This window comes from Sorex araneus, chromosome 1 (assembly GCF_027595985.1).
Source record: "Sorex araneus isolate mSorAra2 chromosome 1, mSorAra2.pri, whole genome shotgun sequence".
NCBI lineage: Eukaryota > Metazoa > Chordata > Mammalia > Eulipotyphla > Soricidae > Sorex > Sorex araneus.
The window spans coordinates 257,790,240-258,078,597 of record NC_073302.1 but is presented as its reverse complement, the minus strand read 5'-3'; the positions used below and the strand labels follow the sequence as shown (position 1 = coordinate 258,078,597).

The following is a 288,358-nucleotide window of genomic DNA, read 5'->3' as shown; positions in this document are numbered from 1 at the left end:
ATTTAGCAATTCATATATTATTTTTTACAGAAAGTAATGTATAGGAGGTTATGATTACATTTGTCATACCATGGACAAATGTAATCAGGTCTATTAGTTTTGGAAATTGACTCAATTTGACCATGAGAGTGACAGAAAATAAAGCTTTAAGTTCATCAGAAAGCTCAGAAATGCTAAAATATTAACTTTTATAAGAATGTTTAATATTAAATGTATTTTTTCAACAAATTTTTATTCATAGAGTATAGTACTAGTGGTTAAAATAATACAAATCATATAAAAGGTAATGGGCAATTTTGGAAGCAAAGGCAACATTGGTGCATAAAAAGATAGTGGTTATTTTATGAGCATTTATGCCATTTTTGAGACTCAAGTTGAAAATACTGCATACATAAAGGCTTTTGTATGTATAATACACATATACTTCAATACGATTATTTGAAGAATAGAACTCTTGGGATGTTTGTTCCCCAAAGTTTTCTTTAAGGGGTACTTATTTAAGAAATTCACTAAGTACTTTGGAAATGCTGTTACACTTGTTCATAAGATGAGTTTTTACTTCTTAAAGTCTACTAAGAAACACCATGTAGTTAAAATAATGTGATTTCTATAGTGCAGACTGTCCAAGTGAAAGTAATGGACTTGCCACATTTAGCTACATCACTGTATCACTGTCATCCCATTGCTCATGGATTTGCAAGAGTGGGCACCAGTAACGTCTCATTATGAGACTTGTTGTTGCTGTTTTTGGCATATCGAATATGCCACAGGTAGCTTGCGGGCTCTGCCATGCAGGAAGGATACTCTCTGTAGCTTGCTGGGCTCTCTGAGACGGAAGAATCGTACCCTGGTTGGCTGCATGCAAGGTAAACACCCTACCCACTGAGCTAATGCTCCAGCCCATTTAGTGACATAGCACTACTTAATTAAAATATAAATAGCAGAGCTGAGCATATGCTTTGTATATAGAAGACCCGGTTTTATCCTTGGTACCACATGGTTTCAGGAGCACTACCAGGAGTGACTCCAATCTAGAAGACTGGAAGTCATTCCTGGCAGTGCTCCTTAAAATTAGTAATTCATATATATATATATATATATTCATATAACATCACCAGGTGTACTTCTCATATATCTCTGTGTATATAATAAAATCATTTTCTATCAACAATAAGTAGTTATTCATCTTAGAAACAGTGATTTTTTAAAAAAATATTTTCAAACACTTTTGTCATCTTTCAAGCTCGGCATATTTTTTGGTAATCTTCAAGCTATGCATTATGAAAATATGATGTGCAATTTGGATATCCTAATGACCATAGAACTTCTAACAACCACATAAATTAAAACCATATGATTTTTATAAAACAGTAGGGCATCATCAAAATATAATTGTCTGCAATATTTCATTAAGTGTATTAATTTTTACATTTTATTCAATTATTTTATTTCAAAAACCTATCTTCACTGCATTACTACACCAATTTATGATAATTAACATATACTTTACACCTATGTATTTTATTTAAAAACAAAAAAGTTACTATTTTAACTTATATAGACAATGAGGATTATCATAATTTTTTTTATTAAGCAAAATAATTTTTATTATTAGGAATTTAGATATGGGCCTGGAGTGTTAGTGTAATGAGTAGGGTGTTTATCTTCCATGTGGCCTACCTGGCTTCAACCACTGACACACTATATAGTCCCCTGAGCTTTACCAGTAGTAATCCCTGAGCACAGAGCCAGGAGTAAGCCCCGAGCACCATCAGCTGCAGCACTTAATACAAAAAATTAAGTAATAAAATAATAAAAGAAATTTAGAGATATGTGGGGAGAAAGAGGGAAGAGGGAATGAAGGAGAAGGAAATTTATGTTCAAAAGATAATAATATACTCTGGGAGTCCAACAATGCACATCAGAAATGCCATTTGCACTCCAATATCCATTGCTGCACTATTCACAATAGCCAGGATTGAGAAACAACCGAAGTGCCTGAGATTAGATGACTGGATAAAGAAACTACAGTTACAACTACACAGCGAAATACTATGCAGCTGTTAGGAAAAATGAAGTCATGAAATTTGCTTATAAATGAATGGACTTGAAGAGCATCATGCTGAGTAAAATGAGTCAGAAGGAGAACAGATATAGAATGACTGCACACACTTGTGAGATGCAAACAATATAGTATGTGACTAATATCCGAGGCCTGGAAAAACAGGAGCCAGGCACACTGGTCAGTAGTTGGAAACTTGGCACAAGTGTGTGTGGGGCAAAAGGCAGTTTGGGTAGAGAAGAGACCGGTATGACAATAATAGTTAGAAATTTATCGCTCCAGCCCAAGATGAAGAATATTAAATCCAAAAAATGATTGCATAGATGTATATATATATTTATTTATATAAATTTATATTTAATTTTATTTTTTTATTGAATCACAGTGAGATACACAGTTACAAAGTTGTTTATGATTGGGTTTCAGTCACATAATGTTCCAATATCCACACCTTCATGAGTGTACATTTTTCACCACCAATGTCTCTAGTTTTGCTCCTGTACTCTCTGTGCTCCCCCGCACACTCTCTATGGCAAGCACTCCTCCTCCTCCTCCCCCTCCTCCTTCTTTTTCTTCCTTCTTCATTCCTTCTTCCTTCTTCTTCCTCCACCTCTCTCCTCCTCCCTCCACATCTTTCCTCCTCTTTTCTCTTTTTCCCTCCTTTCTTTTTTATTACTTCTTTTTCCCTCCCTCCCTCCCTCCCTCTCTCTCTCTCTCTCTCTCTCTCTCTCTCTCTCTCTCTCTCTCTCTCCTTTCGTTCATTATGCTTTGCAATACAGATAGTGAACAGTTATCATGTATACCACTTTACTTTTAACACTCAGTTCTCTGCAATTCAGTATTTTATTGTAATTTCATTCTGGTAAAATACAAAGGATTGCCTAAGATAATATCTGATTATTCTCATCCTAAGAGAAAACTTGAAGCATCACCAAATACATGTCTAATTCTAAAAAAGAAAACCAGTATATGTTCATGTTATAATTCTACCTCAGCTGTTTGAGAGATGTTAAGTACTGGGCCCAACTCTCAAGCACATCCCAACCATAATTTAAACACAGACAGCAGATCATTTTCAGTATCTGGTATGAACGTTTAAAAAATAATTGTTTGGGGGCCAACTCAGCAATTTGCTGTTGGTTCTACTTCAAAATCATTTTCCTTTTATAATTTTTAATTATTCTATTAAATTAATAACTGTGATATAGTTATATAGTTGTTTGTAGTTTGGGTTCAGTCATACTGTATTCCAACACCCATCCCTCCACCAGTATATCAATGTCCCCAGTTTCTCTCCTGCCACCCTACCCAAGCCTGGCTCTAGGGCAGGAACTTTCTACTTTTTCTCTCTCTCTTTCTTTCTCGCTTTCTCACTCTCTCTCTCCCCTTTATCTATTTCTCTCTAGAACTCTCTCCCCTTTCTTCCCCACCTCTCTCCCCGCCACCTCTAGTTTTGGGCATTATAGTTGGCAGATGCTGAGAGGGTATTATGCTTGTTCCCTCATCCCTTTCTGCATGCAGTTCTTATCCAGAGTGATCATTTTCAACAATCTTAGTCATGGTGGACCCTCTCTATCACAACTTCATTTCCACCAACATGTGAGGCAGGAATTCAATTCTAGACCAAATCCCCCAGGTCCTTGATTCTACTGTCCTTGGGTATCAGTTTCATATTATTTTTTTTATATCCCAGAAACGAGTCCAACCATTCTGTCTATTCCTCTCCTTCTATCCATTTATAAGCAAATTTCATAACTTCATTTTGTCTAAAAGCTGCATAGCATTCCATTGTGTAAATGTACCATAGTTTCTTCATCAAATCATCTGTTCTCGGGCACTGGGGCTGTTTCAAGTTTCTGACTGTCATAGCAGAACTTCAATGACTATAGAGAAATGGGGATAGTATTTCTACTGTGTATTTTTGCATCCCTGGGAGTATAGTTTGAGAAGTGGTATAGAAGCTCATTTTCTACCTTTTTGAGGAATGTCTATATTGTTTTCCAAAAAGGCAGAACCAGTTGGCATTCCCATCAACACTGAAGAAGAGTTTCTTTCTCCCCACATCCATGCCAGCATTGGTTGCTCTTGTTCTTTTGGATGTGTGCCAGCCTCTGTGGTGTGAGATGGTATCTCATTGGTTTGGTTTTCATCTCTCAGGGATCACTCTTGATGGGACTTGTGGGACCATATGCAGTACCTGGGGTTGAGCTAAGATCAGCTGCATGCAAGACAAGAGACCTAACCATGCCAGTATAAATTTACTTTTGTTACAGAAACTATGGCTTTGTTCAAAATAAAATGAAGTATCTAAGGATTAGGAACCATGGCCATGTTTTTAAAGTTCTGCAAAATTAAGAGGAGTGGTATAGAGATCCTGAGGAAATTCAGAACATAAAATTGAGCTTGGAGACTGAGTGTGCTAAGAAAAGAAGGGGAAGACTCCCCTGGGGAGGCAGGGCCAAGAAAATCATGCTTACAGAAATTTTAATTGAAATCTAGATTTATGAACATTAATCCCTTCATGACAATGAAATCCTTCATTTAAATACTTCAACAAAATTGTCTCATAAACTTGTTGTGATATTATAGAGCTGTAAAGAAACATAAATCAAGCACAGGAGAGGTAAGGAATCAAACAGCAGGACATGGTGGAAAAGCACAGCAGATTTCATGGATCATGTTCCCAAACAAGGCAGGATTCATTATAACCTCCCCATAGGGATCTAGTCAGATTTACAGAGTAGATTTATAGAGGATTAGTGTAAATAAAACATGAAGAAGATGGTGCCTTTTGTGTGGCTGTGCAGAGAAGTCTGGTAAGCTTAAGAAACCTTGAATTTGAGATCTGAAAACCAAACAATAAATATCTAAATGCAAACTGAAATGAACTGTGCTGAATACAAAGAAAATGGTTTGTACAAAAACCCAGTTAGGAAAGAGAACAATCCTTACTCACAAAAAAAAAAACCTAAAAAAACAACTATTTTTGGTTATGGAATTAAAATATAAATCTATAACCTCCTTGATTATAGAATGCAATATATAGCATTTTGCATTATAAAAACAATATACAAAATTTAAGCATATAAAAGGCCTTATACATTAAATGAAGGAATGTGAACTTTATTCTGAAGTAAAAGGAAATAACAGCTAATAATTATGTCAGTAATAATATCTTAGTATTACACTTGGACTCAGAAAAATAAATGTTGGGGACTCTTGGGCAGTCTTGGGCCAGGGCCGGCACTGGCTCGAGCTCCACCGAGATTCGACCCAGGTGGATGTGCCTTTGCAAAGCCGCTTTGCTGCTGAACACCCAGGATCCAGAACCAGCTATATGACTTCTGGTCCCAGCAAGTGCTTGCAGCCATGTCTCCGGACTGTGAACTAAGCTTTTGCTCCATACTGCCCCAGGAAGGGAAATGATGTAATTTCCAACTTAAATCTTCCTGGACTTAATTACTAAAATACAGAAATACTAAACCGACTTTATATCTCTTTATTCTCATCAGTGGAATACTAATTATCAAATGTTTCCTCGTCCATAGGTTCGTATTTTTGGGGGATAAACTCCAATAAGAACCGTGAGTTCTGTGTTGAAACTCTAACAACAATAGTGAGTTTTGGGTTGAAATATGAAATGTAATCAAGGTAAAGAGAAAATGGAGTGAAATTTATCAGTTATGCAGGTGGGGGTGGGGGGAGGTATACTGGTATTCTTTTTTTCTTTTTTTTTTTTAGGTGGTGGAATATGGGCACTGGTGAAAGGATGGGTGTTTGAGCATTGTATGACTGAGACATAAGCCTGAGAACTTTGTAACTTTCCACATGGTGATTCAATAAAATAAATTAATAAAAAAAACAAACAAACAAAAAAGAAAAATAAATGTTCATGGCTTCATTTGTTTAGGCCTCTATCAATGAGAAGAGGTCTAAAGGTCAAGGACAAAAACATGTTGGGGAACAGTTTTTCCCCAATGTGTCTGGATACTTTGAGCACTGGGTCAGGGCAGACATTGAGCACAAGTGCAGAGAAAGCATCTCCTGGGTGCTTTCTCAGGAGAGAAAGCTGGTACCTGTTCACTTAATTGCCAAATACAAACATATCTCATAGAGAACCTTGGAAAGTCCAATCACATAAAGTTTAGCAGTATTGGCCTATTACCTTTTCTACTCTGCTCTGTGCTGGTCCAATCCCCATCAAGGCTAGATGTTTTGTTTAGAATGAGTTGCTAAACATACGTGACAGTTTCTGTGTCTTGAGGTTATGTGACTAGGAGGTCAAGTGATGCTCAAGACCGGACACGTAGTGCTGACACTCTGTTCTTGTCAATTTTGCCCAGATACTCCTTCCGTAGGGCCGTGCTTCAGAACAGCTTTGCAAGGTCTGGTCTTATCTGCTCCAGTGCTCATTGCCATGCTCCACACAAACCCACCTGGAACTTATGCTACTAGACCATACTCAATGAATACATTCACATAGAATTTAATATCCAGATGAGCCCAGATTGAGAATACGGGGTCAGCATGTCCATTTTCCCAGATCTAAACCATTAAGTGGAAACCTCACCTGAGGTCCCACTTCTAAGTCCAAAGGAAGGCCCCAAGAAAACTGTTAGGAAAAAAACAATTGTGTGTGTATGTGTGTATGCACACATGCACACACGCATGCACACACATGCACAAGCATGAACACACATGTTTAGAACACAATTTAGATTTAGTTAGGGACATAACTAATTTGAAATTCTTATAGGTCAAGTTGAACATGACAAATAAAACAGTGGATCTTGTGATCGAAAACACAGCTTAGAATGGTGGTTGAAAGTGACAGATGTGGGGACTGGAGTGATAGCACAGCGGGTAGGGCATTTGCCATGCATGCGGCCGACCCAGGTTCGATTCCCAGAATCCCATATGGTCCCCTGAGCATCGCCAGGAGTAATTCCTGAGTGCAGAGCCAGGAGTGATCCCTGTGCATCACCGGGTGTGACCCAAAAAGCAACAAAAAAGAAAAAAAAGAAAAAAGAAAATGACAGATGTGGTACAGCAACAGACATATTGATTCTATTGTAAAGCACATTACCTTGACTCTTTAAAAAATGCAAAAAAAAATGGATTAAAATATATAGTCCAGTGGGTAGGGCCTTGCCTTTCATGAACCTAACCCAGGTTCAATCCCCAGAGCTGTGTATATTTCCTTGCCAGAAGGGATTCATAAACATAGGGCTGGGACCAAGGCCTGAGCACTACTGGGAGTGGCCTCCCCGAATCCTTTCCTTTCCACACACAAAGTTATTTGTACAAAACTATTTTTTAAAGCATATTGGAGAAATTAACAATTGTAAATGATGCTCTTGAAGTAAATAAGATTATTTGGAGAGTAGTTGATGAGAAGACAGTAAGGATAATTCAGTGAGTAATTGAACACAAAAAAGGATATGAACTTTACAGGAACTTTTTCAGTGTCTATGTATACCCTTCCAAAGGCATAGAAAATGAGTTACAAATAATAATCTAGTGACATCTACATATTCATTTCAACATGTGCTGAGCTGACTACCGAAAAATAGTGAATAAAAAATCAACTTTTGATTAGCTATTTCTGCTATAAACATGTGACTAGAATGTAATCAGTTTTATATGAAAAACTTAACTTTTAATGTTTCTTGGTATAATATCCACCAATTTTTGTCACCAGTACTATTAAAGTTATATTTTGAAAAGTTCAGGGCCAGGTAGCACAGGACACAAGACATTTGTCTTGATTATGACTTGCTTTGGCGGCAAGCATGATTCATGATTTCATTGCCAATACTACAAATGGTTCCTACAGCACCCCCTACAGTAACTCCTGAGTCAGAAATAGCCTTTGAGCAACAAAGAGCATGAGCCAAAACAAAACAAAACAAAACAAATCTGGTTAACTTTAAAGAAATATGAAAGACAATTTAAATATGTATTTATTTTAAATTGTGTCATATTAAAATGTAATTTCAAATCACAAAATTATGAATAATATGAATAAAATAATAGATATAAGTTATAGGTAATATAATGAAAATGGCTGATCAGGGATGAAGGCCCACCACCCCACATGGTCTACTGATACTTGTTTGGAGTGATTCCTCAGGATAGAGCTTGGAGTAAACCCCTGAACACTGATGGTATGGCCATAAAACAAACAAGAAAAAGAAATGCAAACAATAAATAATGTTCTAAGAGGAAATGGAAAATTTCACCTGAGAACTATTAAAGATGTCTTGTCCCCATATTAACTTACACACAAAAATGTAAATTTTTATTATTCTATCTTTCTTTAGATTTATATACATACTTAGAGAAAAAAAGGGGAAAGATTTCCAGAGTGGTAGAAAATAGACAAAATTCTACCATTTCTTAACTTAACAAACATGGTAAATTTTCTCTAACTACTATTTCCCATAACCATTATCATTAATAATGAAATTTTGTTGAGTCAGAGCTAGCCAAAGCATGAATACTCACTTCAAGTACATTAGGTCTCATATCTTACATCAATTTTTACACACCCCGTAGCTTTCCAATTTGTGAATTATCCTTTCAATGTACTGAATTTATATTTCCACTTCCTGATTTATCTTTCTTTTTAATAGACTTAATTTATTTCACATATCAAAGATTTTAATATTCACTAAAATATGGTAGAGAGAAAAAAAGGGAGTAGAATTAGTGTTACCAAGCTATCAAAAAGCAGTATATAATTCTTGCTTTAAAAAGCATAGTTTCAGGTTCATAAACTTATCTTAAGCAACTAGATGCATACAGTGCATGCAGGAGTTCTGGGTTCAAGTATAGGCATTCCATGATCTCTTGAGTATCACCAAGAGTGATCTCTGAACATAGAGCTTGGAATCACCTCCCTTATACCAACAGATATGGCCCCTGCCCACTGCTGAATAACATAGCTTGGAGTGATAGCACAGCGGGTAGGGCGTTTGCCTTGCATGCAGCTTACCTGGGTTCGATTCCTCCGTCCCTCTTGGAGAGTCTGGCAAGCTACTGAGAGTAACCTGCCTGCATGGCAGAGCCTGACAGGCTACCTGTGGTGTATTCTGGTGTATTCGATATGCCAAAAACAATAATAACAAATCTCACAATAGAGACATTACAGGTGCCCACATGAGCAAATTGATGAACAAAGGGATGGCAGTGACAGTGATGATAACTTTATTAGCTTTCAACTTAAAAATTCAGCTTTTAGAAAGTTCATCACTAGCTTACACCTTAGAATTTTTTCTTCGATTTGTCATTTACTAAATATATACTTTCGGACCAGAGATTCAGCCTAAGTGGTAGAGCACCTGTCTCTGGGTTTGATTACTGAGAACATGTAATTCCTTCCAGCATCTCCTTGAATGGCCACAAAAATCATAGTGATAAATAAAGTATGTGAGATCTCTATGTATCAAGCAATGAATTTTGTGATAAAAATGCAGAAATGAGCAACATAGTCATTAATTGTGTTAAACTCAGTCTATGGGAAAAGAAGTAGAAAGTATGATTACTTTATTAGATGATTAGATGTTTTCGTTAGTGTACACCCAAGAGCTATTGAGGCAAAAGGAAAAGTGGATTTTTAAGTTAGTACATCAGATCTGATACACTTTGAGAAAAACTGCTGCTCAATCTTGAAAGGTATCCTGAAGTCCATGAAGAGCTTTCTCAAGTAACAAAACAGATTAAGAATGTTCCATTCCTTCTTCTCGTGCCGCGGCTCTTGGTTCATCTCTGGGCGGAAGGCGCGCCGGGAACACCTCCCCTCCCAGGATCACCTACAGGCTACGTCACTAAAGAGAGTCCTACCTCCTGGTGGAGGGGTCTTAGAGGGTGGCTCTCACCGCGTGGCTGCTGCCGCTGCCGCCATTTTCGCTCAGAAAAATGGGGTGGAGAGGGAAAAAAATCCCTCCCCGGGCCGCACGAGGTTGTAGTTCAGTTCGCAGTCAAAATGCATGGCTGCAAGAAGCAGAGCCTCCGCGCCTACTGACTGTGATCCTGAGGTCTCCTAACCCATTTTGGCACCAGAGCAGATTCTTGCAGCCATCCATTTTGACTGTGAACTGAGCTAAAATATTAGAAACCCAAAACCGCGCGGCCGCAAGCGGCCGCGCGGACTCAAAGTCTTCACTTTTACCAAGGAAGAGAAACTATTAGATGATGCTTATTCAGCAGGCCTGATTGTTGGGGAAAATTTCCAATCAACAATAGTGAGTTCTGTATGGAAATATGAAATGTACTCAATATTTAGAGAGAATAATGGGAATATCATTAGGTACTTAGATGGGGGGTGGGGTGGGAGGGGGGTGTATTGGGGTTCTTGGTGGTGGAACGGGTGCACTGGTGTAGGGATGGTGGTTTAATCAGTATTTGACTGTGACTTAAACCTGAAAAAAAAAAAAAAAAAAAAAAAAAAAGAATGTTCCATTCCTGATGAAATCTGTGAAGGAAGAAAATGCTCTGAGGTACAAAATCAGGAAATTACATATAGTGGTTTAGATTGAGATTGAATATGAGGCTGTAATAGGACAGAAATAAAACGCAGGACCTGATGCATGAAACCAAATATTTCAAGCATTAGGCCAAAGGAACCAGGGTATTTTCAAGATATATCTGTATTTTTGTAGCATCTTCGAAAAAATCTATTATTTTCTAGATATAATTATATCTTTTAAAAATATGAGTATTTATTTGATTCAATTAGACTATCACACTGACCTACCATGTTTTTGGAGACTTTGAAGGAAAAAAAGACCCCAAAAAATTCATAAAAAACACAGTTCTAATATGTTAAATGTTATCCTTGCAGGTACTGATGTTTAGAAATGAATAATAGAAAAGGTTCATTTTCTAAAATGTCAATTGTGCAGTTTGTGCTTGCCAGTAGCATATCAAAAATGCAAAACATTTCCAAGCATAGAATATGAGTAGCTTCAACTTCCTAGTAAGAAGTGAAAGGAATGGATTTCTGAAAATGAACAACTTAAAATATTTCTGCAGAATGTTGAATGAATCTGATGTCTATACAATTTCCTGTTGAAATTATTTTGTCATATGTTATCAAGCCCAATATTTTAAACTGCATTTATGGCTCTTACATTTTATTTTTCAAAACTATGGGCATTTATAGCCTTTATAAGCCAAATGAGTAACTCTTTCACATTATTTAAATCTAAAACTGTGTGTCAGGTTATTTTCACAGAAACTTTCCAGCTTCTAAGCTGCATATCTATGACTAGCTCTTTTAAAGAAAAAAGTAAGAATAATTCCTCTGAAATGTAATGTGAAATTCTATCATTTTATATGAGCAGCAGAGAGCCAAGAGAGAGAAAGCATACAAGCAAGCATAACTACTTCTTACGGTACCACACGTCCCCTTTATGTTCGTCTTGCTTCCAATACTAAATGACATTTTCTGTTAAAGTAACTCCCAATTATAGACATAGGGAAACTGAACAAACACCAGGTCCTCTGGAAGTATTCTTGAAGGTTATGATGTAGACTCTGGATATTGATGTTCATCTGAATACATAATCTAAAAGTTTTAATAAGGATAAGAGTGTTAACACCTGAGGAACCATTAACTGCTGATTATAGTCAGAATGCCTTGAAACAGTAGTTTCTTCACTGACCTCCACCCATAATTTTCTTCCAATTTACTCTCCAAAAAAATCTTATATAAACCCTTAACTCGAACCTGAGAGTATGATGATTTATTATGGGTAAGTCCACTGTCCTTTAATCATAATATCTGATTAAACTTCATTGTAATTATTTTAATTTTTTTGTTAACCTCAACTCTTACCTCTCAAGAAATTGATCTTTTAGAGTTAAGCAACTGAACCTAGTTTGGTTACATTTGGATACACAGAAATGAACACATGCTTTGACACAGAAAAATATGAGCAACAGTTAATCACATACTGAGAGCTTACACAAAATATATTTAAACACACACTTGATGAAGTTAAATATTCATTTATTTATTCTTTCTATTAATATCTTACACTCAATATTAATTCTTATTCTCTTAAATACAAATGCTGTTCATATACATGCACTATCAGTGTAGCTATTCTAACTTAAAGAAAATATATAATATTAGGACACAAGTTTTCTCAGATTCTATTTTTTGTAACTTAAATTCAATATAAATGTTTATTCCTAGACTACACAAGTATTACTTTAGTTTCTAATATAATGCAGAGTTTAATTTCACTTCTTAAACTAACTCTTTATATTCATATAGTTGCTTAACTGAATCTTTTTTTTAACTGAATCTTGAATAAACTATTTTTCTTATTTAGCTTTCAGAATTATTTTGGACTGAATGATTAATTATGACTCTGCTTATGCTACACAAGAAACTGCCTGGAGCTCTAGCTAAATGTTCTTTCTTAAATCTATTAGTAATTTAATCATATTGACCAGTAAATAATGAAATTTTAATAATTCTACAGTTGGGTTAGGATAGTTTCCCCACTTTAAGCATAAATTGACTTCTAGAACTGTTATGTTTTAAGTTTTCCAGAATATTCTTCCAAAATATATGGAACTAATAAAAGAAATATATCTCAAGACTTCATCTTGTTCTTTGTTGGAGAATATGACTGAATATTGCACAAAGAATCAAGTAAATTGGCATTCTGCTTTTTATAATACATTTCTGTGTTAACCTGACCCTGTCTTCACACTGACTGGAACATTGTGCTGTGTGTTCTTTATAAATTTCTTAGAATAAATGACTCTGTTGTACAACAGTCATTATAACACAATTTAACTACCACTAAGGTTTTCTCTTGTTAAAGAGAAAATGAACCAGTTGAGACTCCGAGGGGCCGCCAACAGTTCCTCTGCTCCTGAACAGCCATGATCCTGGAGGCACAAGAACTAATTTCCTAACGAGTGGCTTCTTGTATAAATGCCTCTAAGCTATGGCCCCGTGCTGCCCCGGCAGGGGATAGGTTTTTGTCCTTCGTCCTTTCCTTTTGGCAGTGACAGCATGGAGACCGCCATATTTTAGAGCCAGTGGACAGAGGGATGGGCTTGCAGTGACAAGACACACAGGAAAACTAGGGGGGGCAGTACCGGCGCTGCTCCCCACCCAGTCAAGACCCCGAGTGGCCGCCGACAAATGGCCCCTCTGCTCCTGAACGGCCATGACCCCGGAGGCACATGAACCAATTTCGTAACCCAGCGGCTTTTGGCAGAAATTTCTCTGGACTTAATTACTAAAATACCAGAAATCCCAAACCATGAGGATGGGACAGTTCTCATATGGCCTTCAATATCAGCAATAGAAAACAAATTATCAAAGGATGCCTTTTCGGCATGTCTGATTGTTTGGAGGAAATTCCAAATAATAATAGTGAGTTTTCTGTTGAAACATTGAATGTAATCAAAGTAAAAAGAGAGTAAAGTGAAAATCATCAGCTACACAGGCAGGACGGGGGGTATACTGGGGTTCTTGGTGGTGAAACATGTCCACTGGTGAAGGGATGGGTGTTGGATCATTGTATGACTGAGACTTAAACCTGAAAGCTTTGTAACTGTTCTCATGGTGATTCAATAATTAAAAATAAATTTTAAAAAAATTAAAAATGGAGATTATCCAGACTAGAACTTGTAAGGCTGCAATAACATTGAGTAGATCAAGATAAAATACAATTTAAAAAAAGGATGGAAAGAAAAATGGGAAAAAAAGAAATAAAAAAATGTTCTTCTTGTTTCATGAGATTGATTTTCAGTCACAAAATAACTTCTCATATTATTGCCATGGAAAATATTGCCAACTACTGTAAAGGAATTCATCTGTAGACAGATTTGTTTTATAAAAAAATAATAATGAAACCAAGAAGATAAAGCATGTTAATGACATAGGGTTATTCCAAAAGATTCAGATAGGCTTTTTGCAAAATATCCAGAGTAGGATTTTTCTAATGTATATCATCTTGGTTTGGGGACCTAAGGTCAATCAAGATGAAGTGGACCTCAAAATAAACTGTTACCACTACCTTAAATGGAATTACCTGTATTTAGAAATATTTTCAGAAATGCAGCTCTATTGGAGAAGCCCATCTTAAGGCAGGACAAGCATCCAGAGAGAAAATTTGATACAGTTATCACTTCCTCACACATGAAGCCCTTCATCAGTTCTGATGTTTCAAGTTCCTTAGCACAAATTATAAATCTTCATTTGCTTAATTTACTTTAGAATTAATAAACATGTAAAAATCTCCATAAGCCTGTGACTAAAGTTGGTCTTTTTCCCTTGTGAAACTGCCTGTTGTCAATTCATTCATTTTCCCAGCTGCAGAATAACCCAGAGGGAATTCAAAATTTTTCCCTGCATCCTAAAAGCAATAGACAAATCAAATCAAAACAACACAGGAAAACATATATAGATTTACATTCACACCAGAGTTAGTTTCTCTAAATTTAACCTATAAAGTCATCTAAATATCTGTTTAGTATCAAATTCTGAAAACTGTAATATACACTTTGTGGTAAAAAAAAATTGGGGGGTACAGTGATAATTTAGTGGGATAATTCAGATCACTGGAATCATTATCATCAGATAATGTGATGGTATTTTAAGTTATGATACAGTGAGTGTTGCATCCAGAGTTGACTTATCCTTATTGTAATTTCTTCTTTTCTTTCTTCGCACCCATAGTGTTAGAAACAGAAACAAAGTCATGATGGATTCATCTGTGAAGGATTGACACAGGTCAGTCATTCTGTGCAGATACTCTATATTCTTGAATGCTTTAGATTTTTCTACTTGGACTGTATTTTTTTTTGGGGGGGGAGGTGGGAGTTTGGAAGGTGTCACACTTAGAGGTGCTCAGGGCTTATTCCTAGATTTGTGCTCAAGAATCACTTTAGGTAAGGCTTAGGGGAACCTATGTGGGGCCAGCAACAAAGCTGGGCTGACCACATTCAGAACAAATGCCCACTACTATTTCTCTGCTCCTCTTTGTTTTTATTTTATAAGTTAATAGGTAGTTCAATAAGAAAACCAAAGTTTTAAACTAACACCAACCTAGCATGTTAATTAAGCATAAATGTCTTTTATTTTCTATTAAAAGAAGGATGAGCAATCAACTAGAGTTTTCTAAAAATTGTTTTGCTTTCCTTTAGCTATGGAGAGAAACAGAAGAATAATACTTCCTTACGGGTGGGGCATTTGCCTTGCATGAGGCCGACCTGAGTTCGAATCCTCTGTCCCTCTCTGAGAGCCCGGCAAGCTACCGAGAGTATCTCATCCTCACGGTAGAGCCGGGCAAGCTACCTGTGCTGAATTTGATATGCCAAAAACAGTAACAACAAGTCTCACAATGGAATGTTACTGGTGTGTACTCAAGCAAATTGATGAGCAACGGGATGACAGTGACAGTGACAAGGACAGTGACACATTGCCACCAACCGCATTTGAAGACTTCCAAGATTCTCCTCAGTTTCATAAGTGCAAGTTATACAAACCCAGCTTTACAAGAAATAATAACGCTTGCCCACACTGAATAAGAATTCTGATAGGTCAGTTTCCTCTCCACTCCCTACATTCTTCTTCCTTACTTTTACTTTGAAATAGAGATGAATCTCCATGTGATGCCAAGTTTCAAAGAAAAGTCATTGCATTTTTCACTTTAATGGAAATAACATATTGTAAGAACAACCGCAATTCATGTTTGTATTTTCAAACACAAATTGATTCTATACATAAGAGCTCTAAATATTTTAATGCAAATTGACAGGCAAAATCTTTGCAATAGGGAACTGGAGCAATAGCACAGTAGATAGAGTGTTTGCCTTATGTGGTAGACCCTGGTTCGATTCCCAGCATCCCATATGGTCCCCAGAGCACCACTAGGGGTAATTTCTGAGTGCATGAGCCAGGAGTAACACCTGTGCATAGCCGGATGTGACCAAAAAAAGCAAAAAAAAAAAAAATCAAAACTTCTTTGCAATAAACAATTGTTACTGTTTTCTTATGTTATTTTAAAGATTTACTGGTAGAACGTTGTTGATTGAAAACATACCTCCTATATATTAAAACTGTATAAAAAGAGGGAAAAGTTGAATAGTTTGGAAGAGTAACTTTGATAATCAGTATTTATTTTAATTATTATGTCTATGGAGATAAAAGCTAAAAACATTATTAAAAAGTCCTGGATATAAACTCATGTTGAAGTTTTTTTAATCTTTAAATTTTACACCTGAAATGATGAATTTCTGGTATTATAGTAGAAAGTGTCATATTGTAACAGTTTAAATTAAAAAATATGCACACACAATAAGCTTTTTCTAGGCTTCTCTTTTATGAAATAATGAGGAATATATGATTTTCAATGCATTTTTATGATAAAAGCTTAGACTAGGGATATCAAAATGTTCTTCCATAATTAGCTATACTAAATATATTTTGAGAAATTAAAATATTTTACCTAAAATATCTTTATATTTTATTACCTTCTACTATATGTGCCTACATATTGAGTTGAGTAGGGAGGGGACTTTCAAGAGAGGCTAGAGAGTTTAGTGTTTCTTATTTGCATGGTTTTCTAGCTACTTTTTTCAAGTAATAGACATTTTGAGGTTTATACAAATATTTACCAGAAACTACAGAGAACTCATATATAGGAACTCTTTCCCCAGTACATAGAGGTTTCCCTGTTAACATTTTGTATAAGTGTGGTACATTACAGTTAATAGGTTAATACTGACCCATTATTGTCAAAGTCCATCATTTATATTAGGATTCACTCTGTTTTGTACAAAACATTTAACACTAATTTTTAAATAAAGCATTTCACTATCAGACAAAGCAGCTAACCAAAAATTGGTCATAAGATTAAAATTACCCATAAAACAATAGGCTTAACTAATCAGTGGTGATACGTTTTATTACTCATGCTATTATGGTAGAAGTGAAGACACTGTCCTCTGAGGGAATGGGTGTCAGGTAATCTCTGTGTAAAATACAATTGGTCTGTTTCAACCATGCCAATCTGATGGCTACTCAGTCAGGCGAGTAATGGAAATGGGAAAGGGGTGAAGAGAACAAACCTCTAAGAGGGAACACAGTCATGCAATAATCTCTTTGACCCCTCCCCTGTGCTGTTTAGAGGCCAGGAAAATCGTGATTTTCACCCATATGGCTGTAGAAAATTAAATCTGACGGACAAAGAGCCATGGAGCGGTGTTCTTTGAGAGACAAGTAACATAGCACCAAAGACAGACTTTAGAGCAGCAGATATCGGATCTGCTGTGGAGGGGGCGGGGGAGCAGAGAAGGACAGAGGGCATCTGAGAACAGTGAGGGATCAAATGTGAGATCTGAAATGCCCTGAAAGAGGATGGCACAGTGATGGAAAGGGGAGTAGAGTGGAGGAAAGGGACAATTGATGTGGAGAGGAGGAGACCTAGAGCGCCCCGCTTAGACAGTATGTAGACTAGAGAAACGTTAATGATACAGACATCTGCTGAGTTTCATGCAGAACACAAAGACCACTCAGGAACAAGCCAGTTTTAGTTACAAGGGGATATTCAAGAACTTTTCTAACATTTGCCTTGTAAATTGTAGGTAGAAAGAGACAGAAAAAATTGCTGCTGGTAGGTGCATGATAAAGCCAGAGCAAGAAGACAATCACCAGAGAAATTGTGTTCCTACCATTCTGTGGGGCCCGCTACCAGCTCTGCAGTGATATGAGGGGGGGAGGAGCAGTTGAAGAATATGGAATATTGCATGATCTCAACCTGGCTTCCCAGGGTTTTTAGCTGTGCTTGCAGAAAAGAATGTACAGAGAAGACAGTGAAACAAAAAAAAAATTAACTAAGACATATGAAGGGCAATGAAAGAGGAGAAAAATGTTTCCAAGTGAACAGGGGATTCTTTAAGAGAGAAGAAATAACATTATTAAAGAAGATAATTATAGGAGTCATCAGGCAATAACAGCTGTTAGAGCTCATGCCTAGAATGTACCTGACCCAGGAATGATTCTGGGAACCACAAGGTCCCCCAAGTACCACCCGGTGCAGTCCCACAGGCCCCAACCAAAGCAGGTTATGACTCTGGAGGCCCACAGCACCCAGGGCTTACTGTATTTCCAGCACTTGTTCTGCAGAGTCCAGACTGGATTGCCTCGTTGAGCTCTTGCGTTAACCCAGTGGCCCAGTAGAATACCTGGGTCTGCTGAGTATTGCTTGGAAGCCAAACTCTATGTCCAAAATAAATTAAAAAAGAAACTACATCCCCCAAGTTTGGATGCAGGAATGGTGAGTGCCCAATAGAGTTAAAGGGAGAAGAGCACTCCGAGAGTAGTGGGCTGGTGGAAACATCCAGGATGGAGCTAATTCCATAAAGTAAATGGAAATATTTCGCACCTGGAGTAGGTGGGTTTGGGCAGTGCACTGCACAGGATAGAATGCAAGCCTCTCACTCTCCACGCTGCCCTGCCTAAGGATAGGTCTACGAGGCTGTTGAGAAGGAACATTTCTCTGTTGTTCTTTGGTGGGTCACTGATGGCCTAGAACTAGTTCTGACTTTCAGAAATTCACCTAAAATTTTTTGCAGAATGTCACACTTACCCCTCTGCCTACTTCACAACTTCTACTTTCCAGAAACCTGGTTTGTTTTTTTTTACTGGAAATTATATCTGTGTTCTTATTTCTTCAACATCTCACTGAATCTTAGAGAAGAATTCAATTCTGGGTTATAAACAAAAAAATGCAATTTAGTAGGACTGAACTAGTAACCAATATTTCTAAGATTTAAAGTTCAATATAGCTGTGGCTGGACGGATAAGTGGGTAGGGTACTTGCCTTGGACACGGCAGACCTGGGATCAATCCCAGGCATCCCACTTGATCCCCCAAGGTCTCCACGAGTAATTTCTGAGTGCAGAGCCAAGAACATCACTGGGTATGCCCCACCCCCAAAAAAATTCAATATAGGGCTGGCCTGAGCCATAGTATAGGAAAAGCCTCTTTCCTTGCATGCAGTCAACCAGTGTACTGTTAGCTCCTGTGAACACCAAAGGGTCATTAAATCCCACGGGGAATGATCTGGTGTTAAATTCAATGCCCTCCCAACCCCATAATAATAATGAAATAAAGTTCTACATAAACCTAAACAAACCTGTATATACTCAATCACCTAGACTTTCTGATTCTAAATAAATAAATCTGTCTTTTGACATGACTACTTTTCAAAGTGTTTCAAGTAAATTTTCAATTATACTGTAAATGCATTAATGTTGCAGCATGTGATATATATTACATAGTATATTTAGTTCATATGTGAATATAAAATATAAAGATTGTTTCAATAGTCTAGATAAAAATTATCATATGATAATCACGTGACCTATACTTTTTCTTTTTTTTCTTTTTTTCTTTTTTATTATTATTTTTATTTTTTGATTTTTTTGAATTTTATTAAACTGCCGTGAGATAGTTACAAGCTTTCATTTTTGGGTTACAATGTCACGATGATCAAACACCCATCCCTCCACCGGTGCACATTCACCACCACCAATATCTCGGGTATAGCCCCCCTTTCCCACCCTCCCCCTGCCTCTATGGCAGACAATATTCCCCATACTCTCTCTCTACTTTTGGGCATTATAGCTTGCAACACAGACACTGAGAGGTCCATTATCTACTTTCGGCATGCATCTCCCATCCCAACTGATTCCCCCAGCCATCATTTTCTTAGTGATCCCTTCTCTATCCCATCTGCCTTCTCTCCTCTGCTTATGACATCTATACCTATATATTCATTGCAGCACTGTTCACAATAGCCAAAATCTGGAAACAACCCAAGTGCCCTAAAACAGATGACCGGTTAAAGAAACTTGGTACATCTACACAATGGAATACTATGTAGCTATTAGGAGAGATGAAGTCATGAAAATTGCTTATATATGGATAAACATGGAGAGTATCATGCTAAGTGAAATGAGTCAGAAAGAGAGAGACAGACATAGAGGGACTGCACTCATTTGTGGAGTGTAGGCTAGCATCAGATGAGGCTGACTCCCAAGGACAGTGGATACAAGGGCCAGGGGGATTACCCCTTAGCTGGAAGACCTATACTTTTTCTTACAGCAACAGATAGACTTACAGAGACCTGGGTTCAATTTGCAATTCAGTATAAATCTAAGTGAAAGATAACTGTAACTTTAGTTTTTTTTACTGATCTGCAAGTAAATCTAAGTCAACAATTAAAAAACTTTCTAAATATGCAACCAAATAACTTTAAAAACCACTATAATATTTATATTTATTTGGGTATTTTTGTGGGGTATTTATATGTACCACATGCATGAATATTTCAAGCAATATTGTGCTTTACCCATAAATGTGTGTGCCTGTTTTAAGGAATCATTTTGTAGTCTGTACAGATTTATTCCAATTTTAATTGAAACAGTTATAATTTGCTAGTTAAATCTTTAGAGATAAGGTTTAGAGAAGATATAGTAATGAACTTGGACTTTAAAAACTCTTTAGATTTAATACTGTAATAGATTAATAAATAACATCATCAAAGAGACCAAGAATAGCTTCCTAGTGTCAGCCATAAAACTTGATAGTAGGTCTGTTATTTGCTCCTATGCAATTAAGAAAGAACTAAATTGTCTCACACAAATAATCCAAATTACATTGTACCCTTGAACCACTTAAGCTTTTTTTGCTGTACAATAAATATCAAGCACACCCTTGTCCATATATTCTTAATGATTGCAACAGTTTCAGCTCTAAATTGAATAGCAACCACACCTTTCTTCATCCATAAATGCAAAATAGCACAGAGACCACACAGCTGGCATCAATTAACTCTGATTAAAGTATTATAGTTGATTTGCCATTAGAGCTTTCATTCCCAACCCTTCCGCTCAACACTGTCACTCAGCCAGTTTCATTTACAGCATTTGAAAACCATCATCAAAAATAAATAATTTTAAAGAATTAGGTGAATGGCAATAATACAAAATATAAACAAAAAATTAAAACCTCAGCCCCCTATTCTCACTTTTCAGTTCTGTTGGGGTGCTGCCAACATGGAGAATGTTAAAGATGTTTTGAGACATTTTTGACGCACAGCTTATGTAAACTGACTAGGTTCAAGTAATGAGACAATTTCTACAGAAAAAAACCAATAACAGAATAGTGCTTATTCAGTAACAAGATAATTAGAAGTAAATGGGAAATTATCTCAAAATGTAAAACAGTATTTTTTTCAGTTTATAGCTTATTTTAACATAAAGAGAACATTTAGTTTGCCAAAGGTTCTTGTTTTGAAAGTATGTACCGTAAAAATGCACACACCTGCTTGGAGCTAACTTTGGCATTAAGAACCTGAATTGCAAGTATCAATAGGTAACTGTATACTAGGAAAGAATTGAGCCAATAGCTAGATGTGCATTTTTTCAGGCATCACTTAAAAATATGATTTTATCATTTTGAGTCAAATATTAATTACAAAGGTGCAGCTGAAGTATAAAAATAAAACTTTAGAAGATTCACTTGGAATATTTCTTTTCTATTTAAATGTTTTCTTTAAAAGAGAATATATCTGCTATACAACTCAGAGACAAATATTATTGTACATATATAATATATATGCATTTCTCATTTACTTATGTTTATACAGAGCTTTCAAAATCATATTATAAATATAATTGCATTCCCTTACATATAATTCCTCAAGTAACTCCTGTTGCTCAAGCCCCAAACTTTACATTTTCTGTCATAATGTACGTTGGTTTTGACTTTTAGGCAGAATGCTTCACAATATTGTTAGTGATAGGATGTTATGTGTATAGTGTTACTTCACCACTTCCTCCACGAGTGCCCTTTTCAATATTAGTTCCCTGTATCACTCACCATGATATGCTCAGTTCTGCAGACAAGTTTTCAGTTTCTATTACCTTTGGCCATTTCTTATTATCCTACTATGTTTAGAAAAATTCTTTTTGGGGGGAGGAGGAGGGGCAGTATACCTAGAAGACCTCAAGACTTACTCCTGGCTCTGTGCTTAGCAATTACTCTTGGTTGGGGCTCAAGGGACCAAATGCAGTTCCAAGGATCTCAAACTCACATTCCCATGTGCAAAGCAAACACTCCACACGGCTCTGTTTTGGCCCCCATAAAGGTACATTTTACCTTTAATCCTCTACTCCTTTTTTACCAATATCTGTGGTTCCTTGCGTACCTAATCTTTTTATTAGTATTATTTGATTTATTTAGTTCTTATATTCAAAACTGTCCCTTGTCTCTAGACACTAGCTGTGCATTTTTCCAGGCATCACTTAAAAAAGATGATCTTATCATTTTAAGCCAAATATTCTTTACAAAGGTACAGCTGAACGGCAAAAATAAAACTTTAGAAGATTCACTTCTATAATCTTTGAATATAATATTAGTTTGCTAACACTCATTTCCTCCACCTTTTTTGTTTTTTCTTAGCTAGGGTGTCACTTTCTTTGTAAGACTCCCAGTCTCATAAATAATGTATTATAGCCCAATTTCAGTGCTCCACAGCAGCACATACCACATCTAACAAGACATTTTAAATGCATACTTAGTATCTGTGCTCTCAATGATGATAAACATTGTACCGAAGACCCTGCCTATCTTACCTATTTTATTCCAAATCTTCATACAAAGTATGAGTCGAGATGTACATACTGAATGAGAGGATTAATGTGCTAAGACTGCGAAAAGCAATGCTGGGAAGTAGTTGAAAGAGGAAAAGTGGCTAGATTAGCTAGGAAGAAAAAAATAATTAGATTGTTTGTCTCTGGGGACTGAGTCCATGGAGACAGAGAAGGTCTTTGTTTCCTTCTTACTGCTCCTTGAGTAAATTATTTCACCTGTGTATGAGGAGGTAAAATGAGTATAACGGGATCTTTGATTTTATGAGTTCTCATAAATTTAAATTAATTAACATATGAAGGACTTAGAAATATGCCTGAACTTTCTAAGTACTTTATTAGCTATATGTATTGAACAAGAAAAATTGTATCAGGTCAGTGAAAATGCCAAAGATTACTACTTTATTCAAAATTTTTTCAACAGAGCAATGAAACTTGCAAAAAGAGAGTTAGGAAGGAGCTCAACTTCAATAAAAGAACACTTAGAATTGTTAAAAAAGTGCTGGAGGATATCAGGGGTCAGATGTAATTAAGCCATTTGTGTTGGCTCATTGGTGTGGCTTGTATTCAAATTTGCTCTTGTAATTTTCCACAATGGGAAAAAGGGATACTATCATCCCCAGTGATTACATTTCCAAAGTACTGATCCCAAGACCCTGAACAAGAAATTCCTGAATTGTGGAAGAGCTACCTCTCAAAATGTAAGAAAATGTAATTACACCAGCAAGTTTCCTATAATGGTGTTCTTTCTTAAAAGGAAGGATTGGGGAGATCATGAAAAAGAATACAACTGTTTATACTCAGAGGATAACACTTCTAAGGACAACTACATAGTATTAAGTAATTAATTTCTATCACTTTACTAGTAGGGATGAAGATAATCTGATTTGGAATTTTTTAAGTAATAACTTTTATGTTACCAATATCATCTTTTGCACACGCCAGATATGGCCAATATATTTTTAAAATTAAAATACCACTTTTGGTCTGAGAGATATTACAGCAGGTAAGACAACTTGCCTTGCATGTGGCCTATTGGGATTAGATTCTCATTACAATTGGTCCACTAAGCATTGCCAAGATGACCTCTGAGCATACCCAGGAACATAATCTCTCCTGGTTCAGTAATTCAAAGCAGATATGATCCCCTAAGCACTATCAGGAGTAATCCTTTAGCATAGAACCAGGAGTAAGCCATGAATACAGCTGGATGTGAACCCCCTGCAGTTTTTTTTTTTAATTTTAATTATGCTACTGGAGGCTTTGTTAGCTCCACAAAATATGCCTAAGATATATTATGGAGTGAGAATTGGAGTTAATGAGAACATGGCGAGACATCCTTGCGGGCAGTGGCAAATATACAAAGAAAATTGATTCATTCATTAAAAGTTGCAGGCCACACCAAATGTGCATTACTTAACACTAGGATAGAAATTATAAACGGTTAATTGTAACTCATGGAAATACTACTCAGGAGTGTTTCTCTTTCTCTAAGTTATTTAGTAGTTGTATAAGCTTGACTGAGAACTTACTAATCACATCCAACTCACTGAATTTTAATTATCAGCATATTAAGACATTCAATATGTTTCCAATTATTCTTTAAAATGTTATAAATCTCATGTCATAAAACAGACAACTGAGTTATTTGTTAATCAGAGGGTAATAGGCTATAAAATATGACACCTGCTGTTTAAATTTCCTAATGTAATTTTCAAAAGCAGCTTTTGTGAAGTAGTCACATGTAAGAGAAGCAAACATGACTGAACTTAGACACGATGTTCAGCTAGAACTGTAGTGAATAACTGCTAATTATCTTAATGGTTCCTTAATAGGTCACTAATTACAGAAGGGGAAATTCAAGGCATGACTGAACAGTAACAGATTCTACCCTGGATTAACTATACTCAGAAGGAGAACAGTGGTACGATGACATCAGTCAGTGATGACAAGAATCTTGCACATTCCATACCTTCTCTATTTGTATCTCTTCACTTCTAAATGTTTGCATATCTGGAATAAAAGCACCATTCCTTTCTTACAAATGTATATGTTCCCGTATCTATAATACTTATTCAATTCTAATTCTCACTTTCTTTAACCCTTCTTTCTATGATCTTATATATCTAATCTACTTAGAGATGTTTGAAATTGTTTTCTCCTTTTCCTGTTAAAAATTGACATTTAAGAATCTCTCGTTTGACTTTTTTTGCATTTTTTCGGGGTCAAATCCAGAGTCAAGGGTTGCTACAGACATTGCTCAGGAACATAGACACTGCCAAGGACCAAACTGGGGTTAGCTACATGCCAGGCAAGCATCTTAAACTAAACTCCTGTACTAGCTCTCGGCCTTTTTTTTTTTAATTTATTTATTTTTAATTAGTGAACCACCGTGAGGGTACAGTTACAGATTTATACACTTTTGTGCTTATGCTTCCCTCATACAAAGTTCGAGAACCCATCACTTCACCAGTGCCCATTCTCCACCACCAGTAAATACAGCATCCCTCCCACACTCCCCCATCCCATCTCCCACCACCCCACCCTGCCACTGTGGCAGGGCATTCCCTTCTGTTCTCTCTCTCTAATTAGCTGTTGAGGTTTGCAATAAAAGTGTTGAGTGGCCACTGTGCTCAGTCTCTAGCCCTCATTCAGCTCGCAACTCCCTTCCCCCGCATGGCCTTCGACTAAATTATAGTTGGTGATCGCTTCTCTGAGTTGACCTTTCCCCAGAATGTGAGGTCAGCCTCCAAGCCATGGAGTCAACCTCCTGGTATTTATTTCTACAATTCTTGGGTGTTAGTCTCCCACTCTTATTCTATATGCCATAGATGAGTGCAATCTTTCTATGTCTGTCTCTCTCTTTCTGACTCATTTCACTTAGCATGAAACTTTTCATGCCGATCCACTTAAATACAAAATTCATGACCTCCTTTTTTCTAACAGCTGCATAGTATTCCATTGTATAGATGTACCAAAGTTTCATCAACCAGTCATCCATTCTAGGGCATTTGGGTTTTTTACAGATTCTGGCTATTGTAAACAGTGCTGCGATGAACATACATGTGCAGATGTCATTTTGACTATACTTTTTGGCTTTTCCTCCATATATTCCCAGCAGTGGTATTGCTGGGTCAAATGGGAGCTCAATAACTAATTTTTTGAGAATCGTCCATATTGTTTTCCAGAAGGGGTGAACCAGTCGGTATTCCCACCAGCAGTATAGAAGGGTCCCTTTCTCCCCACATCCTCTCCAACAGCGGTTGCTTTTGTTCTTTTGGATGTGTGCTAGTCTCTGTGGTGTGAGGTGGTATCTTGTGGTTGTTTTAATCTGCATCTCTCTGATGATTAGTGATGTAGAGCACTTTTTCATGTGCCTTTTGGCCATTTGTATCTTTTCCTTGGTAAAGTTTCTGTTCATTTCTTTGCCCCATTTTTGATGGGGTTGGATGTTTTCTTCTTGTAGAGTTCAACCAGTGATTTATATACCATTGATATCAACCCCTTATCTGATGGGTATTGTGTAAATATCCTTTCCCATTCTGTGGATAGTCTTTGTATTCTGGTCACTGTATCTTTTGCGGTGCAGAAGCTTTTTAGTTTAATGTAGTCCCATTTGTTGATCTCTGTTTTTACTAGATTGCTTAGTCCGTGTCACCTTTGAAGATACCTTTATCTTCAATATCGTGGAGGGTTTTGCCGACCTTGTCTTCAATGTACCTTATGGTTTGTGGTCTAATGTTGAGGTCTTTAATCCATTTTGATCTGAATTTTGTGCATGGTGTCAGGTCAAGGTCTAAGTCCATTCTTTTGCATGTGGTTGTCCAGTTGTGCCAGCACCATTTGTTAAAGAGGCTTTCCTTGCTCCACTTCACATCTCTTGCTCCCTTATCAAAGATTAGATGATCATACATTTGGGGTTGTGTGTAGGGATATCCCACCCTATTCCATTGATCTATGGCTCTGCCTTTGTTCCAGTACCATGATGCTTTAATTGTTACTGCTTTGTAGTAAAGTTTGAGGTTGGGGAGGGTGATGTCTCCCATCGTCTTTTTCCCAAAAAATTGTTTTAGCTATCCGTGGGTGTTTGTTGTTCCATATGAATTTTAGGATTGCTCAGTCCATTTCTTTGAAAAATGTCATGGGTATCCTTATAGGGATCGCGTTGAATCTGTATAATGCTTTGGGGAATATTGCCATTTTGACGACATTGATTCTCCCTATCCATGAGCAGGGTATATGTTTCCATTTCCTCATGTCCTCTTTTATTTCATGGAGTAGCATTTTATAGTTTTCTTTGAAGAGGTCTTTTACTTCCTTGGTTAAGCTGATTCTGAGGTACTTGATTTTCTGGGGCACGATTGTGAATGGGATTGCTTTTTTCATGTCCCTTTCCTCTGCCTCATTCTTTGCATATATGAAGGCCATGGATTTTTGGGTATTGATTTTGTAGCCTGCAACTTTACTGTATAAGTCTATTGTTTCTAAGAGTTTCTTAGTAGAGGCTTTAGGCTTCTCTAGATATAGTATCATATCGTCTGCAAATAGTGAGAGTTTGATTTCTTCCTTTCCTATCTGGATGCCCTTAATCTCTTTTTCTTGTCTAATAGCTATCGCAAGTACTTCCAGTACTATATTGAAGAGAAGCGGTGAGAGTGGGCATCCTTGTCTTGTACCTGATCTTAGAGGAAAGCCTCGGCCTTTTTTTTAACCATTGTTTTCTACCGAAGATTAATTGACAAGAGAGGCTGGTAAACCCTATTTTAATACAAATCAAACATTAATTATTAATTTTTGACATATTTCAAAATATCAAAATCACTATGTTTTACAAAGGTATTCAAAACTACAGAATAAATTTTTAAATACAATCCCATTCTAACTTAGAGATTGTTTTCATAAACTAAGCTTATCACTTAGGGGCAGCAATCCAAGGTTTAATTCAGAGAAAATGTCAAGCATAATGCAATTCTGCTTGTTTTTTTCTGTCGCTGCTTTATACTAAAATGGAGAATTATTAACTTTGTTGCCAAGTCAATAATTTGACTTCTATGGATTAATTCTTAAATGTAGTGCCACCTTTAGCTGTGAAGATATTTCCTTTGCTGAGGCAGAAAGATGACACAGGACTATAAAATTCAATAACTCATTTTGACTTGAAATTTTATCACTATCATTTTTATTCTAATGACATCGTCATTATAAATAATTTGATAAGTTGTTATAGTTTTATCCAGAGAGACACCACTGTTTTCTATTAAAATTTAATTACATAAGTAGACAAGAAACAGATTTTTAAATCCTGTAATATTTGGTTTAAATTAACCAAGTAAAGGGTGAGATAGAAACATGCAATTTAATCATAAAAACAAATACAACAATGAATTATATGTACCTAGGGTAAGAACACAAACACTAAATAACCCCTGCAATACTACGCAGTGGGACACTTAATTTCAAAGTGCTCATTGAAAAGCTTACCAGCTGAGAAAACCCTTTTTACGAAATGAGCTGGACTCAAATTAAATGGTGCCTCTCACATTAACTAATTGTGATTTCTGTTACCCTGAATTGGGAATACAGAGAGATATTTTATGCAAAATAATGAAATAAAATATTGAGCATCATAGTAAGGATAGTATACTACTCTTAGGTACTGTATAATTCTAGTAAAATCAGTTACTAGGGCAGGTTTTACACAGAGAACTACTAGAGTTTTACATAGAGAAATGCTAAGCACTATAGATGATTGACACAGAGAAAACAACATATTATACAGAAAAAGAGTCTCACTCAAAGACATGCCATTATACCACAGGGTCGTTTTTGTGATGTGAAACAAGGAAGAAAACTATGAATATTAGTGGGAGTACACATTGACTTCTGTTTGGGGGGGTCACACCCAGAAGTGCTCAGGGCATGCTCAGGCTCAGTGCTCAGAATTCACTCCTGTTGGTGCTTGGAGTATAGCATGCTGTGCTAGACTGAACTCAGGCCAGCCGTGTGCAAGGCTTACCTGCTATATCAGCTTTTCAGGTCTCAGCATTTTTTAAATTCTCCAATTTCATATATTCTTCTTATCAGGAAATAATAACATAAAGAGTAGTACATGGTACATTACTTGCAAAGATACCCAAGTAGAGATTCCACCACCTTAAGAGTATTTTATCTATAAAACTAAACTTTTTATAAAACGAAACTAAAACTTGCATCTATAAAGCTCATGAATTTTCCTACCTTAAATATTATAATTAAGGATTCTTTTCTATAAACCATGCAAGAACTTATCAACCTCTTCTGCATAACTCCTGAGTAGCAGGTTGGATAAGGAAAGAATGTAATTTGGGGAAAGAAATTAGAGGAAAGTTGCAAAATTCTGAGTCTTCTTGTTTCAGAAGGCCCTTTTACCCTGATTTTAGAGTTGCCATCACATCATAAGAAACAATATATTGGATCGTGTTTAACACAGAGTGCAGCATATAATATTAATAAAACCTCATTTCTTCCTGCTTAATGACTAATAATTTATTGTTAGATTTTTTTAGTGAAAGTGCAGGGCATCCATGCACTCTGAGTAATATGCTAATTGAAAAGAAAAAAGCATTTAAATGCTGCTTGGAGAAATAAGTGGGGCTGATTTTAACATTATCTGCATTTTTTTGTATACTTCCGTATCTCCAAAAATGATCCAATCTGAGAGTGTATCCAGCATTAGTCTCTGAAGATGTGCTAGTATTTCTTGGTTCCAGCTCTATCCCTTTGTTATATTTTTATAGATTGATTGTATAGTCCTCTATTATATTATAAATAGTCTCAGATGGCTAATTAGCACTGTAGCACTGTGCTCCAGTTGTTTCTCAGTTTCCTTCAGGGAGCCCCAGTAACGTCTCCATTTTGAGATTTGTTGTTACTGTTTTTGACATATCAAATTTGCCAGGGGTAGCTTGCCAGAATCTGCCTAGCCGGCGGGATACTCTAATTAGCTTGCCAGGCTCTCCTGAAGGGACGAAGGAATGGAACCTGGGTTGGAGCGTGCAAGGTACGCTCCAGTCCTTTTTTTTTTTAGGACTTGTAATCCTAAATTTACAAGGACAAAGGATATCAGTTGCAGGGTATCTTGTAACCTACTTCTTTCTCTGGGAGTAACTGGTAAGCTTCTGAGAGTTTGCTGCCCACATGGGAGAGCCTCACAAGCTTCCAATGATATATTCATATGCCAAAGCCAGCAACAAGCTGGGTCTCATTCCCCTGACCCTGAAGGAGCCTCCAATGCGGCATTGTTGGGAAGGCTGAGTAGAAAGAGGCTTCTATAATCTCAGGGATAGGACGAATGAAGACGTTACTGAGCCCGCTTGAGAAATCGACGATCAACAGGATTCCGTGATTCGTGATGATTCGTGATATATATATATATATATGTATATATATATATACACATATATATGTATATATATATTTAATATAAAATCCTGGGCCAGACAGAGTGCGCAGCAGGTAGATCATGTGTCTTACAAGCTTCTGACCTGGGTTTGATCCCCAGCACCCCTTCTGGTTGCCTGAGCACCACCAGGATGATCCCTGAGCATTGCTGGGCATGGGCCTCCCCCTCCCCAACACCCCCAAGTAAAATCCTTTCTTGCAGGCCATGGAAATAGAGATGAGAGGAAACGCTGGGTCTGTAAAACATATGTACAACTCCGACCCTAAGTTACGCACCTACATGGGATCCCCCCAAGAGAGGATGGTGGGCGTGCTGAAAACTCTTGCGGGTTAAAAATACGACCTTCTGCAGGAAGAGGGATTTCTTCTCTTCATCGAGCAAGCTGTGCCACCCCACAAATACAACAGAGACACCCCAGGAAAGCCACGAAGAGGAAATACTGGCGAATTTGTCCCTCCACCACTTCCAAACTCTTCCGTTTTAAGGTAATTCTAGAAACTAAAAGTGAGATGACTCCATAGCAGTCTCCCTGCATGTAAGAACCAAGGTTTCACCAGCAGTGAGTGGCAGGACTGGGTGACGTAAATCATGTGGAACAGCAAAAGACTATACTGAACATCAGCCTTGGAGAAGTCATAAGTACAAGGCAACTGTGGCCGGCGGGAAGGGGGTCCTGGTCGTCCCCCACCAGCCACTCTGGGCAGCTTAGTTGGAGCTCAGGGGCGGAACCAGAATTCCTCCTTCTATCACTTGCTGTGGCAAATGGCTGTCGCCCACGAATACTTTAAAACTGAATCAAAGTATGACATGGCCTTCGAGGTGAGATGCAGCTTTCACCACTGGGAAGTGAATTGCAAAGGTCTACTTTCAAGCAGGTGCTGGAGCGATAGCACAGCGGGTAGGTAGGGCGCTTGCCTTGCATGCAGCTGACCCCGGTTTGATTCTTCCACCCCTCTCGGAGAGCCCTGCAAGCTACCAAGAGTATCTCGCAGTCAGCCTGGCAAGCTACTGGTGGGGTATTTGATATGCCAAAAACAGTAGCAACAAGTCTCACAATGGAGACATTACTGGCATCCACTAGAGCAAATCAATGAGCAACAGGATGACAGTGACAGTGTCAGTGACTTTCAAGCAAACAAAATACACAGGGAAATTACGAAAGCTCCAAGCTGTTTAGAGAGGGCCTGTGAGAGAGGTTTTAATGTATAAAGCTAAAATTCTGTGCAAATCTCTATGAACTGCACATTATATTTTTGAATAAAGGGGAATATCAAACTATAGTGATATAATAGTACTAAGGTCTGATGTATAACAGATATAATTTCAGAATCTAAGTACCTGTCTGATATTTGGCCAATGACCATTAAAGTTAGGAGTTGACTCTCTTTCCTTAGTTCATGATACAGCCCACTTTACAAATACATGCAAATATCTTAAAAGATAGCTTGTCTCTTATTAAGCAGTGGGACTTGTTACTTACTTTACAAATTACTCCCATAGCCCTTTTAAGAAGTAAAGTCTAAGGACTAACTAGGGATAAAACCATTCTATATGACCATGGCAGCAGAGATATCTCTGAGATACTTAACCTGTGAAAGCATGCTTAATATATACAAACTTGTGGGTAGGGAGTTTGCCTTGCACGAGGCCAACCCGGGTTTGATTCCTCCATCCCTCTAGGAGAGCCAGGCAAGCTACCGAGAGTATCCTGCCCCCACGACAGAGCCTGAAAGCTACTAATGGCATATTTGATATGCCAAAAACAGTAGAAGTCTCACAATGGAGACATTACTGGTGCCCACTGGAGCAAATCGATGAACAATGGGAGGAGAGTGCTACAGTGCTAAGATGAGTCAAAAAGTCAATACCGAAACTCATTTTATTTATTACACGATATTTTTTATTTCTAATATCTTTTTTATTTCTAACATTTTTCCCTTCAGAGTTTAGTGTAACCTAGTTTTACTATAGAAGTGTTGAGATGAAATAGGAAAATGTTGCAGAAACTCTGAATTGACTAAGATCTATCATTTCAAGATTAATCACCTCACAATTCAAATACTTTCTGATTATAAAATTTATTTTATTCTCTGAAGTCCTGCCAAATCTCAACTAGGTTCTTAACATGCTCTTATATTTATAAATGTATTGATTAATACCTATTCAATAGTTCATGTGATATTATGTGATTATATGCAGTCATAATTGCTTGAAAAGTTTACCCTATACATTATTCTTACCATCAGTGCAATTCTGTGAATATGCGGAAGACCCTTGCAGTTAGAAAATAGCTTTGGAGACTATCCCACACTATAAGCAAAATTTACACTTAAAAGTTAAATGGATTATATATTCAGATTGAATTATTTTCGCTTGATTTTGATTAGTGTTGGCTAGAGAATGGGAGAAGGGTGTTTATGATCAATCAAAAATGTCTACAATGCAACAGTGTCACACAAAGAGCATTTAAAAATTAAAATTATACAACGATCAATAAAAGGTCATAGAGATTTAAAAATATGTCCAAGATTGAGCTAACATAAGAAACTATTCATATAACTGTTGATCATGCACACATTCATGTCTATACTCTGTATGTCAGGTACTGCAAAGGGTATTCCCAGAATAGCAGTTAGGAAAACAAACATGATCTCTGCTTTCCTGAAATTTAGAATCTTACAATAAAATAAGGCTGAACAGATTGAGAGGCACAGTGAATTCCAAAGAAAAAAACAGACAAGATAAACAAGTTCGTAAATTAGAGAAGAGTTTATTTCAGGAAATTATACTTAAACTGAAGAACCAGGAAATAGCTTAAGAACCACCCAGCAAAACAGAATTATGGACACATAAAATTCTTTAACAAAAGGCAAAACATCTCAAATTCAGCCTATCTCTCTTTTCACATATGCTCTTCTCATTTCACTGCACCGTGTTTCCAAATAAAGTTAATGAGCTTACACTTGGCCAACACTCAAAATGGCTCTATATCTCACTTTGTAACTGCAAACAGAAGATAACTCAACCCAGTCTGATTCACATATCTGCCTCCTTTCAGAACTATGGAAAGAAGCTATCAATTGGCTTTGAAATCTAAGAGTTTTCCCTATCAAAATGAGATAAAGGACCAAACATGATAACCTGATATACTGATAAACAATGCAGTATATGCATTGCAAACCATAATGCCCAAAAGTAGAGAGTATGGGAATATTACTCTCAAAAATTATTTGGCTATAGTTTTCTATTTAAATGGTTATTGCCATTGAACAAAATAAAAGACTAAGATTTTTAAAATAAAATTACCAATAGTCATAAATTTTCATACTTTTCAACTATGGAAATATAATGCTTAAATTAATAAAGTGTTCCTTTCTCAATTATTTTTCAGAAAATGTTATCATTTTAGCTCAAGTTTTAAATACAATTTGGCTGAGATAAAACAGAATACTGTATCAATAAATCTTCTCTGCTTAATATTCAGCATTTAAAAGTTGTCTTACTGCTTTCAGTTTCTGACAAGAAGTATGGGAATTACTTTGGTAACTATGTATTTCATTTTTTTTATCTGGTATAGTTTAAAATTTCCAGATTATCTGGAAATTTAGCATGATCTGTCTGATATGTCTTTCTTGACTTTTACTGATTTGTTTGATTTACAGACTATTGTTGGTATTTCGTAAAATTCACTGATATTTAACTCTTACATTTTATTTTTATATTGAATCAACTTTGGATAATGAAGTGTAATTTTTAATTAAAAATGTGTTTTACAAAAATTTTTTCTTCTGATTTATATTTTCTATGAATTCTGAGCATAACAGTCATATAAACATTTAATTGTCTGCTATTTTATAAGCCTCTATTTTTCTATTTTTGTTAGCTCTTATTTATAAATAACAGTTAAAAGCTTCTTACCTCCTATTTATAACAATATAAAAGCTTCTTAATTTTAATGCTGCTTTAATAGGTCACAAATATAAAATTTTACATTAATACTACAATATAATATAAGATAAAACTATAGACTATATTTTTATATATTAAAATAAGAGTCAGAGTAGTTTCCTCCATCCCTCTCTGAGAGCCTGGCAAGCTACTGAGAGTATCTCGCCCACACAACAGAGCCTGGCAAGCTACCCGTGGCATATTTGATATACCAAAAACAGTAACAACAAGTCTCACAATGGAGATATTACTGGTGCCCACTCGAGCAAATCGATGAACAGCAAGATGACAGTGCTACATAGCCCCATGTTTTCAATGAGTTCCTATCAGACAATTCAAGCAAACAGATTCATCTGAACGATCAGAATTGTTTAACTAGTTATTTTCTGTTCTCTCACTAACAATGTTTCTAAAATAATTAAACTTTCACGCTGTTCATGCATAGTTTAATATACAGCCGCAGGAATTAGTAGAATCCTAATCAAATTTCTTGAATTCTTTTCTTTGTGTTTCTCCTTTCTTTTAAATATTCTGGCACATAAGTTTCACCTTCCTAAGTCCCACTCTCAGACTTCAGTATTCATTTCATCAACCCAATAAGGTTCTCTTTAGAATGTTTTCCTAAGAAAAATTTGGGACTTACATTAATTTTTACCCTTTTTACAAAGATCACACAGCTGTGTTGTCTACGATCCAATTTTGAAAATATAGTTTTTCCATGTATTTCACTGTTTTATTCTTAACATAGATATCATGATAAATGGATTACACTTTAATAATTTAAGAGAAAAATTTATTCTGTACTTTAGTATAATTTTTGAAATAGCAATAAAAATAATCTTTCAAATGATGGCAAAGATAATAAAAACATAACATCCTGTAATTAAGAGCATTATTTATAAAGAAGATAATAACAGCAAATAAAAATCTGTAAAAACAGTAAAGATAATAGAATTAATGAAAAAAATGCTACAGAAGTAAAATTTAGAATCCAAAACTCATTATTGAGTGACCTGTAAGATTTATTTGTATAGTTGGGGCAGTGGTAGCTATTTTTTATATCAGAGTTGACACAAAGAGATAAAGACTAGTAAAAAGCTACAGTGAAATAGTCTTTGTTCAATATAAAGCTATTGAACATTTGCTTGAAAGTTCATTATCAGTATAATCAATGAACTTGAATAGTATTTGTTTCAGATATCTATCTCTAGCCCCAGGCTTAGGTGAATAAAATAGATGCATTTATCATGGCTATTAGACAGTTATACTAATAGACTTAGGTACTTTGCAATGAAACTGAACTTATCAAACTCATCCTCATGGTTATATTTATTATCTTATTGGGTATGACAAAAACAGTAACAATAAGCCTCACAATGAGAGATGTTACTGGTGCCCACTCTAACAAATCGATGAACAACGGGATGACAATGACAGTGACAGTGACTAAACTATAGGAAAAATACTTATTTAATAAATACTAGTAATGTAGTCAATATAAGATCAATTATAAATTCCTGCTAGCATGCTGAGAAAATAGTATAGGGGTAAAGGTGCTGGCATTTTGCATGAAACGGGTCCCATACAACATATGGTGCCCTAAGCTCTGCTGGGAGTGACCCCAGACAACAGAATCAGGAGTAATTCCTCGAAGCATAAAAGTTTACCCAAACAATGACAAAATTATTTTTAAAAAATGAATTATTAACTTATCTGTGTGTATTTCATTATATATATATGGACAGTAGTTCTAAATTCCTACTATCTTATGTCACACACAATGTACTCTTGTATTACATAATTAAGTCTTCATTCAAGCAATTATGCAGTGCATGAACAAATCAGTAAATGGGTAATCTATTCAGTAAATAAATAAAATAATTTGTTTATATACCTTTCATCAAGAAGATTGTTTTAGGGGCTGGAGCAATAGCACATTGGCAGGGCATTTGCCTTGAGCATGGCCGACCTGGGTTTGATTCCCAGCATCCCAGATGGTTCCCTGAGTACTTCAAGGGGTAATTCCTGAGTGAAGAGCCAGGAGTAACCCCTGTGCATCTCCAGGTATGACCCAAAAAGCAATAAAAAAGATTATTTTACATGAATTACAGAATAAAGGATAAACATTTGGAGTTGTAAGTGAAAATTTAAGTGGCTAATTATATGTACTCATTTAGGGTGAAACACCCCAAGAATTCTTTTTTTTTTTCTTTTGCTTTTTTTGGTCACATCTGGTGATGTACAGGGGTTACTCCTGGCTCTGCACTCAGGAATTACCCCCTGGCGGTGCTCAGGTGAACCATATGGGATGCTGGGATTCGAACCCAGGTTGGCCGTGTGCAAGGCAAATGCTCTTCCCCCTGTACTATCTCTCCAGCCACCCAAGAAAAATTCTTAAGGAAAAATCTGTTGCATTAAACTACTTGAATTTTAAATTTTTGTATTAAACAATTTATGGCTGGAGTGATAGCACAGGGGTAGGGTGTTCACCTTGCACCCAGCCAACCCATGCTCAATTCCTCCGCCCCTCTCGGAGAGCCTGGCAAGCTACCGAGAGTATCATGCCCACACAGCAGAGCCTAGCAAGCTACCCATGCTGTAATCAATATGCCCAAAACAGTAACAATAAGTCTCACAATGAGAGACATTACTGGTGCCCACTCGAACAAATCGATGAGCAACGGGATGACAGTGACAGTGACAAACAATTCATAAATTAAAATGATACAACAAACTAATGGAAGTTTCTTGTATCTAACAGAAAATCATATCTATATTCTTTTTTATTGGTAAGAAAATATAAATGCCATTAGGAAAATGGATTTTAAACTAGATAATAACAAAAGAAATACAAATGGTTAAAAAGGCAATTTTTCACTTTTCTTGTAGAAAAAGATGCATTAAACATTTGAACTAAATTTTATACATACTTTATATTTTTCTGTTGAAGATTAGTTGTGTAACCTTATGCATAAATACAGTGATATATTTCTACACACACACACATATATATCTAAAACCCAGGAAAACTACTATCTTTCTACACAGTGATTGTGAAAATGCACTGAGGCAGTCTTTGAATTTATTCCTAAGGAAGGATGGTGGGGATAGTATGGCTAGGATGCAGGAAATAAGAAAGGGCATTGTGTATAGAGCATTATGATAACAATAAAACTGACTAGAAGCCAGTTTGCTTTCATTATCACTATGCACAGGCAATTTGAAACATTATCATTGATTTAAATACTCCTTCCTACCAGGTTGAACTCTTTCTACTGCTAACCTTGGTCAGTATCCTACTGTTCGAGAGATCTAAGAAAGCATAGTAGCTGAATAACAGTTATACTTCTGCTCATGCTATTAAAGCAAAAGCCATTCTAAAAATCAAATATTATACGTTTAGTAATTATAAAAAATGTATATATTGTAACCATTAAATCATTCAATAATGACCTTATTCTGTACAAGTTAATTCATAGCAAATTGTTATATCATATAAAAATATAAAATACAGCACATAAATTATATTTACAAGTTTGGTTTTTTTTTTGCTTTTTGGGTCGCACCCAGGATGCTCAGGGGTAACTTGTGGCTCTGCACTCAGGAATTACCCCTGGCCGTGCTCAGGGAACTATATGGGATGCTGGGAATTGAACCCGGGTTGGCAGCATGCAAAGCAAACGCCCTACCCACTGTGCTATCACCCCAGCCCCTATATTTACAGTTTTTATATGCATTTATATATATAGAAGTTTACCAAACAATGATTTTAAATATTATTTTAGTATATTTCCATAACAGTATCAATAGAGAGATATCAGGAAAAATATACATAATTTTTGTTTTCCCAATGTATACACACCACCACCACCACCACCACCACCACCATACACAGAGACACAAATACATGCACACACACACACAAACTTTCTTACTAGATCTCAAATTGGAATGTATTTCAGCAGGTGTTTGCTAAGGACCATCACTATTAGGTTCCCATCCAGTTGTCAGATTCTTTAAACCCTTACTGAAAGGATTCAAGCATAGATCAGAGAAATAGCACTGTTGTCCCACTGTTCATCAATTTGCTCGAGCGGGTACCAATAATGTCTCCATTGTGGACTTGTAACTGTTTTTGGCATATCGAATATGCCACGGGGAGCTTGTCAGGCTCTACCAGATGGACAGGATACTCTCGGTAGCTTGCCAGGCTCTCTGAGAGGGATAGACAAATCAAACCTAGGTCAGCTGCATGCAAGGCAAACTTCCTACTGCTGTGCTATTGCTCCAGCCCCCAGGAACACATGATAGGAAATTTATTAATTCATTCATTATTTTGTAGTAAGTGTGCTTTGGAGCTGGAGGTTGTTCACCAGTCTTCTTATACTTCATCCTTACCATAAGGAAGTTCCCAGCTACCACATGTTTCTGTCTTCATTGTACGAGCTATTGAAGTGTTTATCATATGTCACATATCAACTGTCTTGACAAAAAGGTCATGTTGTTCATACACTTAACAGGCATGACTTCAAAGAATTTGGAAGCTTGCCACAAGCGTGTGTGGGGCAAAGGACAGTTAGGTTAGAGAAGGGATAAGTATGGCAATAGTAGTTAGAAATGATGGTTCTGAAAAAGAACTGAAAGAACTGAGTATTAAAAGTTGGTAAATTCGTATACATGATAGCCTTTCGGTATTTATAATTGCAAACAAGAGAGAGCTAGAGGGAGAGGAAGAGAGAGAGAGAAAGAGAGAGATTAGTTCTTGGCATAGAGGCAGGCTAGGTGGGGGGTGAGAAACTAGGGATACTGGTGGTGGGACATGTGTACACTGGTGAAGAGACGGATGTTGGAACATTAAATGACTAAAACCAAATAAAAAAGAAGAAAGAACATGACCACTAACCACACTTTTTTATTTTACTTTATGTCGCAGGCCATTCATATACCACATAGATCACATACTAGCCATTTTCCTATGCACATTGGAATATTGTGGAGAACTTTTAAATCTGATACATCCATATCAATTAAAATCTGAAACCCAAGGTATTGGGCAGTTAAAAAGATTTCTTGATGAATCCAGTATGCTGCTAAATTCACAAGCAATGAACTACAGCCTTGCTGCTTGTGTAGTCCCTAGACTGAAGGCATCAGTCACATAAAGCTGGTTAGAATCTTGGACCAGGCTGCAGAGGTAGATTAAAGATGAGGTACTTGCCTAGCATGTGATTATAGTTGGCTAGTGTCACTGGCTCAAATCCCAATAGCATATCCAGGAGTAGTCCATATTTTCATATGTCTTATGCATGTTACCATGCATATGGAACGTGTAGCTTTACCAGGTGTATCCCGGAAACCAAAAAGCTATGAAAGGAATCATGGCTCCTCTTCAGACCAGAACCAATGTTGTCTTAATTAGGTAATTTTATTAAGTTCAAGTTGCAGTGAGAGAAAATTCATTTCCATCTCTTCAATAAAAAAAAATTGTGTTAGAACAAATATTATGAATCTCAAAAACTTGCTGAAGCTATTTTCTCATGAATTTCTCTCTTCTAAAAATTCTTGCACTTCTATTTATTTTACTTTGCTCCCTTTAAAAGTCAGTTTGGATCACTGTTACTAATCCATACTTAATAAGAAACTAAAATAATTAGAGAGTCACTGAAAACTGGTTTAGAAGGTAATGTAACTCCTCGCTCTTGGGAAAAACAAATTGAATCATAATTTTTATCTAAGAGAAAAATAAATTTTCAGACTTAGCTCAATATTAACTTATTTAATTTTATTTTTGCAGAAATGTATTGGCCAAGTAACTTCACTAAATTAGCTTTAATAAATTTGCAAGTCTTTAGAGATAGTAGGTGATACATCTCATCTAGATGAAAAGAACATCTGAGTCACTCATAAATGTCGTTTTAATCACAGCTGTTGGTTAAGCAACAAACTGCAAATGAGTATAGTTAATACGGGTGGGGGGACAAACCTTGAGGAGAGGTATTAAAATGAGGCAAACTTAACTTGAAAAAGCAATTGCCATAGAAAGTATTTTGTGTAAGACTAAATTTACATAATTTGAATTCTGGGAAACCTGAATCAATGCAAATAACCACTGCAATTACAACTTTATTCAGATAACAACTACACATGTATAGAAAATACAGGCATTTACCCCACTTTCTATCCTTCTAATAGAAGCAAGCATTATAAACTGTTCCCAACAGAAGCAAATTGGCTGATATACTGGTGTTTATTATGTTACATGTAAATGTAAACTCAGTTCTGAACAGTTTCTGCCATAAATAGCAACACTACTGTATTTTGTGGATAAAAGTTTAAAGTTGGTTCTGTAGCAGAAATTTTCAGAGTGCTTAAAGTATTTTATCTTTACTGAATATTCATCACATATCTCTAATGAATTATTATCCTAATTGTACAGATTTCTTACCCCACTTTATATTTGGGACTGATTTTAGAGAAACTGAATATTATATAAGTTCTATAGTATAACCAAGAACAAATATCAAGTAACAGGACATATTCAAATTCGAATATTCCAATCTAAGTTTCTTCCATGTCATAACTTCATTTAAGTAATTCTACTTTTTTAGTACTTATCTCATTATGTTGTGTATAAACAAACACACACACATACACACACACAGAGACCCTTTTGATTTATCCTTGACAAAAATACAGGTAACAGGTAACCTATTGTTAAATAAATACATTCACATATATTTACATTTTCAGACTTTATGCCAGCAACACATCTATAGACAACAAAATATAAAGGAATAGTGTCTTTGGTGTTACTCACTATTCTCAATGTCAACATAAAATTCTACTAGCAATATGAATTATCCTCAGTTATATCTATCCAAATTATCAAGGAAATGTTTAAAAGTACTATTGATCATCCTGCATATGTTCTTATGCATAAGTTATCAACTAAATTCTGGTTTTAAAAGAAATATGTGACAATCTTCATATGTGTCTAAACTCTTCCTTTATATATATATATATATATATATATATATATATTTACATCCTACTTTGAGTTAATTTTCTATTGGACTGGAGCAATAGCACAGCAGGTAGAGCATTTGCCTTGCATGGAGCTGACCCGGGTTCGATTCCTCCATCCCTCTCGGAAAGCCTGGTAAGCTACCGAGAGTATCCCACCCACACAGCAGAGCCTGGCAAGCTACCCGTGGCATATTCGATATGCCAAAAACAGTAACAATAAGTCTCACAATGGAGATGTTACTGGTGCCCGCTCGAGCAAATCGATGAACAACGGAATAACAATAATACAGTGCTAAAAACTTCTATCCATGTTGTTAAAGAAACATATACATGATAAATTGATAAATATCTTTGACGGCAGATTTGAATATATGGAAACAAAATTGTCACAAAATTTCTCATTTACTTTCCTCTAAAACAATGGGTTTTGTGTCTAATGCATAATAGCTCACCTGATTATTTGCAAATACCTGTGACATACATTTCCATGTACATCAAAATGAAAGAAAAAATGTTAGCGATTATAAAAGTTTAGAAATAATATTTTTCTAATAGTTTTACATTTAGTGACATACTGGAAAAGGACAGAAAATTCCTGAAGGTGGCAATAATTGGAAATAGATCTGAAGTGAATATCACAAATATAAATGTGAATAACTTGTGATTAAGTCCAAATATTTTTTATTCTAAAGCATTTACAATTATTTCTAAAATACTATTTTCTTTATGTTTGTTCAACAATTTTGTTCCCAGCATAAATAGAAATCCTTTTGAAATATCCTGGTTATAAATGCAATATGTAGGACTTTCCTATTCTTTAAAGATAATTGTGATTATTAAATAATATATAACTAATAATTTTTATAAGAAACCATAATTAAAGTACTCAATTTCAATATTCAAATTTGGATACTCAAATTTTACACATATCTGAGATTCAGATAAACATATACAGCATTAGATCATAAGGAAAAAATAGGGTACTAAATTATTATCATGAAATTTAAAGGAATGTATTAATTTAAACTATAAAATATATTTTCTTGGTAGTTAGTAGTATGCTAAATTTCCTGATGAACCATGACCCCAAATAGTCACTCAGTTTATAGCATTGTTTATTTGAATAAAGGCTGACAGTGAAACTTTCTTTGACCTCCTGAAAGTAGATAAGGTCTCTGTGTGCGATTTCCAAGGTTAGATCATAATACCGCATGATCTCATTCATCTCTGTAACACAACAAGACAAAACAAGAGAATACACAGTATCTAACAATGAAAAACCCTTGGCCTTGGATTCCAAAACTGACTAATGAACACTGAGTGTGGGAATGGAAGGAATAAAGATCATAGTAGAAGTACACAGGGATGGAGCTAGAAGGTCGTGGGCACTTTGGCGGTAGGTAGTATGGTGCAGAGACTTTGTACATCAATACCATGAACTTTAACGCAATGATGATGATGTGATCTAAACAATAAAACAATTAGACTTTTGTTTTGCTTTAGTTCACATTTGGCTGGGCTCAGGAATTCTCCCTTGACTTTTGCTCAGGGATCACTCCTGGTGTGACTCGAGGGACAATTTGGTTACAGGAGGCTGAAACCAGGTCAGCAACATACAAGACTCATTCTGCCATAATATCTCTCCAGGCCCATAAAAAACAAAGATTAAAAATTAAATTTCCAGGGGCCGGAGCGATAGCACAGCGGGTAGGGCGTTTGCCTTGCACGCGGCCGACCCGGGTTCGATCCCCGGCATCCCATATGGTCCCCAAGCACCGCCAGGAGTAATTCCTGAGTGCAGAGCCAGGAGTAACCCCTGAGCATCGCTGGGTGTGACCCAAAAAGCAAAAAAAATAAATAAATAAAAATAAATTTCCAGCCTCATAGAATAAAATGTAAGAAGACCTCTAAGACCTCTCTCCTAAGCGGGGTATAAATGAACACAGTAGGGGAATAACAAATGCCTTAGGCCAGAAACTGAGAACTGGTCTTCATTAGGAGGGCAGATTGGGGGATACACTGGGACCCGAGCACAGAAACAGGAGTAGTCCCCAAGCAAAATTGAATGTGGGTCCTCCCAAGTCCCCAGAAATTAAAATTAAAAATATACATGTTTCCTGGACTGGAGTGTTAGCACAGAGGGTAGGGCATTTGCCTTGCATGCGGCCGACCCGGGTCCAATTCCCAGCATCCCATATGGTCCCCTGAGCACTGCCAGGGGTAATTCCTGAGTGCAGAGCCAGGAGAGTGATCCCTGTGCATCACAGCGTGTTACCCAAAGAAGAATATATATATATATATATATATATATATATATACATATATATATATATATATCCATGTGTATACCTTCTCCCAGCCTTTTCTAGTGAGTAAAAATTCCATGAGTTGCCGCCACCTAGTGGCCAGATCAGTTCTTTTGATCTGCCTTAAATCCTTTAAATATATCCCTTAAATATATCTTTACAATAATAAAATGCCTGTACGCAACTAAATATATATATATATATATATATATATACATGATTTGTTGCCTACTGTCTGAACTCAATCAAATATGGTGTGGTAGTTACAGAAAATGGGTAGAAAGTGTCTTCTAATGTGTCACCCAGCCACAAGGTCCAGAAAGAGGCCTGGAGCATGGCAGCAGTTGGGTAGTGGAGGTCTACTGCCGGTGCTGGGTCCCTTGGGGCAGGGAGGGTTCTCACCCATCCCCCTGGCTCCCCCCTCCAGTGAAAACAGCCTGGCATATACCTCTCAGAGAGCACGGCAAGCTACTGAGAGCATCCTGCCCTCATGGGCAGAGCCTGGCAAGCTACCCATGACGTAGTCGATATGCCAAAAACAGTATCGATAGGTCTCATTCCCCTGACCCTCAAAGAGCCTCCAATCGTTGGGAATCACCAGTAAGGAGAGGCTGCTAAAATCTCAGGGCTGGGAGGAATAGAGACATTACTGGTGCCTGCTCAATAAATTGACAAACAGCGGATGACAGTGATACAGTGATACAGTGATGCAACTAAATGTGGGGGATTTTGTTACACATCAGAAATAATATGTCCCTAAGGTATAAAATTTTTTAACTCATGTAACTTTCCCGATATATTTAGCAGTATTCTAATATTATTCTCCATCAGTACATAATTTCTATGATCCAAAGCTGTAAAGACTAGTAAAGACTAAAGTTCTAAACTAATATTACTTTTTTTTTGCTTATTTGGGTAACACCAAATAAGCATAGGGGTTAATCCTGTCTCTGCACTCAGGAATTACCCCTGGTGGTGCTCAGGGGAACATATGGGATGTACATGCTGTGCAATATTGCTCTAGCCCCTAATATTACTTTTCATGGTCCTTCATATCCTCTAAAGAAAACTATAAATTGATAAAATACTTCAGTAAGGCCAGTTATCTATCATACTGGAAAGATATTACCTTATTAATGTACAGTACTAAATCCCAACCGAAGGCAAGAATGTATGTCCATGAAAGAAAAAAAAAATGATTTTGAAGCTAATCAACTGTTTCTAAATTTTTAATATAAATGTCCCTTTCTTGTTTTCATTTCATATTTTGACATTCAGTAACATTCATTAGCAGATAAATTAGAGTGAAAATGAAAGTTTATTAAAAATAATGAATTGGAAAGAAAATTAGCAATTAACAATTTATTTAGGAAACTTTTATAAATAAAAGTTTATTTATAAAGAAGTTTATAAATAAAGCTTCTTTAAAGCTGAAAGAAGTTTAAAACTTGAAAGATGTGGAAAATCTGCCACTAATTGTGCTGAGATAGTGTGAAAACCTAAGTCCACTAGCTGAACACAGATGCCCATAAGTCAACATTACATAAAAGCACTCATACAGAAGTATTCCATTAAATGCATTTCTGTCTTACAAATAGAGAAAAGGAGAATTAGATAGTATGTCCACCACTTCCTCTATTTAGCTAATATTTGTTTGGAATTAAAGGTAATCTGCAATGCGATCGTTGAATGTTTGTATAATTTGTCACATCTCCCCAGTCACCAGATTAGGAGCTGTCACCTACTAATCCAGAGGCCACTGGTATATACTTATGACGCCATACTTTTAATCATCCATGTGAGAACACATTTCAAATAGAGGAGAAAAAGTTTTGTTCATTTTTCCACCAGCTTATAGTGTGATTTTTTTGTCAAATAATAAAACCAAATGTATCTCCATACAATTATAGAATCAGATTACTTTAAGGTAATATGAGGGAAATGCTATGATAGTTATGACATTGTTTTATACTAAATCATTTGCTATTATAAACTATGATATTTATAGATTGTTTAAATGTCAATGCAATTGTACAGGAGTTTGAGAAGGAAAATGATGTCTAAGGATTTTATTAACCAGGAAATTCTTCATATAACCTAAAACTATTAGGACATATAAAATGGTTCCCATTCTCATTATATTTAGCTGATGCCACTTTTCATGCCACTGACACATGAGATAAAATAGCAAGATGCACTAGTAAAATAATTGTAATCAAATTGTAATGTCCAAATAGAAATTTCTAAATATTTCCATTCATTTCTACCTTTGGATAATTATTATTGGCTATAGTTTACATTTGTGAAACCTTTTACATAATTTCAACTGATTCTTTTAAAAATATGTGTAATAACATTCAACATTATCTACCAATAAAAATATTGAGGTATCAAAGAAGGACAGAATCTAGTCTCAGAAAACTCTCCAACTTCCCCCTTGATAAAATACATGAATTTTCTGTGTTGACTGTGAAAGGGAGTCAACCATAGTTGACTTATATAACAGTTAACTATAGTTGACTGCTATTGAAATGCAGAAACTTACATGTATTAAATAATTTTTAATAAGTTTAGTCGCACTCTAGCACTGCAGTCCTATTGTTCATCGATTTGCTTGAGCGGGCACCAGTAACATCTCCATTGTGAGGCTTGTTGTTACTGTTTTTGGCATATTGAATAAGCCATGGGGAGCTTGCCAGGTTCTGCCTTGCAGGTGGGATATTCTCTGTAGCTTGCCAGGGTCTCCGAGAGGGGTGGAGGAATTGAACCTGGGTTGGCTGCGTGCAAGGCAAACGCCCTACCCACTGTGGTATCGCTCTAGTCCTCAATAAGTTTGATATATTAATTATAATGTGTGAGGTTATTGAACTTTTGGGAAGGGACCAAAGCTTACCTAAAATTATGTCAGACTTACTATGGAATGTTGAATATTAGTGACAGTGTTGCCATGCACTGTGTCTCATATTGCACCACTTGGTATCAAGCTCAGAAGACCCAGAAAAAATCTCAAGGTCACTGTGCTTGCCTGATATTTTCAGACAACCAAGGCATTAGAAAAAGCCAAGAGGTGGTCTAACTAAAGACAGTTCTAAAATGTACAAGAAAAGAAACTGTACAAAAACACTAACCAAGTGAAGATCAGTTAAACTGCAATAGGGTGATAGACTCAAAGGCAAACACACAGGCAAAGCTTTGTCATGGTCTGACACATTAAAAATATGGATTAAGAAGACACCAAAATGCTAGAGGCGAGTCTAAATTGGACAGATTGTAGTCCAAGTAATAGTAAATCAATTTCATAATTATATTGAATCATAAAGTTTTAACTATCATTTTGTATTATGGGGCAATTAAATGTGAATTAATATGGCCCCAGATCCTTCTTATCCATTTTTGAAGTTCTCCTTTACTTTCAATTTACATTTCATTCTTGCCCAAAGTCTTTTAGAAATTAGTTGACATGAGCAGGGACTCAGCGTTATTTGGTGATGATTTAGTGAATAGATTAAATCACCCAGATGAATTTCTTTTCATATTTCAAAGTGCAGTGGTAACTCAGGTTACTGTAGGGATGCAGCAAATTCCCCAACACTCTGGATTCTTCCTGGGCTCCTCAGGCAAACAAATTAACCTCACAGAGATTACTTAAGACAAAAAAAAATAAGATGAAATATAATTACACATAGTGGAGAATTTATCTGACTGTAAACTCTAGAGTAAATGAGACAGACTGAAGATACTTAAACTGAGCTAAGGAAGGTGTAGAGGTGTTCTATCAGAGAAAGAAGACTTGGGAATCTCACATGACAAAGCAAAACTAACTTCATTTTTTTTCTTTAATTTGGGTCACACTAGGGGCTACTCCTGACTTTGCACTTAGGAATTACTTCTGGAGGTGTTCAGTTGACCATATGGGATGCCGAGTATGGAACCCAGGAGGGTCAGCTGAATGCAAGGCAAACGCCCTCCCCACTGTACTATTGCTCCAGTCCCCGGGAAACTACCTTCTTTTTTTTTTTTTAATTTTTACTGGCCCGACTCTTCATGCTACCTGTCTGAATGCAAGGTTCTGACCCAGTGGAAAACCAGTAGGACCGTTCTGTTGTACAAGAAGGGAGACATCCACGACATCGACAAGTATCACCCAATCTGCCTGCTGTCTGTCGTCTACAAGTTGTTCACTCCTGTCATCCTGAATAGTATAGGCAGAACACTAGACAAAGGACAACCGTGAGAGCAAGCCGGATTCCAAAGGGGATTCAGCACGATAGACCATATCCACACAAGGACCAAACTCATTGAAGTTTCTCGAGAGTTCAAGATGCCACACTGTCTAACATTCATCGACTTAAAGAATGCCTTCGATTCTGTTGAGACTGAGGCAGTCATCAAAGCCCCGGCCAAACAGGGCATTCAAACTCATTATATCAAAATCCTCCACAAGTTGTATTGTGGATTAATCACCAGGATCTCACCATTCTACAAGGCAGTGATCATTGATGTAAAGAGAGGAGTGCGGCAGGGTGATACCATTTCAACAAAACCCTTCAGTGAGAACATCATGGGACGACTGGAATGGGAAGGAATGGGAGTGAAGATAGACGGTCGGCAATTATACCACCTGTGCTTCGCTGATGACATCGTTCTCATAATGCCAAACATTAGCCAAGCGGCACAAATGCTGGCCGACTTCAACCACGAGTGTGGAAAGGTCGGATTGCAGCTGAATCTCAACAAGATGATGTTCATGAAAAACAAACTGGTCCCTGAAGCTCCATTTGCTCTCAATGGAATGAACATCTCTGAATGCAGCAGCTATGTGTACCTGGGTCAAGAAATCAATATGAGGAATGACTTGGTGCCAGAACTGTGCAGGAGAAAGAGAGCAGCGTGGAATGCATTCAAGAGCGTCGAAGAGGTGGTTAAGAGAATGAAGAACCTCCGACTCTGGGCACATCTTTTCAATTCCACTGTTCTTCCTGCACTAACATATGCCTCAGAGACCTGGGCCCTACACAAGCAGGATGAGAATGCTATTAGGGTATCCCAAAGGGGAATCAAAAGAGCTATACTGGGAATATCATGTCTCACTCAAGTGAGAGAAGGAATCCGGAGTTCTGACTTCCGTCGACGGTCAAAAATCAGGGATGCTGTCTCGTTTGCCAAGGCATCAAAAATCAGATGGGCCAGTCATATAATGTGATTCAGAGATGACTGGATTCCACGGGACGTCAGAAGACCTCGTGGCCTCCCACCAACTAGATGGTCAGATTTCTTTGTAAAATCCCTGGATGAATGATTTGAGGCTCTTTCTGTACCTGGAGCAAGCAGATGTCATTGGGCTGCACTAGCACGCAACAGGGACAAATGGAGATATTACTGACCCCCCCTCGATCAAATCGAAGATCAATGGGACTACAAGTGATAAAAGTGATTACTAAATCACTGTGAGGTACAGTTACAAACTTATGAACTTTAATGTTTGCAGTTCATTTACATCCCTCCACCAGTGCCCATTCTCCTCCACAATTGTTCCCAGTATCCCTCCCACCACCCCTACCCCAACCCCTACCACCCTGCCCTGCCTCTTAGGCAGGGCATTCCCTTGTATTCTTTCTCCTGTTGGATGTTGTAGTTTACAGTAGAGGTATTGAGTGGCCATAATGTTCGGTCTATAGTCCACTTTCTACTTTCGGCACACAGCTTTCACCCCAGTGTATCCTACCAACATCCTCTACTTGGTGTTTCCTTCTCTATCTGAGCTGCCTTTTCCCCCAGCATGTGAGGCCAGTTCTCAAGCTGTGTACAGACCTCCTGGTCCTTATCTCTACTACTCTTGGGTGTTAGTCTCCCATTCTGCTACTTTATATTCCACAAATGAGTGTGATCTTCCTATGTCTGTCTCTTTCTTTCTGACTCATTTCACTCAACATGATACTTTCCATGTTGATTCACTTATATGAGAAACTACCTTCTTAAGCTGAAACCAAATGGTGCTTTTCAACCACCAGTATCTGTTGCTGGTTCACAGAAACTTTCTGAAGGTCTCTGAAATGTTATGACTGCTTAACATATGACACTTCTGAATCACTACGCTACATATTTATATAAATATTTTTATCATGAATAATGGTTTCTATTTCTGCCCTAGTGAGCTATGAATTGCTATCTTAATCTTACTGGTCTAGGGATAAAAGAGTTTGAAAACAACTACTCTAGAAGGGGGCGTATCCGGAACGCCTTCGGCCCAGATAAATCCGGAGCCGCTGAGCGCGAATCAGACCCTCTGCGCCTAAAGACTTTGATTCCAGAGATGTAACACATTCGGGCATCCAGCGCAGCATCCGATAGTGATGCACTGGGACACCGAACTGGGCTACAACTCTGTGCTGCCGGGGGTGGATTTTTTTTCCTCCCCACCCTGTCTTCCTGCACGGAAAGCAGCGGCCTGGCGGCACCCACGTGGCAGGCGCCATCTTCTGTGACTCCAAACCCACAGGTATTCGATTTTTACTTTTGGGGCTCCCAGGAACTCATGGGAAGGGGGCGTAACCGGCACACCCTCGTCCCAGATAAATCCGGAGCCGCTGAGCGCGAATCGGACCCTCTGCGCCTAAAGACTTTGAATTCAGAGACTTCTTACAGCAATACACTGGGACTGTGAGCTGGGCTATGTAATTTCTGGCAGAATTTTCCCTGGACTTTATACAGAAATCCAAAACCGACTTAACATTTATAATTGTCAGCAATGTGAAACGGTTCCATTTGAACAGGTCTGACTTGGGGGGGAACTCCAAATAATAACAGTAAGTTTTTGTTGAAATATTGAAGGTTTTTAATGTAGCAGCCACCTCTGGACTGTGAACTAAGCAAAAGCCCCATGCTGGCCGACGCGGCGTGGCATACACCATACTATGAGGCGCAGGAAGGGGGATGAGGGGGAAGAAGAAAAAAAAAAAAAAGGGAAAAGGAAAAAGGAAAAAAAAAGAGAGAGAGAGAGTTATGTACTTGTAGCAGTGTGGCTACATATCTCTTCATTTCCAGCAATGAAAAACTAATTATCAAATGTAGTAGGTCTGTCTCTCTTGGTTGGAAACTCCAACAACTATAGTGAGTTTTGTGTTGAATTATGGAATGTAATCAAGGTAAAGAAAAAATGAAGTGAAATTCATTAGTTATACAGTAGGGGGTAGAGGGTGGGGGCGGGGGGTATACTGGGGTTTCTGGTGGTGGAATATGGGCACTGGTGAAGGGATGGGTGTTTGAATATTGTATAACAGACATATAAACCTGAGAACTTTGTAACTTTCCACATGGTGATTTAATAAAAAGTTTAAAAAAAATAAAAATAAATAAAAAAATGAAAACAACTACTCTAAATATTTCTTCCCTACTTTAAAATAGGTTTCAGTTATTAAAATTTCATTTCTGGAGATGATTCTAAATCTGGATAATCTTCCTTAAGGTGTTACTGTTTCTCTTAAATGCCACAAGGGCCTTGATTGATCTTAGCTTCACATGCCAAGGTGACATGTCTTAGAAAAATAACAAATTGCCTCAGCAGTTTTGGGGAAGCTAACCAGCATTGACATCATATTCATTCACACATCATGACTGCAAACGTACATTTTCCAAACATAGATTGCATATTCTCCAGAGGCCTGAGATTATAAATCCAGACTTTATTGCTATTATATCCTAAGACTTCTCAAAGTGCAAGGTATATCCCAGGTAGTCAGAGGTGAGGAGAACTGAAACAGAAAAAGGATGAACTCAGCTGGTTTTAAGATATCAATTGGCCTTACTTTGAGAGTAAAACCATTTGCACACAGGAGATGAAGCCAGGCATAGCTGGGGAAAATTGCTTAATCTGCTCTATATATTTTGGATAATGTCTTGAATCTACTATTAGGCTCTGCCAACCTGCTGAGCTCTAGAATAATTCAGTTTTCTTTTTCCTCTTCTCCTTTTTCTTTTCTCTCCTGTCTCTGATTTATAAATACATTTGACATCATTGTTTCCCAAAGTGGGTGACACTATACAAGTCACTGGGGTCACTTGAAGGAGAGGTGGTAGACGCAGGTAAAACCAGGAAACACTTTGTATTTCTTCATTTCCTTAAAAAGGATAGAGTTCTGGGGAGGCATTGAATAATTTTTTATTTTCTGAAATGTGGGTGATATGCCTAATAAATTTGGGAACCTCTTACTTATCTAGGACTAGGATGACAAAATACATTAGAATAGATTACATTTTGAAATGGTTGGCTATATTTATGAGTTTGTCTTCGTTTTTACTAAGACAAAAGGGATAGTTGTTCCTTACAACAAGAATGCATCTTGACATGGCTTGTCTCTTGAGATATTTCTTGTCTATAAAAATTCTCTAAATCCCATCAAAACTGTGAGTTCCCAATTCATGTAGTCTTTAAATAGTACTAATATATTTTTAAATTTTAATGATTGGTAACCTTTTACATAACTTATAAAAGTATATATCTGCATGTAAATACAGACATATATTGAGACATATTTATGTATATATATATATATAAACTTGACCATTGCCTTTCAAATCTGAAAGACTAACAGTATTCAAATAAAACATGTTTGCATTCACTCTGTAGAAAATTTGGGGCATTAAACATAAAATTGATCATGAACTGAAAAATCCAGAAATAGGAAGCTTTGAAGTTTTTGATAATAATCTATTAGATAAGAAAAGAGTGACTATTTTACCTATATTTAACAACTAAGCAAATCATCAAAGCAAAGAATACATTAGAATGAATGCCATGCATGAGTCAATGAATAATATTTTTAAATAAATATTATGCTAATAACTCATTTAGCTAATTTATATGTATCGGCTTACATGCTCATTAGTTTTAACAATGATTATTGGGAAAAAAAGTTTCCAAGAGATTTTTGTCTTCATTGGTTTGGGCTAACAAATTTCACACACTTAATTGCAGATTAATATATAAATAGAAGTTACTGAAAGATATCAGTGACTGTAATTTTATACTTATTAAAACAGTAAAATTGCATTTTATTATTAAAAATTAACACTTAGTATGCAGAACAATTAAATTCTTCCATTTTTAAAACATATGGATCAATAAGGTTAGCAAATGTTTATAACAACTATCTTATCTGTGTAATATGTGAAATATATACATGTACAAGTTGGTAATGTAATTATCTTTTGATAAACACTTGAATTGTTTTCAGTTCAGATATTATGAATAAAGCTATGATAACGTTTATGCTATCATTAATCATGTTATCACAATTTCTTCTGTAAGATTTATTCAAATTTTTGATAACTACCTGAGAAAAGGTTTGCTGAAACTGCATACATAATAAATTAGAAATCAACAATCTAAAAAATATTTTAAATAGTAATGATCAAAAGTATCAAAAAGGGAGAAGCTCAAGTTCTCTCTTGAATGATTACTTTTTCTCTCTGCCCTTTCAATAAAATTTCTTCACAACACTATTTTCTCTGAGTGACAGTAGATGGTGATTCTGTGTTGAATTCAAGACCGAGTTTCCCTTTCCTGAACAAGCTCCAAAGTTCTGTAAAACCTTGGATGCGTGTGCAATGTCAATCAGGACCTCAAGTGTAATTTCACAGGTGCCTTAGTGGAGCTGTTGGAAGCCTAGTGTCCATACCATGCTCATTTTGGACTTTCACCAGTTGTATGTCTCCAGCGACTTCCAGCAAAAAATAGAGGTGAGGGGGCTGGAGAGATGGCATGGTGGGTAGGGCGTTTGCCTTGCACGCGGCCCAACCCAGGTTCGATTCCCAGCATCCCATATGGTCCCCTGAGCACTGCCAGGGGTAATTCCTGAGTGCAGAGCCAGGAGTGACCCCTGTGTATCGCCAGGTGTGACCCAAAAAAAGAAAAAAAATAGAGGTGATTTAAGCTAAGGGGGGGACAATCTCAATATTGAGGCTTCCTAAGCTCTGATACCTCCCAACAATACAACAGCACTAGAAAGTCAATTGTATGAGAAATGAAATCAATAAGAAACCTGAAACCCCTTTCACATTGATAGCAATCAATCTGAAATCTATAGCACTGCAGTGTAGCACTGTAGTTCCAATGTTCATCGATTTGCTCGAGCGGGCACCAGTAATGTCTCCATTGTGAGACTTGTTGTTACTGTTTTTGGCATATCCAATATGCCACAGGTAGCTTGCCAGGCTCTGCCGTGCAGGTGGGATATTCTCGGTAGCTTGCTGGGCTCTCCAAAATCTATAAATGATGACAAATTATCACCAACAGTATCGGATAAGTGGATTAACAAAAGAAATGTATAGTGCTTCTACTGGATCCTAGCATAATTTTTTCCAGCTGTCACAGTTTAATGCTTTGGATACAAAATAAATGAAAAACTGATTTTTTTTTTCATCAGCTCTTACTGAGACCTCGTCCAGGAAACATTTCAAAAAGTGATTTCCATGGAAAAACCCAAACAGGAAAGTACCGACATGTTAAATAAAAAAGGAATGCAACCGTCCTTGCCATCACTAAAAATTATTTTTAATTTATACATATGTGTTCATGGAGAGACTCTATCTCCATGACAATTTAAAGATCTTGACTGAAAGATCTTGGCCTTCTTTTGTTTTGCTTTCTTGAGCTGATAACATTCTCATCTATCATTAATCTCTGCCAAAATGCTGACACTAAGACTTAATTCCTAGAGGGGACGCAGTAATTTCCCCTCTCCCTCCCCAACAACAAGACACCAATTCTTTAAGGGAGCAGAGTATTCATCAAGAGCACAAAGAACTGGGTGGAAAAATATTCCTTAGGGGAAAGAATGAAAAATGGAAACTATCTTCTCCCAGCATTTGAATAAGCATGCAAGTTGACACATTAGTCAGAAGATTACCAAACAATGAATAATGAAATGACGACTGCCTGCCTCGGAGGTCTTAGATAGTTAGGATCGTGAGATCAGAACAGTACCCAGAGTCAGAACAAAATGAGTTATTGGTTCTCTGTAACCAGAGGCAAGTCAATTATCATTTTTCTATGCCTTATTTTTCCCCACAAAGCAATAATGCTTTTTTTGATACAACTTTTTAACAATTAAAAGTCTCGAAGAAGTATTTAAACTTTATGTGGCATTTGCATCGGTATTTTGTCTCTAATGTGATGCTGTACAAATGTACTATACTCATTATTGTCCAAATTTTAAAAAGAAAATACTACTTACGACAACTGTTTACAATCTCTGAACAATATCAGAAAGTAATTCCTAGAGTGTTGGATATCAACCCTAAGTGCTTTAGGCTCTATCAGTGAATTGCCCCTTTCCTCCTCCCAGAGAAGTTTACCATGCCTTTATTAACATTCTTAATTTAGCCAAGGTCTATCTTCAACCTCCCCTTCATGTTGGATATTAACCCTAAGTGCTTTAGGCTTAATCAGTGTATTGTCTCCTTTCCTCCTCCTAGAGGAATTTATATTACCCTTGCTAGCATCCCTAACTTGGTTAAAGTTTATTTGTAATCTTTCCCTTGTATTTTACCTCGCATTGTCACAGTCCCCCATGGTGATCTCCATTGCTTGTAAAACAAAACTTTCAGGTAATTCTGAACTTGTATTTATACTGCTTTGTATTTGAAGTGCTGTATATTTGCACTTGCTTTTCTGTTTCCCCTATAGCTTTTTTATATGTTACCATAGAGCAATGTTCTTTTGTTAAACACAGACAGACCATTACTGCTATGCTCCTAATATTTGGGAGTTGATTGACTCTGAAATATATCTGCTCTTGGGCATAATTACTTGATCATAACTACTTGACTCAGGCTTCAGTTTCTGTAGTTCCTGACACCTCAAAGGGGAGGTCCTGCCGTGGGACTGGGATGGACCCGGGTGAGTGGCAAAAATACCTGGCAGCTAAATGGGACATTCTAGAAAGCATAAATGCATGGTTTTCATGCAAACGTTACAACTTTAGAGACAAGACCCCCCTGGGGAAGGACTAGCTGAACTGGCCTGAGGACTTAGTCTAGGATATACGGTAAAAGCCTTGCTTGCACTCAGAGCCCAGAACCAAGTGTTTAAAGCCTTATTTGCTCTCAGCCCAGAGAACTAAGTGTTGGAATCTTTGTCTCTTACTGTGTTTATCCAAACAACTGCTAGTATCAATAACTTATACAATTTGAGGGAAACATAAAAGCAACGCAGTTGTCCCTGGGAGACAGAGTGTCTCCTTGAGTTGAACTCACTAAAAGAATTTCCTTTGCCAAATGTTTATCTATGTAAATGACCATCACACCTGTGCTTACCTCAACCCCCCTTCAGATGTTCTGTAAGTATGCTAGCAACTCTGCATTAAAGGGGCCATTTTCACCATCAGACTGTGGTCCTCGGTCTCCCCATCTCCCTGTCTCTCTGTGTCTCTGTTGGGGGGCCCTGGGGAGGTGGGGAGGCGGGGAGGTGACTCAGGGCTACCAAAGGTACACAGGTGTCCAGCAGCAGCAGCAGCCACCAGAGGATCATCATCTTTTCCTTTTTGTGATCACACACTAGAGTAATAGGAATTTTACATAAACTTTGAATTTTGGAGCCTCATAAAATGTGGATAGAACCTGGGTCGCCAAGTGTAAGGACTTACAGGCTGGTAATATCTCTCCAGCCCCCAATTTGAAGACTCTTTTTTTTTTGCGATTTGGGTCACACTCAGCGATGCACAGAGGTTACTCCTGGCTTATGCATTCAGGAGTTATTCCTAGGCAGTGCTCAGGGGACCACATGGGATGCTGGGAATCAAACCCAGGTCTGTGGCATGCAAGGCAAATTCCCTATCTGCTGTGCTATCACTCCAGCCCCTTAAAGACTCTTAAAAACAGATGCGTTTACAGTATCTCCATACAACATGTAGCGAATATTGACTTTTAAAATTCCCTTATTATTTGACACGTCAATGAATAACTGTTAATATCTGGCAATGTTTATAAAGGAAAGTAGTATTGATTGGTCCACCTTCTGTGAAAGTGCAGCATTATTTTACTGATTTTCATGTTTTTCAAAGCAACTATTAGTCTGTCACAGGTAATAGATCTTTCTGAGGTGGCTCAGGAATGACACTTAGCAAAATGTTTGACTGTATGGTCACAGGTTGAACCCTGGTCATTTCTGCCTTCTCTGGTGCAGGCTCAGCAGCTCCATGGCCCATAGCTCCCTGCACCACAATAGAGTATATGATAGCATCAGTTCAGCCAGGCGTGTGTGACCCCTGGCAGGAACCTCAACCAGAGTACCCTAGCCAAGTCTGAACAGCTCTTAGTCACAGTGGGGTCACAATAATAAAAGCAAAGAGAAGAGCAGGAAAAACTAGCTCTTTCCTTCAAACACTATATAGGTATCTCTGATCCCAGTGAAATTTAAATAAATCATTCTACATAAAAGCAGATTTTAAAATTTATATATATATAAATTTCCATTTCAATATATTATAAAAGACTAGTAATAAAATAGGCAGAATGTTAATATATCTATGAAGACAGTAATAGATGAAACATCCTATTTATAGAACTTTTAGAATTTCACAAATAGGCACATCGTCCTAAAATTACATAACTACTTTCATTCAGAGAAGGGCATGATCTATTTTTATTCTCTCTAGAGCTTTCTAGCAGTCACCACCAAATTATATCTGCTTCATTTGATAAGGACATTGTTTAAAGGTGAATTACAAAGAAAGAGTGATTCACATTTGAATGGCTTTACCTTTAAGGCACAGCAATTTTACACTGAAACTAACACAAGAACTATGGGATTTAGTTTCTTTGGAATCCTGCTGACTTTCTTCTCACAATAAACAACAAACTATGGACAGGGCTGAGAGCATCAGACCCGAGAACAAATTGAGGAAGAATAGAATAGTATATCCCATTATCCGTGGGGAAAAAGTATTGCTAAGAGGGAGTACGGCTGCTAAATATGCTATACAGTCTGTTGCTGTTTCCTTGGTTTTGTTCTGGCCACACTCAGCTGTGCACAGAGCTGACTCCTGGCTCTTCACTCTGGGATCACTGCTGGCAGGCTCCGGGGACCATATGGGGCGGCAAGGATCACATCAGAGTACACTTAACAAAAGGCAAGTGCCCTACCTTCTGTAATATTATTCCAATTAATGTGCTATCACTGTCACTGTCATTGTCATCTCATTGCTCATCGATTTGGTCAGTGGGCACCAGTAAGATCTCCATTGTGAGACTTGTTTGTTACTGTTTGGGGCATGTTGAATACACCATGGGTAGCTTGCCAGGCTCTGCCGTGTGTGACATCCTCTTGGTAGCTTGCTGGGCTCTCCGAGAGGGGCGCAGAATTGAACCTGAGTTGGCTGCATGCTATGCAAATGCCTTACCGCTGTGCTATCACTAATCTGTTATACATTTTATTTTTTTTATTTTTTTTTAATTTGGGGGACTTTTTATTTAGCAGTTGATATATTTTATTGCAATTATAGAATTCCTATGTATGTGTATATACATATATATGTAATAAAACTCATTTTTGAATCCAGTAGCACCTATGTATGATTTTCTTTTTTTTTTTTTAATTTATTTATTTTTAATTAGAGAATCACCGTCAGGGTACAGTTACAGATTTATACACTTTTGTGCTTATACTTCCCTCATACAAAGTTTGGAACCCATCCCTTCACCAGTGCCCATTCTCCACCACCCGTAAACCCAGTGTCCCTCCCACCCTCCCCAATCCCATCTCCCCCCCACCCCACCCTGCCACTGTGGCAAGGCATTCCCTTCTGTTTTCTCTCTCTAATTAGCTGTTGTGGTTTGCAATAAAGGTGTTGAGTGGCCGCTGTGCTCAGTCTCTAGCCCTCATTCAGCCCGCAACTCCCTTCCCCCACATGGCCTTCGACTACAATGTAGTTGGTGATCGCTTCTCTGAGTTGACCTTTCCCCGGAACGTGAGGCCAGCCTCGAAGCCATGGAGTCAACCTCCTGGTACTTATTTCTACAGTTCTTGGGTGTTAGTCTCCCACTCTGTTATTCTATATACCATAGATGAGTGCAATCTTTCTATGTCTGTCTCTCTCTTTCTGACTCATTTCACTCAGCATGAAACTTTTCATGCCCATCCACTTGACTACAAAATTCTTGACCTCCTTTTTTCTAACAGCTGCATAGTATTCCATTGTATAGATGTACCAAAGTTTCCTCAACCAGTCATCCGTTCTGGGGCATTCGGGTTTTTTCCAGATTCTGGCTATTGTAAACAGTGCTGCGATGAACATACATGTGCAGATGTTGTTTCGATTGTACTTTTTTGCCTCTCTGGGTTATATTCCCAGCAGTGGTATTGCTGGGTCAAATGGGAATTCAATATCTAATTTTTTGAGAGTCGTCCAAATTGTTTTCCAGAAGGGCTGAACCAGTCGGCATTCCCACCAGCAGTGAAGAAGGGTCCCTTTCTCCCCACATCCTCTCCAACAGCGGTTGCTTTTGTTCTTTTGGATGTGTGCTAGTCTCTGTGGTGTGAGGTGGTATCTCAAAGTTGTTTTGATCTGCATCTCTCTGATGATTAGTGATGCAGAGCAGTTTTTCATGTGCCTTTTGTCCATCCGTATTTCTTCCTTAGTAAAGTTTCTGTTCATTTCTTCGCCCCATTTTTTGATGGGGTTGGATGTTTTCTTCTTGTAGAGTTCAACCAGTGCTTTATATACCATTGATATCAACCCCTTATCTGATGGGTATTGTGTAAATATCCTTTCCCATTCTGTGGATAGTCTGTATTCTGGTCACTGTATCTCTTGCGGTGCAGAAGCTTTTTAGTTTAATGTAGTCCCATTTGTTGATCTCTGTTTTTACTAGATTGCTTAGTTCCGTGTCACCTTTGAAGATACCTTTATCTTCAATATCGTGGAGGGTTTCGCCGACCTTGTCTTCAATGTACCTTATGGTTTGTGGTCTAATGTTGAGGTCTTTAATCCATTTTGATCTGACTTTTGTGCATGGTGTCAGGTCAAGGTCTAAACCCATTTTTTTGCATGTGGTTGTCCAGTTGTGCCAGCACCATTTGTTAAAGAGGCTTTCCTTGCTCCACTTCACATCTCTTGCTCCCTTATCAAAGATTAGATGGTCATACATTTGGGGTTGTGTGTAGGGATATTCCACCCTGTTCCATTGGTCTACGGCTCTGCCTTTGTTCCAGTACCATGCTGTTTTAATTGTTACTGCTTTGTAGTAAAGTTTGAGGTTGGGGATGGTGATGCCTCCCATCATCTTTTTCCCAAGAATTGTTTTAGCTATCCTTGGACGTTTGTTATTCCATATGAATTTTAGGATTGCTTGATCCATTTCTTTGAAGAATGTCATGGGTATACTTATAGGGATCGCATTGAATCTGTATAATGCTTTAGGGAGTATTGCCATTTTGACAACATTGATTCTCCCTATCCACGAGCAGGGTATATGTTTCCATTTCCTCATGTCCTCTTTGATTTCATGGAGTAGCGTTATGTAGTTTTCTTTGTAAAGGTCTTTTACTTCCTTGGTTAAGCTGATTCCGAGGTACCTGATTTTCTGGGGCACGATTGAGAATGGGATTGCTTTTTTCATGTCCCTTTCCTCTGCCTCATTGTTTGCATATATGAAGGCCATGGATTTTTGGGTATTGATTTTGTAGCCTGCAACTTTACTGTATAAGTCTATTGTTTCTAAGAGTTTCTTAGTAGAGGTTTTAGGCTTCTCTAGATATAGTATCATGTCGTCTGCAAATAGTGAGAGTTTGATTTCTTCCCTTCCTATCTGGATGCCCTTAATCTCTTTTTCTTGTCTAATAGCTATCGCAAGTACTTCCAGTACTATATTGAAGAGGAGTGGTGAGAGTGGGCATCCTTGTCTTGTGCCTGATCTCAGAGGAAAGGCCCTTAATTTTTCCCCGTTGAGGATAATGCTTGCCGTAGGCTTGTGATACATGGCTTCAACTATCTTGAGGAAAGTTCCTCCAAACCCCATTTTGGCGAGGGTTTTCATCATGAAAGGATGTTGGATCTTGTCAAATGCTTTCTCTGCATCTATTGATATGATCATATGGTTTTTATCTTTACTTTTGTTGATATGCTGGATTATGTTGATTGATTTCCGAATGTTAAACCATCCTTGCATCCCTGGGATGAATCCCACTTGGTCGTGATGTATGATCTTTTTGATGAGTTGTTGGATCCTATTTGCTAGTATTTTGTTGAGGATCTTCGCATCGGTGTTCATCAGGGAAATTGGTCTGTAATTTTCTTTCTTAGTGGTGTCTTTGTTTGCTTTTGGTATTAGGGAGATATGTGCTTCATAGAAACTGTTTGGGAGAGTTCCTGTTTTTTCAATTTCCTGGAAAAGTTTGAGGAAAACAGGCAATAGGTCTTCTTTAAATGTTTGAAAGAATTCGCCAGTGAAACCATCTGGGCCTGGGCTTTTGTTTTTGGGGAGGTTTTTGATTACCGTTTCAATTTCCTTAACATTGATGGGTCTATTCAGGTATTCCAGGTCTTCTTTCTTCAGTGTTGGGAGATTATAGGAATCAAGGAATCCATCCATTTCTTTTAGGTTCTCCTTTTTTGTGGCGTAAAGACTTTCAAAGTAGTCTCTAATGATCTTTTGAATCTCACTGGTTTCTGTTATGATGTCCCCCTTTTCATTTCTGATTCGATTTATTAGAGTTTTCTCTCTTTCTTTCTTTGTGAGACTTGCTAGCGGTTTATCAATCTTATTTATTTTCTCAAAGAACCAACTCTTTGTTTCATTGATCTTTCGGATTGTTTTTTTGGTTTCGATGTCATTAATTTCTGCTCTAATTTTTATTATTTCTTTCCTTCGGTCTGGTTTGGGGTCCTTTCTCTGGTCCTTTTCTAGGGTCTTGAGTCGTGAAGTCAAGCTATCTATGTGGATCCTTTCTTCCTTCCTGAGGAATGCTTGGAGAACTATAAATTTTCCCCTTAACACGGCTTTAGCTGCGTCCCATAGGTTTTGGTAGCTCGTGTCTTCATTCTCATTTGTTTCTAAGTATCTTTTGATTTCTTCCTTGATTTCCTTCTTGACCCACTCATTGTTCAACATGGAATTGTTTAATTTCCAGGTGTTTGATTTGATTTTCCGTATTTGTGGGTGGTTAGCTTCTATCTTCAGCGCATCGTGGTCTGAAAAGATGGTTGATACAATTTCTATTTTTCCGATTCTATTGAGGTATGTTCTGGGGCCCAGTACATGGTCTATTTTTGAAAATGTTCCATGTGCACTGGAAAAGAATGTGTATTCTTTCTTTTTGGGGTGTAAGGCCCTGTATAGGTCTATTAGGCCTCTCTCTTCAATTTCTTCATTCAGAGTCAATGTTTCCTTGTTGAGTTTGTTCTTGTGGATCTATCTAGAGGTGATAAGGCCATATTGAAGTCTCCGACTACAATTGTGCTGTTAGTGATGTCCTCTTTGAAGTCTGTTAGGAGTCGTTTTAAATATTTAGCCGGTCGTTTGTTAGGAGCATATACGTTTAAGAGTGTGATTTCTTCCTGTTGTACATATCCCTTGATAAACAGAAAATGACCTTCGCTGTCCCTTTTGATCTTTTTCATCCTGAAATCTATGTTGTCGGATACCAGGATGGCCACTCCAGCTTTTTTAAGGGGGTTGTTTGCTTGGAGGATTGTTTTCCATCCTTTGACTTTGAGTCTATGTTTACTCTGTTTGTTCAGGTGTGTTTCTTGCAGGCAACAGAATGTTGGGTTTAATTTCCGGATCCATTTAGCCACTCTGTGTCTTTTGATAGGTGCATTTAGGCCATTGACATTGAGAGAGATTATTGTGATGTGGTTTTGTGTCATCTTTCTGTGGGATTTGTTGTTCTTATGGGGCTCCTCCTTGTCTTACAGTAGCCCCTTTAGACCTTCTTTCAAGATTGGTTTTGAGTCTATGAAGTTCCTGAGCTGTTGTTTATCCGAGAAATAGTGTATGGTTCCTTCGAGTTTGAGTGAGAGTTTAGCTGGATAAAGTATTCTTGGTGAGGCATTCATTTCGTTGAGTTTTTTCACTATGTCCCACCATTGTCTTCGGGCTCGGAGGGTTTCTTCTGACAGATCGGCCGTAAATCTGAGGGGTGCTCCTTTGTATGTGATTTCCCTCTTTGACCTTGCTACTTGTAGAATTGTGTCTCTATCTACAGCATCCGCCATTCTGACTATGATATGCCTTGGAGTCTTTTTATTTGGGTCTCTTTTTGCTGGCACTCTTCGGACTTCTTGTATCTGGACGCCTGCCTTCTCCAGCTCTGGGAATTTCTTAGTGATGATGTCTTTGACTATGTTTTTTTCATTGGGGTTACTTCCCTGTGGTTCTGGTACTCCAATGATTCTTATGTTGTTCCTCTTGAAGTCATCCCCCAGGGCTCTGATTCGCTCTATAGCCATTTTGAGGTCTTTGGCCATTATTTGTTGCTGTCTGTAAGCTTTCTGCAGCTCATCCTCAAGCTCGCTGATTCTGTCTTCGGCTGTAGTCATTCTGCTGTTGAGGGCATCTAGTGAGATTTTTATTTCATCTACCGATTGCTTTATTTGTGAGACTTCGGTTCGAAGGTTTGAAATTTCTGCTCTCATTTCTGCTCTCATTTCTTCCTGTATTTTCTTGGTAGACCGTTCCAGCGCTTGATTCATCTCCTCCCTTAATTTATTGGATGTCTGTTCCATAGTTGCTTGGAGTAGGTCGACTCTCCTCCATATTTCCTCTCTGAATTGTTTATCTGAGAGGTGGTAGATGTTGGGAGACTCTTTTGAGGTTTCTAGTATCTTTTCTTCTCCCTCTCTTGGTGGAGGGGATTTTCGCTGTTTCTTCATATTGTCACGGAAGTGCAGAGTTGGAACCTTGTAGTTATTTATTCCTCTTCCTTTTTGTGGGAAGAAGGGGCTCCGATTGTGCTAAACTTCCCTTATTCCCTGATAGCTTTTATACTGTCAGCCTAAGCTAATGGCTATTTTGCGTAAATGTTTGAGATCGCAAAAGTGAGTTTTCAAAGGAATACACAGTACGGATTGAGCTGAGGTAGCAAAGAATAACTGCGGCCGCGTTAGCGTTGGCCGCTCTGAGAGGAGGCCACGCCCACTTTAGACCACGCCCACTAAGACACAGATAGAATGAATTCTATCAATTGTGGCCAAAGGAGAAGGCATGGAATGGTAAAAAAAAAAATAACTGCGGCCGCGTTAGCGTTGGCCTTTCCGGAAAGAGGCCACGCCCACTTTTAGGCCACGCCCCCTGAGATGAGGACACGCCCCTAAGCAGCAGAGTGGGGATTGGTCAGGATCGGACGGCGGCGGCGGAAAGGTGCCAGGCAGGGGCTTCAGGAGAAGCCCCGAGCCGCGGCGGGCAGGGGGCGGGGAGGGGGGCTTCTCCGCGCTGAGGCAGGCTCTCCAAGGGATTGCCTGTTTACCTGCAGGATGGAGATTGGTCAGGATCCGACGGCGGCGGCCTGTTATACATTTTAAATTTGTACTTTTTCATTAAAAACCAGAGGCAAATTTTAAGATATTAAAATGTCACAGTTAGTGACCTGAGGGATAGATAGTGCAGGGAGCACCACCAGGAATAATCCCTGAACAAAGTGCTAGGAGAAAACGCTGAGCATTTTGGGATGTGAACCCAAAACAAAACAAAAGCCATCATTTATATGACTTCATTTCCCTGTATTGAAAATGAGTTTGAGATCTAAGGGATAATCGCAGATTAAATTTACTTAATCTTTATAAATAAAAAACAAGTTGAATAAACAAGTAAATGGTTATGGTGAGTGTGGGAAAAGAAGATACAATGCAGGTCATCTAAATGTGATTTATTTACCAGCACCTTACTTTTACTGCTTTACTAGTCAAATAAAATAGAGGTTGGGTCTAGAAAAACCACCTTTGCTTTATTTTAGAATAAATGCTAACAAAGAAATCATAAAATTGCAGGACTCTTTCCAAAGGAAACCATTAACTTGCTGTTTAGACCAATAAGACAGAATATTTGCTTGACATAAGTGTGCTAGATTGAAAGCAAAGGATAAAGCAAAAAATTGGATATCTACTTAAGCTACACTCATCAAACTCAAATTCTACTTGTGAGAGTAGGAGGCATTATTGAAGTTCTGTGTACTATTAAAATGTTTTCAATCACATTCTTCTTTTATAACATCCTAAATAATTAAGTGATGTCATAAAGAATCAAGATATGGAATTACAGAGTCTTCTAAGAAAAAAAGGATAAATTCATGAAACCAAAACTGAAACTAAATTTTCTAAAAGATTATATCATACCATTTCAAGACAAAAAGAAATATCAAAACAAGCCCTTATTGCCCTCTGTCTGTCTGTCTCTCTCTCCTTTTTTCTTTCTCCATCCTCATCTTCACTTATTTTCTCTTTATCTGCTTTGAAGTTACTGGCAATAAAAGGGTTTTTAAAAAGTGCTAAAGTATGAGGAGTAAAGTACAATATTGAAAACTTTAACATTTGTTGAACCAGCTGAAGCAACACCCTCATTAATATATCACTGTGCATTAATTATAATACTTTACAACATGCAATAATTAATGTTTTCATAGTATATATGAACTCACATTCATATGATATTTTAGTATAAAAATTGTATTTTACTGAATAACAAAGAAATAACTACAACTTTATAAGAGCTCTACTAGATATGTTCATGCTCAAAGTCAGGGGAAAAAGTTTATAATTATCATTTTCAATGCTATTTACTTGTTAATGCTAACAAGTATTTGCAAGGGAGAGATAGCTACAATCCAAATATTAGTATCTTATTGTCTTCATTTTCCATAATAGTTTTCCTCTATATCCAGATATTTACATGAAAATCCATCTGATAATTCTTTACAGTCACCTTGTTTGTTATAACATCCAAGTTCACCCATTCCATGTGGAAACTGGACTGAGTAACACAATGTTTGCCTTAGATTACAGAAAATAAAAGATTATGTTTTTTTTTTATTTTATTGAATCATGGGACAGTTAGACACTGTAGCTAAATTTTAGCAAAGTACATACCACTAGGTATCAAAACAATAAGATAGGTGAAAAAGAGAATACTGAAATATTTTTTCTTCCATGGGAATATAATTTGGTCTAGCCTCTAAGGAAAATAGTATTGAAGAACGCTAAATATATTAAAAATAGATCTAAAAGTTTGTTCAAGAATATGTTCTCCCCTGTATATGTATCTTACTTGCTTATCTGCACATTTTTCTCTGTACATTTCCTTGATTGCTTATTACATAGAGAAGCCTGTGTTCTCTCTTAAACACCCACTTCTTTCATTCTTTCTCCTCACATCTTTCTAAATAAGTTTCAATAGATGTATCTTGCTCCACATACATACACAAAAATAGATCTACTCTATGATAGAGCAGTCTGCTTTGTAGGTATATATTTAAAAGATACACAAACCTATGTTAATTACACCTCTGCTGTTTACAACTACCAACATCTTAGAACACCCTAAATACTCAATGACAGATGAATGGATTTTTTAAGTGCAGTATGTATACAAGGGAAAGAAATTCTACTTAGCTGTAAAAGATTAAAACTTTCCATTTCTCACAAAATGAATAGAACTGGAGGATTTTTTTTTTTGCTTTTGGGTCACACCTGGCAATGCACAGGGGTTACTCCTGGCTCTGCACTCAGAAATTACTCCTGGAGGTGCTCAAGGGATGCTGGGAATCGAACCCAGGTTGGCCACATGCAAGGCAAATGCCCTACCCGCTGTGCTATCACTCCAGCCCCAAGAACTGGAGGAGTTTTGCTAAACTAAGTCATGCAGTCAAAAGAGAAATACAAGATAATCTCATTTATATATAGGATCTAAAGAAATAACAGTAACAATAAGTCTCTCAATGAGAGACGTTACTGGTGCCCACTCGAACAAATCAATGAGCAACGGGATGACAGACAGAAAAATAAAGCACCGAAGAACAAAGTCAAGGGACACAAAGACTGTGGACTCAGACTGTGATAACTAGATAAGAAGGAAGGACTAGAGAGGGAGGGCGCAAGGGATTAGGCAGTGGTAGAAATAGGGGTCTAGTGACTCAGGTGGACAAATACTGGCATTGAGGTAGTAGTTGGTGTGGTGTGGTAGCATATTCTTTGAAGAGTTGTAAAAATGCATCCCTAGGGGACTGGAGCGATAGCACAGCAGGTAGGGCGTTTGCCGTGCAGCTGACCCGGGTTCAATTCCCAGCATCCCATATGGTCCCCTGAGTACCCCCAGGGGTAATATCTGAGTGCAGAGCCAGGGGTAAACCCTATACATTACCAGGTGTAACCCCCCTCCCCCGCAAAAAAAGCAAAAAAAGTGCATCCCTAAACTATATGCAATGATGTAAACTAATCTATCTTTTAAAAAATTTCTCCTTTATATTTTATGATATTTGAGAAATAAGATCACAACCAGAGTCACAGTCATGCTGTTGCTCATTGAGTTACTCAAACGGGCACCAGTAACGTTTCATTGTGAGACTTATTGTTACTGTTTTTGGCATATCGAATACATCACAGGTAGCTTGCCGGTCTCTGCTGTTACTCTCGGTAGATTGCGGGGCTCTACAAGAGGGGCAGAAGAATCGAACACGGATTAGTAGTGCGCAAGTTGAACACCCTACCACTGTGCTATCGCTCCAGCCTAGGAGTAAGCTCAATTGACATTTTTTTTTATTTAATCTTTAATCTATCATAGCGACCAAAGCAATAGTATAGCGGGTAGGGTACTTGCATTGCATGCAGATGACCCAGGTTTGATCCCCTCCAAGCCATCTGATCCCTGAATGAGCTAGAAGTGATCCCTGAACACAAAGTCAGGAGTGAGACCTGAGCACTGCCTCGATTGGCCCCAAAACAAAGAAAGTATCATGAATGTTGGCTTTAAAAATCCTTTTGAATGGAAGCTCAATTTCTAATTTTTTGAGAATCGTCCATATTGTTTTCCAAAAGGGCTGAACCAGTCGGCATTCCCACCAGCAGTGAAGAAGAGTCCCTTTCTCCCCGCATCCACGCCAACACCGGTTGCTTTTGTTTTTTGGGGATGTGGGCCAGTCTCTGTGGTGTGAGACGATATCTCATGGTTGTTTTGATCTGCATTTCCCTGATGATTAGTGATGTGGAACATTTTCTCATGTGCCTGTGAGCCATTCTTATTTCTTCTTTAGGAAAGCTTCTGTTCATTTCATCACCCCATTTTTTGATCGGGTTGGCAGTTTTCTTCTTGTGGAGTTCAACCAGTGCATTGTATATCCTTGTTATCAACCCTTTATCGGATGGGTACTGCGTAAATATCCTTTCCCATTCTGTAGATTGTCTTTGTACTTTGGTCACTGTTTCTCTTGAGGTGCAGAAGCTACCACTCCTGGGAATATATCCCGGAGAAGCAAAACGGTATAGTAGAGATGGCATATGTATTTCTATGTTCATTGCAGCACTGTTTACAATAGCCAGAATCTGGAAAAAACCAGAGTGCCCCAAAACAGATGACTGGTTAAAGAAACTCTGGTACATTTACACAATGGAATACTATGTAGCTGTCAGAAAACATGAAGTCATGAAATTTGCATATAAATGGATCAACATGGAAAGTATCATGTTGACTGAAATGAGTCAGAAAGAAAGAGACAGACATAGGAAGATTGCACTCATGTGTGGAATATAATGTAACTGAGAAGTACAAGTTGGCAATGATGCAACTTCTGGCAGAGATCTCTCTGGACTTAGTTACTAAAATACTAAATTACAGAAACCCAAAACTGAGAGGCCGCTAAGTGTGGTCACTCGACCTCATACCTCTTCATCCTCAGCAATGGAAAACAAATTATCTAATGCTTCCTTTTCAGCAGGTCTGACTTTAAGGGAGAGACTCTCCAAACAATAATAGTGAGTTTTGTTGAAATATTGTATGCAATCAAAGTGAAAGTAAAGTGAAATTTATTAGTTACACAGGCGGGGGGGGCTAAGGGTGGGGGGCTAGGGGCGTGGGGGGTTAGGGGTGTGGGGGGGCGGGGTGGAGCTATACTGGGATTCTTGGTGGTGGAATATGAGCACTGGTGAAGGGATGGGTATTCGAGCATTGTATAACTGAGATTTAAACCTGAAAACTTTGTAACTTTCCACATGGTGACTCAATAAAAAAAATAATAAATAAATAAATAAAGAAAGAAAGAAAAATCCTTTTGAAAACTTGATCAGCTTGGGTCAACCTTGCTCTAAGACAGTATCTATTCTTCTCTTACAAGAGTCTTGATATTTCTTCCATAGTTCCTTCTGTATTTCAACAAATAATATCATCGTCCTCAAGTGAAAAACAGGAAGATCAGCGGGGTACATTATATTTTGGAATTGCCATCATCCCAGCTTGCATTAATTTATTTCTTCCCCCAACCCCTCCCCACCGCCAAAAGGATTCTCTCTTCCTGCTCATCTACCTCTCATGTTTCTAAAATAAGCTTATTTGACCTCAAAAATATAAGAGTAGCCATTAATATCTATATTTTCATCAACCCACATTTCTAATCCAATATTTTAAAATATACTTCAGAAGCTGGAGAGATAGTAAAGAGGGTTGGGGGCTTGTTTTGCACACAGCAGATTCAGGGTCAATCACTGGCACTAATATGGTTCCCAAACACGGCCAGGTGCAAGCACTGAGCATCTTCAGGTGTCACCCTCTCCTTGTATCCCGCCCTGCCCCCCACAAATATTTAAAAAATGTGAATCTCAAATTTTATTTTCTGCAGCTTCATTACCTAGTCAAATCACTCATGAGGAGTCATTAACATGTAGATCCATATATTCTGCTCTTGTCCACAGTAAAATCATTCTTATCAGCGCTTACTGTAAAATTCAGTAAATCAGAACTTGTCAGTCCTTTGAGTGAAACCTTTCTCTAATTGTATATTGTATTCTTAATAAAAACATGCTCAAAACTATGACCTTCAATGCCATAAACAATATCATTTCTACTTATTTCTCCCACTTTTCTGCCACTCTGGTCTGATCTAATTTTCAAACTAATTTTTATTCTATTGTTACCAATAGTCTGTCATCTTAAACTGTGAATTTTAATTTCCCATATATATTTATATTGGGTGTTAAACGGAAAAAATGAAAGAGTTAAAGTCAGACTTTATTTTGCCTTTTCTGCAGTGTCATATGACATTAAGAACCAACCAACAGGACTTCAAGGACATGCCCTAAAACTACATTTTAGCATCATTCATTGATTAAGCCATGACTCCAATTCATAACTCTCAGACAAGGTTGAACTGGGCTCTATAAGCATTTCACTGTTATACTTAATAGTTTTATTATCATAATTGGCCTTCAATATGACAGGCAAAATGCCATATTCTTATTTTAACAGATAAGCAACAAATCTGAAATGTATATTAGCATAAGGTTACATATCTGAAATTGTGGAGATAACATTATTAAAGCATATTCATTCACTTCACAGACATCTTCTATCTTACTGAGCTCTTCCAGGTTTTATGGGGTTTGAAACATAAAATTGGGGTGAGGTACTCCTTAAAAATGAACAAGTTATTTTGCATTGTGATCTTTTATTAAATATAAGACATTCTGAACATGTATCCAAAGCTAGTCCCAAAAATTACATGCAAAGAAGAGGCTCTGAAAGTTAAGTGGCATATACTGAATGAAGTATAGTGCCTTGAGTGCCAATAATATATTGAACTGACCACTGGCATCAATATTCTATATTCTAAAATTCTATATTCTAATGTGTTATTTTTATTTTGTCATGTTTGGTTTTTGTTCACTTTGTTTTTGGCCACAACCAGTGCCCTGACGTGGCACTGCTTCTGATAAATGCTTGCTCAGGCAATGGTATTAAATACTGGGGATTAAATTTGGTCCTCCTGCATGGAAAGCAAGTGCTCCTGCCCATTAAGTTATCATTCCAGTCTCTGGAATCAATCTTGAAAGATGCTTCAAGAAAGATGACACACAAACATGGTGGAAGAAAGAAAGAAGACAGACAAAGATATGGAACTGTAATATCATAATTTCTTAGACTAAGGTGATTATGGTAGGCTGAGAAGCAGTAGAGAAGAATAAGAAAATTCAGAGAAGGTCCCAGGCATATTGGAAGAAAACAGTGATGGGGAGATAATATAGGTAGTAGGGCACTTATCTTTCATGTGGGTGACCTGGGTGTGATATTCTCTAGCACCTCATATGGTCCCCTTAGCTCTACCCAGTACATGAATAATAATAGTTTTATAAATTTGTATGTATATATATACACACATATATATTTGTATTTGTATACCTGTATATAGACATACATGTATGTATATATAAGAATGCATATATGTAATGTATAGTTATATATAGTCATTATATATTATATATACATCTATAATACAGGAAGAAGAGTAAGGACACAGTAATCCCTAAAATTTTCAGATGTGGCCTCCCAAAATAAAAGAAACACAAAACCACATAGTGTTGTTGTGATCCTATGTCGCAGCACAGTGTTGTCTTATGCTGGCCAGATAAGTGGCCCTGCGTAATGAGTGGAAAGAATGATGTTAATGAAAATGTGGCAGCGTGCAGTGCATCAGATCACTGTATCACTGCCATCCCATTGTTCATTGATTTACTCTAGCAGGTGCCAATAATGTCTCCATTTCTCCCAGCCCTGAGATTTTAGCATCCTCTTCTTACTCATCTTTTACAACAATTGGAGGATTCTTTCAGGGTCAGAGGAGTGATATCTGTTATTGGTACTGTTTTTGGCATATCGAATATGCCACAGGGAGCTTTCCAGTCTCTGCCATGTGGACGGGATACTCTCAGTAGCTTGCCGTGCTCTCCAAGAGACATATATATTTATTTACCCTCTATGATGATGTGTCCCGCAGCAGAATCAGATACAGATAATAAACATTGCAAAGATACAGACACAGAAAAATATTGGCACACTTGTGAACTCTCAGTACTGCATCTGCCTGAACTTTGAGGTAAATGTACCAGGTAAAGATGGACGATGAACAATTGGCAGAGCTCAGTTCTGTAAGAACATTTGTGATGTCACACTAAAAAAAAAGTCACTTTCCTGATAGCTATGGACGATGTTGAAACAAGAAAGAATGTTTGAAATGCAGGTTGTAATCAGATGATTATTTTAGGAATGTGGAAAATAACTGAAGGTGGTGGGAGTTGGGAAGAAGACTGGAGGATATTGAAATCAAAAACAAGGAAAACAATGAATCTGGAGTAAAGAGATTGGAATGGTGCCTGCTTCCAGGCCACTACTTCTCAATCACAGAAGAATCTTTTTATAGATGCAATATAAAATGTGGATTTAACTCTCATATATAATAGAAGCATTGAAAAATTAGATATCCTGGATAGCAGTATCTGAAGTGTTTGTGTTTTGCTTGCCTTGATAATTGATTAAACTTCAGTTTTTCTATCTAAAAATTATTAGTTGACCAAGATCATTTTGAAGCACACCCTATTCTGAAATTATTTGAAAAATGTAGTTTTACTATTTCTACTATAGAGCTGTTATTTATTGCACTTTTCTGCAAGCTGGATAAAGAAAATGAGCTCGTTAGCAAGGAATTAATTTTCCAATTGTGCTCTCTTATATCAAGAATCCCAGGCATTGATATAGACTTTTTACAAATAGCAATTAGAAGTTAGTGATCTTCATGAGAAAAGGCTCTTCAAAATAAGAGGGTATTTAAATATAAATTATAAATTAAACAGTAAGTTGCATTTTATCTTATACTATAACAAAGAACTCATTCTATTTGAAAATATCACAAATTATTCATTTTAAAGTATCATAAATTAATATGTATATATAGCTGAGAATTTCAGTACCTCATGTTTGTGGTTAAAAGCTAAGTCTAGGCTCTTTTAAATGAACATAATTAGTTCTAATTACAGTCATGCTGAGTTCTACAATAGAATAAAAAAAACAAGCATCAAGAGAATACTTGCAACCTATGTGCTATATGAACACATGGAAGGAGTCTTATAGCTGATTTGTGTTTGATTCCTGTCATCCCATATGGTCCTCTGAGCATTGCCACATTGCCAGGCTTGGAGTGATCCCTGAGCACAGAGCCAAGAGTAAGCGCTAAGCACTGCTGGATGTGACCTCCTCAATAAAGTATGTATATGTGACATGTATGTGTATATGTGACATATATACACAAATTATGTGCATATACATATATACATATGCTAAAATATAATATACTATATCTTAAGTATTAGGCAAAATAAGGAATTGTTTAATCTGAATATATTGGATCCTAAAGCACTAATTTCATAGAGTTCATCTATTACATATGATGACACATGATATCACATGGTACATACTACTAAATCATTAAAATTGTCTTTTTCAAGAACTTTAATTCATTAAAATATTTTATGGAGTGCTGAAGTGTGATATATAGGTTGTATACACAAAGAAACGCAGGCTGCATGGTGAAAAGATTACATTACTAAATTTACTAGAAACACACACTAAAAATAAAAGTGGAATTCCAAATTGAGTTACCTACTCTTCCTCAAAGATCACAAGAACTAGAAACTCTGTATTAAATTCTTCCAAACCATCTATGGAAAGAGAAAGCAAACACTTCTGAAGCCTCTTTAGAAGTGACCTAAAACTCCAGCAAAAAAAAAAAAAAAACACATGCCTTTGAAACAGTCAGACAGGAAAAAATAGTGATTCCTTGTAAGAAACAGTAATCCCAGGGACCACATACTTCACAGGTGGTAGAAATGCCAGATTGAGTTAGATATTACTATATTTAAAGAAATGAAAAACATTATCTGTGTGGGGCTGTAGCTAAAGTGAATTCAGAATAGACAAAGGAAATCTTAGAATCAACTTGATAGGGGTGCAAAACTGTGACATGATACTCTATTAGAGTATTGGGGAAAGTATGAACTTCAGAATAGAGGGGTTCTGATGTTCCATTTTCATATTGTCTATTCAACAATCAGAAGCTGGATTATTAAGTGACAAATTTAGAGCTATTTTCCCAAAACGGGTCTGTCCCATTGGACATCTGAGAGCAGTTCATCATGAGGAGGTAAACACCAGCATAAAATAGCACAAGCCAAAGGAAATAGCAGAAAATAGATGGGAAATTGAAATGTTCAATAGTGTTATATTAGGAAAAATTAAATTTTTGTATAACTCCTCACTTTTGATTTATCTGAAGGAGAGATTTGAAAACTCATTGTAATATCTGTATTCTGTAGAGTATTGTAAGCTAGAAAGAATATCTTGTAGTCAACAATAAAAACAAAATAACTCCAGTATATTAGTAAATTATCTTTCTCAATCTCTTTTTTTTCATGAATACTTCTTTACACTGTACAACTGTGGCTTATTTTACATAAATTACTATAGCGAGTCTCTGATATTCAGGTAGAGACATTGTCAACCCAAACTCATGCTTTGTCCAACTGTCACATTGGTCTTTGATCAACCTTCTCTGCCTCCAATGGGAAAGCTGTGCATTCTTATACTGCATATCATGTGCCCATCCCTTATATTTTCTGAAAGTTGGTAGATCTCATAATATAACCTACCAGAGATTCTGTAATATCTCTGTTATTTCAACACTTGAAAATGTGATTCAAAATCACTAAGTGGAGTCATAGAAAGTTGTCAAAATACCTGAAATAAGAGAAAGACAACTATGTTCCTTACCTATCAGAAGTGTCAGAGGGCTGCATATACAGCTTTCTCCATCAAGATCTATTCATAATTGCCCTTGTCTTAATTTTCCCAGGAATTTATATGTTTGAAGCAAATAAGGATATCCAACAATCCTAGAAAAAGGTTGTTAAAACCAACTTTGAAGAGGGACAGACATAGAGGGACTGCACTCGTTTGTGGAGTGTGAGGTAGCATCACATGAGGCGGACACACAAGGACGGTAGATACTATGGCCAGGGAGATTGCCCCATAGCTGGAATACCCTTCATGAGCGGAGGGGAAAAGGCAGATGGAATAGAGAAGGGATCAGTAAGAAAATGATGGCTGGAGGAACCAGTTGGGATGGGAGATGCATGCCGAAAGTAGATAATGGATCAAACATGATGACTTCTCAGGGTCTGTGCTGCAAGTTATAATGCCCAAAAGTAGAGAGAAAGTATGGGGATATTGTCTGCCTTAGAGGCAGAGGGAGGGTGGAATGGGGGGGTATACCCGAGATATTGGTGGTGGGGAATGTGCACTGATGGAGGGATGGGTGTTTGATCATTGTGAGATTGTAACCCAAACATGAAAGCTTGTAACTATCTCATGGTGATTCAATAAAATTTTTAAAAATTTTAAAAATAAATAAAAAATGAATAATATTTTTTTAAAAATCAACTTTGAAATCCCCATAGAGTAATTTGGAATTAAAAAGTTACTCCTCTCTTGGGCTGGAACAATAGCACAGTAGGTAGGGCATTTGCCTTGCATGTGGTTGACCTGGGTTTGATTCCTAGCATCCCATATGGTCTCCAAGCACTGCCAGAAATAATTCCTGAGTTTGTGAGCCAGAAGTAACCCCTGTGCAACACCAGGTGTGACCCAAAAAGCAATAAATAAATAAATAAATAAATAAATAGCACTGTCGCACTGTACTGTCGTCCTGTTCATCGATTTGCTCGAGTGGGCACCAGTAATGCCTCCATTGTGAGACTTGTTACTGTTTTTGGCATATTGAATATGCCTTGGGGAGCTTGCCAGGCTCTGTCATGCTTAAATATTGACTAGGAATAAATAGAGAGGAGTAACGTTTTATTTATTCATTTATTTATTTATTTGCCATGTAAATAAATATATAAATGAATAAATAAAACATTACTCCTATTTATTCCTAGTCAATATTTAAGGTGCAATATATTGCATAAAATTAAAGTGAAGCAAGAAAAATAGTGCAGGGGTTAAGGCACTTGCCTTGCCTTAACTGATTCAAAGATTCCTGTACGACTCACGGGACCATATGTGGTACTAGACTCAAATAAAAGGTTAGTTAACATTAAACAATCTCTAAAATTAAAATGTTAATGCCTGTAAGAATCACAAAGTGTCTTGATGCTACTGAAGAAGAGAATTTTGCCTAGTTATAAGATCATAGTTATATGTTTGCCCATTGCTCCAATTAACAATGTCTAAAGAAGACAGTATTAAAAGTAAAACCAGGACTAGGGAGATACTTCAGAATTTGGGGCACGTGCATTGCATATGCCTAAAACTAGTTTTCTCCCAGCACCACACAGCTTCCTGAGCATTACAAGGACCTGCTCTGGAGATCTCGAGTGCCACTGAGTAGACCGTGCTTTGCCCTGGCAGGGAGGCTCTGAACTCCTCTGCCTGCCCAGGTCCTCACACAGAACGTTCAGCCCATTAGTTTTATGTCATGGGGAAAATCCTTTCAGTCTAGGCATCACTTTGGAGGCTTCTACCAAGCTTGAATAAAATGACTAAATTATTGTTTATTAAGTATTAAACATGAAAAAGAAAAAAATACCAGTTAAACATATATAAAATGACCTGATTTAATCTTTTGGGGGAGAAAAGAAAAGTCCCATTCAAATCATTCAAATACATGCCTGTGGTAAAACACGCTGGGGAAAATTCTACAAGATGCACACTAATACACTAAGGTGATTCCTTTTATAAACTTAACTGGGAGAAGCAGAATAGATAGTTGTACTTTTTTCTGAAGTAGAATGTGTAGTTATACTTCGTATTGGCAATTTCAGTCATCAGTTTTTCGATGTTTTCCAATAAAACACTTCAAGGGAAACTTCAAAAGAAGAGGCACTTTTTTGCCTCAAAAAGATTAAGAAAACTCAAAGAGAGAAAATTGGAGAACAACTGAACACAATCCTCACAAAAGAAAAAAAAATGTCCGGGGAGCTAAAGTAAGTTTAATAGAAACGCAATCAAATTTCTTCTCTGAAGCACGCGATCAGACAAAAAGTAGATTTGATGATCCCATCACCCCCTCTAGGTGAGGAAAGAAGGGCTGGTGTCCCCTGCCATGAAAGAAAGGGAAATGAGTGAGCAGGAAGTGAGAGCAGGCATGAGTTGACCTAGTCTCAAGTTGCTCATAAAAGTGAATAACATGTGAATAATAAATATTTATTACTATCAATATTTATGTGAGACATAGTTGTGTTCAAAAGTAGCCTGGGAAGATAGCTCAGCAGGCTGGATTGTATCTGCCGCAAGCAGAAGCTCTGGGTGATCCCTGGTTCTTCGGGGTGAACAAAGCATCACACACAAAGTCCCTGGTCTGCACTGTGGTGCCTCCCTCTGTACCTTCCCTACAAATTTCATTAAACTGATCAGAAAGAAAGCAGTCAAGCGAGGGGGGCCCCATGGTATCAAATGTTTGGAGTCATAAAATATAATCTTAAAAATAAACTGTGCTATCTTGCCACCAACTTGATTAAAGACTCCATCACAAAAACCCAAAGTTCAGATTCACTCTCACACAACTGCAAGAATCCTCCTTTTTGACAATGCCCTAGCCAAGACTCATTTTCACAGAAATCTGTATGCTGAAGCAGCTCAGCAAAGACCCAATGTAACCAATCTCCCCAAGGCAAATCCTGCAATCAGTGGTGGAGTTGCTCATTTTGCAATTTCTTCCTTTTACTTTACTGCACTTCATTCTGCAAATGGCATGCACCTTTTGGATGGGGCAGGCAGTTCCCAAACTGTGTTCCTTAGAGGCCTGAAGTTCAGTACTCAGGCTCAGTGGTGCTGGGGCCATCAAAGTTGTATGCTGTGGTATTTGGGGAACCTTAAAGTGCCAGGTATTGGACTTTGAGCTTACATACTATACTTTTTTAAGCTTTCTGTTAGGCTTGCATGACTTTCTTTTAAAGAGTGTCATTTCTTTTATGTTAGAAGCTTCTCCTACAGAGAAGCCCATATTCTTTCATGGATATGTCCCATGATCTTTAACAAGACTATTTTACTTCTTTATTTGTCTCTCCCTGAAAAGCTTTTCTGGAACAAAGAATCTGGACCAAAGTGGAAGTAAAGACTGACTTTTCCTTTTCCTGAGAAATATATGATCTGGCCTCCCATATCCTCTCAACATAAATGGAAAACTTCTATTTGTTTAGCTTTTCATTTGTTTGTATTTTTTGAAGGGGGTGGTCCACAACAGGCTGTTCTCAGGACCTATTCCTGATTCTACAGTCAAAGATTATTACTAATGGGGCTTGTGAAACCATATTCACTGTCGGGAATAAAATGATAAATTGCAAAGAAAATATTACCAGGGACTTGAGAGATAGTGCTGTGGGTATGGTTCATCTCTTGCATACAGTCAATGAAGGTTTGATCCCATATGGTCTTCTGAGCACCACCAGGAGTAACCTCAGAGCTCAGAACCAGAAGCAAACCCTGAGCACTACCAGGCATGCCCCCACCCCTCAAAAAAGAAAGAAAATAATACCAAATAGAATCTAGAATGCACTTTTAAAATGTAAAAAATGTTTAGAATAAGGAAATAGTGCATAAAATTAGAAAATTATAACAACCTCCACATATGTCCATAAGTATTTCATAAAATTCCATTTTTATTCCAAGTTAAAATCATATATACTACTAGCATAAAAAGGGGAGGATAAAATAAAAACACTTTGACCCACTTATGAAAGTGTGTATGTCAGAAGAAAACAGCAAAACTATATTTCCTTTAATTTCAGGAACAGACACATCATTACTATTATTCATGACTTTTCTAGGGATCTTAGCTAGAGGAATTAAATTTTATAAATGAAATGCAATACGACTCTTGGAAAAAAGAGACCAAATTGTTCTTATTTGTTGATGAATCATTTTCTTCCTAGGAAAGCCAGCAAATCAACTGAAAATTATAGAACAAGCCTGTCAAAATACCATCTCTGAGGAATTGACATTGAAAATGAGACCTAAGGGATAAAAATTTAGTCTGAAAATTAGCATTAGCATTATGTGGGACTATGTAAGTGTGTGAATTTATTTCATTATGTGCATCTGAGTACATGATTCTGTATAAATATCTCAGTGTGCAAATATATAGAGATAGAAAATATATAGATATACATATTTGTGATTACACACATATTGAGGATGTGTGTATGTGATGTATAAGTTTACATGTTGCTATAGAAGAAGAAGGAAACAGTGCCTCAGGAAGAAATACAATAAACTCAGAAGCGTTGTATAGAAGAAAACTCAGTATTCCCAGGAAACATAGGGGGAGCAAGAGATTTTTGATTCAGGGGAATTGGTAAGGCATGAGGTCTTGGGAGGCAGGCAAAAAACAGGTCATGTAGAATCTTGCACAGTATTAAGAGTCTTGATTATGCTCAAAGTGAAGCTTCTAATGAATAATTAGCAGAAAAGTGACATGTCCAATTTACATGTTTAGAATATCACCTTAACTATTGTTTTGGAAGCCTGAAAGCTACTTAGTGAGCCACTATAGTCACCCACACAAGAACTCTGTCGGCCTTACTTAAAAGGTACTTGATACTCCCGAGAAAAACAAACTGATCTGAACTGTATTTTGGAAGTGTAACGAATTAAACATGCTAATGAAATGAATGTAGGTCAGGGAAGAGGGAATTTCAATACACAATGAACAAGGAACTGGGTGCATGATATTGTTGCAATTAATTGGAATAACAAATATCACCTGGATGAAGATATAGGAACAGGATTAAGATGCTTTCCTTGATGTGATCAACACAGTTGAATCTCCTGCACCACTGGGTGTGGTCCACACACCCTCTCATAAAAATAGCCCCAAAGATCACTAGAGGTATGTGAGAGGTGAAATTATAGATGTATTTTAGGTATCCTAGTCCAAAGTGTCCATTAGATATCTCAGAAGAAATGATCAGTTTGACAATTAAAGAAATTGGAATTTCAAGGAGAGATCTGGCTAGATATGCAGATTTGGAAAGCTCAGAACTTACGTGGTATTAAGTTTTTCAAAAATGTAGAGTTTTCCAAAAACAAGATCCCCCCAAAATATAGAGCAGAAACTATGGAGAGTTCTGATGCCTAAATTTCCCTTTGTAGTGCAATATTTATATACTTTTGCAGACACAAAGGAAAAGAGAACAGAGCATGTCAAAGGAAATAAAATAAAGTCACAGAAAACAAAGATAAAGGAAAGGAAAGGCACTTAACACATAAAAATTAACATCACTTAGCTATTAGACAAGAAAAAGAGATTAAGGGCATCCAGATAGGAAGGGAAGAAATCAAACTCTCACTATTTGCAGACGACATGATACTATATCTAGAGAAGCCTAAAACCTCTACTAAGAAACTCTTAGAAACAATAGACTTATACAGTAAAGTTGCAGGCTACAAAATCAATACCCAAAAATCCCTGGCCTTCATATATGCAAACAATGAGGCAGAGGAAAGGGACATGAAAAAAGCAATCCCATTCTCAATCGTGCCCCAGAAAATCAGGTACCTCGGAATCAGCTTAACCAAGGAAGTAAAAGACCTTTACAAAGAAAACTACATAACGCTACTCCATGAAATCAAAGAGGACATGAGGAAATGGAAACATATACCCTGCTCGTGGATAGGGAGAATCAATGTTGTCAAAATGGCAATACTCCCTAAAGCATTATACAGATTCAATGCGATCCCTATAAATATACCCATGACATTCTTCAAAGAAATGGATCAAGCAATCCTAAAATTCATATGGAATAACAAACGTCCAAGGATAGCTAAAACAATTCTTGGGAAAAAGATGATGGGAGGCATCACCATCCCCAACCTCAAACTTTACTACAAAGCAGTAACAATTAAAACAGCATGGTACTGGAACAAAGGCAGAGCCATAGACCAATGGAACAGGGTGGAATATCCCTACACACAACCCCAAATGTATGACCATCTAATCTTTGATAAGGGAGCAAGAGATGTGAAGTGGAGCAAGGAAAGCCTCTTTAACAAATGGTGCTGGCACAACTGGACAACCACATGCAAAAAAATGGGTTTAGACCTTGACCTGACACCATGCACAAAAGTCAGATCAAAATGGATTAAAGACCTCAACATTAGACCACAAACCATAAGGTACATTGAAGACAAGGTCGGCGAAACCCTCCACGATATTGAAGATAAAGGTATCTTCAAAGGTGACACGGAACTAAGCAATCTAGTAAAAACAGAGATCAACAAATGGGACTACATTAAACTAAAAAGCTTCTGCACCGCAAGAGATACAGTGACCAGAATACAAAGACTATCCACAGAATGGGAAAGGATATTTACACAATACCCATCAGATAAGGGGTTGATATCAATGGTATATAAGCACTGGTTGAGCTCTACAAGAAGAAAACATCCAACCCCATCAAAAAATGGGGCAAAGAAATGAACAGAAACTTTACCAAGGAAGAAATACGAATGGCCAAAAGGCACATGAAAAAGTGCTCTACATCACTAATCATCAGAGAGATGCAGATCAAAACAACCATGAGATACCACCTCACACCACAGAGGCTAGCACACATCCAAAAGAACAAAAGCAACCGCTGTTGGAGAGGATGTGGGGAGAAAGGGACCCTTCTACACTGCTGGTGGGAATGCCGACTGGTTCAGCCCTTCTGGAAAACAATTTGGACGACTCTCAAAAAATTAGATATTGAATTCCCATTTGACCCAGCAATACCACTGCTGGGAATATATCCCAGAGAGGCAAAAAAGTACAATCGAAACAACATCTGCACATGTATGTTCATCGCAGCACTGTTTACAATAGCCAGAATCTGGAAAAAACCCGAATGCCCCAGAACGGATGACTGGTTGAGGAAACTTTGGTACATCTATACAATGGAATACTATGCAGCTGTTAGAAAAAAGGAGGTCAAGAATTTTGTAGTTAAGTGGATGGGCATGAAAAGTTTCATGCTGAGTGAAATGAGTCAGAAAGAGAGAGACAGACATAGAAAGATTGCACTCATCTATGGTATATAGAATAACAGAGTGGGAGACTAACACCCAAGAACTGTAGAAATAAGTACCAGGAGGTTGACTCCATGGCTTCGAGGCTGGCCTCACGTTCCGGGGAAAGGTCAACTCAGAGAAGCGATCACCAACTACATTGTAGTCGAAGGCCATGTGGGGGAAGGGAGTTGCGGGCTGAATGAGGGCTAGAGACTGAGCACAGCGGCCACTCAACACCTTTATTGCAAACCACAACAGCTAATTAGAGAGAGAAAACAGAAGGGAATGCCTTGCCACAGTGGCAGGGTGGGGGGGGGGGGAGATGGGATTGGGGAGGGTGGGAGGGACACTGGCTTTACGGGTGGTGGAGAATGGGCACTGGTGAAGGGATGGGTTCCCAAACTTTGTATGAGGGAAGTATAAGCACAAAAGTGTATAAATCTGTAACTGTACCCTCACGGTGATTCTCTAATTAAAAATAAATAAATTAAAAAAAAAAGAAAAGATGAAGTCATGAACTTTGCATTCAAGTGGATCAACATGGAAAGTATCATGCTAAGTGAAATGAGTCAGAAATAGAGACAGACATAGAAGAATTGCACTCATCTGCGAAATATAATACAGAATGGAGGCCTAACAACCAAGAATAACAGAAATAAGTACCAGATTTGCTCCATGGCTTGGAGACCAGCCTCACATGCTGGGGGAAAGAGCAGCTCAGATAGTGAAGGAAATACCAAGCAAAAATGTGGTGGGAGGACCCGTTTGGGATGAGAGAGGCGTGCACAGAGCAGACTATAGACTGAACACATTGGCCGCCCAAAACCTCCATTACTAACCACAACGCCCAAAGGGAGAGAGGGAACAGAGGGAATGCTCTTCCAAAGAGGTGGAGTGGGGGGGAGTGGGGTGGGAGGGGGTGGGAGGGATGATGTGGTCATCAGCGGCGAACGGGCACTGGTGGAGGAATAGATACTTAAGCTGTATATGACTGAAACACAAGCACAAGAATATGTAGACCTGTATATGTACCCCCACGGTGATTCATTAATAAAAATTAAAATTAAAAAAAAAATTAACATCACTGAGGCTGGAGCAATAGCACAGTAGGTACAGCATTTGCCTTGCACTCGGCCAACCTGGGTTTGATTCCCAGCATCCCATATGGTCCCCTGAGCACCGCCAGGTGTAATTCGTGAGTGCAGAACTAGGAGCAACCCCTATGCATTGCCAGGTGTGACCCAAAAAGCAAAAAAAAAAATTAACATCACTTTACATGCTGAAAATTGAGCTACATGTCTTGGACAAGAAGAAACCGGAGTCAAATTGTAGTATATTGGAAACAGAACAAAATATAACAAAGCTATAATGTGCAAAGAATGGCAGTAACACTGCCAACAAATAGTGACAAAAACATGGAACAATACCAAGAAAGTGAGATTCATTCTACCAGAGCTTTTCAATACTTTATTAAAGATGAAAATCACCTGACAATTATTAAAATTTAGAAAATGATGGTTTCATCTTATATTCTACAGGCTAAAAGTGTCCCCTCAAGACTCATGATGAAGGTTCTTTATATATTTAAGTAGCAAGAAATATATTCTGTGTAGTGGAAGATGAAAGTCACAGAAGTCTAGTTAGGAGAATGACACAGTATGAGATTGGCACATCAGATAGGAATCAGAGATTTCCTAGTGGCAAGCTTACCTAATGCGTACAAAAATGCACACGCAAAAAAGCATACTGAGTTCTAGGTTATGCTGGATGAATCCTTATGATCTTCTCTGACACATTAATCAAATACTTTCTTCATCTGGCCCAGTATAATAAGACTTAAGTCTTTTCAAAGTTTTAATGAATTATTTTATTCCCCTGTTCCTTGCCCTGTTTATGATTGTAATATCCAGGAGATATTACAATCATACTTTGTTGTGTTACATCAGGACCCCTAAATTCCTGGACCACCAGGATTGCTGTTGCACTCAGGATTCAACTGCATTCTCATTCCTGCATGGAGATGAGCTAACCCTGGGCCCCACTAATAGGTAAGTATTAGTGGGAATTAGGGACTAATATATGTCTGTGAGAATACTGAAAATAAAATCCTTCTATTACAAAGTGAGTTATTTAGGTTACAAGATGTTCTCCAGAAAATAGCAGCCTTAACTGGGTTATTAACTATAAGTAATTCTCTAGCAGAGGCATTGAAAGAGATCTCTGCATCTAAAATCTCTTTCTTCAACAGCACACCAAAGTCTGTTTAACTGATGTCCAGTGGACAGTAAAGTTAGATTACATGATGCACTTTCCTTCCTTTCCCATAAAGTCATCATTTTCCCGAGAAAAGGAAATGGATGGTGCACCAACAGGCTTTCTTCACTTTTCCCTAGAGGGGTTATGATGCACACTTTGTTCTCATCTAAACATTTTTACACTCTAAAGTCAGCAATCCTATTCTCTGTGCCCTCAACTCTATTCTTGCTCTATGTCTTGGAAAGATGTGATTGTAGACACAGGGTGTCTTCTACTTACTAAAACTCATTTCCAGCTACTGGGGTCAATTGGACTCAAGGATTTGTCACACCAACCCATCAGTCAACAATTTCTTTCTTTTCTTTCAATTGGTGTGTGTAGATGTGTGTCTGTGGTGGGGCGTGGCAGGGGAACACCTAACTCACTCTGCACAGGGATCACTTCTGTTAGTGCTCAGGGCACCATCTTGGTGCCAGAGAGCAAACTGATTTGGCTGCTTCCAAGGTGGCCTTTTGTACTATCTCTGCAGCCTTCAATATTTCCTAATGGCAAAAGAGTGTAACCCCTTGATTTAAAAATAAAATACTATATTTTTAAGTGTAGTTCAAAAGTACCTTGATTTTGGAGTTGAGAAAAATGGCATCATAAATTAAAATGAAGCAGTAGAAAATAAATCAATAGAAATCCCTGGCTTTAAGGTTAAAGTAATATAATAGTAGGCAAATAATGAGCAAAAAATTTGTAAATTTAGTTCATTAATTAAAAAGATTACATTTATATGCACTAAAGTAGAAAGATGCTTAATGTATGTGTAAAAACAGATATAGGACAAAACATATAAAAGAAAGGTGTTCTTTAAATTCTGTGTGCATTTCATCCAAAAGAACAAAAGCAACTGCTGTTGGAGAGGATGTGGTGAGAAAGGTGGGAATTCTACACTGCTGGTGGGAATGCTGACTGGTTCAGCCCTTTTGGAGAACAATATGGACAATTCTCAAAAAATTAGATATTGAGCTCCCATTTGATCCAGCAATACCACTGCTGGGAATATATCCCAGAGAAGTTAAAAGTATATTCGAAATGACATCTGCACTCGTATGTTCATTGCAGCACTGTTTACAATAGCCAGAATCTGGAAAAAACCCGAGTGCCCTAGAACAGATGACTGGTTGAAGAAACTTTGGGACATCTATACAATGGAATACTATGCAGCTGTTAGAAAAAAGGAGGTCATGAAATTTGCGTATAAGTGCATCGGCATGGAAAGTATCATGCTAAATGAAATGAGTCAGAAAGAGAAAGACAGACATAGAAAGATTGCACTCATCTGTGGAATATAGAATAACAGAGTAGGAGACTAACACCCAAGAATAGAAGAATAGTAGAAATAAGTACCAGGAGGTTGACTCCATGGCTTGGAAGCTGGCCTCACATTCTGGGGAGAGGGCAACTCAGAAAAGGGATCACCAAGTATAATGTGGTCGGAGGCCATGTGGGGGAAGGGTGATGAGGGCTGAATGTGGGCTAGAGACTGAACACAGTGGCCACTCAACACCTCTATTGCGAACCACAACACCTAATGAGAGAGAGAGAACAAAAAAGGAAATGCCCTGCCACAGTGACAGGGTGGGGTGTGGGGAGATGGGATTGGGGAAGGTAGGAGGGATGTTGGGTGTACCGGTGGTGGAGAATGGGCACTGGTGAAGGGATGGGTTCTCAAACTTTGTATGGGGGAAACATGAGCACAAAAATGTATAAATCTGTAACTGTACTCTCACGGTGATTCACTAATTAAAAATAAATAAATTAAAAAAAATTCTGTGTGAGTTTCTTGCATAATTATATAATAAAATATATTTGCACACATGAATATGAACAAACAAAGAGCACACTAAATTTACAACCTTTGAAAAGTAATGCTGGGTGTCTGGAGAAATCAGATGGATTTATACTGCTTTCCTTTATTCCTTTGCAATATGTGGTGGGGGACAAAACCTATACTATCTCTCTAGTAACTATTTGTTTTGGCTTTAAATTAAAGAAAACAGTTGTAAAATAGTGCCACACATGCATATATTTTCTTTGCATTAAATTGAGTTAAAATATTATATATTTTATAATTATATATTTAATATATATTATAATTATATTGTATATAATTGTATATAATGATATATTATGTTATGTGTAATATAATATATAATTATATAATAATATGTAATTTATATGTATTATAATTATACATGATTATGTAAATATATATTTTATAATCAAAAGGATTCAAATCAATTCCCCAGTTGTGTATCCACAACTGCATGGTAAATATGTTTGGTCCTCTCTTCTGCATTAGTTTGTTTTTCTAACATATTTGCGTGAACATCCTAATGGAATAAATAGAATAAATTATGTTTCAAAGATTCCTTTAGCTCACATCCTTCCAAACTGTATTTCTCTGCTTACATTCTTCTTGTTCTCTCTTTATTCACCTTAGTGGGGGATTTATTCCTCATACTTCTCTCATTTGTGTCACAGATGACCACCACGTTATCAGTTTTAGTGGACTCTTCCCAGTTTGCTGTTTTGACTGCTCAGCAGAATAGAAATGACTATGCTTCACTTTTCATTCTTTTTTTTTTTTTTCGCTTTTTGGGTCACACCCAGCGATGCTCAGGGGTTACTCCTGGCTCTGCACTCAGGAAATTACTCCTGGCAGTGCTCGGGGGACCATATGGGATGCCGGGGATCGAACCCGGGTCGGCCGCATGCAAGGCAAACGCCCTACCCGCTGTGCTATCGCTCCGGCCCCCACTTTTCATTCTTTTTTTTTTTTTGAAAGCTTTTCAAGTTTTATTTCTGGACTTATTGTTGAGTTCATATTACTTCAAAAGGCCTCCACATTTTCCATAGTCACATCTGTGGTGTCTGAGCTTATCTTCTTATTGTATTTCCTCTTGGTACAATATACACTGACAATGGTGATAATCAGCATGACGGCAAACACAGTGACGGTGGAGGAAACGGAAATGACAATGTTGTCATGAGTTGAACCCCTCTTTTCACACTTTTCTCCCATGTACCACCAGTCATTCCCCGCCGGACACCTGCATACTGCTTTGTTATCCTGGACGGCACAGACGCCATCATTCTGACACCCAAAGTTCACACAGAGGTTATTGCTAGAAGAGGTTGGTTTTGGGGTTGGCTGGGGTTCTGGGTTTGGCGGGGGGCTTGTAGAATTAAGGAAGGATATGTCTTCTGCTGTCAGTAGGAAATAAACAACATCTCCTTTGATATAATCTCTGCTCCTCAGTCTCTGAAAGGTTATAAAGGCACTGGTTCCAAAGCCCTGACTTCTTTTAAAACGAGTTCCATTAGGGAAAACAGCGTCTACTCCCACTTTGGAAGGCCTATCCCAAAAATAGTCTCCATTATCTTTCTTCTTCATTGGGTCTGTAGTTACACCCCGCAAGTTGGACATACGGCGGCGAATGTCAGGATTTTGATCCAAGAGTGTCATCGTGGTTTGTAGCCAAGGACATGGCCACTGTAATTGATCGTCATTGTGGCCAGAGATCAAGTGGAAATATATTGCTGCATTAGTGGCATGGCTTAGTTTCAAGCTAATCTGATAGGCATAACCGTTAGAAGAATAAAACGGAGGACTATATAGCGTGTCAGTTTTGCTGTCAAGGTGCTGTGTAAAATTGCTTATTCGCCAGATATGATGAGGGCACTGTGTCTCTGAAAGGTTGATGTCATCAACAGACAGGCCACCCACTGATGTACCAGCACCTCTGACCCCTCCGAACACCACTCTGAATTTATTGGTCACATTCAAAGATACGTGGTAAAGTTGCCAGGTCCCCATGGGTATATCTTTGATTTCTTTGACAAGAATTAGACTACCATTCACATGGGCTGCAGAATACTCCCTGATATAGATGTTCAGTTGGTCGCTTGTACTTCCACTATTATAAACAAAAAATTGCAAGCACTGAAATCCTCTTTTAGGGTACAGTATTCTACTTTCCAGCATTGCTTTTCCCCCCACAGCCACGGAGCTACTGTCAAAATGCATGAAGAAGCCAGAACCTTTGCACTTTCCCATGTTGGAATAATCGCTCTCTGGGCCAGATGCTATCTGTGAAACCCGCTTCCAGTCAGCATTATCGCCTGAACTTTGAATCATACCACACACGTTCTCCAGTTCAAAATCGCATGAATCCATAAAGCTCAAGGAAGAGGAGCAGTTATACAGTCGATTCAACTTCAAGAGATCAGAGTCACTAAAATCCATTCGCTGGCCAATCACATCCATGAAATCTGAAATTCTTGTTACAATTGTTGGTTGTGATCCATTTTGGAACGCAGTTTTGCTGTAGTGCATTACCGAAGTGTAATCATAGGGAACATTCAGGAAGTCTGATGTTTTGTCATCATAGGTGTTAAAATTGCTCTCTTTGCCTTCTTGAATTCTGTCCCAAACTATCTCCACATAGTCATCCCGATCAGAGCGTGACTGCTCATGCCAGAATCCCAGCGCGTGGAGGAACTCGTGTTGGATGGTCCCTATTCTGTCGCAGTTAGTGCCGATGGAGAGTTCTTGCCTCCCAGCTCGCCTGTTTCCCACTTTAGACCAGCACCCACTGCCCTTGAACACTGATATGTAATTAGCTTCTCCAGTCCAAGGCTTGAAATCAATGCAGGTTTTTAGGCGATAACGTTCAAATGCATTGAGGATAAGTCCCTTAGCATTCATTTCCAAGCTATCTTCTAGAACATAGGGAATGGTATGTGGCCATCTATATTTATCTCCAATGATGGAATTCTTCTCTTGTGCCTCATCAAGTCTGATGTCTCCCTCAAAAAGATCCAGTCCCAATTCTTCATTGATATCAAATATGTCCTTGTCAATTCCACCGTCCACATCTCTTGATATTCAGACTGTAGCACTGTAGCACTATTGTCCTGTTGTTCATCAATTTGCTCGAGCGGGCACCAAAAACATCTCCATTGTGAGACTTGTTGCTACTGTTTTTGGCATATTGAATACGCCACAGATAGCTTGCCAGGCTTTGCCTTGAGGGCGTGATACTCTCGGTAGCTTGCCGGGATCTCCGAGAGGGATGGAGGAATCGAACTTGGGTCAGCTGCGTGCAAGGCAAACGCCCTACCCACTGTGCTATTGCTCCCGTCCAGACATATACTTAAATACTAATGTTATTTGGAGTCTTTGGCCAACAGTAGGGATGAATGAATGATTCACTTTTTTTTACACTAACAAGTGCCTTAACTGTCTCACACTTTAGCCACACATTGGCACACACTCACAGACAAATGTCAAGCAGCAGTTAAAAAGTTATCAAGTACTCTCTCAAATTTTAATATCTTAACTGATATCTCTTAGTATCATGGGATTAATGAGATCACTGTAGGTCCTGTCCATTGAATATCAGTTCAATAGTACTTATTACTGTTCTTAAAACCCACTTTTCATTCTTGATACAATTTCATACCATGATTTCTGTGTCACAAGACATAGAATTACAGATACTGGAAGCTTTTTATAACTCTTTATACTTTATTCATTTCCCCCATTTCTTAAATCAGAATTTCCTCAGACTTATACCTTAGATCTCTCCTCTGATTTACCTGCACTTACGCCATATGTGTTATATCCAACCCAACACCTGAATACTATAACAAAGTAATGCCAGCTGCAGCAGTGAACTCTGAAATCATAGTAAGAAACAAAATAGAGGCTTACATTGTACACGGAAGGTCTATGGAGATCTTTTACATTTATTTAATAAGGAGGTCTTTTATAAACATGAGAGATCCATATGCTTTATTTCTCCCCTTTCCATTCTATTCTCATTCCAAGGACTTGAATTTTGGAGTTGTTAACTGAAGCATTATTTTTCTTATTAATGCTTTGATTATAGTGCTGTGTGGTACCATATGATCATGTACTTGCTAGAAAATAGGTTTAGTATATATAACATGAAGGTTGATAGAGTACAAAGAAATACAATATGCTGGAAGGATGTATTTTAGCTGTATTTAAATACTGAGAAGTTATTTTAACTCAAAGGAAGGTCAAAAGTTTTGTGACTGAATATTCAAATCTGTCTAATAATCCCAAAATATTCCCCAATTTCATAGCTCTAAGTGGAATAGAAAAGACACATGAAATTTCAAATATTTATCAGGGAATAATGTCTATTGAATGCATACTAGTTATAAAAATATAACCAAGTTTAGATGTCATAAATTTTAAGTTTGATCTAGAAGCACAAGTGTTGAATAAGCTTACTCTGGTGCTTAATAATAATAATAGCAAAAATGACAGGGGCTAGCACAGGAGTAAAGTACATGCCTTGCTTGTAGCAAACCCCAGTTTAATCTCTGGCACGGCATATGATATGCTAAGTCATGCCAGGGATGAGGCATAAGCACTGAGCCAGCAGTATGTCCCAAGTACTAATGGAGTGGGCCCAAACCATCCCCTCAAGTTCCCACCCAATAATAATAGTTAATATATGCCAGCATTTTTCTAAACGTAACATATACGACTCCTCTCTGAAAATACAAGAAAGTATATTGTCTTTATTCAAAATGGGGGAATAATAAACAAGTTAAATGACTTATTGAAGTTGCATAGAAAGATATGGGTGGCATCTGGATTCAAATCCAAGCAGTGCATGTCCTAAGTTTGTGATTCTAAATAATAAACAGTATTGTCTCTAAAATATAAAGGCCACAAACTTCTAAAATGTGAAATAATTTATGTTTGTGTATATATAATATATGTTATATTATGTACTCATAGTTTATACTTATACATAACCACTTAAACTTTGTAAAATTAATAGTAAATGCTTATGATTAATATACATGTTGTAGACATTTTAGAAAACACCTACTTTAATAGAAAACTATATAAAAATAATCAAAACATCTCCATAATGGAAATATTTTTACTTTCTATATAATAAATAGCAATCTTAAGTTCTCAGATATAAAATACTTCAGTCACAAATTGACTACTGAGTCTTACTATTATGCTCAGTATTATTATCAAAACAGCAAAATATGGTATACTTTATCTTTTCATTGCAAATTCATGATTTATCTGGAAAAGAAGAGATATAAATTCACATAGATAGCACAAGCTTAAAAGAGTTGAAAGGCATAATAACAAAATTGTTCACAGAACTAGTTGAAATTAAATAATTATTGTCTTCATTAGCCAGTAAATCTGTTACTATCACAAATTCTATTGCAAATAGTATCACTGAAGTCAGTCCTTCCGACTTAATCATCCAACCCAGTGAGATTAGAGAAAATATATAAAAGCACTTGATTTTTCTCACTTGAATCATAGATACCTCATTATACAACAAAGTTTCACAATTCAGGAGAGAGGATATAGTAGCAAATATGGTATTCAAGTTTGACATCCATTCTCCTACATCATTTGAAAAACCACTTCACTTTCTATCTTAAAGGCTTATTAGCATTAAATAGATTTCTGGCAGGACCTTCCTTTTCCTACCAAAAAGACTGAATAATTTTAGTTATGACCTGAACAATGCTCATACTATGACTGGATAATACTTTTCACCTCACTGTCATTGGATCAAATATATAAAACATCTAGAATTAGCTAGATTCTTATCCAGATAGAGTGAAATCAATTTATCCCCAAATTATATGAAATTCTAAAGTAATGTATATTTTTTGGCTATTATTTTCTTATAATAAAGAAAGGAAGTTAAAAGTTATCTCTATTACTTAGTAAAAAATAGTTTATAATCCTGAAAAAGTTAGAAAAATCACTAGTGACCTCAACAATAGTATTTCTATGTATTTTTCTTTTAAATACTATAGCATGTACAGCTGACATTTTTATAACATGATGAAAGGAGATAGATTACCTACTGTCATAATAGACACTTTTCATGCACTTTTATTTTTCCACATAAATTTTTCTTCCTGTAAATGATTATCAATAATCTGCTAAAAACTAGAACCTCTAGTTAATTATCTGAATATCATATGCATTATATAGTGTTCAATTACAATAAAATAGAGAAAAGTTAATTTAAAAATCTTAAGAAAAAATAAAATACAATTGTGTATCACACTGACAAGGAATCCACATTATAGAAATATAAATCTGGTCTAAAATATATTTAATTTACTATTTATTCTATTTTCTTCCTGCTTTCTAAATAACTGTAGCTCTAATTTCATAGCTTTATCCTGTTTTCTTTGAGTCATTACTTTTCTAAATTCTTGTTATGAAAGTCAAATGTATGCATTTTCTGTTATTCTAAAATCAATAATTTTTAATAAAAATAACTTGAAAAACTTGGCTATGAAGGGCTTTGATTTCATGTTAATGTTCATTGTATATATGATCATGTTTTGATTTGAAAATATAATTTAATGGCTTTAATTTATATATTGCCAATCTAATTTTTGTCACTCTCTAGTAGTTATATAATGTTGGTCTAGTTAATTTTAGTTATTTCTGCAAATATTTGATAAATATTCTAGGCTTCTCTTTATTGATTGAAATAAAAATTTGTTCCTCACTTCTTCTCATCAAGTGTTTTTACTACTGGGCATTTATCACTGTTAACAATTTTATTTTGTTTAGTGTGCTCACTAGCTTATTATACCTCGCCCACTATGTTCTTAGCTCTACAAGGATAGTAATCAGTATGTTTTCTTCATCACAGAATTTCTAGAACAGGTTTTTATTTAGATAATGAATGAGTTCATTTGGAGAGTGAAGAAACTCGCAAGCGGTGATCATTAACTAGGGGTGGTAGAGTAACAGAGAGTGTCACAATAGTAGTAAACATATCTAAGAGATTGTCATAAGAAAATTCTATATGAGAAATATTAACATCGCGAGCCTTCTCTTTGGTTCCCAAAAGCTAAGAAAAAAAAACAGCAGAAGGTTAAAGTGTGTTCGTATCTATTTTCTTGACTAAATATATTGTTCCATTTCCCTAAATAAGTTGTTCATAGTCATGAATCTTTACTTATTTTCTTTTTTTTTAAAATCACAATGATGTTTTATGTTGCTATTCTCTCTATGTTCATATCCCCTAATTTGTAAAACTTGAAAGATTGGCAATTAGTAAACTTAAATAGCAGGATATTGCTGTAAATTTAAATCTTTATTTCACAAATCTTAATTTAAGCAGTCCTCAGAAAGTCTGAATGAGAAACTGGAGAGAGAGTCGTGGATGTACCTCAGTGGCAGAGCACTCTTCTTGCATGGGAGAAGCTCTGAGTTAGAATTCTAGTAACCAGAGAGGGGGAAAAAAAAAAGCCTTCAAAAAGGTTTGGACAGACTAAACTCTGGGTGTTTCTTTTTCCTGTTTTGTTTTGGGGCCATATCCAGCATTGCTCAGGAGTTTTACTACTGGCTCTGCCATCAGGAATCACTACATTTTAATACATTTATTTCATATGTTCAAACATGTTGTGTTTTATAGTGATTATTTTTATTGAGGGGGTCAGGGGAAGGAGGAACACCCAGCAATGCTCAGGGATTATTCCTGGCTTTGCACTCAAGGATCACTCTTGGCACTGCTTGGGGGACCTATGGGATTCTGGGGATCAAAGCTAGTTTGTGTTAGCCACTTGCAAGTTGAGCTTGTATCTGGCTGTTCTATCTTTCCGGCCCCATGGATGTTACTTCTTATGTTTAGAATTTTTATGCTGTTGAGATAATACTTCAGTAAATAAATTTGCTCCAGCCTGCCAAGCTACCGAGAGTATCCCACCCTCATGGCAGAGCCTGGCAAGCTACCTGTAGCGTATTAAACATGCCAAAAACAGTAACCAAGTCTCACAGTGGAGACGTTACTGGTGCCCGCTCCAGCAAATCGATGAGCAATGGGATGACGGCGACAGTGACAGTGACATAAAAACAAATCAGCTAAAAAATGTTGCCTATTAAATAGCATCTACAAATGTGTCATTATCAACAAAAACTTAAAAACTTATTTAAATTTTATATCTACGGTGCAAAAATGTCTACAGTGATTAAAACTTGCTTGCTTGTTATTATCCTTTGTGAAATACAACTAAAAATAAATTGGCCAAGGACCATAATTTTTATATTTCTCTTTTAGGAATCACTATAATTAGTAATGATTACTGTAGGATAACATAGCCTCAGGTAGTTTAGGTTTATTGGGTTACTCCCGATACAGTGCTCCTATTCCTCTTTGTTTATTTGTAGCTTCTTTCTTAGTGTTCTGTTGACTTGTAAATGTTTTTCTCTTCTCCTTGAGTCCTTTGCATAGTTTATTCAGAGCAAGTCCTTTTTGTATGGACACAGGAAGACTTAACAAATGTTATGCTTTTGTAACCTGGGAGTCATTTGACTCTACATGATATTTTCCTCCAGGGCATCTGTTCTCTTGACCTAAGCTTCAGCTGCCTTTACTTCCTAGCATCCCCAAAGCAGGGTCCCGACGTGGGACGAGAAGGACCCAGGGCAAGTGGTAAGTTATGTGCTACCCTGGCATCGAGATGGGCCTGGCCAAAGCGCCTCATTCTTAACTATAAGTTAAGAGCTTAATCATGGACAAATGTTGTCATGATTCAAACAGTGATAACTAGATTCAGACCCTGCTAGGGTTAGGAATGATTAATCTGGCCTGAGTGCTGTGATCTGAGCCAGTGGCAAGATGTTGCCAGGAGAGCCGCCTTTCAAGCCTCAATGTATCTCTTGCTATGTCCATGCAAAAATAACTAGTATTAAGATGTTAATGAGTGTTTGGAATGGGGAGAGGAGAAAAAAACCCTTAAGAGGTATTTTGCCTACTGGCAGTCAGGAAGGGCTTTAAAAGGCCCCTAGCTTGTGTTCCTTTTAAATCTGACAGCCCTCAGGAAGGGCTTTATTATGTTGATTTTGCTACCTGGCTGGGTGTAACCTAGGGGCAAGGGCGAGAGAGGAAAGTGGGAGAAGAGACTAGAGAAAGAGGAGGCAGTTGTTCCAGGGAGAGGATGGAGCTGGGAGTGTGGGAGATGAGAAAGTTTAAAGATTGAATAAACGGTAACTAATCAGCAACCAGCTTGGTCCTCGTTCTTCCTTCGCCTTTCCTTGACCACCGGCCGTCCCGATCCAGTCCACACACTGCGGTTCCAGAGCACTGAACTCGGGTTGTGAGACAGAGCCGCCTGGAGAGCCCGAGAGTGCACTCGCCCCTCGGTGAGCTTTAGTTTTTTACAGATAATAACAAATAGGTTTTTAATGATAGGGTATGATTCACAATGTATTTTTTCTTTCTTCCTGTTGCAGATTGTTAAGTTTTTTCTTAAAAATTTAGCAATAGTATCCAAGATCCAGGAAATTATCTTTCCAGTTTTATCCACAAAGAAAAATAGTGTTCTCCCATAGAAAATCATACATTTTTATATTCCAATACTTACTCTCCTCTTTATATTGTATTGATAGGTTGGTTTTCCAATGTTTTTTTTCAAATTCTTGATAGCAAGAAGCATTATTATTTATTTGTCTATAATATTTAACATGGTATCTAATATACAGAGGCATTCAACAAATATAAATATATGGAAAGTCAACAAAAAAGAGGCATAGAGGATGTAAATGAAAAAGAGTAAGAAAATGATGATATAAATTTTTTCCCAAATTATGTTTTCGAGATATTAAGCCTTTAATAAAGTATAATAGTTCTTTCTACAGGAATGTATTTTACTCTCTCTGCCTCTCCTGTGTCTTATTTCCTTTCTTTTTATGTCTAATCATTTTTTTAAAGAAATAATTACTAGACTTATGACATTTTCAATTGTAGCACAAAATCTACTTATAAGTCATGAGTAAAAGAATGTATAGTTAATCCAAAAAAAATGCAGTCCTACAGTGCTAGAGAGATATTATGAAGAGTGAGTAAGACTTTTCCTTGCATGTGATCTTCCCAGGTTCAATCCTCGGCATTCCACATGGTCCCTGGAGTCGCACTAGGAGTAATTCCTGAGTTCAGACCCAGGAATTAACCCTGAGCACCACTGGGTGAGCCTCTCTTTCTCCCTCATACCCCACTCCATCCCCCTACACCAGAAAGTTAAAAATAAAAACCTTGTTTACTTACTTCCAATGTTTAAATGTGCTTGAAATACTTTATTTCCTCAATGGGGTACTTGTTAATTCTGCAATACTAAAGAATGCATTTTGTAAAACGTTGTTAATTAGATAGGGACAAATTCACTATCATTGTCCTTTGTGTTCAAAGTGGAAGCTGTTGACAGCCTTACCCAGGTCTATTCTTTACCAATAACTTTCTAGTTTGGCTCTGCTGTCTAAAAAGCAAAGTAGTTGTTAATTAGCAAGTGAGAATAATATTTGATTGACACTACTAAATTAGGTTTTGTTGACCTGCCAAAGTGAATTTTTCATTAGTATTTATTAGAAACACACACACACACACACACACACACACACTAAAAGACTTAAGCACATTAGACTGTTATTATGTTTTTCTTTTCACTTTTGAAGTTATACAGAAAAGAGAGCTTTGGAGTCAAAAACCTATGAGAAATGCCAACTCTACTCCTATAATTATTTATCCTAAGCATATTGTAGGCCACATTTTCTCTACATATATAAAATGGTGACAGTAATACCTCTACGTAAGATTATAAATTTCAAAGAATAAATAGGAAAAACTGTTTACTTAATGTTAACTAACATTAAGTTTACTTAATTAATGTTAATTAAGTGATTAATGTTAATTAAAATTAAGTAAACTTTCATAATTAATGTTAATTGTCTGTAAATATTTTACATATTAAAACATTTTGATAAATTATTAATTTAATGATAAGTATTTAAAAATAATTACATCTAGGAGTAATCCTATAACTTCAACTTTGAAGTTAAAGTTTTTCTAATTAGATTCATGAATTCATTGATTTGGTATAAATGTAACAGGAAATATTACATGGTAGACTCACATTTGATAGACACTGAAATATTTGTATCATCAAGGGAATTATCGTTTACACAAGGAGATAAAATATATGCACGTGTGAATAAATTGCCATAAAATGTATAACATGATGCTTTTTGATCTTGCTTCTGTAGCTTTATCTTCCCAAGAACAGTCTATTGGATCAGGTAAATGCAAGTTTTTATATTAAATTTAATTAAATATTTTTACTGTAAACACTATCCGAATTGAATACTTACAGGTTCTTTTGTTGTTGTTTTTTTCTGGATGGACCGAGAACTCAGTCCCCACTACCACAAATTATGCAGTTGAGTTTCCCACATTATGAGAAATCTCAAGGGTCAGCACATCTGGAGTGCAGTGGATGAGCTTTGCCCTGGGAAAACCTCCTTCCTGATCAAGGTATCTCCCTGCCAGAACTTGCAGGTACTTTTTTCTCCCCCTGAGTCAAAATAGTTTCAGGAAGTGTAAAGAAAGGAAAAGGATGCATGCTAGTGCTAAGATGTCAGGCAGTGTTTTGTGAGCTGTATCTTTGATTGTCAAAGTAAATGAAAAGGAAATAAAGGTAGGGGAGTGGTGAAGGGTAAGAATAAACTGAAGCACAAAAGCAATTAATGAATACTGAATGGTGTAGTCCACAAACACATGTGTGCCAGTTGAACATTTGACTTATATTTCAATGCTTACGCTAAATTGGAAAATGCTTCAGAATGCAAGATTTCTGCGTAAAAAAAAGTGAACTTCCATAATACTTAAATAGTTACCCCCTAGAGCACTCCTTTATAATTTGTGTCACAATCAGTCAAAGATGTTTTACTAAATTTGGCACTAATTATAAAGTAGCACGCTTCCTTTGTTAACAAAACTGAAAGTTTTGCACTAACATGCTCTTGTTTTCTAAAATATACAGCAGGATATAATTTCTGCTTCCTAGAAAGTAACAAAATGATCATTAATCTGTGAAAGGCTCTTATGCTTTACTGAGGCGAATAATTTAGCTATTCTCTTCCCCATCCTTTATAACTTCACTTGCTAGATCTGTGCACAAATAAAAATTATTTTACTTAAAATTCCAGTGTCTTAATCTATTAAGTAATAATACCTGCTTTTAAATTTTCAGATAATAACATGTAACCTAGGTATAATTTTATGCATAAGCCTTGCTTAAATTAGTATTACTTGTTTTCTATTTAGTTTCTCCTTTTACCTTGCCATTAAGAAGATTATGTGATTATTCTTTGTTCCTCTGGAGAATATCATGTTGAATAAGTATAATTATAAACCAGTGCTTCAGTGTCAAAGTTTCTTCTAAATTATAAAGTTCAATAAAATACAAAGAAAAAACAAGAAAAAATAAATGCTTCTTAATAAACTATGCACTCTTTGGTCATTTGAAAATAATTTTTAAAATCTCAATAACAATCTCCAAAATAATCATTCCAAAGTTGTCATTGAATAAATGGAAAGACACAATAAGTTCTGTGTGCTAGTCTAATTCAGACTCCAAAGTAAAATTATACAATCTCTAATTCTCTAATGAAACAACAGCAAGTTATTTCAAATTATAGGTAGCTGAAGCTAAAAAAAAGAGTTCTACGTGCAAAGAGAAAAAGTTCAAAATTATAAAATATTTTTATGAAATTTTATTTTTCTAGTAAAAGGAAGGAAGATAAGCATGATATTATTTACATATAGTCTACAAATTTGTTTAATGATTATGGAAAACTTATTTAGCATAGCTTACTCAGAGAATGAATACATTTTTAATAGTATACCAATTATCAAAAACACTAGGCTTTCAATAGCACTTGATAAGTTCCATATTCTTCTTAGAATATAAGGAGCTCTTTAAACTTGTGTTCTTTTAACATATTGAAAAGTTGCTTTAGGAAAAAATAAAATTATGATCATTGATAGTATATGTATATATTTAAAGCCTGAGTCAAACATATTAACAAGGTAATAGTAATCACATGTAAAAATCATTGTTTCCATCTCCAAAAAGGAACACATAGCATGTACAATGGAATCGCAGCTAAAAACTTCTGAAAAAGGCACAATTTCTAATAAAATATATGATACTTAGATATATAGCATAAAGAAAATATTACAGAGACTGTGTGCATTCCTATCACTGAGGCTAAAGTTTCATTTAATTGGTATCATTTGAATGGACTTTTCCTCCAGAGTCTATAGAGAGAATAATAAACTACTATGATATTACTTCATTTAGGATATTTTCTTATTTAAGTAAGAGATGACTCCTGAGAGCATATCACACACTTGCATAAATTCCGAGTCCTGCTTTCCTCTCCTCCATTGCATTAGCTAGGCTCAGCACTACTGACTATGAGGAAGAAACACTGATTTTGGTTAGTTTCACTCAGGCTCACTACCCTTCTTTCCTGCTCTAAAGAAAGTTGAAGGAGCAACAATTATCAAGGAGAAAGGAAAAAGAAGTAGCAGCAAAGTAAGACCTCTAAATCCTCTTTCTTATTCTCTATTTTCTATGGAACTAAGAATATTAAAAGAGAAAATTGAGACTTCTGTAATGGAATACAGAATCTCCATTAAGTTTGTACCTGAATGTCCTCAAAGAGAAAATGGATACATGCTTTCAACATTGTATACAATGGGTAATATTCATTTGTCTACCTCTTTGATTCCTATTCTATTACTGGCATTGTACAGCTCCAAAGAAGAAATTGGCAACACATTCAAAACCCTGTGAGAAAATGGTTCCCATTGTCAAATATGTGTCATTACTATTCTAGAACTGCAATCATTATCATATTATGTACGCAATAGATACAATAGGCCCTTCATAAGAAATGTATAATTCACAATACAAAAACTGCTGCTTATTCATTAAAAGATACAATATTTAGTGAGAGGCTGCCATGTGCCAGAATGCCAAAATAAGTTACTGACATTGTTAGCTCCAAGTAAACATACACCTAACATAGAAAATTCTATTAAAAATGGCCTTCATTATTATATATGTATAATTACTCTTACATAAATGGCAATAATGCTACTATAATAAAAAGAGACACCTAAGCTTATCAAGATAGCTTCACTATGAAAAGGGCTAGTCTTAATTTCATTTATTAACACACTCAAAAATAGTTCTTGAGATACTTTTTCAGCACAGAGTGGCATGCATTCATAAATACACAAGTACAAAACAACAATTTCTGCTTTCACAGAGATAATCAAGCAAAGAGATATTGAGTTTTAAATCAATGATTTAAATCCATTTATCCTGGAGATGAGTAGTCACAGAGAGAAATAAATGGTACCGATGGAAGCCCATAAATGTGTGTGAAGATGAATGAAAAATATTTCCACATGAATTTGATATTTGGTTCAACTAGCAAGTAAGATTGTTTCTAGAAAATTAAGATGCTCATGTTAAAGCATTAAGATAAAAAGAGAAAAAGTGAACTCTAAAACAGAGAAAAGGTAAACTATCAGGATTTCAAACTCAGTCAGAAACATATCTGCAGGGTCAGATTTGAAACCCCTTTGTCCGTGATGTAGACACAGAATTTAATTTCAAGAAAGAGTAAAATCAATAAAGTATTCAACCAGGTAAATGGCAAAAGTAGATTGCCATTTTATCCTTCTGGTTATGAATGAGTAATATTTTAAAAGATAAAATTCAGTTGTGAGTAGTTTTAACACATTTAGCTGGCATAAGTAAATGAGGGAGGAGTGAATTAGAGCAGTTAAGAGAATAGCAATCACACATTGAAGAGTCACTGTCACTATCATCCCGTTGGTCATTGATTTGTTCAAGCAGGCATCAGTAATGTCTCTCATTGTGAGACTTACTGTTACTGTTTTTTGGCATATCGAATCTGCCGTGGGGGCGAGATACTCTTGGTAGCTTGCTGGGCTCTCCTAGAGGGGCGGAGGAATCCAACAAGGGTTGACCGAGTGAAAGGTGAACGCCCTACTGCTGTGCTATCTCTCCAGCCCTAGTGGCACAATCGGTTAGTGTGCAGTACTTGTACATTGAAGAGTATTGACGAAAAAAACAGTATATCATATGCAAAGATCAATGCAGAAGATACAGAAAAAAACTGAGTCAAGGACAGCGAGTACCTACATTGCAAAAAGGGAGAATAGTAGTTTCAAGTGAAAAATTGTAACTCAAGATGTACATTTAGGTCACAGAAGATGAAAGCTTAATCTTGGTGAATAAGAATGTTGTTAAAACATCTAGAGATACTTAAATATCAAATGACAATATGGTTCTAAAGTTCAGAAAATAATACAGATTTGAGATACAAATGTGAATGCAAACAACACTACAAAATTGATAGTCAGAAAGGAGTTAGGGTAAATAATAGAACACTGTATGCTTGGTTTTAAGATATTATCACAGAGGTGACTGAGAGGTGGTTTTGAAAGGACAGATGCAGATTTAGAGAAGACCCGAAAGGACTTAATTTCAAAACAGGAAGAAGTAGTTTATACTAAATATTGCAACTGAAAGGCAAAGGAAGATGAAAAATAGACATATTCATTCCCAAGACATACTATGGGTTAAACTAATTCTAGAGAGAAATAGGTTAGGAATAAACTAAGGGTGAGAAAAGAGAGTGAGTTCTTGGACAGGTACCATTTGGATGATGATCTAAATTGCAAACAAACTACTGGAACTGATAAATAAACCTAAGTAAGGAATAGGTACTCTTCTGGACAGAGTTTTTGGAGTTACCTTTGCAGGTTTCATTTCTCCATGAATTTCTTTCATTTTATGTATCTTCAAAACTTAAGATCTAGGGACTGGAGAGATAGATAGTATAGCAGATGGGGCACTTGGCTTGCACAGGGCCAACCTGAGTTTGATCCCACCACATATAATCCACCAAGCACTGCCAGAATTAATTCCTGAGTGCAGAGCCAAGAGTCATCCTTGAGCATTGCTAGTTGTGGCCTCAAAACCAACCAATAAGGGACCTTCTACACTGCTGGTGGGAATGCCAACTAGTTCAGCCCTTTTGGAGAACAATATGGACAATTCTCAAAAAACTAGAGGTTGAGCTCCCATTTGACCCAGCAATACCACTGCTGGGAATATATCCCAGAGAAGCAAAAAAGGATAGTCGAAATGACATCTGCACTTATATGTTCATCGCAGCACTGTTTACAATAGCCAGAATCTGGAAAAAACCCGAGTGTCCTAGAACAGATGACTGGTTGAAGAAACTTTGGTACATCTATACAGTGGAATACTATGCAGCTGTTAGAAAAATGAAGTCATGAAGTTTGCATATAAGTGGATCAGCATGGAAAGTATCATGCTTAGTGAAATGAGTCAGAAAGAGAGAGACAGACATAGAAAGATTGCACTCATCTGTGGAATATAGAATAATAGACTAGGAGTCTAACACCCAAGAATAGTAGAAATAAGTACCAGGAGGTTGACTCCATGGCTTGGAGGCTGGTCTCTCATTCTGGGCAACTCAGAGAAGGGAACACCAAGTAAAATGTGGTCGGAGGTCATTCGGGGGAAGGGCAATGCATGTCGAATGTAGACTAGAGACTGAATGCAATGACCGCTCAACACCTTTATTGCAAACCACAACACCTAATCAGAGAGAGAGAGAACGAAAGGGAATACCCTGCCATAGTGGCAGTTTGGGGTGGGGGGAGATGGGACTGGGGAGGGTGGGAGGGATGCTGGGTTTACTGGTGGTGGAGAATGAGCACTGGTGAAGGGATGGGTTCTCAAACTTTGTATGGGGGAAACATGAGCACAAAAATGTATAAATCTATAACTGTACCCTCACGGTGATTCACTAATTAAAAATTAAAAAAAAAAGAAATCAGAAGCTTCAAGAATTTGAAGAATGTAAAAAAAAACTCATATTACAATTTTTTTCTTGAAATTACCTAAGTGTAATTATATAATATGTACTTTTTAGGAATCTGGCTTTTGTTATTAAAAATTCATATAAATTTAAAAAAAAAAACAACCAATAACCAAAAAAAATTAAGACCTAGAGGCTGGGAAAGCAACAAGTAACTGAGTACTTGTTTTGCCTCTGAGAGACCCTGGGTTCGATCTTTGATAACACACACACACACACACACACACACACACACACACACACACACGAACTTATTTCCCTTCTAATTATTTTCAAGGACTGGAATGATAGCACAGCAGCTAGGACATTTGCCTTGCATGCGGCCGACCCAGGTTCAATTCCTCAGTCCCTCTCAGAGAGCCTGTCAAGCTACTGAGGGTAGTCCACCCTCATGGCAGAGCCTGGCAAGCTACCCTTGGTGTATTTGATATGCTAAAACCAGTAACAACAAGTCTCACAATGGAGATGTTACTGGTGCCTGCCTGAGCAAATTGATGAACAATGGGACGACATTGCTATGATTCATTTTTTTTCAAGAATGCCTGCATAACTAAAAGTCTTACATAATTAGAAGAGTATCTATCTACTAAGTAAATGGCAAGTGGTGGGCATGCTCACTCTTCATTATGTCTTGAACTTCCCAAACTCAGGGGGTTTCCATTAGTAGCCAAACACATTTTTTAACAGATATTACCTAGCCTTCTGTATGTGGCAATTGGGGTAACTGGAATTAGTCCCCACAAATGCTGAAACACTGGTTATTACTGGTATTGTAGGTAACACAGTTCTTTATCTCTGGCCCAGAAAAATCTCATGTCTTCCACTTACATGTATGAAACAATGAGAGGCTAGCTTGTTATCTTATTCTATTATTGTATGGTAAAAATCTCAGAATCTTTAAAGTTCCTAATATTTTTACCATTTGTATCTTTGTCCTGAGTCTACTTAAAACATTCACTTTTCATGATCTATGCTACTTAAAACATCATAGTAAATTTCTTACTCTAGAGAGAAAAAGCTTACTGTTTTATGTTGTATTCTCTTAAAAATACTGTCAACTTCAGTTTAAGTTATAGAAGAATAGCATAAAATACCAAAATGAAAATACATCCTGCATACCACAGACAAAGTTTCTGGACAGTATTTCTAAGTTCTGCCTTTGTGCACATTGCTTGAAGTGCATATTTCCTGGTTATGTTCACTTTGCATATATATATACTTTGTAATATATAATACACTGATAACTGCTGCACTGTCATTTTTATGCCAAGTTACCTATATGACAGAGACATATGATTCCAGTAAAACACAACAGGGTGAATAAATTCTGAATGATGAAGGCTCTTTGGAACACATTACAATATTTTTAAAAATGCTGTCTAATCGAAAAAGGTCTGCTCCTTAAACAAAGAATATATATATGCAAATATGCATGTGAGTTTATATAAACATATATATAATAAATTTCCTCTAAGTAATACAATAGAATTCGACCATGCTTGAGTTAAATTTAACTAACTAGGTAAGTTAAAGCTAAGTCAAACTGAAGTTATTTATTCTACCTAGGAGTTTTGTCGGTTAAAGCCATCTGTCTTGTCTGAGTAGGTTAGAATCTCTCTAGAACTGTTCATAGATTGTGCACCATTATGTAAGTCTACACCTAGTCAGTTCAAAAATATAGAAGTCAACATGTGATGTTAACTAAAATTTTATTAAATGTTTAATAAAAACCCCTTGAAAACAAAACAAAAAATATTAACACAGAAGGGGGGCACATTTATGTATTTATATTGACAGAAAAGGAGAAAAAATTATCACACATAATGAAGAGAACAATTACTAGGAGAAACAGCAACAAGAAAGAAGAGATATTTGCATTTTTAAAAGACTATTTAGATCACCAGTGTGCAGATTTTTTCATATCAGATAGGACATGTATCAAATTTGACGTGAGGGTTGAGTAATAAATTAAATACTTCAGATTAAGATTAACATATTAAACTCTAGGAAATTCTGGGCACAATCATTGCCAGAGCATTATGTCTTGAATTACAAGCAAATTTCCAAACATAGATTTAACTAAAGGTAATGTGAGCAGCCCCTCTGGTGAGAAGTCACAACTTAAGAACATATGCATCGGGAAAGCACATGAGTTTCAGTTTTTATTTTTGCAATTCTCCTTTTGTAATGCAGCATTTCATGTTATAAATTTCTTCTCAATGAAAACAAACTTTAAGCAGATCATATAGAAGCTAATAGCAGCACAACCTTGGATTATTACCAATGACCATTTGACATAAAATTGCACTTTCCATTCAATATTATATTGCCAGAATAACTATTCATTTTTTCTAGTTTATGCTTATTATGAATGTTATTATGCTAATGTAAAAACCTTTTTATAGGCAATGCAACAATACCTCTAGAATATTTTCCCTTCCTAAACTCTTAAACAGTATTTTTCATATAAGTTGGTCAGTTTAATATTCAATGATTAAACTTAAGGCAAGTAAGTTGAACGGTTATTTCAGAGACAAGACAAGTTATCAAGACAGTAATAGCTATACTCTCAACTCTTTTAGAAAATCGTAGGCTTCAGTCCACAGAATTCAGAGAAAAGGACAACGTAAAGATGACATTGATAGAAGCTTCCATTCCATTTCACCTGTGACAACCTCAAGTGGTTCAATTACCTAGTAAGTGTGCGCCAAGAAGTTAAAATGTCTTCCTCATTGTACTGAAGAAAAAAGCGAAGTGGCCAACTCTTACTTCAGTTTATAGTGTATTCTGCAGAAACACAGCAAATGTATTAGGCCTTCTAAGTTTGTTCCCTAAGTACCTGAACAGTCCAATTTAATCCTACCCTCTTTGCCCATCTATTTCATCCTTTCATAAACAGTATTGTGCTGAGCTATAGGCAAATACAAACTTTGGAGGAGCAGAGAGCACTATTGTAAATCATTACCCACTTGTTTTAGTAAAGCTTGTTTTTGTGGGATAATGGTGTAGTGTACAAATCCAAAAGTTTGGTAGAAAATCCTATTTTTTTTTTTTTTTTGCTTTTTGGGTCATACCCCGTAATGCAAAGGAGTTACTCCTGGCTTTGCACTCAGGAATTATTTCTGGTGGTACTCAGGGGAGCATACAGAATGTTGGAATTGAATGCGGGTTGGCTGCATGCAAGGCAAATGCCCTACCCACTGTACTATTGCCCCAGCCCCAAAAATCTTATGATATTAAACAAAGAATGTATTCAATGAATGTTGTAGCTTATTCTCATTACATGCTATACTAGAGTAATATCTTTCCGAATTTAAAATTTCAAAAATTATCTTCACTAGCTTCCATTATAATGTTTTCACAGGTGGTTTAAAATGATCCAGAAATGTATCCTATATGTTAAACCCCTTCTCTTCTACTCTACAGTAGAACTTCCTTTGTCCTAAACTCCATAAAATCAGAGAAAAGGTAACTAATAAATATATATTGTCTTTAAAATACATTGACATACTGAATTTATCACCTAGGAGAGATGGTAAGCTATGAAAGAAAATTAGAGTTTGATTAGAATTTGGAACTGGAGAGTTAGTACAGTGGGTAGGGTGCTTGCTTTGCATGCAACTAACCCAGGTTCAATACACACATTTCATATGGTCCTAGAACCACTGCCAGGAATGATTCCTGAGTGCTCACCCAAAAGTAACCCCTAAGCATTACCAGATATGACCCAAAACACACACCCAAGTAAAAGAAAAAGAGATAAACAAGGAAAGAAAGAGAGGAAGGAAGGAAGGAAGGAAGGAAGGAAGGAAGGAAGGAAGGAAGGAAGGAAGGAAGGAAGGAAGGAAGGAAGGAAGGAAGGAAGGAAGGAAGGAAGGAAGGAAGGAAGGAAGGAAGGAAGGAAAGCACAAAGAAATTATGAAAGACAGGAAAAGAAAACAAATGAAATACAACTAGAATTAAAAGTAAAGTTGAATTTAAGCAACAGCTATAGCAGTTATTAAAAGAATGTGGACAGACCACCATTTAATTGAAACGTTGTTGCTTCAGTTGTTACTTGGGGCTATTAAAATCTCTCTTAGCTACTATAAAGAGGGTGATTTCAAATGAGATGGTACAAAAAGTAGACTTCTAAAGTCCTATAAGACTTCTTTAGTTATCTGCATAAAAACCAGTAATGTTCTAGTCAACTATGATTTCTTAGTTACTTCCTATACGTTAAAACCCTTCTCTCCTAGTTTGCACTACAACTTCCTTTGTCCAAATCTACATAAAATCAGACAAAATGCAATTAATAAATATGTTTCTTTTAAAATATATTATTAGAGTTATGGACATGCTTAATTTATCATCTAAAAGAGTGGTATTCTATGAAATAAAAAATTTGCATAAAATTTTTTACAATGTTGATTTTAAAATTATATCTACATAATATAAAATAGCTAGTTTTTAAAATTAACCTTAGATTCAATATGTAAATATATAGATCCACTATAGCTTCTATAACAGATACTACAGAAACACTGGAAGTAATAGTAACACTACCAGTAATTATATTTTTGCTATATAGAGGAGAACAAATTGGAGCAAAAAATTAATTGAGCATCTTCTGTACCAGAAACTTTATATTATATACCACATGGAACACCTCTCCACCAAAAATTAGTTATTAGTTTCTCCATCTTGTAGGTGAAAAAATGAAGACATGGTAAGGTTTTATAACTTGCCAAAGGCTCAAAACCGTAAACTGAGTAGTGTCCAATTCCAAAGCAGTTCATGTTCAATTATATTTCGCTGCTTTCTCAAACTTCAAAGCATCATACTCTTAGAAAAATAGGGCCCACAATAAATATATATGTGTACCAGAAGTTTATCTTCCTGTTTCTGCAAACCCATTAGTCATTTAAATGGATTTTAAAGTTTTTCACAACTATTCTTTCATATTCTTGAAAACACTGGAGAAAAAAAAGAAATTTAATTTTATGCTAAGCAGATCATTAATGTTTTGTTTTCTCTAATAATGTGAAGATATACAGTAATTCATGCCATTACATTTGTTTGGTAAATAACTCTACTACTTCATTTCTTCATTAAGGAAATCTGGGTTTTACACATTTTAGAATATGTGAAATCTGCTTTGTCACATTTTCTTCATCAATATTGTCTATTCCAAAATGATTCTCCCTTTAAATGTCTCATAATTATTTTAAAAATGTAAAAGAGGAAATATTCCCTGGAGTGTAGTAATGTATGTTCCTGCTGCTTTTTCAAATTGGTAAAATTGATATTGATATTTATAGACAGAATTTTAAAGATTAAGCCAGTACTATTTTCAACAAATAAAATAAACTTATTCCCATAAGTCTAATTTTTCTATGATCATACTTAAGAAGAGATGCAGTCTAAGTTTTCTAAAATTTTTATATTTGTAAATAATGGTATTTGTATTTGTCCTGTATCCTTATTACTTACAATGTCTCTATGATTATAGCTTATTTTCAACTTTCTTTAGAAAGTAGCTCAGTTCTTTTACACTCTGGATACTATATTCAGACTCATAATCTTTTAATACATATTTTTACTAGTCACTTACCAATGCTATTTCAGGATATAATGCATACTCAAACTATTCAAATATAGTCTTACTATAAAATACAATGGAAAATGCATTTATAGAAAACAATACATTAGCAAATTCAATTCAAAGTAATTCTTTTGAGACCTAATTGAAAAAAAAATCTAATTACCGGTTTTACTATTGGGCCTATGAGAAAGCTTGTAATACAGAAAAGAATAATCCCTCATTTCAACCTCAGTCTTTATCTGTTGCTATAGGTTCCCGAACACAGGGTATTCTACCGTCTAATCTATCCTTGGGTGAACTCAAAGTCGTTCTAACCTCTGCCACACAGTAATTTCACTAGAACAAACTATTTCTAACCATGAGACCTAATTTTATTTTATCTTCAATTATGGGCTCTTACTATCTGAAATAGTATATTATTCTTCTTTTAGAAACTTTGAACAAATCTACTTATAGAAAATAGAAAACCAGATTCAGAGCACCCCATTGGTCATTAAAAGCAGTAATATCAAACAGTTAAAGCAACTTGCATGGAATTGCTGACTCACTTTGGTACTGTCCTACAACTCATATTAGTAAAGATTCATGAACCATGCTCCAGGGCCCAGAATAGCAGGAGTGGACTAACACTATCTCTACTCAAACTCCTGTGCATAGGGTATGGTACGATTATATTGGACTGAAAATTTCCGTAAAGACTAGACATTCTAACTTTTATACCTGCACAATTTGCTTTTAGGATTAAAGAAAAAGGCAAGAAATATGATGAACAAAAGAAATAAAAGAACAAACAAAAACCCACAGACAATATCAGGATATGACTCTTTAGACCTATCTGGGTCGTCATTCCATTTTTTTAAGGAAATCCCTTTATAAACATCTGCAATATTCTGTTATATTGTATTTATTTAACTATCTCTTATTCTATAAATTATATTACTACCCAATCAAGGAACTTAGATTCTGTATTTTTCTAGATTTCTATTTTCTGTATGTTTCTAGATTTCTATGATTCAACTATTACCAAAAGCTTTAAGAACTGAAGCAAATATGAATTAAAATATCTTTAGTAATATGAGAACCAAAATGAAATATCCAAAATTCCATAACTGAAGAATGTGATCAATATTCAGAACAAAGAAGAGGTGAATTCACAAAGTAGACCCAAACACATTTTCTTGAGATTGCGGTACAAAATGGGAGGAATCCATTATAGTGACACCTACGTTCTCAAGTCAGGTAAGCATCCTAGGGACACTGAGACAGTTCAGACGTTCTGTAGACTGTAAACCTTTAAATGTCAAAGATACTGTAAGTCTCACTTATCTTCGTAATACAGCTCAAATGACAACTCCTTTGTGAGTGCTAGTCTGACCAAACTCAATATCAGAATTGATTTCTTGTTTCTAGAATCCTACCATTTTTTAAAAATTTTATTGAATCACTGTGAGATAGTTACAATCTTTCATGTTTGGGTTATAATCACACAATGATCAAACGCCCATAACTCCACCAGTGCACATTCCCCACCACAAATATCCCTGGTATAGCCCCCTTTTCCACCCATCCCCTGCCTCCATGGCAGATAATATTCCCCATACTCTCTCTCTACTTTTGGGCATTGTGGCTCGCAACACAGACACTGAGAGATCATCATGTTTGGTCCATTATCTACTTTCAGCACAAATCTCCTACCCTGACTAATTCCTCCAGCCATCATTTTCTTAATGATCCCTTCTCTATTCCATCTGCCTTCTCCCCTCCGCTCATGAAGCAGGCTTCCAGCTATGGGGCAATTCTCCTGGTCCTTGTATCGACTGTTCTTGGGTGTCAGCCTCATGTGATGTTATTTTATACTCCACAAATGAGTGCAGTCCTTCTACGTCTGTCCTTCTTTTTCTGACTCATTTCACTTAGCATGATACTCTCCATGTCTACCATTTATAAGCAAATTTTATGACTTCATCTCTCCCGACAGCTATAGTATTCCACTTTGTAGATGTACCAAAATTTCTTTAACCACTCCTCTGTTCTAGGGCACTTGGGTGTTTCCAGATTTTGGCTATTGTGAGAATTGCTGCAATGAACATACAAGTACAGATGTCATTTCTACTGTGATTTTTTCCATGTGGTATTGTGGGGTCATATGAAAGCTCAATTTCTAGTTTTTGAAAGACTGTCTATATTGTTTTCAGGAAAAGCCAGACCAGTTCGCATTCCCACCAAAATTGAAGGAGCGTCTCTTTTACCCCGCATACACACCAGCACTGGTTGCTTTTGTTTTTTGAAAACGTGACAGTCTCTGTGGTATGAGATTATAGCTCATTGTTGTTTTGATTTGCATCTCCCTGATTACTAGCAATTTGGAGCATTTTTTCATGTACCTTTTGGCCATTTGTATTTTTTGAAGAAAAGTAATAAAAAAACATTTTTTTTTAAATTTTGTTCATTTCTTCTCCCCATTTTTTCATGGGGTTGGAGGCTTTATTTCTTATACAATTCCACTAGTGTCTTGTATATCCTGGATATTAATCCCTTATCAGGTGTGAATTGGGTAAATATTTTTTCCCATTCTGTGTGCTCTTTCTGTATTTTGGTCACCACTTTTCTCTCGAAGTGCAGAAACTTCTTAGTCCCATTTGTTTATGTTTACTTCCACTTGTATGGTCAGTGCTATTTCAGCCTTAAAGATGTTTTCAGCTTCAATGTCATGGAGAGCTTTGCCTACATTTTCATCTATGTACCTCATAGACTCATGTCTGATATTGAGGTCTTTAATCCACTTTGAGCTGACTTTTGTGCCTGGCATTAGGCAGAGGTCAGAGTTCATTTTTTTGCAGGTAGGTATCCAGTTTTTTTTTTTGAAGAGGCTTTCCTTGTTCCACTTTGTATTTCTTGCACCTTTGTCAAAGATTAAGTGGCCATATATTTGGGGGCTTGTGACAGGATATTCAACTCTGTTCCATTGGTCTGCAGAACTTTTTCTAGCCCAATAACATGCTGTTTTAATTACTACTGCTTTATAGTAGAGTTTGAAGTTGGGGAAGGTGATGCCACCCATCTTCTTTTTCCCAAGGATTGCTTTAGCTATTCGTGGGGGGTTATTATTCCACATGAATTTCAGGAGTGTTTTGTCTTTTTCTATGAAAAATGTCATGGGTATCCTGATAAGGACCACATTAAATTTGTAGAATGCTTTGGGCAGTATTGCCATTTTGATAATGTTAATTCTCCCTATCCATGAGCAGAGGATGTGTCTCCATTTCATAGTGTCCTCTTTTATTTCTTGAAGTAGTGTTTTGTAATTTTCCTTGTATAGGTTCTTCACCTCTTTGGTTAAGCTGATTCAAGTTACTTGATTTTCTGAGGTACTATTGTAAACGGGATTTTTTTAAGACCTAGTATACCTGAACAGACCTATCACAATCAGGGAAATTGAAATGGTAATAAAAAGTCTCCCCAGGTACAAAAGTCCTGGCCCAGATGGATTCATTAGTGAATTCTTCCAAACCTTTAAAGAGGACTTACTCCCAATGCTCTTTAAGTTTTTCCAGGAAAATGAAGTATCAAAAACACTGCCAAACAGTTTCTATGAGGCGATTATCACCCTGATACCAAAAGCAGACAGAGTTACCACAAAGAAAGAGAATTACAGACTAATAGCCCTGATGAACACAGATGGAAAGATCCTCAACAAAATATTAGCAAATAGAATCGAACGACTCATCAAAAAGATCATATACCATGACCAAGTGGGATTCATCTGAGGGATGCAAGGATGGTTAAACATTTGCAAGTCAATCAACATAAATCATCAAATCAATAAAAGAAATAATAAAATCCATATGATCATATCAATAGATGCAGAGAAGACATTTGACAAATCCAGTACCCATTTTTGATGAAAAATCTCAGCAAAATGGGCGTAGAAGGAACTTTCCTCAATATAGTCAAAGTCATCTACCAAAAGCCCACGGTGAGTATCATTCTCAATGGGGAAAAACTAAAAGCCATCCCTCTAAGATTGGACACAAGACAATATAGTACTGGTAGTCCTGGCCATAGCAGTTAGACAAGAAAAAGATATCAAGGGCGTACAGATAGGAAAGGAAGAGGTGAAGTCATCACTATTTGCAGATGATATGATTCTATACATAGAAAACCCTAAAGACTCTACAGAAAAGCTCTTATAAACAATAGGTCGATATAGTAAAGTGGCAGTTTGCAAAATCAACACCCAAAAGTCCACGACTTTCTTATATACAAATAATGAAAGACAAGAATGAGACATTTAAAAAAATCCTCTTCACAATAGTACCTCAGAAAATCAAGTACCCTGGAATCCTACAAAAATGTTGTCACTAGAAAAGTTCTCTTCTGTTTTATAGACAAATATTTATTTCTTGTCACCTCTAATAGAAATGCTTGAAGTCTAGGAGCATAGAATAGTTATAATGTTTGTCTACTGGGCCTTACAAGATTTGACTGAACTTTCTACTATGTGCATGAAGGTGCAACAGTTTAGAGAGAAATATATTTTAAAATGAAGCCAAGAAATTTAAATTTTATATTCCAAGATCATTAACAATAAAAAAGGGGTTACCAAAACATGCAGATCTACTTTTCAGTGTCAAGAACTCTGGACAGTTTAAAGTTCAGTGCTGCTTTTTTGGCAAAAGCCAACAAGGAAAACACAAAGTGAAAATCCACTACTTGGAGGATATCATTTAACTCATGAGAACAAATTATATTACTGAGGGAAAATGAGTTCAATTCTAAGGACAAAATTCTTAAAGTAAGCCTATTTTTTATGGGGTAAGAGTACATGAGTCAGACAAAGGACAAACCTGAGCGCAGTAAGGGGAAAAATAGAATAAAGACCAATTACAAAATCCTTAAAAAGAGTTCTAAGGGAGTTTTAAACTGTAAGGTCAACAGGACTATAATGTAAGGGAGTAAATTTGGAACTCTGATACTGGCAAGGACAAGTTGAATTTGAGTTGCTACGTTGAAAAGAGATAAACAGAAGTGGAAAATGTCAAATCTTAAAAAAAGCTATCAAGCAAGAGAACCATTATCATGAAAACAAGGAATGAACACTATAAAGTATATACTGCCTGAACTTGTCTTGAAATGAGTTCAAAGGAAGATTCTAAGATAGGATTTGTATCATTAAGATTTGAAGGGAAAAATCAAAGGCTTAGTAGAATCTGTTAGGAAAAACTAAAGACTGTAATCAAACCATTAATGTGATGGGTGACCACATAGAAAAATGCAAAAGTTGACAAAGATGCTTAAAGTGGTGAAGGAAACCTTAAGTGGATTTACGTTGTGACTTGGGCAGGAGAAAAACTGGCTAGAAACAGCTCCAGAGCTGTTTGGGTTGTTAAGACTGTGAATATGTGTGTTTACATTGACCCATTTCTTTACCAAATACATTTGATGTGTGATTTTTCAATTCTCTACATTAAAGTGTTGGACTTTATATTGCCACTTATGACTGGTATCCCTCATGTCACAACCTTGTCCAACAAAATGATGACAAGTATAATGGAACCAAGGATGACAAATTAAAGCAGTTTTTGTTAGTTCTTCTACACATCTTCATCTGCACAAGACTAAGTTCATGTTATTCTCTTATTTCTTAGAAAGGATAAAGACATCGATTATAGCCAATAAACAAATGACTGATGATACCCATCAAAAAAAAAACAGCACCCTCTGCCAAGTCTAGATTGGCCATTCTCCAGGCTACTGAAAGCAGTATGAACTAAATAAAATGTGTATACTTGCACATTACTTATACCTTACTGTTGTTCTAAAACAGTTTATAAATACAAAGCTATTTCAGAAAATGATAGATAGCAGTCAATATTTATTGACAAAAAATCAGGTACAATAGATGCATAAGGCACAATTTTACAATTTTAATTATAAAACTACCCTTAAAACAATTCTATTTAAATCTATATTAAAACCAACTATTAATACCAGTTTATTAACATATTCTTTTAAAATAGATATAAGCTTAAAGATAAATCATATTTGTCTGATAATATCTATGTCTGATCATAGCTATATGTCAACTAAAATTAAGAAATAAAAACAAAAGCATCCATTTGGATATAGAAAACAGATTGTTGAATAGTGGAGGTGGTAATGAGTTGGTATGTCAAACTGGTGAACTATATCAAAAGATAAAAACTTCCTTTAAAAATATGAGTTATGGGGGGGACGGCCAGAGCTTGCCCACCCCACGGGGCTCCTGCCACCTGCCTCTTCACTGCCCTTCTATCCAACCACTCCCCTCCCCCAGGTAACTTGGACCCTAGATCACCCTCTCCTCTTTGCACCCCTCTCAAAGAACCTTCACGCCAGCTCCAACCAGCCTGGGGGACTGCCCTGGCTTGGGAACCCCCACCCCCTCCTGCCTTTTGACTGGTGGGAGAGTGTCCTCTATGTCAGGGGGCGGGGCCTGAAAAGGGGGCATGGCCTTCTCCTGGAGCAGCCGCAGTTATTATTCCCCCTTTTCTATACTGAGCAACTTAGGTCACAATCTATATGACCTATTTATTCAAAGAAGAACCTGGTCATCTCAATCACTATATGCTAATAACCCATTAACCTATCCTAACTCCACAAAACCTGTCAGGAGCACAAGAAGGTACAGAAAAGCCCTCATAAAGAGATCATAGCCTCAAGCCTTGACTAGAAGCCCTACATAAACTAGGAAGAGCACATTTGTGTAAGGAACTATTGTAGAAGGGGGAAAAGGATACCATCATCGATTTAGCTCACCTAGAATCCCCTCCTGTAGCAAGAGGGAATAGAGATAGAGAATCATAAGGTTTCAGCACTATCATCCCATAACAACATGAAGAAACATCTAAAGAACCACCACAAGGAGAAAATGAAGAGATTCCAGAAGACTCAAGAGAGGTCACCCCCAAATACAACCTCCTCTCAGATAAAGAATTCAGAAAAGAAATTGTGAAGATGATTGTTGAACTCAAAGCAACCATGGAATGGACAACCAATAATCTAAGGGAGGTTATGAACACAACTATGGAACAGACAACCAATAATCTAATGGAGGATATGCACACAGCCTTGGAATGGACCAACAAGAAAATACAGGAAGAAATGAAAGCAGAAATTTCAAAGCTACGAACAGAAGTCACACAATTAAAGGAATCGGTAGATGAATTAAAAAACTTAGTGGCCCTCAACAGTAGAATGACTACAGCAGAAGACAGAATCAGTGAGCTTGAAGAGCTTGAAGATGAGCTGCACAAAGCTTACAGACAACAACAAATAATGGCAAAAGACCTCAAAATGGCTCTAGGGTGAATCAGAGTCCTAGGAGATGATCTCAAGAGTAACAATATAAGAATCATTAGAGTACAAGAAGCACAGGGAACTAATCCAGTGAAAAAACCACAGTTAAAGACATCATTGCTAAGAAATTCCCAGAGCTGGAGAATGCAGGCATCCAGATCCAAGGAGCTCGAAGGGTGTCAGCTAAAAGGGACCCCAAGAAAAAAACTCCAAGGGAATATCATAGTCACAATGATGGATGCCGCAGATAGAGACACAATACTGCAAGCAGCAAGGTCAAAGAAGAAAATCACATACAAAGGAGCACTCCTTAGATTTACAGCAGACCTAACAGAGGAAGCCCTCCAAGCCCGAAGACAATGGTGGGATATAGTGAAAAAGCTCAATGACATGAACGTCTCACCAAGATTACTCTATCTGGTTAAACTCTCACTTAAATTCAAAGGAACCATACACTATTTCACAGATAAACAACAACTCAGGAACTTCATAGACTCAAAACCAAACTTAAAAGAAGGACTAAAGGGGCTGCTATAAGACAAAGAAAAACCCTAATGAGAGCAACAAACCCTACAGAAAGATGGCACATAATCCCATGACAATAATCTCTCTCAATATCAATGGTTTAAAAGCACCAATCAAGAGGCACAGAGTAGCAATATGGATTCAAAAAATAAGCCCAACTTTCTGCTGCTTAAAGAAACACACCTGAACAGTCAGAGCAAAGACAGGCTCAAAGTCAAAGGATGTTAAACAATCATAAAAGCAAACAACTCCCACAAAAAAGCTGGGGTGGCCATACTAGTATCTAACAGCATAGACTTCAGGCTGAAAATGATTAGAAGGGACAGCGAAGGTCATTTTTTATTCATCAAGGGATATGTACAACAGGAAGAAGTCACACTCTTAAATGTATACTCACCTAAAGAGAGACCAGCTAAATATTTAAAACAACTCCTAATAGACTTGAAGGAGGATGTCATTAGCACCACAATAGTAGTTTAGTAGTCGGAGATTTCAACACTGCCTTATCACCTCTGGATAGATAAACAAGAACAAAACTCAGCAAGGAAACAATGGCCCTGAAGGAAGAAATAGAAGAGAGAGAGCTAATAGACCAATATAGGGCTTTACACCCCAAAATAAAGAATGTAAATTTTTCTCCAGTGCACACAAAACATTCTCCAAAATTGACCATGTGCTGGGTCACAAAACATAACTCAACAGAATCAGCAAGATAGAAATTGTATCAACCATCTTTTCAGACCATGATGCACTAAAAATAGAAGCTAAGTACACACAGACACGAAGCATCAAATTGAATACCTGGAAATTAAACAGCTCCCTGTTGAACGAGTGTGTCAAGAAGGAAATCAAGGAAGACATCAAAAGGTACCTCCAAACAAATAAGAATAGAGACACAAGCTACCAGAACCTCTGGAATGTGACTAAATCTGTGTTAAGGGGAAAATTTATAGCTCTGCAAGCATTCCTCACAAGGGAAAAAAGGGCCTACAGAGAGAGCTTGACTTCACAGCTCAAGATCATAGAAAAGGACCAGCAAAAGGAACCCAAGCCAGACCGAAGGAAAGAAATAATAAAACTTAGAGCAGAAATCAATGATACGGAAACCCAAAAAACAATCCTAAAGATTAATGAAACAAAGTGCTGTTTCTTTGAGAAAATAAACAAGATTGATAAACCGCTAGTAAGACTCACAAAGAAAGAGAGATAACCCTAATAAACTGAATCAGAAATGAAAAGGGGGATATCACAACAGAAAACAATGAAATTCAAAAGATTATCAGAGACTACTTTGAAAATATTTATGCCACAAAACAAGAGAACCTAAAAGAAATGGAAAAATTCCTTGATTCTTATAATCTCCAAAGACTGAATCAAGAACACTTGGAATATTGGAATAGGCCCATTAATATCAAGGAATTTGAAACTGTTATCAAATGTCTTCCAAAAAACAAAAGCCCAGGCCTGGATGGATTCACTAACAAATTCTTCCAAATATTTAAAGAGGACCTGTTACCAGTTCTCTTCAATCTTTCAATCTTTTCAAGGAAATTAAAGAAACAAGGACTCTACCAAACAGTTTCTATGAAGCTCATATCTCCCTAATACCAAAAGCAAGCAAAGATACTAACAAAGAGAACTACAGACCAATATCCCTGATAAACACGATGAGAAGATTCTCAACAAAATATTAGCAAATAGAATCCAACAACTCATCAAAAAGATCATACATTACGACCAAGTAGGATTCATCCTGGAGATGCAAGGATGGTTTAACATTCGGAAATCAATCAAAATAATCCATCATATAAACAAAAGTAAAAATAGAAACCATATGATCATTTCAATAGATGCAGAGAAAGCATTTGACAAGATCCAACACCCATTTATGATAAAAACTCTCACCAAAATAGGCTTAGAAGGAACTTTCTTCAAGATAGTCAAAGCCATCTACTACAAACCCATGGCAAGCATCATCCTCAATGGAGAAACATTAAAGGCCTTCCCTCTCAGATAAGGAGCAAGCCAAGGATGCCCACTCTCACCACTTCTGTTCAACATAGTACTGGAAGTACTTGCAATAGCAATTAGGCAAGAAAAAGACATTAAGGGTATTCAGATAGGATAGAAAGAAATAAAGCTTTCACTATTTGCAGATGACATGATTCTATACCTAGAGAATCCTAAAACCTCCACTAAGAAACTCCTAGAAACCATAGACTTGTACAGCAAAGTTGCAGGCTATAAAATCAATACCCCAAAATCCATGGCCTTCCTATATGAAAATAGCAAGACAGAGGAAAGTGAAATTTAAAAAAATTCCCATTCACAATTGTGCCCCAGAAAATCAAGTACCTCAGAACCAGCCTAACTAAGGAGGTGAAGGATCTCTACAAGGAAAACTACAAAACGCTACTCAACGAAATAAAAGAGGACACGAGAAAATGGAAGCAAATTCCCTGCTCATGGATAGGAAGACTTAACATTGTCAAAATGGCAATACTCCCCAAAGCACTGTATAGATTCAGTGCGATCCCTATAACGATACCCATGAAGTTCTTCAAAGAAATTAATCAAACACTCCTGAAATCCATATGGAACAATAAACGCCCACCAATAGCTAAAGCAATTCTTGGGAAAAAGACGATGGGAAACATCACCCTCCCCAACTTCAAACTTTACTACAAAGCAGTAAAAATTAAAACAGCATGGTACTGAAACAAAGGCAGAGCCACCAATTAATGGAATAGGGTGGAATATCCCTACATGCAACCCCAAATATATGATAATCTGATCTTTGATAAGGGAGCAAAAAATGTGAAGGGGAGCAAGGAAATCCTCTTCAACAAACGGCGCTGGCATAACTGGACAACCACATGCAAAAAAAAAAATGGGCTTAGACCTCGACCTAACACCATGCACAAAAATCAGATCAAAATAGACTTAAGACCTCAGCATCAGACCACAATCCATAAGATACATGGAAGACAAGGTCTGCAAAACCCTCCACGATATTGAAGCTAAAGTTATCTTCAAAGATGACACGCAACTGAGCAACCAAGTGGAAACAGAGATATACAAATGGGACTATATTAAACTAAGAAGCTACTGCACCGCAAAAGATACAGTGACCAGAATACAAAGGCAATCTACAGAATGGGAAAGGATATTCACCCAATACACATCTGATAAGGGGTTGATATCAAGGGTATACAAGACACTGATTGACCTCTACAAGAAGAAAACATCCAACCCCATAAAAAAATGAGGCGAAGAAATGAATAGAAACTTTCTCAAGGAGGAAATACAAATGGCTAAGAGGCCCATGAAAAAATGCTCTTCATCACTAATCATCAGGGAGATGCAGATCAAAACAACTATGAGATACTAACTCACACCACAGAGACTGACTCACATCCAGGGGAACAAAGACAACTGCTCTTGGCGTGGATTTGGGGAGAAAGGAACCCTCGTACACTGCTGGTGGGAATGCCGACTGGTTCAGCCCTTTTGGAAAACAATATGGTCACTTCTCAAAAAATTAGAAATTGAGCTCCCATTTGACCCAGCAATACCACTTTTGGGAATATATCCTGAGGAGGCAAAAAAGTATAGTCAAAATGACATCTGCACCTGTATGTTCATCGCAGCACTGTTTGAATACTATTCAGCTGTCAGAAAGGATGAAGTAATGAACTTTGCATATACATGGATCAACATGGAAAGTATCATGCTAAGTGAAATGAGTCAAAAAGAAAGAGACAGACACAGAAGGATTGTGCTCATCTGTAGAAGAAAAAAACAATAGAATGGGAGACTAACACCCAAGAATAGTAGCAATAAGTACCAGGAGACCTGCTCCATGGCTTCGAAGCTGCCCTCACATGCTTGGGTAGAGGGAAGCTCATATAAAGAAGGGAACACCAATTAAAGTGTAGTGGAGGATCCACTCAGGATGGGAGAGGTGGGTTGAAAGCAGACTATAGACTGAACACAATAGCCACCCAGTATCTCTATTGCAAACCATAACACCCAAAAGGAGAGAGAGAACAATAAGGAATTCTCTGTCACAGGGAGCGGGGGTGAGGGGGCAGCATGGGAGGGAGGCATAGTGGGGCCATTGGTGGAGGAGAATGGGCACTGGTGGAGGTGTTGTTATTCTAGTATTGTCTAACTGTAACACAGGCACGAAACTCTGTAACTGTACCCTCACGGTGACTCATTAATTAAAAAATTAAATTAAAAATATGAGTCATGGAGACTTATACTCCATATTTCTATAATTATGTTTCATTACTGGTAATGTTCAGCATAACAATAATATATCTAAAATTAGTGAGAGAATAGTTCTTAAAAATAATTACAAATATGTGTCATGACGAATGTTGACTCATTGTGGTGATAATTTCACAAATATACAAATATCAAATCATTATATTAACATGTAAAAACTACCAATAAATAAAAACTAATAAATGCTATCTATCTAAAACTAATAAATGCTGTATGTCATCTATACCTCAGTAAATGCATTAGCCAATTAGTCTACAAATGAACACATAATGTAAAATAAAACCACTGCTATCAAATGGAAGCATTGCATCCAAATCCACGCACTGATTGCAAACTGCTTTTTAATTAAAATTCTTTCTTAAAAATACTCTAATACTGATAAAATTCCATTGTTTTATTATGTATTGCCCATTCAAATTACATTAAAGGGCTGTGAGATGACAGGCTGAGTACATGTTTTGCAAGTGAGACCATGGTTCAATTCCCCCGGCATCACCAAATGTAGTCTTGAGCAAAGACTCAGGAGTAGACTACTGGGTGTGGCACCTCCAAATATTTCAAAATAACATTAAACTAGTAAGTGAGCTAATCTACTAGGCATAGATTATATGTAAATATCACTTCCTAAATATAAAATATATTATTAATTATATTTCTCTACAGTGCTCTCTAAATACTAGTACACTATATTCTGTTAAAGTGTGTATTTAGGAATGTGATTTTGAGTCAGTGTTTGAGTCAGTTATGATATTTTATAACTAAGTTTGGCATTCTCATTTTAAGATATGTATGTACAATGAGAGATAACTAGGTTTACTGGACAAGATTAAAGTCCACCTATTTAACAAATAAATGAGAAGAGATGGTAAACATAATTTACTTCTTTGGTCAATTTATAAACACAGTCAAAAAAAATTAGTAAACCTCTGGTAAAATGAGCACATGGGCTGATGCAGTACACTACTAAGATCCTGTCAGTCAAGTCTATGGTGGTGAGTTCAAACAGTCCTCTCTGATGACTGTTTTCTGTCACAGCAACCGTCTTACTCAATTTATGCAAGCAGTTACACTTAGTAAATCATCACAGAGGTGCAGAAACCTGCAAAACTGACTTCAACTTCAGAATATTTTGTAGGGTTATTTCCAGCTATAGCTTGTCCATTAAATCAGGTGAAGCTTCTTTGATAGTACCATTATAGTTTTACATCTTCTTCTACCCATACTAATTTCTAATATGTTATTCACAATATACTTCCTCCTCAAAGTTTTAGTCTAGAGGAATCTGTTTCCTGAATCACCAAACTACAGCATGCTACTACATGGAGAATTAGATGGAAGGGGCTGTCTTATTCTGTTTACAGGAAGTAAAAGAAGAAGAGAAAATAATAATTTTTAAGAAACCTAGTGTCTGAGTAATAATGTCCTTCTTCTAAATATGGTGTGTCCCTAAGTGTCAAGTTTTCTATACATAAGTAATGCTCTATGGGGCATGAATGAATGAATACAGAGGAGATACAGCTGTCCTAATAGTACTCAAACTGTAAATAGGGTGTTTGGATAAAGTTTTATCCTTCACTCTACAAAAGAACATGTAATAACATAAATGTGTTCCCTCTATAAAAAGTTATCATCAGTGAATTATATGCTATATGTGTTTATAATTTCTGTAACATTTCTCTTTTAGGTTTATTAATAAGGTTTCATCAAACATTTAAAAAATATAAAATAATTTCTATAACTTAAGATGGAATAAGGCAGTTAGCTATCAAAAAAAAATCAAAAACCTCAAGATACATCATGTTTATAATAACTGAACTGTCTAAAGTGTAAATGGAAGGTCAGTGTTTCAAATGGAAATATTTTCTTTATAGAATAGCCGCCTAAGATAGCTCGAGAATATCTTACCACCCCAGCAGTCATGATAAAATCATACTTGAAATAGAGAACTGTATTCAATCTTTTGGGACAGCGGTTTGTCCCATGTGGTTTGGGACAGCATGACTATTATTTCTACGTTTGTGGCACAATTTCTATCACTGCAATGTTTGTGTTATAAATGCATCTGTAGAACTAAATCTATAGATGTGGCTTTTGACAGAAGATGGGGCTAGTCACTGACAATAGGTTGCTACAATCAGAGAAAGAAGCATGTATTTCAATGTATTCCCAATGGTAAATCAAATGTTCTTCAACCACATGTTTGACACACAAAAAAAAGTCTTTTTTCATATTCAGAGCTCAGTGTTCTATGCCTCCATCATGTTTTCCTTATTGTTGATGATTGCTGCTTCACTTTGAATGCACTCCACTTCAACGAGCATAATACACAGATTTCATCTTTAAAAACATCCATTAGAGATGTTTCTTCCCCTTTTATCATCCATTGGTAAACAAAATGTAGCACCCATCTCTGCTTGCATCATCATATTTGTAAAAGACGTACCTGATATCTTTGAGATTACAGGCCTTATGCCTATAAACTTTCACTCTTTCACCTGTTTCTATTCAAGTGAATGAAACTGAAGTAGCTAACTATTCAAGTTGCTGGACTTTCTGTGTTCCTGAACTACTTTATTTTAAGAAAAGAGTGGCTAAATCTATTTTCCCTAAGTATTCCAAGACCTATAAGTAAAATACTAAATACATGTATTTTTCTATAATAGAAATTACAACAGTATAATATTAAATGGGTTAAGGTATTACAAATAAACTCATTTTCTAATGAAAGTTATTTAGAAAATTTAGAAAGATTCCAAAAGTCTCTTACATAATATCATTTACATTGAATGTTAGATTTGTGCATAAAATGATAGCATCATATCAATGATTTTCCCTAATATAAAATATAAACAATGTAGCATATCTTCTCATTTTAGAGAATTTAAGATGCATAAAATATATCGAGATGTTTTTATTTCAAGGCAAAAGACTTAACTCTCACTAATTCTAAAGGCTCTTTTGTGCTCAGAGTTTTTCATGCTCAGTTGAAATTATATGCTTTGCATTTAGAGGTTATGATGAATTAATAACTTGTCAATAAGCTGAAGTATCCTGTCACACATAAAAGTTCTTTCTAAAATAAAATGACAACCACCCACACAAAATGCAAAGTAAAATTACACCCAGCCCAGTGTAGACCACAATACACACCCACATGGTCTTTCAACAAATTTCAAGCCACATTGATATAATAGGCTTTGTCAGGAAAAAATAAATAAACATTCCAAGAAGAAAAAAAGACTCACTTGGTTAATAATTGTCAAACTGTGACAACCATAAATTTTATCCTAATGTCTCACTCAGTGAATCACAGTCTTCATTTAATTATTTGCTTTCTTAAGAGTGGCAGATCATACTGGAAAATTACGAAGAATTCCTGCATCTTAAATATCCTTGGCAAAGGAAAATAAAAGAAAGTTGAAGAATGGCTCATATCCACTACTCTAACTCACTTGTCTCCCCCTGCTGAATGAAAAGTGTGGATGACACACTTAGACAAATGCTAACATCTGCCCATTGTAATCATTCTACAACCAAGATATTGAAAGTAGGCTGATGGTGAGTAATATTAACTTGAAACATCACACCATTTATCTTTACTAATTTTCCCATGACATTCTCGAAGAAGGGCAGAGACAGTGTACTTAATCTTTGAAAGACTTTACAAAGGGGGAGCGGCCTGAAGAATCCCCCATTAATGACAAGGAATGAAGCAGCAGCATATTAAACAGAAAGCTTCAGGGAAGGAAAGAGAAAAAATATTTCATGGATTTCTATCTGTACTAAAGTGTGAATTACCATTTAGCTGATCAACAAATATATAATAAAAGTCTATTAGATGCCAGAATATAATGGCCAAGAAAGTAAACAATAATAATAAATAGCCATTATCCTAATAGTTACAAAGTTTAGGAGCTTGGGGATGGCAGGAAGAGGCAGTTGTCAGGAACCTATCAAAGACAAATAAATGGAAATGGAGAGCTGCGATCATAGGGAAAGATTCAATGTAATAGGAAGACATAAAATAAAATGCTGGACAGTGTTCGGCAGTCAGGGATGCTGCCCCAAGGAAACAATCAGCAGAGTTAGGAAAAAAGAATGGGAGTTAACTAAACAATGGTGCTGATTTGTATGCAGATGGTAAGAGATGTAAGTTTCTGTTAGAAGAAACAGAATATTAAAAGAATTGAAAGAATTTAAAGCTAGTTTACTTCGAGAGAACAGGCAGAAGATGGATTAGGACCACTGTGAAGGATAGGAAGAGGGCACCCTGGAGATCCAGTATTATTTTTAATCTCACATACATGCAATAGAAATCCAATGATTCCATGTAAAGTGGACAGAGTGTGCAGGCATGTGTTGGGGGCAGGTTTCTGTTCTTCCATAGACTCCATGTTCTTCAATACTTTCAAGAACAAAAATATTAAGTAATAAAGGTGCTCAGACTCAGAGACGAAAATAAGAAAGTTTATTGGGATATAAATAGAAGAGAAATAAACTTCCCAGCAGGGGAGAAACTCAGCATAGGACTGTTAAATGTGTCTTGTTTTGTGGGAGTTTACAAGAAAACAATCTTTGTGCCACTTACCAAAGTATTAGAGGATGCCCATTTGTTTCCCAGAGATGTCTTAGTAATTTAGAGTCCATCTGTGTTGTTAAGATAAGACTAATACCCTGTATGTATGTAGGGTCTTTTAGGTTATTTATTTGACAATCCCTCTGGGTATTGTCCACTATCTCTCAGTCTCCAAGAGTAGGGGCAGAATTTATGGTCTTGGGAAAGTGTAAACTACTTAGTCCAGGAATTTGCAGAAATGTCTAAAATGTAGACTTAAATCAGCTAAAATGGAGCTGAAGCAACTGTTACCAAGGGGAAAACTGAGGTTTCTTCTTTCAATACTTGAACTGAAAACTGAAAACACCTTTCAGCTGCAGTGTGTAGAGTATGTCACGGATAAGTAAGCAGGAAAAGAACATTTGAGAAGTTATTTCAGAAAGAAAGGAAGGAGCCTACTAATTCAGATTACAGTGATGCCATACAAAATAGACAGAAGTGAATAGACTTTAAAAATAACACACACACACACACATACACACACACACACACACACACACATGATCTAAGGGACCATGCACTGACTGAATGCAGGATGAAGAAAACAAAATGTGGCAACTGAAAAACTGAAATCTGGATTTCATTCATTAGTCAACAGATATATCATTAATTTAGACAGTAATACATGCCACATGGGAGTAATCCAGAAGCAGTTTGGTTGGTTGAATGTGAACTTTGTCATCCATTTGAGATATTCAGGAAGAGATTCCTGAATCTCTGTATCACCTGAATTCATGAATCACATGTAAGCAACTGCTTAAATGTGTTTCTATCTAGGAGGTAATATACATTCTGAAGTAACTTCCATATAAGTAAGAATTAAGAAGATTCTAATATATTTTGAGTTCTTTATAATGATCAATAAGACAAAGTTTTCATTTCAAACTTGCTTTTAACAGATGTTCTATAAATGTAATATTTATCATGCGAGTACTGTCAATAGATCTTTAATCTTTTCCTAACACAGTAACCATGTGAAGACAGACAAGTAGGCACGTGCAACACAGCTGAGAGCCCCGTTGCTCAGAACAAGTGACAGTGCCTTATCCTGCTCAGCAAAAAAAGAGTAAGGAAGGTATAAGGTAAGGGGGGGGGGTGGCAACAGTAGCCATGTGTCAGACATTAAAGCTCAGCATAGTAAGGAGAATATTCACACAGGAGCAGCCCTAGCAGAAAATGTAGGATTGAACAGAAATGAAAAGAATGTCAGGAAGTGAGATATAGAGTGGCGCTTTGTAAGCTGTGGGACCCCAAAAAGGGTAAATAGAACTTAGCAAAGTGTAGACTAAAAGAAGCATCACTTAAAAGTAAATTTAAAGTTTAGCTTTAAGAGAGAGAGAGAGAGAGAGAGAGAAAGAGAGAGAGAGAGAGACTTACTAAAGAGGTTACTTGGGATGGATAGGACATTAGATAAGTTGCTTGTCCCACATTTGATTCCTCTCCCACCACCTCCCCCACACAGACACACATCAGATGGTCCCCTAATTCCACCATGACTGACCCCTGAGCACAGAGTCAGGAGTATGCCTTGAGTATTGCTGGGTGTGCCCCAAAAGAAACAAACAAATAGATGTTATTTAGATCCAAACTGAGGACATAGGCCCAGAGATCATAATCAGATTTCTCTGGGTGACTTACATCCACCTCAAAGCTGGTCTTTGGATTGTGTAGGGAAATTACAAACATGGAGAGACAGCATAACATCATTATGCTAACATTAAGAAGATATTTAAATAATTTATGTCATGTACATCTCATTAAGAATTTTTTTTTTAATTTTCCTGTGCTCTTTTGGTGGGGTAGGGCACAAAGCAGTGCTCATGGGGCTTGCGGTCCACTTCTAGAGAAATTCAGTCATCTGGACCTGCAGTTCATTGGGCTGAGACACTCAGGGTTGGAGGTTACCTGCGTCATCCAAGCTATTCTCATGTGCCTCCGAACTGCACCCAGCAATGCTCAGAGGCCAAGTGGTGCCACAAAAACAAATGGGGTTGTCCTAATACAAGGCATCAGACTTCTCCTCTAATAGGTATTATTTCTTTATCCTCTGTTGTCTTTCATTTGTAAAAGGAATCATAGAATTTCTTTAACATGTCATTTTTCATGGGCTGGAGTGATAGCACAGCCGTAGGGCATTTGCCTTTTATGCGGCCGACCCGTGTTCGATTCCTCCGTCCCTCTCGGGGAGCCCCACAAGCTACCAAGAGTTTCTTGCCTGCACGACAGAGCCTGGCAAGCTACCTGTGGCATATTGGATATGCCAAAAACAGTAACAATAAGTCTCACAATGAGAGACGTTACTGGTGCCCGTATGAACAAATCGATGAGCAATGGGATGCAGTGACAGTGACAGTGAAGTCATTTTTCACAACTTACAGTGTCTCTACCCCACTCCCTTGTCAGTTAACTTTAATTCTATTTTTAAAGCCCACTTATTTGAGTTTGGTTTTTGTTGCCACACAATAATTTTATATCCTACAGTTACACACACAAGTAAAATTATCCAATATGTGTCCTTTTCCTTTTGACTTTGCTTAATTCTTTTGTGCACCTTCTATTTTACTGCATATGGTAATTTTTTTAAATCTGAATAAATTATACCAATGTATAAAGCAGTATGTTTTTTTCAATCTTCTATAAATACTTTGGTTTCTCTCCTGCATTAGCTACTATAAATAAAACAGCAGTAAACACTGGGGCTAGATAAAACAATGTTAAGTGTTTTGGAATTTTCAGATAGATATTCAAGTGTAATCTGCTGTATACAGCAATTCTATTTTAAACTTCTTTAAGGAAAATCATAGTGTTTTCCCAAGTAACTCGCACTAACTCAGATTCCCACCAACAATGAACCAGCAGTTCATTTCTCTCCACACGTTCTCTAACACTTGTACTTGCCACTGCTACTTATTCATACTCATTGTGGTTTGAATTTTCATTTCCCTGATAACCAGTTATAATGAACAATTTTCATATGCTTACTGGACTGGAACAATAACACAGCAGGTAAGGAGTTTGCCTTGCATACAGCTGTCCTGGGTTCGATTCCTCCATCCCTCTTGGAGAGCCGGGCAAGCTACCAAGAGTATCCCGCTCCCACAGCAGAGACTGTCAAGCTACCCATGGCTCATTCGATATGCCAAAAACAGTAAAAACAAGTCTCACAATGGAGATGTTACTGGTGCCCGCTTGAGCAAATCAATGAAAACGGAGACTACAATGCTGAAGTGCTACTGGCAAGCTGTATGTCCAAAATAAAAAGACTTCCTGAGAAACTAAGACAACTGATAAATTAGAAGCACTACTCAGAGATTCAAAGTAGTCCATTGATTTCATTGTTAAATAATCAGAGCTGAGTTTTGAAATAGGTTATTTGAATACCTTATCCTAAACAGTAAATAAACCTTGCCAAAGTGAGGACATGATCACATTGTTATTTTGTCCTTCTCTGCCAGCAACTCATAAACATGACAACAAAGGACACTGACTTTGGTAACATTCCACTTTTTTTGTTTCCTGCCACAAAGATTCTTCATAACAACTGACACCACCATTTTCCTCACTGGGTCAAAAACCATTCCTTCCAAACTGAAGATATTCTCAACAGAGCTAAACACAGAATTCTTCCTTAGAACAAAAGAGTCAGAGCAGGGACAACTCAGAAAAAAATTTCAGAGTCTAGATAGAATAAAACAATCATGTCATAACAAGGAAATATAACATGGCAATCCACATTGTTAACAAGGGATCATTTAGTGAAAGAATTATTTTAGGATGAAGGCAAAATATGAAAGTAAAAATGAAACAACTTCCTATATAGTACAACAAGAAGTGCTCTGAGAATGATGGAAAGGCCAAAAGGGAAAGGAGTAAGAAGGGACAGAAAGATAGATAGACAGGCAGACAGACAGAGACAAGAAATTTAGACATAATTTGCTTAAAAATTTGAGCATCAGAAGTTATAATTATATTGCAGATCTATAACTCATAGAATAAAATAGCAATCTGACAGTGTTGACAGATCAAAATTAATGAATAAATTAAAAACGAATGAGAAGTTGATGCCCATATTATCATTAAGTATCACCTCTCAAAATGCCTATTAATTACTAAAGAATAAAAAGCCTGGAAGTAAGCAATGTGAACATCACCCATAAAGTGATAAATCTCATTCTATGATTTGGATGTGAAAAGAGCATAGAGTTATCTCCATCATATTCCTGCCAAAGATATATAATCTGCTAAAGTGACTCATGGGGAAATATTAGTCAATCACCAACCGATGGTTATAGTACTAAGAGCTGATGTTAAATCTTTGAAAGTGTTCATGTCCGTAAAATCAAGCAAAGATTAAGGAACAGCTTCAGGTAGACAAAAATAAAGAAGACATCACAATTAAATGTAACATGCAAGCTTGAACTTGTTTTCTGTCTCTCTCTCTCTCTCTTTGCTCTTTAAAACAAACTTTGACACAAGTGGTGGATTGAATAAGAGTAGTGGACATTGAATGGTATATAAATATGAAATGGTGATAATATACTCTTATTCCTTTTATTTGTTGACTGGATTGGAGTTCTGTAGGAAAATGACTCCCCCCAGTTCCCTCCTTCCCTCCCTCCCTTCCTCCCTTCTTTCCTTCCTCCTTCCCTCCTTCAGGTTCTAGGTTCTCTTAAATAATAGAAAACCATGTCAGAAACTAACTCAAAAGATTCCAGAAAATAATCTTGCTTGTGCACCATGTTTAGATTTCCTCTGAGATTGGTGGTTTTTGAAAAATATAACTCATCAAGAATTTGTATGGTATCAGTCATGAAAGATGGATTCTTATTTGAAAAAGATAACATAAAATACAACAAAACATTATCAAAATGAAATAAAGTTACCATTCTGTTGTTTTCAGCATGACTTAGTCAACGTTCATATGAACTAATCTTTAAGCTAAGTTTGACATGGAAGATTATGAATAGTATGAGCAGTTATGACTCTGATTAGTATCTACTTCAAAGAAGATCCCCAAATCTTTTTCTATCCTTTACTCAAGGAATTATCAGCGCTAGTACTTCAGTTAATAAATCTAGCCACTAAAACTAAAAAATCAATACCACCACATTATAGAAATTCTTACCCATATAATAATATTACCTTTTTGAGATGTTCTTTTTCAAAGAGTGAACATATTTAAGACATGAATAAAGAATCTGACTAATTTAAGGTGCTTTTAACTCAAAATGAACCACTGAATGAATTATCAGGCTTTTGTAACTTGAAAGTCCTTGATCTTCAATATCTTAAAAAAGTTATATGCCACTTATTTTTTTAATGCAAGTTTTACTATTGGGAATCTGATTGCCTAAAATGATAGAATGGAAAAAATTTAAGGTGCTTTCCTCCTCTCATCTATTACTTAATTTCTTTCATTACTCTCAAGTAAACAATCCAGCAGGGTTAAGACCCTGAGGCCTAAAACAATAATAATGTTTCTGTCGGAACTTAATGTACCAACAAAGCAGAATTCTCTCACTGGAATAAAAAGTGTGGATAAGTAGCTGCTTCCTAAAGTTGTTCTTCTAACTTTTATTATTATAATCTTAAAATTTTACTTTATTTCAGTGTAATGGGAATGCAAAAAAGGAGCAAATATTGGGAGGAAGAGGTGCTCAAAAATTATTTTTAAAAAATGACATTGACATAATTGTCTAAAATCAATGTTAATGATAGCAAAGATTTATCATAAACTATATCATTACCATTACTGTTGTCAGGATATTTAATCCATCTGTGGTCATTTTATTTTGCAATTTCACTAAATTATAAATATCACTAAACTGACAAGATGGATGACCCCTTTCTGAAACCAAATTATAAACAGGACGTGAAGAATAAGAAGGGCAATATGCAAACAGTGTTTCGAAAACAGCATTTCTCTCACATTTATAGTCTCTCAGTGGATGCTATTATTAAGTTAACTTCTACTACAGAGAATCACCAAAACTGTGACTTTCATCTCCACTCAGTTCCTCAAACAATTACTCTGAATATCTATTTGTATACATAAATTTACGGTTTCCACATGGCATCTTATTTTCTTTAGGCTATTTCTTAAAAGATATTCTCAAACATGGAATAGTAAAAGTAAATTTTCTCCTTTGTATCTCTAACTTTATTTGTTAAACTCCATCATCTCTAAATAAACAATTGTCATCACCTTTTCCAAATGAAGCCCAAAATTTTATGCATCCCAACTGATTTCTACTCTCAAAAATGAGAAAACTTTAAATTTGTAGTGAAGAAAGAAAACCAGGACCACGGGAAGTTGAAGTCGTGATTTTTTTGTCTAAGAATAGGAAAGCCTAACAGAGAATACACGTGAGATTTTATAATGCAGAATGATAATTTGAGTTCATCAAGAGTGCAATAAACAACATTATCACTGTCACTGTCACTGTCATCCCGTTGATCATCGATTTGCTTGAGCAGGCACAAATAAAGTCTCCATTTGTCCTAGCCCTGAGCTTTTAGGCTTATAGCAGCCTCTCTTTACTTGATCTTCTCAGCGGTGCTGCATTGGAGGCTCTTTCAGCATAAGGGAAAGGAGACCCATCATTGTTACTGTATTTGGCATATCAAATGCACCATGGGAGCTAGCCAGATTCTGCCGTGTGGGCAAGATGCTCTTGATACCTTGACAGGTTCTCAGAGAGGGAGAACTACGCTACAAACAAACAAACAAATAAAATAAGCTGTAGGTACTCTTGGGTGTGACAGTATCACTTAAGTGATAAGTTTTATATATATATATATGCATATATATATATATACACATATGTGTGTGTGTTTGTGTGTGTATGTGTATAGCACTGCCATACTATATATTTCTGCCATAAGGGCAGGAATAAACAAGTAAAAAAATAAATATTTTCTACAATGAAATAAGGAGAGCTTTTTAAAGGAAATGTAAATAGGTCTACAATCTTGGAGAATCCAAGGAATCACAGATTTTGATGTTATAATAGCTGGAATGGAATTTAGCACTGACGTACTATCTGCTTAACTTTGATCAATTCACTTTTACTTTTCAACATTTCCATTACACTTGTTTGAGGAATTAGGATACTATTACACACTTCTGGCTGGAGGGCCAGTCTCTAATAGAATATAGCCTTTGATAGAGACTTGTACACTTGCTGGTACATGGAAAATACCTAATAGTTAGAAGCACTTGTCCATATTATACTGATTGCTTTGGGTATTAATATAGGGGAAAAAAGATAAAATTGAACAAGTGAGCAAGGATTAATTTATAGATGACCGTGAATGTTTTGGTAAGAAATTCAATATCACACTTATGTTAATTTTACTTATTTTTTTACATTTGAATGAAATTCATCCTTCAAAGTTACCACCTTTTTTCTACACAATTTAACCAAATTATACTGTCTTCGAATTATACTGTCTTCAATACTTTCACAAACCCCTTTCTTTTTATATATTCTTTCAACTGTCATTTTTTATGGTTAGTCACTTAATTTTAAGTGTTTTTCAAAAATGAAAAATTCATTTTCATTTGCATCTTCCCTTGTACTCATTTCTGTGAATGAGAAATTAAACTTTTAACTTGATATATTCATTGTAAAACTCCAAAGAGTCTTTTTTTAATCCAAATTTTCTCATTAAAATCACTTTCTAAATGATTAGCAGTTAAGAAAAATAGAAAATACTTTAACCATATGCTTTAATAGAGCTGGAAGATAGACATAACTATTTCAGTTATTATGGAATATAGAAAGGGTTGTCATTAAATGTTGCCAAATTTTTTATGAAGTAATTATCCCATAATTTTAAAATACAGACAGATAATTTGATTTAGATTTGCTGATCTGAACAAAAAAAGAAGCAATGTAAGGAAACTCTCAATGAGATATTTATGCATAAAAATGAATTTGAGACTGAATAACATCCTGTAAAAAGTATATGTCCTTTGCTATGTTTCAAAGTAGTCATTTCCATAACTCCTACCAATGATATATTTGCATTGCCAAAACCTCCCAATAAACTAGCAAAGAAAGAAAAAATTCATCAGGCATAAAGATGTTTGAAGGAAAATATATAATCTGAAGTAGTTACACTTTGCAGGCTAGACATGACATAAAACTACTTTTGCATTTTTCTCATAGTAAAATATTTCAAAAGTTTTTGAGGAATAAATTTTACTTTAAATAATCATTTAACATTAAAGAATGTATAAAGACATTTTTAACATTCTTGTTGAAATATTCATTAAATCCATCCATTAATACTGTACAATTCAATAGTTTTGATACTTCAAAAGCTGCACAACCAGAAAAATCTGAAAACAGAAACTTCTCATCAGACCATTAAATTATACCCATTATAATCATTCCCATACATGCCCCAGCCCTAGGCATTATATCTATTTTTCTGTACAAAATAAATCTGGACATATAGCAGAGTCATACAAGATGGTGCTTTTTTTGTGAATAGTTTTTAACACAATGCTTTCAGGATTCATTCATTATATAGCATGTCTCAGTAGTTCATTTCTTCTACTGTTAAATAACATTCCTAAGTGTGATATAACAATTTATCAATTCACCACTTGATGAATATTTGGGTGGTTTCCATGTATGGCTGACTTTGAATAATGCTATAATGAAAAACATAGGTAGAAATTTTTGGTAGTTATGTTTTTATTTAAGTTGGTATGTACATAAGAAAAGAAATGCAGGATCACATGATTAATTCTATGTTTAACCTTTCCAGAAGATGCTTGTTTTCAAAAATAACTCATTTTAAATTCCCAGCAGCAATGTGTGAGAATTCTAACTTCTTTACCAATTAATTATTGTCTCTCTTATATATCATGGCTGTCTCAAAGGGTGTGAGCTGTATCTCATTTTTTGGTTCAGATTTGCATTTCTTCAATGCCTAATGATAAACAAAATATATTTTTTATTTGTGTGTGGTCAATTTGCATATCTTCTTTAGAGAAATGTCTATTTAGATTCTTGACATATTTTTCAAATTGAATAATATTATTTATATGAAAAGTTATTTTGTATATTCTAAATCAGTACTTCTATGATGTGTTATTTGTAATTGTCCTCTAAAATTATGTGACATTATTTGCGAAAACATATACACTAATGTGCGACTATTTTTCATTCTAAGGGATGTCTTTTTTTTTCTTTGCTACTTCTTATGCCATGGAAAAAAGCAGTGTTTAATGGAAAATTCACTGTGTGGATATATATGTTAAAAGGGAAATATTTCAAATAACAATCTTCTTTTCATCAGTAGAATATTAAAAAGCAAAGGGAATAAACTAAACACAAACAAGTAGAAGAAAATAATAGATTAAATGAATAAAATTGAGTATAAAGAGAAAATCAACTATATTAATATTAATACTATAAAAATTATAAAATGAACAAATAGAGGAAACTCAAATAACCATAACTTAAATAAATAGTAAGACATGACTATACTTATAGAAAAATAAGTAGTTAATTATTAAATATGAATAACTATAAGTTGGCAAGCATAGAGCAAGGTACTTGCCTTACATGAGGCAGTGTAGGAAATAATGCTGGTTTGAATCCCCAGTTTCAATAATGGTCACCTGGGTACCAACAGATCGCTTCTAAGCACAAGAGTCAATATCCCTAGAACATTATTGGATGTGGTCAACCCACCCCTGAATAAAAATACAATTTATTTTATAAAAAATAAAATAAGAGCTGGATCGATAGCACAGTGGGTAGGGTGTTTGCCTTGCACGTGGCCGACTCGGGTTCGATTACCATCATCCCATATGGTCCCCTGAGTACTGCCAGGGGTAATTCCTGAGAGCAGGGCCAGGAGTAACCCCTGTGCACTGCCAGGTGTGACCCAAGAAGCAAAAATAAAATTAATAAAATAAAAACATTTCTAGAAAAGCACATTTTATTGAAGAGATCCCTGATGATTCAAGAAAAGTAGAAAATCTTTCAAAAAAATATTTTAAGTATTAACCTGACAAAAATCTTGACTATCATGACAAGAAAAGTACAAACCAATGTTTCTTAAGAATATAAAAATATGAGTGATGTTAAATTTTATCAAGTGGTTGGTTATATTAATGAAAATCAACGGATAAAATTAGTGCTATCAACACAATGTATGCAGAATTGTTCATCTCAAAATCCAATATGCTTTCAAGAGCAAAAGTACTCACAAACTAGAAAAGATAGGAAATTTCCATAATATCATAGGACCATTTGCAAAAACCCTAAAACACTATAGTTAAAGATGAAAGACTGAATAATTTCTCCCTAAGACAAGATACAAGATAAAGATTTAGCCTCTAACCACCTAACATTCAACAATTTATTTGTGGATCGAAAGGTAAATTTGGACAAAGACATTAGGGCCCTGTGGATATTTCATCTTTATTATGGACTTGGTATGGTTACATTATACTCCTATAACATATAGCCATTTCCAAACTTATAATAAAAAAATTACCTATTTCTCTCTATATATAGATATAGATATATATATCATTCTATATATAGATATTTCTATATAAAGAGATATCTTAGATATCTCTCTATCTACCTATATATCTAGAGAGACAGAGAGGTGAAAGTAAAAGGCATCCAGGTAATAAATGACTAAAATTATCATCATCATCATCATCATCATCATCATCATCATCCGTTGATCATCAAATTTTTCGAGTGGTCTCAGTAATGTCTCCATTCATCCTAGCCCTGAGATTTTAGAAGACTCTCTTTACTAATCCTTCCCAATGGTGCCACATTAGAGGCTATTCAGGATCAGGGGAATGAGACCCAGCATTGTTACTGTAATTGGCATATGAATATGCCACAGGGATCTTGCCAGACTTTCCCCGTGTGGACAGTAAATTCTTGATAGCTTGCCATGTTCTCCAAGAGGGAGAATTAGGTTATTGCGGCCGTGCGCTTCCAGGAGCTTGGTCTTATAGTCTCTGAATGTTTGCCATTGGTGGGATAACAGGGCACCGTGGGCAGTCCCTGGGTGTGACCGCCTAGCTACTGGAAAATGGGGAATCTGGTTGGAAAAAGCTCAGTCCCATTCCAAGCAGGCTTGGAGGTCTCAGCCCCGGGTCCCACACACCTAGGTTCCTCTGCTGATTCCTTCATGTATGAGGCTCATCCGAAATTACTAAAATAATTATTCAAAATTTGTCAAAATAATGTTTAGTATGTTGTAGCATGTATTATAAGAAGAACTTATAATAATCTTATATATAATTACCAAATCTGTACAGTATAGCTGTGTACAATTTGTAAATTAAATTAAAATATAAAGTTATTCATACTAAGACTCAGAAATTTTTTTTTTTAATTTTATTTATTTTTAATTAGAGAATCACTGTGAGGGTACAGTTACAGATTTATACACTTTTGTGCTTATACTTCCCTCATACAAAGTTCGGGAACCCATCCCTTCACCAGTGCCCATTCTCCACCACCCGTAAACCCAGCGTCCCTCCCACCCTCCCCAATCCCATCTCCCCCCCACCCCACCCTGCCACTGTGGCAAGGCATTCCCTTCTGTTCTCTTTCTCTAATTAGCTGTTGTGGTTTGCAATAAAGGTGTTGAGTGGCCGCTGTGCTCAGTCTCTAGCCCTCATTCAGCCCGCAACTCCCTTCCCCCACATGGCCTTCGACTACAATGTAGTTGGTGATCGCTTCTCTGAGTTGACCTTTCCCCGGAACGTGAGGCCAGCCTCGAAGCCATGGAGTCAACCTCCTGGTACTTATTTCTACAGTTCTTGGGTGATAGTCTCCCACTCTGTTATTCTATATACCATAGATGAAGACTCAGAAATTTTTAAAAAATGTTTTAGAGTAAATTTAACAAATTAGGACAGGCATGTGCATAGAAACTACTTTGTTACAAAAAATCAGAGGAGTTATAAATACTATTTTATCTCATGTTCATAAATTAGAATACTTAACAATATTACTAGGATGATGGTACTTTCCATATTCATGTAAGAATCGAAGCATTTTTATTAAAATAATAGCAACTGTTTGAATCTGATGATTCAAAATGTGATCCTAAAATTCCTATGAAGATTCATGAGCACTATAATAATCAAGTATTTAAAAAAGAATAAAGTTGGAGCACTCACAATTTCTGATTTCAAAACTTACTGCATTTTAAAGCTTACATAGAAACCGTGAGGGAATAGGAGATGGACAGTGAAGATCAGACCAAGGTGACATAGGAACAGTAGCATCAATGTGTTGCAGCATTGAAGGACCCTGAGCAAAACCAGATGTGAGCCAAAAGGCACCCGATACAGTACCAGAGTGACCTGAGTAGTCACCAGCACTTAGGCTGAGCAGTTATGTAACCTCCAGCCTCATATTGAACTCCCAGCCCAGTTAGCTGATAATTCCTGAAATCTGGATTCTTGTAGGGATCACTTGGGAACTATCCTTCCCTATCCAAAAAAGAGGATAAGGCTAGATAGATCAATGGACTATAGATGACAATCTAAAAATGGACTCATATGTATAATAATTTAGTATTTAGCACGTCGATGACAGTCCAGTGAAGAACAATAAGTCATTTCAACAAATAGCATGGGGGTGGCCAGGTATCAATATGCAATAAAGAGGCCAGGATCTTTAATTATACTATGTAACAAAATAGAACAGTTACTCAAAACATACCCTTAGTCTCACGAGGTTTGTATTTTTCAGTTTGAAATAAGTTTTATTGCCTGAAATGTGTTTTCCTTAAAAAAGCAAATCTGTGAATTTGTGCTCTAACAATCTGAACATTTCAGGATACTGAAGAATGATGAAGCAAACTGTTCCTGATAAGGAATACTTTATTTTAGCATATACAAATAGATTTGGGGGGGTTTGGGTCCACACCTGCAGTGCTCAGAGGCTATGATTGTGTGTCTGGCTGTTGGTCCCTGTGGTGCTTGGAGACTACGAGGCTTGATGGCTGACCCAGGTTTCCTACATGGGAAGCCTTCTGCATTTGCTCGGCCCATTGAGCTACTTTCAGCCTCTACCACTAGTTTGTGTTTTAAAAAAATGCATTTTACGTACAGTACGAACAATTGATCTACTTTGATCTAAGATGCCTCTGAGATCACAAATTTTCTAATGCACAACAGCATGTTGATTACTCATATATTTCACATCCATTTCTTTACTATTAGTATTTCATTCCTATTTCCATTTTGAAATCCTCATCTTTTCAATGAGACTTTGACAATCTTTATATCCTATTATGATGTTATAATGCATTTAGCCTTTCTTCTAAACTAGTTGCATAGGTGCCAGTGATTTCCCCAGATTTCTGTATTGAGCTTAGAATTTAAAAACTTCATAATGAATACTGCTATATAAATATAAAATCATACTATTTACCTGCAGAAATACTGAAAATATACATTTTACTCATAAATGCTTTTATACTTCATATTCTTATTTAAAGACATAATACAGAAGCTGGAGCAATAGGACAGAGGGTAGGGTGTTTGCCTTGCACGAAGCCGACCCAGGTTTGATTCTCAGCATCCCATATAGTCCCCTGAGCACCGCCAGGAGTGATTCTTGAGTGCAGAGCAGGAGTAACCCCTGTGCATCACCATGTGTGAAACAAAAAGAGGGAAAAAAAGACATAGTACTTACATAACATGGTAGGGCTTAGGTTTTCTAATTAATACTGTAGCACTGTCATCCTTTTGTTCATCGATTTGCTCAAGCAGTCACCAGTAACGTCTCCATCGTGAGACTTGTTGTTACTGTTTTTGGCATATATAAAACGCCACAGGTAGCTTGCCAAGCTCTGCCATGCAGGCAGGATACTCTTGGTAGCTTGCCGGGATCTCCGAGAGGGACTGAAAAATCAAACCCAGGTTTGCCGCGTGCAAGGCAAGTGATAGCATAGCAGCCTTAACTGCTGTGCTATCACTCCTAATTATATTTTTTTAAATATTAACATTCAAAATGTATATATGTGCTATAGCACCTATCCAAAGCTTCATAAGCATTTAGAAATTAAGCATGAGTTTTACCTATTCATTATAATATCAACTGAGAATAAATAAATTTGCAATATACTCAAGAATAGTTTACCAAGAATAAGTATTGTGGCTCAATTCTGAAACTAACAAAGAGCTCAAAGTTGTGTTCACTAGTGTCAGGGCAGGGGGAAAATTTCTAAAATCTAGCAAAAAAGTTATGCGAACTTGTGGTCACTTATTTTGGAATTTCTGAATTTTTTGACAATAGTCCTTAGACAGAAGGTTGCAGTGAGAGGTCTATTGTGACAGGAAGCAGATGGTCTATTTCTTTCACAGTTGTACATGTTGCCTCACAATTCACCCAGAAATCTCAAGGTGTAAATTAGAGACAACACAAAATTTTATTTAAACCAGGCTCCATGATAATAATTGGTATATACAATTACCTATAAGTACCTGCATTGCAAACCATAATGCCCCAAAGAAAAGAGAGAAAGAGAAAGTGAGAGTGAAAGAAGAAAAGTACTTTCCATGGAGGCAGGCTGTGGCTGTGGTGGAGTGGCAGGAAGAAAACTGGACATTGGTGGTGAGAAGTGGTGTTCTTATGCCTCACATGTCTCAGAGATGAAGTCAACCCTCCCTTGCTATATATTTCATTCTGCTTCCTAGAATTGAAGTTATAGTCATGGTAATCAAATAGGTCACCCATTTATGCTTTGCTTCTTATATATGTGTTTCGATTTACGCATTCCTAATTTCTAAATTTTCAAAAGGAAAAATAAACTGTTTTATCTAGAATGACTATCGTTTCAAGGGCTATCAGTTCAGCCAGCAATTTCCATGGAGCTTTGAATGTGCAGAAGTTGATTCATGATTATTTTCTTACCTCTTAGATGTATTTCCTTCAAAGCTTGGTCATGATGTCTTTTCTCTGATTTCATGCTGACTGTCCCTAATTAAATTACAGGTGGCTGGGTCTTTCCCCAGAGTACCCTTTGATAAGCAATTACAATTCTTATCTTTTTTTCTCAATTGCTAAGAATTAATTTGTTGACTAGAGTGTTCCCTGAAATACTTCAATGAATCTCAAGTACTGATCTTAAACTTTAAAGTAATTTTTGTTTTCAAAATATTTATCTTTTAACCACTCTTTTATTCTAACCTTAAAGTCTCACTTTTCAAATAGCATTCATAGCTAATATTTGTTGATATAAATTAATGAAAAGTTTAGTTAATTAATTATCTCAATGAGTATATATTTCCAATATTGAATAGTACGCTTGCATCTGTCCTAATTTTAGAGAAATGCATGGCTTCTTAAAAAGTCATGATAAATTATTTTACAATCAGGATTAAGTCTTAAGGAAAGTGTATAGGTTAAAACATTTGATATATTTATATATACTAGTATATCTTTCAAAAATAAGTTAATGTGGTCAGAGAAGATAGTACAGTGGGTAGGGCATTTGCCTTGTACATAATCAGGTTCAATATCTACCATCACATACCAGAGTGGTACCTGAGCCTACCAGGGGTGATTCCTGAGCACTGAACCAGGAGTAAATCCAAAACATCGTGAGTTGTGGCTCAAAAGAAATAAGGTAGCTAATATTTTTCTATAATTTGGATGTGTCTTTCAAAGTTTGATCCTACTCTCATTTCTGTCAAAAATAACTTTCCTTTCTACTTAAACTCATTCAAAATCTCACCCACAGAGGTCATTATTTTGTTGAGTTATGTGTATCCTAAAAAGAGCATACATTTAGTGAAAGTGCTGTTCTGAGGTTAAATGAATAAGTACTAAAAAAATAATGCTTCAAATTTTAATCCCAAAGAGATAAATAGTGATAAACTTTGCTAATTTCCCATACCATACATCATTTAAGTATAAAATAAGGATAATTACAGTATCTACCTCATAGTGTTGTTTTAATTAATGAATTAGTGCACATAGAACAACAATAGCAAAGCCTGGCATATAATAAAAATTAAGTATTATAATTTATTTTTATAATAATTAGCTCACCCCTCTATTATGTCAGCTATTTTTCTCCTAACTTCAGACTACATGATATATTCAGTTCTCTCACCTTTATTATATTCAAATAGAATTACTTCTAGGCCTTACCTGACTTCTCGTATCACTCTCTTTGCAGTAAATAGAAGAATAGAAGGGAGAGTAGAGATGCATGAACACCAAATAAAAATTTCTCCTTTATAAATTTACACAAGAATTATTCTCCCTGAAGGAAATAGAAAAATGCCTGAGAAATGCAGAGAGCATCTCTTCCATCTACTTGCATTTTAGTTTGATTGTATAAATAGGGACTAGGGTATTTTCATCCATGAAATTTCTCTATTCTGCCCGTTATATATACCTAAGCAAAAAAATACACTAGACAAAAGTTAAACAGATAAGGGAAAGTTTAATCAAGTCACTCTGTTCTGCACTGCATTTTCATAAAATTAATGTGAAGGTGTTATAAATCCCAATGTGATAATATTTAGAATTAGGGCCAGTGGGTGGTAATTAGATTGAAATGAGCTCATGTAGTAGAAGTCTCAGTGATGGGCTAAGAACTTTTCTAGAAGAGAAACCAGGAAGCTTACTTTCCTCTCCCTGCTATGTGAGGACAAACGAAAAGGTGACCGTAAGTAAGACAAGATCCTATTTGTGAACTTAACCAAGCTGGGACCTTGATTGTGCACTTCCACGCCTCTAGAACTATGAGAAACAGATGTTTTATATATGTCACACAATATTTTGTTATGGCAATGTGAAAGGAGTATTGAACAAAAAGGCTAGAATTTAGCCTGAACTTAATTTATTTAATAAAAAGGTGAGAGACATTTCCATTGCCAAGGTAGCTAGTTAAAAATTACTGGAGGAAGAGCACCCCAGCCGTCGCCCTTCTCTGGACTGCCGCCCTAGTGGCCTGCACGCCAGCGCCAGGCACAACAGCCTTTCTCTCTTCCGGCACAGATGCGTGCTATTGTGGGGGAAGGGGCGTGCCTAATCGTCAGGGGGCGTGGCCTGAGCAAAGTGGCGCGGCCTCCTTGGGGTCAGCAGCTGCTCACTCGGCCACAGTTATTTTCCAGCACCAAGAAATCTGTTGTTACCTCTCAGTCTTTATTAACTATGTGCATGAATAACATCCTACCTATCCAAAGAACAGTAAGATATAATCCAGTAGTCTATCCTAATTTCACTCAAACACGAATAAATACAAGTACCCGTGCAAAGCTCAATGTAGAAGAGCACATTCTCTGAAAGCATCATCTTAGTCCTCAGATAAGGATTAGAGGAACATCTGAGAGGAAGGACATGTTCTAGAAGGGGAAAATAAAAAGGTAACTGTCATTGACCAATACCATCCAGATTCCTGTTTCGCAACAAGAGGGAACACGGATAGTGAACTTGAAGGTCTCTCTTCCATACTACCACAACAAAATGAAGAAACAGCGCAAATCCAAACCACAAGGAGAGAATGATGAAAGGAGTCCAGAAGCCTCAATAGGCATTTCTTACAAACTTGAGCTCTTCGATAAAGAATTCAGAGTAGAAGTGCTGAAGATGTTCAATGAACTCAATGTAAAGATTGAAAAGGCATCCATTAAATTAAAGGAGGACTTGACAGAAACAATACAACAGACAGCCGAGAAAATACAGGAAGAAATGAAAGCAGAAATAAAAAAGCTACAAAAAGAAATGTCTCGAATGAAGGATTCAGTAGATGAAATAAAAAACTCAGTGGGTGCCCTCAACAATAGAATGACTACAGCAGAAGCCAGAATCAGTGAGCTTGAAGATGAGCTGTAGGCAGCCTACAGGCAACAAAAACAATGGGAGGAGATCTCAAAATAGCTCTAGGATGAATCAGAGTCCTAGGGGGTGATCCAATTAGAATCACTGGAGTACCAGAAGGACCGGGAACCAACCCCAATGAAAAAGTCAGTCAACAAAATTATTGCTGAAAAGTTCCCAGAGCTGGAGAATACAGGCATCCAGATTCAAGGAGCCGGAAGGGTGCCAGCAAAAAGAGACCTAACAGAAAAACTCCAAGACATATCATAGTTAGAATGATGGACATCATGGAAAGAGACAAAATACTGCGAGCAGCAAGGTCAGAGAAGGAAATCATATAGAAAGCAGCACCCCTTAGACTAACAGCAGACCTATCAGAGGAAACCCTCCAAGCCAGAAGGCAGTCGTGGGATATAGTGAAAAAACTCAATGAAATGAAAGCTTCACTAAAAATACTTTATCAGGCTAAACTCTCATTCAAACTTGAAGGAACAATACACTGTTTTGGGGATAAACAACAGCTCAGGAACTTCATTGACTCAAAACCACACCTAAAAGAAGGACTAAAGGGGATATTGTAAGACAAGTAAAACCCCTACAAGCACAACAAACCCTTACAGAAAGATGGCACAAAATCCAATAACAATAATCTCTCTCAATGTCAATGGTCTAAATTCACCAATTAAGAGACACAGAGTGGCAAAATGGATTCAGAGACAGAACCCAACATTCTGCTGCCTGCAAGAAACACATCCAATAGCCAGAACAAACACAGATTCAAAGTCAAAGGATGGAAAACAATACTGCAAGCAAACAACTACCTCAAAAAAGCTGGGGTGGCATTACTAGTATAGGACAACATAGATTTGAGATTGAAAAAGATTAGAAGGGATAGTGAAGACCATATTTTTATTAATCAAGAGATATGTACAGCAGGAAGAAATCACACTTCTAAACATGTATGCACCCAATGAGGGACCAGCTAAATACCAACAATAACTGCTAACAGACCTTAGAAGGGCATTGTGTACAACCCAATAGTAGTTGGAGACTTCAACACTGCCCTATCACCTCTGGTTAGATCAAGAAAATTAAAACTCATCAAGAAAATACTGGCTTTGGAGTAAAAAGTAGAAGAGAGAGGGCTAATAGATTTAGACAGGGCATTATATCCCCTCCAAAAAGAGTACACATTCTTTTCCAGTACACATGGAACATTTTCCAGAATAGACCATGAGCTGGGCCACACAACATACCTCAACAGAATCAGGAAGATACACTTTGTATCAGCTATCTTTTCAGACCATGATGCACTGAAGATAGAAGTGAATCATGTACAGATGCAGAAAACCAAATCAAACACCTAGAAATTAAACAGCTCAATGTTGAACAATGAGTGGGTCAGGAAGGAAATCAAGGAAGAAATCAAAAGGTACTTGGAAACAAATGATAATGAAACAACGAGCTACCAGAACCTGTGGGACACAGCTAAAGCCATGTTAAGGGGAAAATTTATAGCTCTGCAAGCATTTCTCAGGAAGGCAGAAAGGGCCCACATAAATAATTTGACTTCACAGCTTAAGATATTAGAAAAGGACAAAAAAAAAAGCCCAAACCAGGAAGAAGGAAAGAGATAATAAAACTTAGTGCAGAAATTAATGACATGGAAACCCAGAAGACAACCCGAAAGATCAATGAAATCAAGAGCTGGTTCTTCAAGAAAATAAATAAGACTGATAAACCACTAGCAAAACTCACAAAGAAAGAAAGAGAGAACCCTCATAAACCAAATCAGAAATGAAAATGGGGATATCATAACAGAAACCAAAGAAATTCAAAAGATCATCAGAGACTACTGTGAATATCTGCATGCTACCAAACAAGAGAACCTAAAAGAAATGGATAAATTCCTGGATTCCTATAATCTCCCAAGGCTAAATCAAGAAGACCTGGAATACCTGAACAGTCCTATTAATATCAAGGAAACTGAAACGGTAATCAAAATCTTCCCTAAAACAAAAGCCCCGGTCCAGATGGATTCACTAGTGAATTCTTCCAAACATTTACAGAGGACATATTGCCAGTTCTCCTCAAGCTTTTCCAGGAAATTGAAGAAACAGAAACCCTCTCAAACACTTTCTATGGAGGCTCATATCTCCCAAATACCAAAAGCAAACAAAGACACCACAAAAAAAGAAAACTACAGGCCAATATCCCTGATGAACACGGATGCAAAGATTCTCAACAAAATATTAGCAAACAGAATCATCAAACAACTCATCAAAATGATCATACACCATGACCAAGTGGGATTCATCCCGGGAATGCAAGGATGGTTTAACATTCGGAAATCAATCAACATAATCCTTAATATTAAAAAAAGAAAAGATAAGAAACATATGATCATATCAATATATGCATAGAAAGCTTTTGACAAGATCCAGCACCCAGTTATGATAAAAACTTTGGCCAAAATGGGTATAGAAGGGACTTTCCTCAATATAGTCAGAGCCATCTACTACAAGCCTACGGAAAGCATCCTCCTCAATGGGGAAACACCAAGAACCTTCCCTCTAATATCAGGGACGCAACAAGGATACCCACACTCTCCACTTCTGTTCAATATAGTACTGGAAGTACTTGTAATAACAGTTAGGCAAGAAAAAGGTATTAAGGGCATTCAAGTAGGAAAGGAAGAAATAAAGCTCTCACTATTTTCAGATGATATAATACTATACTTAGAGAACCCTAAAACCACTACCAAGAAACTCTTAGAAGCAATAGACTTATCCAGTAAAGTTGCAGGCTATAAAATCAATACCCAAAAGTTCATGGCTTTCCTATACGCAAATAACTATAGAGAAGAAAGTGACATGAAAAAAGCAATCCTGTTCACAATCGTGCCTCAGAAAATCAAGTACCTCAGAATTAGCTTAACTAAGGAGGTAAAGGACCTGCACAAAGGAAACTACAAAACGCTAATTCAAGAAATTATAGTGGACACGAGGAAATGGAAAGATATCCCCTGCTCATGGATTGGGAGAATTAACATTGTCAAAATGGCAATACTCCCCAAAGCATTGTACACATTCAATGCGATCCCTATAAGGATACACATGACATTCTTCAAAGAAATGGAGTGAACATTCCTGAAATTCATATGGATCAATAAGCCCCCACGAATAGCTAAAGCAACTCTTAGGAAAAAGAATATGGGAGGAATCACCCTCCCCAACCTCAATCTATACTACAAAGTGGTAATAATTAAAACAGCATGGTATTGGAACAAAGGCAGAGCCACAGACCAATGGAACAGGGTTGAATATCCTTACACACACCCTCAAATATATGATCATCTAATCTTTGATAAGGGAGCAAAAAATGTGAATTGGAACAAAGAAAGCCTCTTCAACAAATAGTGCTGGCAAAACTGGACAGCAACATACAAAAGAATGGGCTTAGAACTCTACTTAACGCTATGTATAAAAGTCAGGTCAAAGTGGATTAAAGCTCTCAACATCAGACCAGAATCATAAGGTATATGGAAAACAAGGTTAGCAAAACCTTCCATGACATTGAAGCTAAAGGTATTTTCAAAGATAACACACCACTGGCCAAGCAACTCAAAACAGAGATAAACAAATGGGTCTACCTTAAACTAAGAAGCTTCTGTACCTCAAAAGAAACAGTGACCAAAATAAAAAGACAGTCTACATGATGAGAAAGAATATTCACCCAATTGGATAAGGGGTTGATATCAATGATATATAAGGCACTGGTTGAACTCTACAAGAAGAAAACTCCCAACCCCATCAAAAACTGGGGGGTGGAAACTTTCTCAAAGAAGAAATTTGAATGGCTAAAAGACACATGAGAAAGTGCTCTATGTCACTAATCATCAGGGAGATGCAGATTAAAACAAAAATGAGATATCATTTCACACCACAGAGACTGGCCCACATCCAAAAGAACAAAAGCAACCGCTGTTGGCACGAATGTGGGGAGAAAGGGACTCTTCTTCACTGCTGGTGGGAATGCCGACTGGTTCAGCCCTTTTGGAAAACAATATGGAAGATTCTCAAAAAATTAGAAATTGAGCTCCCATTTGACCCAGCAATACCACTCCTGGGAATATATCCTGGAAAGGCAAAAAGGTATAGTAGAAATGACATCTGCATTTTTATGTTCATTGCAGCACTGTTTATAATAGCCAAAATCTGGAAAAAAAAGAGTGCCCCAAAACAGATGACTGATTAACGAAACTTTGGTACATCTATACAATGTAATACTATGAAGCTGTTAAAAAGGTGAAGTCATGAAATTTGTATATAAGTAGATCTACATGGAAAGTATCATGTTAAGTGAAATGAGTCAGAAAGAGAGGGACAGACATAGATACATCGTACTCATTGGTGGAATATAAAATAACATAGTGGGAGACTAACACCCAAGAGTTGTAGAGATAAGGACTAGGAAGTCTGCCCCACAGCTTGGATACTGGCCTCATATGATATGGGAAAAGGCACCTCAGATATAGAAGGGAACACCAAGTGAAGGATGTCGGGAAGACCCATTAGGGTTGGAAGATGTGAACTGAAAGTAGACTATGGAACGAATATGATGTCCACTCAATACCTCTATTGCAAACTACAACACCCCAAAGGAGAGATAACAAAAGGTAATGTCCTGCCACAGAGGCAAGGTGGGGTGGTGGGGGATGGGGTGGGGGTGGTGACAGGGATACTGGGATCATTGGTGGAGGTGAATGGGCACTGGTGGAGGGATGGTTAAATGATCACTGTACGAGTAAAATGCAAACAAAAAAGTTCATAAGTTTATAAAGGTACATCACAGAGATTCTCTAATAAAAATTAAAAAAATTAAAAGTACTGGAGAATGTTAGTGGGGAAAAGCAATACAATGTGCTGAACTCATTGACATTCTTGAGTTTACAAATGTCTTTTTCTGTGATTAGGCCATCCCTGTTGCTAATTGGTTCAAACTAAACTTATACTGAAATACAGGGACATTATTTTCTTTGACAGTTAAAAGGAATGGCTCCCCATCCTTCAAAAATACTATGGACACTAAAACTGGCATGTGTTTCCCAATTATTTTATAGTTTGGGGGCCATCCTCATTGGTTTAAAGGGGGATTGCCACTCCCACAGCTCATTTCCCTATGGCACCATGTAGTGCCAGTATGGAAACCTGAGCTGTCTCCATGCAAATCATGTGTTCCTTTGATCTATCTCCCTGGCTCAAAACATGTTTAAGATTTATACATATTTTAAAGCTCAGAATCAGGGAATGTCTAAAGTCTGGACAAACTGAGGAAATTATTAATCTATTATTTTTCCTTAGCCACCAACCCCCTTTATCTGAATTGTTTAAAACCATCCCTCCAAAAGTTAACCCTTCTTTAGATCCAGAAAAACCCTTATGTTCCTTAGACTAAAGAAAAATTATAGTCATAGGTAAAGATATTCTAAAAGTAACTGAGTACTTTTATGCGTTTGCTAAAGAATTTAACATAGCTATACAATACTATCAACCTGCTTTTATTCTATTATCAATTAACTCATATGATATTGATGAAGCCAAATCAAACAGCAGATGAAGTTAGTGTGATGGAAAAATTTTGTAAAAGACCAAGGAAAAAACAACAAAGCTTTCAGCAAGAGATTAGGGAAAAATGCTAATAATTTCATCAAGCTATTCCCAAAGCTTTTCCTAAGTCTATCACTGGAATAAAATTAAAACCTGATGAGCCTGTTAATATTGTAATCTAGGCTTAAAATTGTTTTTGAAAAAATTTTAGGTTTTCCTCTGATGTGAGTCTATGAGATTAGCTTGTAATTCTTGTTAATGGACTGACGTGAGACATTTTTTCTTAAAAAAAAAAGCAGAAGTAAATGAAGACCATGTGTGCTTTTATCTGAATGTAATGAAACAAGTTTCTTCAACTTTAGAATAATCTCAAAGAAAGACTGCAAAGATCATTTGTCTTAAGGTATAGTGAAAGTCCTTATCATCATCATCATCATCATCATTACCATCACCATCATCATCCCGTTGATCATCAATTTGCTCGAGTGGGTCCAGTAACATCTCCGTTCATCCTAGCTCTGAGATTTTAGCAGCCTCTCTTTACTCGTCCTTCCCAACTGTGCTGCATTGGAGAATCTTTCAGGGTCAGGGGAATGAGACCCATCATTGTTACTGGTTTGGCATATGAATACGGCACGGGGAGCTTGTCTTATAAAGAATCAAAATCCTTTTTAAACACAGAATACAAACTGGCAGTGCTCACTGAAAAGCCGAGGTACCACAGAGAACCACATGCTTTTACAGCAATAACAATAGCAAAATAAACCCTCCCACATAAAAGTTACACCCTTTCTCTAATACAACTGAGAAAATGCTTGTGGAACCACCTTTTAACAATTTTTATACTTCATGTGTTAGAATTTTTTCTGAAAATTTTGACACACCTACCTCCCTGTTTTTACCAATGAAATTCCTTAATGCCAATATCTCATGTCTCACTGATAGTTCATATTTCAAAATGAAAACTAGTAAATATTGTGCTAGATACCTGTATCCATACCTTCCAATGGAATGAAGTAACTTTACCTTTAGCTATAACAGCCCAAAATAATCAAAATATATGTGTTCATATGGGTTTGTGCTCTACCCAAGAATAACACTGACAATACATATACTAATAGTAGATAAGCTTCAAAATATTTTTATTTTTGATATGCCAAAAACAGTAACAAATCTCACAATGCAGACATCACTGGTGCCTGCTCAAGCAAATTGATGAACAATGGAACGACAGTGCTGCAATACTATAGTTGAATGTCATATAAAACACATGATTTCTCTTAGGGGATTCAAATTTATAAATTGCTTTTATATTCAAGAATTTGGGATGCTATACTTTTCTTATCTGCCTTAATTTTTATTTGATTACTTGGTCTTCTAGAATTAACTCCCTAAAACTAAAGAAAAAATCCCCTTATGTTTTCATGAGGACTATTACTCTTATATGAATCAATAGTTGCCACTTTCTGTCATTATCCAAATAGAAATTTCTGTAATAGATAACCTAAAATATTTAGCTGGACAGGAGCAAAATATGGACCCATTAAAAAAAAAAGACATGACTGGAAATTGAGCAACTTTTGGTATGATTAAAACTATAGTTTGGATATGGGAACAACATAGTTCTACCAGAGACATTAAAATTTCCACTCCCAACCGAAGTGCATATATTAAGCCATATGTCAACAATAAAGTGATATCTGTCATGAATCAATATTGGTAGGGAAGAAATACTAATAAAGCTACAGAAAGCACCTGTCTTGCCTGATCAGTTCAAAGACTGATCTTTGAACTGACCGTTTGAATCCATACAAACGGTCATTGTAGATTGCCTGGTGGAATATTTAGATTCTGGAAGGTGCAGTTTGTATTTAACCCCATAGTGTAGATATAAACGGTCTGTATCTTTTGAAGTGAACTTAGGTTTGTTTTTGACTTTTATCCCTTTATAAACAAATCACTGCCTCATTTGCTATGAAAGTTCTTTTGCTCTGAAAGTTGTTTTTGACTTTTATCCCTTTATAAACAAATCACTGCCTCTTTTGCTATGAAAGTTCTTTTGCTATGAAAGTTCTTTTTAAATAAAGATAAAATTTTATCCTTATCTGTATAACTCCTCTCAGACTTCACTGTGATCTTCATTTTATTCATCTGAAGAGCGAGTGCCTTTGTGAAATTCTGTAAAATTCTCACTGTACTGACCTTCCTCAATCATCTAGTCAAACACAACAATGCTTCTGTTAAAATCAGGTGGCAGGTTAGGGGCGGAGAAGGGGATAAAAGGAAAGTTGGGAACACCAGTGGAGCCACAGGGGGTGGAATTTGTGTTAGAACATTCTATATCTAAAACCATTGATGACTTTGTAAATCGTGGCACTTTAATGAAATCATCATCATCATCATCATCATCATCATCATCATCATCCCATTGATCTTCGATTTTCTCGAGCAGTCTCAGTAATGTCTCCATTCATCCTAGCCCTGAGATTTTAGAATCCTCTTTTTACTTAACAATTTGCTCGAGTGGGTCCAGTAACATCTCCGTTCATCCTAACTCTGAGATTTTAGCAGCCTCTCTTTACTTGTCCTTCCCAACGGTGCTGCATTGGAGGATCTTTCAGGGTCAGGGGAATGAGACCCATCATTGTTACTAGTTTTGGCATATGAATACACCACGGGTAGCTTGCCAGGCTCTCTCAATAATGAAATTATATGTATATATATATATTTTTAAGTGAATTAACCAAAATGTGTGGAAACCTTCCAAATACCTTTGTCAAAGGCATCAATCAAGAACTAAAAATGTCCTTGACAGTCATAGATATAAATTATTTTGGAAGTCAGGCTGTCAACCAAAATGGTAACTGTATAATCCTTAAATTCACCTTACCACAGCCTTTCATTTTAATCAAAGAATACATACTATAGTATCATGGAGATTTGACTGCTTCATTCAAAAATAGTCATATTATAGCTAAGCAATATTTTGACCCTATGTTCCAGGGAAAGGAATACTCTAAGCAACAGGACATAAATCTGATTACTGTGAAATAAGCCTTCAGAAAAATTATCTTTAATCTCACTGAAAAAAATTCTTGCAAATACTGAAGAGGAGTCTGTGTGCCACAAAATTTCAAGTAATAGAATATTTGGTTCATGTGAAACATCAAAAGAAAGCATAAACTCCTGATTATTATCCAATGGCCTGAACACAATGTTCCTGAGAATCTTAAACAGTGACTTCTAAGGAGATAGCTTCACAAACAACCAAATCTGGCCTATTTGCATTATTGTCAGTGCTATTGTTACTTGTCTAACTTTTTCAATTCCTTACATGAGCCAATACTTCCTCACATTTTCTAATCCATTGCTAAGGGATAAGACTTCCTGACAGTTGGAGAAAATAAAAAAAAAATCAAAGCCAACTCTCCATAATCTTTTAAATGCTAACCATCCCAAAGTGAAAATGTTTTATCCTAGTAACAATTGCTTAGCTAATAGGCCAACATAGTTTGTCTTTTGATTTCATAGGAATTAAACTTGTAACACAATATTAATTCTTCATATATTTATAAAAATATACACTTTTATTAAATACTTCTGTGAAAACAACATGCCTAATGAAGTGAGTCTGGATTAGAACTTCAAGAGAATCTCTAAAGTTACAATTTTAATAAGACAAACTTTAGCTAATGAATGTCAGATCCTTTTTCTTATGTCCCTTGTTAATCCAAAGTAATAGCAAGGTAACATTTTTCTAGTCAATGTATCTTTCCTTAAATCTCTCAGAGGACATCCAAGAAAGTATCTTTCTGGTATCAAGGGAGAAGATTACTGAATTCTAGATGAAACTCACTTGATGTGGAATGTATGCAGAGAAAATTCCTGATCAAAAGTAAGAAATCTGAAAAAAATAAAACATTCTCTAAATGTTGGTAGTCTAGGCAGAAGACTCTAGGCAGACACTCACTCAAGGCTGAGTCATCCGGGGCAACCCCATAGGGAGGCGGATTAGCCCAGGGACTGCAGATCAGTCAAACTCTACCACTCCATTCAGAAGTTTGGACTTCCTGGAGGGACATCTTAAACTCTACACTGATAAACTACTAGTAGCACATCAGGGTGTATGGGATGTAGCATAGAAAGTAACCAACCTCAACTAACAAAATGCAAGCAAAGAAGGATTAAACTGCAACAAAATTTTAGTAATATTTTATGTAAGGATATAATGGCTTCAAGATAAGATACAACAATAATTACTAACTCACTTCTAAAGAAACGTTTTGGTGATCATTCTCTTTGCAAATTATTAATAACAAGAAATATTACAAAAAATTATTGAGGGCTTGCTATGGCGGCAGACTTAAGGGGCGGTTGAGGAAATGGAAACAATGGTGGAGAGAAGGTGTAATGGTGGTGGGAATTGGTGCTGGAATATTGAGTGCATATAACATTCATGCAAATCGTCATAAACAGGTTTGTAAACAGCAATGCTTATATAAAGTGTAAGGAGAAAATTGGGGGGAAAATTAAATAAACATTGGTAGTCTAAGAGAAAAGTGTCCATGTATCCATGCTAACAAACTGCATTTCTATAGAGCTAATAAATGCATCTCCAGTAAAGTGATGATATTTCTTTGTGGAATTAAAAAATAATTCTTACATATGCTAGAGTATGTGGCTTGTTAGTTTTTGGTGAGGTTCATGTGAATCTCACTGTGAGATAGGCATTTTCTAATCTGCTCTTTTCCTGTTGTTTATAACCAAATAAATCCATATGGTGCAGGAATGACTGATTGATTTTTTGAGTGTGACAGCGTTTAGCAAACAGATAAATCTTTGCCTGATTTTCATTTGAGAAACTTTCCTTTTATATGCAACAAATAAAACTAGGGCCTGTGTTCATGTGTATCAGCTCTGTCAAATAAGTTGGTAATAAATAGAGCAGAAATTCATTCAACATGCACTTGTAAAACTCAACTAAATCTCTCTTGATTTTTGTTAAATCATATAGAAGCCATTGTATCGAGTTCACAAGCAAACAGCAATTTAGAATTGAGTCAGCTTTGAATATGAATAGAGCTTTAGAAAATCCTTCAAATTAATATTAATTCTATTTATAGAAAAACAAGTTTTCACAAGGTGACATTTTTCCTTGAAAACACACGTTAAGTTCACTCAAGTGCTATATCGCCAGAATATCTAATCATCACTAATTTTCTTTCTCCAGGAAGATAAAGTCAGCCATGTTCACATTTGTGCAACCAGGATTTTCATGAAAAGGTTTTGATAGGTTCCAAAAGGTCTAGGGTTTCAGACCCTTTCTAGTGAATGTCTAATAAATGTTACCATTTAAATAAATGACACCTAGATATGTAGAACTTAGATCAAAGTTCAGTTAGTGGACTTCAGGAAAAACTCTTATCATTACTAAAGAATGCAGATCACCTAGATTTAAGGATAGTTCTAGAAACAACCATTTAAACATGAGAAACATATCTTAATTTATATAGGTCCAGAAACAGGAGTCAAGAATTTGTCTTATTAAACGTATCCCTTTCTCATCATATGAAATCCCTTCCTCTTTCTTAAAACCCTAGTTTAGCATAGAACGTAAATGCCATTTACTTTAGATTTTACAAGCAAAAAAGTCTACATATGTATATTAAATGTAGTACTCTCTCCTGTCTATCTGAAAAGAATTTATCTAACCTTTGAATAAGACAGAGAATGGGGGGAACATCTTCCTGTACCTCCATACTAAGCAAGTCCATATAAACACTGTAAATATACAGTGTTTCCATGGTTTAAGTAATGAATTTAGAGGTGATATAGTAGAGGAGGTAGGGCACTTGTTTGCAAGCACCGACTTGGGGCCGATCCCTAGCAACTTTTATGTTCCTTTGTGCCTCACCAGAAATGATACCTGAACACAGGGGTAGGAAAAGGTCTGATCACCAGTAAGTGTGAGCCCAGAACAAAACAAAACAAAATATGAAGTGATAAAGTTCTATCAGTTAGCAAAATCTGTTTCTGGGGGAAGCCTATGTGATTTAAAGATAGAACATAGTAAAACAAGGTCAAAATTTCTACAGTAAAATATTAAAAGAAATTCATAAGTAGAAAAATGCTGAAATTTTAATAAATAATAATATGTAAATTATGAATATATGAATTAATTTCATTTTAGATGCTCTTGGTAGGATTTTTTTTCCTACTTGTAAAAGTTCCTTTACTTCCTTCCAAAACTGGGATGCAGGGGTGAAGTACAGAGCCCCATCTATTTGCAAGAATGAGATCCTCTGGAAAATATCTAAAAGAATAAAAAAACTCATTAGCAAGTTGTCTTTCATAGTTTTGCTTTCTTTATCCCAGACATATGAAAGAGAAAAACAAATACATCAAAAGTTCAATTATAATAAGCTCAGAAAGAAAGAACGTTAAGATTACATAAAAGAGAAAACATTGACATCCCCTTCCCTTTCTGGACAGCTGCAAAACATTGCCATATAGCTTATTTCTTATTGTGCACCTCATTTAAGTATAGGGATATGTAAAATCATAATAAATGCTATTTCACTCATATATTCTCCTTATCCAAAAATTGATATCATTTCCCTTCATCATTACAACTAGTTGCCCCCTTTTTTTTCCAATAACAAAAAACTACTGAACAATAGAAAATAAAACCTTATCAATTGTATTTTGGTCAAACTGAGGACAATAAAGAAAGGGCAACCATGCTAAAAAAATATTCGGATTCGGAAATAACAAAAACAAAAAGTAGACATGCAAATGTTCACTGCACAAAGATCTTTTCTACATGGAAATTTAAATTATTGATCTTTGGGAGAGCTAATCCAAACTAAGCTTCATGTCATCTGTATATATAAGAGCTTGAAGTAAACCTGTGAAATTCATCCTGATATAAACAGGATTAGAAAGGAATATTTATTGTCCTGAGAAATGAAACAGAATACTATCACCGTAACTTCACTCTATTAACTTAAACATGTCAAGAAACACAATCTCTTTCTGTAGTGAAAGTCTGGCTAATTACTTGTATTATCTTGTTATCCAGGTTTCACAACAGGTAGTTGATAAATTTTAATTGCCACATCCCTAAAGACTGTAGATTAAGGAATAAACACACTACAAAAATTTATCTCTACTGATTACCTTCAAAATTCTTAATAATGTAGTTAAGAAATGATTTTAAACATTCCCTTTGAAAATAATAGACCAGTGTTTTGTTGTTTTTGTTACTATTATAAAGTGATGATAGCTATTGTCAGCAAAGAATTTATCACCCAATGCTTATGTTTGCAGCAGTTTATACTTTCATGATAATTGGGATAAGTCTAGGAATTGACACTGAAACAGAGACTCAGCTTCTTCAGGAAAAAGTCTATTTTATTATAAAACATTTTTGCTGAATAGCACAAAGCCAACAATAGATAGTAGAAATAACCACTCTGTGACAAAATTCACCTGAAGATCAAATCACAGCTGATATTCTTGCCAGTTTTTTTTTCAAAAACAAAACCAGGTAAAAGATATGTGCATATAAAACAGATTTTATTTAGTTTTTACATATTGGTGTTTTAACGTTAAAAATATTTTCTTTTTAAATTCTGACTTAACCTGATATTTTCCTGTGGTAAGAAAGCTACTATTATTTCTTACATATATAGAATTAATAATAAGTAAACATGAAGTTTTAGTACTCATCAGATAATTTCATAATGTTTATATATTATAGCATAAAACTTTATTAATTTAATTCAGATAGCTTATATTGTCTCATAGGATAAATTTTTGAGTTCTGTAATATACTCCCCAAACACAACTTAACTACAAGGATTAGAGGACTAAACATGCATTAATAAATCATATGGGTATAATCCAGTGGTCTTCGCCCGCCGGGAGCTCTGCTTGGGGTGAGGAGGGAAGCTGGAGCCCATCCCCTCTGAGAGGCCCCGGGGGAGATAGCCAGGCATGCGGGCAAGAGACTCTCTGTTCAAAAATAGGCAGCTAAATATCAATACTTTTAAATTGTCAAAGTAAGAGAACAGTCAACCTTAATACCCGTGCAAACATTCATTTCAACTAAGGATTTCTATAAACTATAAAAAGATATTTAGTGACTATTTCACACTTCACTAGTCTTATATAGTAAAATTATTTTACTATCAAGTAGTAGTTATTTTTCATAACATAAAATAAAAAATAAAAAGAAGACAATATTTTAGACAAGATGTTCATCTTTTGGATATCCATCAAGTAAATTAAGTTTTAAATGAAAATCTAATTTTTATGGATGCATTTATTAGTTAGGGTAAATCATTTATGATGTACTATACAATCTCTTGACTCAAAGGATTTTGTTAAACACTAGAATTAAAGTATTTCATAAAACTCAAAAATAAAAACTATTTTATTATGTTTTAATAATAATTAAATAAAATAGTAATTTGATAAAAAAAACCAACTATATTACATATAAAGATAAAATTCTTATGTAAGGATGTATCAGTATATACATATATCAATGTGATAATGTATCAATAGTTAATAAATAGAACTGTGTTATTTGCAAATATACAATATATTATTTATATTATTTATATATATTATTTGCAATAATATTCGACTTCATATTTGGCACCTGAAAAACCAATAATCAGTCCAATTTTAATGTAAAAATTAAACAATTATAATTTTATACAATCATAGTAAAATATTAATATCAAGAAGTAAAAATACATATTCAATGTTAACAAAAAAGTTCACCAAAATTTTTTAAATCATATGATAAAATGAACCTTAAATAAAATTAAAAGACAAGAACTATTTTAGAGTTGGTTTGAGACTACAGTCTATGGAGTGTCAGCTTTTTCAAGCAACTTATAGGCAAGAAGGAAGAGATAGTACTGAGATTAAGGAGCTTCCCTTCCACACAGTTGATTCTGGTCCACAGGTAGTCCTTTGAATTGTTATAAGTAATCCCTGGAAAAAGAAGTAAGGTGTTCCAGGTGTGTCCCAAACCCCCAGCATTTTTTTTTTTTTTACTGGAACACATCTATTTCTCTTCACTCACTCATATAGTTTCCTAATGTCTGAGGTTGCTTTCATATTACAATGACACAACACTAGAGTATTATGACCAAACCAATATTATGACCAAACCAATATCACTGTATCATTGTCATCCCGTTGCTCATCGATTTGTTTAAAGTGGGTTCAGTAATGTCTCCATTTATCCTAGCCCAGAGATTTGAGCAGCCTCTCTTTACTCATCCTTCCAGACAGAGCCGCATCAGAGGCTCTTTCATGGTCAGGGGAATCAGACCCATCATTGTTACTGTTTTTGGCATATCAAACACACCACGGGGAGCTTGCCAGGCTCTGCCGTGCCGGCAGGATACTCTCAGTAGCTTGCCGAGTTCTCCAAGTGGGAGAACTAGACAATAAGAGGTTGCATGGCCAGAATGTGAATGCGGCTAGGTGCTTCCAGAAGTTTTGTTTCGTAGTCTCTGGATTTGGGCATTATATGGGATTACATGGAGCCTGGGGAAGTTTGTGGGTGTGGCTGCCAAGCTACTGGAAAATGGGGGACCTGGGTGAAGGAAGCCCAGTCTCAACCCTAGCAGGCTTGGAGATTTCAGGCCCAGGTCCCGAAAACCTGGGTTCCTCTGCTAGTTCCTTCATGTGGTAGGTCCATCTGAGCATACGAAGAGTGACCTTGAGCATGGCTGTAGCTGGGTTTTGGCAGTATTTGGCATTCGGCGGGGAGGGAAACTCAACCAGCCCCCCTCTGAAGGGCCCTGGTGAACACAGCCAGGTGTGTGGTAGGAGACTCTGCAAACCAATATAGCTTACAAAATCTAAAGTATTTATAACCAAATACTTTAAAGAAACCAAAAAAAAAACCATTTTCTATTCATCTAGCAAACAAAAACTAATCATTCAAAATGGTCATCAAATTAATTGTCAACCATAGAAAGTTTCTTTTATTATTTATAGCACTGCAAGAAAAATAACAACTACCATTCTTTTTTAAGTTTTATTTTTATAAAACTGTTCACAACAATGTATTATATTCAATATTCCAACATCCATCCCACCACCATTACAACTTCCCACCACCATTATTTAGAATTTTCCCACCATCTTCCAAGTCTGCCCCATAGGAAAATGCTAATTTATTTTATATTGCTTGTTATGAGTAATCCACTAACAATTATCCATAAAGGAGGTTTCCTTAGGGGAAAGTGTGTGAAAATTATTCTCATGTTAGAGTCAATAAGCTCCTGTATAGGAGATCACTAGCATTTTTTTAATTAATTACTTCCTTTATTAGATTGTTGTAGAGATCTCTCTGGTGAAGATATGGGGGTGTCAAGCATACAGAAGTAAGATTGATATAGAGTTATATGTGTGTATAAAATTCTGCGTCATGCATGGTGGGAGATCACAAACATGTTGCTATAGGTTGAGTCTTGTGTGCTAATACATATATATGCATATATGTGTGTATGTGTGTGTCTGTGTATATATATATATATGCACATATATGTATAACTGTATCACTGTCATCCCATTGCTTATCGATTTGCTCAAGCGAGCACCAGTAATGTCTCCATTGTGAGACTTGTTACTATTTTTGGCATATCGAATATGCCACAGGTAGCTTGCCAGGCTCTGCCATGAAGTTGAGATACTCTCAGTAGCTTCCTGGGCTTTCTGAGGGGGATGGAGGAATCAAACCCAGGTGCAAGGCAAATGCCCTACCCACTGTGCTATCGCTCCAGCCTATATATATATATATATATACATATATATATGTGTGTGTGTGTGTGTATATATATACACACACACATATATATGTGTGTGTTAGTGTGTGTATGTATATATACATTAATCAAATATTATATATATATATTTGATCAAGGTAGGTTGACTTTTACTTTACACCCAATCAAATGTGGTATGCTACTACTTTGGGAATTCTAAATTATAAATAAGGTGCTAGAACTGAAGCTAAATTTTTAATTGGATGGTGATTTGGGGCTCCCAAGACATCTCTATAGCATGTTGCTCTCTTCCTCGATTTATTTGAGAGTGTCTGGATCGTGCCAGTTAATAAACTTCTATGGTGCCCAAAGGCTGTATGTGGGCATGACTTCTAGGCACCCAGAAGCACAGGGAGATGTGGGGAGGGTGCCCATTCCAGTCTCCATGTTAGCCTGGAGGTTTCAGTTACAAAAACTGAATACCTGTTTTTTTTTTTTTTCAGCACCTTCATTCTCATGCATGAGGGGCTCATCCTGAGACTGTAAAGATTGTCTATGAGCATGGTGCCAATTGGGTTCTAGTGTTTGCAGCTGCCAGGGTTATTTTGGGGTAGGTGGAAGGATTTCACCTGCCCTCCCCCTTTGAGGCACCCCAGGTAAATTCAGCCTGGCACAGAGTGAGGAAGCGTCTCTGCAGCATGATTCTTTCTTCTGATATTTATTTGTGGGTCTAAAACTACCATTTTTAAAGTATCTTAGGGGCTCAGAGGCTCAGTACTCTCAGAAGATGGCAAAGAAGATATTTATAGGAGTCAAAGTCTCAGTCCCAGTGATTCAATGCAAGTCTATCAACAAAGAAACAAAGGGGATTTTTATTTGTGTTTTTTACTTTGCTTTATTTATTTGGAAGGGGTGGGGGACTCAAGTGTAGTAATCAGAGATCACTTTTGGTAACACGAATTGTACCCAAATAACCTGTAGGCAAAACAAGCGTCTTGCCCACTGTACTATCTCTCCAGCACAAAGCATAGCTCCCAATACAATAGTGACTGCAAGATAGCACTGCACTGTCTTAGCACTGTCGTCCTGTTGTTCATAGATTTTCTCAAGCGGGCACCAGTAACGTCTCCATGGTGAGACTTGTTGTTACTCTATATTTGGCATATCAAATGTGCCACAGGTAGCTTGCCAGGTTCTGCCATGCAGACGGGATACTCTTGGTAGCTTGCCGGGCTCTCCTAGAGGGGCTGAGGAATCGAAACTGGGTTGGCCGAGTGCAAGGCAAACGGCCTACCTGCTGTGCTATTGTTCCAATCCAGTGACAGCAAGATAGGAGAAAAAACTAACAAATTAAATAAGGTAAAATAAATTACTTTTAATTATTCTTTATGTAGAAAAGTTGCTATTTTTCCTCCATTTTTGTAGGAAAAGATTTCAATTTTAATTGCTTTACTATACTTTAAAATCCTACATTCCACAGTATCAAAGGATATATGATATGTTATTTCCTCTAGTGTGGAAATTAAGCATCCATTGGCAGTAGTAAATCAGATATTTAATCCATCAGTCATTCCTATTCATTAATATTTTCTTAACTTTAGGATTTAAGCATTTTAACCATGATATCAATAGGCATTGATTTCTGTTCTGAACAGAAGATATAAGACAACCCAATGAAATGGCAAAACAGCTGGATCTCATTCCCCTGACCCTGAAGAGCCCCCAGTGCAACATCATTAGGAGGGCCAAGTCAAGATCAACTTCTAAGATCTCAGAGAAAGGATGAAATGAGATGTTACTGAGCCCGCCTGAGAAATCGATGATTAACGGGATTTCGTGATTGTGATTGTGATTTTAATGAATCATCATGAGATACATTTACAAACTTACAGACTTTCATGATTGCATTTCAGTCAAACAATGTTCAAGTACCCATCCCTCCACCAGTGCCCATTCCCCACCCCCAATGTTCCCAGTATCCCTCCTGCCACCCCCACCCCTTCCCACCTCCTGCCTCTGTGGCAGGCACAATCCCTCTCACTTGCTCTGTCCTTTTGGGTGTTGTGGTTTGCAGTACAGGTAACAAGCAGCTATCGTTTCGGCAGCACATATACTAAAATTGGAAGGATACAGAGAAGATTAGCATGGCCCCTGTGCAAGGATGACACACAAATTTGTGAAGCCTTCCATATTTTTAAGTAGAGAGAGAGAGTATGGGAAACATTGTCTGCCATGGAGGCAGGGGGAGGGTGGGAAAGGGGGAGTATACCGGGGATACTGGTGGTGGGGAATGTGCACTGGTGGAGGGATGGGTGTTTGATCACTGTGTGATTGTAACCCAAACACGAAAGCTTGTAACTATCTCATGGTGATTCAATAAAAATTAAAAAAAAAAAAAAAAAAAAAAAAACAGCAAAGAGAAGCACACTTGCCATATAAGCAAAATTTCTTTTTCATGAGAAAATTCAGAGAAATAATCAATTAAGTGTACATAAAGGAAAACCCAATTTAATTAAACTACCCAGAAATCACAGATCCATCAAATATCAAATATCAAAGTAAGTACAAAATGAAATGAGTTGGTATAAAAACTCATGTTGAAATATTTCCAAATACACGAAAGTTCTTTGGAAATGTTCAAATATAATGAAGAAATTATTCTCTGTCAATCTTTCAGTGATTCCACTGCATATTTTCTCTCCCAGGAACAACTGTTCAGTTGTAACATAGTAAGTGTTTTCTAAATCTACCTATAGGGGCTTTTCTGTTTCCTGTCATCTGCAGGCCATATTCTATAAAACATTAGCCATTTTTTTTAACTTTCCACCATTTGTTCTAACTTTCCTGATATGTTTACTGTCACAGGTTATTCCATTTATAGAGTAACTATATCCATTTTGCCATATCCATTTGTTCTATCACTTCTTCCATTGTTCATGACTTTGTCAAATCTTTACCTTTCTATCATTTCAAATTCACAAATCATGATCTAACTGGTTCAAAAATTGAAATGACAAATATGTTTGGACATGGAGCAGTAAATTAGTAAGGACAATCTGTTTATATAGTTTTCTGGGCTCTAAATTCTTTGCCTCTGATGATCAGGTTGTCTGTTTCCTGGTAGAGGGAGGGTATATTTCACAGAGAGATTTGTTTTATGTTTCAAGGGCATAAAGAAGGATCAGAAAGTTCTTCTTACACTGACTTTTCTCAAGTAACTTGAACTAAAAAAAAAAATCAGTATTACAAAACGGCATATTTGGAAACAGCCTATTTTGCCCTCATTCAACCTATAAATTAAAATTTTCTGTACGTGCTCTTATAAATGTTAAAGTTTTTAATATTATGAACTTTATATTATTGTTTAATAATGTACAGTTTTACTTTTATCTGAGTTGAATCAGTAATTCTCAGTCTCTTTCACTTATGACTTCTTTTTCAAGTATTTAACTCTTTCATGAATCTTTAATAAATAAGCACTAATATGCCTCAGTATGATATCTGCAAAAAAAACTCCAATAATTTCCTCGGATTCAGAAATACTATCTCTGTATAGCTGAAATAGTTATGAGCACTTGCTCTGTTTACATAGAATTGTCTGTCACTGTCACTACACAAGTCTGGAAAAGGTGAGGATCTGGGTATACAGAAATGCAGAGTATAGCATTTTATCTTAATTATCTGTGTGAAGCCAGAAGTAGTATTTTTCTATGTAAAGGGACTCTAGTGTGACACTACACTAGAGTCAGTCTACAAGCAGCCTAAAAAGTTTTGACCATCAAAATTCTACTATAGCCATGGGATTGACTTGGAGCATCACAACACTCAAATTAAAAAAAAAAAATTCCAAAGACTACTGTAAAAAGCTATTTGAAATAATTAATGTGGTAAAATGGTAGGCTACAAAATAATTATACCCAAATCTGTTAAATTTCTATATGTTAGTAATAAATTAGAATAAAGATTATTAAAAAACACAATTTTATTGATAGCAATTTATATCAGGGACACAGGATGCTTCAGCAAGAAAGCGTGTGATTAGGCTCGAGTCACAAGTTCAATCACTGGACAACCCACATCTGTGTATTTTGGTCCGCATGGTTCTGCTCTCTATGGTACTTGGTGTCTTAGCAGAGCACTCAATCCCAGGTGCACAATTTTACGTGAGCACTGCAATTAAAGGTGTGTGTGCACCGTGTCTAGGAGTATGACTCCCCGCTCCCTGCAAAAGTGCCTGAATGAGCATCATTATGACCCCTGAGAGCACTGAAATCAGAAAGTGCACAAGCACAAGTAGAAAGTATACAACCCTCTGCAGCCAAGGCCCATAAGTAGGTGTGCAATGTGTCACAACTAAGTATGTTTCCAACAGTCAGTGAATGCAACAACAAAAACGAATGGGAAGAGAAATTTTATTTATTTATTTATTAAAATGTTTTATGTGATTTAGCATTGTGGTGTGTGCCTTTTATTTATTTATTTTCCTTTTTGGGTCACACCTGGTGATGCACAGGGGTTACTCCTGGCTCACGCACTCAGGAATTACTCCTAGCGGCACTCGGGGGAGCATGTGGGATGCTGGGGATAGAATCCAGGTTGGCCGCATGCAAGGCAAATGCCCTACCCTCTATGCTCTCACTCCAGGCCCGGGAAGAGAAATTTTAAATGAAATAATTTAGAACAAATTTCACTTGGTAGTGAAAAGCTTGAACACAGAAAACTATATTATTAAGAAATAGACACAAGATATTTTATGTCATGTATTTCATGTATTTTGAGAAATTAACATCATTAAATAGTGTAGGTTACTTAATGAAACAATTTCAAAACAATCCTTATCAAAAAAAATCCTTATCAAAATATCAATAGCAACTGACCACAAAAATATGGTAAATTCTAATATATATAAATTTATAAAACCCATGTGTACATGGATTATTTATGGAGTAAATACATATTTATATAAACACGCAGTCATGCAATGCTCCAACACCTATTTCTTCACTAGTGTACATTTTTCATAACTAATTTCCCCAGTTTCCCTCCCTCCCACCACCCAACTGCCACAGCCTGCCTCTATGGCAGATCTCTCTCTCTCTCGCTCTCTCTCTCTTTTTCTCTCTCACCCACCTCTCTCTCCTCTCTCTCATTTTTCTTTTTAGCACTGTGTTCTGCAATACTGTTACTGAAAGGGTATCATGCATACCCTTTACCTCCTTTCAACACCAAGTTCTTGCCCAAACTGATCACTTCCAACTATCTTCTGACATTTTTCTAAACGTTTTATTCAATAAAACCTACCTTGCATCTCAAAAGAAAGTAAATTAAAGGCATTGTAAAACAAACCAGAATCAAAGCGAAAAGGACATCCCACTGAATAGAAAATGGCATTTTAATATCCTATATCTGAAAACAGCAAAATATTAAAAGACTCATAAAATGCAGCAACAATCTGTTAAATAATGGCCCAGGCTCTTGAAAAAACACTACTCCAAGAAGAAAATATAATCAATAGACATATGAAAAAATGTTTATCAAGCCTTATTTTTAGGAAGATACAAGTATTATCACTCAAAAATTATCTAACATCTGTGAGAAATAAAGTGGCCAGAAAAAAATATGTAGAGCAGGAAAAACCTTTTACACTCTGTGATCAAGAAAATTAGTACAATCAATATAGATAACATTAGAGAGATCCCTTTAAAAAAATCTACTAAAAAGAATAAAAAATCTACTAAAGGAAAATCTGTACAATTCAGTAATCACTTCTAGATAGTAACTGAAAAACTACAAAAATATTTGGGCTAATGACAGGACCTACCTTGCATGTCTGATGTCGAAAGTTTGATACCCAGCACAATCCCCACATCATCACATGAGAATCCCCTCATTACCACTCTGAATTCCTTTTGTCACAAGTGTGCGACCCTGATATACTGCAACCAAAATGTGAGTCTTGGTACTGCCACTGTTAAGCGCGGAATTCTGGGTTCCCAAGCGGTGAGACAGACAGAAACACTAACTGGATAATGCAAAAGCAAAAGGAGTTTTATTTCAGTATACTTGGGTTATACTATCTCACCCACAGAGTGGAATCTTGATAACAACCCCAACTTGAGGCAGCAAGGGTTTGATTACATAAGCAGTACATGCCTAATTGTTTCAAAAAGAATCCTACTTACCAAACAAAGTTGTTTTGGCAAGTGTCTAGGGTAACAGTAGTTAGGCAACAATTAAACAATAATTTCCAGTATCAGTACCAATTTTATGATTACACAGACTTCTCGTTTTTTGGGAGTTAACAGAGAGCAACTTCTGGGACTTTGTGAGAATTGATTAATGGAGCCCACTTGCTGAGCCCAGGAACTTTCCCAGATGGGTTCAGGTTAGCTAGTTACAAATTGATTTATTGCTGGGAAACTGAATCTGTTTCAGTTCCAGGAACTGAACCTGAGGTCCACCTGATTTTTCTCATTTCAGCCACCTGTCATGGCATCAGTTTCGCCCTTACACCACCACTGGGCAATTCCTTCAAATTATCTTACTCCGTTCAGAAATCTTGATGCCTGAGGGTGGCAGATAAAACCAGGTTGTTTGACCAGAAACTTCTTTTTTTATATGGCACTCCATGCATTTGTAATAAAATTTTGTTCCTATAAACTGCTTTATTAAATTTTTCAGATTGCCCAAAAGAAGCTGTATCACTGTATCACTGTCATTCTGTTGCTCATCGATTTGTTCGGGCAGGCACCAGTAACGTCTCCATTGTGAGGCTTGTTACTGTTTTTGGCATATCGAACACACCACAGGTAGCTATCCAGTCTCTGCCGTGGGGGCGAGATACTCTCGGTAGCTTGCTGGGCTCTCCGAGAGGGACGAAGGAACCGAACCAGGGCCAGTCGAGTGCAAGGCAAACACTTTACCCACTGTGCTATTGCTCCAGCCCAAAAGAAACTAGAAGGAGAGTATTTTCTTACCTACATGATAATTTTTTTAAAAAAGTAAATCACAACCTGGGTGATTTATCACAGAAATAGACAGATGAGGAAAAATGCCCATGTCAACAGACATCAGATACAGAATTCTTTGTTGAATCAAAGCTCCAAGCAAATCATGAAGTAAAGTAAAAGACATGTAAATAATAAAATAAGCTCCAGGCAACTATGAGCCAGATAACCTTTTCTTCTTTTTCAACCTCTGTACCTCATTTACCTTTTTTCATGTTTTACTCTAACCTTATTTTGCCCTCAATCAATCCTAAAGTATGTCTCTGGTTTTCTCTAATATCCCAAGGTCTACATTCATTTGAATTCTACTTGAAAAGTATAAAATATATCAAAATTATCTTCAAAATTATCTTCAAAGTTCTGTTTTCAATTATCTACACATGAATTCAGTTCCATAATACATTCACTGCAAAATGCTAATAGTTGTAGAAGAAAAACATTATTCTCAGAAGAATTTGCATCTTTAAAGCTCTAACAACTTAAACAATGTATAAATGTTAAACTTCAGAAGTCACACAGGTAAACGTGAGGATAAAATTTTAATATTCCAGAGCTATTACAGTGTTTGTTATTGAGACTATAATTTTTCTTCTTACCTACCAAAGGGTGATTCTTATACTAAATGTAGCTGCAATCACAAACCATATATAAACTCAATATATACACAGTGTGGGAGAGACTACTAATAATAGCTATCCTTTCATAGATGTTCAAAGACAGGTGTGCAGACAAAAATGACCTTGTTTCTTAAAATCATATTTCTCAATATGAGGATCAACATTTACTCATATACAAATTCATCCATCAGATTACTGAGGACCTAAAACCTCTACAGGATTGTATTTCTTAGGAACCACTGAAAAAGAGAGAAAGACAGAGAACATAATATAAAGTCCCTTAAAATATTTTGGTAAGGGTTTTTTCTTTTAATTTGGGGTTATACATAGTTGTGGTCAGGGATTATTTCTGGCACTATTCAGGGGACCATATTCAGTGTCAGAATCAAACCAGAGTTAGCCACAGAGAAGACAAGCATCTTAGCCCCTGTAATTTCTCTCTTGCCCTATGACAATTATTTTATTTTTCCTAATTATGCATGTATTTACTGATATATTTTTCACTTTTATTGTGTTACTGTGTTGCACAGTACTGTTAATAACAATTTCATGCATACATTGTTCCAGTGCCACATCCATCAGCAGAGTTCCTGCTTTTTCCCACCAATGTGTCAAAGAGACCTTTCTTATCTTATCCCCCATTTCCCACCAGAAAAACTCAGTTCTCAGACCAACTCGATAACTCTATAACTCTACCTCCAACCATTTGTGGCTCCTTTACTATGCCTTTTTAAAAAATATGTCTCACATATAAGACTATTTTGCATCTGTCTCTCTCCTTCTGACTTCACTCAGCATGATGGCTTCTGTTCCATCCATGTAACAGTAAGTTGATGACTTTAGCTTTTCTGATAAAAAGATATTGTGCATAAATATAACCATTTCTTTTTCTTTTCATCCACTGTTGGTAACTGTGTTGTTTCCAAGTCTTAACTATTGTGAGTAGTGCTGCAAGGACATAGGGGACACATGATATTTATGAACTAGTGTTTGGGGGTCCTTAGCATATATACTCAGAAGTGAAATTTCCAGTTCAAATGACAGTGTTATCCATAGAGTTTCTTTGGTTTGAGAAGTGTCCATAATATTTTTCAAAGTGGTTGAACCAATCACTGTTTTCTTAAGTTTCATAAACTTTCCATTATCTTGTCCTTAAGAAAAAGGGAAGCCTCCCACCTCTGAGTTATTATAAACTGTTAGAAAGGGCTTTAAAACTTGAGAATCGGGGGTATGATGCCTCCCAACGGGTCAACCTATACCTGCAGGATGAGTGTATCAGCAGCATGATGGTGCTTTCAGGCTTCCTGATACCCCAAAATTGCCACTGTGCCTCTGGCCAGTAGTGATATAAATCATCCTCAATGTATAATTATCAATAATCATTATTAAATATTAAATTTAATGTTAAATTTAATATTAAATAAATCATTAAAATATGTTAAAATAAAATCATTATTAAATTATTAAATCTTAGTGCTATCCTAGAATTCCTTTGTATCCTTAATCAGTCAAAATTGTGACTGGTTTGTAACTCTTGATGTTCTTTTGGGCAACATTCATAAAGATATTAGAAATTTACTTTAGTTTTAGTTTAACTTTCTCTATGAAATCCCTAAAGAAAACGATACAAAAGTATCAGAAGAATATAGAGTAACTGGATAAAAAACATGTTGTAGTCCAGGGAAGATTCCTTGATCCCAGAGTTAGGGAAAAAGACAGAGAAGAAAAGGAATCCAGGGGGTGAGAGGGTGGGGAAGGGAGAAGATGAGAAATAGAAGTAAAGGGGGAACAGAGGTTGGGGCTACAGTTAATACTAAAAATGTGGGAGATAAATCACTTGTCACTTGTTATTCTGTTGCTCGTAGATTTGTTTGAGCGGGTGCCAGTAACATCTTCATTCCTGTTCTACCCTGTTGCGTGGTAGTGTAGCCCAGTGGTGTCTGCTCGCTCCAGGAACACATGTTCTTGTGGGAGATAAACATGAGATCCAAGCTTCAACCTATGATCTTTGTAATGTGCCTGTCAGGTTGGCAGGCTGGGGCAGGGAATGGGAGAGAGATGGAGGATGGAACTGCTAGTGAAGTTTACACTGATGGTGTTTTTGATGTTGAAATATTGTAGTCATGAAATTCAACTATCAATCTTTGCAAATAATGGTTCCTTAATAAATTGTTGAAAAGTATCAAAAAGAAAAATAATGATAGCGTTTATTAAGTATAATTATTAGAATTCAAGAAAAACTCTGCCTGAGATGAATCTGCTTTGTTCCTAAGAGAAATAGGCATCATTAGTTTCAGACCAAAGCAGATAGGAAGATCTTATTAAAATTAATTTTCAATGTATTAAGAAACCATGATTTAGAGTTATTCACAGTTGATAGCACAGTGGTAGGGCATTTGACTTGCTTGCAGCCAACCCAGGTTCAATACCTCCGCCCTTCTCGGAGACCCCGACAAGCTACCAAGAGTATCTCGACCGCACTGTAGAGCCTGGAGTATTTGCTGTGCCAAAAACAGTAACAAGTCTCACAATGGAGACATTACTGGTGTCCACTCGAGCAAATCGATGAGCAAAGGGATGACAGTGACAGTGACAGTGAGCATATATATATATATACATATATATATATATATGAGGATACTGATGAGATATTCTCAATTATCAACCTTTGCCCCCTAACTCAGTACTCAGGTATTATTCCTGGTGGAGCTCCAAGGCAACATAAGCAGTATAAGGGACTGAACCTTACACTGTAGACTGTATGTGAGGCAAACTTTCCACCTACAATGCTACCTCTTTAGCATTCTAGTTGGGATTTTTAAAACAGATGATGACTAGTATAAAATTGCTATTTTATCTATTTTCAAATGAATGCTAACTTGGACAGTAAAATTAAGTATAGATGCGAATATCACATTAATGTTAACTAACTAGATCACTGAGTGTGAAAAACTAAGGCTTGCCGAGGGGCATGTGCACTCGCAGGCTCTCTGGGAGGCTCTGTCTCACCACCCGCGTTTGGTGTTCTGGAACCACTGTGTATGGACTGGATTGGGACGGCTGGTAGCGAAGGACAGGTGGAGGAAGAACGAGGACCTAGCTGGTTGCTGATTAGTTACCGTTTATTCAATCTTCCATCTTTCTCATCTCCCTCACTCCCGGCTTCCGCCTCTCTCTGGATCCACTGCAGCCTCCCTCGCTTCTCTGTCTCCCTTCCTACTTCTCTCTCCCACCTTGCTCTCTAGGCTACACCCAGCCAGGTAGCAAAATCAACATAAGAAAGTCCTTCCTGAGGGCAGGGCATTCCAAAGCCCTTCCTGACTCTTAAGGGTTTTTTTTTCTTCTTTTCCTTAGTCCAAACACTTATTAACATCTTAATACTAGTTATTTTTGTATGGACATAGCAAGAGATACCTTGAGGCTTGCAAGGCAGCTCTCCTGGCAACATCTTGCCACAGGCTCAGACTACAGCACTCAGGCCAGATTAATCACTCCTAACCCTAGTAGGGTCCAAATCTAGTTATCACTCTTTGGATCATGACAACATTTGTCCATGATCAAGCTCTTAACTTATAGTTAAGCATTAGGTAACTTGGCCAGGCCCATCTTGATGCCAGGGTAGCACACAACTCACCACTTGCCCTGGGTCCGTCTCGACCCTCATCGGGACCCTGCTTTTGGGGGTGCTAGGAAGTAAGGGCAGCTGAGGCTTAGGTTGAGAGAACAGATGCCCAGGAGGAAAATATCATGTAGCGTCAAATGACTCCCAGGTTATAAAAGCATAACATTTGCTAAGTCTTCCTGTGTCCATACAAAAAGGACATTGCTCTGAATAAACTATGCAAAGGACTCAAGGAGAAGAGAAAAACAATATTTACAAGTCAACAGAACACTAAGAAAGAAGCTACAAATAAAGAGGAATGGGAGCACTGTAATGGGAGTAACCCAATAAACCTAAACTACCTGAGGCTATTTTATCCTACAACTGAGTACTAAAATCTTCTTTTTAAAAAAGATAGAGAATCTGGATAAATGTATACAGTCTTACTTTTCTGATCTTTATAGTAATAAGAAGCCCTTTAGCTTTCTTGTTCCCTTGCGTAGAGAAGAGGTAAAGCCGGAAAACAATTTGTTAATATTCTACAGGAACATTAAAATAATTATTACTAAAGTAAAATAAAATGTAAACACCATAAAACATCAACATATAGAATTGAATGGACTTAAATATAACTTGGTATTCATAAAATTTAAGTATTTCAGTCATATGTATAATCAAGCTGGCAACTTCACATTGAGTGGAAAATGAAATGGAATAGTAGAATGTAATCCTTATGTTTAGTTTAAAATGTGTATAATTTTTTAGTTTACTATTTAATGCAGTTTGCTGTGCCTTAACCATACTTACCTTTTTAACACTATGTTCTGAACATAACTTAAAAGTATGCATAGTTTTTTTCTTCCTATTGAAGTAATGTTGTTAGAAATAATTTCAACTAGAAGAATATTTTGAGTCCACAATTACCTTAAAATTTACAATAAGTGTACTATAAATATTCAAGTTTCCTAAATTATTAAGTCAGCTATTTTTAAGTCAAATACTAAGACAAAAACTGCTGAATACTGTCAAAGTTATGCCATAAACTTAAATGACCATAATTAACTATTATAAAATACATACATCTTGAGATACCTAGTTCACAAGGTCAAGAAGATAAGTACTAACAGTAGTCCATTTGCATTATACATGTAGATAAGAAACTGATCCTCTAATATATTAATAAGGTAATTCTATCTTTGCTTTATCAAAATTGTTTTGCTAGAAGACTGAATAGGAAGAAAAACCCTAGAAAATGTGGCATTTATTTCTTAAAATTTAAGTCTTTTTCAACCAAATGGCAGTTTATTCTGGAAAAAATAAAAGTAAATACCATCCTTTAGCAGAAATCCATTTTTATATCGTTGGATAAAGTATTCATGTATCCACTTCCTACATGTAAGGAAAGCTGGAAAAGTTAGCATTCTGATTTACTTTAATAGCAAAAAAAATGCTTTTACTATTTTTAATATATCTACAATATTTTCAACTAAATTTCAATGTTGAGTTTCTTTCCCTGCTCTGAGCACAGCCCCGGGAGCCGAAGACCTCCGGAACCCAGCCACAATCATGCTCAAGACCATTCGCCACAAACTCGGACGAGCCTCACGAATGATGGAATCAGCAGAGGAACCCAGTTGTGTGGGACCCAGGACTGGGATCTCCAAGCCTGCTCAGATTGAGACTAAGCCCCCTCCACCCAGATCCTCCATTTTCCAGTAGCTTGGCAGCCACACTCACAAATTGCCCTCCTTCCCCCTCAATCCCCTCTGTGGAATCCCATCAACGGCCAAGATCCAGAGACTATAAAACAAAGCTCCCAGAAGTGCATGGCCACATTTCACAGCCGCACAACCTCATATAGCTTAGTTCTCCCTTTCAGAGAACCTGGCAAGGTACCCAGAGCATCCTACCCGCCCAGCAGAGCCTGGCAAGCTCTCCATGGCGTATTCAATATGCCAAATATAGTAACAATGGTATAATAAAGGGAATGGGTCTCATTCCCTTATGCTGAAAGAGCCTCTAATGCAGCACTGCTGGGAGAAACGAGTAAAGAGAGGCTGCTAAAATCTCAGGGCTAGGACAAATGGAGACGTTATGGGCACCCGCTTGAGCAAATCGATGATCAACAGGATGACAGTGATACAGTGATACAGTGAAATTTCAATGTATGGCATAAAGATGCTCAAAATATATTGATTATTTTTAAAGTCTGTATGGTCTGTACATCTAATTTACTCTTCTTTCTAAGATTAGCAATTCTATGTAAAAATATAATATTCTTCGAGAACTGAAGAACTAAAGCCATTGTTTAAAACTTTCCAGATCAGAATAATTTCTATTCTTTATAAATTCTTACTTCACAAACTGAGGCCTAAGTTGAGTGATTGTTCTGCTCTCCTCACAGTGCCCTAAACTGTGAAAATTGTTCGACGTCTGTCTATACTCACATTGATTAGAGACTCACAACCAAAACTCAAAGGTACATGCTGCAAATAATAGTATGGAGCTTTTGCTTACCATGGAGAGAGCACATGTGGGCCTCAGGAACTAGTAGAATCAGGACTTAGATTAGTATTCCATCTTTTCACTCTGCCCCATTTACCTATGTCCTGAATTATTCCCTCTCTTTCTTTCTTTTTTTCCACAAATGGTTGTTTCTCTGCTTCTCCAGTCACTCATCCAGAGGTGGAGGCATAAGTGAAATTATTTTACATTAACTAGTCATGTTTAACTGTCTTTAACAATCATGCTTGAAAAACACAAGTGAATGATTATATATCTGAGCTTACTCATAATGGCAACAACTGTGGAAGACCTTCAGACCATCTAAAATACAAGGTTAAGAAGTGACCTCTAAACTGAGAAATTTTAAAATTGATGCTTTGAGATAATGGACAAAATACAAATGCTTGGGGAAAAGGTCATAACTTTAATCATCATCTAAGAATTCTATACTTGTGTTTTAGGAGTTTTATGGAGACATTTTAATGAGTTCACTTTTTCTTTAGACTAGGGAATTCTCTTTTTAGTGCATCTGCAGCTTTAATAATAAAAAACTAGAAATTGGAATAACATCTGGCCTGTCCCAAACCACACTGAACAAAGAATCAGGTTCTAAAAATAAAGTGCCACTAGTTAATTTCGAAGGAGATATTCTATGGAACACTGACCACTGCTTCTATTATGGATTATTATACAGAATGCTCAGTGTTCCAAACATCTTTAGAAACTTTACTTCCTAATTTTTCAATCTGTTAATGATCTTCAGTTCCACATTGTTAAACTGGAGATGTTCAGTTCTATTGACTTTGAATGTTGCCCGTTGTTTTTTTGACATTAAACATGGGCCTGGGACACCCAAGACACTTTCAGAGAAGAGCTGCTGATAATAACCTTATAATTAATCTATAAAGAGAAAACTTTAAGAAGATAGTAATGGCAGTATATTAATCCCTTTATAATATTTATTCAAATTAAAAGTTATTATGATCTAATAGTAAGATAATAAGTTTGAGTGGAAAATTTGAGATTATTCTCTTTTGGGTAATATGTTCAAAATGAACAAAGTAGTTTGTTTATTATCATAATAACAAATACTTTGTAACCACAAATATCATTATAAGAATAAAGTTGGAACTGAAAGTATTGTCAGTATAGTTTTCCCTGTGTAAGGGAAAAGGTGATTCAGAGGTTCTACAGAATGGGTAAGTTAGGATTTCTACAAATATTCATAGCTTGTGTGCCTGTATCTGAGTTTTTCTTTTTCCTCATTACTTCACTATACTGAATGTGAAATAGATCTATGTGTATATCTGTAACAACTGCTGCTACTTTAATAAATATACTAAATAAGAAAATTAAATCAGGTGAAAACTTAATCTGAAAAAATAAAATTTGTCCTGCATCCTGAAGGCTTAGCACTTTGTAGGAGCTCAATAAATATTAAATCAAGGTCACAAGATTCAAGCCCTGTTGAATCATAAGGAAAAACTAATTTCAAAGCTGAGACTATCTACAAAGGACCCCTTGCTTCCAGGCTCTGAATTCTAATTTTCAGGTGCCTAGCAGGCACACCTAACAGAAAATGCTTACATTACCCTACCGGGGAAGAGTTATTATTTGTGAGTCAAAGAATGAATCCTTCTGTAAGGTTACAATAAATGAAAAACTTGTATCTGGAGGCAACGAAAAGGAGCAGATTAAGAGCCCAATAGCAAAATGACTCATCAGGTCAGTCATTGAACAATTTATTTATCACTGAAAGAATCATTTGAACACTTAGGAAGTCTTAAGCCAAGTTCCAATAATTTGATAGGTGATTTGAGATCTTTGTTGGCTAGAATTTCTAAAAGCAAATCAGGGAGCATGGATTAGATCAGGTGACTCCATACCTTTCTGAAATTCTCAGGAAAAATCTAGACTTACTTAAAAAACCTAGTTTTATTTATGTGTACATTTATTTGGGGGCTTCCAAAAGATGCGAAGGAGGACTAAGTGTCAGTCCTGATAACATCATCTGAGCAGACCAATGCTTCAGTGTGCAGGCTGAGGATATTCTGGCCCAGTGGCACTCAGGATTACATAGGGCACCCCGGAGGTACTCAGAGTCTACAGTGTCATATGGAGAGGTGTTCAGGGACCATGTGGTGCCAGGGTGGAACTGGGGTTGACTGAATGAAAGGCATGTACCTTAGTGTCTGTACTCTGTCTCCAATTTCCAAAACAAGATTTTTACAATAATATTTTAATTTAAAATTAAATTACATGCTAAAACAAACTTGCAGACAAAACATATTTTATACAACATAGTTGCTTTCAGATAAGGTCTGTAAGTATCTGCCTAAGACCAGACTGATTTATACAAGAGATGCATAACTATCTAGTGTAGAGACGCAAAATCAATATCTTAACCCAGATTTAGTTACTATGTGACCTGAGCATATACTTTTTTGCTCTCTAATCCTTCTTTCATCATCAGAAAAATAAGGGTAATACTGACATTAAAGGGTTCCTGTACACACTAAAAGAAAATAAATAAGAATGTCACAACAGAATTATGGAGCAAGCATTTTTGGAAGGGTTACTTTTTCTCTTAGCAGTTATTTTATTTTTTGTTATTTTATTTAATTTTACTTAATTTCATTTATTTAATCACTGTAAGATAGAGAGAAGCATTTTTTAATCAAAATATCTGTACGTTCCCTAGATGGAATTTTGGAGAGCTGGGCCTCTGATTGTTCTGTTGCTAACACAGAAGTATAGAATACTAGAGTATATAAGCAAATAGTATTAAGCTACTCAATGCCTCATGCCAGTTTCATTCATGCAAGAAGGTTTGGGGAAATTTGGGAGATTATTTCAGGGACAGGAGTTAGGTAAGACACTTAGAACACAAAGGTATATGTTGCACCTTCCATAGGTAATCAACACTTTTCAGTTTCTTAGGATAGGAAGGCCTTTGAGAAATAAATTCTGTTTCACACACAAAAATTCAGATTAACTATAATATTCTTCAGTATCTATGGCATCTCTTATCTCACATTATTCCAGGCCCATCTCAAATAGTTTCATCCAAAAATTCTATTATAACACAGAAGTATGGGTTTCTTACTGCTGAAAATCATGTTGCATTCTGAATTTCTTTATAAATACTTCTCAGTAGAATTTTCTTTTGTTTCATAAAATTGTCTTATTTTTTCAAGGTTGATAACCTTGATTACCAGCTGTTCTTGGGACTTAGTTACTCTCGGCTCTGTATTCAGTTATCACTCCTGACTGGGTTCATGGGATTATATGCAGTACTGGGAGATGACATACAAGCACCTTACTCACTGTACTATCTCTCCAGCCCCTATACATTTGTCTTAATGTCTATATTACTCACTTATTATCATCATAGTGCCACATTAAAAATTATCCAAATATTAAAACCTAGTCAGAACTACTTTTTCTCCTATGTATTTTTTTATCGTATTTTATGACCATTGGCTACCAAGTGCATATTCTTCTCATGGCAGACTGTGGCAGTTCAAAAAGGCAAACCAAACCACACAAGCACACCTGAAGCATCTGCTTATCAAACTCACTGACTTCCTAGAGGTGAAAATTCAGAACATTGCCAAACAAGTCAATGAGGCAATTCCACATATTTTATATGTCTGATGGAAGACAAAACAAAGGCACAAAAAGGCGTGAAAAACCAAGCATAGTTAGTACCACATTGTGCCTTATGTAGGGAAATTTCTATTTTGCCAAGTAAGTGCTGTTCACTTATATAGCCTAAAAATCTTTTAAAATTTTTCTTTAAAAGCATGTACTTAACTCATACCTGAATAGAGAAATTCAAACTAACCCCATCCTTAGCACAGTATTTGGCATATAGAAGACTTACAACCAGTATTTTCCCTGATGAGTTCTTCAATAAATGTAAGCTCGGGATTTCCCTATAAGGTGCCTCAGTGCATATACATCATAGATTGCTTTTTTTCTGCACAATTTGTATACTTCCTGAAGCATCAAAAGAACCGTCATGAAAACCCAGTCAATAGTATACATTGCCCTAAAGCTATGGGCTTCAAGAATAAGAATTAAGTCTGGAATGATAAAAAATAATGCTTACCACCCTCGGGGTCTTTATTAAATGTACTAGGATATAGCCATTTTTCCCTATGGTTTATTATATAAAGTAGTTAATAACATCAAGATGGGGAAAGTGGTGGGTGGCATACAGGGGGCATTGGAAGTGAGAAATGTACACTAGTGAAGGGGTGGGTGTTGGAGCACTATATGACTGAAACCAGATCCTGAAAGTTTTATAATTGTGTGTCTCATGGTGATTCAATTGAAAATAAATAAAAAGCAAAACAAAATTAGTACTTTTTCATGGATTTACCTTACTACCATCCACGTCAATTTTTCTAAGGGTCACTTTTCTTCAGATTTTTAAAATTTTATTTTAAATATTATGTAAAACCATTGCAGTTTTATTGGTGACTCGAAAATAGTAAAAGCTTCATTTAATAATTGTATTCTTGGTTTTTGTTTTAGGGCTACATCCAACAGTAGTAATGGCTTACTCCTGACTCTGTACTCATGCATCTTTCCTGGGCGGGTTCTGGGGATCACATAAGTTTCCAGGGATTGAACCCTGTTTGGAAGCTTGGAATGCAAGAACCTAACCTACTGTACTATCTGTCCAACCCTGATAATTATATTCTTAGGAAAAGGTTATACTGAGTTAATCAGAGTAGAACACTGATATATTATCAGATTGTTCCCTCTTGGGTTTTAGTAACACAGTGTAAAGCCTCTTTCTCTATATTTTGCATACATGACAGTGAGTTTCAACTGCAAAGATACCTCAAAGCCCAGACATTTTTTAATTATCTACTGAAAAATAATTTTCAAATGTGACACGGACATCAACAATCCTCTCGAGCCTGTTAAATTTACTACTTATATCACCTTGTCTACTCTGTCTCCTTAAATTAGCCCCTTACAGGCGCAGATCCAGGCTTTGTGGAACCTAAGGTTTATGTAATTAGAGATAATATACTTTAAAGAAATGACAATTATACATACACCCTTCGATAAAAATGTTTTTGCAAATAAGTAAGGAGCTCTAGAAACTTAAGATGCATTTTCTTCAGCATCAATTTACCTTTGAAAATAGGGATGCCAGACAAAATACAGGATATCCAATTAAATTTATATTTCAAAGAAGCAAAAAGAAAATTTTTGATTCTACATGAAGTCTTTGGAATATATTTATGTGTAAAGTACTCAGTTATGGAAAGTCATATTTAACTGGGCCTTCTATACTTTTATTTACTAAATCTGGCAAATCAAAAGATAGAAGAAATGATATATACCTAAAAATCTTCAGAATAAACCTATGAACACTCACAAGGATCTCTTAACCTCCATTGAATTATTTAGATAATTAACCCCATAATCCTTGTATTAATAAATATTTTAGAATTCATTTTTCACTTATCCCTGGTTAAACAATGTGGATTTTAATTTAATCCCCTAGTTTTATTCTATATGAAAGAGACAAAGCACCAAGAAATGCTTTTCATTCAAAGATACTTTTTGTGTCAGACACTGTGATGATTTGAAATAAAGGACAACAAATTGTCATATGGATGAAAAGTAACTCTGTCACACTCCAACTCCATCAGTAACATGTTCTACCCTCTCATAGTCTTTATAGTCTAGATGTCCTTCATGTCCTTCATGATTTGTTGCCCAAACCCTCCTACTTGACTTTAACCCTCCTGTCCTCTCCTTAATTAAAATGGGAAATATCACTCATTAATTCATGGCTTTGGAGACTTGAGCAACATTAAAGTCCTTCTTCTTGGTCTGCTTTACTCTGTGTGAAATAAGTTTTTATTGCTTTTCTGCTTGCTATAGGAAAGATTTTACAGCAGTTTGACAGAGTTTACTATACTTCATATACAAAATCCTTTTTTGACATTTCATGTAGCTAAGATGCTACAAAAACCTAGTCAGTATTAAGTATAATTGGAAAACATCTGACAAATCAGAGTCTCTATATTATTTTTGAGATATTTTGGAAAATATCAAGTATATTTTGATCCTATAATATTGCTCAGAAAATGAGAACTATTTTGAGATAAATTAGGATGTTAGTATGTTTCTAAGAACTCTAAGGTAGAATTAAATTGTAGTATTGAAGAGCTCAACTCATAATAAAGGTAAAATTACACATAATACATGAAATACTGATCAGGTATAAGAAAACATAAAATCTTGACATTTGAGGAAAAATTATAGACTACAAGAGATCATGCTAAGCAAATAAGAATGAAGGAGAAAAGCAAATATTGAATGCTCTCACATTATGTGGAATATAGTAAAACAGAGCAAGGAAATAGACAAAATTGAATAAAAACAAATTTTTGTATTCTGAATTTGGAGGTGAGATTACTAGAGAGGAAGGGAGGGAAATTGAAGAGAAGAGGGCAACAAGATAACTATGTTAGAGAGATAGAAATATTTGGTGAGTATACAGTGTGGTAACATCTACTTTAAAAGGTATGAAGTTCTATTCCTAAAAGATATATAGTCTTATAAACCATTATTGCTCAGTTAAAAATTTTAAATTAAAATAATTTAAATATGGCATATATTATAAAGACATCATAGATATAAATGAAACTCGAATATTATTGTGGATGAATCACATTATAATATTTTGTATATTTAGTCAAATAATGTGCATTATGATTCCATTGATAATTTCAAAAATTAGTCCTATTATTAAAGTTAGTATAAAATTCAACACCTATTTTCAAAAGTAAAAACTACTTAAGTAAAAAGTTTTATTTGATTAAAACTATTATTCTAGGCACCTTTCCGCCGCCGCTGTCCGATCCTGACCAATCTCCATCCTGCAGGTAAACAGGCAATCCCTTGGAGAGCCTGCCTCAGCGCGGAGAAGCCCCCTCCCCGCCCCCTGCCCGCCGCGGCTCGGGGCTTCTCCTGAAGCCCCTGCCTGGCACCTTTCCGCCGCCGCCGTCCGATCCTGACCAATCCCCACTCTGCTGCTTAGGGGCGTGTCCTCATCTCAGGGGGCGTGGCCTAAAAAGTGGGCGTGGCCTCTTTCCGGAGCGGCCAACGCTAACGTGGCCGCAGTTATTTTTTTTTTACCATTCCATGCCTTCTCCTTTGGCCACAATTGATAGAATTCATTCCTTCAAAAAACTCCCTGAGGCCCTCCCTTTCCCCCACTTCCCGCTGCCGTCTGCGTCTCCCGAGTTTCTGAAGTCACTCCCTGCTCGCCCGGCGCACTCCGTCTCCCGAACCGGCTTGTAACTGCGCACGTCCCCCCCATCAACAGGAAGACACTGGGGGCGTGGCCTGCGTCTTAGTGGGCGTGGTCTAAAGTGGGCGTGGCCTCCTCTCAGAGCGGCCAACGCTAACGCGGCCGCAGTTATTCTTTGCTACCTCAGCTCAATCCGTACTGTGTATTCCTTTGAAAACTCACTTTTGCGATCTCAAACATTTACGCAAAATAGCCATTAGCTTAGGCTGACAGTATAAAAGCTATCAGGGAATAAGGGAAGTTTAGCACAATCGGAGCCCCTTCTTCCCACAAAAAGGAAGAGGAATAAATAACTACAAGGTTCCAACTCTGCACTTCCGTGACAATATGAAGAAACAGCGAAAATCCCCTCCACCAAGAGAGGGAGAAGAAAAGATACTAGAAACCTCAAAAGAGTCTCCCAACATCTACCACCTCTCAGATAAACAATTCAGAGAGGAAATATGGAGGAGAGTCGACCTACTCCAAGCAACTATGGAACAGACATCCAATAAATTAAGGGAGGAGATGAATCAAGCGCTGGAACGGTCTACCAAGAAAATACAGGAAGAAATGAGAGCAGAAATGAGAGCAGAAATTTCAAACCTTCGAACGGAAGTCTCACAAATAAAGCAATCGGTAGATGAAATAAAAATCTCACTAGATGCCCTCAACAGCAGAATGACTACAGCCGAAGACAGAATCAGCGAGCTCGAGGATGAGCTGCAGAAAGCTTACAGACAGCAACAAATCATGGCCAAAGACCTCAAAATGGCTATAGAGCGAATCAGAGCCCTGGGGGATGACTTCAAGAGGAACAACATAAGAATCATTGGAGTACCAGAACCACAGGGAAGTAACCCCAATGAAAAAAACATAGTCAAAGACATCATCACTAAGAAATTCCCAGAGCTGGAGAAGGCAGGCGTCCAGATACAAGAAGTCCGAAGAGTGCCAGCAAAAAGAGACCCAGAACGGATGACTGGTTGAGGAAACTTTGGTACATCTATACAATGGAATACTATGCAGCTGTTAGAAAAAAGGAGGTCAAGAATTTTGTAGTCAAGTGGATGGGCATGAAAAGTTTCATGCTGAGTGAAATGAGTCAGAAAGAGAGAGACAGACATAGAAAGATTGCACTCATCTATGGTATATAGAATAACAGAGTGGGAGACTAACACCCAAGAACTGTAGAAATAAGTACCAGGAGGTTGACTCCATGGCTTCGAGGCTGGCCTCACGTTCCGGGGAAAGGTCAACTCAGAGAAGCGATCACCAACTACATTGTAGTCGAAGGCCATGTGGGGGAAGGGAGTTGCGGGCTGAATGAGGGCTAGAGACTGAGCACAGCGGCCACTCAACACCTTTATTGCAAACCACAACAGCTAATTAGAGAGAGAAAACAGAAAGGAATGACTTGCCACAGTGGCAGGGTGGGGTGGGGGGGAGATGGGATTGGGGAGGGTGGGAGGGACACTGGGTTTACGGGTGGTGGAGAATGGGCACTGGTGAAGGGATGGGTTCCCAAACTTTGTATGAGGGAAGTATAAGCACAAAAGTGTATAAATCTGTAACTGTACCCTCACGGTGATTCTCTAATTAAAAATAAATAAATTTAAAAAAAAATAAAAAAAATAAAACTATTATTCTACAATTTTTTCAAAACTATTTTTAAATTGCAAATTATCTTGTATTCATGTGTAACTAAAATTTCACATTGAAGCAGTATTGGGATTAAATTAAAATTTAAAGCATGGCACAATTGTTATATTAATCAGGTAACAATATTTTCCATCATTTTCATTTTTGCTGTTGATTTTTCATTTTTGTATTTTGTTGTTCAAGTGAGAAGTAGAATGAAAATTCCATAGGTATGTAGGTGATAGATATCATAGATGCAAAAATTTTTCATTTTTGCATTTTGTTGGTCAAGTGAGAAGTAGAGTGAAAATTCCATAGGCATGTAGGTGATAGATATCATAGATGCTGCTAAAAAGGCATAGGAGAGTTCCTTATCAAAAATTATCTGATCTAAAATGTAGATAGACTTTAAAGTCTCAGAATTATTATATTGTTTATTGTTTCAAAAATGCCATCAGTTGCTTCCATTACTGTTTGTAATACAAATCCTTACCTATGCAGCTAATACTATAGTTCTACAAAGTAAACATGACATTCATACTATAGATACATACATATTACAGATATATATTAGAGAGATACTTATTGTAGAAGCTTTGTAAAGCTGTAATAGGCACTTGATTACTAGGTATTGGATCTAGGATTCATATATCATCACATGGCACTACTACTGTTATGTTGCCCTAACCTAGAGGCCATAAATTTACCTAACTATATGCCGCCAAAGCTAATGGAGTATATCTACTGAACACTATTATAGTTGTTTTTGATTACTGAGATTCCTATAAGTTATACACACACACATATATATACATACATATATATGTATGTATATCTTTTGTATAATTATATATATATAATTAAACAGAGGGTAGGGCTTTTGCCTTGCACTCAGCCAACCCGGGTTCGATTTCTCCACCCCCTCAGAGAGCCTGGCAAGCTACCAAGAGTATTTCGCCCACAGGGCAGAGCCTGGCAAGCTACTCGTGGCATATTCTATATGCCAAAAACAGTAACAAGTCTCACAATGAAGACGTTAATGGTGCCCACTGGAGCAAATCGATGAGCAACAGGATAACAGTGATACTGTTGTTACTATACAGTGATATGTTGAATAACACTGAGATACACAGTTAAAGTTATTTATGGGTTGGGTTTTAACCATACAATATTCCAAAATTCATCTCACCATCTGTGTACATTTTCCACAACCAATGTCACCAGTTTCCCTTCCACCACCCTCTCCCCCACTAGCCTGCCTCTATAGCAGGCACTTTTCTTCTTTCTTGCTCTTTCCTTTTGAGCACGATGGTTTGCAATACAGGTACTGAGATGTTCTTTTTTTACAGGAAGACCATATATGTTGGGGAATTTGAGTAAAAAGATATACTATATAAAAGATCTAGTTCCTAGGGTAAAATTATGGTGAAGAATATAGATGTCCATATATTGCTCAACTATGATAAAGTTCTTCTTTTTCTTACAAAATATAAAAAAACAGGTTAAAGCATTTATTTTTTCTTTTTGGGTCACACCTGAAGATGCTCAGGGGTTACTCCTGGCTTTGCATTCAGGAATTACTCCTGGTAGTGCTCAGGGGACCATATGGGATGCTGGGAATTGAACCCGGGTTGGCTGCATGGAAAGCAAACGCCCTACCTGCTATGCTATAGCTCCAGCCCTGTTAAAGCATTTTTGTCTTAAAATTTTCCATATAATCTATAAGGAAAGATATTTTTGTATATTAATTGTATATTGATTAATTTTTGTATATTGTTGTATATTAAAAATAAAAAAGATAAGTAGAAATTATGAGGTTCAATAACCCTGAGATATATGACTTATTAATACATTCAAAAAATAATGATGAAAATATGTGTGTCATAATTTTCTATGATTATAATTTAAATTTCTGTAATAAAATGATAAAAATATGATTTGATAACACTTATTTTCCATCTAGAAAATAATTCTACTTTGAAATATTTTATCATTAATTAATACAGTTGAATGTAATTTACTTCAAAATATTTTTCTAAGATGTTATTCTTAAAAGTCATTAACTTGCAGCCTTTGAAGATAATCAGAATCTCAATCAAGTCGTCACTGCGGTTAAAGTGTAAGATCTGTAATTTTTACTTTCAAATCTCACTAACTATGTTGGCTTTGAGTAGAGTATTAAATTTATATTTGATTCATTATCAAATGCAGGGTGCTTCAATTTCATTTTAGATCCCTCACATTTAAACAACATTTAACAGAGCTGAAAGTTATTGCTTAGTTTGACAAGTGTAACAAGTAAATGAGACAACTGCCATTTTAACATGTGTGAATTATTTGGCAGTATTATGAGTCAGTCTTGTTCTGAAATGATAGTTAATTATTGAGTTAGCTGTGAAGGAAACCACTCCTGCTTTATTTCAAAGAAAAGGGATGAAACACAACCCACCTTCAGTTTTTTAAAACTTTCAAATCATAATATTTTCATTTTTCAAAGAAGAAACTCCTTAGAAATATTACAATAATCAGACATGTTCATAATTCTCTCATCACTAGGCTTATCCATATGGCAGCAAAGTGTCTGCAGTTTATTCCCTCACCTTCCCCAGGTGAGGCAGAGAATAAGTATTCATAGAGCCTTAAAATAGACACTGGTGTAAAATTATTATTAGTCATCTGTGTACTACGGAGATTTTATTACTTCCCAAGACCAAGCATTAATTGAAGTCTCAACCCAGTAGACTGCCAAAGTGTTGAATAAGTATTACGGAGTCATGGCTCCATTCTTAATACTGAAGAGGCAGCTTGAAAAATACATAAAGCAAATAAAAATTCCATTTCTTGAGTGTTCACTGCACTAAATCCATATATATTCCTATAAACTCCAGAGTTCTCATCAATGGTTAATTATATATTGTGAAATTAACCAGACCACAGGTATACAATATTTTGTTAAACATTATTCTAGATATTTTTTGTGAGAATACATTGAATTTAAGATGACAGAAGAGATTTACTCTCTAACAGTTGAATCTTGGGGCTGGAGAGATAGCACAGCGGGTAGTGTTTGCCTTGCACGCGGCCGACTCAGGTTCAATTCCCAGCATCCCATATGGTCCCCTGAGCACCACCAGGGGTAATTTCTGAGTGCAGAGCCAGGAGTGAACCTGTGGATCAACAGGTGTGACTCAAAGAACAAAGTAAAATAAAATGAAATAAAAGATACAGCACTAAAAAAAAAAAAAGCAGTTGGATCTCTCCAAGCATTTGAAGGCCTAAGTAGAACGAAAGACTCAGTCAGAGAGAAGACCTCTCATATAATTGCATTTAAATTAGTATTTTAGCTTTTAGCAATTTGATAGTTGAATTTAAATATCAACTTTTCTTGGGTTTTCAACATTTAGAATGTTAATACACTATAGGCTTTCCTCGATCTTTATATTTCTGGCTATTCATGTTGAAATTTATCAGTCTCCATAACTGAGTAAATCAATTCCTTAAAATAAATAATATATAAATATACTCTTAAGAGCATACATGCACCTTATTTTCCTATGTCTTTAGTGAATTCCAAAGAATAAACTATTTATGAAATATATTTGAACACTTATATGAAACATATTTATCTCCTACTTTCTACTTGAGACAAGCTAAATTCAAAGAGTATATATTATTTCTTCAATGTTTCTTTTCCTCATAGACAATAACTTGAAAGACAGGCATTTTTTGTCATTTTGCTTCAATGATATGAAATGTCAGATATATCTATTAATAAGGTAAATTAATTTAGTTAGAAAGTAACATAGCTAATATTCTTCTGTTTATGACAAACCTTCTATTAAAATTCTTTGGTATTTCAGAAGGAACTCTTTGAAAGATAAGTTCTTAAAAGAACATTACTAGCCTATTTGAGCTCAGTTCTTAAACCACTATTTCCTGAATGGTGATAGAATCAGAATTTAAAGAGACACTGAAAGGTAAAACAATAGACTTGCGAGATGAAATTATTTAGGGAGAAATTCTATCCTTTCTTTCAAACAGCAACTAAACTTATATGGATATCATAAGCATGGCTTAGCAAGAGTATAAATTAAAAAGTCCCAGTAGAATTAATTGACAGGAAGCTTGTTATAAATCAACACTGAACAGTGGATGCCAAAAAAGCTAATGTAATTTTTGGCTGCATTAAGAGAATATTTTGTCCAGATCAAGGAAATAATTCCATTTTATTGTGCTTTATATAAACCTTTCTAACTAATTCTCTTCAATATGAGAAGTAAACTGGAACACATTCAAAGACTCCCAAGATGAGACAAAAAGACCTGTTGTGTAGGATTCGAGAGCTAAAGACTTTCACCGGAAGAAAATATTCTTACAATATCCTAGATGTCTTTAAAGTGTGTGTGTTTACCATGTCTGTAAGGTGGTACATTTCCTTCTGACTTAGAGGTCTCAGAAGATGGACTTTGGATTAATAAATGCAAAGTTAATCCCACAGTGGACTGCATAAAATTTTCAAATGTGAGCGGGGTCACTGTCATTGTCACTGCCATCCCTTGCTCATCGATTTTGCTTGACCGGGCACCAGTAACATCTCCATTGTGAGACTTGTTACTATTTTTGACATCTCGAATGCACCACGGGGAGCTTGCCAGGCTCTCCCGTGTGGGCAGTATACTCTCGGTAGCTTGCTCTTTGAGAAGAACACAGGAATCGAGCCTGGGTCGACCACATGCAAGGCAAATGCCCTACCTGCTGTGCTATCACTCTAGCCCATGAACTGGGTAATATTATAAAAGTAGCTAAATTCTTAATCTCTGTCATTCAGAAACAATAAAACAAATTAGAATTTAGTTTTCAGCTAAGCTCAAGATGTTTTGCTGAAGTTAAAGATGCTTATGATTTCATCAGGTAAATGGCCATGATGACAATCAAAGAAGAAAATAAAATTTATCAGGATGTAAAGGAGAAAATATTAGCAAATCATATATCTTAAAAGGGTTTACTATCTAAAACGTTTAGGAAAATCAAGATTTAATATCAATCACTGAGTGTTTTCCTTGCATACAACAGATATTTCTTCTAGCCTGAGCACCCCATATGGTCCCCCAGAAGCAGTGAGAGTAATTCCTGAGAGTAAAGGAGTAAATCCTAAGTACTGTGAAGTGTGGCCAAACTCACACACACACACACACACACACACACACACACACACACATATACACATACACTTACACACAATTTAACAATAATCAAATGCAATTACCATGAAAATAACCCAATTTTAAAACTTACAGAATACCTGGACAGATACTTTCTCAAAGAATGTATCCAAATAACCTGTATTTACTCAAAAATATACATAACATTAATACTCATATAGAAAATGCAAATGAAAACCACAACTAAATATATCATTCTATGCGTTAGAATTCCTACTAGTGAAAAAAGAAATAATCAATATTAGTAAGAATGTGGACAAAGGAGAATCTTTGTCTACAACTAGTACAATGTAAATTAATGCAATCATTATGGAAAATTTTATGTAGTCTCCTAAATAAATAGATCAACATTAGCGCTGTAGCACTGTTTTCCCTTTGTTCATCAATTTGTTCAAACAGGCACCAGGAATGTCTCCATTGTGAGATTTTGGGCATATCGAATACGCCATGGGTAGCTTGCTAGGCTTTGCCGTGCGGGCGAGATACTCTCGGTAGCTTGCTGGGCCCTCCAAGAAGAATGGAAGAATCAAACCCAGGTTGGCCACGTGCAAGACAATTGCCCTACCTGCTATACTATCACTCCAGCCCCATATCAACAATATCACTTAACAATACCAGTGATGGACATATATATGTATGTATATATGTATATATAAGGAAATAAAATATTTAATATACATTCTGAGAGATATATGCACTCATATATTAACTTCAGAATTATTTACAATAGCCAATATATAAAAATGATGTCTTCACACATGAATAAATGTATAAATAAAATGCCAAGGTCCTGATCAAAATCACATATACAAACATTTAAGCTATGAAAGAGCCAAGGTCATACAACAGCGAAAGAATGATCTTTCAGCATATGATATTAGGAAACCTGGGTTTGATCAAATTTGAATCATGATAGCCAAAATACTATAAACAAAAACTCAAGATGGAGTAAAACCCCCAAATTATAAAGTACATAAATTATAAATGGTTAATGCACACCAGAACTTTAAAATCAGAACTGTATTTTTAACTCAACTCCATTGGAACAAGAAATAAAAGCATCAAGAAATGAGATTACAACAAATTAAAAGCTACACAGCAGAAGGAACTTCACAAAAACACAAAGGACAATCAATTGGTAGAAGATATTCAAATATCATATGTCTGACAAGAAATTGATATTCAAAGTATATAAAGAACTCTCACAATTCAACATAGAACAGCTAACATTATCCAAATTGAAGTTTTAAAAAAGTATTTGTAGACACTTCCCCAAGAAATGCATAGAAGATGGCCCACAGATAATTTTTAAAGTTCAATATCACTTATTATTGAGAAATTAAAATTAAAAATCATAATTAGATGCCACCTCAGACCTGAGAGAATGGTCTACACTGAAAGGAAAGCAAACAAAAAGTGTTGAGTATAAGCGCAAAAAGAATTTTGGTGCACTGTTGGGAATGTACATGGTGCAGCCTTTATGGAAAATAGAAAGAAGACTCCTTAAAAGCATCAGTGTAAAAAGAGCTGGGCAATTTTTCAAATACAATGTTATTCTATATAATGGTTTACATATCTATTTGTAATAGTAATACTAGTAAACTTTATACTAAAACGTCATCACAAACAAGAGCATGATTGTAAACATTTCTCTTTTTTAATAATCCTCATTAAATTCTTCAAGAAGACATTATATATATATATATTTTTTTTTCTTTGGGGATCACACCCAGCAATGCACAGGGGTTACTCCTGGTTCATGCACTCAGGGATTACTCCCAGCGGTGCTTGGGGGACCATATGGGATGCTGGGAATTGAACCCGGGTCGGTCACGTGCAAGGCAGATGCCCTACCCACTGTGCTATCTCTCCAGCCCCAAGAGGACATTATTTTTATTCTAAATTTTTTAAGCACTATATTTTGGCCTATATAATCTCTTTCAAAATCACTGTAGCTTCTCTTCTTACATAGAATAAAGGGCAAACTTCCTGAAAGAGCCACCATGACTTTACACAATAATTATCTTTATTTCTCTGACTTCAGTTTTATCTCCTCTGCCTTCTCATTCCAGTGACTGTCTTCATGGTTGTTTCTACCTCTTTGGTTGGAAATAAAGCACAGGGGTACAGTGATTACCTCTGATCCAGGTGTGGCCTCAAGACAAACATTAACAGCTCCACCTCTACTGAGAGCACATTTTGTTCTACTGCATGAGATGTTTGTTTGCTCCAGAAATGTTCTCTTACGTATGGTCTTGACTCAGATGCTTCATTCCCAATTAAATCTTCCTTTGACTCCTGACTTAATACTATAGTCTTCTACCTAAAGTTGCCCAACAACTTTATCTGCTTTATATTTTTTCCACACATATCCTAAGCTATTACTGTAATTTACCGGCTATAGATTTTACTTATTTTTGTTAAATATACTTTATTAGCATTATTATGTCTGAGGGTAATCAGTACTTTTATATTCACGATAGTTGTGATGAGTGTTCAATGAAGAAATAAAAGTAGTATTTAGTCATTTTTTATTCTTTAAATAAACCTAATACAACTCTACTGCATTAAAAAAATGCTATATTGCAGTAAATGTGTTTACTGCTTCCTTATATTACTTATATCACTCATGGCCTTATGCAAATATATGTGAGAACAATAAAATAGCTGTTAAAATGTATTATTTTTTTGAAATTTAAGAGAAACAATATCTTTTAGACCTTTTTTTAATCCAGCTACAAATAACAAAATTACAGAGGAATATAATGACTTTATGTCTGTTAAAAATGTTCTAAGAAAGAGATATCAAATTAGGTCATGCATATTACAGTATTAGAAACTATACTTCCAAAAATATGAAAAAAATGTTTCTCACTTTCTCCCTTACACACAAGACATAGTCTTTGAAATATTTCCACCAACATCATCAATTACTTTTACAAATCCAGAATCCTGTGTAGAATTTTGTGCCAGGTACTAGGAAAGTAAGTGAAACAACTTCCAATTATAGTTGGACAAAATGCAAGAAGAGAAATTGATATTGACCAGTTGCCTCCTTGCAATCAGCAGAAATGCTGCCAGCACTTTTTACAGATGAATGAGACATAAAAGGATCTGAAAGGTTTTAGCTGAAAAAGTTCCTTGAATAATTGAGAAGGGCTTACAACTGGATGAAACATATCCGAATTAGTTATAACATATTTCCAGTTGTTAACTATTTCCAGTCTGCTCCTGAAGGATTAATAAAGTTATTAAAATAGAACGTCTCAAATGGTGCTTTTTTGTTTTAATCCTTAATGTGAGCTGGTTGACAGCAACTGGGTAGCCTTAATAGTATTGAAAAAGTAAATTTTTTTAATGTTGGAACATGTCATGGGGCTGACCTGGATTTGTTCCCAGCACCATATGTGGTCCCCAAGCTCAACCAAGAGTGATTCATGAGTGCAGATCCAAGAGAAGGGCCTAAGTAGTATCAGGTGTGGTCCAAAGCCAACAAATTAGTGTATTACTAAGAAAAAAATCGTGAATATTTTATCCCTTCATGATATAATGCAATGGCTCAATAGATGTTTTGTTTGACCTATTTAGCATTCTATACCTAGCAACTCTGAATAGTTACAGGATATATACAATGTACCTAAAGTCACAGAAAGAAAACACAGATTTTTCCCCTTTCCGACCACCTCTCAAGGAACATTATGCTGCAAATATATATCCACTTATCCTGTTTCAAGAATGCTTGTGGAGATAATTGCAATATGAGCTGCAAAGTTCGTAGACACTGCTTTTTGATAGGTTTTTAATAGGCATGGGCATTCCGATTAAACCATAATATATGACAGCTTAAATTTACCACATAAAAAAGCTTTCGGTTAAGATTTATAAGTCCAGCTCCTGGAAGCAGGATTTATAAAATAATGGTTAGTCATGATAAGATAGTAAGATGAGTGATGGTCCTGAGGTTTACAACTAACCCTCATTCTAACAAATGATTTAATTAAAATGTCATAGACGTAAAGTTTCTCAGTTCTCTGCTATGGAGGTAAAAAGCAACAACTCTTAAAGTCTTCAGCTGGGGACCAGAGAGTTAACAAGCACCAGGCTTGTTGCCTGGGTGATGAAAAACCAATATCACAGTGTCTCACTTATTTTTGATGATCAGAAACCACTATTCCTAACAGCAACAATGCCCAGTAGTTTCAGCTTTCTGTCCTCTAATGTTAAACATGCCTACAAGCCTGTTTGTCATCTTCTCTTACACAAAATCAAGTCCCCAAATGCCAGCACAGTCACCAGTGAAAATAACACTCCTATGGATCCAACTTGGAATCAATGCTGTTAGCCATTTTTGGGACATAGATGAAATGCAGTAACTTCAGTCTGGTTCATTGAACATGTACATTGTACTGGCAGCAGGATTTGACATAAAAGGGATCCACATGCATGTACATCAGGGAGATTATAAGGGGGAGCATAATTCACAATTTGATAATATCATGCTGAGAAAGTGGTCTTTATTGCAACTGTTAAAGGACAGCCATTGTATGAATAGAGATTAAAAAATATGCTTGATAACAACTATTCATTAGTTTAAAAGGTTTTTCATATATCTTAGAGTCATAGGATTTTAGATTTTGAAAGGATAGTAATAGATATTTGCTGAAAGTTATTCTGGATAAAATAATTCAAAGAATTAAGTGAAAAATCTTAAATCTGCTTGTCATGTTAAGACTTTCTGCCAATGTAAGGTCTTTATTTTTACTCAAGTAAAATAATCTGTGAGGTAGAGAATATAGCATAGGACATAAATGATATAATTTTTATTTCACTGCAAAGAGCTATGATAAAAATGAGTTCTGAATTATAACACCTAGTTTAGTTTGGGCAGAATATGGAATTAACATATCTAAAATTAGCACATGGTTAATAAAACATCCTCAACACAAAACTGACATGTTAAGAATCAATTGTTATAAAAAATAAATGATAATATAGGCAAAGTATTTAGTGAAAGGTATGGGTATTTTTTTAACTCAACAAACACAAATTCAATACACTTCCTATTTTGCACATCATAACCAATTGTAGGATGACATTACTTTGTCCTCTCCCTGCTTGCCACAAGTAGCTTGTCCCGTTTTTCCCCAGAGTTTAGGCTTACCCCAGTCTCACCCATCAAGGTGTTCCCAAATCTTTCCCATCCCTTTGTTTAGCTATAATCACTTCTCCATGCTCTCGTCCCCAAAAGTGTTAATCCGCGGCTTTCCCTTAATCTGACTCTGCTAATTTTTAAGGTCAGAACTTCCTAGGATACTGAATTTATATTATATAAGTTAATATTGCCTTTCTCCTCTTCTTGTGCCTTTTGAATAATTTACTTTAAAGCTATGTCTGTTTTGTATAGACACAAGAAGACAATATTATGTTTTTATAACTTGGAAATTAGTTGGCCTCGAATATTATTCCCTCCCGGGCATCTGCTTTCTCCACTTAAACCTCAGTTGCCCTCAGTTCCTAGCACCCCAAAGCAGGGTCCCCGACGTGGGACGGGAAGGATCCAGGCAAGCGGTGAGTTATGTGCTACCCTGGCATCGAGATGGGCCTGGCCAAAGTGCCTAATTCTTAACTATAAGTTAAGAGCTTGATCATAGACAAATGCTGTCATGATCCAATAGTAATTATGAGACTAGGACCCTGCCAGGGATAGGAAAGACTGATCTGGCCTGAGCACTGTAGTCTGAGATTGAGATGGCCCCAGGAGAGCAATTCTATAAGCTTTAATGCATCTTATTGTGTCCATAAAAAATAATTAATATTATGTATTCTTATATGTTTGCTGGCTGAGGAGAAGAGAAACACATTCATGGGACTCCGCCCTTGGTTGGATCTTCCTGCTGAAAGAGAATTAAGTCCTAGGAGAAGCATCCCCTAAGGGAAAGGAACCTTACCCTATAAATGGTGACCACACCTATGTGTACGCCCCAACCCCCTCATGCTGGGGAGATTTAACTAGGCTCTAAGAGTGGGTTGGGGGGCGAGATCCACGGGGGCAGATCCACGAGGGCCAGATCCACAGATCCAGAGAGAGACCGAGAGCCGGGAGAGAAGCAGGGAGAGAGAATGAAATAAACTGATCGAGCAACCAGTTTGGCCTTCTTTCTTCCGTCGCCTGCCCTTGACCAACAGCACACACAGCGGTTCCGGGGCACCAAACGTGGGCGTTGAGACAGAGCTGGCCAGAGAGCCCGCAAGTGCGCTCGCCCCTCAGCGGGCTTTAGTTTTTTACAACCAATCTTCTGCCACTGTCAAACATTTTAATGCCCTTACTCATTTACAGATTATTCCTCTGACTATAAGCTCACACACAGGAGATATTTTCCCTCGGTTTTAACTTAAGTGCCTAAAGTAGTATCTTTAACATAAGAGGCCCTTAATAAATGCATTTTGTATGAAAACATGAGTGGTAGCTTGAATAAATATTAGAACCTAAACAAGCTTCCAAGATAACACTATGAATGACCTTGCACTCCCAGATCTTACGGTTTAGTTGGCATGTAGTATGTTCTAGTTATGTCAACAAAATACTGCACACTTTATTAACATTTATTTCTCACAATTCTAGAGATCAAGGTGCTATCAGATTTATGCCTCTATCTGATTAGAGGTAGCCAAGTTCTAAATTTATTCTCCTAGAGCTGAGAGAAAAGAGATGGCTGTCTGGTCTCTTCTTATAAAGTCACTAATCTCTTCACTCGGATTCCACTCTTAAGACTTTTAAGCTTAATGCATCTTGAAGGTCTTACCTCCTAGCACCATCTCTTTGGGACACTGGGTTTTCAAAACATAAATTCAGAGTAGGAGAGATATAAACATTCAATCCATAACTGTTAATAAGTCAAAAATGTAAAAGGAAATTGTAGTTACATCAAAAGAAAACTATTTTCATAGTAATATGAAAGAAACGTAACACATATTAATATCTGCACACAATCAGCTCTCCAGCAAAAGAAACAGAAGATTGTACACATTATCTTTTATTAATTTGACATATATTTATCAGGCAATATAGAAACATTCTTAAAATATTAGAATGATGTGCTAAACAAGATGCACTAGGTTCTTCCTTCATAGAGAAGAAAGTAAAACAATGATATAAAAAGTTCAGGCCACATAGCGGCTGGAGTGAAAGCACAGCAGGTATGCCATATGCCTTGCACTCAGCCAACTGACCCAGGTTCGATTCCCAGCATCCCATATGGTCCCTTGAGCACTGCATACTTTCTGAATGCAGAGCCAGGACTAACCCCTGAGAACCTCTGGGCATGACACAAAAAAAGAAAAATTTCAAAATTAAAAGAAAGAAAAAGCTCAGGCCACAGAGAACACAGTAGGTATGACACTTGCCTTGCATGTGGCAGACAGGAGGTAAATCCCCAGCACCTAGGTTTGGATCCATTTATTCCTCCAGGAGTGATCACTGAGCACAGATTCAGGAGTAATCAATCCCTGACACTGCCAAGTACGGCAATAAAATAAAATAAAATAAAATAATAAAAAAGAAGCTACTTATGTATATATTTATATTAGAGAATTCCAGCTCTGTACCCCGCCTCTCTCATTATTAAAACACTGTATTTACAAAGTTGTTTATAATACAGTTGTTTCAGGCATTTAGTGTTCTAGCACCACTGGTGTCAATTTCCCTCCACCAATGTCCCCAGTGTTCCTCCCATCCCCAACACAAGTTTTCATGTCTGCCCCCTTAGACACAGCAAATTTACTTTAGATTGCTTGCTCCAACAAACCTTAAAGAAAGGGCAAATAGAATGATCAGAAAATAAATTCGTTAGAACCAAATTGTGATTGCTATATGACTTTAACCTACATAAATAAGAAAATTAAAACCATAGAATGCAACATAATAAAGTCTATTCTCATTTACATAAGTTTTCAACTGTGGAATCTAAAGTATAGTGCATTAAATTTTATTTTATACTTTGATATCATTATGAAAATAATCATGCCTTACCTGTCATTTTTTAAAATTCTGTGCTAATAGATTTTGGAGTTTACATGAAATATAAGGCCTACATATGCAAACTTCTCCCCCCCCACACTCCCCACCACACACACTTGATTTAAACACTGTCTCCACCTTGCTTATCCCTTGTTCTTATTTCCTCCTTCAGAAGTGGGAGGATGGAGTGAAATGGGATGTAAATTCTAATTGACGTGTGGGTAGTCCAGGCCCATCACCAAATCCTGCCCTGGGTCAAGTGCCATGGGTATTGGCTCCTTCTGGAGCAGCAGCGTGCTGGGTGTTTCATCATAGCTGCTCTTCTGCTCTCTAGCAGCCTCCGAGTGTTCCCTGCTCTCCAGCGGTTTGGAAGCAATGAGTAACTCTCAAGATTCCCCAGGGGGTCTCTGCAGTTCCTGCTGTCCTCTCCAGCCATGGCTATGAAGATCCAGAGCTCTTCCTTAGGACTCAGAGGTTCTTGCCAGGAGCAGCGCAAACTCCTGTCCTCTGGGGACATCTGAAGTGATCTCAGTGGGCAGCAACTCTCCTAGCCATGGCTGGATACAAACTGGCTTACATCTTGGAGTAATCTCTCTCTCTCTCTTTCCTTTTCCTCTCCTCTTCCTCTCTCAGCTCTCTGGAGCACCCCCTCCCCCACGTATATAGTTTGGGGTATCTCTCATAGGGGACAAAGATAAAGTCAGTACACCAAGGTCTTTCTGTAAACCTCTGGGCAGGAATATAAACAAACCAGTACCTGCAATCTTACCTGAAATGTCCCACGGCTTTTCTTAAGTCTCATCTCCAAAGTCTTGCTACTTTTCCTGAGTAAATGACTCATCCTTGCCTTGTGCTCCCAAAGCTTAATATTAGGCATATAGACCTTCAGGTCAAAGAATTAACTGTTAGTAAGAAGAAAACTAATTCTTCAAAAGACCAAATGTCTAAACATAGTAAAAATAAAAGACTAATGCACTATTTTTGTTCGATATATGAGCCAAGCTTTATCAGTAGTGTATTCACTACTGAACCAGAGAGATAGTGCAAGAGATAAGGTTCTTACCTTGCATGTGGCTTACCCCAGTTCCGTCTTGGCACTATGCATAATTCCCTGAGCATAACTAGCAATGATCCCTGAGCACAGTCAGGAGAAATCCCTGAACACCTCTTGAAATTATCAAATAAACGGGGCTGGAGCAATATCACAGCGGGTAGGGCATTTGCCTTGCATGTGGCCGACCCGGGTTTGATTCCCAGCATCCCATATGGTCCCCTGAGCACCGCCAGGAGTAATTCCTGAGTGCAGAGCCAGGAGTAGCCCCTGTGCACCACCAGGTATGACCCCAAAAAAGCAAAAAAAAAATTATCAAATAAACAAAATAAAAATAATAATGATTTGCATTTGGATATTTCCTATATCTTATGTTTCAATGGATGCCAAATGCTAAACTTCAACTAACAGGTGACAATATTTTGTCAGGTATGACTTGCCGATTAATTGAGCTGATAGATAAAAAGAAAGCGTTCCACTTTATCTTTCTACGCCAGTATCCTGGTGGATATTGATGCTGTGTTAAGATGGGGAATTGCTTAGCCACTCTCCAGAGGAATGAAGGGGTGGCTGTTTCACTGACTGTGAGAAGTAAATGTATAAGAAATAAATAATATGTGGGCGGCAGTGATAGAACAAAGAGAGCATTTGCCTTGCATGCAGCCAAACAGGGTTTCATCCCAGGCATTACTTATGTTCCCCTGAGCCCTGCAGGAGTTATCCCTGAGCACAGAGGCAGAAGTAAGCCCTGAGCACAGCCAGGTATGCCCCCACACACCCCCAAAAGAAAGAGAAATAAACAATTTTACTACTTACACGCATGCACATACAAGTGATATAATATGGGATTTCTCTGTGAAATATCTAGTAAAATGTTTCATATTATGGGGGGCTTGTGGGGGGTGTGGGCAGAAATGGAGACACTGATGTCTATGATATGGACCTGGGTATGTTCTCCTTACAGACCATATTTGGAATTATCAAAGCAGGCATGATTTTCCATGAGAAGTATTTGACATTGAACTAGAAGTCAAACCTAAGAGAGATCCATTCTAAGGAAATGGAGAGAGAAACAAAGAAAAATTAAGTGATTCATTCAGAGAATGATGGACACAAATGATGACATGGAATTTAAGGGAAGCGGCATCTCTGGAGTACAGGCTGGGTTATCATGGAATACTGAGGCAGACCACCTAATATGAGACCCACAAATCATCCATTCGACTTTTCCATGAAGGGCAGCTTAGTGACAAATAAAATGTGCAAAATATAGAATGAAGGAGCAAGATAAATCTTTACAAAATGTCTTCAATGGATTCTTAGAGTCTGACTTTTAGTAACAAAACCTCTAGAAGAAGTCTGACTATCTCATAGGTGGAATCCAGTCAGTAATAGCTCTTGTCCAGCGGTCATCTCTGAATCAAATTATGTGTCTAGCCCATCTGATTTTTGATGCCGTGGCAAATGAGACAACGTCCCTGATTCTTGACCATCGAAAAAGGTCAGAATTCTGGATTCCTTCTCTCACTTGAGTGAAACGTGATACTCCTGGCATAGTTCTTTTGATTCCTCTTTGGGAAACTGGAATAGCGTTCTCATCCTGTCTTCATAGTGCCCAGGTCTCTGAGGCATATGTTAGTGCAGGAAGAATGGTGGAGTCAAAAAAGATGTGCCCAGAGCCGGGAGTTCTTCGTCCTCTTAACCACTTCTTTAATGCTCTTGAAGGTGTTCCACACTGCTCTCTTCCTCCTACACAGTTCTGGCAACAAGTCTTTCCTCATGTTGCGTTCTCGACCCAGGTGCACATAGCTGCTGCATTCAAAGATGTTTGTTCCATTAAGAGCAAATGGCACTATTGCGACAATGTAGGAAGATGCCATCATTGACAACATCAACGAGGAATACAATCTACTGGTTTAGCACCTCCATGACTGTGCAAAGAATGCCGAGAGTGGGAAAGCCACAAACAGACGCCTGTCTTCGGAAACTCTTGAGCTCATTTGCCAACTTGGTTTGGCATGAGCCTTAGGCAACCACAAACTAATGTCTGAGCTCGCAAAGCTGTGCAGAGAAGCGATAAAGGAAGACCTCAGAGAGAAAAGAGTAGCAGTGTTGGCTGATGTGCAGAAGACAGAATAAGCATTCGCAATGCTCGCCTGTTCTTCATCAACTACAAGACCAAGATGACTTCCCTCCAATGTCCTAATGGATCTATCACAACTTTTAAAAGGGCAATGGAGAGGAACATTCACAACTTCTACTTGGATCTCTTTGACATCCACATCCACCTGTCTACATACCAAATTCCGCAGGATGGATATGCCATTCCCAATGTCCTCCTTTCTGAAATCTGACATGCTATTTCATCGGTAAAGATGTGTACAGCACCCTGTCCAGACAAGGTCAGACCAGAACACCTGAAGAATCTGCCGCCAGCACTCGTCAATACACTGGCTCAGTCTTCACACAATACTTGTCCGAATGCAAGGTTCTGTTCCAATGGAAAACCAGCAGGACCGTTCTGTTGTACAAGAAGGGAGACATCCACGACATAAGCAACTATCGCTCAATCCGCCTGCTGTCCTCCTCTACAAGTTGTTCACTCGAGTCATCCTGAATAGAATAGGCAGAACACTAGACGAAAGACAACCATGCAAGCAAGCTGGGTTCTGAAAAGGATTCAGCACAATCTAACATATCCACACAGTGTCAAAGCTCATTGAGGTTTGGCAAAAGTTCAAGATGTAGCTCTGATTAACGGTCATCGATTTAAAGAAGGCCTTTGATTCTGTTGAGACTGAAGTGGTCATAGAAGCCCTAGCCAAACAGGGTGTGCAAACTCAGTACATCAAGGTCCCCCATGATCTGTATTACAGATTCAGCACCAGAATCTCACCATTCTAAAATGAAGAGATCATTGACATAAAGAGAGGGGTTTGGCAGGGTGATACCATTTCACCAAAATTCTTCAGTGCCATCCTCGAGAACGTCATTCGATGACTGGAATGGGAAGGGATGGGAGGTAAGATAGATAGTTGGCAACTATATCACCTCCGCTTCGCTGATGACATCGTTCTAATAACACCAAACATTAGCCAAGCGGCACAAATGCTGGCCGTCTCCAACCACAAGTGTGGAAATGTCGGACTGCAGCTGAATCTCAGCAAAACAATGTTCAGGAAAAATGAACTAGTCCCTGACGTTCCATAGATAATGTAAATGCCTTAAATATTATTTCCAATATTTGGTCCTCAAGCACCTCAGGAAGCCCACCTCCATGTCTCAGATCCTATACTTGTTCCTCCAACATCCCAGGTGAAGTTAACTTCTCTTGAGAACACTGGGAGGCCATTTGGGAACTGAAAGTGATTTCACTTTCCTTCAGGTGAGTTCCTCCCAGCACATTCTCAGCCATCTTAGCAGGCACGCTTCCACAGCTGCTATGCAGCACGATATACCACACCTTACACTACTCAGTATCATATCTCCTGTAACTGCATGAAAACAGGATAGTAAACACAAGGCAAAATACCGTGTAGGAAACCTCCAAGTTTAAGATATGGCATAACCTAAGTGTTAAACAACAGATGAACGAGTTATGAAGATGTAGTATGTGTACGCTATGGAACACTATGCAGCTGTAAGGAATGATCACTGTATCGCTGTCATCCCGTTGTTCATTGATTTACTTTAGCGAGCACCAGTAACATATCCATTCATCCCAGCCCTGAGATTTTAGCAGCCTCTCCTTACTCATCTTTCTTAAAGATTGGAGGCTCTTTTCAGGGTCAGAAGAATAAGACAGTTATTGTTACTGTATTTGGCATATTGAATATGCCACAGGAAGCTTGCCAGTCTCTTCATTTATCAAGGAAAAATAAAACCATGCAATGTCCTACAACATGGCCACAGCAGAAGAGAGACAAACACAGGAAGATCTCACTTACCTGTGGTATATCTGTCACGGTCACTATTACCCTGTTGCTCATTGATTTGCTCGAGCAGGCATCAGTAACATCTCCAGTTTGAGACCTTACTGTTTTTGGTGTATCGAATACACCACGGGTAGCTTGCCAGGCTCTGTCATGGGGGCAAGATACTCTCGGTAGCTTGCCAGACTCTCTGAGAGGGGTGGAGGAATCGAACCCAGTCGGCCATGTGTAAGTCAAACACCTTACACACTGTACTATTGCTCCAGCTCGGTATATCTGTGGAATACAGAAAACTCTATGAGGAAACGTATCATATTAAAAATGAGATACCTAGGCTAAGCATGATCCCAGTCTTTAGAAAGGAGAGAAACAGAGAAGGAAAGAAATCAAGGGGTCAGGGGAGGAGAAGAGAATGGGAAATAATAGGTGAACAAGAATGAGGGCTTCAGTTATATAGTAATGTGGGTAAGTGGTAGAGTCATATATATAAAAAACAAGGACTGAACAAAACTGTAAACATAAGATTTAATCTGCAACCACTGAAACTTTGCAAGATGCCTGTCAAGCTGATAGTCAGGGATGGGGCAGAAGTTTGTGAGGGTATGGATTATGGGGACACTGGTAGAGGGAAGTTGACTGTGGTGGTGGGATTGATGTTGAAATCTTAATTGCCTAAAACTCAACTATCAACAATATGATAAATCACAATTATTTATAAAAAAAAAGAAATCCTCGAAGCTCAATGAGTGAAAATAACAACTCAGAGGGCTCTACCATTACCAACCAGCTTTGGAATCTGGTTGAAAATGTCACTGGTGTCACTAATCAGAGAATACTGTGAATATTTTATGAACTCGAAGAACAGTGACATAGGTATTCATAAAAGGATGAGAGGGTAAATGAGAAGAATGCATATTAAAGAGTCTCTCCCATATGTGGGATATAAGAAATGAAGTACGGTAATAACAAATGGCCAAAGTGTTTGAAACTGGAGATTTTTAACTTATAAAATAGTTTTTTTTAACTTATAAAAATTATAATTTTTAACTTATAAAAATCCCAGTCCTCAAAATAATATTTTAAACATTTATATAGTACTAAACTAAAATAATTTAAATTTTCCATTTTACATAGGATGCTTTTGTATTTAATTTTTTTTGTCAAGTTCTCATAAAACAGTGTACTCTGTTACAGCTTTGTAGTAGAGTTTGAAGTTGGGAAGGGTGATGCCTCCCAGCTTATTTTTCCCAATAATTGCTTTAGCTATCGTGGGGGTTTGTTGTTCCATATGAATTTCAGGAGTGTTTGATTTATTTCTTTGAAAAATATCATGGGTATCCTTATAGGGATTGCATTGAATCTGTACAATGTTTTGGGTAGGATTGCCATTTTGACAGTGTTAATTCTTCCAGTCCATGAGCACGGGATATGTTTCCATTTCCTCGTGACCTCTTATTTCTTGGAGTAGCATTTTGTAGTTTTCTTTGTATAGGTCTTTTACCTCCTTAGTTAAGCTGATTCCGAGGTGGATCAAAATGGATTAAAGACCTCAGCATCAGACCAGAACCCATTAGGTACACTGAAGAAAAGGTCAACAAAACTCTCGACTATATTGAAGCTAAAGGCATCTTCAAAGATGACATGCCACTAACCAATCAAATGGAAACAGAGATAAAAAAAAATTAGACTATTCAAAGACAATCTACAGAATGGGAATGGATATTTACCCAATATCCATCTGATAAGGGCTTGATATCAAGGATACATAAGGTACTGGTTGAACACAAGAAGAAAACATCCAACACCATCAGAAAATGGGGTGAAGAAATGAACAGAAACTTTCTCAAAAAGGCACACGAAAAAATGCTCTTCATCACTAATCATCAGGGAAATGCAGATCCAAACAACTATGATATACCACCTCACACAACAGACTGGCACAAATCCAAAAGAACCAGAGCAACCAGTGTTGGCATGTATGTGGGGAGAAAGGGACCCTCCTTCACCGCTGGTTAAGCCCTTTTGGAAAACAGTATGGACACTTCTCAAAAAATTAGAAATTGAGCTCCCATTTGACGCAGTAATAACACTTCTGGGAATATATCCTGGAGAGGCAAAAAAAGAATAGTCAAAATGACATCTGCATTTGTATTTTCATTGCAGCACTGTTCACAATAGCCAGAATCTGGAAAACACCTGAGTGCCTGAAAACAGATGACTGGTTAAAGAAACTTTGGTACATCTACACAATGGAATACTATGCAACTGTCAGAAAGAATGAAGTCATGAACTTTTCATATAAGTGGATCAACATGGAAAGTATCATACTAAGTGAAATGAGTCAGAAGAAGAGGGATAGACATAGAAAGATTGCACTCATCTGTGGAATATAAAGCAACAGAATGGGAGACTAACACCCAAGAATAGTCGAGATAAATACCAGGAGGTTTGTTCCATGGCTGGGAAGCCAGCCTCACATGCTGGGGAAAAGGGCAGCCCAAATAGAGAAGGGAACACCAAGGGAAGGGAGTCTGGAGGATTCACTTGGGATGGGAGATACGGGCTGAAAGCAGACTACAGACCGAACATGATGGCCACTCAATACCTCTATTGCAAACCACAACACACAAAAGGAGAGAGAGAGCAAAAGGGAATGCCCTGCCACAGAGGCGGGGGTGGGAGGTGGATGGCGGGGGGTGGGGTGGGAGGGATACAGGGATCATTGGTTGTGGAGAATGGGCACTGGTAGTGGGATGGGTACTTGATCATAGTATGACTGAAATGGAAGCACGAGAGTTTGTAAATTTACAACTGTACCTCATCCTGTTTCACTAGTAAATTTTTTTTAGAAAATGGAAATGAGATGGGGTCTGGAGTGATAGCACAGCGGGTAGCACATTTGTCTTGCATGTGGTCAACCTGGGTTCAATTTCCAGCATCAAATATGGTCCTCTGAGCACTGGGGCCCTGCGCAAGGTCAGGTGTGACCCCTAACACACCTCCAAAAAGAAAGAAAAAAAACATATAAGTATTCACAGAAAAAGTATAGAGTAAGCAACTCTTTAAAACAATAAGCAACTGCAAGATACTAGTTGCAGGGTGATTTTCATAATTGCTATATATGAACATTTGCCAGTACATGGAACTGGGCCCAGTGTCTCACGCATGCAAAGCATAGCTATCATTACATCACATTCTCAATAGCATTTCAGTTCAGAATAGATGCATTTGAAGCAGTTGAATGTTTTAAAATGTAAATGTCTCTTTTAAAGATAAATTAATATTACAGATAGACTGGAAACAGGCTTAAAAATACCTTCTACTCATCTCTATGCAAAAATTGCCATTATATGATAAGGCAATTTTCTATCATTAAGCAACTGACTCAGTGCCGCCAGTGAAGTTGAATTACTTTTTATTTACAAAGCTATTTTATTTTGTTCTATTTAGAAACGTGTTTATTCTATAAGACCATTGTCCATTTATTCTAGGTATATGTATGCATATATTCACTTTATAGAGATTTTAGTTACTCCACAATTTTTTCAAACATTACTTACTGTTCATTTTCAAAGCAAAATTAGAGTGAAAGCAATAACAACAACGAATTCAAGAACCATGAAATTGGTGCATTGAAATAAATTGCACTAATTTTGCTTAAGACTTGAACACTTCCAAATGAATCCTCTTAGCATAAACGATCGGATAATAAAATGTCTCATTTTTGACACTTCTCAAAAACATAAGGATTTATTCATCAGAAATGAGGTACTGTAATAAAATATTATAAATTATAGACAAGGAAGTGAGTCTTGGGGATTTGGCAAGTAAATAGGAGAGCCAGTACTCTACCGATGGTGCAGAGCTTCTAGGTACAATTATCTAAAAAGCAGAGATCTCTTCAGGGGAGACTCCAAGTAAATCTAAAAAGGACGAAAGATGTGTTCATCAAAGTCACGCGCACACAAACACACACACACACACACACATACACACACACACACATTGTTATTTCCTCACCTGGTTCTTCTTGACCACTGTAAGGTGAAGTTGGCTTCAAGTATTGGTTTCAATCATTCCCCTTCAAGTTTATTTGGAAGAATTTCAAAGAGGCTTAAGTTTAACTTATGGCAAATGTACTTGTGTTTATCCTATAAAACAATTACAATTTTTATTTCTTACACTTGATCTTAGCCAAAAGGCCGAGAAGTGATGCAATTTTTGTTTCTTAATAAATTAGCCTTCAGCATTCTGAAATTTGTCATGGTTGAAATTCTAGGGATCAGGGATATAGTGCAGGAGTTAGGGTGCATGCTTGAACCCCGATCTGATCCCCAGTCCCACATAGATCCCTGAGAATTGCATCATGTGTAGCTGGAGGTAACTGAGCATTGCTGGGTGTGGCCCTGGGGTCCCCAAGCACCGCTGAGGAGGCCCTTGTCATTCCCAGCATGATACAGTCAAACCAGCATTGCATCCTTGGACCCTGACACTGAATTCCATGCCTATCAGTGGCCCTGGAATCCCCCTGAGCACAACTTGAGTGCTCCCAGCAAAGAAATAGCTCTACACTTTGAAAACAATAAAAATGTTTCATGTTTATACAGAACATTTCTCCTTTTAAAAAAACACATAAAATATTATGCTAAAGCCATCTGTCCCTGACATCTTCACTGATTTTATATCAACTTTTCCCATTTCATCTCTTCAAATGTTAAATTTATCAGGCTTTTCTACAGTTTTTCATCCTTAAAGCTGGGGTCATATAACTGATTTCTTTTTCAGGTCTCAAATAATATTTATACCAGATCAGTTGTGAGGGGAATATAATTTCCTTTTAAAAAGTGAAATAATATGACTTACTTGCATGTCCTAAAGCAAGTTGAATTAATTTCATATAACTCTGTTGAGCTTTTGCTATAACCCTATAGAAGGGACAGGCTTCTGTGACATCACTCGTCTGACAAACAAATGATACATAATTTATTGCAATTCAGTTGTTTATTAAATTTGGTTATGTCTCATACTCAACTGGATAACTATTTTTAATAGTGAAGCAATTTAAAACAATCCCAGTCCACAAACATTGGTTAAGAATCTCCAGATTTCTAAATTTACAAAAAAAGTTTCACTAGATATTTTAATATCACTAACCCAGAGGAAGTCTTAGTACATTAGTAAAAATGGGATGGAGGGGCTGGAGTGATAGCACAGTGGGTAGGGCATTTGCCTTGCACATGGTCGACCCGGGTTCGATTCCCAGGATCCCATATGGTCCCCCGAGCACTGCCAGGGGTAATTCCTGAGTACAGAGCCAGGAGTGACCCATGAGCATCGCTGGGTGTGACCCAAAAAGCAAAAAAAAAAAAAATGGGATGGAATTGTTAGAAACTTATAATAAAAGCATTCAAGCAACCTGAGTTCTAAAAGACATTTCAAAGAACTTATGAATTAAAATACTGTCACTTAATAGAAGATAAAATTTAGGTCAAAAGAAGCTGTATGACTTTATGACTATAATAAACCTGTCTAATGACCAAAAGGATTATTGAACCCAAATGAGGTATGTGAACAGAAGTGTCAAGTAACAGTGAGTTAGTTGAGTTAACAGAGATGACAAGATGATAATCTTCCATCTAATGGTATTCATTGTTCATGTTAAATTGTTGTGATAATATAAACCTTAATTGTCTATAAAATTGTTTGATATGAACTACTGAAGTTAATGTGACATGTTTGAAAGATGAAATGCTATTGACAAATGACCACTCTTTTTACTACAAATAAAATTATGAGTGTGTGTGTGTGTGTGAGAGAGAGAGAGAGCAAGAGAGAGAGAGAGAGACAACCATACATAATTTTCCAAAGGAGCTGTACCAATTTATACCCCTATCAAAGTTCCCAAGGGTCCTTTCTCTCACATCCTCATCAGCTATTATCTTTTCTACATAATCATTTTCACATATATGAGGTGATACTTCACAATGCTTCTTATTTACATTTCACTAGTAAACATACTTGTGTGCATCTATTGGTTATTCATACACTTGGTATTTTTTTCTTATTTTTTTTAATAAGTCTATTCAGATTCTCTGCCTAGATCTTATTCAATTGTTTGTTGTTAAGTTATATAAGCTCTTCACATGCTTCAGATATCTTTCATACTCTTTGCCAGATAAGTGATTCAAAAATATTTTCTCCCATGCAGTAAGCTGGCTTATTTATTTATTTATTTATTCATTCATTCATTCATTCATGCAGTTATTTTTATAGTTTGCAGGTGGTTTACTTTGCCCTGCATAAGTTTAAAATTCTATGTAACACTATTAATTTTGAAACTTTTGCTTTTTCTTTCACTTGTGTTTTGGACATTCTCAAAAAATATCTTCCCATAGTGATGGGGAGGTGTTAATCCTCTATATTCAACTGTCGGAGTTTTCATGATTCCAGGCTTTAAGTATAGGATTCATTCTGAGTCATTTTGTGTCAATACTGTGAGATAGGTTATCTGGTTTTCCCAGCCCCACTTACAGAAAAGTCTATTCTTTCCCTGTAGGTATTATTTTTGGTGTTCTTGTAAATTATTAGTTGGCTATATATGTAGAAGTTCATTTTTTGGGTTTTCAATTATGTTTCAGTATCTATCCATTTATATTTGCTATCATATTTTATAATATAGTTTGTTAAACGTGTAAAGAAAAATAGCTTTACATTATTATTCTAAATCAAAAAGTGTGGTAATAACAACTTTCTTTTTCAGGAATTTTTTTAGCTATTTGGAGATTTCGGTTGTTCCAGATAAATTTAGGGTTATTTCTCTCTATAACTGTAATATGTTACAATAAAATTTTGATTTATATTATTTCAATATATAAATCAATTTGGTTGTTGTAAAAACTGCAACTAAGTTTTGACTATATATTCAAAAGAAATAGAATCAGGATCTTGAAGAAGTATGTGCCCTTTCATGCTTATTGAATCGTTATTCACAGTAACTGCCACGGAAATAACAAAGACGAAGACAGGAGAGAAGAAGGAGAAAGAAGAAAGCTGTGTATGCAGAAATATTATTCAAGTTGAGAAAAGATTCTGCAATTTACAGCATAAATGAAATTTGAATGCATTATGCCATGTAAAACTTTACACATGTAGAAAGATAACTACTGTGTGCTCTTACTAATACATGTGTGTTCTTTAAAGATAAACTCATAGAGGAAGAGATTAGAGTGGCATTTCCCAAGGACAGAAAGTTCTGAAAAATTGAGAGATGTTGATCAAAGAATTCAAATTTCCTGTTAGAAGATGAAATAGTTTGGGCAATCTGATGTAGAATGATAATATTCCTAATGAAACAACATTGAACACTTGAAAATTGTTATAAGAGTAGATTTTTAATACTGTAACCCCAAAATTAAAATGGTAATGTGATAATGATGAAGATTTCTGCTAAAGGCTTAAGATATTCTCCATATGAAATTAATGCACGGTACATTTAGACTCCTTAAACATAAAGAGTGTCCCGTCCCGCAGAACCGGATAACAGGGTACACGAGCAGAGGGTTCAGGTGATAGAGATAGGGGAGACAAACACACACACACACACACACACACACACACACACACACACACACACACACACACATACAGAGAGAGGTGAGCAAAAGCAAAAGCTACTTTATTGTAACTCCACAGGGCTCATGTATGCTTAGGCTTCAATCTACTTGCGTCATGGCCTTAAGATAAAACTAAAAGTAACTAATGGCACCCGGGGCAACTAGGGGAAATAACAATAGATATCCAGAAGGCTGATCTCTCTGTTCCTGTTGGCTAACCATCCTGCTCTTATAAAAATGTCCCAGTCCTCCAGTTCTTGTAAAATGGCTTTCTCAATCTGTTTATGTGAATCTTTGACCGAAAGCTATATGCTGAAGGCCTGCTCACCACAAAAGAGTATCTTGATTTTTACTCCCTTATAAGAGAAGAATCTGGAACACATGGTTTTCTGAATATGACTGACAACTGAAGAATTAACACAAGATGTTTAACTACTTTTGAATTCTACTGCACATCAAGTTACTCAAGCTGGCACCAATATCTTACTCCTAACCAATATTATTTCTGTCCCACCTCTACTTCACATTACCATCTCAGAGTTGAAACAGAGGAGAAAAAAGGCTAACCATTGGGGGGGCGGTGACGGGGGAGTGGAGGGGGCAGTGTAAGCAGTATCTTGACCAGTACCAAATTTTTCCCCAACAAGAAAGATAAATATATGATAATATTAACTATAGCATTTTCAGTATATTCTTAAACATTTAAGACCCCCTCCTATAAAAACTCTATAAACCCTATAATTTGCTATAGTTTTATAAGGGAAAGATTTGTGTAGTATGTAATGCCAAAACTTTAGGAAAGAAGAACTGAGTGAGCTCTATAATTTTCTTAAATTTTATAACTTAAAAATAAGAAACTTTTAGATATTTTTAAACAGATCATCATTAAAACACTATATAACTATTTGCAACTATTAATAGAAATAATATCAGTAGCTATAATATGAACATCTTTAAAGAGCAATTCTGCTAATTTCGCTATTAGAATCAAGGACAATTATATACAACCAGGTGTTCTGCAGATCATTTTTTCCTTTTAATATTTGAATACATACTGAGGGACTTTAATAATGATACATTTTAATGAAGTAAGAAATATTAAAATAAGTAAATGATTTTCACTTATAATAGCATGGTTTGTTAAACCTACACGCCAAACATTCAATGCAAATTCGGCTTCTATGGAAACCTTATATTTAAAATCATAACAATTCACTTCATATAAAAGCGTTCCCTCAGGCACTACATGCATTAATTTCAGATGATCCTCTTTACTCATCAATCTAGACTTTATCTAATAAAAATAACCTTGATTACCAAAGGATATAATATCATATCATGATTTAGACATGTCAAATTGTGCACGATGAAATACGAAACACTTTGTGCAGTTTTAAAATGTTTGATTGTATGTTTATATACCTTAAAGCATTATTACTACTTACTATATTTATGTCTTACTATGCTTTATCTCAAATACAATTGTTGGCTTCAAATCAAACTTTTTCTTTTGCTAATGTTTTCATTGACAACCAGTCAAATACAAATTAATATGTGAAAAACAAGTCTGAAAGGTGTGGAAATTTTGTACATAATGTCTTACCTGTATTTAAAATACTCTATTTGAAATTATTGGTATGATGTCCTGAAAATAATAGGTGTATATATATATATATATATATTTGTATGTATTTGTTGACTATAAAACTGTTTAAGCAAAGCTCCACAAATGTTGCAGTTAAACATTATTTCATCAGTTTGAAATAGAGTTTACAACACCCAAAGTATAAAATTCTAGGTTAAAGGGTCCAAAGTGAATGTTTATTCCAAAATCCCATGCTTTTTCTATTTCTTCTGTTTTACTTTGAGGAAATATTTCCTAGTGAATCATAAAATATATGACATAGTATCTAATGGAGAAGTATAACAGTCTACAAACTGAAATCTGTCTGTCTGTCATCCCGTTACTCATCGATTTGTTCGAGGGGGCACCAGTAACATCTCTCATTGAGAGACTTATTGTTACTTTTTTGGCATATCCAATATGCACGGGTAGCTTACCAGGCTCTGCCATGCAGGTGCAATACTCTCAGTAGCTTGCGGGCTCTTCAAGAGGAGCGGAGGAATCGAACACGGGTCGGCTGTGTGAAAGGTGAACGCCCTACTGCTGTGCTATCACTCCAGCCTCTACAACTATATAAGTCCATTTTTCTTGCTTAATTTTTTCTGTAAAACAAAATGCTTGAAAGTAAATAATTCTGTTTAAATCTCTATAAAAATGAATAAATACGCCCCTCACCGCAGCTGACCCTGCGCTTCCTGCTTCCTCATCCAGGTGAGCCCCCCATACCCTCACTGAGCATCCCAAACCTCCCTGCTGGCGTGGCCCAAGGACCCAATCTCAACCCACCCTCCAGGGGCCAGAAGGGGCGTGGCCTCTATGGTAGTGGACGTGGCCTCTGCTGCATGGGGCGTGGTCTCTAAACAAGAGAATCTAAAAGAAATGGATAAATTCCTGGATTCTTATAGTCTCCCAAGGCTAATTAAGACGATTTGGAATACCTGAATAGACCCATTCCTATCAAGGAAATTGAAACTGTAATCGAAAGTCTCCCCAGAAACAAAAATCCAGGTCCAGATGGATTCGCTAATGAATTCTTCCAAACATTTAAAGAAGACCTATTGCCAGTTCTTCTCAAGCTCTTCCAGGAAATCGAGGAAACAGAAACACTCCCAGATATTTTCTATGAGGCACATATCACCCTAATACCAAAAGCAAACAGAGACACCACAAAAAAAAGAAAACTGCAGGCTGATATCTCTGACGAACACGGATGCGAAGCTCCTCAACAAAAAATTAGCCAAAAGAATCCAGCAATTCATCAAAAAGATCATACACCATGACCAAGTGGGATTCATCCCGGCGATGCAAGGATGGTTCAACATTCAGAAGTCAATCGACATAATCCACCATATCAACAAAAGGAAAGATAAAAACATATGATCATATCAACAGATTCAGAGAAAGCATTTGACAAGATCCAGCAACCGTTCATGACAAAAACACTCACCAAAATGGGTATGGAAGGGAACTTCCTCAATAGAGTCAAAGCCATCTACCACAAACCTATGGCAAGCATTATCCTCAAGGGGGAAAAACTAAGGGCCTTCACTCTAAGATCAGGGACCAGGCAAGGATGCCCACTCTCACCACTTCTGTTCAGTATAGTACTGGAAATACTTGCAATAGCAATTAGGCAAGAAAAAGACATTAAGGGCATCCAGATAGGAAAGGAAGAAATCAATTTCTCACTATTCACAGATGATATGATATTATATTTAGAGAACCCCAAAGCCTCTGCCAAGAAACTCCTAGAAACAATAGACTCGTATAGTAAAGTCACAGGCTATAAAATCAATACCCAAATGTCCATGGCTTTCCTATGTGCAAATAATGAGAGAGAAGAAAGTTATATGAAAAAAGCAACTCCATTCACAATCATGCCTCAGAAAATCAAGTACCTCGGAATCAACTTAACTAAGGAGGTGAAGGACCTGTACAGAGAAAATTACAAAACGTTACTTCACGAAATAAAAGAGGACATGAGGAAATGGAAGCACATCCCCTCTTCATGGATTGGGAGAATTAACATTGTCAAAATGGCAATACTTCCCAAAGCATTATACAGATTCAATGCTATCCCTATAAGATACCCATGACATTCTTCAAGGAAGTGGACCAAACACTCCTAAAATTCATATGGAACAACAACCCCCATGAATAGCTAAAGCAATTTTGAGGAAAAAGAAGATGGGAGGAATCACCTTCCCCAACCTCAAATTCTAATACAAAGCAGTAATAATTAAAACTGCATAGTACTGGAACAAAGGCAGAACAGTAGACCATGGAACAGGGTAGAATACTATTACACACAACTTCAAATATATGATCATCTAATCTTTGATAAGGGAGCAAGAAATATAAAATGGAGCAAGGAAACCCTCTTTAACAAATGGTGCTGGCAACACTGGACGGCTATATGCAAAAAATGGGCTCAGACTTACACCTAACACCATGAACAAAAGTCAGATCAAAATGGATTAAAGACCTCAACATGAGACCAGAATCGATAAGGCACATTGAAGACAAAGTCAAGGTACATTGAAGACAAGGTCGGCAAAACCCTCCACGACATTGTAGCTACAGGTATCTTCAAAGAGGACTCGACACTGACCAGGCAAGTGGAAACAGAGATAAACAAATGGGACTATCTTGAACTGAGAAGCTTCTGCACCTCAAAAGATACAGTGACCAGATACAAAGACAATCTACAGAATGGGAAAGGATATTCACCCAATACCCATCTGATAAGGGACTGATATCAAGGATCAAAGGGGTTGATATCAAAGGCACTGGTTAAACTCCACATGAAGAAAACATCCAACCCCATCAGAAAATGGGGCTATGAAGTGAACAGAAACTTTCTCAAGGAAGAAATCCGAATGGCTAAAAGACACATGAAAAAATGCTCCTCATCACTAATCATCAGGGAGATGCAGATCAAAACAACAACGAGATACCATCTCACACCACAGAGACTGGCCCACATCCAAAAGAAAAAAAGTGACCAATGTTGGTGTGAATGTGGGGAGAAAGGCACCCTTCTACACTGCTGGTGGGAATGCCGACTGGTTCAGCCCTTTTGGAAAACAATATGGACGCTTCTCAAAAAATTAGAAATTGAGCTCCCATTTGACCCAGCAATACCACTTCTGGGAATATATCCTGGAGATGCAAAAAAGTATAGTAAAAGTGACACCTGCACCTGTATGTTCATTGCAGCACTGTTCACAATAGCCAGAATCTGGAAACAATCCAAGTGCCCAAGAACAGATGACTGGTTAAAGAAACTTGGTACATCTACGCAATGGAATACTATGCAGCAGTAAGAAAAGATGAAGTCATGAAATTTTCATATAGGTGGATCAACATGGAAAGTATCATGTTAAGTGAAATGAGTCAGAAAGAGAGGGACAGACATAGAAAGATTGTACTAATTTGTGGAATATAAAGTAACAGAATGGGAGACTAACACCCATGAATAGTAGAGATAACTACCAAAAGGGTTACTCTACAGCTTGGAAGCTGACCTCACATGCTAGGTGAAAAAGCAGCTCTAATAGAAAAGGGATCACCAAGCAAAGGGTGCTAGGAATGCCCAGTAGGGATGGGAGATACAGGCTGAAAATAAACTATAGACCAAACATGATGCCTACTTAATACCTCTGTAGCAAACCACAACACCCAAAAAGAGAGATCAAGCAAATGGGAATGCCCTGCCACAGAGGCAAGGTGGGGTGAAGGGGACAGGGTGGTGGTGGTGGGAGGGATGCTGGGACCATTGGTGGTGGAAAATGGGCACTTGTGGAGGGACGGGTACTTGATCATTTTATGAGTGAAACGTAAGCATGAAAACCTGTAAGTTTGTAACTTTGTCTCACAGTGATTCACTAATAAAATATACATAAAAAAGGTCATGGTATCACTGTATCACTGTCATCCTGTTGTTCATCAATTTACTTGAACGGGTACCAGTAATGTCTCTATTACATTCAGCCCTGAGATTTTAGCAGCCTCTCCTACCTTGTCTTTCCCAACAATCGGAGGCTCTTTCAGGGTCAGAGGAATGAGACCTATTGTTACTGTTTTTGTTATATCAAATATGCCATGGTTAGCTTGCCAGGCTCTGCCATGGCATGCGGGCGGGATACTCTCAGTAGCCATGTTAAAAGGTCACATGGAATAAATACAGAAGAGTGAAAAAAAAAGAATAAATAATGATGTTAAATAAAACATAATTTGCGCTGGAGCGATAGCACAGTGGGTAGGGCATTTGCCTTATACATGGCCAATCCAGGTTTGATTCCCAGCAACCCATATGGTCCCTTGAGCACCCCCAGGAGTAGTTCCTGAGTGCAGAGCCAGGAGTAACACTTGTTCATTTGTGAATGTGACCCAAAAATCAAAATAAATAAATAAATAAAATTTAAAAAATAAAACATAATTTGTAATGTAAGAAAATAAATAAGATTATATGACAGTTTAGAAAAAACTGGATTGAAATTCCTAATTATATAGTTTCAAATATCAAAAAGTTCAGTTACTATTAAATTTTCCTAACACATTAAACTATTTCTCTCCCAGTTCTAATCATAATGGAGCTGTCATTAGCTAACACAAGTTTTAAAATGTTGCAGAACATATAAACTTGTAAATACTTTGTATTCATAAAACTAATCATTTTCACAGAAAAGTATTTCATGGAAAAACAAATAAGAAATGGAGAGGTGAAAATAACTTGTCATAAGATACAAACAGGACTGTAATTTCACAAAATTACTAAACCTCTGAATATATTTGCAACAAGCATTGCTTAATTTTGTTGACACTGTTAAAATGAAAAGATTTAACAATATCTCATTTTCACCATTAGTGTTAATAACCAGGTATACATCTCACCTCTGAGAATAATCAAAATATGCGAAAAAACATGACAATATAAAAAAAACCCAAAGTGATAAAAATGATATTTGGTTTTCTTTCTCAAAAAAATCAATGAAAAGAAAAGGAGCGTCTATAAACCTGATCTTTCTAAACCTGTTATTGCCTCTGGTTATTTACCTCAACTGTGTTAAATAACAGGGTTTTATATAAAATAACCTAGTTTCTCAATTTATGTGGGAAAATGGCAAATATGAATAGAGATTGCTCAGTTTTCATCTAGAGGGAAGACCTGTCTGGTAGTTCATGTCACTGCTTTTTAAATACTATTTCTTTTTTTTTTTTTGCTTTTTGGGTCACACCCAGCTATGCACAGGGGTTACTTCTAGCTCATGCACTCAGGAATTACTCCTGGTGGTGCTTGGGGGACCATATGGGATGCTGGGAATCGAACCCGCGTCGGCCGAGTGCAAGGCAAACGCCCTACCCGCTATGCAATCACTCCAAACCCCTAACTACTATTCTAATCAAAAGGAATGCATGATGAGAATATAGAGAAAGGATATACTAGACTGAAATTATACAAACAAGAATTAGGAGGAGGTCTGATACTGTGCATTTTGATAGTCAGGTTAAATGTATTAATACTGTTAACAGATTCACAATCTCTGCAAGAGGAAGGAAAATAAAGGTCTGTCTCAGTTGGTTACTTGGTTTTTTAGATACACAACTTAGCATGAGATATTGTTATAACTTCACTAATTTTTCCAATAAATATTAACTGAACACATTCTATGTATCAGAAAATGAAACTGTGATAAAATCAGGTTTTTTCCCTTGATGCTTTGTATTGTATTGACTATAAATTAGTTGTGGGCTTTCAGAAAAATACACAAAAAGCAAAAAAAAAAAAATGGGGCTGGAGCGATAGCACAGCATGTAGGGCATTTGCTTTGCATGCGGCTGACCTGGGTTCAATTCCCAGCATCCCATATGGTCCCTCAAACACCGCCAAGAGTAATTCCTAAGTGCAGAGCCAGGAGTAAGCCCTGAGCATTACCGGGTGTGACCCAAAAAGCAAAAAAAAAGAAAAAATACACAAAAAAGCATCTTCAAAATGATAAGAAAAACCGAAGCATGGATTTCTACATTGAAAGAGAGGGCTGGAAAACAATGTATAGCAATTATATAGACCTCAGCTATAATGCAGAATGAAAAACCAACAACTTAAAAATTATTTGACTCTTTGGGCTATCCCAATTATTTTTGCCAATTATTCATTATAATTTGTGACTTTGTTTTGAGAGCTCTTAAACTCATATAGCTGCCTTTGGAAACTTTTAAAGAATCATCTACCTAACCTGTCATTCATTCTTTCAAAGTCCTCTCTACAAATCCCTCAGACCCTTTCTAATTCACCACATACATTTATGATTCTTCTCAAATCTATTTTCTCTGGTAAATTCTAGACTGTTATTTCCACATCCTCACACACATAGTCTTTTATTACACTCTGTTTTGCTCACCAAGAAAAGTAACTAATCAAAAGGGAAATAGTTGAATGTAAAAGTATTGACAATATCCAAGATTGAAAAGTGTAGCATGTCTTCTTAAATAACAGGAAAATTAGAAATAAATTACATTTCAAACAGTTTTATGCTGAAAGCAAGAACTTAAATTTTGTTTAGTGAACAAAATGTGGTATATATACATGCTGATTTTTAATGATATATCCCTGAAAAATAATACATTACAATATAATGTTACTTCAATAAAAAGTAAATCCTACTTTGCTGGCTGCTTATATTATAGGGTTGAGCCAGTAGTTACCAATATAGAATCATTGGAAAGAATAAGAAGCTTATATGCCTTCCTATGAATTAAGTCAGCAATTATACTGAAATTATCTATGGTTTAACGATGATATTTAACTCAAGAAGAAGGATGAGGGGTGTGAAACACTAATGTTGAAATGCCTAATATCAGAATTATATCTTCATTTTAAGGAAAGTCTATAATAATATTTCTTCAGCCACTTTACTGAAGAAATCAAGATTCCTGTGTGATTGGAAGAACTACGAAAAGTCAAAGTACCCTAATATCTAGCCTGCAATGCAACCTTTGCTCATTAAATAATGTTCAAGTGTGAGCCATAAGTGGTACATGGTAATACCAAAATGCTAATTGAAAAAATTTCAATAAAAATTATAAGCCTACAAAGAGATATTCTTTTCATGTGTTCTTCAAACTGTCTCAATAGTAGCATCAGCATTATTTTTGGTTCTTATTAATTCTCACGTGTACCCATTTTTTCATGAATTTATTTCTAACATTTTTCTCTACTAAACAAAGTGAGAATTCTGTGGAAGATAACTGGTCTCATGACAGATTTAAACATTCTAGTGATAGTCAAAAATAGGATGACTCATGGTTATAAAGTGAAATGAACTTAAAATGTTTTTTAGGCCAGTAGTAAGCATTGTGAACTTCTGAGATATGTTCTCATAAATATAATGAGGCAAAAGGACAACACTACATTTGCACCTGGTGATATTCAAAGAAGGAAGGCTAATATTGATGCTGAGGTTGTAGTTCAGAGGCAGAGCATATACCTCACATTGTGAGCCTGTGGGTTCCTTCCTCTGTACCAACAAAACAATAACAACAAAAATTGCATAAATAAATCATTGTTGAAAATATATAATTTAACATAGAATGACTTTATCTTAGTATAGTGTATGTTTTTGTATAAGCACACATACATTTGATTCATATATTAGATTATAGGTTTCTAAAGTATAACCTAGCATTTTACAAAATCAGGAAAGAAAAAATAATCGTGAATAAATCAAATATTTAGTCTTGGAAAAGGTCAGAAATTTACCAAGAAAAGAAAGACTAATAAGTCAGGTTGGTCATATATAACACCCAGGTGGGAAAAAAAGGCATTAAACACAATACGTCCAATGACAAAGTCGAACTTCAACTGTGTGTTCCAAGGTGATTAATAAATGTACTGTAAACAAGGTCTAAATCAACTGAGTAAATTCTCAATATCCTTTGAAATGTCACAGGAGCTACATGGCACAACATTTGATAAACCACGATGTTTTTAATAACATCAATATAGCATAATGGTGAAATTAGCACTGTAGCACTGTTGTCCCATTCATCGATTTGCTCAAGCAGGCACCAGTAACATCTCCATTGTGAGACTTGTTACTGTTTTCGGCTATCGAATTCGCCACAGGGAGCTTGCCAGGCTTTACCGTGTGAGCGGGACACTCTCTGTATCTTGCTGGGCTCTCTGAGAGGGACGGAGGAATTGAACCCTGGTCGGCCACGTGTAAAGTAAATGCCCTACCTGTGAAATTAGGGAAGATAACATCTTACAATTAACTATATCAAAGTTATTAACTTAAAGAAAAGCATTATTGACATACCAGTGAAAACTAAAAGAAACTCAGTTTGAAAATCAATAACTCAATTTTGAATAACCCTGGGAGATCCAAGGCAAGTTTTACATGGAAATCTAAAACCAGGCTTTGTGAAATAGGAGCAAGCAAGACCAGGATAGCTGAGTTGGGAGAATTCTCCTGTTACTGCTATGGAATTTACACCAAAACTTACATTAAATATAGGATTCTGAGGTCCATCATTAGAGTTGCAGTGAGACAGTGGAAAATTCAAATATCAAGGTATCTATGCAGGTGCTTTGTGCTACAAGTGCTAGTAGACACATATAAGCATAACCCCCCATTTGTTGTCCCATGCTAGTGGACTGCAACACGACAGCCAGAGTTAGGTACCAACTAATGTGAATCCTGTGAAACAGACCAAGACTGACAAGCCTTGGTACTATAATACAATTATGATCACAAGTTTTCAGCAACTGTCCAGAGCAATTCAAAGTCTGAAACTCGGTATCTGTCTGAAATAAGCATGAATCTGAGATTTATATCCATGCCTTCAGCAAATAGAATCCTCATTTCCTAGTCTTCGCATAACACCAGACACAATGAAGAAACAGAGGCATTCTTCAGTGACAATTTAAGAAATGAGGATTCCCAATACGTCAAATCTTTATAAACTTACTAGTGAAGAATTTAAAGCAGAATAGTAAGGAAGATCACTGAAATTAAGACTATCAATACAAGAGAAGAAAGAGAAAGAAAGTTTATGTCCTCCATTACATATCTTATTTCTTGGATTCTGACATTCTTCTGAAGAGGCCCTATCTTTGTATTTTCTTGCTAACTACTGTGCTATTTATAAAACTGAATCATCATAACCAATGATTCTCAGAAAACTTAAAATCAAAATAATGAGAAAACACCTCACATCAGTGAGAATAGCCTATATCAAGAAGATCAGAAATTACCGATGCTGATGAAAATACAGTGCCAAAATAACCTCCATTCACTGATGGTGGGATTACATAATAGGTCAGTCTTTATGGAAAATAGTATAAAGATGACTCAAAAAATTAAATTAGGATTTAGATGCAGCAATTACCCCTCCTTGATATCTCAAGAACACTAAAACATCTATCTCAAGAACACTAAAACATTATTTCAAAAGATATATGCACACTTTTACCCATTGGCAGCAGCATTTACAGTATCAAAGACTAGATAGTATCTATCAAAGACTATAAACGACTACAGTATCAAAGACTAGTTAAGTGTCTAAAAATAGAAAAATTGAACATTTTTGTATGCCTGAAACAACTATTTTTTGAACAATTTTATAAATTACAGTTACTTAATGAAAATGTAAAAATAAAAAGTAAACCGATAGACTTAAAAATGTAATCTGCCTAATTGAAACAAGATTTATTTTCAAAATAATTGATGAGTAAATAAAGCATGATATATACACAATTTAATACAATTAGTTATACAAAAGATCAAATATTTGTACATCATACTAAGCAAAATAATTTCAAAAGAGAAAGATGAATACCAGATGATCTCACACATATATGACATATAAAGAAAGAAGCAAATAGATAATTTCCAATGAAATCAAACCCTTGGAATGATAACAGAATGTGGTTAAGAAGCTGGGAGGTACTACTAAGTCTTATGAAGTGAAAAAATGAGTGAGAAGGGTTTATGGACAGTGGCAGAGGGATGTAGATGCTTTGGTGGTAGACGTGGTGCAGTCACATTTGTATTAAGGTGTAACCATCAACAGTATTGTAAGCCATGTTGACTTCATAATGTACATATATATACTTATATATATGTATATATAAAAATTTGGTTCAAGATAACTACAACTTTGAACTATGTATCAAAGTTTACATAACTAAAAACTTTCAAAATACCAAAACAACTAGCTTTGCAACTTTAAAGATATAAAAACAAATAAAGAACTAATAAAACATTGATAAAGTAGAGAATTGGCTCCAGTGTTGATGAAGTAATTAGTTCTATGATTAACTACTCTACTACTCTCTGCCTTCCGGTTAAGGTGCATAACTCAGTCATAACTTCATGATGAGCATGTAATTTGAGTGAGATATGAAATATGCAGTTTACTTTAAAGGCTTGAAAATAGTTTAAATGTTTTTTACAGTTGTGTGCTTATTACAGAGCATTAAAATAGAATAATTGTAGGTGTGCCTTTCCATTTTTCAAAGTTTCTCAGATCTAAAAAAATTTTTTTCTGGTATGGGATGTGTTCACTTTAGTACATTTTGTTACATTAGTAGATATCATTGACTTGATAACAAGTGAAGACAACACTCTCATAAACACTATTTTCAGAGAACTTTTTTTTTTTTTTTGCATTTTGGATCATACCCACCATTGCACAGGGGTTACTTCTGGCTCATGCACTCAGGAATTACTCCTGGCGATGCTCGGGGAACCACATGGAATGCTGGGAATAGAACCCGGGTGCAAGGCAAACACTCTACCCGCTGTATTAGCCAGCAGCTTAGAGAACTTTTAATGGGAATTTAAAGGCAGGAGTTCGAGAGGGAACAAAGGAGTATAAATACTGTTACTGTCACTTTGAAAAGCCAACCACACTTTGATTTTTTTAACCCTTCATTTGACATTTCTACATCCCAGAAACTCTTCAAGTGCTAATAGTGACAGTATTAATAATACATAGCAAGAGCTCAGATCTGAAACCGAATACATCTGAATTTAAATCCATTGCAAATTTACTGTGTGCTCTAGTCACAATATAAAGTATTTTTTAAGATTCATTTTTTTTAACATTACCATGGGCATACTTATATCTACCATTAAGTTTAGTAGCATCAGACACAAAAGTTTCTGATAGGGATTAATTTACTTATAAACATAGATTATCTCTGTTTCCAAAGCATTAGGTATAAATTGACATTAAAAAATAAATCTAGTGCTCTATTGTAGGATTACATAGCTTCAGGTAGTTTAGGTTTATTGGGTTACTCCCGTCACAGTGCTCCCATTCCTGTGTTTATTTGTAGCTTCTTTCTTAGTGTTCTGTTGACTTGTAAATAATGTTTTTCTCTTCTCCTTGAATCCTTTGCATAGTTTATTCAGAGCAAGTCCTTTTTGTATGGACAAAGAAAGACATTTAATTGGCCTTGAATATCATTAATTCCCGGGCATCTGCTTTCTTGACTGTAGCCTCAGCTGCCCTTACTTCCTAGCATCCCCAAAGCAGGGTCCCGACATGGGACAAGACGGACCCAGGGCAAGCGGTAAGTTATGTGCTACCCTGGCATCGAGATGGGCCTGGCCAAAGTGCTTCATTCTAAACTGTAAGTTAAGAGTCTGATCATGGACAAGTGCTGTCATGATCTTAAACTAATGATGAGACTAGGACCCTGCTAGGGATAGAAAAGACTAATCTGGCCTGAGCACTGTAGTCTGAGATTGAGATGACCCCAGGAGAGCAATTCTAAAAGTTTAATGTGTCTCTTGCTATGCCCATACAAAACTCATATATTTGTTGGACAAGGAGAAAAGAAACACAACCATGGGATTTCATCATTGATGGGTCCTGCTGAAAGTTTGAATTGTTACATTGTAGATTCCAAGCTCTGGCCCAGCCTAGTCTTTGGGATGTAGATTTCAGGTGCTGCCTAGTTTGTAATTGACAATGTAGATTTCATGTGGCAGCCCTGCCCAGTCTTTGGTATGTAAATCTGAGTGCTTCTCAGCCCAAGGAAGGCTTCAGTTTTGGTTCTATATCTTCTTTCCGGAAGCCTAGATTACTGGCCTGCAGATACAAGAGAATAATGTCGCCTCAATTTTCTTCCTGTAAGATCTTTTGGTGCCTTTGGTGATGTCAATGTATTGCACTATGAGCAAAAAGGGGTTCTGAGAGAGAGACATGGGGAAGGAGAGACTAGAGAAGAAAGCGGAGTAGATCCAGAGAGAGGGTGGATCTGGGAGTGCGGGAGAAGTTTAAAGATTGAATAAACAGTAACAAGTCAGCAACCAGCTGGGTCCTCATTCTTCCTTTGCCTTTTGACCACCGGCCATCCTGTTCAGGTCCATAGCGAACCTTACTTTTTTACACTCTATGGCACTTAAAAATTGGTTAGTGGCTATATAAATATTCTCCTCATATTTTTAATATAGGGAGCACAGAATGAGGGTTTTTTGGGGGGGGAGCTTTTAGGGAAGGGGGAGGATATGCATGCCCAGAGATTACTCCTGGCTCTGTGCACAAATTACTCCTCTTAGTTCTCTGGCGCCAATACATGGTGCCAAGGATCAGAGAAGGGATCACCAATGTACAAGGCGAGTGCTTTAATTTCTGCAACTAAGGAGTTTAATTGATTTACAGTCCTAAGTGCTATACTTTGGGGTCAACTATCACTTTTTCCCCCTGAGGACACACTTTCTAGTGATGCTCTCAGTTAAACATGGAATAAGGCAACAATCTAATTCAAAATTCATTTAACATATCAGTGATTCTTCCATTAGTATGTTGCTTTATGATTCATCAGTATATTAGTTTATGATTCATCAGTATATTAGTTTATTAGAACAGAATGCAGTTTTAAGTTTCCAGCACTCAACATTCTTCCTTTACCTCTCACACAGCAGTTATTAGGGCATCACAGACTAGTGGTTCCCTAGCCCCTTGCCCCCTCACCCTCTGATACTCCCTCCCCACAAGAATTTCTTCTAAGAAATCTCTTGTGGATATGCTTTCTGATTTCTGCTTCTCAAATACTGGATTAACCCAGGGACCTGGAATATTATATGCACTTAAGGCAATCGTTTATCACACCAAGAAACTTTACAGAGCAGAATTCTTTTCTTAAAGAAGACATGCACTCATATTTAGAAGCAGAGCCAATAGATTTAAGGATTTCAAAGTCCTAACATTAGAAGACTGTATTAAATTAATTAAAATAACCCATTTTCAAAAGGCTAATGTAACCATTAGTGAAAATAATGACAGATCCTAGTTGAAATGTGCATTTGGAATTCAAAGATAATCCTTGTTCAAGGATATTTGGCCGTGTCTGAAAGTCAATCATAAAATATGTTTTCTGAGAATATTTTTTTTCTGGGCAGACAGGATAGTGGGAGTATTCCTAGTTGTAGTTAAGGAACTATGACATGCTGGGAATAAAATCGTGGGCTACCCATGCATAGCATATGCTCTAGCTGTCTGGGCTATCTCTCTAGCCTACAGATATATTTTTTTATTGAGGAAAATTGCACCCGCCCCCACACCCACCAGCCAAACGCCATGGTGCAGATCAAAACAAAAAAAAATGAGAGAAAAAGAGAGAAACTAAATGTTCTGAAGACACTAATCTTTAATAATGAACTAGCAATTGTTTCATATCACTTTACATGACCTGACACTGTTTTTAAGTATTCAAATTCTCACAATCCAAGAAACAAAACCTCAACATCTCTTTACTGAAAAAAACTCCCATAACATTTTCTATTTTAGATTATATTTTCTATATAATCTATTTTCTTAGATTACTTAAAATCTGTCAATAAAAACCACATGTATAATTTTCTTTACCTTTTTCCTATAATGTCTTCCTCCTTATTTTGATTTTTAAAATAATCATTTAGAATTTCTTTAAATTTTCTACTCCTAATACATAAAAATTTTTCTAAATTGTGTTAGCAATGGTCTATGAGACAGTGCTTTTTTTTTTTAAATGCAGGAAATGTGGGTGCTCTTGGGAAGGTGGGAGGCACTGACCCCTCCCGCCGCCGAGATGTGATTCCGGGGGCCACACACGTGTGCGGCCTCTCCGCAGCTGCATGAGCGTGAATCCAGACCCAGAAAAACCTCTTTCGGCATGGGCAACTCCTTGCAGAATGTCTCCAGCCTGAGAACTAAGCCGTGGCCCCATGCCCGCCCAGGAGGGGAAAGGTATTTCTCTCTCTCTCTCTCTCTCTCTCTCTCTCTCTCTCTCTCTCTCTCTCTCTCTCTCTCTCTCTCTCTCTCTCTCTCTCTCTCTCTCTCTCTCTCTCTCTCTCTCTCTCTCTCTCTCTCTCTCTCTCTCTCTCTCTCTCTCTCTCTCTCTCTCTCTCTCTCTCTCTCTCTCCTGGGATAAAGGGCGTGGTGTACACCATATTAAGAGGATCACAGATGGGGTTTTCAAGCTTGCAATGATCCAATATCTGGAAGAAATCTCCCTGGACTTAGTTGTTAAAGTACAGAAATCCAAAACCTCATTTTTCTTCACAATAGGTCTGACTCTAGTGGGGTACTCCTAACAATAATAGTGAGGTTTGTGTTGAAATATTGAATGTAACCAAAGTATACAGAAAGTAAAGTGAAACTTATCAGTTACAAGGTGGGGGGTGGGAGGGCGGGATGGAAGGTGTACTGTGTGTTTTTTTTTTTTTGGTGGTGGTATATGGGCACTGGTGAAGGGATGGATGCTTCAGCATTGTATAACTGAGACTTAAGCCTGAAAGCATTGTAATCTTCCACATGGTGATTTAATAAAATAAAATTTTTATTAAAAAAAAAAGAAATCAGTCAGAAAGTGAAAGACAAATACTGGGTGACCTCCTTCACATGTAGTAAAGTAAGAAAGTAAGGGAATAGACTATTGAGAATGAAAATATTCCCTAGGCATCCATGTCTACATCCCACAACTGCCTGCAATATTGACTTACCCACAGGTTCTGTTCTACTAATTCATTTCTATATCTTCAAGGATTTGAAAGCCAAACAGCTAAAATGTATGGACATTCTGGGGTACCCTCGGGAAGCAGGCGGGCTGAGTACCTTGCTGAAGCCCCAATAGCTGTACCCACACCCCACCGCTGGAGCCACACAAAGGGTTAACTCCTCCACTTCACTAATATTCCCTTCAGAGACACCAAACTGCAAAATATTTCAGGCACACTGGTGCCAAAGCTGAGAAATCTGGGGTCTTCTCAGAGTGGGTGTAAGGAGCCCCCTCCCAGACCCCATATTTCAGGAAGCTGAGGCAGCCACAATCATGTTCCCCAGCCACCACCATGTCAATTTATTTGCTCAGACCAAAGATCCTGAAGGCTCTGGTATGTGACTGCACAACACCTCCTAATTTCTCAAGACGCTGAAATTCCAGCAGGAAGACACCCAATTGGATGCTAAAGTGCTAAAGTAACATAGAAGCCAGCCAAACTCAACGAACAGAAAAAATAATACTGAAGACTCAACTAGCAACAAAGAGCTTAGTAAATCCTGAGATATGGACTTAACAACCCAGTGATGAGATATAACAATTTTCACAAAAATTGATTTTTATACTTATCAGTTTTAATATTGGAGCTTTGTTATCTAATAAATATTAGTTCTTGAATGACTTATTAAAAAAATAATCATTACGAATTTCTTTAAATTTTCTACTCCAAACACATAAACATTTTTCTAAATTGTGTTAGCAATGGTCTATGAGACAGTGCTTTTTTTTTAATACAGGAAATGATTTGACTTAATATAATAGATAAGGAGAAAGGGCATGAAGCTTCTCATGGTATGAGAAGTGAGGTTTCCTAATAGATTTCCCCAGACTGCATATGCCTTAAGATTATAATTTTATACATCGTCAAAATGTTTAATACATATTCTGTGGTTTGATACCTTTCCACCATGGTCTACTGCACTGCATCCTTTTTTCAACCATCATTTAAGTTTCCTCTGCTAACTGAAATTCTATAGTCTAGTCTATGAGCGTTTTCACTTGACTTTGTCAGTCTCTCTTTGCTTCCCACATATGAGTGAGACAACTATTTTTCTTTCTCCTTATAATTTTATTCACTTAGAATGATTTTTTTCACCCATGCTGTTGCAAACTATAAGTTTTCAACTTTTCTTACTACTTATGTAGGTAGTATTTCTTACTATAATATAATACATTTCCATACCAATTGATCTATCATTGGGCACTTGTATTGTTTTGAGATCTTGGTTGCTAAAAATAGTGATGCAATAAACAGTCAATAACAACAATATTTAAAATAGAAATTCAAATTCAAATTATATCCTTGTATTATTTTAAAAAGACCTGAGAATATAATGACTGTATATATGACACTTCTAATTTTTCACTTTCAAAAATCATCGTACTGTTTTCCATAGCAACTGAAATAATGTATATTATCATTTAATACCTAAGTCTGGTTTCTTTCTCTACAAATACTTTTCTCTGTCCTTTTTAATGCAGTAAATTCCCACTAATATAAGGTAATAGCACTATAATTTGAATTACTTTTCTCTGATAATATTTCTGAGAATTTTATTGTGTGTCTGTTGACCATCTCTGTATCCTCTTTGTAACTGTGTCTATTTAGCATTTGTTTACAATTTTGATTTTGATATTTGTTTTCTTTGTGGTGGGTTTTTTCAGTTCCTTGTATATCCTTGATGCAAGCCAAGGTATCGTATATTTCATGCAAATAGTTTTCCCATTGCACTAACATGTCTTTTCATTCTAATGATAATTTCTTTCACAACTGAAATTCTTATACTTGTTATGGTGACATCTTTATTCACCTAAATCCTCATTTCTTAAACTGTGGGTCATAACCCAATGAGGAGGTAGGTAAGTTAATGTAGAGGATCACCAAAAATTTTTCTACAGTAAAAGATTTATGAATGCACAAACCAAAAATTATTTTAAAATCATTGTGTTATGAATGTGAGGTGTTTATGGCAGCCCAAGTTATGCTGCATTTCTCAGGCACAAAGGATCAGCAGTCAAAAAACTTTTAAGAGAGTGATATTGATTACTAAATTATTTAAAATTAACCAAATTAGATTATGAACTAATTTCTTTTCTAAATGCTTTTTCCATGAAATTAACTTTCTCCCTTTTGATCTTAGATCATATATGTACCTAGAAGCTTCTTCTAAAACTGATTTCTAAACATTCAGACAGTTCCTGACACTTAACATGAGAAACCATCATGACAAGAAGGAAAATCTCTTTCCTCTAAGTTACTCCTGTACAACAAGCATCACAACACATCTAAATGCTCTGAAATTCTGTACTGTGTGAAGGGTAAATTCTCCTTCACAGCCCAATGAAGTACTCAGTTACACAAACCTTTTTCCTGACACTTGACATTTTCCCTTAATTCAACTTACTATATTTTCTTTGTTCATATTTACCCAATGAACATAGATCTTTTGCAAAAGTATTAATCTTTCAATAGTCATTTTAAAATATTAGTTTCTTTATTCCTTTCATCATTTTTACTGAAATCTGAATTCCTGCCACCCAATGACAATTTCTGGAATTAAATTTGGAAAAAATAATTGAGTATATTCATAAGATAAGTTTTACATCAGCTCTATGGTACAGAAAAATGCATCATCTTGGCTTACTGATTTTTTTAGTCCAATGTTAACTATCTTTAGGAAAGTCATGACATGGAGAAGCCTTAAAAATGAGGACTGTTAATCTTATTTAATACATACTTATTCAATGCTTACTATGAGAAATTATTCTCTTCTGCATAGAAATATTAATTCATAAAATCCCCTCAGCAATCTTGTGCATTAGGTGTTACTATTACCTCCAATATTTCAGGCAAAGTTGAATAATCTCATACTCACAGAAGCCATAAATCATAAGTAAGATATGAAAAGAAGGAGACTTGATCCAGAGTCAGCAATCTCGATCCTGTATTGCCCACAGCCTGACTCTAGTGACTACAAAATGTAAACTATATAATTCAGACCTGTAGAAAAGGGATGATTAGCTTCTCTCTAATTTCCCTGGATGACAAAGGAGTTTCTTCTTGTTTTCTACTGGAGAATGACTGATGGTGGCTGATTGAAGCCTGATATTATAAAGAATTTTGGATACGAGTTTCCAGCCAAAAGGAAGGAGGCCTAAGATTGATCAGGGACTTTGGAAAAAGTCATAGGTTGGGTAAACTATACTCCTTTAGACACGCATTAATGATCTCAAAATTGGTCTTTTTCAATTTAGACCTATTGCATTTTTTCCTTATATACTTTAAGATTCATGAGTTTGTTTTTATTTCATATAAAACAATACTTCTTACAGGTTAAAATCAAAATGGATGACAAAATTAAGACTATCCCAAGACAATGGAGTAAAAAAAATTTCAAAAACATAAAATAATAATAATCAATACTCTATCTCCTTATTCACTTTAGCAACATTACTCTTTATGGCCTCTTTATAATTCTTATCAAGGAAGGCATGTCCTTGCTGGTGTCTAAAGTGCATGAGACACTATTATTAATAGCATCAAAAACCAGAGAATCATAATTTTAAACATCTTTTTTAATTAATTTATTTTTAATTAGTGAATCACCGTGAGGGTGCAGTTACAGATTTATACATTTTTGTGCTCATGTTTCCCTCATACAATATTTGAGAACCCATCCCTTAACCAGTGCTCATTCTCCACCACTAATAAACCCAGCATCCCTCCCACCCACCCCCAATCCCATCTTCCCCAATCCCACCCTGCCACTGTGGCAGGGTATTCCCTTTTGTTCTCTCTCTCTAATTAGGTGATGTGGTTTGCAATAGGGGTGTTGAGTGGCTATTGTGTTCAGTCTCTAGTCTACATTCAGCACTCATCACCCTTCCCCCACGTGACCTCCAACCACATTTTACTTGGTGTTCCCTTCTCTATCTGAGCTGCCCTCCTCAGAATGTGAGGCCAGCTTCCAAGCCATGGAGTCAACCTCCTGGTACTTATTTCTACTATTCTTGGGCGTTAGTCTCCTACTCTGTTATTCTATATTTCACAGATGAGTGCAATTTTTCTATGTCTGTCTCTTTCTGACTCAACTTACTTAGCATGATACTTTTAATGCTGATCCACTTATATGCAAAGTTCATGACCTCATTTTTTCTAACAGCTGCAAAGTATTTCATTGTATATATGTACCAAAGTTTCTTCAACCAGTTATCTGTTCTAGGGCACTTGGGTTTTTTCCAGATTCTGGCTATTGTAAATTGTGCTGCAATGAACATACAGGTGCAGATGTCATTTCAACTATACTTTTTTTGCTTCTCTGGGATATATTCCCAAGAGTGGTACTGCTGGGTCAAATGGTAGCTCAAATTCTAATTTTTTGAGAATCGTCCATATTGTTTTCCAAAAGAGCTGAACCAGTAGGCATTCCCATCAGCAGTGTAGAAGGGTCCCTTTCTCCCCATATCCTCTCCAACAGTGATTGCTTTTGTTCTTTTGGATGTGTGCCAGTCTCTGTGGTGTGAGGTGGTATCTCATGGTTGTTTTGATCTGCATCTCCCTGATGATTAAGGATGGAGAGCACTTTTTCATGTGCCTTTTGGCCATTTGTATCTTTTCCTTGGGAAAGTTTCTGTTCATTTCTTTGACCCATTTTCTGATGGGGTTAGATGTTTTCTTCTTGTAGAGTTCAACCAGTGCTTTATATACCCTTGATATCAAACCCTTACCTGATGGGTATTGGGTGAATATTTTTTCCCATTCTGTAGATTGTCTTTGATTCTGGTCATTTCTTTGGCCCATTTTCTGATGGGGTTGGATGTTTTCTTCTTGTAGACTTCAACCAGTGCTTTATATACCCTTGATATCAACCACTTATCTGATGGGTATTGGGTGAATATCCTTTCCCATTCTGTAGATTGTCTTTGATTCTGGTCACTGTATCTTTTGCAGTGCAGAAGCTTTTTAGTTTAATGTAGTCCCATTTGTTTATCTCTGTTTCCATTGGTTGTCCAGTTGCATGTAATCTTTGAAGATACCTTTATCTTCAATATAGTGGAGGGTTTTGCGGACCTTGTCTTCAATGTACCTTAAGGTTTGTGGTCTGACCCATTTTGCCACTCTTTGTCTCTTACTTGGTGCATTTAGATCATTGACATTGAGAGATTATTATCATAGGGTTTTGTGTCATCTTTCTGTGGGGTTTGTTGTTCTTGTGGGGTTTTTCCTTGACTTACAATAGCCCTTTTAGTCTTTCTTTTAAGTTTGATTTTGAGTCTATGGAGTTCCTGATCCGTTGTTTATACAAGAAATAGTGTTTAGTTCCTTTAAGTTTGAGTGAGATTTTAGCCAGATAAAGTATTCTTAGTGAGGCGTTCATTTTGTTGTTTTTTTCACTATGTCCCACCATTGTCTTTGGGCTTGGAGGGTTTCCTCTGATAAGTCTGCTGTAAATCTGAGGGGTGCTTCTTTGTATGTGATTTTCTTCTTTGACCTCGCTGTCTGCAGAATTGTGTCTCTATCCACTGCATCCATCATTCTGACTAATGATATGCCTTGGAGTCTTTTTATTCGGGTCTCTTTTTGCTGGTACTCTTCGGACTCCTTGGATCTGGATGCCTGCCTTCTCCAGCTCTGGGAATTTCTTAGCAATGATGTCTTTGACTGTGCTTTTTTCATTGGGATTACTTCCCTGTGCTTCTGGTACTCCAATGATTCTTATGTTGTTCCTCTTGAAGTCATTCCCAAGGACTCTGATTCACTCTATAGCCATTTTGAGGTCTTTTGCCATTATTTGTTGTTGACTATAAGCTTTCTGTAGATCATCCTCAAGCTCACTGATTCTGTCTTCGGCTGTAGTCATTCTACTATTGAGGGCACCTACTGAGATTTTTAATTCATCTACCGAATCCTTTATTTGTGTGACTTCTGTTCATAGCTTTGTGACATCTGTTAGTAGCTTTGAAATTTTCTGATATCATTTCTTCTTGCATTTTCTTGGTTGACTGTTTCAAAGCATCATTCATATCCTCCCTTAATTTATTGGATGTCTGTTCCATTGTTGCTTTGAGTACATCGACTCTCTTCAAGATTTCTTCTCTGAATTCTTTTTCCAAGAGGTCCTGTATGTGGGTAGACCCTGTTGAGATTTCTGGAATCTTTTCTTCATCTTCTCTTCGTGGACGGGATTTTTGCTGTTTGTTCATATTGTTATGGAAGTCTAGAGTTGTAGCCTTCTAGTTGTCTATCCCTATTCCCTCTTTCTGCAGGAGCGATTCTGTTTCTGCTATGTTGGTGATGGTGGCTTCGTTCCAATTCCAGAATACTTCCTTACTCTCAGGCACTCCTCTTGGTATACGTGGGGCCTCTAGTGATGACTTAAAGCTATGCTCTCTTTACGAGGAGTTTGTGCAGATTCTATTGTTCACTGACAGTTTTTGTGAAGTTTAAGTCAGCTAAAGGACTATTTGGTAAAAAAATGATTTAGATGGCCAGGGTGATTTTCGAAGAAATAGGTTATAGAATGTATAATGTAAGAAAAATTATAACTCCACTCGGACAAGTGGCCACGCCCCCTTTTGAGGCCATGCCCCCTGAAATACAGGTCACACCCCCAGTAATCTCTTGGGGCACAGGGCAAGGTAGGCGGGGTCCGCCTTGTGAGTACCTGATTGGGAGTTTGGGCGTTACAGAGGAGTGGAGAAGCGTGTCCACACAGTGCAGGGGGTTGGGGGGGTTCCCGGAGAGCCCCGCTGCCCGGAAACTGGTGGGAGAGTGTCCCTCGGGTCAGTAGGCAGAGTGAATTTAAAAAATCTTAATCTTCAAAAAAATAAATCTGGAACAAACGTCCAAGAACAGATGGCTGGACACTTGGTAAAGCAATGATCCACTACTTGGATAGGACTGGAGGTATCATGCTGAGGAAATTCAGGTAGAAGTATGGGGATACATACCTGCATTTCATTCATATGCAAGATTTAGTGAATTGGGAATAGTAAACAGTCAAAAAAGTAAAACTTGGGGGCTGGAGCAATAGCACAGTGGGTAGGGAGTTTGCCTTGCACGCAGCCAACCTGGGTTTGATTCCCAGCATACTGTATGGTCCCCTGAGCACCGCCAGGAGTAACTCCTGAGTGCAAAGCCAAGAGGTAACCCCTGTGACCCAAAAATAAAAATAATAATAATAATAATAATAAAACTTGATAAATGAAACTGGGTCACCAATGACAGGAGAGAGGGTAGGTATGATTGGAAAGAATCTCAGCAACAATGGTGGAGGGACTCTGACACTATGGTGGAAGATATGGCGAAATGTTTTGTGCATGACACCCTTTCATTAACAGTGTTATTAATGAAAGGATCATATGGTACTTCAACTAGGTAATACAATGTTTAAGATTCTGGTTGCTGGCCATTGACAGGATTACACGGCGCCTGGGGCAGTCCCTTGGGTGTGACCGACTAGCTACTGGGAAATGGGAAATCTGGGTGGAGGAGGCCCAGTCCCAATCTGAGCAGCCTTGGAGATCTCAGCCGTGGGTCCCACACACCTGGGCTCCTCTGCCGGTTCCTTCATGCATGAGGCTTGTCAAAACTTGCAGAGAGGGGACTTGAGCATGGCTGTGGCTAGGGTCCTGAGGTCTTTGGCCACCGGGAGCTCTGCTCGGGGTTGGGAGGGAGGCTGAAGCCCATTCCCTCCAAGGAGGCCCCAGGAAAGACAGCCAGTTACTCGGGCAAGAGACTCTCACTAATGAGCTGAATCTCATTCACCTGACCCTGAAAGAGCCTCTAGTCAGGCATCGTTGGAAGGATGAGTAGAGAGAGGCTTCTAAAATCTCAGGGCTTGGACGAATGGAAACGTTACTAAGACCGCTCAAGAAATTCGACGATCAACGGGATGATGATGATGATGATGATGATGATGATGATGATGATGATGATGATGATCTAGAACATAGTGTGAAGCATTTATTATGGCTATTAAATAGTTGTTATTTTTAACATATTTTTAATATCACTGATATGACATGACTGAAATACCTAAACATGTACTTTACTTTTATACTCAGACTTTAAAAGCAAATTGGAAGACAGGATATGGAAGAAGACAAGTAATAAATATATCAATAACTTACCTAAATTGTAAATATATTGTGATGAAGCTCTAAACTTTGACAGAAAAAGTTAACTAGGGGGTATGGTGCAGCCAGCAGGTCAACATGTACCTGTTGCACGAGTGTTATCAGCAGCCTGATGGTGCCTTCAGGCTTCCTGATAATCCAAAATTGCCACTGTGCCTATGAACAGACCCCAACAACTTGGGGTCAAGTTTACCAAGAAACTAAACGGCCAAAAGTTAGGTATGTGGGAGTCACACTCACAAAACACCTCTGGCTCAGCTATTCAAGCACATTTATTGACCTTATTTCAGAGACCCACAGATAAATCACAAAAGAGATCAAAAGCCACAGTTAATCTCAGACCTGCACATGGCTGAACAGACTGAGATAAATTGGAGAAGGACAGGTTGGCCTGGTGACCCCACCCCCACCCCAAGCAGAGCTCCCAGTAGCCACTTGCTTACACAATCCAAAATCACCTCTATACCCCCAGCCTGACTCCACCGTCTCAGGATGATCCTCACCAAGATATAATCTGCTGAAAATTCTGTTATGCAGGGTTTGTAACTGAAACCTACAGGCTTTCTCAGAGTTGGGGTGGGCTGCTTCCCCCCATTTCCCAATACACATGGAGGCACTGGCATCACCCCATGGACCAACTCCAGCATCACCTTGTAAGCTCTACTACCAGCCTTGCTTCAGAGACCACTAAATAAATCTTCGGAAGAGATCAAAAGTCGCAGAGAAGCTCGGGCCCGTGCATGGCTGAACAGACTGGGGTAAATTGGAGGGGGCCAGTTTGGCCTGTGCCTGAACAATCAGAGCCCCCAGCAGCCACTTGCTTCCACAATCCAAAATCGCCACTATACCCCCAGCTTGACTCATCCTCACCAAGATGTAATCTGCTGAAAATTTTGTAATGTGGATCTTAGTGCACCAACAGTCCTGGCCCAGAGACACAGCAGCAAGTCCCAGAAGACACCACAGCACCAAAGATCTCTCCAAGCCCCAGACGGAGCCAATTTCACCAGGGCACCCCAGATGGAGCAGGTATGCTCTCCCCACTTACTCAAGATGGAATCCCTGTGACCAAGAGCTTCCATGAGCAAGACCTAGCTAGGTATGTGGGTTCCAGGACTGAATCTCCAGGCCGCATTGTTACAGAGGACCTTGGGCTGTCCCTACCCGGGTCCCCACCCGCCCAGCAGACTGGCTGTCATGCCCACAATTTGACTCCAGACACCATTTTTGCACACCAACAGCTCTGGCCCAGAGACTCTCAGTTGAATCCCAAAATAGATTAGTGCCATACAGAGATGTCTCTGGAACCCAACTATTTACAATCTAGAAATTTACATTTTCAATCGCCACCATGCGGGTTCTCATGATATTCAAAATGAGCAATGGAAAATAAATTATCTAGCTTCTGCCCCTGTCAGGTAAGCTTGAATGGTGGTGGGAAATTTCAAGCAAACCATAATGCCCCAAATTAGAGAGAGAGTATTGGGGAAGTTGTCTGCCATAGAGGCAGGGTAAAGACTGGGATGTGGGTGGTTGAAAATGTGCACTGGTAGTGGGATGGGTGTTTCCTCATTGTATGGCTGAATCTCAAACGTGAAAGCTTTGTAACTCATGGCAATACAATTGAAAAAAAAAGTAATATGGAGTTCATGCACAATTCAATCAGCTTAATCAGTCTTCAGATAGTATTACTTCACATAGTAATACAAATAGTATTACTCCTACATTATTTTTAAAAATGAAAAGAAATATATAACTATAAAAGTATGAATGGGCATACAAAATTTCAAACAATTTACACCAATTAGCTCAAACATGTTTTATGGTTGTCTAATTTTGATTTTGCTTCTTGAGTATATCTTTACACTTTCACATATAATCACAACAGCTTTATGAGATTAATTCAATAACCCCCATAACACAGATAAGAAAATGAGATGTAGAGAAGTAGCTGACACAGCAACTTAGAGTTAAGAAATAATGAAAATAGAGGCCTAATTCAAGATTTCTGACACAAAATACCCTTAAAGTAAAATTATTACACTAAAAAGTTGACATTTGTTGTGATTGTATTAGGCATTTTAAAACACTTCTGACATGTGAAAGTTCAAAAATCTACAATTTCCCCATACTTCTAGGGACAACTATTTTTCTTACAAACCTTTATAGTGCTAGTCAAGGGGTTAGAATCCTAAATGTAAAGAAAACATTGTAGTTTATTACCCTTAAAATGTTCAAATATAATTACTCTAAATACAACATTATAGAGAAAGCTCCTTACTTCATATTTAAAAAGATAAAATAAAGTTTTTCTGTTATGATTTCTAGGTTCTTTTTTGTTAAAAAATTGTATAAAATGAAATATGTAGATCTTGAATTCACTGTTTCAGCAGAGATATTATACAAATATGTGTTCATAGCACCACCACTATAAACTAATTAGGCATTGATCAAAGGACTAATAACTTGTCACCTTTATAAGCAAAAAAATCATTTTTCACCCCTTGTTCTGCCAGTGTCTAACTACAGTAATAGGACATTTGATCCCACTTTCACTGTGTCACTCAGGAGCCATGGATAAACCTGGGAAAGGAAGTAATAGGCAACAATACCCTCACTTACTAGGGAGCAATTAATTAGCACTATTTACTTCAACAAAAGTACCATATGAGCACATTTAGGAGAAAATTAGTAGAGTACTAAACCCCACTCTGTTATAAATACCATACTACACTATTAGTTGTGCTTTGTAACTGCCAATTATATTTAATATATCTTGTAATAATGCAAAAGTCTATTTTATCAACCCGCACTTTTACAATCCCCATATATTGTTGCATAGATTCTAGTTCCTGCCTGATAATTATTTTACTTCTGTGTAAGAAATTTTTATTTTTAAAATCTTGTATTTTAGTCATATTCTACAAATCCCTTCACATTTATCTTTTTTTTTTAATTCTTTTATTGATTCACCATGTGGAAAGTTACAAAGCTTTCAGGTTAAAGTCTCAGTTATACAATGCTCAAACACCCATCCCTTCACCAGTGCACATATTCCACCACCAAGAATCACGATATACCTCCCCTATTCCCCCCACCTCCCAAGCCCCCACCCCGCATGTGTAACTGGTAAATTTCACTTTACTTTCACTTTACTTTGATTACATTCAATATTTAAACAAAAAATTCACTATTATTGATTTGGAGTTTCTCCCCCCTAAAGTCGATCTGCTGAAAAGAAAGCATTTGGTAATTTGTTTTCCATTGCTGAGAATGAAGAGATATGAGGTCAGGAGGCCGCACCAGCAGCAGCATAGTTTTGGATTTCTGTATTTTAGTATTTTAGTAACTAAGTCCAGAGAAATATCTTCCAGGAATCGCAACATTGTAAGCTTGTACCTCTCAGCTACTTTATATTCCACATATGAGTTCGATCTTTCTATGCCTGTCTCTTTCTTTCTGACTCATTTCACTCAGCATGATACTTTCCATGTTGATCCACTTATATGCAAATTTCATGACTTCATGTTTTCTGACAGCTACGTAGTATTCCATTGTGTAAATATTCCTGAGTTTCTTTAGCCAATCATCTGTTTTCGGGCACTCTGTTTTTTTCCATATTGTGGCTATAGTAAACAGAGCGGCAATGAACATGGAAATGCAGATGTCATCTCTACTATACCTTTTTGCCTCTCCAGGATATATTCCCAGGAGTGGTATTGCTGGGTCAAATGGGAGCTCAATTTCTAACTTTTTGAGAATCGTCCATATTGTTTTCCAAAGGGGCTGAACCAGTTGGCATTCCCACCAGCAGTGAAGGAGAGTCCCTTTCTCCCCACATCCACGCCAACACCAGTTGCTTTTGTTCTTTGGGATGTGGGCCAGTCTCTGTGGTGTGAGATGATATCTCATTGTTGTTTTGATCTGCATCTCCCTGATAATAAGTGATGTTGAACATTTTCTCATGTGCCTCTCAGCCATTCGGATTTCTTCTTTGGAAAAGTTTCTGTTCATTTCATCACCCCATTTTTTGATCGGGTTGGCAGTTTTCTTCTTGTGGAGTTCAACCAGTGCACTGTATATCCTTGTTATCAGCCCTTTATCGGATGGGTACTGCATAAATATCCTTTCCCATTCTGTAGATTGTCTTTGTATTTTGGTCACTGTTTCTTTTGAGTTGCAAAAGCTTCTTAGTTTGAGATAGTCCCATTTATTTATCTTTGTTTTCACTTGCTTGGCCAGTGGCGTGTCAGCTTTGAAGATACCTTTGGCTTCAATGTTGTGGAGGGTTTTGCCGACCTTATCTTCAATGTACCTTAGGGATTCTGGTCTGATGTTGAGGTCTTTAATCCATTTTGATCTGATTTTTGTACATGGTGATAGATGGAGGTCTAAGCCCATTTTTTTGCATGTAGCCATCCAGTTTTGCCAGCACAATTTGTTAAACATGCTTTCCTTGCTCCACTTCACATTTCTTGCTCCCTTATCAAAGATTAGATGATCATATATTTGGGGGTGTATGTCGGAGTATTCAACCCTATTGCATTGGTCTGCAGCTGCGCCATTGTTCCGATACCATTCTGTTTTAATGACAACTGCTTTGTAGTAGAGTTGGAAGTTGGGGAGGTTGATTCCTCCCATTTTCTTTTTCCCAAGGATTGCTTTAGCTATTCGTGGGGGCTTATTGTTCCTTATGAATTTCAGGAGCGCTTGCTCCATTTCTTTGAAGAATGTCAAGGATATTCCTATAGGGATCGCATTGAATTTGTACAATGCTTTGGGGAGAATTGCCATTTTGACAATATTAATTCTCCCAATCCATGAGCAGGGGATGTCTTTCCATTTCCTCGTGTCCTCTTTTATTTCCTGAAGTAGTGTTTTATAGTTTTCATTAGACAAGTCCTTTACCTCCTTTGTTAAACTGATTCCGAGGTACGTGATTTTTTGAGGCGCAATTGTGAATGGGATTGCTTTTCTCAGGTCACTTTCTTCTCTCTCATTATTTGCATATAGGAAAGCCATGGACTTTCGAATATTGATTCTATAGCCTGCAACTTTACTATACGAGTCTATTGTTTCTAGGAGTTTCTTGGTAGAGGTTTTAGGGTTCTCTAGGTATAGTATCATATCATCTGCGAATAGTGAGAGCTTGATTTCTTCCTTTCCTACCTGAATGCCCTTAATATCTTTTTCTTGCCTAATCGCTGTTGCAAGTACTTCCAGTACTATATTGAACAGAAGTGGAGAGAGTGGGCATCCTTGTCTCGTCCCTGTTCTCAGAGGGAAGGCTCTTAGTTTTTCCCCATTGAGAACAATGCTTGCCATTGGCTTGTGATAAATGGCTTTGACTATATTGAGGAAGGTCCCTTCTATACCCATTTTGGCGAGTGTTTTCATCATAAACGGATGCTGGATTTTGTCAAATGCTTTCTCTGCATCTATTGATATGATTATATGATTTTTATCTTTTCTTTTGTTGATATGCTGGATTATGTTGATTCATTTCCGGATGTTAAACCATCCTTGCTTCCCCGGGATGAATCCCACTTGGTCGTGGTGTATGATCTTTTTGATGAGTTGTTGAATTCTGTTTGCTAATATTTTGTTGAGGATCTTCGCATCTGTGTTCATCAGGGATACTGGCCTGTAGTTTTCTTTTTTTGTGGTCTCTTTGTTTGCTTTTGGTATTAGGGAGATATGAGCCTCATAGAAACTGTTTGGGAGGGTTTCTGTTTCTTCAATTTCCTGGAAAAGCTTGAGAAGGACTGGCAAAAGGTCCTCTTTAAATGTTTGGAAGAACTCGCTAGTGAATATGTCTGGACCTTGGCTTTTGTTTTAGGGAAGACTTTTGATTACCATTTCAATTTCCTTGATGTTAATTGGACTATTCAGGTACTCCAGGTCTTCTTGGTTCAGCCTTGGGAGATTATAGGAGTCAAGGAATTTATCCATTTCTTCTAGGTTCTCTTGTTTCGTGGCATAGAGATTTTCAAAGTAGTCTCTGATGATCTTTTGAATTTCATTGGTTTCTGTTGTGATGTCCCCCTTTTCATTTCTGATTCGGCTTATAAGGGTCTCTCTCTCTCTTTCTTTGTGAGTCTTGCTAGTGGTTTATCAGTCTTATTTATTTTCTCGAAGAACCAGCTCTTGGTTTCATTGATCTTTCGGATTGTCTTTTGGGTTTCCATGTCGTTAATTTCTGCTCTAAGTTTTATTATCTCTTTCCTTCTGCTTGGTTTGGGCACCTTTTGTTGGTCCTTTTCTAAGATCTTGAGCTGTGAAGTCAAGTTATTTATGTGGGCCCTTTCTTCCTTCCTGAGATATGCTTGCAGAGCTATAAATTTTCCCCTTAAAACGGCTTTAGCTGTGTCTCACAGATTCTGGTAGCTCGTGTCTTCATTCTCATTTGTTTCCAGGTACCTCTTGATTTCTTCCTTGATTTCCTTCCTGACCCACTCATTGTTCAATATCGAGCTATTTAATTTCCAGGTGTTTGATTTGGTTTTCTGCATCTGTCCATGATTAAGTTTTATCTTCAGTGCATCATGGTCTGAAAAGATAGCTGGTACAATGTCTATCTTTTTGATTCTGTTGAGGTATGCTGTGTGGCCTAGCGCATGGTCTATTCTGGAAAATGTTTTATGTGCACTGGAAAAGAATGTGTATTCCTTTTTTGGGCGATATAAAGCCCTGTATAGATCTATTAGCCCTCTCTCTTCTATTTCTTCCTTGGTTAGTTTTAATCTGCTTGATCTGTCCAGAGGAGACAGTGCAGTGTTGAAGTCTCCAACTACTATTGTGTTGCTCGAGATGTCCTTCTTAAGGTCTCTTAGCAGCTGTTGTAGGTATTTAGCTGGTCCCTCATTGGGTGTGTAGACATTTAGGAGTGTGATTTCTTCCTGATGTACACATCCCGTGATTAATAAAAAGTGGCCTTCACTATCCCTTCTAATCTTTTTCAACCTGAAGTCTATGTTGTCTGATACTAGTAACGCCACCCCAGCTTTCTTGAGGGAGTTGTTTGCTTGCAGGATTGTTTTCCATCCTTTGACTTTGAGTCTGTGTTTGTTCTGGCTATTCAGATGTGTTTCTTGCAGGCAGCAGAATGTTGGGTTGAGTCTCTGAATCCATTTTGCCAGTCTGTTTCTCTTAATTGGTGAATTCAAACCATTGACATTAGGGAGATTATTGTTATGGGATTTTGTGCCATCTTTGTGCAAGGGTTTGTTGTGCTTGTAGGGGTTGTTCTTGTCTTACAATAGCCCCTTTAGTGCTTCTTTTAGGTTCGGTTTTGAGTCTATGAAGGTCCTGATCTGTTGTTTATCCCCAAAGTAGTGTATGATACCTTCTAGTTTAAATGAGAGTTTAGCCGGATAAAGTATTCTTGGTGAAGCGTTGATTTCATTGAGTTTTTTCACTATATCCCACCATTGCCTTCGAGCTTGGAGGGTTTCCTCTGATAGATCTGCTGTGAGTCTAAGGGGAGCTCCTTTGTATGCAATTTCCTTCTTGGACCTTGTTGCTTGCAGTATAGTGTCTCTCTGAACGATGTCCATCATTGTAACTTTGATTTGTCTTGGGGTTTTTCTATTAGGATCTCTTTTAGCTGGCACTCTTTGGGCGCCTTGAATCTGGATGCCCGCATTGTCCAGCTGTGGGAAGTTTTCCGCAATGATTTGTTTGACTGTGTCTTTTTCGTTGGGGTTGGTTCCCTGTGGTTCTGGTAGTCCAATGATTCTAATGTTGTTCCTCTTGAAATCATCCCCTAGGACTCTGATTCTGGCTAGAACTATTTTGAGGTCTCTTGCCATGGTTTGTTGTTGCCTGTAGGCCTCTTGCAGCTCATCTTCAAGCATACTGAGTCTGTCTTCGGCTGCAGTCATCCTATTGTTGAGGGCAGCCAGAGAGTTTTTGATTTCATGTACCGAATCCTTCATTTCTTTTTGAAGGTTTTTTATTTCTGCTCTCATTTCTTCCCGTATTTTGTCGGCTGTCTGTTGTATTGTTTCTGCCAGGTCTTCCTTGAAGTTGTCCATCTTTGCATTGAGTTCATTGAACATGTTGAGGATTTCAACTCTGAATTCTTTCTCAGAGAGGTCAAGTTTGTAGGAAACGCCCATTGAGGTTTCCGGACTCCTTTGATCGTCCTCTGCTTGCAGTGGGGATTTTCGCTGTTTCTTCATGTTGTTCTTGTGATATGAAAGAGGGCCCTTGAAGATGAGTGTCCCTGTTTCCTTTTGTTGCGAAAAAGCATTGTGGATAGGCTCAGTTAATAGTGGTTGGCTTTTTACTTGCCGGTTGTAGAACCTGGTCTCCTACTGAGATGTTTCCTTCAATTCTTATGTGAAGTCTTGTGTTTTATTGTCCTACTGCTTGCAAATAGCTAGGATGTTAGTCTTGGATAGGATGTTGAGGGAACTATGGCCGCCCAGGTAATGAGGCCACGCCCACTTTTCTTAGGCCACGCCCCTGACGATTAGGCCACGCCCCTTTCCCACAACCCGGCAGCAGTCAACGGGCTGGGGTTGGCATGCCAGCCACTCTGCCAGCAGTCCGCAGGGGAGGGAATGGCCGGCAGTCTGCAGGGGAGGGAAGCCTATCTTTTTTTTTTTTAAAAAAAAAACTTTACTTTCTTCTTCAGAATTTTGAAAAATACTCTCTGGTTTAGAATTCTAAATTGACAGAAGATATCTTTTCTGATGTATCTCCATAATCTAATCTACTCTTAATCTCTTTATATGAACCCTTTAAAATTTTATATTTCCATCCTTCAGAAACCATTATTTTCTGGAAGCTATTTTCCTGGTCTCTGGGATTTTATCCTAAATATGCACAGATTTGGTCAAAAAATGTAAAATGACATCTATGCAATTTCTATACCCTTTTATGTAGCTACCTCCGTCCAATATTCCACTCACTACCTTTAGTTTTATTTCCCTCTACAAATTTTGACCTTTATCTCCTTGACTCAACAAATTTGCAAAATTCAGTTTAGATTTTCAATCCCTGTGCCACAGAATGGAAATTGCCTTCGTGCAGAAAGCAGACTGCATTTAGAAAGACCTCTCTTTTCATATCTCTTTTCTGAGGCTCATAGTCCACTTCACAACATGGGGGAAAGAGCTATTTCTAGCTGTTTACCCTCAGAACATAAGGCTATAGTCTGTTCCTCCCACATGGATGGAGACACAGCTGTCAAATGTAGTTCTTGATATTCATTGCTATTGTCCGTTCTCTTGGAGTGCTGAGTAGTATTCTATAGCTTCAATATACAAATGTATTCATCCATGTACTCAAAACTAAAGGCTTAAATAATTTATAAATTTTAGAAATAGGCTAGAACTTTTATGTTGTGTATAAATATTACAGGGGTACACTTATCACTTCTGAATTTTTGAGTACAAGTACGATTTTTATAGAGTATATTCTCCAAGATAGTTATACTATGCCATCTTACAATCTCAAAATTAGTGTATAAGAAATCCTTTTCTAGGGCTGGAGCGATAGCACAGCAGGTAGGGTGTTTGCCTTCTCCCCGGCCAACCCGGGTTCGATTTCCAGGATCTTATATGGTCCCCCGCCCCCCATACCCGCCAGTATCGCCAGGAATAATTCCTGAGTGCATGACCCAGGAGTAACCCCTGTGCAATGCCGGGTATAACCCAAAAAGAAAAAAAAAAAGAAATCCACTTTTCTCAAATTTGATATTTTCATTTTTTTAATCTTAACTATTTTAACTTACATTAAATATTACTGTGGGTTTTTAAATGCTTATTTTTAAGCATTAATTGGCTTTTTAATCATATTATTTAGCAAATGTTTTTTCAAGACTTTGGCCCATTTTTGAAGTATTTATTTTTATTAAAAACACCATGATTTACCGGTTTTTCAAGTGAACTTTCTAAGCAGGTCAGGTACCGTTTATTTTATGGCAGGTATTGTAAGCAACAAGGACATGCTGGTTCCTTTAAAAACTATTGAGGGGCCAGAGGGAGCAATTGTGCAGTGGGTAGGATGTTACCCTTGCAAGCAGTCACCCACATTCAATCCCTGCCACCCCATATATCCTCTCGAGCCTGCCAGGAGTGATTCCTGACTATAGTCAGGAACCAGGAGTAAGCACTGATCATTGCAGATGTGGCAAAAGAAAAAAAAATAGTATTGAAATTGTTCTTTTTAACAGTTAAGTAACTCTAGTTGTGCATTTTAACTATATTAGGCTTATCTTTATTCTTAGAAACCATATTAGGTTTGTTCTTCATTCTATCTATAGGAGTGACATTTTTGAGTTCTCCGCTAAATGTTTGGGATGTTTTCCAAGGTGTCTCCACTTCAACTAGTTTGAAACTTCAACAACTTCTGGTGTTCTACCCTCAGGAGACAAAGAACTAATCTTGGCTAAGATTTATAGGCACTTTCTATGTAATTGCCATGATCTTCAACCAGCATGACATGCAGTATATTCCCCACAGACTTCTGATCTTTCCCGTTGTCATAGCTCCCTTATCCAAATACAAACCACTGTAACAGTGTCAAACTCTAGTATCTAACTCAAGGGGTGACCATGTGCGTCTGGGTTCCATTTCTCTGCACTTAATAGGGAATAGACCTCAATCAGTCTTCAAAGATAGACTTATCTTTAGAAATGTAGACACATCAAGATTTTCCTTATGTTGTAAATTATGTAAGGTACTTGACACATACATTTGACCTAATCGTGTAGTTAGAGGCAAGAGGGAAGTTTTAATAAAACTGCCCTAATATGTCTGGGTGGTTTTCTGGACAAAAAGAATCCTAACAACAAATGGAAAAATAAATAAACCCTATCCTACAACTGCATGTCACAAAAACTCTTCATTTTAAAATCTTCTCATAACGATTGGAATAACTTTCACATCTCTTGCCATGACTCTGAGCAATCTCTGGAAACAATTTCTAGTGAGAACATATTTCCAAGATCTCAGGTAAACAATAAAATACAGAGTAAAATTGCAATGCTTATTTACCAGGCATTTAGATTGTATGTAAACACTAATCCTTAGTTAATACATTAAAAAGTGTGAAGGATATGAAAAGTAAAGCTACTTATTTAATCTTAGACTTTAAAATACATAGTAAAAAAAATAGTCTCAAATCAGGTACAAAAATCTTTCATGTCAATCAAAAGCAATATTATATATGGATCTGACATAAAAATCTATGTATAACAAGACATCTGACAGACGTCTGTGGAACTGCGAAGGATATTAAAATGGTATTTTTAGTAAATCCAAATTTAGTTTCAAAATGTATAATGTAATCAGAACATCAATATATAAGAATTAATAAAGTATAGGCAACACATTCTGTTCTGAAACAGAAAGAACAAGAATTACAAGAATGTACAAGTAAAGAAGCATGTATTTATCTTATAATATTATTTTATCACATTGTTTCTTAATTTAAATATTAGTCATACCACAATTTCATTTTTTACAAAAATTCATTAATTCTACAAATGTTAAATCTAGATAATATTTTTCATAGTTATTAATTTTAAATATAGGTATACTGAATTTACTAACATATTTTCTTTCTTATTCTCTGTCACCCATTTATATGTCATTTTCCCAAAATGTCTATATATGTACTATCTTTTCTGATATTCTCCCTAAGATTTCTAGAAACTTGAAAACAAAAAAACTACTGAATGGGATAACTGTCACATTTCTAGATATTAATAATATCATATATTTGTGGGTCTTCTGGAAATTTCTTTGAGGAATCTTATAAGATTTAAAGGCCACAATTCTAAGAAGCATTGCTAAGAAAGACAATAAAATTTGGGAAAAGAGACATTCAAAATCTACACATACTCTCAGTGAAATTATTAAAATTTATATGCAGTTGAACCTTTACTTTTTTTTAGTTATGATCGGGAGGTGCATGGGAATCATGAAAAAGACTAAAACAAACTGGTTTCATAAAGAAATTTTATCATTTCTTTCTATTTCAAATATTTTCCTGTTTTAGAAATGACTAAAACTTTTTCCAAAATTATTTTGACAAATGGAAGCATAATTTGAGATGAGATAAAGTTGTTTGAGATGATTACCTTGCAGGCTAAATGCATCAGTTTCACAGTGAACACTACGGAATGTTAAAATATTTGTGATCATGCTTTGTATAAATGTTTATACTTAGATTTCACATAAAATTTTAAATGAGCAAAGAAATTTCTCTGGAAAAATATATACTTGTCTTCAACTCATCTTTTTTTATTCTTTTTTTAAGCTTACCTATAATAATATTTTGCCCTAAAATATTTTCACCCTAAAATCATGATTACCATATTCTGAATCTATGGTCAACATTCAGGCCTTATCCCACTTAACTTTGCAGCAAAATTTAACCTCCTTAAGACATGATTCTACAGTACTAGCTAGCAACTGTCATTCTCCTGGTCACTCAGACACACTATTCTTTTTTTTTTATTTTCCTTTAAGGGTAACTGTGTCATTTTTTAAAATTTATTTATTTTTTATTGGTGACTCACAGTGAGGGTACAGTTACAGATTCACACATTTTTGTGCTTGTTTTTCCCTCATGAAATGTTCAAGAGCCCATCCCTCCACCAGTGTCCATTTTCCACCACCAGTATCCCTCCCACCCCCCAATCCCATCCCCCCACCCCACCCTGCCTCTGTAGCAGGGCATTCCAATTTGTGCTCTCTTTCTCCTTTTGGGTCTTGTCAGACACACTATTCTTTAATGATTTTTTCACATTTACTAAAATTCAAAGTCAGACAGCCTGAAAAAAAATCGGCCCTTGAAATTATGTTTTTTTCTTTAAAAATACAACCTCCCCTTTGAGATTTTGTCCATCTGCAAGGCTTCAAATATCATCATTATCAGTATATTGGCAATTGTCACACTTAAATCTCTAGTCAGCACTATCCAAATTCCTACTTAATTAATCCCCTCTAAATTAGTCTAACAGATGTCAAAATTAATAGAATCAAATATTAACTAGATCTTCTCTCAAAATTGCTACTGCCTACATCTTCCCATTTCAACTAGTGATATTTCAATTCTATTTTGGGGGGGCGAAAGTTTTAGAAAATATTTTTCTATAAAAATTAATCTTTTGCTGAAGACTGCTGGATACATATTTTTTAATTTATAAAAATAAACTTAACACTAAACTTAATACTAAAAAATCTTATGGTCATAATTGATTAATCTCCTTTGCTATTGCAGTTGAGTTCATTAAGGTCAGTAGGCCTCACCTTCAAATATATAAAGAATTCTATCACTTCTCACTACCTCACTGTCCCTATAGTCCAAGCATCATGCTTCTTACCTGTACTATTGTACTAGCCTCACAATATTCTGTATTGTTGTATGTCTTCTGACTTATTTTGTTGCTGCTTAGTTTTCTATTGTGTAGGAGTATATATATGTAAAAATATATATACGATGTACAAAACTATATTTTATATGTCTACATAATATATATATTTCACATCTTCTGTATCCATGCATGTCGTGGAGCACTAAGCTTGTTTCTAAATTTTGGCTATTATAAATAGTGCTATCATAAATGGAAATTCATTTTTTATTTCTGTTTTTGTGTCTTTTGTTAAGATACCTAAGAATAGAGTTGCTGCCTAATGTAATTCTATTTTTAACTTTTTGATAAACCACCACACTATTTTTACCAGAGGCTATTAAACTTTACATACTCCCTGGCAATCCTAGTTCCTTTTCCTCTATACACACCTGTATCTATTGTTTCTGTACTTTTTGTTACGGGCAATCTTTTCTGGTATGAGGTGATAGCTCATGGTTGGTTTTATTTACATTTCTCTTATCAGCGATGCTCAGCAGTTTTTTATGTGCCAATTGGCCATTTTATATGAATTCTTTGAGAAATGTCTGCTTAGTTCTGTTTTGTGATAGAATTATTTTTTCCCTTGGGTTTTGTGAATTCTTTAAAGATCCTGTATATTATCACTTTGCCAAATATACTTTATGATGGAGGTCTAGAGAGATAGTATACGGGGTAGGACACTTGATTTGCATGTGTCCAGCCTGGGTTTGATCCCTATCACCCCACGTCACCTGAGCCCCGGAGTGATCACTGAGCACAGAGCCTAGAGTAGAAATACCTGAGCAATACTGAGAAATACCTGAGAAATACTCCTCACACTAAAAATACAAAACAAATATTTGCTATGAGAGTCTTTTTTCCCACTGAGTAGTATACCTGTCATTGTTTTGTTGATCGTCTCTTTTTCATTGTAGTGCACTTTTGTGGTCAAAGTTTTGTCTTTGTTAACAAGGACCATGTCTTCAGGACTGAATGCTAGTAAGCACTGAGTAAGTGTTTCTGGCCAAATGGATATTACTTAACTAGAAAATAATATCACTGAGGCAATCCATTGATTAAATTACAGATAATGAGCATTAATAAGCTTCAAAAAAGTCATCTCAAGGTTTTTAGCCCTGTGGCAGAATAAAAAAGTCTAATCTAAATATACTTTGGAAAATGGATCAAAATCTTAAGAATATAACATGGGTTATCAGTAAAATGCTAAATTATATCTAACAATGCCACTGAGAAAAAAATTATATTTTGAAATTTATATAACAGTGAAAAATTTAAGAATAGTTTTCAAATTTTCCTTGATAGTGTTTTCTGTGTGTTGTAAAGCCAAAATTTAAATGTGTCAAAAAATTTTTTTATAAAACTCCTTAATGATAAATATTTCCTTAGTAAATTCACATTTTATTTGCCATGTTTTAAGAAAGATTTCATTGTTGCATTATTTTCTTTCTGTGTAGAAACAAATAACAAAATTGGATATTTCTTCAGAGAAGAAACTGGGGACCCAGAAGGGGGAAAGAAATACTGAGCTTCAGATGAAAACAAATCTGGTATCTAACATACTTCTTAAAATTGACAATACTATGACTCCTAAAATATATTTTCTGTTAACATTTGTATTTTGGACTGGAGCAATAGCACAGCAGGTAGGGCGTTTGCCTTGCATTAAGCCAACCCGGGTTTGATTCCTCTGTCTCTCTCGGAGAGCACAGCAAGATTCAGAGAGTATCTCGCCCACATGGGAGAGCCTGGCAAGCTACCCGTGGCATATTCAATATGCCAAAAATAGTAACAAGAAGTCTCGCAATGGAGACATTACTGGTGCCTGATCGAGAAAAATAGATGAGCTACGGGATGACAGTGTTACAATAATTTGGATTTTATTCTTACATACATCTATTGGGGTAATTTATTTCAGAGAGAAGATCATTCAAATTAGTTTAGCTGCATAAATGTCATACACATAGAGATTTAACAGACAAAACCTTAAATGCCTAGTGCAACAGCTGTTACTTCATTTTTTGCTGAGGTTTGAGCAGATAAAATATTTATTATTTTAGAATTCAAGAGACAGTGTGTGTTATCAATGAAACTTTAACATTTTAAACTCATATACTTAAACATTGTAAATCGCGTTGTCGCAGTTTCCCTTCGCCAGCAAAGAGAGACGACACCGGTTGAGGGTCCTTCTGCAGCAGTTTATTGGAGATCTCCACACTTACACAAATGGGGGAGGAAGGCCCCGACCCTCAGAGCGATACCCTTTTTATAGAGAAGACCCCTCACTTCTGACGTGTTGCTCGCCAGTTGGCTGCCTTCCAATCACCCCATGGGGGGCGATGCCGGGGCCCGCGCTCTGGAGGTTATTTATTACCTAGGGCAGCCGGAGTCGGCGCCATCTTTGCTCCACGTGCTCTGGCTCCCTACAACTCCCCCTTATCTCTTTACTAAGGAGCCGGTCTCTGCGAGAAAGGGGGCGACGGACACCACTGCCTGTAAAAATATCAGGGACTGAGGTGGCCTCAACGGGTCCCTCTTCAGGATCCGATGAGGCTCCTCCTGTCCCGCCGTCGCTTTTCCAGGCAGGGCAAAATTTCGACGGCGGCCCTATGCAAGCGGCTCGTCGCCCTGGGTCAGGGAGGAGAGAGACCCAGTGCAGTACCATCTAGTCTGACACCCTTCCCTGAGACCATTGCCGGTGCACCCAAACTCGTGCAATGGATCCACAGATCCCGAGTGTGCAGGGGCTACACTCAGCAAAAAAAAGCACGGAGCAGCTTGATTTAAAGCGGCGATGCCTCCGGCGGGGGGACAGACCACCTAGGCTGAGCAACCGTTGGGACTAAACGATCTAAAAAGACTAGGCGTCATCACCTACGCCAGCTTACACTCTGCCAAGATTCAGTCAAAAACAAGGCACGGTATTATACGCAATCAAAAACAAGGCACAGTATTATACGCAATCAAAAACAAGGCACGGTATTATACGGAGGTGCAGAACAGAATGTTGTACAAGTATCATTCAAGTCTTCCCCTGGGTAGGCTTGCACCAGGCGGTGATAGTACACTTCCACCTTACGTGAGGTCACGGCATTCACCTGATCTTTAATAAACTGAGTTAGGCGTTGGAATGCCCAAGGACCAAAGGAGATCAGTAATAATGCTCCGACAAGGGGCCCCAAAAGGGGGAGGAGATAGGGCAACACACCCCCCCACGCCGACCAAAACGGGTGCTCATAAAACTCATGTCTCCTTTTTTCTAATTCTTCTTGGTGTTTTCTAACCCGGTCCCTCACTATACCCGACTCGTTGGCATAAAAACAGCATTTCTCCTGAAGTGTCAGGCAAATTCCCCCTTATTTATAAAAGTAGGCTTGGGCACGCACTGCCAAAACTGGGTTAGTCCGCCCCGAGCACTGGGCCGAGTGACGAGATATATAGTAAGAGTCCCTCAGTCCACGGTTTTCGTGTAGCTCGTTGGGGTCACCGAAGATTGTCCTCCCTGACAGTTGCACGGGGTCCCATACAGCTGTTGTAGGAGGCGTGTAGGGTGAGCCGGTCGGCCCAATCCGGCCTCCGTGGGTTGCACAGTCAGCAGCAGGATCATCATTGCAAACCCGCAGGGTCGGCACCGGACGACGAGCCGCATGTTCTCTGTAAGAAGAAAAGAGAGAATCCCTCTCAGGGGTTCCCCCTGGAGCATTCTGCGGACTCGGAAATCTTTAAAAACTCTCACTCCTTATGACCCTGAGCTAAGTAGCTTAAATTTTTTTTTTTTTTGAAGTAACAGACTTTATTTAGAAGGTCTTAGGGAAGGAGGAAGAGATAAGTGGAAAAGGAGAAAGCAGTAGGAGTAACGCGCTCAAGAAAGAACGCGGGCTCCTCCAAAGATAGAGAGAGCCTTGAATGGACTATTGGGCTGTTTTTTATAGGTTCTTTACAGCCTGCCCCCACCCACATGCGGTTTCTTTTCAAGTATACCAGGGAGGTTGAGAGTGGTGATAGCCTTCTTTGGGGAACCTCCTGGGGAAGGGTCTACTATCCTCAGAGTCTGTTGAAGGTCTTATCGGGTGCGGTTTCACAGGGGGGAGGGGTCTCAGGATTCTCCTCCCTGGAGACTTTGATGATCTAAGTTTCATTGCCAGGGGCCTTTCCCTATCTACCTGCCTACATCATATTCCCCCCTAGAGATTTCACCACCTTAAATCTTTAAGGGGAAAATGGCTGAAGGTCCATCTTCTGGAGCTGCTTCATGCTGACAAAGGGGCGCTGGCCCTGCCTGCACAAGGGGTGAAACCTCATGCTACCTTAGTTTTAGTGGGCCCCAGGCAATGAACTGGTTGGGATCCTGAAGTTATCTGAAAGAAGAGATCAGATCAATTAGACTGAGGAATGTCACTTTGAAATGATTAGACCTTGGAGTAGAATATTGCCTCTGATCTAGCAAGAGCAGAGTGATCTACAGTTTTAGATAACATTCTGCCTGGGATGGTGAGACAGAAATTAAAGCAGCAGAAACCAACACAACATAATCCTACACCTATTTCTGTCATAAAAACAATGGAAAGGAATAACTGCTTCACCCATTGGTTGATAGAAAATGACTTCCTATGTTCAGATTTTTCTAGTGGCCTAGAAGCACCACACCGCTTCTCAGGTTGGAAAAGCTACCCATCCACTGAAGCTGTCATTTGGAAGCAGTAGATGTTCGTATCTTGAATATATGAGCGTTTGATCATTTGCATGTCAATCTGCCAATCCTTTCCTCGGCAAGTTCCTTGAAGTTACAAGTGTTAGGAAAGGAGGCCCACAATTCATTAATGAAACAGAAAGCACAGTTCTGAGTTCCTTCCCATGAAAGATGGCTTTCACTAGTGTTGGAAGCTTAGTGTAACCCTTTATCAATTTCCTTTTGAAAACCTTGTTCCAATGCCTATTGTTCCTCTTTTGCAGAGTATCTTAGATGAGTATTCTCTGGATGGGGTATTAATCCCATGATGGAACGAGAATTAAGAGCTGTTAAAATTCTAGTTCTCTCCAAATGACTGTGTTCATAGAACTAAAAGTGAATACTTAGAACCAGTTTAAATGTCCACACTTGGCACTGTAGCCAATTGACAGGTTGGGGGAAAGCATTAATTCTGCACTTTGAGCTGAGGTTCCCCCCACTAAAGCTCTGGCTTCCAATACCCTGGTCAGACTAGTGACAGCATCTTCAACATTGAGTCCCAAAGACTAGGCTGCTTACTTTACAGTCAGCAAAACACATTATACCTGAATTACCCAAAAGGGATACCTTTTAGATCCAGATTAGAATACATTTACTAGATTACTCTGTAGAATTTGAATCTGATTCTTTAAAAAGCAAGTTACAGAAACATGGTTTTCTCTCCACCTTCATTTTAAAATTTGCCTGATGGCTTAACAAATCTGACTTGTTCTTTTGCATAAATACAGCAAGATTGGAGAACTCTCCATTTGGGGTACCCCATTATTTACTGAGAAGTCCTGGGGGTTGGCTAAAGACAGGAGGCACGCCAATAATGGCATTAATTCTATGTGGCACGTCAGAGTTACCCAGGCCTGGCCATAAATGTCCCACGATGAACTGGATGGTCTCGAGCCTTCAGGTTGAACTGGAGGTGGCCTTTTCCGTAGATGCATCCTGGCAGAAAGGAGTCCATCCCCTCCCTTTTTCAGGGCTGGGAGAGATCCTGGTTTCCAGGGTTTTCCTTGATGCTGAGTAGGCCCAGATTGTGTCAGTCACACAGATTGCCGGATTTCTCATTTTCCATAGCAGTGATGATTTCCATTCTTTCCTTAAGCCAACTGGCCTCTAGGGTCTCCCTGAGGTTTGTAGGGTACTTGAAACAGTACCTGTTAAATACCTGCTCCTGTCATTTAGACCAATCCCTTGACTCTTTCCCTGAAAGAGGGCTTTGGGGTCTCATAACTGATTTTCCTGTCTGCATGAGGGGTAGACCCTATTACAGAGAGGAAAGACTTTTATCTGGATTTATGCAAACCAACATAGTGCCATGAAGCATCAAAAACATACTGAAGGTACAAAAGAAGAGAAAAGCAAACATTTCACTTTACTCACAGTGAGATGCAACACACCCATTTGTTGTGGGTCCTAGTCAAAGAAGCTAAAATCTGTAGAGGAAAAGTGTACAATTTACATCATGTTTAACCCATTCAATTCCATGTTGAAAACCTTGACTTCCCATTAATAAGAGCACTGTACTGGGAGTCCAGTGTACAGTTAAACATGTCTAATTCATTTAATCCCATTAAAAAAAAAAACACTTGATTTTCCACAACTTTTGAAGAATTCAATAATCTAAGAGCACTGTAACAGGAGTTCCAGACAATCCATCCAATATCTTTTCCATAGATCCTACCAAAAACATACTAGAACAATTCTGCATGTGATTTAAAGAGTTTCTTAAAACAGTGATCAGTTTCTTTCCTTTTTCCAACTGATGATATCTGCATCCATTATCTTTCTGACTTAAGACATACATCTATATTCTTTATAGTCCCACAAGTTTAAACTCTTATTTTTACTGAACTTAGTACAACATGATCTTCCAAGTTTGGGCACAAATTACCAATCATTTCATTTAACATGACAAAACTACTTTCAGTGTTATTTCAAAAGCATTAGGTCAGTTCTATAGATATTCAACAAATTTAAAGATGCTCACAACTAAAGTTCTTACAACATATTCATTGGGCAAAGATTCACTCCACATAGAAATTAACCAGGAGACATCTTAGAATTCTGATTTCTAGGAAAACACAAATATAAAGATTAAAACACTCATAGATTACCATAAAACATTAAGGATCTCACACTTGCATACAAACTTCTATGTGATGGTCAGAGCTAGATATGATATCTGGTGACAAAGCTTTGCAATGAATAAAGTTATCAGAATAATAACATGCATTTTCATGTACTAGACAGACTGATTTAACAATAGTCAGTAAAATTTCCCACATTTTCCATGAAATACTCCATTCTTATCTCAAACTTTAACCAAGGCACAATGCTATGGCTTCAGACTATCAGGCTGACACCTGAGATTAATCTATTATAATTCTTTGCTAAGTATCTCTAGAAATTTTAGTTACCAAAAGTCTCAGAGATCAAATAAAATACCAGTAGGATAAGATTTGCAACCAAATTCATAACTCTAGAAACTCATGTTTTAACTAAACTATTACTCTTTGAACCTGCTTTTCCACAATTATTTCAGCTCACATTCTAATAATCCAATGCAGATGCATATGTACACTGACACAACAGCATAAGACCTTTAAACCATCAATTTTTATAAAACATGAGTAAACCTTTGGCTTAAATCCAATAGTTTTTGTATCTTAGTTATTTCAAATCATGAGCTCTCTAACAATTCCACAATACAAACATGCTTTCAGACACAAAAAGAGTTCCTTTTTTTTTTTTTTTTTGACTAACCTTTGATAATAACATAGAAAAGACACTTGGACTGTCAATGTTTATGGAAACATAAGAAAACTATTTTGATGGCTTCTGTACCTCTGTTTGTAAACTGGCTAAATTCCTCATTAAGATTGGCTGAATCTTGTAAAATAAAGCCTTGCATCCTCTGAACGCTTTATTTCACTTTAGTTTTAGGCGCTACTTCTGCAGCTCTTCCTAGATAGTAGAGACTCTGAACTTCAGAAGAATTACAACTGTTAATAGCCATAAATGTTCTTACAATAAGAAATCTAGATTGAGAATTTCAATCCCTTCGTGGTCGCCACATTCTGATTAGAAATCTTTCTTTAAACCTGATCTAACAAGTTCCAAAGATACCTAAATCTTTTAAATTGCTGGACTACATATCACTCTGACTCCCTTGATTTTGTTTGCTCAGTTCTAAGAATTAATGACTTCAAACTAGCTCTAACACTCGAGTGTTCCACAGACAGACAGACAGACAGACAGACAGACAATGAACTGACTAAAAAACACCACTACACGTGCACACATTTGCAGTTGATCGATCGATCTGACCCTTCAAAAACGGCAGGGAGAAAAACTGATAGACAGAGAAAGGAAAGAGCAGTCCCCAGGGCAAATTGAGCCCTGTCGGCCGATTGGGAACATTGCTCCCCGTTTCTCTGTCTGACCAGCCAGTTTCCTGCTTGTTAAAAACGGGTCAAGAAAGCGCTTTTGTTGATATAAGCCGGCAAAACAATCCATGACAAAGTTGTTGAAACCTAAGTTGTCAGATGTTACAATTTTAAGATCAAGACTACTTCTGAGGTGGATAGACCACCTTAGTGACACTCTTTTTCATTCCTGATATTATTAAACACTCAACCACATGATCTTGCATTTTCCTGACTTCTCTGCTGATAATAATAAGCATAACTAAGAAAAATATAATGAAACAAATATACACACACACTAAAGGCACTCGCGCAAATCACACTCCTGCACTCATTCGGACCGGTCCTCTTTCATTTCGGTGCGCACCCAACGCAGTACATTCACACAGAAATTCTTAAACCTGCCCTACGGGAGTCCACATTACCTTTGGTCTTGTCCCCCTGACAATGGGGTTGCTACAATGTACATCCGGCTCTTTCTAATAAGAAGCTAGCAATCTAGAGGCAAAAGGGGGGGGGGGTCATCCTATCCCGGGCCAGTCTTTCAAGTAGGGAAATGGTATAATTGGCATTTGCCCCATATTTTCTGACCGCTTCTGCCAACTCTTTAATCTGATTGAATTCTACCTGAGCATGAACTCTTCCATTCCCGTCTCCCTCAAAGACAGGAAAGGCTAGTCTCATCTGCCTATGTAGGTCAGCAGAAAGTAACTGTTAATCGCGTTGTCGCAGTTTCCCTTTGCCAGCAAAGAGAGACGACACCGGTTGAGGGTCCTTCTGCAGCAGTTTATTGGAGATCTCCACACTTACACAAATGGGGGAGGAAGGCCCCGACCCTCAGAGCGATACCCTTTTTATAGAGAAGACCCCTCACTACTGACGTGTTGCTCGCCAGTTGGCTGCCTTCCAATCACCCCATGGGGGGCGATGCCGGGGCCCGCGCTCTGGAGGTTATTTATTACCTAGGGCAGCCGGAGTCGGCGCCATCTTTACTTTGTTTTACCACCTAGGGCAGCCGGACGTCGGCGCCATCTTTGCTCCACGTGCTCTGGCTCCCTACAACTCCCCCTTATCTCTTTACTAAGGAGCCGGTCTCTGCGAGAAAGGGGGCGACGGACACCACTGCCTGTAAAAATATCAGGGACTGAGGTGGCCTCAACGGGTCCCTCTTCAGGATCCGATGAGGCTCCTCCTGTCCCGCCGTCCGCTTTTCCAGGCAGGGCAAAATTTCGACGGCGGCCCTATGCAAGCGGCTCGTCGCCCTGGGTCAGGGAGGAGAGAGACCCAGTGCAGTACCATCTAGTCTGACACCCTTCCCTGAGACCATTGCCGGTGCACCCAAACTCGTGCAATGGATCCACAGATCCCGAGTGTGCAGGGGCTACACTCAGCATAAAAAAAAAAGCACGGAGCAGCTTGATTTAAAGCGGCGATGCCTCCGGCGGGGGAACAGACCACCTAGGCTGAGCAACCATTGGGACTAAACGATCTAAAAAGACTAGGCGTCATCACCTACGCCAGCTTACACTCTGCCAAGATTCAATCAAAAACAAGGCACGGTATTATACGCAATCAAAAACAAGGCACGGTATTATACGCAATCAAAAACAAGGCACGGTATTATACGCAATCAAAAACAAGGCACGATATAATGCGGAGGTGCAGAGCAGAATGTTGTACAAATATCATTCAGAGTCTTCCCCTGGGTAGGCTTGCACCAGGCGGTGATAGTACACTTCCACCTTACGTGAGGTCATGGCATTCACCTGATCTTTAATAAACTGAGTTAGGCGTTGGAATGCCCAAGGACCAAAGGAGATCAGTAATAATGCTCCAACAAGGGGCCCCAAAAGGGGGAGGAGATAGGGCAACACACCCCCCCACGCCGACCAAAACGGGCGCTCATAAAACTCATGTCTCCTTTTTTCTAATTCTTCTTGGTGTTTTCTAACCCGGTCCCTCACTATACCCGACTTGTTGGCATAAAAACAGCATTTCTCCTGAAGTGTCAGGCAAATTCCCCCTCTGTCCGCAGTGAGGAGGTCCAGACCTCTCCTATTTTGGAGTACCACTTCTGCCAAGGAATCTATTTGGTCTTGGAGATCCTTAATGGATTGATAAACTTTAGTAACATCATCTGCTAGCTGTTGGGACAACTTGGAGTAGGAGGAAAGGGCTGTGGCCAATCCCGCCGAACCCGTGCCCACGGCCGCGGAGACACCCAGGCCCAGTAGTAATGGAATGAACTGCACTGCTCGCTTATGGCGAGGGACAATGTGATCTATAGATGGGATGGGGACTGGTTCATCACCTTTAAGTAAGTCAATATCAGGAAGTAGCATAGCTAGCCCACAGAGGCCAGTCCAGTTCGTCGGGAGAAGGGTGTAGGCCTGATTGTTGCCGCACACAAAAACTCGGCTGGTCCCAGCACACAGCGGGCCAGTGCTATTAATAGACTGTTCACACCCAGCGGTAGACAGCACCCCGACATCAATGTCATAGGAATCATTATTAGCAACCCTATAAAAGCAATGACTAAAATTAAAGCCAAGAGGCTGTACCTTGAAGGGAAGGCTGGCAAAGCAGTTGTCAACCTGCACAGTAGAGGGGGTGGAGTCATTAGCTAAAGAAGAGGGCACTGCCAAAGGCCAGGAGTCACCATATGGTAGGCATAGCCAGCAATCTTCGGCCAGGGTGGGGTTAGTAACATTCAATGCCGAATGTGTGGCGGCCAAAATGTTCTCAGTACTGGGATCCAAATCCATGCCCCGGGGTTTCGGGAGTAGCAGGGGATGATATTCAATCTGAGGATACTGGGCAAGAATCAGCTGTTGAATTTTCTGCCCCACTTCCACCTCCCGAACCACATCAGTAGGCCCTCCATCGGAAACGTGTAGGGGGGCTCGCATGGGCCAGCATGCATCTCTTCCCACTGGGGCCATGCATGAGGCAGCAGCATACTTAGGGTTCCCTCTGCTGGAGGGGACGACTGACCAGTCACCCCCGAACGTTCCCTCGTAAGACATATAGGGCCTTGCAGTAAAATACTTCTTTCCTCCTAGGGTACATTCAGAATAGCTGTCATAACACATAGCATTCATCTGGTCTACCATTACACAGTTTGTAGGACAGGGATCCCCCTGTTTAGTGAGCCTGGGCTTATCCACACATTGCCAGGACTGTGTAAACCCGCCGCCAGTTAGGCTACCGAGCATGGCTAAGTATGCAGTCCGAGTCCCACAGTCCACTGATTGTGAGAATTTTCCTGGGCGCGCCTTCTGATGTCCTCCACGGCAATCACACGGGGTTCCATACAGCGTCGTCAGAAGGTCGGACGGGTTCCCAGGCCTGCCCAGGCCGGCCAATGCGGGACTCGCGATGGTCAGGAGGTGAAGAACGGGCAGCCATCGAGGTAAGGACCGGGCCACTTGCTTCATGGCCTCTGAAAAGGAAAAGAGAGTCCCTCTCAGGGATCGACCCTGGAGTCATCATTTCCCAACGCTTCGCCTGACTCCTCAGAGGGAGGGGCATTGGGGGATGGTTGCCTCAAGGGGCGGGTTAGGCGCTCAGGGATCCAAAAAGGCTGGGCTGCCTCTTGTGGAAATATACAAACCGCGCCTCTGGATTTTATAAGGACAGGGTCTGGGCCCTTCCAAGTGTTATCCAGGACATCCTTCCATTTGGCCAGGGCAGGTGAGGCCCTTGGGGGTGTTACATGCCTGTCAGCAGCGGACTCGCCAGCATCGTCCAAATTCAAAAAATTAAGTACAAACGAGGCCAAGGCAAGGGTGCTTCTGGGAGACCTTATATGATCCCATCCCCCTTTTAATTTATCCAAGTAGGTTTTGAGTGTTCTATGTGCCCGCTCCACCATGGCTTGGCCCTGAGGGTTATAAGGGATGCCCGTCACGTGAGCGACTTGCATATGTGCACAAAACAGGCGGAATTTCTGGGAAGTATACGCAGGGCCATTATCAGTTTTCAGCACCCGAGGTTTACCCCAGGCGCTCCAGGCCTCCAGGCAGTGTTGGATGACATGGGTGGCTTTCTCTCCCCCTAACGGGGTGGCCACAATCACACCGGAACAGGTGTCTACTGAGACATGTACAAATTGGGTCTTGCCAAAGCTAGGGACGTGGGTGACATCCATCTGCCACATGTGTAAAGGCCTAAGGCCCCGGGGGTTAATACCCGTGTTCCTGACGGGGAGGTACCGGACACAATTTTTACAGCTGGCCACAATCTCCCGAGCTTGCTCTCGAGTGATCTTGAACCTGTGTACTAGGGTGCCTGCGGTGACATGGAATTTGTCATGGAAAACGCGGGCTTGCTCCTTTGATTCTATCAGCATAACCAAAGGGCGGGTGGCGGCATCTGCTAGGGCGTTACCCATTGCCATAGGGCCAGGGAGAGATGAATGAGCACGAATGTGTGTGATAAAAATGGGATTGCACCGCAATAAAAGGCAGCTTTGTATTTTCCTAAAAATCTGGGAGACAGGGCTCCGATCCTTGATGAGCCCAGCAGTTTCTAGGACCTTCAGGGCATTCACTACATACACGGAATCAGATACCAAATTCAGGGGTTCAGGGAAGCGGGCAAGAACTTCAAGCACTATTTTACATTCCACTATTTGTGGGGAGCGTGGGCCGTAATTCCTACGGACCACCTGTCCATCAACTGAATAGGCCCCTATACCTGATTTGGAGCCATCTGTGTAAACGGTGGTCGCCCCAGGTATGGGGTGTTTTACAGTAACCACGGGAAAGATCAATGAATGTAAGGCAGCAAAACGGGCTAGAGGATGCTGGGGGAAATGGTTATCCATTTCTCCCATAAAAACTGTGGCTAAGATTGACCAGGAATCCTGCTCAGCCATCAATATCTGGCGCTGTTGTGAGGTGTAAGGAACAATCAATTTTGCTGGATGGAGTCCAAAATGTTCAAGAGAACGTTGAAGGCCCTTCAGAGCCAATTCAGCAACTGCAGCGGGGTATGACACGATACTCCTAGAGGGGGAGGCATGGGGATGAATCCAAAGAAGGGGCCCCTCCTGCCACAGCGCGGCGGTGGGGATGCCCTCTGTAGGGAAAACACACAACTGCCAGGGCAGGTTGTAATCTATCCTTGTTAACTGCGCCTTGCCTATGGCCTGTTCAATCTTTTGCAGCACTGCTCTCCCTTCCATCGTGAGTTCCCTCGGAGAATCTAGAGCGGGATCCCCTTCCAGAGTTTTAAATAGAGGAGCCAATTCACTCGAGGGGATCCCCAGGGAGGGGCGCAGCCAATTGATGTCTCCCAAAAGCTTTTGAAAGTCATTTAATGTGCGGAGATTCCGCAGTTGTATATGGACCCGCTGAGGGGTAATACATTTTGGAAATATTTTAGCTCCCAAGAAGGACCCGGTATCCGAGAACTGAATTTTTTCGGGGGCCAATTGCAGGTTCCATATTTCAAAGGAGTCCTGTAAGACTCTGAATGCCTCCTGTAGAATGTTCTTATCATGAAAGGCCATTAAAACATCATCCATATAATGTATAACATAGAGCTGAGGAAACTGTATCTTAAGTGGCTGTAAGGCACGTTGTACATATAATTGACATATGGTGGGACTATTAGCCATGCCTTGGGGTAAGACTTTCCATTGATATCTAGAATCAGGGCCCTTATGATTGATTTCCGGGATGGTAAACGCGAAGCGAGGGCGATCCGCAGGGTGTAAGGGGATGGAAAAGAAACAATCTTTAATATCAATGATATATAAATACCAATTAGCGGGTATTGCAGAGAGCAGGGGAAGGCCTCGCTGCACAGGGCCTAGCAGTTCCATTTGGGCATTAATAGCACGGAGGTCGTGTAAAAGCCTCCAGCTGCCAGATCGTTTTTTGATGACAAAAACCGGTGTGTTCCATGGGGAGGTAGAAGGCTCAACACATCCCCTCTTTAATTGTTCTGCTACAAGAGTCTTCAGGGCTTGGAGCTTATCCATAGGCAGGGGCCACTGAGGCACCCAGACCGGGGATGTCGTGGTCCAGGGAATAGGCAGCTCCTCCCCAGTGGCCCTGACTAAAAACCCAGCCCCTTCCTATCGGTCTGCCCCTCCACTTGTAAAGGTGTTGTTATGCCGTTCGATTTCCTACCTAGACCCTCGCCAGGATGATATCCCATCTTATGCATCATCTGCTGAGCCTTTAGGGAGTAGTCGGTTGTTAAGACCATGCCCATCGCTGCTAGCACGTCTCTACCCCATAGGTTCACGGGGAGTGGTAACACATAAGGTGTGAAAGTCCCCTTCTTCCCTTCCTCACTACGCCAAGGGAGCAGCTGCGTACTCACATCAGGGCTCTGTGCATAACCTAGGCCCTGGAGCGCATGGTCCGTCTTCACCAGTGGCCAGCCCTTTGGCCACCAATGAGAGGAGATGATACTGCGGTCGGCGCCGGTGTCTAAGATGCCTTCAAAGCGCCTCCCATGGATGGTGAGCGTTAACTTAGGCCTCTCAGTCAGATCTACCACCAAGAAGGCCTGCTCTGGGCTCATCGTCGATGTTCTCATCGGACGGGTCTGCCTGGGGTCCTGAAAAGCAGCTGGGAAAAGGATAACCTGGGCTATCCTATCGCCTGCTTTGATGACAAAGGTTCCCGTGGGGCAAGAGCAGAGAATAGTGAAATCGGCCTGACCCAAATCCAGCACCCCCGGGAAAACAATAAACCCAAGTTTGGTTAGGGTGTTTCGTCCCACTAGAATGCCAAGGCAGCCGGAAGGAGCCTTGGCTGACAAAGTAGCCGGAACAGCCTGCACCCCAGACTCTGGGGTTATGGTGACGGTGGCGGTGGCACGGAGGTCCAGTTGAGTGACTCGGGGGGGGGCTGGAGAGTGGCCCCTTCCTTGACGAACCTGGTCCCATATTTGTTCGGGCCCTGGGTCCGAGGGCCCCTGAAGCCGTTTTTTGACTCAGTGGGGTGCAAGGGAGGAAGTAATTGGCCCCGGGAGTTCCTAACGGAGCGGCATTGTTCTGCAGAGTGATTCCTTCTTCCACAACGGGAGCATAATCCGTGGGGGGGCCTAAGGGCTGGACAGTCCCTTTTAAAGTGACCCGGTTTTCCACAATTGAAACAGGTCCTGTCCTTACGCGGACCGGACGCAGGGGGGCGCTGCGCACGAAGAATAGCAGCAGCCAAACCCTCATTTGAGAGAGGGCCTCCAATCTCTCGACAAATTTTTAGCCAATCCTGGAGCCCCTTGCCTTTCCGTGGGGCGATAGCACTCCTGCATTCCGTAGTGGCCTGCTCGAAAATCAATTGTTCTAGGAGGGGGGCGGCCATATCAGAGTCTCCGAAAATACGGGCCGCTGCATCAGCCATCCGAGCTACAAAGTCTGAGAAGGGTTCCTGGGGGCCCTGAACAATCTTAGTGAGTTGGTTGCCCGACTCCCCTTTCGCTGAGAGTCCCTTCCAGGCCTTGATGGCCAAGGAGGAGATTTGCGTGTATACCCCCCAAGGGAAATTTACTTGATCATCAGCATGCACTCCCTGTCCGGTAAGCATGTCAGCAGTCCATGCATGATGTGCAGCCTCCTGGGAGTTGCGATTTGCACGGGCTTGATCTTGGGCCGCATCATACCAGAGGGCTTTCCATTCTAAAAATTTCCCCTTACTGGGGAGCGTGGCCTTGGCCACGTCTTGCCAGTCTCGGGGGGTCATCCTATCCCGGGCCAGTCTTTCAAGTAGGGAAATGGTATAATTGGCATTGGCCCCATATTTTCTGACCGCTTCTGCCAACTCTTTAATCTGACTGAATTCTACCTGAGCATGAACTCTTCCATTCCCATCTCCCTCAAAGACAGGAAAGGCTAGTCTCATCTGCCTATGTAGGTCAGCAGAAAGTAACGACGTTTGGGATGCATGGGCTCCTTCCGTTCCCCGTGCGTACGGCGGGGGCGGGGGAGCCGAGGGTACGGGGCGCGGTAAGTGCGCTCTGCTGCTTCGGTTTCGATTACAGAGGTCAGGGGGGCGATAGCGTGCCGCTTCGTAGCGGTGTGCCGCTTTGTAGCGTGCCGCTCCCTGATCTAGAATTTGCTCTTCTTCAGAGCTCGAAAGGGAGTCTTCTGAAGAGCTCTCCTTGGGTTTCAGGCTGGCTGCAGCCATATCCCCCCAAGGATAGATTTTCCTTGGCCCACCCGGCCTAGAGCAAGTTGTGTAAACTGTGGGGGGAGGTGTGGCCTTCTCCTCTCCCGCCTCATTCTCGCCCTCTCCGGGCGGTCTTTTTTCCTTTGTTGCAAGTACGCAAACTGTGGGGGGAGGTGTGGCCTCCTCCTCTCCCGTCTCATTCTCGCCCCCTCCGGGCGGTCCTTTTTCCTTTGTTACAAATGCGAGGGGTGAGGACTTTCCCCTCCCCCTTCCCTCGCCCTTGCCTCTATCATCGGGCAATTTTTTTTTCTTAATCCCGGGTACCCTTTCATGCGCGCTTAATCTTTCCGACCGCTCGGTTTCTGACAGACTATCCTGGACCTTTTCTAAAATTTGCCGAGTCTCACTGACGACCAGGGAACAAGCCTCATCCTCTAAACAGTTTTTGACCATCTTCCATATAGCCTTAGTGCCATTTCTTAACGTGCCCTTCTTATGTTCTGCATCTAGGTCCTTCCCTAGCTTGTTCCAACAACGGAGGGTAAGGGACCCGGAGACCGCATACCATGGAGCAACACGGTCTACTTCCTTAACAAAACTGTGCAGTGTCCGGCGGGCAATACGAATGTCCCTCTGACGGAGGAGATCGTTAAGCGTCTCCTGCACAGATTGCACGGTCCCCATGATGGTTGGGACCGTATTCCCGAGCCCTCAGTCCGCCAAGCACGGCTGCTTATCTACGTCAGGCTGACGTGCGGCGGCAGCGTCCCAACAGCAGAAGCAGAACAAAAGCACAATACTCAGAAAGAGGACAAGGAATGCTGCCACCCCCTAGGTCTCAGGCATACCTCTGGCAACGAAATCAGGCCGTAGTCTGCCTCTCCGAGCCACCCCTCGGTTTCTGACAGACTTATAGTCTGCCTCTCCGAGTCACCCCTCGGTTTCTGACAGACTTATAGTCTGCCTCTCCGAGTCACCCCTCGGTTTCTGACAGACTTATAGTCTGCCTCTCCGAGGCACCCCTCGGTTTCTGACAGACTTGTAATCTGCCTCTCCGAGTCACCCCTCGGTTTCTGACAGACTTATAGTCTGCCTCTCCGAGGCACCCCTCGGTTTCTGACAGACTTATAGTCTGCCTCTCCGAGGCATCCCGTGCTGCAGTTCTGAACCCTCCCTTCTGAACGAAGGGGCCTTCCCCAAGGTGCGAATGAAACTTACCCGGCGTCCCGGGTTTCGGCACCAGTTGTTAATCGCGTTGTCGCAGTTTCCCTTTGCCAGCAAAGAGAGACGACACCGGTTGAGGGTCCTTCTGCAGCAGTTTATTGGAGATCTCCACACTTACACAAATGGGGGAGGAAGGCCCCGACCCTCAGAGCGATACCCTTTTTATAGAGAAGACCCCTCACTACTGACGTGTTGCTCGCCAGTTGGCTGCCTTCCAATCACCCCATGGGGGGCGATGCCGGGGCCCGCGCTCTGGAGGTTATTTATTACCTAGGGCAGCCGGAGTCGGCGCCATCTTTACTTTGTTTTACCACCTAGGGCAGCCGGACGTCGGCGCCATCTTTGCTCCACGTGCTCTGGCTCCCTACAAGTAACGATGTTTGGGATGCATGGGCTCCTTCCGTTCCCGGTGCGTACGGCGGGGGCGGGGGAGCCGAGGGTACGGGGCGCGGTAAGTGCGCTCTGCTGCTTCGGTTTCGATTACGGAGGTCAGGGGGGCGATAGCGTGCCGCTTCGTAGCGGTGTGCCGCTTTGTAGCATGCCGCTTCCTGGTCTAGAATTTGCTCTTCTTCAGAACTCGAAAGGGAGTCTTCTGAAGAGCTCTCCTTGGGTTTCAGGCTGGCTGCAGCCATATCCCCCCAGGGATAGATTTTCCTCGGCCCACCCGGCCTAGAGCAAGTTGTGTAAACTGTGGGGGGAGGTGTGGCCTCCTCCTCTCCCGCCTCATTCTCACCCCCTCCGGGCGGTCCTTTTTCCTTGGTTGCAAGTACGCAAACTGTGGGGGGAGGTGTGGCCTCCTCCTCTCCCGTCTCATTCTCGCCCCCTCCGGGCGGTCCTTTTTCCTTGGTTGCGAGTGCGCGGGGTGAGAACTCTCCCCTCCCCCTTCCCTCGCCCTTGCCTCCATCATCGGGCAATTTTTTTTTTTTCTTAATCCCGGGTACCCTTTCATGCGCGCTTAATCTTTCCGACCGCTCGGTTTCTGACAGACTATAGTCTGCCTCTCCGAGCCACCCCTCGGTTTCTGACAGACTATAGTCTGCCTCTCCGAGTCACCCCTCGGTTTCTGACAGACTTATAGTCTGCCTCTCCGAGCCACCCCTCGGTTTCTGACAGACTTATAGTCTGCCTCTCCGAGCCACCCCTCGGTTTCTGACAGACTTATAGTCTGCCTCTCCGAGCCACCCCTCGGTTTCTGACAGACTTATAGTCTGCCTCTCCGAGCCATCCCGTCCTGCAGTTCTGAACCCTCCCTTCGGAACGAAGGGGCCTTCCCCAAGGTGCGAATGAAACTTACCCGGCGTCCCGGGTTTCGGCACCAGTTGTAAATCGCGTTGTCGCAGTTTCCCTTCGCCAGCAAAGAGAGACGACACCGGTTGAGGGTCCTTCTGCAGCAGTTTATTGGAGATCTCCACACTTACACAAATGGGGGAGGAAGGCCCCGACCCTCAGAGCGATACCCTTTTTATAGAGAAGACCCCTCACTTCTGACGTGTTGCTCGCCAGTTGGCTGCCTTCCAATCACCCCATGGGGGGCGATGCCGGGGCCCGCGCTCTGGAGGTTATTTATTACCTAGGGCAGCCGGAGTCGGCGCCATCTTTGCTCCACGTGCTCTGGCTCCCTACAAAACATGAAGAATTTTTTTTTATTAGTTCATGATTCCTTCTTTCTCTCTCTAGTGCTCCCAGAGTACAAACATTCAGCATACTGGGGATTCATCTAACTTTTTCATATAGCTCACAAATAAGTGAATAAAGTAAACTTAGAAATCTGGGACTGTTGGCATTGATTGTCTTCATCATTTTTCTGATCTAATAATTCTAGAACCAAAGACAAGAATTTCTCTCACTTCTCTCTCTCTAAACATAACATATTATCTCAGGTTGAAACTGTATCAGACATCTTAGATGAAAAAGAGATATTTGGGGTCAGAGATAGAGCACAGAGCTTAAGACTCTTGCTTGCATATAGCTGAGCCAAGTTCAATTCCCAGCACCCTGAGAACTGCCAGGAATAATCGTTGGCGACAGAGCCATGAGTAATTTTGGAGCACCAAGAGGTATGATATGAGAGAGAGAGATGGAGAGAGAGAGTGAGAGGGAAGGAAGTAGGGAGAGAGGTAAGAAAGGAGGGAGAGGATGGATATCTTCATTATTATGTCAGTTTCCCGGAACTGACAACACATACAACATATTTCACATACAACACATTCTAGTCCTAATATAGAAATTATTATAAATTAAATAAAATCACTAATTGAACTTGTAATCATCAATACATACCTACCACGTGCAAAACATTGCACCAGGAAGTAATATCTAGAACTATTTAGCTCTTGTGCTGAAGGAACCCACTATAGTAAGAGGCATGGGCATAGACAAACCATTACAAAGAGTTTGTTGGTAATCATTACATTAGTCTGCCAAGGTAGCACAAAATTATGCAATAGAGAAAACAAAGACAGACCAGAAATGGAGTGAATACAAAACTAACGCTTTAAAATGGTTTAGGAAAACCAGATAGAAAACAGTAACCAAATTACCCATGAAAAGAAAAAGATAATTGAGAAACAATGAAGAAGATAATAATTAAACCACATTTTCTTACCGCTCAAAGATTAAAAATCGGGTAAATGTTTTTCTTCTTCTGATCAGTCTCCCTTCACACTTTTCTAGCTATCAAACTATGCTGCTGCATTTTTCCTTTTATCGTTTACTTCCTCTGTATCACCTGCTCTAGTGTGGCTATATGCAGCCAGCCAGCTTCATGCAAAATGTGGCCCAATCAGTCAGTAAGCCTACAACTGGATTTCAAAGTAGTCTTATAAACTACTTGATGATAGAGAACAGTGATTAAATATTTTTATGTAATTACTATAATATGTATACACATAATGCAAACATATATGAGGGCATGATTCTGCAATAATTTTAGACTAAAGTTCGAATTTCTAAAAGAAAAATCAAGTCTTGTCACTAGTTTGGTTTCACCCAACCTGTTAAGCTTTATATTATATTTGAATCCTTAAAGGATCTTCTACTGATATCTGGTCATTATTTATATGTTCATAACCACTGTGTTCATTTTCTCAACATGAATGTGTTTCAACATACACATATCATTACATATATGCCCACATACATTTATAATCACGTACATTGCATTCCCATTTTTGTACAACTCCTATACATTTTCTATGTTTACCTTAATTTGACATAATTCCAGATTTTTTTAGAAAAACTTCCAGTTTTCTTCAGTTCAAATAATTAAATTTTTCTGAAAATTTATAATTGTTCTTTCAGAAATACTTTTTAAATGCATATTATACATTAAACACTATCTTTAGTGCCACAGATATAGAAATAAAAATAATAAATTCCTCACTTTGTAGAGTTAACATTTTTAAAAAAAATTACATGCTGTCTCTGCAGTATTTTCCTAAACATAATGTTTTACATAGTCACTTCATATATACTCCAAATTCTATATTAAGGATTACATTCGTTATTTTGTATTCTCTATAATACCTAGTTCATAGAGTATCCATAAAAGGCAGGTGAGTTAAAAAGAAATAAAAGTACATAGGGACAAATGTAAGATGAAATAATTTTTTCTTTATTCCCATATCTTTATACTTCAATAAAGATTAACAATATAAAAGGTTGTATTTGAATTCTGGAATTCAAAACAGCATTTTTCATAGATCTCTATTTAAACTTAAAAATAAAATGACTTTAAAGGCTAAACTGTCCAAAAGATGGTTATATCTCTCTAGAGTATATAATCCTTTGCAGGTTTTCCAACATTTTATTAATATGCTTCTTTTGATAACTTGGATACTATCCTCTTATTTTCCTCAAATCCAGTCAAGACACTTTCTATTGCATCTTCCTCTAAACTGAAATTATTTTTTAAAATAATTCACAATAAAACTAACTTCATAATACAACAAGTAGGAGCAACTTTAAATAATATTGTTTCAGTGTTACTTTTAAATAACCTAATAATTTTGTGAACCATGATTAGATTTGATATAAACATTTTGTACCATGAGTTAGAGATGAAAAACATATTCGATGATCTTATCCAGCTCTAGATCATCAATCAAATATAGTTATACTTCAGCAATTGTTCGGAGACAGATTTTATCTTATTTTGAACCTATATTCTTAGAACTGCCTTCACCTAAAACATTGTTAAGTAGAGAATCCTCATAGCCATGGGCAGATATTTCAAAATAATGGCATTATTTGGTCCAATATATTATCTCTTTGTCAACAGTAAAGAAGCAAAGTTAAGGAGTTTGGATTATGGTCAATAATAGCTTTTGAGTGTTTTCACATACACATACACACATGTTCACATTCAAATAAAAATAAATGGAGACAATTGAGAAAAAACAGATTGGTAATATTTCAGTAAATTACTCACATGTAATATGTGTATTTTCCAAATTATTGTTTTAGTGCTCTATTTTATAAATCATGGTACATTTAAAATACAGTTACTTAAGAAAATAATAACCTTCTTTGGCTAGAAAGATAAGGTTGTTACCTCACATCAAATTTATCCCAGTTTGCTCCCTGGTACCACCTATGATCCCCTCAGCACCCCCAGGAGTGGTACCTCATACAGAGTTAAAAGAAAACAAGGGGCACCACAGGGTGTGACCCAAATTCCTCCTCCCTGAATAAGAATCAGTTTTCAGGTAATATAAAGAGAACTGCCTTTCTATTTTTCTCTCTCATTGCAAGAGCACAGGACTCAGGGTATTCTTTGACATCTTTATCAGTCATCAAGGACTAAGTTGATGGGTCCATTTCTTGGTCTCTAAGATGCTTACTTCTAAAGTCAACAGACAAACGATTCACTGGCTTTGGTCCCCTTGGCACTAGAACTTAAACATTTTCCCCTGTATCTGACATGATTCTTCTGATTATCTTTTTGATTATCTTTTTTTCCTGACTTGTCAGTCTAAGAGTCTTCGCTTGTGTTCATATGCTACAGCACTTCATAAGACTCTAGAATCTAAGACAGAAAACACTAAAAGGAAATAGTTCTCTTTGAGAAAAGTGTTGAAACAATATAAGTCAATAAATTAAAAATTCAGTGTTATCTTTAAATTCTTATTACCTCAGACTTATTTGAATATTTAATCGTCTGGAAACAATTTTGAAAGTCCATGCCCAGATTGTGTCCCCAAATGACATAAGTTCCTGAGGAGATTCCAATGGGTATTCAGGGTTGATAGACAATCCCTGAATGAAAGTAACGTGGAGATAGCAACTCACAAAAAAATACTAAAGGAAGTCTCTATTGGAATAAAGAAGAACAAAAGAGAAATCCCGGTGATGTACTTAAGTTTCTCCAATTGAACCTGGAGAGCAGAGGAAGGCGACCCTATTACCTGGACAGTATGAATTAAGTTGTAGCACTACCAAAGTTGACCCAAATTGAAAACCACAGTCTCACAGAATGTGACCTTATTTGGAAAAGAAGTCTCTACATAGGCAATCAAGTTGAAATTATATCATTCAGGTTAGACCCCAAGTCAATGACTGGTTTCAAGAAAAAAGAAAATTTGGATACAAAGACATAAATGTACAAAGTGATGTGAAGACACAGAGATGGCTTTATAATTGATGACTCCAGAAGCCCAAGACTACCAAGAACATTCAGCAAACCCAGAAGGTAGAGGAAGGAGGCAGGAGCAGTAAAGGAAAACTGTCTCCTAAAGAAGCCAGAGAAGACATGGTTCTGACTACAACATCCTTAATTTTATATTTTAAGCACATAGAATGGTACATCAGTTTCTGTGGCTTTAAAATAAATTCCTGTGTGTGTCAGGTATTGAACTCACAGCCTCATACACGCAAAACATATATTCTACTACTGAGCAAAATAACCAGTCACAAATTCTGTTGTTTTGAAATCACCTGGTATTAGATATTTTCTTATAACACCCTAAGAAACTAATACAGTTTTTAATGGGGATTTCAGTGTCATGAGGAAATTTTATAGTGGTTGAAGAAGAACTACACAAGGGCTAAGGGAAATTTCTAGAAACATTAAAGACAGCAGTGTTTAAATAGCTAGAATTGCCTGGCATAATGTTTAATTAGAAATAGGGTTAATTATGTATTCTTTTCTTTAAACTAGTCTGTTTATCACTAGTATATGATAAAGTGTAGCAACCAAAGCAGCTATTTTCCTTGAAGGCAATGTCTTTTGTACCATTGATGTGATCAGCATGCATCTTTTCAAAGACAGTTTCAGACACTAAAACAACTGTTCTTGATCTGATGTTTCTCATTGGAGACACACATCAGCAGAAGTATCTTCAACATTTTCTTAGAAAAATAAAAACATTTCAAATTTATTGCAGATATAAAACAACTACTTTAGAAATAGTGTAAAACAAAACCTAAGCACTGTAAGTGTGAATGTGAACTAAAAAGACAGAATATATAATCCGTTTCTCAGAGAAACTAGAAAGAAATTTATATTATTGTACTATAAACATATTCACCCAATTACCAGAAAGCGGTTGATATCAAGGACATACAAGGTACTCGTTAAACTCTACAAGAAGAAAACAACCAACTCCATAATAAAATGGAGCAATGAAATGAAAAGAAACTTTCAAAGAAGAAGTCCAAATGGCCAAAAGACATATGGAGACGCAGATCAAAACAACAATGAGATGTCATCTCACACCAGAGAGAGTGGCCCACATCCAAAAGAACAAAACCAACCAATGTTGGCACAGATGTGGGGAGAAAGGGTCTCTCTTTCACTGCTGCTGGGAACGCCAACTGGTTCAAACCTTTTGGAAAACCAGTAAGGAGATGTCTCTAAAAATTATTACTTTGAGCTCCCATTTGACCCAGCAATACCACTTGTGGAAATATATCCCATATATGCATAAAAGCATAGTAGAGATGATATCTGCACTTGTATGTTCATTGCTGCATAGCCAGAATCTGGAAAAAAACCGAATGTCTGAGAACAGATGACTGGTTAAAGAAACTTTGGTACATCTACACAATGGAATACTATGTAGCTGTCAGAAAACATGAAGTCATGAAATTTGTATATAAATGGATCAACATGGAGAGTATCATGTTAAGTGAAATGAGTCAGAAAGAGAGGGACAGACATAGAAATATTGCACTCATTTGTGGAATATAAAGTAACAGAATGGTAGACTAACACCCGAGAATAGTAGAGATGAATACCAGGAGGACTGCTCCATGGCTTGGAAACCAGCCTCACATGCTGGGGAAAAGGCAGCTGAGATAGAGAAGGGACCACTAAGTATGGGGTGCGTGGAGGGCCTGCTCGGGATGGGAGATGCATGCTAAAAGTAGACTACAGACCGAATGATGTACATTCAATACCTCTATTGCAAACCACATCACCCATAAGGAGAGAGAGAGAGCAAAAGGGAATCCCCTGCTACAGAGGAGGGGTGGGGTAGGGTGTATGGAGTCAGGGTGGTGGGAGAGATACTGGGATCATTGGTGGGGAAGAATGGGCACTGGTGGAGGGATGGGTACTCGATCACTGTATGACTGAAACATAAGCATGAAAGTTTATAGGTCTGTAAATGTACCCCGTGGTGATTAATTTTAAATTTTTTTCTAAATATATTCATATATATGTTACATATATATGTTACATTGCTTTTCTGTTTAAATTAAGTACTTTTTCAGGTTTTGGGACACATCCAGAAGTGTTAAAATTGTACTTTTGGCTTCTTGCTCAGGGATTATTCCTGGTTGTATTGTGGGCAACATATGTGGTGCCAGTTAGGGCATGGCCAAGTAAATTTTTAACCCCTGTATTATCTCTCTCTAGCTCCTATTTTATTTCTTAAAGTGTTAAAATTTAATATTTTGTACTACAAAATGTGTGTAAAGATTAAGTTAAAGGAAAAAAAATATATATATATATATATGTTTGCTTTTTGGGTCACACCCAGCAATGCACAGGGGTTACTCCTGGCTCATGCACTCAGAAATTACCCCTAGCAGTGTTTGGGGGACCATATGGGATGCTGGGAATCGAACCCAGGTTGGCCACATGCAAGGCAAATGCCCTACCCGCTGTGCTATCACTCCAGCCCCAAAAGGAAAATATCTTAAAAGAATTTTCATAGTAAACTCCAGGCCTGTGTTTCCCAACTTTTTTCCAACAGTGACCCACTTTTAACCTTGTTTTCTTCCTGTGTACCCATTTTCCTATTGGTTGTCACACTAGTCTCTTGAATCCCCACTTATATGATTTTCACATGTGACCCTTTTAAAATATTATGAATTTCCACATGGGACCATATGGTGCCCATTTGAAAAAAATAATTGCTCCAGAATGTGAATTTGCTTGGCTTTACTAAAACACTAATTTGATCCAACATCTTATGATTGTTCATAGTAAGAGTTTTTTTTATTCTCAGCTTAATGTTTTTATTAATTTTATTGATTCTATAATAGGGGTGGACACATTTGTTGATAATAATCTTCCAACTCTTAGAATATTTATTTTGTACACTAAAGCACTAATATTTACTATATTCTATGTTCTGGTTGTAAACTATAATCAAGTAAAAAAATCTAATGCAGGTTTTGTGTTCATTAGAGAATATTTGCAGATTGTAGTTTTTTCTTTTTTTAAAAAAAGTAAGCATGACACAAGAATCCAGTAGTGGAACTTCAAATCTGCCATTCATTAGCTCTGTGATTTACCAGTGATAATCTTTCTGAGCTATCACTGTTTATTAAGAGTAAGACTATTACCAGAATAATCAGTATCATAACGTAATAAATAAATCGTAAAATCTTTATTAAAGACTTTTTAATTGATACTTTCTTTTTTATTTGCCTATTCTTTACGTAGTAGTGATACTTGTTTGCCTGTCAAAAGGAGAGAAAAGCATTCTCTCCTTTTCATCTAAAACAATTTATCTGAATCACTCATTGCCAAGTTTTCCATTGTCTTGTGTATTAAACTTGTGTGTTTACACTTGGTAAGTAAACATGTCTCTTAGTGAAAGCCAACTATATTTGAATAGGAGAACATTCTCTTGAGACCACACCTATATTCCAAATTGCCAATCATGCATCTTTCTTCATCTATCTCAGAGATAGTTAAAACCCATGAAGGTCAAAAGAAGAGACATCTGTTCCTAATTCATGCTTCTCTGCTCATATTCTCTATCTTTGTGACTGTCTCACCTTTGAAAATCCAAGCCCTACATGAAACAGATTCATAGGTGAATTCTCCATATAATTGAATCTGAACCTTGTGAAGACTTGAAGCAAATTGATATCACAATAAGTTAATCAGATCCCTTCTCAGATAGACCATGGTCCCTCTCTATCATAAATTTTCTTCTGAGGAATTTCAATATATTATAAAGTTAAATATATTTGATAAGGGTTTAGAAGCAAAGCACATGCCTCCATATATAAAAATCTAATTTTTATCCCTGGCACTGTAAAATTTATTATATATATCAAACATATACACATGAATATGTATATATACAATATTTAGAAATGTCATATGTAAATATATTATGTTGAATATTACACATAATTAAGATTCCAAGATATCTGTATCAGTCTTTTGGACTGAAGGAACAAGTCTTGATTTTTAATGAGTGACTAGGCACTGTGATTCAACAAGAGAATAAAAAATTGTAAAGTATAGAATTCCCAAACTAAATTTTTCATGAAACACTTTCTAAAGGAGCATCTCACAAATAAAATAATCATCAGAGCTCATTTTGATTAATAGACCAGGCATGCACCTGACTTTGCCAGAGCTCATCTTGCCACCTTGGACAGAGTTTCAGCCCCGAAGGCTTTGCTTCATACGTGCCACAACAAGCAATTTGGCCTTTAGAAGAGTGACTTGCTTTAAACTTATGTAACTCCTAATAATATTTTGTCAAATTAGACCCAATTCTATAAGGTATTGTTATTGTTGGATACTAACCTCAAATGTTTTAGGCTTCATTAGTGAATTGCCCCTTTTCATCCCCCAGAGAAGCTTACAGTGCTCTTAGGAGCACTCCTAATCCCCCGCATTTATCTTAAACCTTTCTTTTGTACTTTATCTCTCATTCTGTTAACTACTAAATTCCCCAGTTATGGCTTGGTAATTTATAAAGTCAAACATTCTCATCACCCTAGACTTTGCATATGTAGTGAATCACTGCTTTACTCTTTCCCGGATAACATTTTCATATTTTACTCTAGAACAATGTTCTTTGCTTAAAAACACAGATAGAATGCTAATGCTCTGTTCCTAATATTTGGGAGTTAATTGATTCTGAAATATATTAACTCCTGGGCATCCATTATAATTGCTTGACTCAGGCTTTAGTCGCCTTAATTCCTAACATCTGGAAAAGCTAGATCCCACACATGGGATCTCTGGATGGACCTAGGCAAGCAGCAAAGCTACCCTGGCTTCGACATGGAACAATCTAGAAATCATAAAGCACGGTCTTGATACAAGCTGTAATGATCTAAATGACAGGACCCTATGGGATAGGAAAAGCTTAACCTGCCTGAGGACATAGTCTGGGATTTACTGTAAAAGCCTGCCGCCTTTTAACAGCCCTCAGAGCCCAGAGAACTAGTTTTGGAATTTATATCTCTTACTGTGTTAAGTAAATATCAATCAGAAGCAAACTTAATTGTTTAATACAAACTAGCAGTGAGAGAAAGAGAAAAGTAATATAGATTCTTGTCATCCCTTAGGAAATTTCTCACAGAACATCTCCTTGAGTTAATCCCCCCAGAAGAATTGCTTCCATTGAAATGCTTTAACTCTGTAAGTGATCAGTCACACCTACATGCAGTCCTATACCTCCAACCCCCTCAGTTGTTCGATTAGTATGCTACTCAGTTCTGGATTAAACATCCATATATCATCAGTTGTGGTCCTTCTCTCTTCATCTTTCTGTCAAGGAGGCATTTTTTGGCCATCAAGTGCATCAAACTAAGGGATCCCCTGACTAACTTTTCTTCACATATCGCATCTGTGCACATTTTCCTCACAGTTATCTCCATTTCACAAAGAAGCAAGCAAGTTGCAGAGTAGCCAATTTTTTGCTTAGAGAACACTGCAATGAACTCACAGTTAAAGATTTAAGTTTTGTCATACAAAAATTAGGTTAGTATCTTGCCTTAGCCTTCTAATATTCTGTGATGTAGAATGGGTAGCATAGAAGACACATGGCTGAATGGCAGTCTCGAAGAAAGACTGTCTGAAAGTTTATGTCAGTGGGAAATTTAAAATAATATGAGAAATCAGAGAAATATGATCTTTATCTCGTACTAATTTTTATATACATGGAATACTTATAAGTTTGAAAAACTATTATATTGTTATATTAGAATGACATTAAAAATCTTAACTATTTCATGTAGTCTTCAAATTTTATGAAAATTAAGGCTAGATAAATAGAAAAATTAAGGCATATGCCTAGTATGTGGCAAACCCTGGTTCAATCCCCAGCACTACTTGGTACCTTGAATATTGCTTGCCATGGCGCTGGAGACTCCTAAGCACTGCATGCATGACCTACATAACTTCTGTCAACACAGAGCTGAGGAACAACATATTCTCAAGCCATCACTGAATTTTGACTTTTTGGCTAAGAATCACAAGAAAGTCATCTCAGGGTCTCCTGCACACCACTTGGGAGATAAATGAAAAAAGCGTGTGAGAATAAAGAACTCTTCACGAAGAACTTGCTTTTTTTCACAATTTTGTTGAGTTTTATATTAAGGATATAACTTAAACCATATGTGGAAGTAATAATACAGCGCGTAAGGCATCCATCCTGCATACATCAGACCCAGGTTCAATCCCCAGCACCACATAGAGCCCCCAAAATAATCAGAAGTGATCTGTAAGCACAGAGTCAGGAGTAAACCTTGAGCACTGCTGGCTGTGGCTCAAAAGCCAAAAAACAAAACAATAAATCCTGTGTAGCAGTAATAATTATGATGATAGAAACTAACGTATTCCTAGGATTATTTATGTATACTAAGCTCCAAGGAAAGCCATGGAAGCATTATCTTATGGAATCTTTAAAACAAACATCTGTTATCATTATTATTGCATACTACAGAGGAAGATGATGGACTTCAAAAAAGACTTTCTAATCACCCCTGTGCCATGAACTAGGAAGGAACACTAATGCCAGACCTTTCTTACAGAGCTTCAGAAACCAGTTCTTGAAAGAAATAAAGTGATTTCTGAGAAGAGTAAGCCATAAACAAACTTAAGACATAGTACGAGTACTTTAGGGCAAGCACAAATATGTAACCACTAGTGTGAAATGCTAACTTGAATAAAGTTCATTTTCAAAATGTCTTGAAAGTACTCCCCAAATAAGTACTCCCCAAAATGTCTTGAAAATACTCCCCAAGGTGCGGGTCACAGTGCCTATGTGTTGCCGTGACACAGTATTGTGAACTCACCTAATTAGAGCATGTCTTGACTGGCTTTTCAAGCTCATGTTCTTTCTTGAACACATATTTCTGTCCTCTTGGCTCTACTTTTCCCACTCTGCAGAAGCCCATGCTCTCTCTTGAACAAATGGTTCCACTTGTTCATCCCTTTCACATCTTTCTAAGTAAATTTATTTTAATAAAACTGTTATGCTTCACACACACAAAAAAAAGAACTGGTGGGTACTATCATGACTGTATGATTGTCATCGAGGTGGGATGGCTTCCCTCCAAAAATAACCTTGGTTTTTATGGGTTTTTTTTATTTTCCCTGAGCACAGGAAAGAAGAGAATTTAAGATGATCTTTGCAGGAACTGACTCTAGGACTGAAAAAATGTATATAATATACCAATCCCTCCTTGCTACTCTAAGCAAGGCCTATAAAGATGACTACCCCAAATTCCTTCACACTGCTCTTCTGTGATTCTCCCAGGTAAGCAAACAATCCCCACAGTGGAAAGCAACCACTCTTCTAGGAAATACATTTCTACTTCAGACTCCCAAACTACCAATTAAGGTATGGGGACGGGGGTGTGAAATGTCATGTCCAGAAAGAGTTAGTGTTCCAAAGAGCCAACGAGATGTTTCTTATTCACCTTGAGAGCTGCCAGTGGAAGTTAGCTGTCTAAGAACTGATACACCATCCTGAAATATGTATCCTGAGAGTAAAATAGGGTTCACTCACCTTTGTCTAAATCTGCAGCAAGTCTACACATGAAAACTAAAATCGACCAGTGTATTTATGAAGGAAACTGACATTAGTTGAAAGAAACTAATTGTAAAACTTTTTATTTTGTCTGAAAATTCTCTGAAGATATCATTTTCAAAAAATATGTATCTTGGATTGTTATATATGGATACTCTCCAAGTGGTGGACCATTAATTCACTGTCTTATCTTTCTAAATCCACCCATCTTTTTTCTCATATTTTACTTTATCTTGAGTTTTCTTGTGAAATGTAAAGCTCTGAGGTATATATACAGCACAAAACTATCACTTCTATACCCATAATCCCTACAGATTCCTCTCCATTGATATTACTGCCATGTCACAAAAATGTGACCTTCTCTCAAGATTTAGTTTCTCACTCCCACTCCTTCACAGAATTGACATTTCATGGTCCCATCCCTACTTTATTTCACCCCTACTCATGCACATAAACTCAAACTTAAATATGACTTCAAAGTAAAAGAAACTCAAGAAACAACAACCTTTTAAGATACAAGGTGGTTACATGAGTTTTCAACTTGGTATATAAACTTTAAGATTTTTCCATGACTCTAATCAAGGTTGTTAGATCTTAGAACCTAAACATGTCAAATGATTTCACCATATGCATTTTTGATGATTCAATAAATATTTATTAAGGAATATCTATGTGCCAGCCCTGGTGATGAAGCAGTTCTCAAGAAATATTTTAATTGCATTTTTATATTTTTCATTTTTTTAATTTTCACATATTTTTCAAAAATAGTTCACATATTTAAGTAGAATAGTTAAAATAGTATTAAATGTTATGGAATTAATGTGCATAGTAACTGTACACCACCACCAAAGGGTCTATGAGCCTGCACCACTCACTATCACCTCTGATTCAAATATTCATTCTCCTCTTCCACCACTGTTAATCACTTTCCAACCATAACTTCAGAAGAAAATATTTTCTCACATGTTTAAGCTCTATAATTCTCTCTGCTCATGATCTTACACTTCCTCTTCTCACTGATCAAAAAGTTAGGTAGTGAAAAATCTCTGTTCAACAAGAACATAAGAATGAGCATGAATAGAGAAGAGCTTACCATATCCTTATACAGCAATTAGTTGGAAGCTTGCAGAGCCCAATTGTGTTTGGAGAAGAGAGCAAAAGACAAGTAGTAGAGCTAGAAATGAAAGCAAGAGAAAATAAGTTGCCTCCGGAAGAGTGATGGATTTTAATCAATAAGTGACATATCTGAAATAATAGCTTTTACTCTATATTACACCAACTAATTAAGTTCTCTCTCTTACCAGTTAAAATAATCTCTCTTTTTTGCCTTTATTGAGTTTATATAAGTTCAGCGATGATTCAGTGATTTTGCCCTTGAAGGGTATTTTCTTAAAATTCTCCTATAAAATAGATCTGATTCCTGCTGTCAAGCTTTTCTCATATTTTCCCTTTGACTTCACAAAGCAGAAATATAACACAAAGAGATGAAGATAATGAAAAGTTTTTAATGTTAGGGATGTGATTAATTGAAACAGTATAGCTCATGTTCTCCTATATTTCTTTATATAAAAAACATTGTATAACTAATAAACATGTTAATTGTTTATATTTCTCCAAAAATATTTTAGATTTTATTTTTTTAAGTAAATAATAAATTGCTCTTAAAACATGCCAGAGGCCAGAGAGACAACTCAGTAACCTAAGCCATAGGCTTTGCATTAAGGAACCCCAGGTTTGATACTTAGTAATAAATGGCTCCTGAGCAACAGTGGGAGTGATGGCCAAGCACAGAACTGAGATTAGCCCCTGAGCACCACTAAGTGGCCCAAACCACAAACACACACACACACACACACACACACACACACACACACACACACACTTGAGTGAGTTGAGTACAAGTGTTAACTTGATTTAGCAAAGTTTATGTTCTTTAACTTTTGTAGGGGTGTGTGTGTGTGTGTGTGTGTGTGTGTGTGTGTGTGTGTATGTCTTGGAGCAGCATGGAGCCATGCTAAGGGTTTACTCCTGGCTCTGCAGTTAGAGTTCACTCCAGGCAGTCACAAAGGGACAAGATGGGAGATGGGATGCTGGGGATCGATCCCAGTTCAACTACATGGAAGGCAAGAACCTTATACTGTACTAGCTCTCTGACCCCCAACTCAAACTTTTAATGACAACAATTTTACCCTTTAACAATATTTCTACCTTCAATTTCAAAACAGCATCATCTTTTTTGTTTTTGAAACCACCGTCCTACTACTTTTAAGTGATTGTTCTTTCACTAAGTCATGGAAACCAGCAATGATATTTGTTATTCTCTCCTCTGTTTTCCATATAGTTATAGTTTCTATATGAGAAACACTAAATAACATGGTTTAGTGTTGGTAACTTTTACTTTGTGTAAGTGCATAAAAATAAATTAAAGGTCACCAATCTGCAATGCAATTCCTGTGTGTGTGTATCTTAATAAAACTATAAAACAACCACAAATCCAACATCCAATACAATATTTACAAAACGAAAGACAATCTAAGGGTCTTCCTATACTTATTTCTAAATCACTTTTCTTCTTCCAAGGAGTAATCACTATTTTAATGTTTTTGTTATTCCCTCCTCTGTTTTTCCATATGGTTATAGCTTCTATATGAGAAACACTAAATAACATAGTTTTAGTGGTAATAACTTTTACTTTGTATAAATGCATAAAAACAAATTCAAGATCACCTATCTGCAATGCAACTCTTTTCAGCCAAATTAACAGTACTTTTTTCCTGCTCTCTAGATCCACACCCAGTGGTGCTCAGGGCCTATTCCTAGCTCTGCACTAAGGAATCAGTCCTGGCAGCGGTCAGGTAAAATACAGGGTCCCAAGGGTTTAGTCTGGGTTATCTGTGTGCAAGGCAAGCACCCTACCTGCTGCCCTTTTTCACTGGCCCCCAGACTACAAGGCTTTTATGAATTTTAAAGACAATGTCCCTGAGTCAGCAATGTAGCTCAAGTGGTAGAGCATATTGCTTGCATGTGTATGGTTCTGAGTTCGATCTCCCACACCACAAGGTTCTGAGTTCAATCTCCTACACTGCACAGAATGGGACCCACAACAGTTATTATTATAATTTACGAAATGTGGTTACAATATGGTTAATGTACACAGTTACTGACCTTCACTGGCACCAAAACACTAAAAACCCAGGAGCACCATCCTCATGCTAAAAAATTCGATGTCCCTTGGCTATCCAGCAGCGACCCTAAAGGATAAGGGTTATCCTGAAGAGCGTAGGGTAGAGTGTGGGGCTGATAAGTGAACCCCAAGAAAGAATATAGAAGGAAGCCAACTGTGAAAGTTTCTATGTATACACACATACATATATGATCTCTTATGAAACGCTAAATATGATTTAGCATGCAAAACAAGAGCTCAGAAAGTGGAGCTGGAAGATGTGGAGAACTATTCTCAGACTTTGAGACCTGGGAAGAGGAATTTCCATGTGTGCCTGGTCAGATTTCAGTATCATGGTGGAACTAGATCACAGGCTCCCAGATGTATTTGTTCTATTACTTCTCAAGCAACTACTATCCCTTTAGGGTACTTCAGTACCCTGCGGAAATAGTTTTACACACTTTAGGAAAACTGGCCTGCAGAATCCTCTGAAGCTACTTTTTATGTTGTTGTTGTTGTTTATTTTTTCATCCCTTTTGAGTAAAAATATATACAATAATACTGTACCTGCCTGACCATAATACATTAGTGTTGGTTGTGCACTGAGAGAGGTAAGTAACCAGTCATTTTATCTCACACATGAGGAGGAACTCGAGTGGGGGCCTGGGATACACTGAAGAAGCTACACCGAGGAGGATCAGGTACGTCTGTTCTTGATTAAAATTGTCAGACATTAAACTTAGAGTCAATGTTATAATAAAATTATAGAGGGCTTTTGGAAGGAAGAATTTTCTTTTGTGTGTGCAAGGAGTAGGAGGTTGGGGGGGGGGGGTGTCTGGAGCGATAGCACAGTGAGTAGGGTGTTTGCCTTGCATGCGGCCGAACCAGGTTCGATTAGATTCCCAGCATCCCAAATGGTCCCTTGAGCACCACCAGGAGTAATTCGTGAGTGCATGAGCCAGGAGTAACCCCTGTGCATCGCCGGGTGTGACCCAAAAAGCAAAGAAAAAACAACAAGGAGGGGGAGGTTGGGAAGTAGGGGTAAGGCTATGAGATGGAGTACCAGAGAACAAAATATGGTAGGGAACCATTTAGGTGATTTCTAATGAAATCTGCTTTTGGTAGGTACCCAGGGTAATCCCCTTGAGCATAGGCTGAATGATAAGGTAAAAATGATGAACTATTATTGCAAAGAAAATGTGAGAAACCCACTGAATTCTGGATTGAGTATGTTTTCTCTCTCCCTTTCACTCTCTCCCTTTACCTCTCTGGATCCCTTTCTCTTCCTCTCCCTATCTCTCCTCTTCTTCCTCTCCCTCTTTATTTCCCTCACCTAAGAGACATGTTTACTGAGACCAAGACCTGACAATAATCATATAAAGTTGTTCAGAAACAATATTACTCCCTTTCAACTGGAACCTTAGAATGAGACCACTGCCCCAGTTGGCAGCAACACTGCAACCTGGTATCAAGAGACCCAGAGACATAATTACACGAGCAAAGTCCCCCATAATATTCCTGAGCCAAAGAAATGGTGTGATATTCAATATTAGGTTTATTTTTTTTATTTTATTAGTGAATTACCATGAGACAAGGTTCAATATTAGGTTTAAGTTGTTTAGTTTGTTGTTAATTTGTAACATAGAAACAATAATGCAAATTTTGTTCTATGATAATATAAAACTAATATAAAATATCTAACTTAGATTTTCAATGGTATCAATAAATTTTTGATTCCTGAATTTAGATGCCTTAATAGCTAACACCATAATCCTGCAAGACTAAATTTTCTAAATGGGTAAAATTAGACAAGATTTTATACAAAATTTTGTATCCTCATTGATAACAGCTTCAAGAAAAGGGATTGTTGTGATAATAATAAAGCAATTATTATAATAGTATAGTACATTTATATAGGGTTTTAGAGTTTACACAGCAATTCACATAAATGACCCATTTGTGCTCTCAGAAATAGCTCTATAGATTTGATCATTATAATTTCATTTTCAAAGATAAATAAAGTATATAACAGAAACATAAAATAGGTCCAAACTCATCCTCTATTAAGTAGTAATATAGATCTTGAACTTTTGCCTTGTGTCTTCATAATCCACCAGGACTACATTTATGAGTAATTTTTACTTAGTATTAGTAAGGATCACCCTGTGGTTTTGTGAACCCAAAAGAATATTTTTAAATGCTAAGGGCCAGGGACTAGAGTGATAGTTCAGCAGGCAGGGCATTTGCCTTGCATATGATCTACCCAGGTTTGAATCCTAGAGTCCTGTATGGTCTCAGGAATATTCCTGAGTATAGAGCCAGGAGTAACCCCATAAGCACCTACAGATGTGGCCCCCAAACAAATATCAAAAAAATTAAATACTAAAAGTCAAATAGTACAAAATCAAGATATTTGTCTTGTTTGCCACTGACCTCAGTTCAATTCCTGGTATGCAATATGAGTCCCTGAGTATTCACTCACAGGGATCAGTGTATACAGTCAGGAACAGCCCTGGAGAACTGCTGGTATAGCCCCCAGACCAAATACACTAATAAAATGCTAGATGATACATGTTATCTTATAAATACAACTAAAACATCTCTGACAATACACTATCTTACTTTAGTCAAAATAGCTGAGAATTAAACAACCTGACTCATATTACCTGGCCTTATTACAGACCACAACATTTTTGAATAAACACTTTAATTTATTATCAATAGCATCAATATAAAAGAAAGAAGTTCACACTGATGGTCATAATATTTCCCACTGGCTGTGAAATTAAAGTTATCTGAAGACACAATAAAAATTTGATCACCTCGTCTCTCATTTTTTTCTCAGTGGAGTTGTTCTAAAATATTCAGGATGCTGATATGCCTCAACTTGCAGAAAGCATTGAAAGTAATTTCCTGTAAAGAGGATGTGGCAGATAATCTCTCTCACTACATCAAAATAATGTAGTATCCCATTCTCGAGTTAAAATAGACCTCAGAGACCCTGTGGTTTCAAGTAGAAAGAGATGGAAAAATACCCACAAAGCACACTTCAGAACTACAAAATATCAGTGTTTAAACAAATTTTTTTCTAAAAACATTGTTAAATTCTTTGACTCCCGGTCAATTCAAAAAGAGATGAACAATGTTCTCTCATATTTATAGATTTTCTCTTAATACTTTTTCTGGACTGGAGTGATAACACGCGGGTAGGATTTTTGCTTTGCATGTGGCCGACCTAGTACGATTCCTCTGTCCCTCTCAGAGAGCCCAGCAAGCTACCAGTGGCATATTTGATATGACAAAAATAGTTACAACAAATCTCTCAGTGGAGATGTTACTGGTGCCTGCTCGAGCAAATAGATGAACAATGGGACAACAGTACAGTGCTACAATACTTTTTATATTTTATTCTTTATATATTTATTAATAAAAATTTAAGCAGAGGTTTAACGATTTCTAAGTTTGTTCATAATAAAATTACAAAAGACATTTTCATAAATGAAAATTGGTACTACAAATATACTGTTATTTTTACTTTTACAAGTTCACATACTTAATAGTTTTATAGACCTAGTGAAAAACAAAAATTCAATTAAAGATTTCTGCTTACATAGCATCTTTGAGCCACACAATTTTGTATTTTTTCTCTGAGTATTTTAAAATCAAAGATACTTGCAAAAATAAAATCTGCATTTTAAAGACTTCATCTGTTCCTCATTCTTCTTTACTCAAAATTATAATATTTTGTTTATAACACCATCATCTTCCATAATATCAAATTTGATGTCTTAAAGGATGATTATGGTTTTGAGTGAGCAATAAAGAGGGGCTGTAAATAAACTCCCTTATGAAAATAAAAAAGCTTCAATTTCAAAAGGATTTCACAGTATTGAGCACCATAATCGACAGTTGATTTATTTTCTTTTCAGCAGATATATGACACAGAATGCACTTAGAAAGTTCATGTTATTGAATTAATATTGATATTGTTTAACATCATAAAAGAGCCTGAATGGTTGGTATTTCAACAAAGTTACTTTATATAACCAAAAATAGAGATTTATTTAACTTAGTAAAACAATTTTTGTTGAAGATGTCTCTTTAAAGAATTTAAAAGATCATAAACTTAGTTAATAGTGATTTTGATTGTTATTTTTTGTAAATTAGATTGTTATTTTTTGTGAATCAATGTAAAGCACACATCAGAAAATGTCAATACCAGTTCTAAAACTTTTCAGCATCTCTACTACCATTCCAGAGATAAATTTTAAATTCTGCATGACTGTCATAAAAGCCCTGCATATATTGGTACCTGGATATCTAGCATCATTTCTCACTTGTGTCCTCCAATTCCCCCACCCTAAGCACACACTGACTTAGTTGCATTGTTTTTTTTCCCCAATCTGCTCATTCAATCACATCTGCTTTAATATCTTTTAAAGAATTTGTAACTTGGAAACTTCTTTTGTTATCCTGACATTGGTCACCTGGAAAACACCTTTTAAACTGTGGAGACATTTCTTGAAACCGTTAAAACTTTTCTCTTGAAGAATTTCTTGATAAGTAAGTAGAATGCATTATTTCTTCTGGATTCATAAAACATTTTTCAACAATGACATTTAACAGATGGAGTTTTAATTTTTTCCTGTGTCTTCAAGACAAAATTTTAAAAGAATGGAAAAGCATTAACTAGTTGAAAAATGAAGGAAGGAAAAAACGATGGATTATTTGTTCTGAAGAGGGAATATGCTTTAGGGATTTAGACATTTTCCCATGTAGCTGATTCCTATTTGATGTCCTTGAGCACCACCAGGAGTGATCCCTGAGCACAGAACCAGGAGTAAACCCCGAGAAAGCTGGGTGTGATCCAAATCCTTTTAAAAGAAAGAAGGAAAAAAACAGAGGATTTTACTTCAAGGCCAACAACATACAGTTTATTACATATGCAGATCAAATTCTGAAACCTTCGATCCAAATTCTGAAACAAAGAACACTTAGTAAACTTGTGCATTATTTATATAATAAAATGTTGCCTTAATATCACTATAGCACTGTAATCCCGATGCTCATCGATTTGCTCTAGCAGGCACCAGTAATGTCTCCATGTGAGACTTGTTACTGTTTTTGGCATACCGGATACACCACGGGGCTGAATTAATATATCATGCAAAAAAGAGTAGTTCTTCAAAATGCTATGCATTATCAAAGCTACAATTAGTGAACTCATTTTATATATCATGCATGATCAGCATGGTCAGAGAAAATTTATAATTTTACATTCATATCATTTATTCCTCAGGTTACATGTCAATATGTAGAAAGGTGGTTGTGACAAAAAATTATGCAGAACTAGAACTAAATCCTTGATTTGTCTGTTTTGATGAAAGTTTTTATTGTTACATTGGAAGTCACCAGATTAATTACAAAAGACATCAATAATAGTTTAGCACTGTAGCACTGTCCTCCCGTTGTTATCGATTTGCTCGAGCGGGCACCAGTGACGTCTCCATTGTGAGACTTGTTACTGTTTTTGGCATATTGAATACACCAGAGGTAGCTCACCAGGCTCTGCTGTGTGGGTAGGATACTTTTGGTAGCTTGCCTGGCTCTCCAAGAGGTAAAGAAGAGTCAAACCCAGTTTGGCCACATGCAAGGCAAATGCCCTACTCATTGTGCTATCACTCCAGTAGTTTACATCACAAACTGTCTAAAAGGATATTGCATTATAAGTTCTTCCTAAGCCATATAGTTATTTAAATATCCTCAGTGGTAATAGGCAGTAAGATAAAATGAAAAGTCTTCATTTATAACCGATTATGGCATTACTTAAAACAAATCTATCAGTCCCCCAAACATTGACATAAAACATACCATTTTACTTTCTCTTTTGCTAGCCTCTAGAAATATTAACTGAAATACTGAGTTTACTTTTCATAAAATAAAAATTTGGATTAAATTTTTGCATTCAAATATAAATTTTAAAATGTACTATTTTATATTGCAAAGGAAAATGTTAGCTCAATTGTGGGAACTTGAGTCTCAATGATTTCTTACCTATCACTTTATTCAAGTGAATATTTCTTCTAAATAACTTTCACATAGACAAACTTTCTAAAGTTCAGCTGAAATTTATGCGTATCTGACATATATAAACAGACACAATAACTGCCATTAGATGACAACCTTAAACATCACTCAGAAATTCTCTGCACACAAATATCCTCCAGGCAGATTAAATGGCTTTTGCAGAATTTCTTTTCTACCAGAAAAATGACAGAGCTTATTTTTCCCTATTACTCTCATAGAATGTATGTGTGAAGAAATCCAAAATAGTATGTTCCTCCATGATTCTCAAAATAAGGTCCCATAACAATAAGAAAACGGTTAGAAATGCAAATTGTTGGGACTCCCGGAAGTTATTAACTAGAAACTTGGTCACTTAACAATAACTTACAGTTCATTCTGATACAAGTTTCAGAACTACCAACTTACACATTTCTTATTTTCCAGATGAGGAAACTAAAGCCTTGGGTCCTATAACCAATCAGGTTCATGAGGCCTAGACGTAATTTCTCCTACAAAAACCAGTAGGCTATCTTCTTACTAATTTTTCCCAAACAACAATCAGAAGTAATTAAACCACTCAGGCCACATTATAAAAAATTTGATTCTCTATATCTGAAAAGCATTCAAAGTCTCAGAGTCTGGATACACAATTAGAAAAGCCATGTTGTTAGGCACTTTATTCTACAACTAAGGCAGAGAGCTGCTTCACACACACACACAAAAATGTTCCAGTGATGACTCCAGACATCACCTCTAAAACTGACTTAAAAATCTGCCATGAAAAAACATGGAATAAGCACAAAATTTCCCTTTCTTGAAATAATCTTTAATTTTGTGATTTCCACTTGCCACAGCTGGATAATGACCCATATACAAAAGTGGTAATTTCAATATATTGGAGAAATTGCTAACTTCAGCATTTGGATATATCTAAATTGAGCCCTGACCCATCAAAATTCCCAGTTCTGGGGCCAGAGAGATAGTATAGTGGGTAGGGCACTTAACCTTGCAGGTGGCCAACACAGATTTAATACCCTGTACCCCATATGGTCCCCCAAGTCCTGTCAGGAGTGATCCCTGGGCATAGAGCTAAGAATAAGCCCTGAACACAGCCATGTGTGAGCCAAAATTCAACACTTCCCTATTAACTATTAGCATATCAAAAGTTTTTCCAGTGTTCTATAAGTTTCCTCACATGTTCTCAGTAGCAAGTTTACAATGTATATGTCAAAGGAAACATACTGTGTATAATAATTTCAAAGAGATAAGATTGATGGGGGCTGGAGTGATAGCCCATCGGGTAGAGCATTTGCCTTGTATGTGGCCAACCCGGGTTTGAGTCTCAGCATCCCATATGGTCCCCCAGCATCGCCAGGAGGAAATCCTGAGTACAGAGCCAGAAGTGACCCTTGAGCATTGCAGGGTGTGACCCAAATAGCAAAATAAAAAGAAAGAAAGAAAGAAAGAAAGAAAGAAAGAAAGAAAGAAAGAAAGAAAGAAAGAAAGAAAGAAAGAAAGAAAGAAAGAAAGAAAGAAAGAAAGAAAGAAAGAAAGAAAGAAAGAAAGAAACAAAGAAAGAAAGAAAGAAAGAAGATTGTTGTCAATGTCAATTTTGTCAGTGATTTTCAATTTTGTTATAAATTATAATGAGAAATATAAATGAATTCCCAGCATTAGGAGTCTGTATGGAGTCTACACATTGTTCCCATGATGTCTGATGGCTTACTCCAGATACCAATGGAAGAATTGACATTGCTTCAAGTAGTAGTTTTCAAGAACCAGTACGTAATGTTAGAGGAGAACTAATTTTACTCTGACAAAGGAAGAGAAAGTATCTTTCCAGTGAAGGAAGTGAAGGTGTTTTTCAAAGAGTTCCTGTCAAAAAGTATTCATCAAATAGGCTGAAGCATGGTCTAGAGGGCAGAGTGCTTGAGTTGGTGCAATGGAGCTGGGTTCCATCTCCAGTGTCCCGTATGATCCCCTGAGCACCACCAGGCATGACCGAAAACAAAAATAAAACAGAAGCCAACCAAATAGCCATTATACTAGAAAACCTAATAAGCCTTGCCCTGTCCTAGCTCCTCTTTCCAAATTTGCCAGCAGCATTTCCAGTTTTCAGGAACAACTGTGCCTGTGTCCAAGCATTGCAGATGGCCTGATTTCTCTTTATATTTATGGGGCATATGTATTTGAAATATATCACTCTGTATTCTTAACAAGATGCGTACTATCATAATGAGAATACATTTAGTGTTCTGTGAAGATTGCAATACTTCCAGAGGATGGATCTTTGTCTTCTAATTTTAACCACTCTGTCTGTGTGTATCAATACATTACCGAAACTCTTGCTAAGTCTCTGAAGGCTAATAAACATT

The 288,358-nt window shown here is 37.3% G+C and overlaps 3 protein-coding genes and 2 non-coding genes across 5 annotated transcripts; 1 reads left to right on the top strand and 4 right to left on the bottom strand.

The window, feature by feature from the left end:
• Positions 1 to 86,681: 86,681 nt before the first annotated feature.
• Positions 86,682 to 257,603, bottom strand: LOC129402154 (meprin A subunit beta-like). The gene is made up of 2 exons (XM_055127499.1): positions 256,136 to 257,603; positions 86,682 to 88,729 (listed from the first exon to the last, which is right to left on the bottom strand). The coding sequence occupies exons 1-2, from the start codon at positions 257,601 to 257,603 to the stop codon at positions 86,682 to 86,684; spliced, it is 3,516 nt and encodes a 1,171-aa protein (XP_054983474.1).
• On the bottom strand, positions 97,071 to 97,227 carry LOC129401521 (U1 spliceosomal RNA). Its single transcript, XR_008628403.1, has one exon. It is a non-coding gene; the product is annotated as a U1 spliceosomal RNA (small nuclear RNA).
• On the top strand, positions 161,388 to 161,494 carry LOC129401315 (U6 spliceosomal RNA). Its single transcript, XR_008628246.1, has one exon. It is a non-coding gene; the product is annotated as a U6 spliceosomal RNA (small nuclear RNA).
• Positions 257,604 to 260,232: 2,629 nt separating the features above from the next.
• LOC129402152 (endogenous retrovirus group K member 7 Pro protein-like) lies at positions 260,233 to 260,706 on the bottom strand. The gene has a single exon (XM_055127494.1). The coding sequence runs from the start codon at positions 260,704 to 260,706 to the stop codon at positions 260,233 to 260,235; it is 474 nt and encodes a 157-aa protein (XP_054983469.1).
• A 258-nt stretch (positions 260,707 to 260,964) lies between these two features.
• On the bottom strand, positions 260,965 to 262,979 carry LOC129402151 (igE-binding protein-like). The gene is made up of 2 exons (XM_055127483.1): positions 262,648 to 262,979; positions 260,965 to 262,032 (listed from the first exon to the last, which is right to left on the bottom strand). Exons 1-2 carry the CDS (start codon positions 262,977 to 262,979, stop codon positions 260,982 to 260,984), a joined length of 1,383 nt encoding a protein of 460 aa, XP_054983458.1. The 3' UTR covers positions 260,965 to 260,981.
• Positions 262,980 to 288,358: the final 25,379 nt, after the last annotated feature.

Excerpts from the sequence above, each read along its gene's own strand:
- LOC129402154 (XM_055127499.1), bottom strand. The coding sequence starts at position 257,603 with ATGAAGCAAGTGGCCCGGTCCTTACCTCGATGGCTGCCCGTTCTTCAC. Across the intron at positions 88,730-256,135 it reads TTTTTATGCCAACAAGTCGG|ATGTGGACGGTGGAATTGAC; the intron begins GTATAGTGAGGG and ends GAATATCAAGAG.
- LOC129402152 (XM_055127494.1), bottom strand. The coding sequence starts at position 260,706 with ATGAGCCCAGAGCAGGCCTTCTTGGTGGTAGATCTGACTGAGAGGCCT.
- LOC129402151 (XM_055127483.1), bottom strand. The coding sequence starts at position 262,979 with ATGGGGACCGTGCAATCTGTGCAGGAGACGCTTAACGATCTCCTCCGT. Across the intron at positions 262,033-262,647 it reads AGTCTGTCAGAAACCGAGCG|GCAGATGAGACTAGCCTTTC; the intron begins GTCGGAAAGATT and ends TGACCTACATAG.